General features: G+C 41.6%; 2 protein-coding genes, 1 long non-coding RNA gene and 1 other non-coding gene across 9 annotated transcripts; 1 reads left to right on the top strand and 3 right to left on the bottom strand.

Annotated features, from left to right (window-relative positions):
* Positions 1-54,194: 54,194 nt before the first annotated feature.
* DIRAS3 (DIRAS family GTPase 3) lies at positions 54,195-77,748 on the bottom strand. 2 transcript variants are annotated; one of them, XM_015465020.3, is made up of 2 exons: positions 75,469-77,748; positions 54,195-55,631 (listed from the first exon to the last, which is right to left on the bottom strand). In XM_015465020.3, exon 2 carries the CDS (start codon positions 55,564-55,566, stop codon positions 54,865-54,867), a length of 702 nt encoding a protein of 233 aa, XP_015320506.1. In that variant the 5' UTR covers positions 55,567-55,631; positions 75,469-77,748; the 3' UTR covers positions 54,195-54,864. The 2 variants fall into 2 exon arrangements, with proteins under 2 accessions (XP_015320506.1, NP_001029387.1); NM_001034215.2 differs by lacking the exon at positions 75,469-77,748 and adding an exon at positions 56,410-56,554.
* Positions 77,749-116,123: 38,375 nt separating this feature from the next.
* Positions 116,124-232,578, bottom strand: WLS (Wnt ligand secretion mediator). Of its 5 annotated transcripts, none has more exons than XM_015465034.3 (13): positions 232,250-232,578; positions 191,599-191,871; positions 161,285-161,409; positions 154,788-154,949; positions 153,725-153,861; positions 148,109-148,277; positions 146,135-146,232; positions 145,712-145,775; positions 143,284-143,427; positions 142,550-142,618; positions 135,306-135,389; positions 128,237-128,390; positions 116,124-117,066 (listed from the first exon to the last, which is right to left on the bottom strand). In XM_015465034.3, the coding sequence occupies exons 1-13, from the start codon at positions 232,353-232,355 to the stop codon at positions 116,957-116,959; spliced, it is 1,695 nt and encodes a 564-aa protein (XP_015320520.1). In that variant the 5' UTR covers positions 232,356-232,578; the 3' UTR covers positions 116,124-116,956. The 5 variants fall into 5 exon arrangements, with proteins under 5 accessions (XP_015320520.1, XP_015320522.1, XP_005204518.1 ...); XM_010803446.4 differs by lacking the exon at positions 116,124-117,066 and adding an exon at positions 129,884-129,915 and having other exon boundaries at positions 128,372-128,390; XM_015465036.3 differs by lacking the exon at positions 191,599-191,871.
* On the top strand, positions 118,630-118,701 carry TRNAD-GUC (transfer RNA aspartic acid (anticodon GUC)). The gene has a single exon. It is a non-coding gene; the product is annotated as a tRNA-Asp (tRNA).
* A 20,015-nt stretch (positions 232,579-252,593) lies between the features above and the next one.
* Positions 252,594-266,521, bottom strand: LOC132344894 (uncharacterized). Its single transcript, XR_009493961.1, has 3 exons — positions 266,311-266,521; positions 265,896-266,006; positions 252,594-252,668 (listed from the first exon to the last, which is right to left on the bottom strand). It is a non-coding gene; the product is annotated as an uncharacterized lncRNA (long non-coding RNA).
* Between the last annotated feature and the right edge of the window lie 21,837 nt (positions 266,522-288,358).

Below are 288,358 nucleotides of genomic sequence, written 5' to 3'. Positions count from 1 at the left end.
CTGCTGTAAAGAATGGCATCTTACTAACCCTGAGACACCACTGATTATAAAACATACCATTACTTTAGGGACCACCTGGAAAATTTTCAAATATACCCTCTGCTGCTAAACCACACTGCAAATATTTTTTGTTATTTAAAATAGCTCTTCTGATTTTAGAGGTGTTAAAACTATGGAAAATGTGCATCCTAGGAATAATGACATATGGTATGTATTTACATTCACATCTTTTTCTATTATATAGTCATCTTCTACTTATTGAATTTGATGGTGATTTATCATAAAATAGATATTTTTCCTGTTTATCATTCTAATTTTAATTATGGTGTTTTAAAAAATATTTAAGCTACTATTATTATGAATAAAATCTATCAATCTGGGCCTGGCTCAGGTCTCGGGGAAGGGCCTGCAAGAGACATCATCTTTTTGGATCTACATTTTCTCATCCGTAAAGTGACGACTTTGAACCAAATCATTCTAAATTTGTTTACTGTGTCAACATTCTGGGGGACTACTGATGAATAAAAAAATTAACTGATAGAGTTTATCTCCTTTTTGGTCTTGCCTATCCTAAGTCTGTAGAAAGAAACATTAAAAGGCAGGGACCAAGAGAAAGAGTCAGAGAAACAAGTTTCCCATAGTCTTTAAACTCAGTATTTAATCCTTGAGAACATGAACATTGTGAAATACTGGACATAACAACAGAGGTAGCAACCGTTCTCAGGCAACACGAACAATCTAATTTAATGCCAGACTCTCATTAGCAGCTGTTTTTACCCCAGATAATGTTCTATTCAATTGGATCCTGACTAAGCACCTAAATCTATTATCTTGTAAGAAAAGAACCTGAAAGAAGAAACAGGGAACATCACAGCAACACAATAACTGCTGTTTATTCACCAAATGAATATTTATCAATCACATATTTATTCAGCACACAGCATTCCAGACACTAGACTGGACCTGTATATGATCTAGGCATAGTCTTGTCTCTCCAGGTGGGTAATCTAGAAGCAAAAACTCATGCAATGGATTATTTCGGTACTGTGATCGAAATCTTAATTAGCTATTGTGGGGATATGGGAGAACACATTTAATTTTGCAAGGATACCCAAGAGAGGCATAGAATCACTGAGCCTGGCTCCATATTGAAAAGCAGAAAATGGAAGAATATGCCCACAGAGGGAACAGCAAGAGCAGAGGTACAGGGGTTTAATGCAACCTGGAGGGGCTGCAGATCTAAAATGCTGGTGTGAAGGGGGCAAGATTTAGGTCACAGAGGTGGTAGGCACACGAAAAATATTAAAAGCACTTTAAACCATGTTAAAAAATAAATTGGAATTTACGCTGTTGTGAACGCTGTGGGAGGGTTTAAAGCAGTGGGAGTGGTGTGGGCAGATTTACATTTTGGAGAGTTCATTCTATTATCTGTGTGAAACCTGGATGATTTGAGAGGCTTTGAGAGAGGAGGCAAGGAGACTAGTCAGGAGACAGTTGCAGTGGTCCAGGACAGAACTAAGTCAAAGCAACCACAGGAAGGTGGAGAAATTGGTGTATCTGTGAGATGGCAGATTTGTTTTCTATTGCTGTGGAACCAAATAGCATGCCCTTAGCTGAAAAAAAAAAAAAAAAGAGTACCTTCTTTTTTTTAGTTGAAGGATAACTGCTTTACAGAATTTTGTGGTTTTCTGTCAAACATCAGCATTAATCAGCCTCAGGGACACCCATGTCCCCTCCCTCCTGAGCCTCCCTCCCATCTCCCTCCCCATCCCACCCTTCTAGATTGTCACAGAGCCCCTGTTTGAGTTCCCTGAGTCATACAGCAAATTCCCGTTGGCTATCTATTCTACATATGGTGTTGTAAGTTTCCATGTTATTCTCTCCATACATCTAACCCTCTCCCTCCTCCCCTTCCCCCATGTCCATAGGGTCTGATCTCTATGTCTGTTCCTCCATTGCTCTCCTGAAAATATATTCAGTAGTACCATCTTTCTAGATTCCATACATATGTTAGTATACAATATTTATATTTCCTTTTCTGACTTACTTCACTCTGTATAATAGGCTCTAGGTTCATCCACGTCATTAGAACTGACTCAAATGTGTTCCTTTCTATGGCTGAGTAGTATTCCATTGTCAGAGAAGGCAATGGCACCCCACTCCAGTACTCTTGCCTGGAAAATCCATGGACAGAGGAGCCTGGTAAGCTGCAGTCCAAGGGGTAGCGAAGAGTCAGACACGACTGAGCGACTTCACTTTCACTTTTCACTTCCATGCATTGGAGAAGGAAATGGCAACTCACTCCAGTGTTCTTGCCTAGAGAATCCCAGGGGTGGGGAAGCCTGGTGGGCTGCCGTCTATGGGGTCCCACAGAGTCGGAAACGACTGAAGTGACTTAGCAGCAGCAGCAGCAGCATTCCATTGTATATATGTACCGTATTCCATTGTATATATGTACCACAACTTCTTTATCCATTCATCTGTCGATGGACATCTAGGTTGCTTTCATGTTGTAGCTATGGTAAATAGTGCTACAATGAACACTGGGGTACCTGTGTCATTTTCAATTTTGGTTTTCTCAGGGTATACGCTAGGACTGGGATTGCTGGGTCAGAAGCAGAAGATATTAAGAAGAGATGGCAAGAATACACAGAAGAACTGTACAAAAAAGATCTTCATGACCCAGATAATCACAATGGTGTGATCACTGACCTAGAGCCAGACATCCTGGAATGTGAAGTCAAGTGGGCCTTAGAAAGCATCACTACGAACAAAGCTAGTGGAGGTGATGGAATTCCAGTTGAGCTATTCCAAATCCTGAAAGATAATGCTGTGAAAGTGCTGCACTCAATATGCCAGCAAATGTGGAAAACTCAGCAATGGCCACAGGACTGGAAAAGGTCAGTTTTCATTCCAATCCCAAAGAAAGGCAATGCCAAGGAATGCTCAAGCTACTGCACAATTGCACTCATCTCACACGCTAGTAAAGTAATGCTCAAAATTCTCCAGGGCAGGCTTCAGCAATACGTGAACCATGAACTTCCTGATGTTCAAGCTGGTTTTAGAAAAGGCAGAGGAACCAGAGATCAGATTGCCAACATCCGCTGAATCATGGAAAAAGCAAGAGAGTTCCAGAAAAACATCTATTTCTGCTTTATTGACTATGCCAAAGCCTTTGACTGTGTGGATCACAATAAACTGGAAAATTCGGGAATACCAAACCACCTGATCTGCCTCTTGAGAAATTTGTATGCAGGTCAGGAAGCAACAGTTAGAACTGAACATGGAACAACAGACTGGTTCCAAATAGGAAAAGGAGTTCGTCAAGCTGTATATTGTCACCCTGTTTATTTAACTTATATGCAGAGGACATCATGAGAAATGCTGGGCTGGAAGAAACACAAGCTGGAATCAAGATTGCCGGGAGAAATATCAATAACCTCAGATATGCAGATGACACCACCCTTATGGCAGAAAGTGAAGAGGAACTAAAAAGCCTCTTGATGAAAGTGAAAGTGGAGAGTGAAAAAGTGGGCTTAAAGCTCAACATTCAGAAAACGAAGATCATGGCATCTGGTTCGACCACTTCATAGGAAATAGATGGGGAAACAGTGGAAACAGTGTCAGACTTTATTTTTCTGGGCTCCAAAATCACTGCAGATGGTGACTGCAGCCATGAAATGAAAAGACGCTTACTCCTTGGAAGGAAAGTTTTGACCAACCTAGATAGCATATTGAAAAGCAGAGACATTACTTTGCCAACAAAGGTTCGTCTAGTCAAGGCTATGGTTTTTCCTGTGGTCATGTATGGATGTGAGAGTTGGACTGTGAAGAAAGCTGATCGCCGAAGAATTGATGCTTTTGAACTGTGGTGTTGGAGAAGACTCTTGAGAGTCCCTTGGACTGCAAGGAGATCCAACCAGTCCATTCTGAAGGCGATCAGCCCTGGGATTTCTTTGGAAGGAATGATGCTAAAGCTGAAACTCCAGTACTTTGGCCACCTCATGCAAAGTGTTGACTCATTGGAAAAGACCCTGATGCTGGGAGGAATTGAGGGCAGGAGGAGAAGGGGATGACAGAGGATGAGATGGCTGGATGGTATCACTGACTGGATGGATGTGAGTCTCAGTGAACTCCGGGAGTTGGTGTTGGACTGGGAGGCCTGGCGTGCTGCGATTCATGGGGTTGCAAAGAGTCGGACATGACTTAGCAACTGATCTGATGGTTGTATTACTCCTAGTTTTTTAAGGAATCTCCATACCATCTTCCATAGTGGCTGTATCAATTTACATTCTCACCAGCAATGCAAGAGGGTTCCCTTCTCTCCACACCCTCTCCAGAAATTATTGTTTGTAGATTTTTTGATGATGGTAGTTCTGATTGGTGTGAGATCATATCTCATTGTAGTTTGGATTTGCCTTTCTCTAGTAACGAGCGATGTTGAGCATCTTTTCATGCGTTTGTTAGCCATTTGTATGTCTTCTTTGGAGAAATATCTGTTTAAGTCTTTTTCCTACTAAAAAAGTACCTTATTAGCTCACAATTCTGCAGGTCAAAAGTCTTGGTCTGATATGGGTGCATTCACTGGACATGGTCATATGGGGCTGAAATCAAGTGTCAGCCAGGGCTGCAGTTCTCGTCTGGGGCCCAAGGTCCTCCTTCGGGTTGTTGGCAGAATTTATTTCCTTACATTTATACAACTGAGGTTCTAGTTTTACTGTTTGCTGTGAGACAGTAGCTGCTGTTAGCTCCCCAAAGACATCATTCTCCAGATGCAGCTCACAACACAGATGTTTATTTTCTTCATGTCATCTGGATTGCATCTCTGACTTCCTGTTCTATAACCATCCTAGATAAATTCTGTTTTCAAAGGACTTATGTGCTTGGGTTGGGTCCACTCAGAAAACTTCATTTTCTTAGTCAACTGTGTCATATTACTAATCACTGCCATTCCTAATGGCAAGAGCAAAATTCATCATATTTTGCACAGAAATTATGCACAACGTGTGCATGGCAGGAAATCTTGGAGCCATCTTAAATTCTGCCTACCATATATCATATAAAACATGAAAAACTAGATACAAATTGGTTCCTAATTGTATGGGGGAATTGGAAAAGGAAAAGAAAAGGTGGTTTGTGTGATTGGGTCGTGTAATTCACAAAGATGAGGGTACCAAAGGACAAAGAAGCCTAGGGTTCCACTTTGGACTTGTTGAGGTTGATATGACTATAGGCTATGTAGGTGGTAAGGGAGATTGTGCAGTATAAGTTGAAGGAGAGTAGCTGGAAGGAAATACAAGATTTTTAGTAGAAGATGCCAAGAAAGACATGAGACTGGATGAACTTGGTTTTAATTTTAATCGTATCAGCTTCTATGCAATCCTAGATTGTAAGTCCCTTGAGGATCAAGTTCATGTCTTTTCATTTCTGTATATTGGGTACATTTCATATAGTGTGTACTCAGAAATGTGGTGGATGGATGGATAGAGACTATGAAGGAAAACATGCCAAGCACTACTGAGTTTATCACATCTTCAAAACAATCCCATAGCATAAGTACTTTTCCTACATAATATAGAAGAAGAAATTGGGGCCCAGAGAGATATCTTAAAATCCTAGATCACACAAATGGTCAACAAGAGAGATGCACTATAAATCTTGGACATCTGACCTCAGAGTCTAAGGTCTTAAACACTAAAGGATACAGCTTCCTCCCCAATACCTCAATCTTGTGAAGAGAAAGATCTCCTAGCCAAGAGAAATAGAAAACTCTGGGAAAAAATGTCATTTGATCCTTGACATGTGAGCTGAACTTTGGCAGCAAAAATGAGTGAGCCTGGGTAGAGGTGCCAGATTTATCAAATGAGTATACATTTTTTTAGTTTTCACTGTATAGAATGTTATAATTAGGCCAGGATTTTCACTCTCCCATGTCACTTTTTACCTACATACTTCATAGCTCATCATGAAGCTATTCATACCTATGGGACACTTAATGGAAAAATCCACCCTTCAAGGTGTATCCATATTAACCACATGTAAAGCATTTTCACATCTACCAAAATGCATTTACATAGAGGACTTCATTTGACTTAAGAGTTTACCTTGCAAGCTACCAGGGTATGTATATTAACCCCTTTGTGCAGGTGAGAAAAGTGAGGCTTAGATCCAAGTTACATACATCAACTGAGACTTCAGGGTCTTATGACAGAGATTTTTATTCTTTTTTCACTAATGCCAACCAAGCCCAATCTCAGGCCTTCCATTTTGACTCTCCCTCTTCTTGGCCTCAATTTGGATCCTGACTTACTGTTTACTCTTACTGTTCAAAATGTATAAGCCTTATTTTCCTAACAACACTTAAATTCTCTTAAGACAGGAATCTGCTTTGTGTAAATTTTGCCCCTTCCCCTCTTCATACATTTCCCAGTCACACTGATGAACTTTCCATAAATCCCTTGGAATGGCCTTAAAAAGCCATTCAGGTCTGAGCAATCGGCAAACTTCTATGAATTCTTGGCAGGTGAGTTGCCAGTACTAGTGACTAAAATTGTTTGTTTTTCACACAGTGTCAGAAATTGCCTGCTTCCAAAATGTGGTCAAATATTCTTTCTTGATATTCTCCAGTTTACTAGTTTCTTCCGGGTAGACATTCTCATTCACTAAAGTATGTCCAGAACAGATAGCCAGAGGCTAGAATGATTTATCTAATAGTAATTCAGCCTTCTATCATTATTCTAAAACACAACACTTAATGACACCTGCAACGTGCGAGGCATTGTGTTAGGCAGCAGGGATGAAAGATGAGAGGCATGTTCCTTCTGCTCAAGGAATTCAGTCTCTTAAAGGTGATTCAACTTCACACAAATGCCAGAATACAAGGCATAACAGATAAATGTTGTGGGAGTTCAGAGGTGGGAGATATTTACCTCAAGCTTGAAAGAAGAAGAAAGTATAACTTCAATTTTTAACCTTGATTCTGCTTTAAAATTCATACAGCCAGTCGTGATATATTAATTATGTGAATTGTAGCCTCAGAATAATTACTGTGATTATCTCAAGAATTTTAAAAAGGACTAAATGTTAATGTGAAAAAGTGACAAACTCAACAAGAGGCATTAGAGGAAGCTGTTAAGTACAATGGGAAAGGTTAAGAGCGCCCACTCCCTCCCATCTTTAGTTCCTTCTCTGCTCCTATGAGAAGCAGTATGACTCACCCACTCCCTTTTGTAATCATTATTTCTTTTGCTCATGGCAATCTTGTGGAATTAATCTCTCTTCTTTTTCCTCTCCTCCCCCCTCCTCTCCTTCTAACCTTATAGGCATGTCTGTCTTCTGTGTCTTATTTATCCTATAGTATCCTTTAGCATCACCTTCCTATTTTCTAGAATTTCCTTTTTTGAATCATTCATTCACCATTCACACCAGCCAGGACAAACTAGTATTTATAGTTATAATTTGGTAATTGGTGTTCAATGAATGAATATTCAATTGAATAAGCAAGATATACAATAATATGACTATTTTGCATTGGAATATCACTTTCTTTTTAAATGTTTTCTTGTGTCTTATTTTTTCTAGTTTTGAGATGTAATTGACATGCAGCAAGTACTATATAAGATTAAGGTGTGCAGCATAATAAATTTGACTTACATTTATTGTGAAATGATTAGCAGAGTAAGTTAATATCTATCATCTCCTATAGATACAAAAAAGAAAGAGAAAAAAATTTTCCCTTATAATGAGAACTTTTAAGATTTACTCTTTTAACAACTTTCATATATACCATAAGAGTGTGTGAGTGTTAGTCGCTCAGTCGCGTCTGACTCTTTGCAATCCCATGGACTGTAGCCCACTAGGCTCCTCTGTCCATGGAATTCTCCAGGCAAGAATATTGGAGTGGGTTGCCATTCTCTTCCCCGGAGGATCATCGTGACCCAGGGAGTAAACACAGGTCTCCTACATTGTAGGCAGTTTCTTTACGATCTGAGCCATCATGATCTATCCGTATACATCATACAGCAGTATTAACCATAGTCATCATGTTGTACATTACATTCTAATACTTATTTATCTTATAACTGGAGGCCTATTTATCTCTTTTTAATACAAATTTAGAATGCAGCCACCTTATAATTAGACAAAAGTCCAGTGTTTCTCAAGATCCTTATGTTAAATCTATTGAGATCTCTGACTGAGCTCCTTAAGTAGCTAGCCCACACCTTCCCATGCCTGGCAGGAAGACATAACCCTGACCTCCTCCCTCCTCCAGTGGATATTGATGATCTGGAAAAGAACCCATCCACCTGCCACTGTTCTTAGTATACATATCCTCAATAATCAGGCTATTTCAGAAGAGAGGTGCCAATTATTTTGGAATAGAGACATTGTCCTATTTGGTCTCATTACAGATCTGTTATTATGCCAAATACCCTGAAGGAAGAGATGCTCTAACCATTCCTCAACAGGTTCTTTTATGTTTAGACATCCTCCAGCTGTTTTTATAAGGATCTTCTTGCATTCATTGTGCCTCATTATTGCATTAAATAGGCCAGGCCACCAGGCTCTAAACATATTGGAACTTTTTGTGTGTGTTTGTGTGTGTGTGTGTGTGTGCATGCACGCGTTCAGTCATGTCCAACTCTTTGTTACCCCACAGACTGTAGCGCTCCAGGCTCCTCTGTCCATGGGACTTTCCCAGCAAGAATACTGAAGTGAATTGCTATTTCCTACTCCAGGGGATCTTCCCAACCCAAAGATCCAATGTATGTCTCCTTCATCTCCTGCATTGGCAGACAGATTCTTTACCTCTGAGCCACCTGTGAATTAGAAATATAAACTGCACATAAATCTCTCCTGGATAACAGTGTACTCAACTCAAGGAAATAGTAGCCTTGTTAAGATTTATAATTATTACAATGATAATAAAAATAAAATAGAAGTCTATCAAACAAGCCCCCATTAGGACCCTATTCCAAATGTTTGGTACAGGAGACTCAGGGATTTAGCATTCTCTAATCATTTTGATTTTGGGAAAAGTCCACCTGTGGCAAGACTTACTCCAAATCATTAAATCATTATTTGTTCCTAATGCCATTTCCAATATTGCTACTGCTCTTCCAGCTACCATGCCAATCACAGCTTCACTCAAAGCATTCTCTCTCATCTTCAAGTGAACTCCATATCTATATCAAACCACTTTCCTGACCTCCATGAATGGAAGCCCTTTGCCCCATTAGGGACCTGACAGCCCATGGATACTATGATCATTCTCCATGGACACAACCCATTTACTATATTGGCCTCCACATAATTTTCAATTTTTATAGCCCTCTTTGATCCTGAATCGCAGGTCATCTTAATTCTCAGTAATCCTTCAAATTTTAAAGAGAGAAATCTGTAAGTATCAGCAGGGCCATTGGACATTGAGTCCATGCAGCTCAAATATCTCTCACATTTACCACAGGCACCATTAAACTTGAAAACTCGGCAGAATGATGACACGAGTGAAATTACCCAATCCTACCATTGGTACAGATTCTCCAAATAAAAAAGATTCACATTGGTCTAGGCTTAAATCCATTGCCCTTACAATTGGCTATACTAAGTGGATCCCAACTGATCTACTATATACTATTAAAATTGTAAACACCTTACAATATTTACATTAAACAACATATTAAGGAATTGAGACCTATTGTTCATAATTTGGTTGCAGAAGGAGTCCTCACTCTTACCATTTCTTCCTTTACTAACTCTATTTGGTCTGTCTATAAACCAAATAAAAATGAATGGTTGGCATGATATATTCAAAGTTATGAAAGAAAAAAACTTACAACATAAGGCAATCTCCTAGATCATTTAGAATAGGAAAAATAAAGAATTTATAAGACAAGCAAAAACTAAAAGAATTCAGCAGCCAGCTCCTTGGTCCATGGGATTTTCCTGGCAAGAATACTGGAGTGGGTTGCCATGTCCTCCATTAGGCGATCTTCCTGACCCTGGGATTAAACCCATGTCTCTTGTATTGTAAGCGGATTCTTTACCACTGAGCCACTGGGGAGACCCTATACTAAATCTACCCAAAAAAGAAATAAATGCAAAATCTTCTCTAAATAGATAAGCAAGAATTTATAGGAAAGGAAAAATCACAATAGGAAAAGCAAATATTTAAGAGGATTCAAGATCACTTAAATAAGCCAGTACATAAATTAAGAGAGAAAAACATTTTGCAAAAGCAATTATAACTATATTTAATAGCAAAATGATATGCATCAAGAAGTAAACAGAACTTGAAAAATCACAAAATGTAGAGGAGGGAAGTACAAATATGCAGATACTTTAGAATGTTTCTGAACTTGTATGACAGTTTAAAGCAAGTAAGTAGTTATGGGTCAATATACTTGAAATGAAGGGTAATCACAAAATGAAAAATTTTAAAAAAAGAAGAAATTAACAAAGAGGAACTACAGAAACAACTGGAAAAAAGGCTTAAAATGGCAATAAATTACATCAGTTCATTTCAGTTGCTTAGTCATGTCTGACTCTTTGCAACCCCATGAATCACAGCACACCAGGCCTCCCTGTCCATCACCAACTCCTGAAGTTCATCCAAACCCATGACCATGGAGTCAGTGATGCCATCCAGCCCTCTCATCCTCTGTTGCCCCCTTCTCCTCCTGCCCCCAATCCCTCCCAGCATCAGGGTCTTTCCAATGAGTCAACTCTTCGCATCAGGTGGCCAAAGTATTGGAGTTTCAGCTTCAGCATCAGTCCTTCCAAAGAACACCCAGGACTGATTTCCTTTAGAATGGACTAGTTGGATCTCCTTGCAGTCCAAGGGACTCTCAAGAGTCTACTCCAACACCATGGTTCAAAAGCATCAATTCTTTGGCGCTCAGCTTTCTTCACAGTCCAACTCTCACATCCATACATGACCACTGGAAAAACCATAGCCTTGACTAGACAGACCTTTGTTGGCAAAGTAATATCTCTGCTTTTCAATATGCTATCTAGGTTGGTCATAACGTTCCTTCCAAGGAGTAAGCGTCTTTTAATTTCATGGCTGCAATCACCATCTGCAGTGATTTTGGAGCCCCAAAAAATAAAGTCTGACACTGTTTCCACTGTTTCCCCATCTATTTCCCATGAAGTGATGGGACCAGATGCCATGATCTTAGTAATAAATTACGTAACTATTAATAATTACTTTAAATGTCAATGGACAACACATTCCAATCAAAAGATACAGAGTGGTAGATAAGATTAAAAAAAAAATCTATAATATGCTGCCCCAAGAGACTCACTTCAGAGCAAAAAACACAGACTAAAATTGAGGGAATGAAAAAAGATATTTCCTACAGATGGGACTGACAGGAAAATGACAGTAGCAATATTCATATCAGACAAAATAGACTTAAAGCTCCTAAAGACAAAGATGGATATTATATAATGATAAAGAGACCAGTACAAGAAAAGAATATCACACTTGTTAACATATATGCATCCAATCAGGAACACCTAAATATATAAAACACATACTAACGGATATAAAGGAAGAAATCAACAGGAACACAATAATAGCAGGAGACTTTAACACCCCCCTGAGATCACCCAGAAAAATCAATAGGGCAACAGAGGTCCTAAATTATACAATAAACCAGTCAAATTTAATTGATATCTATATCTACAGAACACTATATTAAATAAAAAAAAAAAACAAACACACATTCTTTCTGAGTGTGCAAGGAACGTTCTGTAGGATAGACCACATTTTGTTGTTGTTGTTGTTTAGTTGCTAAATCATGTCTGATTCTTGTGACTCCATGGCTCCAGAGAGCCTGCCAGATTCCTCTGTCCATAGGATTTCCCAGATAAGAATATTGAAGTGGGTTGCCATTTCCTTCTCCAGGGAATCTTCCCAACCCAGGGAAAGAACCCACATCTCCTGCACTGGCAGGTGGATTCTTTATTGCTGAGCCACCAGGGAAGCCCAGGAGAGATCACATACTAGGTCATGAAACAAGGCTCAACAAGTTTAGGAGGACAGAAATTATTTCCAGAGTATTTTATGACCACAGTGGTATGAAACTAGAAATTAGCTGCAGAAAGAAAAATGGGTAAAGAATGAATATGTGAAAATTCAGCAAAATGCAATTAAAAGAACAATGGGTCAACAATAAAATCAAAGAAGAAATCAGAAAATACTTTGAGACAAATGAATATATAAAACACAACTTGACAAAATCTATGCAACTGCCAAAGTAGTTCTAAGAGGGAAATTCACAGTGATACAGGCCTTTCTCAAAAAATAAGAAAATTATCAAACAACCTAAATTACCACCTGAAAGAATTAGAAAAAGAACAAATGAAAGTCAAATTCAGCTGAAGTAAGGAAATAATAAATATTGAAAAGAAAATAAAGATGAAAAAAGACTAGAAAAGATCAATAAAGCCAAGAGCTATTTTCTGAAAAGTTAAACAGAATCAACAAACCTCTAACCAGGCTCACCAAGAGGAAAAGAGAGAGAACCCAAATTAACAAATTAAGAAATGAAAAGGAAAAACAACTGATACCACAAAAATACACAAAAAATCATAATAGAATACCATGAATGGTAACATGCTAACAAATTCGACAACCTAGAAGAAATGGACAAGTTTCTAGAAACATATAGGCTGCCAAAACGGAGTCAAGAAAAAACAGATAATTTGAACAGACCCATTACTAGAAATGAAACAAAATCTTAAATTTTAAAAACTCCTAAAGTAAAACTTCTAATGTTTTCAAATGATGGAACTGACAAGGGATTAATTCCCAAAATATATAAACAGTTCATACAACTCAACAGAAAAATACAAGAACAAAACAATCCAATCAAAAAAATGGGCAGAAGATCTATAGACACACCCTTCTCAAAGAAGACACATAAATGGCCAATAGGCATACGAAAAGATTCTCAACATCACTAATTACGAGAGAAATACAAATCAAACCCACAATGATATATGGCCTTACATCAGTCAGAATGGCAATCATCAGAAAGCCTACAAATAATTAATGCTGGACACTATGTGGAGAAAAGGGAATCCTCCTACACTGTTGGTGGAAATGTAAACTAGTGCAAGTGTTAGGGAGAATTGTATGGAGGACTTTAAAAAACTACAGATTAGAGCTACCATATGATCCAGCAATCCCACTCCTGGGCAGGTATTAGGATATGGAAAAGACAAAAATTGTAATTCAGAAAGATACATGCACCCCAGTGTTCACAGCAGCACTATTTATGAGTCAAGATGTGGAAGCAACCTAAATGTCCATGGACACATGACTGGCTTAGGAAGATGTGAGATGTATCTACATATCAAATGCAATATTCAGTTCAGTTCAGTCACTCAGTCGTGTCTGACTCTTTGCGACCCCATGAATCGCAGGACACCAGGCCTCTCTGTCCATCACCAATTCCTGGAGTTCACTCAAACTCATGAAATAATGCCATTTGGAGCAACATGAATGGACCTAGAGATTATCATACTAAATGAAATGAGTCAGAGAAAAATAATGCCATATGATATCACTTATATGTGGAATCTAAAAAGTGATACAAATTAATTTACAAATTAATAGACTCACAGATACAGAAAACAAACTAATGGTTGCCAAAAGGGAAGGGGCAGAGAGGGATAAATTAGAGGTTCAGGATTAACAGATACACACTACTATATATAAAATAAACAACAAGGACCTACTATAATGTATAGCACAGGGAACTATATTCAATATCTGGTAATAACCTATAATGAAAAAGAATCTGAAAAAAGTATACACACACACATATAACTGACTCACTTTGTCATACACTTGAAACTAACACAACATTGTAAATCAACTATATAGTAATAAAAAATACTCTCTACTAAAAAATTAAAAGTCAAAATTTTAAAGTCAAAATTTAAATAAAAAGTCAAAATTTTAAAGACATATACAATATATGACACTATAAATCTCTTAGAATAGAACATAGGCAAAACATTCTCTGACATACATCACAATAATATTTTCTCAGGTCAGTTTCCCAAAGCAAAAAATAAACAAATGGATCCTAATCAAACTTAAAAGCTTTTACACAGCAAAGGAAACAATCAACAAAACAAAAAGACAATTTACAGAATGAGAGAAAATATTTGCAAATGATGCAACCAACAAGGGGTTAACATCCAAAATACCTTAAGAGCTCATACAACTCAATAGCAAACAAACAAACAAAACCAATCAAAAAATGGGCAGAAGACCATAATAAATACTTTCCAAAGAAAACATACATATGGCCAACAGATGCATGAAAAGATGCTCAACATGGCTAAACATTAGAGAGATGTGAATTGAAACCACAATGAGATATCATCTCACACCAGTCAGAAAAGCTATCATCAAAAAGTACACAAATAATAAATGGTAGAGAGGATGTGGATGAGAAGGAACCTTCCTGCACACAGGTGGGAATGTAAATTGGTGCAGCCAGTATGGAAAATAGCATGGAAGTTCCTTAAAAAATTGAAAATGGAGCTACCATATGATCCAGCAATCCCCTCCTGGGTAAATGTGGAAAAGATGAAAACTCTAATCTGAAAAGATAACCCAATGTTAACGGCAGCACTATTTGTAGTAACCAAGACATAGAAACATATATATGTACACACACACACACACACAGGAACATTCAGTTCAGTTCAGTCGCTCAGTCATGTCCACCTCTTTGCAACCCCATGAATCGCAGCACGCCAGGCCTCCCCGTCTATCACCAGCTCCCGGAGTTTACCCAAACTCATGTCCATCGAGTCAGTGATGCCATCCAGCCATCTCATCCTCTGTCGTCCCCTTCTCCTCCTGCCCCCAATCCTTCCAGCCTCAGGGTCTTTTCCAATGAGTCAACTCTTCACATGAGGAGGCCAAAGTATTGGAGTTTGAGCTTCAGCATCAGTCCTTCCAATGAACACCCAGGACTGATCTCCCTCAGCCATAAAAATAAAATACTGCCATTTGCAGCAGCATGGATGGACCTAGAGAGTATTATACTTACCAAAGTCAGTCAGACAGGAAGACAAATATTTTATGCTGTCACTTATATGTGGAATGTGAAAAATAATACAAATCAATATATATACAAAAAATTAAAAGACTCACAGACATAGAAAACAAGGTTGTGGTTACAAAAGGGAAATGAGAAAGGGGGAGGATAAATTAGGAATATGAGATTAACAGGTAGGAGCTATATTGCATAAAATATCAAAAGTAACAAGAAAAGGCAGAGTAACCAGAGATCAAATTGCCAACATCCACTGGATCATACAAAAAGCAAGGGAATTCCAGAAAATCATCCATTTCTGCTTTATTGACTATGCTAAAGCCACAGGATCACAACAAACTGTGGAAAATTCTGAAAGACATGGGAATACCAGACCACCTTACCCATCTCCTGAGAAACCTGTATGCACGTCAAGAATCAACAGTTAGAACTGGACATGGAACAACAGACTGGTTCAAAACTGGGAAAGGAGTATCTCAAAGCTGTATATCATCATCTTGCCTATTTAAGTTATATACATCATGTGAAATGCCAGGTTGGATGAAGCACAAGCTGGAATCAAGATTTCCAGGAGAAATAACAATAACCTCAGATATGCAGATGATACCGCTCTAATGGCAGCAAGTGAAGAGGAATTAAAGAGCCTCTTGATGAGGGTGAAAGAGGAGAGTGAAAAAGCTGGCTTAAAACTCAACATTCAAAAAATGAAGATCATGGCACTGGGTCCCATCACTTCATGTCAAATAGATGGGGAAACAATGGAAACAGTGAGAGACTATTTTCTTGGGCTCCAAAATCACTGCAGATGGTGACTGCAGCCATAAAATTAAGACACTTGCTCTTTGGAAGAAAAGCTATGACAAACTTAGACATCATATTAAAAAGCAGAGACATCACTTTGCTGACAAAGGTCCATCTAGTCAAAGCTATGTTTTTTCCAGTAGTCATGTATGGATGTGAGAGTTGGACCATAAAGAAAGCTGAGCACTGAAGAACTGATGCTTTTGAACTGTGGTATTGGAGACAACTCTTGAGAATCCCTTGGACTGCAAGGGGATCCTACCAGTCCATCCTAAAGGAAATCAGTCCTGAATATTCACTGGAAGGACTGATGCTGAAGCTAAAGCTCCAATACTTTGGCCACCTAAGGTAAAGAGCTGATCATTGGGAAAGACTCTGATGCTGGGAGAGATGGAGGACAGGAAGAGGATAAGGGGGTGACAGATGATGAGATGGTTGAATGGTACCACAGACTCAATGGATATGAATCAGCAAACTCAGGGAGATAGTGAAGGACAGGGAAGCCTGGCGTGCTGCAGTCCACGGGGTTGTTCCAAGTCCAGTTCTAGCTGTTGCTTCTTGACCTGTATACAGGTTTCTCAGGAGACAGGTAAGGTGGTTTGGTATCCCTATCTCTTTAAGAATTTTCCAGTTTGTTGTGATCCACACAGCCAAAGGCTTTCATATAGTTCACCTACTGTTGAAGCCTAGCTTGAAGGATTTTGAGCATTACTTTGCTAACACGTGAAATAAACACAATTGTAGTGTAGTTTGAGCATTCTTTGGCATTGCCTTTCTTTGGCACTGAAATGAAAACTGATCTTTTCCAGTACTGTGGCCATTACTGAGTTTTCCAAATTTGCTGGCATATTGAGTACAGCACCTTAATAGCATCATCTTTTAGGCTTTGAAATAACTTAACTGGAATTCCATCACCTCCACTAGCTTTGTTCATAGTAATGCTTCCTAAGGCCCACTTGACTTCACACTTCAGCATGTCCGGTTCTAGGTGAGTGATCACACCACTGTGGTTATCCAGGTCATTAAGACTTTTTTTGTATAGTTCTTCTATGTATTCTTGACACCTCTTCTTAATCTCTTCTGCTTCTGTTAGATCCTTGCTGCTTCTGTCCTTTATTATGCCCATCATTGCATGAAATATTTCATTGGAGTCTCCAATTCTCTTGAAGAGATCTCTAGTCTTTTCCATTCTATTGTTTTCCTCTATTTCTTTGCACTCTTCACTTAAGAAGGCTTTCTTGTCTCTCTGTGCTGTTCTTTGAAACACTGCATTCAGTTAAGTATATCTTTCCCTTTCACGTCTCCTCTCAGCTATTTGTAAGGCCTCTTCAGACAACCATTTTGCCTTTTTGCATTTCTTTTCCTTGGGGATAATTTTGGTCACTGCCTCCTGTACAATGTCATGAACCTCTGTCCATAGTTCTTCAGGCACTCTGTCTATCAGATCTAATCCCTTGAATCTATTTGTCACTGCCACTGTATAATCATAAGGAATTTATGTCATACTGAATGGGGTCTAGAGGTTTTCCCTACTTTCTTCAATTTAAGTCTGAATTTTTCAATAAGGAGTTCATTATCTGAGCCATAGTCAGCTCCCTGTCTTGTTTCTGCTGACTGTATAGAGCTTCTATATCTTCGGCTGCAAAGAATATAATCAGTCTGATTTTGGTATTGACCATCTGGTGATGTCCATGTGAAGAACTGTTTCTCATGTTGTTGGAAGACGGGTCTTTGCTATGACTAGTGTGATCTCTTGGCAAAACTCTTTTAGCCTTTGCCCTGCTTCATTTTGTACTCCAAGGCCAAAACTTGCCTGTTACTCCAGGTATCTCTTGACTTCCTACTATTGCATTCCAATTTCCTATGATGAAAAGGACATTTTTTTGGTGTTAGTTCTAAAAGGTCTTGTAGGTCTTCATAGAACTTTTCAACTTCTTTGGCATTTAGTGGTTGAGTCATAAAGTTGGATTACTGTGATACTGAATAGTTTGCTTTGAAAACAAACCAAGATCATTCTGTTACTTTTGAGATTGCACCCAAGTACTGCATTTCAGACTCTTTTGTTGACTGCGAGGGCTACTTCATTTCTTAATAAGAGATTCTTGCCGACAGTAGTAGACATAATGGTCATTGGAATTAAGTTCACCCATTCCCATCCATTTTAGTTCACTGATTCCTAAAATGTTGATGTTCACTCTTGCCATTTCCTGCTTGACCATATCCAATTTACCTTGATTCATGTATTTAACAGTCCAGGTTCCTGGAAGGTCTACTGCATATTTCCCAACAATTTTTGGTGCTCTCTACTTCATTACTCTCAAACCCAACACCTATTTGACCTAGTTGGCCTCTAGTAACAATGTATTTCCCATCTACAAATTTTATTAAAACCTATTTATGCAGTCACTAGCAAATGAGTTCTATTCAAATTGGGCCACTCCAAGAATAGGCCCTTGAGGATATCTAAAAGGTTGTCTGTGACATGTGGAATAATGGTCCCCAAGGATGTCCATATCCTAATCCCCAGAACCTGTGAATATATTAGGTTATATGACAAAGGGGAATTGCTTGTTGCAGATGTAATCAAGGTAGCAATTCGGCTGTCTTTAAAATAGGGAGTTTAATTATTCCAGTGAGGCCAATATAATCAGAGATCCTTAAACATGGAAGAGGGAGTCAGAAGATAGCAATCAGAAAAAGATGATAAAAAACAGTGCTGTGTTGCTGGACTTGAAGATGTAGGAAGTCAACCAAACCATAAATTTTATTATACCTTCTAGAGTCTCTGGACCACACATGATATCACATGACTTCCTATGGATTTCTGGAACATATAATCCCCCTCAACAGCCAAAAGATAACCCTCTTGAAATACAACTCTTAGAGGCCTATTGGATCCTTTTTGGTCCAGAGCTACCATGGGCCTTTAGTCTGTGATCTTTTGGAATCAACTGCTCATTGCTTTGGGTACTGGAGGATGCCCTCAATAAATACAAGTTCATTGTTCATATTTTTAACAATTCCTATGCCAGTGGTTAATGGTCTTGTTTTTTGGTTTAGTCAGTAGGCTCAAAACAGACTTTACATTCAAGATGCTGGGACTGGGATTGTATTACTGCAGTTCAGTGCCAAATGCCTTATGCTCCTTTCTGCCCATGCTGTCACCCCTACTTGTTTGGGGTGGTCAATCAGCCCACAGCTTCCTAAGAAGAAGTTACACCATAACTCCTAGAGGCAAAGGAATACTGCTCCTCCATCATATTTGTAATAATTTCTCAAGTGCAAAACTTTGCCTCAAGGTTTTGGGGTTAGTCCAGGACTTATATCAAGAGCCCCCAACCTCAACCACACTAGGGTTCTTACAGGTACTATCCACAAGTCAATTCCAGTCAACAGCACAATCATCTCAGGAATGACCATCTCAGCCCTGCAGACAATGCATCCCGGATGGTGACCTCAGGACAGCCAACAATCCCAGCCTCAGCACCAGTACTCCAAGGTATCCTGCTAACACAATTCCATGCTGAAACCTGCCAAATAAAGACTTTGCTCCCTGATCCTCTCTCTTCTCCCATACCTAACCATGGCTCTGCCACACACCTGTACCCCTGTAACTTCCCAACTACCTTTTCTTCTTTCTTGCCTTCTGACTTACTCCTCAAGTTTCAATCTATGCAGTCCTACCTAAATTAATCCTGTTCCCAACCTAATTGATGCCACCTCACAAGGCCTATTGTGGACCGCTTCATAAAGATCCAATCCCCCCAAATTAAATAAATCTCTACAACTCCATATCCTCTCCTATGCAATGGAAGGACACCCTGCAAGAAGCTAACAATTATTGTCAGGGTTTTCCCTTCCTAGAATGGCAACATAGGGACCTACCTTTGCACATTACCTAACCTTTTGCATCAAGGAACTCCCACTAGGTTATTTCAATTTCATTTGATCTATTCATTTCCCTCTTTCTGGGGTTGCTTCTTGGTGGAAGCTAACATCCTACAAATTAGCTGACTACCTCACTGGTGCCCTACAATGTATCTCTCCTTTTAGATACTTAACACCTGAGTTTGGATCCCCATCGCCGCTATCCCTACACAAAAGCCTAAAACTCTACTCTATACCATGGCATTAGTTCAGACCTGGCTACAGTAACTATTCCTATGATAGTTACATAGGAACTACAACCACATATAAGCTCTGATGTCTTCTCATCCAACTACCCTCATTTAAATCTTTACTACTGCCCTGTCATCATCTCCACTCCCTACTTTCCTAGACCTAGACAGTAGCTGCTGCTGCTGCTAAGTCGCTTCAGTCGTGGCCGACTCTGGTGGCAGCCCACCAGACTCCCCCATCCCTGGGATTCTCCAGGCAAGAATACTGGAGTGGGTTGCCATTTCCTTCTCCAATGGATGAAAGTGAAAAATGAAAGTGAAAAGTGAAAGTGAAGTCATTCAGTCGTGTCCGACTCTTAGCGACCCCATGGACTGCAGCCTACCAGGCTCTTCCATCCAAGGTATTTTCCAGGCAAGAGTACTGGAGTGGGGTGCCATTGCCTTCTCCGAGGCACTACCTAGATAACAGCAACAGAGCATGTTACCTGGAGCTAACCCTTCATCAATATATGGCCTGCTTTTAGGTGCCCCAGCCTAGACAACCACCATGCAACTAATTTTCTGCCCTTTTATAGATATGCCATATTCATCTCAGCTGCTTGTCATCCTCTCCAGTCACCCTCCAGCCCAGCACTCCTTCAGCCCACCAGATGCTTCCATATTAACTTTCCCTCCTCGGACTCCTTGTCTTTCTCTGCCTCCTCCGTCAATCAGTATTACATACCACTGTGTCTCCCCACCCACTGCTGGGACTACTTAGTCATCAAGTTCCTGCTTTGATACAGATTTACCCACCAGAAACTCCACCCTGCAAGACCCGTGGGCTACTGGTTCTCCTGTAGTGCTTTTCCTCCTCCGTGGGGTCCTACACTCAGCTCCTCCACCCCACCCCTTTCCACCTGTGTGACCAGGCCTGTGTCCTGTATGCATATGGTAGCCAGGTCACTCTTTATCCAACTAGAGAATTCACTACTCTCATGGAGATTTCCCTCAAAGAGGGCCACTTTTTAGCTATTATATTGGATCTCATCACAATCTTTGGTGTAACAGGCATACATTTTAGGTGTTTTCTATTCTGTATCAGTCACAACTCAGAGAGGTCACACAGACAAACACCACAACTCCTGGAAGACCACATACATCAAACAGCCCCAGCTCTCAATGCTGTTAATGAGGGACAAAGTTCTCTGGTTGCTATGGTAGCTGATAATAGATTGGCATTAGACTACCTGCTGGCATCTTAAGGAGGAGTGTGTGCCTTGAAGGGATGCTCATACTCCACGTGAGTCAATAACACAGGAGAGAGCTCCAGAAGAGTTCAGCAAATAAAACAGCAAACCAAAACAGTCAATATTACTACTAAAATACTCAAAGAGATTCCCTGGATGCCATTGATTTCTTCTGCTGGCTATCTCCTTTTGCTGACTCCCCACTATCCTTCAGAGAGCTAGCATAACAATTGCTGGCCTTATTATTTTTATCAGCTTTGTAAATTTAATTTCTTCCAAGTACACATTTATTTACAGGAAAACTGGGAGGTTGCTGTATTAACCCAAATATCTCAGGTGAATTACAAAGAACATAGGAAAAGAAACTTGGTCCTCCAGTGACATTTGATTTAGTGCCAGTAAACTCTGTCTCATCTCCTGTCTGTGTCTGTCAACTCTTGTCCAGTAAGGTTCACACTGGTCCACTCCCATCCCTCAAGCTTGTGTGTACTCTTGGTGCCTCTTTCAAACTTTGTGGCAGTAGATTGGCTCTCCTCCCACTGGCAGGACTTTCCTTTCTACAAAATGCTTACTGGGAAGAAGGATGGGGAGAAGGGATAGTTAGGGAGTTGGGGATGGACACATACACACTTCTATATTTAAAATAGATAACCAACAAGGACCTACTATATAGCACACGGAACTGCTCAATGTTAGTGGCAGCCTGGATGGGAGGGACGTTTGGGGGAAAATGGATACGTGTATATGTATGGCTGAGTCTCTTTGAGCTGCTCACTTGAAACTATAATGACATTGTTTGTTAATTGGCTATCCCCCCAATACAAAAGTTTTTTAAAAAGTGCTCACACACTCTCTACACTCTCACTTCTGGATCTATTCCATCAGAGTCTTCCTCCTTGCTCATCACCTTGGGAATTCCCTAGCTATGTGAGTCATAACCCTTTCTTTCTTTGATTATATTAAAGAACTACTCTTTAGGTTTTGACATCTGAAGCTGACCTTGGAAAGGGAGCTTTCTCATTTTATGATAGGGTTGCTATGACATATATTATTACAATTATTTTGCTGATAAGTAAACTGAGGAGCTTTGAAGTCATTCTACATGATTAGACACTACCCAAGAGTTAATAACACTAATATGATCCTATGTCTTTGAAGCCAGATTATGTACAATAAACTAGAGCCTACAAATCTTTTTTTTTAATTCATTTTAATGAAGTAGAGTTTATTGTGTTAGTTCCTGCTATACAGCAAAGTGTATCAGTTATCAGATCAGATCAGTCGCTTAGTCGTGTTCGACTCTTTGAGACCCCATGAATCGCAGCACGCCAGGCCTCGCAGTCCAACACCAACTCCCGGAGTTCACTGAGACTCACGTCCATCGAGTCAGTGACGCCATCCAGCCATCTCATCCTCTGTCGTCCCCTTCTCCTCTTGCCCCCAATCCCTTCCAGCATTAGAGTCTTTTCCAATGAGTCACCTCTCAGCATGAAGTGGCCAAAGTACTGGAGTTTCAGCTTTAGCATCATTCCTTCCAAAGAAATCCCAGGGCTGATCGCCTTCAGAATGGACTAGTTGGATCTCCTTGCAGTTCAACGGACTCTCAAGAGTCTCCTCCAACACCACAGTTCAAAAGCATCAATTCTTCGGTGCTCAGCCTTCTTCACAGTCCAATTCTCACATCCATACATGACCACCGGAAAAACCATAGTCTTGACTAGACGGACCTTTGTTGGCAAAGTAATGTCTCTGCATTTGAATGTGCTATCTAGGTTGGTCATAACTTTCCTTCCAAGGAGTAAGTGTCATTTAATTTCATGGCTGCAGTCACCATCTGCAGTGATTTTGGAGCCCAGAAAAATAAAGTCTGACACTGTTTCCACTGTTTCCCCATCTATTTCCCATGAAGTGATGGGACCGGATGCCATGATCTTTGCTTTCTGAATGTTGAGCTTTAAGCCCACTTTTTCACTCTCCACTTTCACTTTCATCAAGAGGCTTTTTAGTTCCTCTTCACTTTCTGCCATAAGGGTGGTGTCATCTGCATATCTGAGGTTACTGATATTTCTCCCGGCAATCTTGATTCCAGCTTGTGTTTCTTCCAGCCCAGCGTTTCTCATGATGTACTCTGCATAGAAGTTAAATAAACAGGGTGACAATATACAGCCTTGACGTACTCCTTTTCCTATTTGGAACCAGTCTGTTGTTCCATGTCCAGTTCTAACTGTTGCTTCCTGACCTGCATACAAATTTCTCAAGAGGCAGGTCAGGTGGTCTGGGATTCCCATCTCTTTCAGAATTTCCCACAGTTTATTGTGATCCACACAGTCAAAGGCTTTGGCATAGTCAATAAAGCAGAAATAGATGTTTTTCTGGAACTCTCTTGCTTTTCCCATGATCCAGCGGATGTTGGCAATTTGATCTCTGGTTCCTCTGCCTTTTCTAAAACCAGCTTGAACATCAGGAAGTTCACAGTTCACATATTGCTGAAGCCTGCCCTGGAGAATTTTGAGCATTACTTTACTAGCGTGTGAGATGAGTGCAATTATGCGGTAGTTTGAGCATTCTTTGGCATTGCCTTTCTTTGGGATTGGAATGAAAACTGACCTTTTCCAGTCCTGTGGCCATTGCTGAGTTTTCCACATTTGCTGGCATATTGAGTGCCACACTTTCACAGCATCATCTTTCAGGATTTGGAATAGTTCAACTGGGATTCCATCACCTCCACTAGCTTTGTTCGTAGTGATGCTTTCTAAGGCCCACTTGACTTCACATTCCAGGATGTCTGGCTCTAGGTCAGTGATCACACCATCATGATTATCTGGGTCGTGAAGATCTTTTTTGTACAGTTCTTCTGTGTATTCTTGCCATCTCTTCTTAATATCTTCTGCTTCTGTTAGGTCCTCACTTGGCAAGCCGCTCCCGCGAGCTTGCAGATGCTGCTGCTAGGGGTGGTGGGCGCAGCCACGGGCCACGTGGCCAGGAGCGGGGGTGACGGCCTGGGATTCTGGGGGCTTCTCTTGTTCTCCTCCTCTCCTTCCCAGTGTGGCTGTGGCTGACACTAAAGACTTTGTAGCCATCAACCCAAGTGCAGTTTCGACGGAAGATGAAGGTAAAGGCCCCCTGGCAAGGGGGTTGCAGCACAGAGTTGAGGGTGTAGTGGTTGGCTTTTAAGTTGTCTCACGGAGTTGAGGGTGTGGTGGTTGGCTTTTAAGTTGTCTTTCTCCACGTTTTTGGTTCTGATTTTATTTTTTTCCTTCGATTGTGAAGTCCAAGGAATTGCCTTCCTGAGATATCTAGCTTGTATTTTCATAGCATAGGGAGTTTCAGAAATTAAGGTTAAGCGCAGGCGGCTGTGACAACAGGTGCGTTAAGTGCGGCCGAGAGGAGCCACCCCAAGTCCGAGGTCAGGGGCAGAAGCCGGGAGGACCCCATGCCTGAAGGGTGGCGGCCAAGAGGAGTTACCCCACGTCCGAGGTCAGGGGCAGCGGCCGAGAGTACCAGACTGTGACGGCGCAGGAACCGCCGGGAGGAGCTACTCCACGCCCCCACGCCCGAGGCCAGAGGCCGCGGCCAGTGGGGAGCAACCCACGCCAGAGACCAGGGGCGGTGGCTGGGAGGACCAACCCCAAGTCCAAGGAGCCGTGGCTGCGCGGGAGCAGGAGGGCCTGGAGGAGCTATCCCACGTTGAAGGTCAGGAAGGGCGGCGGTGAGGAGATACCCCTCTTCTAACGTAAGGAGCAATGGCTGCGCTTTGCTGGAGCAGCCGTGAAGAGATACCCCACGCCCAAGGTAAGAGAAACCCAAGTAAGACGGTAGGTGTTGCAAGAGGGCATCAGAGGGCAGACACACTGAAACCATACTCACAGAAAACTAGTCAATCTGATCACACTAGGACTACAGACTTGTCTAACTCAATGAAACTAAGCCATGCCCGTGGGGCAACCCAAGATGGGCGGGTCATGGTGGAGAGATCTGACAGAATGTGGTCCACTGGAGAAGGGAATGGCAAACCACTTCAGTATTCTTGCCTTGAGAACCCCATGAACAGTATGAAAAGGCAAAATGAGAGGATACTGAAAGAGGAACTCCCCAGGTCAGTAGGTGCCCAATATGCTACTGGAGATCAGTGGAGAAATAACTCCAGGAAGAATGAAGGGATGGAGCCAAAGCAAAAACAATACTCAGCTGTGGATGTGACTGGTGATAGAAGCAAGGTCCGATGCTGTAAAGAGCAATATTGCATAGGAACCTGGAATGTCAGGTCCATGAATCAAGGCAAATTGGAAGCGGTCAAACAAGAGATGGCAAGAGTGAATGTCGACATTCTAGGAATCAGCGAACTGAAATGGACTGGAATGGGTGAATTTAACTCAGATGACCATTATATCTACTGCTGTGGGCAGGAATCCCTCAGAAGAAATGGAGTAGCCATCATGGTCAACAGAAGAATCCAAAATGCAGTACTTGGATACAGTCTCAAAAATGACAGAATGATCTCTGTTCGTTTCCAAAGCAAATCATTCAATATCACAGTAAGCTAAGTCTATGCCCCAACAAGTAATGCTGAAGAAGCTGAAGTTGAATGGTTCTGTGAAGACCTACAAGACCTTTTAGAACTAACACCCAAAAAAGATGTCCTTTTCATTATAGAGGACTGGAATGCAAAAGTAGGAAGTCAAGAAATACCTGGAGTAACAGGCAAATTTGGCCTTGGAATACAGAATGAAGTAGGGCAAAGACTAATAGAGTTTTGCCAAGAAAATGCACTGGTCATAACAAACACCCTCTTCCAACAACTCAAGAGAAGACTCTATACATGGACATCACCAGATGGTCAACACCGAAATCAGATGGATTATATTCTTTGCAGCCAAAGATGGAGAAGCTCTATACAGTCAACAAAAACAAGACCAGGAGCTGACTGGCTCAGACCATGAACTCCTTGTTGCCAAATTCAGACTTAAATTGAAGAAAGTAGGGAAAACCACTAGACCATTCAGGTATGACCTAAATCAAATCCCTTATGATTATACAGTGGAAGTGAGAAATAGATTTAAGGGCCTAGATCTGATAGACAGAGTGCTTGATGAACTATGGAATGAGGTTTGTGACACTGTACAGGAGACAGGGATCAAGACCATCCTCATGGAAAAGAAATGCAAAAAAGCAAAATGGCTGTCTGGGGAGGCCTTACAAATAGCTGTGAAAAGAAGAGAAGCGAAAAGCAAAGGAGAAAAGGAAAGATATAAGCATCCTGAATGCAGAGTTCCAAAGAATAGCAAGAAGAGATAAGAAAGCCTTCTTCAGCGATCAATGCAAAGAAATAGAGGAAAACAACAGAATGGGAAAGACTAGAGATCTCTTCAAGAAAATCAGAGATACCAAAGGAACATTTCATGCAAAGATTCAGTTATACATATATATTTTTAATATTCTTTCCCATTATGGCATATTATAGAATATTGAATATAGTTGCCTGTGCTATACAATAGGACCTTATGGTTTATCTATTCTTCCTATAATACTTTGCATCTGCTAATCCAAAGCTCCCAATCCATCCATCCCCAACTCCTCCTTGAGCCTACAAATATTTTGATGTGTGGTGGGCTGCCAGCCGGGAAATTTCTCTGCCTGGAAATTATATAGTTGTGACAAGAATTAAGGAGAAAGCTTCTAAGCCACCTAGAAGTAGGGTGAATGGAGCTGGGGCTCTTAGGAAATAGTTCCTGCTCCTGCTCACTGTGGCCAAATCTTTGTGATTGATTTGTGTGACCATCTATCGCAGGGAAGAAAATGCTTCAGCTCTTTTAGTCCCCATCAATGATTTCTTGGGTGATCACAGTAAAACCACAGGCTCTGAAAACTCAGGCTATAATGATATTCTGGAACATATGGGTTACCAGACTTAGCAGAAGAATCATATTGCTCAATCTCTATTGATGCAAAATTCCCTAAGATGCATTAACCTGCTTTTCTTCCAAGAGAAGGTCAGTATGCTGAACATGATTGATAGTCTCTCTACAAAGAAACCATTCTACTCTTCCCTGCTTCAGCTGTGATCTTAGAGAGTGTAAGATGATAAATGGGGTGTTATGGGCCACTGCATACCATGAAATGGTAAAATAATGATGGATCTCCTATCTTGAGCATCTATTATGTTCCAGATAACTTATATACATTATCTCATAATTCTTACAAATCCTTATATCTGTGAGATGGTTAATTTTGCCACCCCCATTTTACAGAAAAGAAAAAGAGGCACATTTCAAGGTCATTTTTCTATCAAAAGACAGAGCTAGTTTTCAAGTTCATGCCACTCTCCATATGTGAAAAAATAACTACTATCTCTTCTTCCTAAGACGTCTATGCTATGCTGCTGTGCTTAGTCCCTGTTATGTCCGACTCTTTGAGACCCCATGGAGTGTAGCCCACCAGGCTCCACTGTCCACGGGGATTCTCCAGGCAAGAATACTGGAGTGGGTTGCCATGACTCCTCCAGGGTATCTATCCAACCCAGGGATCGAACTCAGGTCTCCTGCATTGCAGGTGGATTCTTTACTGTCTGAGCCACCAGGGAAGCCCTTGTCTATGTACTTTAAGATGTTTATGATAGGCAAAATGATGCTGCCCTCCCAGTTCCCTACCCCCAGCCAAAAGTGTCCACATCCCAATCTCCAGAACCTGAGAATATATTCCCTTACAAGGCAAAATGAATTTTGCAGATGTGGTCAAGGAAAGAATCTTGGAATGGGGAAATTATTTTTAGGGTTATCCAGATATGCCTAATGTAATCACAAGGGTCCTTATAGGAGGGAGGCAGGGAAGGTCAGTCAGAGAAGATATGACTATGCAAGCAGAGGTTGGAGAGATAAGACCATGAGCCAAGGAACAAGGGCAGCCTCTAGAGGCTGGGAAAGTCAAGGAATGGATTCTGCCCTAGAGCCTCCAGAAGAGACACAGTCCTGCTGACACCTTGATCTCAGCCCTGTAGGCTCACTTTTAACTTCTGACTTCTAGAACTGTAGAATAATAAATGTGTGTGGCTTTAAGCTCTCAGGTTTCTGGTATTTGTTATAGCCTCCATAGGAAACCAACGTAAAGTCCCACTGTATTTTAACTGTACTCTCTGATATCACTATTCACCTCATAATATACATAATATTCACATATATACATATATTACAAGGTAAATAGTAGTATCAGAGAGTAAAGTATACAAAAATATGTATATATTACCAGGTAATTCTTGTTTGGGAAAGCCCATGGACAGAGGAGCCTGGCAGGCTACAGTCCATGGAACTGCAAAAGAGTTGGACACGACTTAGCGACTAAACCACCATACCAAAATAATTCCTCTATACTAATAGATCTTAACTTCTTCCAGTGCTTATAGTATACTAGCACTATAATAGGCACTTTACAAATAGTCATTTAATTTTTCTAACAACACGCTGTAGTGATAGATTCGTGTACAAAATGTTTGCAGAGTTGTTTCTAGAAACTGGTTGTTCAACAAGAGACTGTATTTCCTATAATATTTCATTCATCTTAGTATGGCCATGATAGATTTTGCTAGTGAAATCTGAGCAGAGGTAATGTGGTTAGGATTAAAATTCAACATTCAAAAAACAAAAATCATGGCATCCGGTCCCATCACTTCATGGCAAATCGATGGGGAAACAGTGGAAACAGTGAGAGACTTTATTTTCTTGGGCTCCAAAATCACTGTGGATGGTGACTGCAGCCATAAAATTAAAAGACATTTGCTCCTTGGAAGAAAAGCTATGACCAAGCTAGACAGCATATTAAAAAGCAGAGACATCACTTTGCCAAAAAAGGTCCGTCTAGTCAAAGCTATGGTTTTTCCAGTTGTCATGTATGGTGTGACAGTTGGATCATAAAGAAAGCTGAATGCCCGTAGAATTGCAATTCTTTTGAACTGTGGTGTTAGAGAAGCCTCTTGAACTGCAAGATCAAATCAGTCAATCCTAAAGGAAATCAGTCTGAATATTCATTGGAAGGACTGATGCTGAAGCTGAAACTCCAATACTTTGGCCACTTAATGTGAAGAGCCAAAAGAAAAGCCATTGGAAAAGACCCTGATGCTGGGAAAGATAGAAGGCAGGAGAAGGGGACGACAGAGGATGAGATGGTTGGATGGCATCACCAACTTAATGGACATGAGTTTGAGCAAACTCTGGGAGTTGGTGATGGACAGGGAGGCCTGGCATGCTGCAGTCCATGGCTTTGCAAAGAGTTGGGCACGACTGAGCAACTGAACTGAACTGAATGTGGTTAGCAAGTCTGTATGCTTACTTCACTCTTCCTTTCTCTGCTACACACACCTGGAAAATTGTGTATTAATAGAAGCAGCTTTGGTCCCTTTTCACTACTAAAATCTTTTAAGAGGAAGAAATAAATATCTAGCATTTAATCCATCAAGGCCTGGGAATTTATATTTTATGTTGGTTAGTGTTACTTTAACCATACTGCATCACTATGAAGTATACATTATTAACCTCATGTTTAATGGTAATGGAATTAGGGCTCAGAATGATGAAATAACTTGACTAAGGTAAGAAATTGGAAAGTAGAAGAGACAGAGTTCTGACTCCAAAACTTTGTAGTTCTACAATGTTATAAAGTATCTTAAAACTGTTGTTCAATTGTTTGTTGAACAGATGTATTTAAAATTAAAAAAAAAAAGTCTCTGGGTCATATTTTAGGTTTATAGGCATTTTAGAGATTAGTGTGTTAGTCCCTCATTCCATTACTACTCTTTGCAACCCCATGGACTATAGGCTTCTCTGACCATGTAGTTCTCCAGGCAAGAATACTGGAGTGGGTTGCCACTCCCTTCTCCAGGGGATCTTCCTGACCCAGGGACTGAACCTGGATCTCTCACATTGCAGGCAGGTTCTTTATCGGCTGAGTCACCAGGGAAGCCCCTTTAGAGATTATCTTCCCTAAATCTCTTAATAGTCCTTCAAACATGAGAAAAGGGGGGCCTAAAGATACAAGTAACTGGCTCACATGAGGGACCAGAACCCAAGTCTTCTTTTCTTCATCCAAATGGTCCTATACATCAACTTGCTTTTTAGTCAAAAATGGTTTTCAAACATTTTAATATAATATCATCCATGACCACTGAAGGTAGAGTGTCCTCCTTAGAATTAAAAAAAATAATAATTAGCTGTTAAAAATACCTCTGAAGCTACAAATGATATATTTTTCCTTAGACTATGTATATGTGTGTGTTCATATTTATACCTTGTTTAAATATATCTGTATAGATAGATAAACACACACCGTATTGTAATTTTAGTCTCTTATTCTACTGAGACTAAGTTATCCTCACATTATAAAAATAAAAGTGGCAGAGCACTGAACAGATGGAGAGTTAAAAGAATGAGTTGAGGATTCCACATCTTGGCAGTCTGAAAATATGTTCTACTATAGTAAACATATTTTTAGCAAACAAATAATGGCAACTCACATGTTGATCTCTCACTAGAACTCTCTAGTTTGGCTTATTTTGTTCTCTAAGTATAGCTGAACTTCTTTGCAAGAAGTGATGACTTCTACCACTTTTCAAGCCTGAAGATGAATTTAAGGATGCCAGAGAACAAGTTAAAATTGTAAAACTACAATTACGATTTTGCACTGGGTAAAATTTTTCTTTCAAGATCAGAACATGGGTATGGGATGAATCATTTTGATTTTTACTATTGAAGTGGTTTCAAGTTGGACATGGAAGTTCTACTGTGGAATGATTTCTCCAAAAAGCTGTAATTTCTTTAATAATGATAGCTCTAGTGAAGGAAGGTCTGAACATCTGAATATACAATATGTCGTGAGATAATGACAGACCCACTGTATTTGTGATTCTACATGTTAAATTTTAATTTCAACGCAGTATCTTAGTATCAAGGAATCTAGGGCTGCAATGGAACTTGAGGGTATAAACAAAGGGTCTTCCCAATTTCTATTACCTTAAAGCTATAGCTGTACTAAATATACTATTCATTTCTTAGTTTTTCTGTAAATTTTCAAACTAAAAATCAATTTTTAAAAATTATTAGCTTTCTTGAGGTGCAACCTACATAAAATTCACTTATACAAATTTAATAATTTTGAGTGAATTTACTGAATTGCACCCATAACCACAGTGAAAATTTAGAACATTTCCATAACCTTTAACAGATACATCCTACCCACTTTCACTCCTGGCTCCCACTTCAGCCCTAAACAAACACCAGTCTACTTTCTGTCTCATAGATTTGCCTTTTCAGGATATGATATATAAATGGAACTCCACAATATATGGTCTTCCATGTCTGGCTTCTTGTGTTCCCTCGGAAGTCAGTCTGTCCGACTAAAAGTTGGGCTCAGATCACTTCTGGGACTCCCCAAGGGAGCCAGTGGGGCAAAGCACAGGATGGACTTCAGCACACCTTGATTCTGTGATCAGCTCACCCCACAGCCTCAGATCCTTCTGAGCAGCACAGAGAAAGAAACAACAGATCTTGACACTCCCACGTTCTTTTAAGGAAGCCTTGTGGTGACTTTGACTTCTTTTACAAAGTTAAATTCAACCATCTTCTCAGAGCTCCATCAGGGTCGTGGCCTTTGCAGAGGGGCTAATCCCAGTGTTTCACTGCACTGTGCCGTCGTTAAGAGACTGGCTGAATGGATGACGGGCAGGGACTTAATGCAAGTTTATGACCTGCACTTACTGGAAACTCTCCCTTCAGGAGGAATAACTGCAGTTCCAGATAGGGGAATGGAGTTCAATGAGTTACCCAAACCTGCTGGCATCTGTTAGGCATACCTGGAGCTGGTCAGTATAGCTGAGGAATCCGTGGCCATCCAAAGTTATCACAGATTGGTTAATACTCCATCTGGAGTGACTGAACACAAATTGTTCCTGTAAGAAGCTGGGGGACACTGGCTGCTCAGGGTCATGTAACTACTTAGCATGCCAGAATCTCCTTCCTTATCAGAATTAACCAAATAAATTGCTTTACCAACTTAGAATGGCCAGTACACTGTATGTATCTATCTTTTCTGTCTAGACTGGCCAAGGATCCCCCAGTTGAGTCAAATTATACCACTAGAAGAGTACCACTTCTAGGGGTTGCCTTCCTCAATTCCCTTAAGTTTAAGCTTTGCAACCATGCAGCCCCTAGAACTCAAAGATTGGTTTTTCAGAAGCTGTCCTAAAAGTCATGAGAATTACATTATCACAGTCTAATTTTGTATTGCTTTGTCCCTACCTTAATCAAGGATGAAACTCAAATTTCTTGATAAATATATTTCTTCTGTCTGTTCATGAATTTCACCTCTAGCAGCACAATACAAATATCCCCTAGCTATCCCTCAAACCATAGCTTCAATTCTGAAGACCAACAAAACGGTGGTCCTATTTCCTTATTCATAACTGTGCTCTTCAAGGGGCTTAGAATGGCTTTGAATACTTTTTTTAAACAGTAAACACTCTGGGCCCACAGAACACTCAGCTGAGCACATCAAGGATGTTCTAAGAGGCAAGGAGCAGGGACAAGCAGCATAATGTTTTTAAGATTCATCCATGTTATAAAAAGTATCATTATATTTTCATTGTATGTATGTACCACAGTTTGATCACAGGAAAAGCAAGGGAATTTCAGAATTCCTTCTGCTTCACTGACCACACTAAAGCCTTTTACTGTGTTAGTTGTGCTCACAACAAATTATGGAAAATTCTCAAAGAGATGGAAATACTAGACCACCTTACCTGCCACCTGTATGCAGGTCAAGAAGCAACAGTTACAACCAGACATGAAACAACAGACTGGTTCAAAATTGAGAAAGGAGTATGTCAAGGTTGTATACTGTCACCTGGATTATTTAACTTATATGCATAGTACATCATGTGAAATGCTTGGCTGGATGAAGCACAAGCTGGAGTCAAGATTGCCAGGAGAAACAAATATCAATAATCTCAGACATACAGATGACATCACTCTAATGGCAGAAAGTTAAGAGGAACTAAAAAGCCTCTTGATGAAGGCGAAAGAAGAGAGTGAAAGAGCTGGCTTAAAACTCAACATTCAAAAACCTAAGATTACGGAATCTAGTCCCATCACTTCATGGCAAATACATGGGGAAACAATGGAAACAGTGAGAGACTATTTTCTTGGGCTTGAGAATCACTATGGATGGTGACAGCAGCCATGAAATTAAAAGACACTTGCTGTTTGAAGAAAAGCTTTGACAAACCTAGACAGTGTATTAAAAAGCAGTGACATTAGTTTGCTGACAAAGGTCCATCTAGTCAAAGATATGGTTTTTCCAGTAGTCATGTATGGATATGAGAGTTGGACCATAAAGAAGACTGAGTGCCAAAGAAATGATGCTTTCAAACTGTGGTGTTGGAGAAGACTCTTGAGAGTCCCTTGGACAGCAGGGAGATCCAACCAGTCAATCCTAAAGGAAATCAACCCTGAATATTCATTGGAAGGACTGATGCTGAAGCTCCAATACTTGGGCCACCTGATGCAAAGAGCCGACTCATTGGAAAAGACCCTGATGCTGGGCAAGATAGAAGGCAGGAGACAAGGATGACAGAGGATGAGATGGTTGCATGGCATCACCAACTCAATGGACATGAGTGTGAGCAAGCTCTGGGAGATAGTGAAGGACAGGAAAGCCTCGCGTGCTGCAGTCCAGGGGTCACAAAGAGTCGAACACAACTGAGTGAACAACAATAGCAACAACAACCACAGTTTGATTATCCATTCACTAACAGGTATCTTGTTTATTCCTTGCTTCTTCGTTTTGGCTATTATAAAGCTTCTATGAATATTCATGAACAAGTGTATGTGTGTGTTTCTTGTTTCTTGGATATTTACCTGAAAGTAGAATTGCTGGGTTATAAGATTAATTTATGTTTAACGTTTTTAAAAACTGTTTTCTAGAGTAGCTGTACCATTTAAAAACCAGCAATGTATGCTAGTTTTTCCACATCTTCCCCAAAATTTGATATTATCACATTTTTAATTTTAGCAATTTTGATAGGAGTGTGTGATATCTCATTATGGCTTTATATTTCCTCATTGGCTAATGATGCTGAACATCTTTTCATGTGATTATCTGCCATCTGTATATCTTCTTTGATAAATATCTATTTGTATCTTTTGTTCATTTCCTAATTGGGACTTTTTACATGTGGAGTTTTTAGCATCCCTTACATATTATTCATAGGAATACTTTGTCCCATAGGGGGTTTACAAATACTTTCTTCCAGTCTGCATACTTATCTCTTCATCTTTTTAAAAGAGTTGTTCACAAAGCAAATGATTTTAATTTTCTTGGTGATGAAAATATTTGAATTGTTCCTTTATAGATGATGCATTTACTCTCAAGTCTAAGAATTGTTCACCTGGTCCTAGGTTCCAAAGATTTTCTATGTTTCTCTCTGAAAGTTCTATAGTTTTGCACTTTCCATTTGAGTCCATGATTCATTTTGCATTAATATGGTTTTATAAGGTGTGGGGTCTAGGCTCTTTTTTTGTCTATAGATGTCTGTTAATCAGCTCAGCTTGCCATAGCAAACTATCATAGGCTGGGAGGTTTCAGCAACAGAAATTTGTTTTCTCATAATTCTGAACTCTAGAAGCATGAGATCAGGGTTGGGTTCTTGGTGAAGGTGCCTCTCTCCCTGGCTTGCGGAGAGCTCCCTTCTTGCTGTGTGCTCACATAGAGAAGGGAGGGGCGAGAGAAAGGGAGAGAACGTAGATCTCTCTCTTCCTTTTTCTAATATGCATTAGGACTCTATCCTTAGAATCTCATTTAACCTTAAATACCTCCTCAAAGCCCTATCTTCCAAATATAGTCACCTTAGGGATTAGAGTTTCAACATATGAATTTGTGGGAGTATGGGGCAGACACCATTCATAACATCCTATCACTCCAGGACCATTTGTTAAAAAGGTTATTCTTAAATTGTTTGTGCCCCTTTGTCAAAAATCACTTGGGCATATGTTGCAGGTCACTTTCTGGGCTCTCTGTTCTGCCCCCTTGATTTGTGTGCCTCTCTCTCTACCAATACCACACTGCCTTGATTACTGTAACTATTAAGCCTTAACATTGAAAAGTCTTTATTCACACTTCACTCTTCTTCTTGAAAATTATTTTGGCCTTTCTAGCACATTTCCTTTTTCACTTAAATTTTAGAATAAGCTTGTCTATGTCTACCAAACCGTGCTAGGATTTTAATAGAAACTGCATTAGGTCTATAGATCACTTGACTGTTATATGGTGACTCATATAGTCACTTGGCTAATATATACACAGGCCTAGAGAGGACATGCAATGCTGTGCAGAAGCAGTGCCAAAGGGGCAGGTAGCCTAGGACAAGTTAGTGTGCCTGTATCAGCAGCAATTCTGCTTTGGGCTGAAGGCGGTTGGAACTAACTGTATCAAATCCTTGTTTCTTACTGTGAGTTCTTGCCAGAGTCCCAGACACAAAATTCACAGAGCATGAATCAGTCTTCCTTGTGACCCTGGGGCCTGGCAATTCTAAACTTTGGGACCAATCTAGCCTCAAGGACAATCTCCAAATACCATTGACCTTAAGCTGCCAAGTTTGATGAAAGCAACATACAGAACAAGCCTGGGCAAATGGATCCTCTTTCTTATTAGCTATGATTTAGACCCAGTGCCTCTGTGGAGCCCTATGGTCCCAATGAACTGAACTGGAAAAATATTCAGAACTCTTTGCCCCTTTAGCTTTAAGTCTAGGCTAGGGACTGCCTCAGAGACAGAGGAAGCCTCCCTTCCCCTGAACCCCTCTACTGGTGCCCTTGCAGTATCTACTTGACTTTCCCAGGACACAGATACCCCTTCCTTAGCCAAAAGAGAGAGTTCCAAAGCCAAATCCAGAAGGCAAAAAGGGAAAAACCACAGCAACACCATGGCATTTGAATTCCAGCATTGTTTTTTGGTTTATTTTTTAATCATTTTCCTTACTAGCCTGCAAGCTCAGCCCCAGCCCTGTAGCTGTGTTCCAGAGCCTTGATCCCAACCAGCACGGCATGGAGGTGGAGCTGGAGCTGGAGCCATAGGGGGAGGGTAGCCTCAGTCTCTCCCTAGAGGCTGCCTTTCCCCAAGCTCTTCCTAACTGCACAGCTGAATCTGTTTGCCTGTATTGGTGAAGAAATTGAGTTTCATAAATCATCATGCAGTTCACGTGGACGCTAACATCAGATAAACTGCCTGACAACCTAGCTGTAACAAATCATTGCTTGTTGCTATGCTGCTCCTCAGAGCTCGGAGAGAAAGATTCCATGGCGCAATAACAACCGGTTATGTGTCCCAGGGGCAGCCGAAGCCGTGGCTCAGCCTTTCAGTGCCTTTGCTCATGTTGCCGCCTTCTTTTTAGAAAAGACCCCTCTATCCATCACCAAATCCAGCTCAGCCGCCTTCTGTGGAGTCTCCGTGCTCCCCACCCCCAAGCCCCCACCCCTCAGCCGCTGCTCCTGCAGCAAAAGCATCATGAATCATCCACACCTCCCGTTGCCCTAACAGGCCTCTTCTCTTATTGTTCTTCTAGCATGATTGGTTTTGTTCCTTATTAGATGGTAAGCTGTGGGCAGTGGGGAGCCAGGGAATGTTTCTGAGCCAGGCAGAAACCTAACCAGATTTGTTTCCATCAGATGACTGATGGTAATGGAGCATGAGAAAGTTGGGAGAAAAATCTGAGGCTGAGTCACTGGGGAGGTGGTTCTGACAATGTAAGGGATGATGGGGGTGGATTTGGTGTGGGGGTAGTCAGAATAGAGACTATTGACTTTAATTCCAACGTGTTGGTACGTTTTACTTGAAACATGCGATTTAGATCTCTCAGTCAGCAAAAACAAGGAAGGGATTGCTGCTGATGGATTAAATGGGACCTGGCTCGTACTGCACCTCACCTGTAGCAGTTACCTCTCTTCCTCCCACCACAGCAGTCAGTGTTCTGGGCTCTCATCGTGGGGTAGGGGGTGGGGGCAGCGGGTGAACAGGGATGTAGAAGCAAACCAGGGCAGAGGATTCATCCGTTACAGGTGAAAAGGAATGACCTAAATGGAGGTGGATGGATGGATGGCCTTCCCGCTCCTGTACCTCAGTGGTGTAATATATCTACTCACCCAAGATTTGAATTTCAAACGTGGACAACAAGAGGCCGAATTTCTACACTAAAGAAGGTTGTTAAAATTCACAGAGCAGAGAAGCTCTTTAATAGACAAGATTCATGATGGTCTTTTCACAGGGAAGCAGAAGATTTATTACAAGCATGGGTTCTAATGTATGTTGTGCCTGATGCCCCCCTCCCTAGGACAGAGAGGAGGAGAGACACCAAGGGCATTCAGCCGGGTGCTCCCTATACGCACTTCCCGTGTCCTTTGTTCATGGCTGCTTGAAGCCAGGGAAGGTCAGAATCAAGTCATGCTGACCATCAGCAATTTGTTTATGCTCTCGGAATCTTTGCTTTTTTAATTTTACACCTGCAGTTTGGAAGTAATCATGTGTTTCTTGTCTACCCTACAAGGTTTTGCTCAGATTGAGGCAAGGGAAAGGGAGTTATGACCTGGTGTTAATAAAATCTACCCTAAGCCAAGAACTACAGAGAGTTCTTTTAGAAACACTAACCTGAGTCTGTGGCTTAAGCTTTAAAACAGCCTTCTACTGCCCTTACAAAAGTCCACAATCTTCAGCATGGCTGCAGGTCCCAGGATGCTCTGGCCCTACTTGTCTGCCAGCCTCAACCTGTTCCATGTCCTTGGCACTCCAGCTGCACTCCTTTTCAGTTCCCTTAAAATACCATACTCTTCCTGAAGTTCCAGGTCTTTAAACATACTGTTCCCCTGCCCAGAAGATTCTTGCTCCTCATCTTCACTTGGTTAACTCTCATCCTCCTTCTAGGATTCAGATGAAAAGAACTTCAGTCATTTGGATCACAAATATTTATTTAGTACCTACTGTGTGTCAGGCACTGATTTTTAATATTTATTTATTTGGCTGGGTCAGGTTTTAGTTGCAACACATGGGCTTGTCTGCGGCATGTGGGATCCTAGTTCCCTGACCAGGAATTGAACCTGTGTCATCTGCATTGCAAGGTGGATTCTTAACCACTGGACCATAAGGGAAGTCCCAGGCACTGTTTTAGATGATGGGGACAGTAGTGAATAAAAGGCAGAGCCCTAGATCCTGTTTATCTTATATTCCAGCACTGGGGAGAAAGAGGAAACAAGTAAGCAATGAATGGACAAGATAATTTTGGTGATTGTTGGAAAAACAAAGATGGGGTAGGGAACTCGGGGCTCTCTGGAGAGTAGTGGTTGGGTGGGAGATCTCTACAGGTTGATTAGATCACCTCTTAGTTACTGGAGCTGTGACACTGATAAAAAGGATACACCAGAGAGAGGCAGCAGTACGTGCAAAGGTCCTGAGGCAGGACAAGCTTTGTAAAGCCGAGAGGAAAAAGACTTATTCCTAGGGCACAGTGATGGAGACAGGCAGGTATACCATTGGTCAGAGAGGTAAGTGGGGCAGATCACCTAGGGCATTATAAACCATGGGTAAGGGCCCCAGATTTTCAGTTTAAATGTAAGTCACTGGGACATTTTAATTTATGTTCACATTTTTAAAAGATTACTCTTGATGCTATGGAGAATGGGTAGCAGATATGACAGAGAGAAAGCATGGAAGGAAAACCTTTGGAGACTCCTGCAGAAGGCAAGGTGGATGTGGTGGTTCAAGAAAGGGTAATACTGGTGGAATTGAATAAAACTGGGGTTTATTTTACAATAAGAGCCTGTATATCTTGTTCATGGATTGGATATTGGGGGTGAAGAAAACAGGTGAGAATACAGAAAGTAAGGAGAAATACACCTGGGGAGAAATTTCAGTGTCTGCTATGCCAAGCTACCTTCTTATGGAAGACTTTGCTGATCTCCAGTTAGGGATCAGGTTAGAGCTTTTTACTGGTCGCTCTGACAGCAACCCATAGTTCTTCTTTGTAACACTCCTAACGTTTATCATTTGTCAGTATTAGTTCAAAAAAATTTCCTCCACTAGACCTGAGGGGAGGGACCCACCTGTCTTGTTTAACCTTCTTTTTCCAGTGTTTTGCACAGTGCCTCGTAAATAGTTGTAGCTTATAATGTGATGTAATGATATTAACAACATTTAAAGAGTAGTGTCACTGTGCTAGATACTGAGTACTTCACATGTATTAATTCATTTGACTTTCACAACAATCCCCTGAAATGGATACTATCACATCCATTTGACAGATAGGTAAACTGAGGCACAGAGAGTCAACTTGCCCAGCTAGCAAATGCCAATAAATGAAGAGAGTTATTCATTACAAACAACATCTTATTCATGCTGCAAGCCAACACCATGAGATATGCTTGTGTTTCCACCATCAGTCTGAGGCCAGGCATGCACGCTGCGTCTCTCTAGTTGTGTTCGACTCTGAGACCCCATGGACTGTAGCCTATCAGGCTCTTCTGTCCATGGGATTCTCCAGGCAAGAATACTGGAGTGGGTTGACATGCCCTCCTCCGGGAGAAAGTCCTAACCCAGGGGTTGAATTTGTGTCTCTTGTGTCTCCTGCATTGTAGACAGGTTCTTTACCACTAGCACTACCTGAGAAGCCCTGGTTTGAGGCTGGCGAGACATATGCATCTGTTGACAGAGCCAATCATGGGAAGCAGAGTCAGCGGGCTTTGGACCACTCAGAGGCTAATTGAGAAAAAGCTGTAATTGTGGAGACAGCATAGTACAGTGGTTGAGAGCCCTCACTTTGGGCCCAGACTGGCCTGGTTTGAAACACATGTCTACAACTCACCAGCTCTGTGACACCTTCACGGAATTGGGTTGGCCAAAAAGTTCCTTTGGGTTTTTCCTATAACATTTCACCAAAAACCCAAACGAACTTTTTGGTCAATCCAATACTTAATGCCTATGTGACTCAGTTCCCCCACCTGTAAACCCCAGCACTATTAATAGTGCCTGTCATCATTTGGAATGAATGTGATAATATTTGCAGAGCGCTTAGCATAGTGTAGCTATAATGGGAAGGAACTATAGTTTGCCTATGGGAAACGTCAAAACACCAGGATTCCCTGCTCCCTTCAATCTTCCCCATAGGGCATTTGTCCTGGATTAAGATGTTAGGATTAAAGATTCACTGGGGTTAGAATGGACAGTAACCTAATTCACCCCCTCTTCTTCATCACACAGATAAACTGGGACATGCTAGGAGGATGAGTAGGATGAAATGGACAAAACCCTGGGAGTCCCTTGGACTTCTGTATGTTAGAGGTTTAAAAAAGACTAGACATGTACTATCCAAAGCTAGAAAAATCAGACATCATTATGATTGGAAAAACAAAATTCTTCCCAATCATTTCTAAGACAACCTCTCAACTTTCTGTGATTTGAGTGTCAAAGAGCAAGGACTATTAGAGTGTTCACTTACATTCTGAGTTTATTCATCCATCAATCAAAAAAGAAAACCAAAAAAGCTTGGGCATCTCTGATTTTCTTCTTCTTTTGTTCCTTCTTTCAGTCTTCTGGCACAGGGGTTAATGAAAAATGAATTGGTCAAATCCCATCTCATCAGAAAGAGACAGGGCTAAAAATGTGGTAATCAGGCCCCAAATCATCAGGATTGCTTATGCTGAAGTAGACTTAAAAATAAGGTGTCTGAAAAGCCAGTCCTTCCCTTTCTTTATAAAGAGCTTTCTTCAAGTTGTATTCCTTTCTGTCCAGCAATGGTCGATGACGTCAATTTCATTTCTGCACCGACGACAGAAACAGCTCCTTATCAAGCACTTGGGCTACTGCACAAACCTGGCTTCAAGAAAGAACTGTCCTGATCTGACACATGATCCAAGTCAAAAAATTTGAAATCCAATTTGAAACTGTGGTCTGGCAGAACCAACACAATTCAGGGCTAGATATTTAAAAGCTGATGCAGAATGTACAATCCACTGGCAGAACATTTGCCCAGGGCTGGTGGATATGCAAATTGTTGCAGTCTTTCCAAAAAGCAATTTAGAAATACAGATCAAGAACCTTAAGAATGCTCAGCCCCCTTAACCCGGTAATTTCAGTCATAGGAATTAAACCTGAGGAAATACTCAGAGATAAGGGGTAAGATCAACATACAAGGTTGTTACCTACAGCACTATTTGCAACTACAAAAGCCAAGTAGGAACCAAAGAACATATCCAACAATAGCAAATTACTTAAATTATGCCATATTTCAATCAACCAAATACATGGTTGTTTAAAGAAAGGTTTAATAGAAGGGGAAAAACATTCCCGATGTGACCATGGTGGGGAGGAGAGGGGAATGCAGGATTCTAAGCAACATAATTCCAATTTGTTCAATCAATTCTATTTATCCACCGCACGTCATCTCTCAACCCACCTAGAGAACAATGCCTAGAAAAAAGCCTGGCAGTAAATAAATATATTAATGGTAGTTACCTTGGAGTATTGGGTGTCATGGATGTTTTTCATCTTTACACTTTTCTGCATGTTCTAAGTTTTCTATAGTGAGCATGTACACGTCTGCTGCATGTGCAGTTGAGTGCTGCTCTTTGCGATCCCAGGGACTGCAACCCGCCAGGCTTTTCTATCCATGGAATTTTCTAGGCAAGAATACTGGAGTGGTTGCCATGTCCTACTCCAGGGATCTTCCTGAGGCAGGAATCAAACCCAAGTCTCTTGCATTTCCTGCACTGGCAGGCATAATCTTTACCACTGTGCCACCTGGGAAACCCATAGTGAGTTTAAATGTGAAAGAGAGTTATAAAGAATATCAATTGCAGAAACAAGCTAACCCTAACTCTTCTTTCAAGGAAGATCAAAGAATCATTGGGGTCCTACCTTTATTCCCCTGCCCTCATTCTCCCTCTCCTTCAACTCTTCTGCTGTGTCATTTTTTTCTAAACTATTCTTTTTATTACATAACCTCATGTGCTTTAAAATATTCTCTAGCTCTTTACTGAATATATATATATATTCAGTAAATATATATATATTTATATATATTTATACCAGGTTGGTATACCAGGTTGGAGAAGGCAATGGCACCCCACTCCAGTGTTCTTGCCTAGAGAATCCCAAGGACGGGGGAGTCTGGTGGGCTGCCATCTATGGGGTCGCACAGAGTCGGACACGACTGAAACGACTTAGCAATGCCAGATTGGCGCCATGCTTTCCCCCTCACCTCCCATTGCACTCCACGTATTGCCTGTGCCCCAGAGCAGTCTCATATGCTCCTACCTTGCAAGTTTCTTCTCCTTGGCCTGCTCCACTACAGAAGACTGGGTGCACGCCCAACATCCTCTTCTTACTTAAACAGGTTGCTTTCTGACGTATACAGCAAACCAAATGCTGAGATGCCAAACTTTGCACCAAAGGGCTCATCCACAAGGTGACCAAACAGAAAGATGGAGAACTCTCAAACCAGCCTCCCCTGAAATAAGGGGCTGGGGGTATTTATGGGATAAAGCCGAGGCGTGGGAAGCATGGGAAAAGGTGATTGGAAATTAGAAAGTGATATAATTGTTCTCGCAGGCAAAACTATGCTATAGGCTTCTTCATAGGCTGAAGATTCAAGAAATGGAGACATTAGCATGTTCTGAGGGTGGAGTTTTGGGCCCTCTGATGTCAAAAGGTCATGGGCAAACACTTGTTCAAGCCCAATTAGAGGGCTGGTGGTCCTAAGCCAGTTAACTGGCTTGAACTTAAACTGGACACAGCTGGCTCCAAGTTCTTGACAAACAACTTGTTTAAGCTACCTGATGCTTGGAGAACATGCAAGGTTTTTGTAGCAACAGTTAAAGCAAGCTTGCTTGGTGAAGACATGTTACAGGTTTAGTTGATCTGACCGATGATTACCTTGATCTCACTCTCAGAGATTTTCACTTGTCTCCCCATTGGTAGCACGTGTTCTAGAGATTTAGGCAAGTGCCTTATTTCCCCCTTGCTTTAGCTTTCCCATGTGAATAATGAGAAATGTATTGATAATAATAACATGCAACCTATACTACTGGTTGTCAAGATCAAAAGACCTAACACATGTCTAAGGCTTAGAACAGTGTCTAGCATAATATAAGAGTTCAAGAAATGTTCCTTATTCACATTAGAGGCTGTAAATTCCTAATTTCATCCCACTTTATAACTCCCACAGGACTTAGCATCTTGCTTTGTCTCTGGCTGGGTACTCAATGAATATTTGTTGGGTAAATGTGTGACTGAATGACAGTTATATGAGCCTTTTCTGACCATACCCCTCACCCTTCTGGGCACCCTGTGACTAAATTGTCCCGCATCAATCATGTGGTCAGTATCAGTGCTCATTATGCACAGAGCCTGTGCAGTAGCTGTTTAACTCGGCACCAGATTTCTTCTGCTCCTAAAGCATTTGGGGGCAGAGGGGTTGATACTTGATACCCTGCTCCCAGGTTTTTACTCTGTTCAGATTTTTCCATTGCAAGTTGCAGAATAGCTACCTAATATTTTTCAGTCTTACTAATTTTCCTGGCCACAGCCTAAAGAAAATTGCATTAAGCCTCTTGCATTAGCCCACACGTTATACTATCACAAATGAACCTCAGGAACTGTGGAGTGGACTGCAGGGGGACCACCTACACAATCCATTTGCAAGTTAGAGAAAAATAAATAAATGAAGGCAAAATATAACCAATTTATTTACATAACCACTGTGTACTGGGCACTGCGATAACAGTTTTGTGCATTATCCTGCTGAAAAATGTTCTAGGCACTTAGAAGCTGCGTGATCATAGTCAAATCAGTTTGTCCCTCTAAGCCTTGGCTGATTTCCCCAGGCCACTTCTGCCCTGCCTGGATACCTCTCCTATTCTCTGACCTACCTGTCAACTGCCTACTAGAAAATTCTGCTTACAAGTGCAAAGTGGAGTTAATTATTTCCTACCCTGGACCATTCACCACCCACTCAGCTGCCCAATACAGAAATCTGGGTACACCCTCCCTCCCTTCTTTTCCCCTCACATATAATTGATTGCAAAATTATTTCAACTCTACCATGCTACACTTGCCCTCCAGATTTACAGCCATGACTTCAGTTCAGGCCTCTTTCATGTCTTATCTGCTTTATGGTAATAACCTCCCAGCTGGGCCCCCACCCTAAACCCCTCTCAGCCTTTCTAGTCTAGTTTCCTCACTATAACCCATGATCTCTCCAAAATAAAAGAATGACCTTGTCACTCTCCAGCTTTTAAGCCCTCAGCGGCTCTCCATGAACTCCATCAGATGCCATCTGGCCCCTGCTTCTCTCTCATGCTTTATCTCCAATCCATCAGTTCCTCCCCTGCTTACTTTGGACTTTTTATGCTACATGAGAGGTTCTCAAAACATGATTCAAGGACCCATGGGGTCTGTAAGGCCCTTTCAAGGGGCCTGAGGTCAAAGCTATTTTCATAATAATGCTAAGACATTATTTGCTTTACTCACTTTCACTCTCTCATGAGAATTCAGTGATGTTTTCCCAAAGCTTCGTAAGGGGCCATATTCTAACAGATTGAATGAAAAAGCAGGTATAAGGAGCCAGCTGTCTTCTGTTAAGCTTGACAAGGGGTTTACAAAAATGTAACTATGTCAGCTTCTCATTAAAGTTTTCTTTGTTTTGGAAAATCCATTTATTATTCATAAAAGATAAACTATTTATGTTTATTTAAACTAAAACTATTATTTTCAATTAATAAGCACATTAAAATTTTTTTCATTTTAACTCAGTATTTTGCAATAAATATCCAGAGATATGACCCACATAAACAGAATCTTTTGAGCGTCCTGAATAGTTTTTAACACCATAAAGGGCTTCCAGCACCTGAAAGTTTGAGAACCACAGCACTAGCCCAATGGAACCACCCAGAGTATTCCAAAGTGTCAGCTAACGAGTGGCACCATTGATTTGAATCCATTCTCTCTCCATCTGTCAGTGGTTCTTGAACTTGAGGGTGCCCAGTGGTGTGCTGGTAAATCTTCAACAACTGATTCTTCAGACAGACCAAGACCTAATTTGTAGCATTTAGCAATTTCCAGGATGTAAATACTCCCATGGGCTTCCCCAATAGCTCAGAGGGTAAAGAACCTGCCTGCAATGCAGGAGACCTGGGTTCGATCCCTAGGTTGGGAAGATCTGCTGAAGAAGGAAATGGCAACCCACTCCAACATTCTTGTCTGGAGAATTCCATGGACAGAGGAGTCTGGCAGGCTACCATCCATGGAAAACACTTCTGTGGTGACCAATTTCAAGCTATCAACGTGACATCACTAAATAGTGTTGGGAAGGGCCACACAGTAGCTTATGCTGTAGAGTATTTCTGCTGTACAAATACAGTCAACATAACCCGAGCACAGATAATAGTAATCTGTAGTAAAATACCTAGGAATTATAGTGATGAATTTGGGGTATTTCAAGTTTGAGTATATTTGTTTTAAATATAATTAAACATAATTGTGGCTTTATATAATCTAATTTTTCACAATGGCTGCATTTAGCAACCAGCTCACAAAATTCCTGAATATTTAACAGTTGGCTCTGGTGCCTTAGAATTAACTTTCAGCATTTGACAATTTCAGATGCTCAGGCTTTACTCCAAAATTACTAACTCCCCAGGGTGGGGCCCAGGCTTTTGCATTTTTACATTTGAGTCCCCCAGCTATCATCAAGCCCAGTGCGAGTCATTTATACATTCTTCCCTTCATTAAGGACCTGTATTGTGTCAGACACTGTTTCAAGCTGCCAGGAAGATAAAACTGAATAATAAAAAAAAAAAATCTCTGCTCTTGAAGAGTTGATATTCAAGTGGAGGAGACAGTGCATAAACACAGGAGCAGAAATTATACACCGCACATGAAGATGGAAATAACTATTTGAAGAAAATTGGGTAGGGAATGGAAAGCAATGCAGACGCAGTGGGTAGTGAAAAGTCTGAGGCAAGGGCAAGTAGGGTGGACTTGAGGAACAATGAGCGGGGCAGGCTGGGTGGAGCACTGGGGCAAGAGGTGAGTGAAAGGAGGTGAGATCCAAGGAAGGCAGGGCTGAGCACAGAGGTGGGCGGGGGCGGTCAGGCTGAGGGGATCCAGCCTTCTCTAGAGCTCCTATCCCAGCACCGACCCTTACAGAAGACCCAGGGTTTGCTCTGCTGTATTCTAAATTGTCCACATTCCTACCAGACTATGTGCTCTTTTAGAGCAGGGACAGTCTATTTCCCAGAGTTTGGTGCAGTGTGTCATACATCATATGAACTTCATAAATATTTGTGCTAGAGAAAAAAATTACAGCAACACACCAGCATTTATCTGGCTCGGCTTTGACCAGTTCAGATCCCTGGGACTGAAAAACAGAAGTGCCAAGGGCGTAGACTGTGGCATTACGTGGGCTTGAATTTGAATCTAACTCTTGGAAACAAGTTAATTTATTACCATCCAGTGTCCTCTAATATACACTGCAGAGGAAAATTACATTCAATTATGTTTTGTCCTATGCTTAGCAAAATGTCCTGGCCATACTATCTAAAAATTCCCCTGACAGTCTTAGTCTCCTCATCCTGGTTTTTTTTCTTCATAACACTTATCACTGAGGTTATATTATATAATATTTATGTATTTGCTCATTGTCTCCTCCCTCTACTCTCCATCCCACTAGAATGTATGTTTCATGAGGGCAAGGGTTCAATCTGCTGCATTCATCTCTATATTCTCAGCACCAAGAAAGTCCTTAGTACCTAACAGGCCCGCATTAAATATTTGATGGGTGTGGATTGATGGATGGATGACTAGGTGGATGTATAGGGATGGATGGATAGATAGATAAAATTTGATGCTTGGATAAATGAAAGGATGGTTAGATAGGCATGTGGAGAGCTCAATAAATGTTGGTTATTATTCATTTCATATTTTTTCAATTATTTCCCTTTGGATTAGGAGCCCCATTGGGTGGCTAACTTGTACCTGCTTGTGTCGTGAGCCTGCTTCCAATTTTCATCTGTGGCACATGCCATGGCCTCCTCAAGCTCCTGGCCTAACATCATGCATCAGTTCCAAGGCCTTTTGGTGATACCATCCTCCCCGCTGTGTTCTGGGGAGGCAAGAAGTCTACTTGAGAATTTTATTTCTTATTCTGCCAGGAAATTTTTCAGTTTGTTACTAGAACCTGACATCCCAGAAGTTTCTCAGCTTCAAACCTGATGAAGCCAACCTCAAACTGACAAGTTTCCCAGCAACAATGGGGTAATTGCACTTCAAAGCATATATTTAGCTCTTGTTTCCAATCTGTACAGAAAAGATGGTTGATGACTTTGACTTAAGAACAAAACCTTACCTTCAGATTTGTTTGACTGGTGCTCTCCCTTGAGAGAGTGAACTTAGGAATAGAACATGGAGCTATGCTCTTGGTTATAGTAATTAGGAGATTTTGGAATCTGGCAAATCTAGGCTTGAATCCTGGTTCTGCCCCTTACTATCTCTGTGCCCTGGGAAGATAACTTAACCTTTATGAGCCTCAGTTTCCTTTATAAAATATTGCTTCCTCCCTTAATATGCATTTATTCAGCACCTATTAAGTTCCAAGCATTGTGCTAGACTTTAGAAGTACCGCCAGTGAGCAAAAGTCACACATGGCCTCATGCTCACAATCTTGTACTTTCTCTGGTTGCAAAACCACTTAACAAATAACGATGCAAAGGGGAAGGACATGGTGTGATGGGAAGCTACAGTGGGGATATAATCTAGCCAGGACAGTCAGAGAAGGTTAACTGAGGCAGTAAGGGTTAAACTGAGTCAGGCAAAGAAAAGATGTGGTGAGTGGGTTGCAAGCAAAGAGGAAAAAGTTTGAGGTTTTATTGAGCTATGGTTTAGAACTAGAGATGAAGATTCTGCTTTCATAAGAGGTTTGGTTAGATTCTTGGAATGTCAGGCCACTTTGGGGACAAACTACACAGAATCAGAGGCAAGACAATTACCCCAACTTCTGCATGAAATCCTGATGTTTTCTAGCATTGGGAACAGCATCATGTGAACTTGGTTTTGGACCTTCATATATTTTGGAGGTTAATCCCTTATTGGACTTTTCATTTGTAAGTACTTTCCTCCATTCAGTAGGTTATCTTTTTCTTATTGATGGTTTCCTTTGCTGTGCAGAACCTTTAAGTTTAATTAGGTCCCATTTGTTTATTTTTGCTTTTGTTTTCTTTGCCTGAGGACACAGAGCCCAAAAAAAAATATTGCTGAGATTTATGTCAAACAGTGTTCTGCTTATCTTTTCTTCTAGGAGGTTATGGTTTCTGGTCTTACATTTAGGTCTTTAATCAATTTTGAGTTTATTTTTGTTTATGGTATGAGAAAAATGTTCTAATTTCATTCTCCTACATGTAGATGTCCAGTTTTCCCAGTACTACTTATTAAAGAAACTGTCTTTTCTCCTTTGTATATTTTTGCCTCCTTTGTCATAGATTAATTGACCATAAGTGCGTGAGTTTATTTTTGGGCTCTCTATACCATTTCATTGATCTATGTGTGTGTTTTGTGCCAACAATTTTTAATTAATTGTCAATATTTAAAAATTTTGAGATTCACCACAAAAATCAGAAAAAAAATTTATAACACTGGGGTCCATATCTCCCAGTAGAACTGGACAGAGGCAGTTCCCTATGGAACTTCCCACATATTATCATCTAGACTGCCTACTTGCCCTCTGTGGACCTTGAGTTTGAGGTCCTCTCGTTTCAAAGATGAACTGCAGTCCACAGAAGTTTCCAGAGGTGGCTAGCTGGTTAAGAACAGCAGAGCTGATATCATAGTTAGTATCTTAAGGAGTGCTTCTACCAGCAGGATAGGAGGCATTTTTCACTCAGGTGGACATTTTCAAGCAATAATTCCAAACATGTGATGAACTGCCTTGTCCTCAAACAGCCTGGCCTCATAGCACTGCTTAATTCACATTTAAATTACACTGGGAACAAATACATTGCACAATGTTCAGCTCCAGGTTGCAGAGAAAAACACACTAATAGAGCTCTGCAATTACGAGTAATTTTTCTCTGAATCCTTCTCTTTCTCTCCCACTCTGGATTAATGATTGCCTTCACAAAGAGTCCACATGAGCTTTCAGAGCCAAAGGAGTAAACAGGAGGACATGCATTAACGTGGAGAGCTGGTTACCTCCCACGCCTGAATATAGAGCTTTTAGAAATGGAATTTTTTAGATGTGCTTCTCTTACAAATATCAGGTGAACATAATCTCCGAGGCCGTGGGTGTTGGGTGGAATGACATTCACATCAGTCATGGAGTAAATATCCAGGAGCATTAAAGAGGGAAGAAAACATCAGTCCGATTCCTTTGAGTGGCAGAGGACTTACTATGTGCCTAGTTGTTTGTGCACGATGCTTTCACAGGTTTTTGTTTATTTCCTTTGCACAACTCACAAGGTTGTGAACAGAAAAAAAAAGAAAAAAAGCAAGAAAGGAAAGACACAGTATTAAACCTACATTTTTTGATTCTGGGTTCATTTTGGTGATATCAGGTAGATCTGGGGGAGAATCCCAGCCCCAGTGATCCCAGTTGTGTGACCTCAAGTTAATTATTTAATGGTTCTGAGCTTCATCTGGTCCTCGTCTGTTAAATGCCCTGTGTTAGGTACACAGTAATAGTTTTTTATTTTTTTTTCTTTCAGTTAGACTATGTGGTTTCCTCACTGGGGTTACTAATATTGAATACAATTTTAAAAGCACTGGGGCTGGTATTCGAAAATTTGGATTCTAGTTCCTACTCTGTCCTTTCCTGCTAAGACTCATAAGGAAATTATCTGGCTTTTTTCAATAATTAGACAAACATCGCACATGGCAATATAATTCAAAATGTATTAAAGGTTATAAAATGAAAAGTGGGTCTTCTTCCCCATTAAACAGTCATTGCCTTTCTTGGAGGCAATGCCTATTAACATTTACTTGAATATCCTTCTAGAAGAGTTTTCTACTATGCATATACAATCATACACACACACACTCTCTAACCCTCAAATGGAAGCGAACTTAAAATAAGCCTTGGAGATATTGTGTGTTAGCCCGTATCACCTCATTATTATTTTAATGTAGCTAAGCCCATATTGATAGTCATTTAGGTAATTTCCAGTCTTCTGTTAATAATAGTAATAGCTAATATTTATGGATTGTTTGGAATGTGCCAGGCACTATTCTAAGTACTTTGTATGTATTAACTCATTTAATATAACCATCCTGAATAGAAGCTATTATCATCATCCCCATTTCACATGTGAGGACAATGATGCCCAGAGGACTTGCCCCTCAGCCACACAATAAATAGCAGAGGTAGAATGAACAATGCTGTAACACATCTTTGTCTGCGTAGTTTTGTGCGCATTTGTCAGAATAGCTAGCAAATGATGGCTCTTAACAGCAGTAGTGTAATCAAACTGCATTTTTGAAAGATCAATATGATAGCAGGGTGGAGAATGGACTCATCTTATGGCACCTGTCACACTCTGCTGTGCATTTTCCTGCCCCCCACCGTCTCTCTTGTTAGATTATGAGCTTCTTAAAGGTAGGGATGCTGTACCCCAGGGATTGGCACTGAGGAAGGATATTCCTGACGCTTAATAACATGTGTGAATAATTATTTAAAAAAATAAGGAGGCCTTCAAAGGTAATGATAGTTGGGTTTTGGGTAGGGTTTTAAAGGGTGAATAAAATTTTGATGGTCAGAAAATGGAAGAAAATTTTTCTTCTTTGTATGAAGAAATAACAAAGGAATAACCACGTAGGATGTTCGAGGAAACATAAAACTGCCCAGGCTGTCTGGGGAAAAGGGTACATGGTGTGATATGCTCACAGAGAAGACTGGAAAGGAAACTTGGAGGCAGACACAGGGGATTACCTGAGGGACATTACCCCGAAGGACAGGACAGAGCATCTACGAATGCACCCATGTAGACCCATGATACTGGTGTCAGTTAAATTTTTTGAATCCCAGTTTATAAAATTGTATTCATCTCCATACTAGGTTTCTCTCCTCCACTTTTCACTTTCCAGCATCATAATGGATGGCAGGTTCGTCAATATCAGTAGCCTGAAAAAACATCATATCAGTGCAGTGGGCATATTTTCAGTTTTCATTTATTTTAATCCTCACCAACTCCCTGAATTCACTGGCTGACATATTTATTTTTCTGAGTTCTGGGCCTGTGGGTCCAGGTTTATAGATGTAGCTTATAGATGTTCAATTCCCATTCATTTATATGCAAACATACCTCTCAGTGGATTTTGTTACATTTCTGTTAATCTTGAATTTCATGAAGTTATGTAGATATCTGACAACACATATTACTTTAAATACATGCTAACGTTTTTGGACACTTGATTGTTGATCCTAGCTAATATATGCAGTAAGATTCAAATTAGAAATTAGTTCTGCTAGCCACTCTTACTATATATCAACACTACCCAAGAGGAATATAATGTGAGCCAAATATAAGCCACAAATACGATTGAAAATTTTCCACTAGTCACACTTTAAAAAGCCAAAAGAAATACAAAATTAGTAGGTTTCATTTCATCCACTGTATCTAAAATATTATCTCCACATGTAATAAACATTAAAATTATGAGATATTCTACTTCCATTCTTTTCATAATAATGTATGGTATATTTACAATACATCTCACTTTGGACTAGCCATATTTCAAATGCAGAAGTTACATAAAGCTAGAGGCCACTATATTGGATGGTGCAAAAACTAGAAGCTATAGGTTCCAGCTTCTTTGAATAACACTATTAGCTGGAAGAACTGTTAGACTGGTTTACATCTTCCCTGCTCCAAGGTAACCCTGTAAAGCTTCTTTGAAGCTTATAATTATTTGGGGGAGAGATCTACTAAGTCTCTAGGCATAAAAGGTTCCAACCATGTAAACTCTTCAGGGAAAAGTTATCCAACACCTCATGCTTTCTTCTCTATTTCTAAACCATCATGTGTGTTTTGTAATCGTCAATTTGCTTCTTTGCAGTATTCTCCCTTCAGTATTCTAGGAGGGCTCTGAGAAAGCTTCCTTTTCCACATCTGTATAGCACAACTAGAGAACAGAGGTGTCAACTCACTTGTCCCTGGACTAGTCATCTTAGAATGGATGTACACTGTTGTGGTTAAGAGCACCAACTATGCAGCAGAATGCCTGGCTTCAAACGTTGGCTCTGTTGCTTACTGGTTTTGTAACATTTATCAGCCTGCAAAATGGGCACAACAGTATCTCCTTCACTGGATTGTCGTGAGGATTAAATAGTATAATGTAGAACATTGACATGTACAAAAATTATATAAATATTTGCTTTAATGTGATGTAGAAACAATGGCATATAGATAGACTGTATAAATATTTACTATAATTTAAAAATGTTTTTACTAAGCATTTCTTGCAACATTAAATCTCCTCCTTTCCTTTTCTAAAGTGTAGTATTTGTCACTTTGTAATCCCTTTGCTCCTCTACAAAGAAAAACAATGAGTGCAACACATTTTTTCAAGGAGGATTCACCTGGAAAATAGCCAAGATATTTTCTTTTAGGAATGGAATTACTCCATTAGGGATGTTACCTAAGAAATACTATTTTAAAAATAGAATACATAAAAAGCAATATGGCAGAACCACTTAGGTATTTTCTAGTGGTTGAGAATTGATTTGAAAGTGAATAGGAAAATTTTTAAATAATTGTCTAAAAGGAGCCAGTGAATGAATTTTCTAAGCTCAAAATTTTGACTCTACTATGTGATAGATGTTTATCATTCCTTCTCAATGATGTGCTTCTCCCCTAAAAATCAAGTTATAAAAAGGCGTTTTGTAAACATTTAAGTTGTTCAATAAATATTTATCCAATAAGAGATATTTTATGGAGAAAAATCACCAGACTTAGAGCCTCCCTGCTTCTCTTTAACTAAAAAAGAAAAACACTTGAAAACAAGGATGTGTATAGATACATATTCCCTCACTCAAAAAAAAAAATTATGTCCAAATATAAAATGAATCTTTTAAAAAAAGCTTCCTTAGAAATGTCTGATTTCAAATCCCACCTGTTTCTGCCCTTACCTTCCATCCCACTCCCCACTCTTATTTCCAGTACTTTTTCCCTTAAATTGGGGGTATATCTGCTTTACAATGGTGTGCTAGTTCTGCTATACAAAGAAGTGAATCAGCCATATGTATACATATGTCCCTTCCCTCTTAGACCTCCCTCCTCCCCAATTCCCCTACTCTAGGTCACCATAGATCACCGAGCTGAGCTGCTTGCACTATATACCAGGTTCCCACCAGCTATCTATTTTACACATGGTAGTGTATGTATGTCAAACCCAATCTTCAATTCATCCCACCATCCCCTTCCCCAACCCCCATGTCCACCTGACGGTCTCTCTGTCTGCATCTCTATTCCTGCCCTGCAAATAGGTTCATCAGTACCGTTTTTCTAGATTTCACATATATGCCTTAATATACAATATTTGTTTTTCTCTTTCTGACTTACTTCACTGTGTATAACAGACTCTAGGTTCATCCACTATCCAGTGGTTCTTGAGGCAGAGTTTGCTTTTCACCACCCACCTCCAAGACAGCAGCAAAATGAGCAAGTAACCTCTTCAAAGATGCCTGGAGTTCTTCCTGAATCAGCCCAGGAAAGGTGATGGATATAAACTAGCTCTGCATTGCAGGGACCCATGAACCACCCCCACCCACAAGTGGCTAATTTCAAGAGGGCATGGGCTTCTGTATGTAAAACTCCTATTAGAAATCTTCACCAGCTGTGACTGGCAATGGGTAATTTTTGTTGTTATTTAGTGAAAAAGAAATTATTACAGCTGACTGCATGCAGGAAAAGCTTTATTAAGTCATAGAACTATTATAATTTTTTTTAAACAGGGATGTAGAATACTCAAACATTTTAAATGACCTATGAAACAACTGGCATATATTTAGTAAGCAAGATCCACTTTAACAATTCTCTCTGCTCCCACCCTCAATGCTCAACTATAGGACATTCATTTATTTATCATGTTTAGTATTTCTGTCTCACAGCCATCTGTCAGACCTTTTGCTGCAAAAACGTGTTTTTTAACAATTAAATACACAATGGGGAGATATGGTTAGACATTTACAGGACTTGAAATGTTGAAGAATAATACACAATAATAGGATCACAAGAAGGGCAGTGGTATCTTTCAATTCATTTTGCTATTTCCAGTCTCTTTTTCAAACATTAATCTCTAAAGTCAGTCCAAGTCCCATCCTTGAAATGCATCCTGTTCCTTTTTTCCTCTCCTCCTCCAATGTCCATTATTTTAACAATTCGAGTTCTCTCGCCTGGGAAAAAGGAAAGTTATTAACTCACAAGGGACGTTTATTGACATCTAATTGTTACAACCCAAACCACAGCACAAAAGTCAGTCATGTACAGGTGACACAGCACAATGGGGTCGGTCCACGTTTTCGGCACACTAAAGGAGAAGAGGGTCGCGATATTTAAGGCTCAGGATTCACATGACGATGCACTTGCCCAGCAGCTTCTCGGCGGTCTTGGGGATCTGGGATTTCTTCTGCGGAGGCTGGGCGCCGGCGGGGGCTGCGGCGGCGGCGGGCTTCTTCTCGAAATTTATCAGCAACTGGAACAGCTCCTGGACGTTGATATTCATCTTGGCCGAGGTCTCCAAGAAGGCGCAATTCCACTCGCACGCATAGGCAGCACCTTCCTTCTCACTCACCTCCCGACGGCTCTCATCGCACTTGTTGCCCACCAGGATGACGGGGCACTTTTGCGGGTTGTTACCTTTGAGTTGACGGATCAGCTCATAGAGCGGCTTCAGCTCCTCCAGGGTTTGCTTCCTGGTGATAGAATAAACCAGGATGAAGGCGTGACCCCTGGCAATGGCAAGGCGCTGCAGGCCCCGGTAGCGGCGGCCACCGGTGGTGTCGGTGATGTGCAGCGCACCCGCCTTGTGGCTGCAGCCTAGCGCCTGGCGGTAGGTATCTTCGATGGTCGGCAGGTACGCCTCACGGAAGTTGCCGCGCACCCACCTTTGCACCAGAGCGCTCTTGCCCACGCCGGCCGAGCCGAGCACCACCACGCGGAAATCTCTGCTCCTTCTCTGGGGCAGGCAGGTGCGGATGACGATCACGGTCGGCAGAGGCCGCAGCCGCTTCATCAGTCGTTCCTTGAGGCCGAAGCAGGAGTTGCCCATGGTCAGGTATTAGCTGAGAGGTGCGTGCACCGCTTCTCTGGCACTTGGCCAGCAGTGAGGGATGCCTACGGAGGAGAGAAGAGAGGATGTGTGAGGGGTGGGAGTCTAACTCGGAATGATGTCTTGTCGCAGCGCCTGCCTGGCCCGCTGCTCCCTGGGGACATGGGATGGGGGGGGGGGGGGGGGGGGGGGTGATGTCTGTCTCGTCCCGCTCGCTAACCCCACCCTCCTCCCTCCTCCCACTTCCCTCCTCCCTCCTCCATTCTCTGCGGTGAGCTGTCTCTCTGCCCACCCCAGGAACCCACCAAAGGCAATGCGGGTGGGGAGGAGGGCAGGAGCGCCCCGAGCCTCTTCTTCCAATGATACCTGTTTGTTACTTTCGCGGTGGCTACGCACCTGTTTTTATTTTATCATGCCACACTACAGAATGCTGCAATAATGGACAGCTTGCCAACCCTTAAAACATGCACATCCGAACGATGTTAGCAAACATTTTCACCCTAAATAAGCCCTTGCTGTCTTCTCTCCTGCAATATTAAAAATTATGCGTATCTCTGACAAGGATCGATCACTGCGGGCAAGGGTAGGTTGCCGCAGACATCGCGATCCAGGGTGTGGTCACGGGGGGCAGTGGGGGGGGGGGCGCCCAGGAAGCCCACAGGGACCAGGATTCGTAACGCTCACAGAGACCCCTAACCTGCAGCAACTGTCCTCAAGTACCCGCTTCCCTGATAACGTGCCCATTGCTTCCCCGCCCCCCCCCCACCCCGCGATAATCCAGGCTGGTTCACTCGCTACACCTTGCATTTGAGTGCCCGAAAAAAGGCGAACGATAGCTTTTACCTCTTTCCGAGGCGGGAACCTCGCGGCAAATTCTCTCCTTGCCCAGGTGGCTTTGGCCGCGGCCGCAGTGGCGGCAAGGAATTGCGCAACCAAGCTCCCAGCCGCAGCCGGCAACCAGTTCGCTCGGAGGCTCCGGGCGAAATGCTCCAACCAACAGTGGGACTGAGATTGGTTAGCTAGAGCCAGGGGGCGCAGACTGGGAGACTCCACTTGCACTGCTCACAGAGGGGGGATTGGGTTGTGAGGGGCTGACCGAGTCAGACGCGCCCCCGGCAGTCTCCCCGGCGTCCCCCACACAGGTACCCACAGCCCGGGCAGGGGCGGGGGTGGGAGGTGGCCCTGTGTTCACAAGTGCCCGCCCATTGAGTGGGGTCCGCTTACGGGGCTGCAGATGCAGGCATTTCTCACCTACTGCGATCTAAACCACTTCTTCGCTTTTTGCCCCCTGTGGGGTAGCCTTTCCCAACCCTCGCCACCTTCTCTTCCCTGCAGGAAGGCCAGTTAGCACCCTTCTCATTACTGGTGACAGACACCTCACCGCATCTCATCCACTTCACTCCAATAAACATTTGTCCAGCACAAAACCCAGTTTCTGTCTTTGCTGAGGAAGACCAACGGACACTTCTGTTATAAGAGACTTTGGAACCTGCCTCTTGGTAGGATTTCCTGTGGTGTAGACATGTTCTGTGTTTAGAGGTTGAGGGGTATCCTCTACACCCAACAACATTAAGCAGTGATCATATCCATCACCACTCTGTGTACAATACTTCTCATTTAGTCGTCGTCACAAAAACCTCGTAGGAAAATCCAGACTGGAAATGTGGGCAGCCTCCTAGGAGTAGAGAGCGACCCCTGGCTGACAGCCAGTAAGAAAGCATGAGCCGCAGAGCTAACAACTGGATTTTTCCAACAACCTGAATGATCTTGAAAGCAGATTCTTCTCTAGAAACTGCACGTAAGATCAGACCATCAACACTTTGATTTTAGCCTTATTAAGCAGAGAATCCAGTTGAGCTCATCCAGACTTCTGATTTGAGAGAGTTCTAGATTTTGCAGTTGGGTTAAGCTACAACATCTGTGGCAGTTTTTTACACAGCAAAATAAAACTAATTCAGCAGGTAAAATTACTTGTTCAAGTTTAAAGGGCTCATAAATGATGGACCTAGGCCCAAACCTGGAGAAAGCAATGGCACCCCACTCCAGTACTCTTGCCTGGAAAATCCCATGGACGGAGGAGCCTGGTAGGCTGCAGACCATGGGGTCGCTAAGAGTCGGACACGACTGAAGCGACTTAGCAGCAACAGCAGCAGCAGCAGCAGCAGCAGCAGCAGCAGCTGGCCCAAACCCAGTACTCCTAACTCCAACTCTTGTTCTTGTTCTGATTTTATCCTCCTGTGTCATTAAGCTGATACAGTATATTTTACTCATTAGTGAAAACATTTTTATAATTTTTCTTTCTTACCCAAAGACTCATGCATGTTAGGCAGAGATCAAGAACACATGCTTTAGAGGCAGAAAACTAGCTTTAGAATGTTAATGGGTTTTTTCCCTTTTCCTTCTTTGGAATACATGTTAATACTGGAAGAAAAGTTATGACCAACCTATACAGCATATTCAAAAGCAGAGACATTACTTTGCCAACAAAGGTCCATCTAGTCAAAGCTATTGTTTTTCCAGTAGTCATGTATGGATATGAGAATTGGACTAGAAAGAGGGCTGAGAGCTGAAGAATTGATGCTTTTGAACTGTAATGTTGGAGAAGACTCTTGAGAGTCCCTTGGACTGCAAGGAGATCCAACTAGTCCATCCTAAAGGAGATCAGTCCTGGGTGTTCACTGGAAGGACTGATGTTGAAGCTGAAACTCCAATACTTTGGCCACCTGATGCAAAGAGCTGACTCATTTGAAAAGACTGATGCTGGGAAAGATTGAACACGGGAGGAGAAGGGACGACAGAGGATGAGATGGTTGGATGGCATCATCGATTCAATGGACGTGAGTTTGGGTAAACTCTGGGAGTTGGTGATAGACAGGGAGGCCTGGCATGCTGCAGTCCACAGGGTCGCAAAGAGTCAGACATGACTGAGCAACTGAAATGATAATATGCCTTTGAGCTGTGCGATCCTGGAGAAATTACTTTTCTGTAGAGGGGAACTGATACCTATGAGAAAGAATTGTGGGGAGGATTCAAGGAGCTACTCCCTGATGCACTAGTTAGAAGGCATTTAGAATACAATAGGTAATTCATAAAAGACAGCTATTGGCCTTCACATAATAATATAGAAATCTGTATACACATAATCGTGTAGTCTTTGAGCATTTTTGGAAGTGCCAATGACCTTTTTATTTAAACCAAATAAGAGCAGATTTCCACCAGGAAAACACAGCAGGCTTGGGGAAAATAAATTGAGGACAGAAGAACTTGGGGCAGGGAAGAAGAGCAGTGAGAATTCTGAGCAAGAACGAAATCTTTGCACATTCCTCCTAAACCACAAATAACACTGCCTATTGAAACTAGGGCACCTAAAATGTCACTTCATGGCAAATAGAAGGAGAAACAGTGGAAGCAGTAACAGATTTTATTTTCTTGAGCTGCAGATGGTAATGCAGCTACGAAATTAAAAGACTCTTGCTCCTTGGAAGAAAAGCTATGACAAACCTAGATAGTGTATTAAAAAGCAGAGGCATCACTTTGCTGACAAAGGTCCACATAGTCAAACTATGGTTTTTCCCAGTAGTCATGTACGGATATGAGAGTTGGACCATAAAGAAGGCTGAGCACCTAAGAATCGATGCTTTCAGATTGTGGTGCTGAAGAAGACTCTTTAGAGTCCCGTGCATGGCAAGGAGATCAAACCAGTCAATCCTAAAGGAAATCAACCCTGAATATTCATTGAAAGGACTGATGCTGAAGCTGAAGCTCCAATGTTTTGGCCACCTGATACAAAGAGACAATTCACTGGAAAAGACCCTGATGCAGGGAAAGATTGAGGGCAGGAGGAGAAGGGAGTGACAGAGGATGAGATGGTTGGATGGCATCACTGACACAATGGACATGAGTTGGAGCAAACTCAGGGAGATAGCGAAGGACAGGGAAGCCTGGCGTGCTGCAGTCTCTGGGGTTGCAAAGTCGGACATGACCTAGTGACTGAACAACAACAAAAAGTCTTTAGGAATGAGAAAGACTAGAAAAGAGGGTCCTGAAACTGAAACTGATGGGCATCGGTTTACCCCAGAGCAGACACCTTGGCACTTGACAGGTTGTCCTCTGTTTGGGGGTAGTTCTGATTATTAGTGAAGTTTTCATAGTTACCTGTCACTCCAGCCACTGATTCCGGTTTCATCGTCTGGAGTCTGGAAATGCATTGATCAGTCTGCTCCCTTGGATGCCCTTACAGCCTTTCAGCTATTTGAAGACAATTATGTCTAATCACTAAGTCATTTATAATGCTGGAAGTGGCCTGAGGACCATCAAGTCAAACCCTTCATTTTGGTGATGAGGAAACTGAACCTCAGGGGCCATGCTCTGACCTAAGACCAAGCTTACTCTTCTCTCCTGTAGCCTCGCCTTTTGTTTGAAAACAACGGTTCCTTGGGGTGTATGGATGTCTTTTGTTCCACTGCTTTTTATTTTTTTCCCATTGTTATAACGCATATTTGTTTCTTTACAGTAAACAAACTAAGAATACACGTTTCAAATACACAAAAAAATGGGGTCCTGATATATGGAAGATGAATGAAGATGCCTTTGGAGGAAAAACATTTAAAACAAAGAAACAACAAAAAAGAAGGGGAAGTGAAAAATAGGAGGAGGAAGAAGACAAAGGAGGAGGAGGAAGAGGAGGAGGAAGAAGAGAAAGGAGGAGGAAAGCAAGAGGGTGTGGAAATATATATCCCAAAGTAAAGCCTTTAAATGCCAGAGACATCAAATTATGAGGTTATACATAGAAATCAGAAGAAATGATAAAAATACAAAACCATAGCTCCTCCATCCAAACCAGGTCTTGCACTTCAAAAGTCAATATAAAATATTTCACTTTAAAAGGAGCCCTAGCCCAGGGATCCAGCATTGCAGTAGGCCAGAGAGTCAAAGGAATGGGTTCCCTGAAAAATAAAACTATATACTACTATACAGTAGTTATAAATGAACAGGAGTTTTCTTTAGTTATCCATACAGATGGCCGAGGCACATGAAAAGATGCTTAACATTGCTAATTAATAGAGAAATGCAAATCAAAACTATAATGAGATGACACCTCACACTAGTCAGGATCAGTTCAGTTCAGTTCAGTCGCTCAGTCGTGTCCGACTCTTTGCGACCCCATGAATCACAGCACGCCAGGCCTCCCTGTCCATCACCAACTCCCGGAGTTCACTCAGACTCACGTCCATCGAGTCAGTGATGCCATCCAGCCATCTCATCCTCTGTCGTCCCCTTCTCCTCCTGCCCCCAATCCCTCCCAGCATCAGGGTCTTTTCCAATGAGTCAACTCTTTGCATGAGGTGGCCAAAGTACTGGAGTTTCAGCTTTAGCATCATTCCTTCCAAAGAAATCCCAGGGCTGATCTCCTTCAGAATGGACTGGTTGGATCTCCTTACAGTCCAAGGGACTCGCAAGAGTCTTCTCCAACACCACAGTTCAAAAGCATCAATTCTTCGGCACTCAGCCTTCTTCACAGTCCAACTCTCACATCCGTACATGACCACAGGAAAAACCATAGCCTTGACTAGACGGACCTTTGTTGGCAAAGTAATGTCTCTGCTTTTGACTATGCTATCTAGGTTGGTCATAACTTTCCTTCCAAGGAGTAAGTGTCTTTTAATTTCATGGCTGCAATCACCATCTGCAGTGATTTTGGAGCCCAAAAAATAAAGTCTGACACTGTTTCCCCATCTATTTCCCATGAAGTGATGGGACTGGATGCCATGATCTTAGTTTTCTGAATGTTGAGCTTTAAGCCAACTTTTTCACTCTCCACTTTCACTTTCATCAAGAGGCTTTTTAGTTCCTCTTCACTTTCTGCCATAAGGGTGGTGTCATCTGCATATTTGAGGTTATCAAAAAATCTACAAACAACAAATGCTGGAGAGGGTATGGAGAAAAGGGAACCCTTTTGCACTGTCAGTGGGAATGTAAATTGGTTCGGCAGCTATGGAAAACAGTATGGAGCCTCCTTAAGAAGCTAAAAATAGAGCTACCGTATAATACAGCAATCCAACTCTTGGGATTATAGAATATAGAAAGTCAATCAGTTACGTCTGACTCTTTGAGACCCTATGGACTATACAGTCCATGGAACTCTCCATACTGGAGTGGGTAACCTTTCCCTTCTCCAGGGCATCCTTCCAACCCAGGGATCAAACCCATGTCTCCCGCATGGCAGGCAGATTCTTTACCAGCTGAGCTACAAGGGAAACCCAAGAATACTAGAGTGGGTAGCCTATCCCTTCTCCAGTGGATCTTCCTGATCCAGGAATCAAACTGGGGTCTTCTACATTGCAGGTGGATTCTTCACCAACTGAGCTATCAAGGAAGCACACTTGGGATTATATCTGGAGAAAAACAAAATTTGAAAGGATACATGCACCCCAGTGTTCATTGCAACGCTATTTATAATAGCCAAGACATGGAAGCAACCTAAATGTCCACTGACAGATGAACAGATAAAGAAGATGTGGTATATGTATACAACTGACTACCAAACCATAAAAAAGAATGAAATACTGCCATTTGTAGCAACATGGATTATCATACTAAGTTAAGTAGTCAGGCAGAGAAAGACAAATATCAATATAATATTGCTTATATTCAGAATCTTTTTTTTTTAATGATACAAATGAACTTATTTACAAAAGAGAAGCAGACACAAAGACTTAGAGAATGAACTTATGGTTAGCAGGGGAGAAAGCGGGAAGGATACATTGGGAGTTTGGAATTGACAATGTACACACTGATATATTTAAAACAGACAACCAACAAGGACCTGCTGTATAGCACAGGGAACTCTGTTCAACACTCTGTAATAACCTAAATAGGAAAAGAATTTGAAAAAGAACAGATACATGAACTTCCTGATTTTCAAGCTGGTTTTAGAAAAGGCAGAGGAACCAGAGATCAAATTGCCAACATCTGCTGGATCATGGAAAAAGGAAGAGAGTTCCAGAAAAACATCTATTTCTGCTTTATTGACTACGCCAAAGCCTTTGACTGTGTGGATCACAATAAACTGTGGAAAATTCTGAAAGAGATGGGAATACCAGACCACCTGACCTGCCTCTTGAGAAATCTGTATGCAGGTCAGGAAGCAACAGTTAGAACTGGACATGGAACAACAGACTGGTTCCAAATAGGAAAAGAAGTACATCAAGGCTGTATATTGTCACCCTGCTTATTTAACTTTATGCAGAGGACATCATGAGAAACGCTGGGCTGGAAGAAGCACAAGCTGGAATCAAGATTGCCGGGAGAAATATCAGTAACCTCAGATATGCAGATGATACCACCCTTATGGCAGAAAGTGAAGAGGAACTCAAAAGCCTCTTGATGAAAGTGCAAGTGGAGAGTGAAAAAGTTGGCTTAAAGCTCAACATTCAGAAAACGAAGATCATGGCATCTGGTCCCATCACTTCATGGGAAATAGATGGGAAATCAGAGGAAACAGTGTCAGACCTTATTTTGGGGGGTTCCAAAATAACTTCAGATAATGATTGCAGCCATGAAATTAAAAGACACTTACTCCTTGGAAGGAAAGTTATGACCAACCTAGATAGCATACTGAAAAGCAGAGATATTACTTTGCCAACAAAGGTCCGTCTAGTCAAGGCTATGGTTTTTCCTGTGGTCATGTATGGATGTGAGAGTTGGACGGTGAAGAGTGAAGAAAGCTGAGTACCGAAGAATTGATGCTTTTGAACTGTGGTGTTGGAGAAGACTCTTGTGATTCCCTTGGACTGCAAAGAGATCCAACCCGTCTATTGTAAAGCAGATCAGTCTTGGCTGTTCATTGGAAGGACTGATGCTGAGGCTGAAACTCTAATACTTTGGCCACCTCATGCGAAGAGTTGACTCACTGGAAAAGAACCTGATGCTGGGAGGGATTGGGGGCAGAAGGGGACAACAGAGAATGAGATGGCTTGATGGCATCACCGACTCGATGCACATGAGTTTGGGTGAGCTCCGGGAGTTGGTGATGGACAGGGAGGCCTGGCATGCAGTGATTCATGAGGTCGCAAAGAGTCGGACATGACTGAGCAACTGCACTGAACTGAACTGAGTCACTTTGCTATACACCTAAAACTACCACAACATTGGTTGTTAATCAACTGAATTCTGATATAAAATAATTTTTTAAAAAAGTTCAGCAAATAAAACATATAAAAAGGATTTAAATGGAAATTATGGAACTGAAAAATACAATAATAGAAAATTTTTAAACTTTCTTAATGGGCTTAATATTATAATGGAGATGACATTGGATAGAATCAGTGAACTTGAGGATAAAGAAATAAAATTTACTCAATATAAACAATAGAGATAAAATAGACTGGGAAAAAAAATGAGGAGAGTCTCTAGGGTCTGTGGTGCAATAACCAAAATCCCAACATTTGTATCAGAGCCCCAGAAGGAGAGAAGAAACAGTCTAAATGAGTATGGCAAGAAATTATGCCTGAGAATCTCCCAAATTTGTTGAAAGACACAAACTTACAGTTCCAAGAAGCTGAACAAACCCCACCAGGAGAATTCCAAGGGAATCAATGCCAAGACACATAACTGAATTCTGAAAACGATGATAAATTCTTGAAAGTAGATAGAAAGAAGGAATATATTACCTGTCAGAGGAACATTAATTCAGATGATGGCAGATATCTCATTTGAAACCACAGATACCAAAGGAAATGGCATGGCATTTTTCAAGTGCTGAAAGTCTTTTCAAAGAACTGTCAACTGCAAATTCTATATCCAGCAAAATATACCTTCAAGAACAAACACCATGTCCAGATGAAGAAAAGCAAAGAGGATTTTTTGCTAACAAACCTATCCTCAAAGAGTGACTGAAGGAAGTTTCTTGATGAAAGTGAAAGAGCAGAGTGAAAAAGAGCCTCTTGATGAAGGTGAAAGAGGAGAATAAAAAAGCTGGCTTAAAACTCAACATTCAGAAAACTACAATCATGGCATCTGGTCCCATCACCTCATGGCATATAGATGGAGAAACAATGGAAACAGTGAAAGACATTATTTTCTTGGGCTCCAAAATCCCTGTGTATGGTGACTGCAGCCATGAAATTAAAAGACATTTGCTCCTTGGAAGAAAAGCTATGACAAACATAGCCAGAGTATTAAAAAGCAGAGACATTATTTTTCCAACAAAGGTCCACATAGTCAAAGCTATAGTTTTACCAGTAGTTATGTATGGATGTGAGAGTTGGACTGTAAAGAAGGCTGAGCACCGAAGAATTGATGCTTTCTAACTGTGGTGTTGGAGAAGACTCTTGAGAGTCCTTTGGACTGCAAGGAGATCCAACCAGTCAATCCTAAAGGAAATCAACTCTGAATATTCATTGAAAGGACTGATGCTGAAGCTGAAGCTCCAATGCTTTGGCCACCTGATGCGAAGAGCCAACTCACTGGAAAAGACCCTGATGCTGGGAGAGATCAAAGGCAGGAGGAGAAGTGGGTGACAGAGGATGAGATGGTTGGATGGCATCACCAACATGGACATGAGTTTGAGCAAGCTCCAGGAGATGGTAAAGAACAGGGAAGCCTGGCATGCTGCAGTCCATGGGATCACAGTCGTACATGACTGAGCAACTGAACAACAAATAACAAAGAAAGTTTCATAAACAGAAAGGAAAAGATAATTAGGAACTTCATAGGGAAAGCATAATATCAAGATAGATTTTAAAAATAGGGGTAATTATGATAGACTATTCTTCTCATGGGTTTCCCTGGTGGCTCAGATGGTAAGGAATCTGCCTGCAATGCAGGAGACCCAGATTTGATACCTGGGTTGGGAAGATTCCCCTGGAGAAGGGGACAGCTACCCACTCCAGTCTTCTTGCCTAGAGAACTCCATGGACAGAGGAGCCTAACAGGCTGCAGTCCATGAGCAACTAACACTTACTTACACTTACCTGCTTATCATTCTCATAAACTTTTACAATCATCATGATGATTGAAAGAAAAATTATAATATCTGATACTCAAGGCAACGGTGCTAAAAGTTGGGAAAGGCAAAGGGACCTGAATAGAAGCAAGGTTTCCATACTTCACTCATGCAATAATAGATTATAATGTCATATATGCATATTGTAATATCCAAAGGAATAACTTTTTATACAAAGTGATATACTCAAACACACTAAAAATAAATCAAGAGAGAATCCTATTAAAAAAAACATTCCAGTAACCCACATAAAGGTGATAAAGCAAAGCAGAGGAAAACCAGGAAACAATAAAATTGTGTACTTAAGTTCATATATATCATACATACATACATACATAAATGTAAATGGTGTAAATACACCACATAAAAAGGCAGATTGGCAGGGTGGATAAAATAAACAAACCAAAAAAGAAACACAAGCCAACTATATGATGTTTGAAGTAAGAAGAAATTCACTTCATATTAAATGACATAGGTAGGTTGAAAATAAAAGAATATTTTTTATAATAAAAAAGAATACATAGAAACCAAAATTAAAAACAGTATTATTTATAGTCACTACAAAAAAGAAAGTACTTTGTACATATACAAAACACATAAATAGTCTGAATGCTGAAAATTACAAAATGCTCATAAAAGAAATCAAAGAAGACTTAAGTTGATGGAAAGACATAATGTGTTCATGAATTAGGACATTCAACTTAGTAAAGATCTCTCCAAGTTGATCTATGGTTTTAATGCAATTCTTGTCAAAATCTCAGCCAAGATTTTATAAGCATAAATAAGTTTATCCTAAAATTTATATGGGAAGGCATAGTATCTAGTATAGCTAAAAGACTCTTGAAAAGGAGTACAGTGAAAAGAATCCTTCTTACAGGAGACAGGGATCAAGATCATTCCCATAGAAAAGAAATGTAAAGAAGCAAAATGGCTGTCTGGGGAGGCCCTACAAATAGCTGTGAAAAGAAGAGAAGCAAAAAGCAAAGGAGAAAAGGAAAGATATAAACATCTGAATGCAGAGTTCCAAAGAATAGCAAAAAGAGATAAGAAAGCCTTCCTCAGCGATCAATGCAAAGAAATAGAGGAAAACAACAGAATGGGGAAGACTAGGGATCTCTTCAAGAAAATCAGAGATACCAAAGGAATATTTCATGCAAAGATGAGCTTGATAAAGGACAGAAATGGTATGGACCTAACAGAAGCAGAAGATATTAAGAAGAGATGGCAAGAATACACAGAAGAACTGTACAAAAAAGATCTTCACGACCCAGATAATCACAATGGTGTGATCACTGACCTAGAGCCAGACATCCTGGAATGTGAAGTCAAGTGGGCCTCAGAAAGTATCACTATGAACAAAGCTAGTGGAGGTGATGTAATTCCAGTTGAGCTATTCCAAATCCTGAAAGATGATGCTGTGAAAGTGCTGCACTCAATATGCCAGCAAATTTGGAAAACTCAGCAGTGGCCACAGGACTGGAAAAGGTCAGTTTTCATTCCAATCCCAAAGAAAGGCAATTCCAAAGAATGCTCAAACTACTGCACAATTGCACTCATCTCACACGCTAGTAAAGTACTGCTCAAAATTCTCCAAGCCAGGCTTCAGCAATATGTGAACCGTGAACTTCCTGATGTTCAAGTTGGTTTTAGAAAAGGCAGAGGAACCAGAGATCAAATTGCCAACATCCTCTGGATCATGGAAAAAGGAAGAGAGTTCCAGAAAAACATCTATTTCTGCTTTATTGACTATGCCAAAGCCTTTGACTGTGTGGATCACAATAAACTGTGGAAAATTCTGAAAGAGATGGGAATACCAGACCACCTGACCTGCCTCTTGAGAAATCTGTATGCAGGTCAGGAAGCAACAGTTAGAACTGGACATGGAACAACAGACTGGTTCCAAATAGGAAAAGGAGTACATCAAGGCTGTATATTGTCACCCTGCTTATTTAACTTTATGCAGAGGACATCATGAGAAATGCTGGGCTGGAAGAAACACAAGCTGGAATCAAGATTGCCAGGAGAAATATCAGTAACCTCAGATATGCAGATGACACCACCCTTATGGCAGAAAGTGAAGAGGAACTAGAAAGCCTCTTGAAGAAAGTGAAAGTGGAGAGTGAAAAAGTTGGCTTAAAGCTCAACATTCAGAAAACTAAGATCATGGCATCTGGTCCCATCACTTCATGGGAAATAGATGGGGAAACAGTGGAAACAGTGTCAGACTTTATTTTTGGGGGCTCCCAAATCACTGCAGATGGTGACTGCAGCCATGAAATTAAAAGACGCTTACTCCTTGGAAGGAAAGTTATGACCAATCTAGATAGCATATTCAAAAGCAGAGACATTACTTTGCCAACAAAGGTTCGTCTAGTCAAGGCTGTGGTTTTTCCTGTGGTCATGTACGGATGTGAGAGTTGGACTGTGAAGAAAGCTGAGCGCCGAAGAATTGATGCTTTTGAACTGTCATGTCGGAGAAGACTCTTGAGAGTCCCTTGGACTGCAAGGAGATCCAACCAGTCCAATCTGAAGGAGATCAGCCCTGGGATTTCTTTGGAAGGAATGATGCTAAAGCTGAAACTCCAGTACTTTGGCCACCTCATGCAAAGAGTTGACTCATTGGAAAAGACTGATTCTGGGAGGGATTTGGGGGCAGGAGGAGAAGGGGACATAGGATGAGATGGCTGGATGGCATCACTGACTCGATGGACATGAGTCTCAGTGAACTCTAGGAGTTGGTGATGGACAGGGAGGCCTGGCGTGCTGCGATTCATGGGGTTGCAAAGAGTCGGACATGACTGAGCGACTGAACTGAACTGACTCAGGTGATTCTAATACAGAAGAAAGCTTGAAACCACTTTAGAATCTTGCTTAATCAATCATCCTATCTCTAAACTAACAGAATGAATAAAGTGGGGGTTAAAAGATAAAGGAGAAGTCAATGGCACCCACTCCAGTACTGTTGCCTGGAAAATCCCTACGGAGGAGCCTGGTAGGCTCCAGTCCATGTGGTCGCACAGAGTCAGACAGGACTGAGCGACTTCACTTTCACTTTCCACTTTCATGCATTGGAGAAGGAAATGGCAACCCACTCCAGTGTTCTTGCCTGGAGAATCCCTTGGACGGAGAAGCCTGGTAGGCTGCAGTCCATGGGGTCACACAGAGTCGGACACGACTGAAGCGACTTAGCATAGCATAGCATAAAAGATAAAAAGGAAGAAGAGATCATAAGAAAAAAAGAAACACAAGAGGAAAAGCAAGACTGGAGAAGAAAATTGTGAATATGATTTTGAGTATAGTGAGTTGGAGGTGCCTGTGGGACAGGCAGGAGACCAATTCTAGTACTCAGTTGGATTATAGGAATAAAGCTCCAGGGAAAGCTTGGGGCTGGTTAGATAGATTTGATGACTGTATTTCCTGAAACAAGAACTGGAAACCATGGTTTGCATGGATTTTTATGCTTCTTCCAGGGAAGAGAGAAAATTTTAATACCAAAATGTTGACAATGTTTCAAAGTTTTAAGCAATTTGCTTCTTCTCTACCCTCAGTCTCCTCCTCTGTAACACTGGGATAATAGTGGTACCTACTCTAGAAAGTTCCTGTGACTAAATAACAAGTATTTCACGAGTAAACAAATAACAAATGCTTGGGGCATTGCTTGGAGATAGTAATCACTCAGTAAATGTTAGCTATTCCTACTTATGTAAACAATAGGGCTAAATACTTTTTTAAAATAAAAGATATACAGATTAGAAAGGAAGAAATAAAACTGTCTTTGTTTGAAAGTTGCATGATTGTCTATGTACAAAATCCCAAAGGACTGACAAAATAAAAAAACCCACCTGAAATGAGTAAATGACTACAGCAAGGTTACAAGATGCAAGGTAAATGTACAAAATCAATTACTTTCCTTCATACCAACAATGGACATTGGAATTTGAAATTATTAACACAGAACCATAGCACCAAAAGAACTTGAAACATTTAAGTTATAAACTTTCCAAATATATACAAGGTCTATGCATAAAAATAAAGTTTAATGAAAAAAGTCAAGAAACATCTAAAAAGAGACAGTCTATGTTCATGGATTAGAAAACTCAATATTGTTGTCAATTCTTCCGAACTTGATTTGTAGATGCAATATGATCTGAATCAAAATCTAAGCAGCTGTTTTGTGGATATTAGCAAGTTTATATGGAAAGCAAAAAAAAAAAAAATAGCCAACACAATACAAAGAAAAACAAAGTTGAAGGACTGCAATTACCCAACTTCAAGACTTACTCTAAAGCTACAGTGATCAACATAGCATGGTTCCTGTGTATTCTGCTATTGTTGGGTGAAGTATTTTATAAATGTCAATTAGGTCTAGTTGATTAATTGTGCTGTGTCAGTTGAACTATGTTATTACTCATTTTCTGCCTGCTGGATCTATTAATTACTGAAGGGGTATTCAAGTCTCCAAATCCATATTAATGGATTTGTCTATTTCTCCTTTTCAGTTCTATTAGTTTTGCCTCATGTGTTTTGATGTTCTGTCATTAAATACATACACATTAAGGACTTCTATGTCTTCTTGGAGAATTGACTCTGTTATCACTATGTAATGACCCTCTTTATCCCTGATAATTTCCCTTGTTCTTCAGTCTAATTTGTCTGAAATTAATATAGCTACTTCAGCTTTCTTTGATTAGTGTTACTGTAGAATATCTTTCTCTATCCCTTTACTTTTAATCTATTTGTGTCTTTATATTTAAAATAGATTCATTGTGGAAAAAATATATGTATATAGTTGGAATGACTTCTTTTTCTACTCTAACAGCCTCTGTCTTTTAACTGATATATTTAGACAATCATATTTGGTGTGATTATCAGTGTATTTGGTTTACTATCTACCATGTTTGCTGGTGTTTCACATTTTGTACTTGTTCTTTATTTTTTCTCCCTTTTTCTGCCTTCTCTGTTTTTAACCAAGCAATTCATATAATTCCATTTTCTCTCCAGTCTTAGTCTATCAATTTTCAAAATACATTTATAACAAATTTAAGTCCACTTTCAAATAACACTTCAGATGCAACACATGTGCCTTATAACATAGTATTCCCAATTAATCCCTCTCATTCCTTACAAATTTATGTCATTCATTTCACTCATCCATATGCTATAATCACCTAATGTATTGTTACTATTATCACTTTGAACAGTTATCTATTAGATCAATTAATAAGAAAAATAAAAGATTTAATTTTACCTTTATTTATTTAATCTCTAGTGCTCTTTTATTCTTTACTTAAATCTGAAATCTGAGGAAAAGCTTTAAAGAACATGCCATCTGGAGAGAACCTTGAAGGGAAAAGAGGTTGCTTGGGAAAAGACAGACAGAAGAATGATGCCAAAAGGGCACGGAGCCAAGAAATCACCTATGGATGAAATAATAGTTGAATTGGAATCCCCCCTAGAAATCATCCGTGGTTTAATTATCTCCTTTCCTAGGTGAATAATTTGCCCAAGGTTCCATAGCTCAGAAGTTGCAGAACTGGGATTCAAACCCAGGAAGAGTGACTTCAGCACCTATTCAAACTACAGAAGGATGTTAGGACCTGCTCAAAGTGGCTCAGCCAATCAGACACAGCCAAGACAAGATCTTAGCCCCTGTCTCCAGGCCCTCACCTTTTACTCTCCCACAGGAGCACATCCGGGAAAACAAATCCCTATGGGGGTTTCAGAGATGGAGTTAACACAGTCTTCTGGGTCAAGGGTAAAAAAAGGAATCAGAAATTAAGTTTTCTCAGGAGGGAGAGAGTATCTGTACAATTTCACTAATTACAACTTTGAATAAGCTGCCGGCATAGTCTTCTTAATGAAATGAGCCATAATCCTTCTTTGGAAACTTTCCCAGACAATCAGGTCTGTATAAGCGAATACTTATACCCTAGACCAAAGGGAAGGCACCAACCAAATGAAGGCTCCTTGAGGAGGGGGTTGGTGGGAGAAGAGGGTCTTCCAGAGACCAGCAAACGAGGACTTTTCTTCTTTCTTATAATATTATGTAGCAATTACAGGTTAAAGATTATGTATTCACTAACAACAAAGATAGTGGTTAGAAACATAGTGCCTACTATAAAAAGTAATAAAATGGGATAAGATAATGTGGCACCTCACTACTTACAATAATTAAAGATATATGCTCACCAAACAATAATATACATTTTTGCAGGAACACATACATATATTAAACACATTACAACAGCTGCCTATGGGAGGCAAGGAAAGACAGTGAGCTATACAGGAGATATAGATATATACATACATACATGCACATAATTTATATCTATTATACAGATGTGATTTATATAAGGATATATAATTTTATATCCTTATATAAATCATGTATATGTTACAACCCTGAACAATGATAAGGTGATAAGGTGCTGAGGCCAGCATCTGTAAATGATTCATTTTAGAAGCCCTCACACTCTGGTGTATAGTAGGCAAACAAGACATATTTCTGAACGAATGGCTTCATTTCAACTTCCCCAGTGTTCTGAGCATTACCTGCCAGACAGAGCAAAGACCTTTCTGTCCAATATCTCCCTTGCCCTGTTCCCAGTTCTCTCTGTGCCACTGTGTTCTATTAAAGTGGCAGCAAGAGCTGCCTAGAAAGAGGAATGATTATTAAAGACTGAAAATAATTATCCCCATTAAAAACAAGAAACACATTTTAGGCCCCTTTTAAGTAAAGGAGTTTAGTTTTGCAATGCATTCCCTTTTGATTTTTTTCCACATACACTGTTTAACTGTAAAACACTCATTGGCTGAACAAAAGCATTTCTTTGTACAAGTTAATAAAGAGAAATAAGTTTTTACCCCATTGTGTCAATTCGGCAGGACTCAGAATGCTATTGCGGAACACAATGATATATGCTCCTTGTTTCACTGTTTTAAAAGAAAATCATACTTCTGCCAGTTAAGTTGAATTCTGCAAGTCTGATTTTTTTTTTAAAGATTTTAAAATATTATAACAGTTTTAGGCTCACAGAATTATCACGAGGATAGTAAAGAGAGTTCTCATACAGCTCACAGCCAGTTTCCCCTGTTATTAACATATTTATATGGTACATTTGTCACAATTAATGAACCAATGTTAATACATGACTATGAACTCAAGACCATACTTCATCCCGATTTCAACTAAGAGGACTTCAGTCTTTTAACAACTTCAACTGATTGGAAAGGCCTTCCCACGTGATGAAGAGTAATATGCTTTACTCAAAGTCTACTGATTTAATGTTAATTACATCTAAAAAAATATCTTTATAGAAGCATCTAGAGTTGTGTTTGACCAAATAACTGGGTGCCATGGTCTAGCCAGGTTGACACATAAAATTAATCATCATAGACAGTGTGAACTGTTCCCATATATCCCACAGCCAGTTGCCTCTATTATCACCATCTTACATTACCATGGTACATGGGTCACAATAAAGAACTGATATTGATATGTGATTATTAACTCAAGTTCATTTCTTAATTAAGATGGTCTCATTTTCTTTCCTAATGCCCTTTCTGTATCTCAGGATCCTATTCCATTTACCACATTATATTTAGTTACCATGTCTCTTTAGTTTACTCTTGGTTGTGACCAAGTTTCTCAGAATTTCCCTATTTCTGATGACCTTGACAGTTTTGAAGATTACTGGTGAGATATTTTGTAGAATGTCTCTCAAGTGGGGCTGGTCTGATGTTTTTCTCCTAATTAGACTGGGTAATGTTTTGGGAGGAGGACCACAGAGGCACAGAATCATTCTCATCATACCACATCAAGGGACACACCATCAGCATGACTCACCACTGTGGATATTATCCTTGATCACCTGGTGCAGGTGTTTGTCAGCTTTCTTCACTACCAAGTTATTCTTCTCTTTCTCCCTTTCCATCCTATACTTACAAGCCTGCTTTTACATTTTAAGATTAATGAAATTACAGAGACTGGCCTCAAAACGTGTCATTGTTGTTCAGTCACTAAGTCATGTATTAAAACATGAAGTCTTTACAATTAATCAAATCTTCTTAGAAAAGAGTGAGAAGAGGTTTCCCTTCACTTGTACCAACAGTGAGAGTGATGCTTCCTTCTGACTCATAAAGACCACAAGAAGAAACTGATTTGATAAAGTTTTAAATTTACAAGACTCAAAGAATGCTACTTTTGTTTTGCTGTATAACATGGAGACATGTGAATATTTGTAAATTTCCAATTGGTTCTGCTCTTTGCTGATACACATATGTCCTTGACCACAAAATGTGAGAATACTGTTACATAACATAACGATAACATAAGAATCAAATGCAGAGATTAACAAAGGGCTGTAAGAACTCTGGGCTTCCCAGGTGGCTCAGTGGGTAAAGAATCCACCTGCAATGCAGGAGACACAGGAGATGCAGGTTCGACCCCTGGGTTGGGAAGCCCCCTAGAGGAAGGCATAGCAACGCACTCTAGTATTCTTGCATGGAGAATCCCATGAACAGAGCATAAGGTCGCAAAAGAATTGGAAATGACTGAAGCGACTGAGCATGCAGCATGCATGAGAACACTGAAAGAATGGATTTCAACCAGGCAACTTGAGGACAGTTTCATGGAGGGTAGGACGAGTGAGTATGGTTTTAAGAGACAGAGAAGGCAGAAGGACCATCAGATGCACTATATGGAAAAGGAAAGAACAGGGCATAAGAAACAGGGAATTCTGTGAATTGTATTTGTGCACATGGTGGGCAGAACTTCCGTACCAGGCTAAAGAGTTTGCACTTTATTCTATGAGCACAGGTGTAGAGGATATGAATATTTTGGGGTAAGGAGAGTAATATGATCATGTCTAAATTATATTAGACATGACAACTATTTAAAGGAAATTGGGAAGATAAAAACAGAGAAAAAAGAAGTTGAAAGGCTTATGAAAGGATAGAAATTTTACACGGTGATACTGTAAATAGAGAAGAGAGGAAAAATTTTAAAGGTAGAATAGATAGGATTTGTACCAACACCATAGCTAACAAGTAGCAGGGACTAGAGAACCTCTTCTTCCTGTCCACACAGCTGGACTCCACTCCCTGGCCTCCATTATATTAGCTGGCACTACATGACTGAGTTCCAGGCAGAACGTCATGAATGAAAGTCAGAGATGACACTTCCCGGTCTTTCTCACTGTCTCTCTCTTCTGGACTGGAAGGGAGAGAACCCCCGAGTTCACTCTGGGCGCCATGCACTGAAGGCTGTAGAACCACAGGATAGATGGAGCTGTGTTTCCTGAACCCCTGCTTCCAGGGGATCTTCCAGCCTGCTAGACCTTGAGGCAAGGGAGAAGTACACTGTTTTCCTGTTGAGCCATTACATGCTTGGGCCTGTCTGCAATCACAGCATAGCTCAGGCTACCCTAACCATACTGGAAATTGGTACCTTGAGGTTGGTGCTCCCATAACAGAAAACGAAAGCATGTGACATTGGCTGTGTGAAGAAAGAGATATTGGAGACAAGCAGACTGGCGAGTCCTGTTTTGCTGGGGAAAATATTTGATAAAACTGTCACCTGAATCACTGTGAAAGGGATTGGGGTCAACCTGCATGCATCAGTGTCTTCTGAACCCCTGATTTAAGGGGTTAAAGTGGAGTAACTAGGTTGGAGTAAGGCCTAAGCTACATCCATACAGTCCTTCATATCAGATGTTGACAATGCCAGTTGTCTTTGTCCAAGAATGGGATGGGGAAAGAGGCAGAATTAGGAGGGTCTAGCGTGCACCTGAGAAAGCATTCACTGTGGTCCACATGCCTGTGGATGTAGTCTCTTAGCTTCCCACCCACTTCCCCTTCACAGAGCTAACCTCAAAAATGCCTCACCTGGACCTTACCTTCAAGGACAACTTGACCATGAGTTGGGAGGCCACAGTTCTGGATCTGGGGCCCAGGGCCTGAGAGAGGAAAATCGTCCCACTTCTAACACTCCATACACTCCTCCTCCTACCACTCTGGGTCTGGGGGCTCCATAAATGCTTTTCATCTCAGAGGTGTGCACTGTTCTGTTTGGGGTCCTAGAAGAGTGAAGCAGAAAGGATGAGTGGAGACACTGAGGCCTGGAGACAAAAACTTCAAGGTCATATAAGTGCTTCTCCATTTAAATGGTTTGTCAGCTGACGTAGCAAATTAGAAGCAGGGTCTTGACTTGCCTGGAATTCATAAAATCTAAGAGGAGAGCTGAAATGTATGTTATAGCATCTACACTATGGAAGAGCTGGTCCCACTCTCATTTACAGATGGAACATCGAGGCCCAATCAGAGAAGGAGAGGAAGAGCCCACTCTCCCATGGACCTACGGTGTCCTTGGTGCCCTGCAGAAGTCTTCCCATGTGTTAACTTATTTCACAACAGCGTATGAGGTAAATCCTACCATCTCTATCTTGCAGATTAAAAAAGCAGGCACAGAGTGGACAAATGACTTCAGAGAAGGTGAGTAACTTACCTAAAGCATTATGTCGGATAAGTGAGGTAGCCAGGATTCAAATCCACGCAGTCTGGCTCTCGAGTCTATGCTTGCAGTCACTGTGCTGACTCTGAAGGTGGTGTAGGACCTACCGATCTGTATTTCCAAAAGGCTCATTGAGGTCTCCTTTCTCACACATAGTGTATTTCCACTGCCTGCTCGACAGGGTTCCAGATCAGCATGTGCTGATTTGACACAGGTGAAACCCTGTGGTCAGGCCTAGCCTCATCTCTCACTTCTCTCCATACCACCTGCCTTAGCTCACCTACACCTCTTGTCCATGAGCAGCTCTGTGACAGAGCAGGGAGCATGACATGAAGAGTCATGAGTTGGTTGTGAGTTCTGGCTCTGCAGTTTGTTGTCTCCAGAATAACCTTGATCACGTATTTAATAGTATCTGCTGCTACTGCCAAGTCACTTCAGTCGTGTCCGACTCTGTGCGATCCCATAGATGGCAGCCCACCAGGCTCCCCTGTCCCTGGGATTCTCCAGGCAAGAACACTGGAGTGGGTTGCCATTTCCTTCTCCAATGCATGAAAGTGAAAAGTGAAAGTGAAGTCGCTCAGTCGTGTCCGACTCTTAGTGACCCCATGGACTGTAGCCCACCAGGCTCCTCCGTCCATGGGATTTTCCAGGCAAGAGTACTGGAGTGGGGTGCCATTGCCTTCTTCTCTTCTTCTTAATAATATCTACCTATCAGAATTATCATGAGGAGTCAATGAAATAATGTAGATGAAGTATTTAATATAGTGCCTGGTACATGATATGTATTTTAACAGGAGGAAAAAATTATTGATGTGAAATTCTATTATTCCCAGCTTCAAACAGCTCACAGATGGCTGTTCATACTCATTGATGGTAGATAAATCCCCTGAAGACTATGCATTTTGATGTAGGGTGTGGAAAATAGTCAGTAAATAGTCACAGGAGTAAGCAGGAAAGAGCACTCACAGGGGCTGCAAATGGTCAGTAAACCCTTCTGGTAGAAGTTGCATTGAATTCAGCCTTGAAGGTGGAATTGGTTCAGCCAAGTAGAAATGAATGGCTAAAGTACGGACAAATGCTTAAGAGCATGAAGCACACAGTATTTTGTGGTGGTGACTTTTGTTCGGTTAATATAGGCACCACCCAGAGGATCAGTGGGAGATATGTTTAAAAGGTAGCTTGGGGAATGATTAAAAGGGCCTTGAAATCCAGGCAAGGGAATATGAGATTTCTCCCTCCCTCCTTCTCTTTCTCTTACAACAGTAATAGCAGTTGCAACAGCAAAGACTAAAACCTCAAAAGGAAACCAGCCCAGGTACTAGTCTGTGCTCTCAGATTAAAATTTAAAACCCAGGTCTCCTCATCCCACATGTAGATGAAGGAGGCAGTGGCCATACAGACGGGTTCTGGCAAGTGTCTTTCTCTTACAACAAAGCTCTCCGAGGGCTGCCCGCTCTCAGGATGAATCACAGCAATTTGCCGTTCTGTGTTGCTGGAGACGTTTCAGTTCTATGAGCCAGTCAGTGCTCAAAGAACTCTGCCTTCATTTGGGCCAAGATTAAGAGAAAAGACTTGCGGGCACCAGAGGAGGTGTAGGCTGGGTACAAACCAGCCGGAGACTCAGAGGCCAGCACAGAGTGTGCTTGAACACCAACAGGGCCCAAAGTCTTGAGTCAGGCAAACAGCCAAAAAGTGTTTGATCTTTGTTGAACCTCCTTCCACAAAATTTTAAGGTTACATTCTATGTGTAGCTTTTCTTCCATGAGTTCAACTTTATTCTTTTATTAACAATTCTTAGTCATAGATAATTTCACACTTTTGTTTCATCAGTGTTATGCATAAATTGTCACAGTAACTATTATTTTAATTGATAGTATTAACAAACAATTCCATAAGATCAGTCTGATAGGGCACAGGTGATTTTTTTTTTTTTAATCTGGTCTTTATCTAATCATTGTCACTCAAGTTTCAGATGTATAATATATTGTACATAAAGAAAGTCAATGATTACTATGATTATTTTATTTTTCTCCCTTTGTTTCTTGATGAGTCTGGCTAATGGTTTGTCAATTTTATTTATCCTTTCAAAGAACCAGCTTTTGGTTTTGTTGATTTTTGCTATGGTCTCTTTTGTTTCTTTTGCATTTATTTCTGCTCTAATTTTTAAGATTTCTTTCCTTCTACTAACCCTGGGATTCTTCATTTCTTCCTTTTCTAGTTGCTTTAGGTGTAGAGTTAGGTTATTTATTTGAATTTTTTCTTGTTTCTTGAGGTGTGCCTGTATTGCTATGAACTTTCCCCTTAGGACTGCTTTTACCGTGTCCCACAGGTTTTGGGTTGTTGTGTTTTCATTTTCATTCTTTTCTATGCAAATTTTTATTTCTTTTTTGATTTCTTCTGTGATTTGTTGGTTATTCAGCAGCGTGTTGTTCAGCCTCCATATGTTGGAATTTTTAATAGTTTTTCTCCTGTAATTGAGATCTAATCTTACTGCATTGTGGTTAGAAAAGATGCTTGGAATGATTTCTATTTTTTTGAATTTACCAAGACTAGATTTATGGCCCAGGATGTGATCTATCCTGGAGAAGGTTCCATGTGCGCTTGAGAAAAAGGTGAAATTCATTGTTTTGGGATGAAATGTCCTATAGCTATCAATTAGGTCTAACTGGTCTATTGTATCATTTAAAGTTTGTGTTTCCTTGTTAATTTTCTGTTTAGTTGATCTATCCATAGGTGTGAGTGGGGTATTAAAGTCTCCCACTATTATTGTGTTATTGTTAATTTCTCCTTTCATACTTGTTAGCATTTGTCTTACATACTGCGGTGCTCCCATGTTGGGTGCATATATATTTATAATTGTTATATCTTCTTCTTGGATTGATCCTTTGATCATTATGTAGTGACCTTCTTTGTCTCTTTTCACAGCCTTTGTTTTAAAGTCTAATTTATCTGATACGAGTATTGTGACTCCTGCTTTCTTTTGGTCCCTATTTGCATGGAAAATTTTTTTCCAGCCCTTCACTTTCAGTCTGTGTGTGTCCCCTGTTTTGAGGTGGGTCTCTTGTAGACAACATATGTAGGGGTCTTGTTTTTGTATCCATTCAGCCAGTCTTTGTCTTTTGGTTGGGGCATTCAACCCATTTACGTTTAAGGTAATTACTGATAAGTATGATCCCGTTGCCATTTACTTTATTGTTTTGGGTTCGTGTTTATACACCATTTTTGTGTTTCCTGTCTAGAGAATATCCTTTAGTATTTGTTGGAGAGCTGGTTTGGTGGTGCAGAATTCTCTCAGCTTTTGCTTGTCTGAAAAGCTTTTGATTTCTCCTTCATACTTAAATGAGATCCTTGCTGGGTACAATAATCTGGGCTGTAGGTTATTTTCTTTCATCATTTTAAGTATGTCTTGCCATTCCCTCCTGGCTTGAAGAGTTTCTATTGAAAGATCAGCTGTTATCCTTATGGGAATTCCCTTGTGTGTTATTTGTTGTTTTTCCCTTGCTGCTTTTAATATTTGTTCTTTGTGTTTGATCTTTGTTAATTTGATTAATATGTGTCCTGGAGTGTTTCTCCTTGGGTTTATCCTGTTTGGGACTCTCTGGGTTTCTTGGACTTGGGTGATTATTTCCTTCCCCATTTTAGGGAAGTTTTCAACTATTATCTCCTCAAGTATTTTCTCATGGTCTTTCTTTTTGTCTTCTTCTTCTGGAACCCCTATGATTCGAATGTTGTAGCGTTTAATATTGTCCTGGAGGTCTCTGAGATTGTCCTCATTTCTTTTAATTCGTTTTTCTTTTATCCTCTCTGATTCATTTATTTCTACCATTCTATCTTCTAATTCACTAATCCTATCTTCTACCTCTGTTATTCTACTATTTGTTGCCTCCAGAGTGTTTTTAATTTCATTTATTGCATTATTCATTATATATTGACTCTTTTTTATTTCTTCTAGGTCCTTGTTAAACCTTTCTTGCATCTTCTCAATCCTTGTCTCCAGGCTATTTATCTGTGATTCCATTTTAATTTCAAGATTTTGGATCAATTTCACTATCATTATTTGGAATTCTTTATCAGGTAGATTCCCTATCTCTTCCTCTTTTGTTTGGTTTGGTGGGCATTTATCCTGTTCCTTTATCTGCTGGGTATTCCTTTGTCTCTTCATCTTGTTTAAATTGCTGAGTTTGGGAGTCCTTTCTGTATTCTGGCAGTTTGTGGAGTTCTCTTTATTGTGGCGTTTCCTCGCTGTGTGTGGGTTTGTACCGGTGGCTTGTCAAGGTTTCCTGGTTAGGGAAGCTTGTGTTGGTGTTCTGGTGGGTGGAGCTGTGTTTCTTCTCTTTGTTCAGTCGCGCTGTGGGGAGGGAGGGAGGGATGCTGCAAACAAATGACACTGGCGTGCGCCCGCACTGCCTCAGCCACACTGGGTCTGCCCCCGCTCACGGCGCGTGTAGCCTCCCTGCCCACACTGCTCGGGCTCTAGGTTGTTCCGCCGGGAACAATCCGAGGCTGGCCCTGGGTTGCATGCACCTCCCAGGTCCAAGCCGCTCAGGTTCAGGCACTCAGGTAGTCCTCAGAGGCGCAGACTCAGTTGGGCCTGCATTTTGTGTTCTTTCCAGGTCCGAGCAGCTCAGGTGATGAGGTGTTTGGCGAGCGCCAATGCTGCGACTTATCGCCTCCCCGCCACTCGGTTATCTGGGTGTAAAACCGGCGCACCTTCTCAGGCAGATGTTGACCGTCCAGACCCCCAATAAATTTTAGTTAGCAAAGAAGCCAGTTTTATAGATAACGTCTCTCTGGGGCTGCGATTGCCCCCCTCCGGCTCTGGCTGCCTGTCACCGGAGGGGGAAGGTCCGCAGCCGGCTATCTCTGTTCAGTTCTTTGCTCCGTGCGCGGGCTGGCGGTGTCCTAGGTTAGGGCCGGCTTTTCGCATGGTAGATATCCCACAGTCTGGTTTGCTAGCCCAAATTATTTCGCTCAGATAGTGCTCAGGGTATTCAGGCCAGACTCCCACTCTCAGCGATGCAGCCCACGCCGCGCCTCCCTGCCCAGCCCCCGCTTGCTAATGGCGGATGCAGGCGTCTGCGCTGCTTCTCCGCTGGGGGAGTTACCGTAGGGCTCACAATCTGCGAGTTTTAATTGTTTGTTTATTTTTTCTCCCTGTTATGTTACCCTCTGTGCTTCCAAAGCTCGGCACGGATTCGGCAGTGAGAAGGTTTCCTGGTGTTTGGAAACTTCTCTCTTTTTAAGACTCCCTTCCCGGGATGGAACTCCGTCCCTCCCTCTTTTGTCTCTTTTATTGTCTTTAATATTTTTTCCTACCTCCTTTCAAAGAGTTGGGTTGCTTTTCTGGGTGCCTGATGTCCCCTGCCGGCATTCAGAAGTTGTTTTGTGGAATTTACTCGACGTTTAAATGCTCTTTTGATGAATTTGTGGGGGAGAAAGTGTTTTCCCCGTCCTACTCCTCCGCCATCTTGGCGCCTCCCTCCACAGGTGATTTTTTAAGTTGAAATACATCTCACTAAAAAAAATGTACAAATCATAAGCATCAGTTCAGTTCAGTTCAGTCGCTCAGTTGTGTCTGACTCTTTTCGACCCCATGAATCGCAGCACGCCAGGCCTCCCTGTCCATCACCAACTCCCGGAGTTCACTCAGACTCACGTCCATCGAGTCAGTGATGCCATCCAGCCATCTCATCCTCTGTCGTCCCCTTCTCCTCCTGCCCCCAATCCCTCCCAGCATCAGAGTCTTTTCCAATGAGTCAACACTTCGCATGAGGTGGCCAAAGTACTGGAGTTTCAGCTTTAGCATCATTCCTTCCAAAGAAATCCCAGGGTTGATCTCCTTCAGAATGGACTGGTTGGAACTCCTTGCAGTCCAAGGGACTCTCAAGAGTCTTCTCCAACACCATAGTTCAAAAGCATCAATTCTTCGGCGCTCAGCTTTCTTCACAGTCCAACTCTCACATCCATACATGACCACAGGAAAAACCATAGCCTTGACTAGACGGACCTTTGTTGGCAAAGTAATGTCTCTGCTTTTGAATATGCTATCTAGGTTGGTCACAACTTTCCTTCCAAGGAGTAAGCATCTTTTAATTTCATGCTGCAGTCACCATCTGCAGTGCTTTTAACTTTATATAATCTATCACCATAATCAATAGGACATTTTTAGCACCTCCCAAAGCCAAGCACAGGCCTGTTTTCCAAAACTGCTTTCTCCCTATTTAACTACTACACAGACTTCCAAAGCTATAGTTTTGTTTTTGACCTTATATCAATGAAATCATGCAGTATATATATTCTTTTGCATTGGATTTCTGTGCTCAAAATAATGTTTGTGAGATTTGTTCATGTTGTATGTTTCCATGGTTTTTTTCATCATAATTGCTGAAGACGATTTCACTGAATGAGTATACCATAATTTCTATTATGAATGGGCTTTTGGGTTGCTTCCAACTTGGGGCAGTTTCAAATAATGCTGCACTCAACACTCTCATAAATGGCTTTGTACACCTATGCTTGCACTTCTGTTGTGTACATGCCTAGGAGGAGAGCTGCTGGTTACAGGATAGGTGTCTGTTTCAGTGTGTATTTCCTTGATTACTGATAAGGTTGAGCACCTTTGATAGGTATATCAGCTATTTGGATATCTTCTTTCGTAGACAAGATATACTGAATTATATACTTTACTTACTGATTTGGAAAAAGGTTTTCACATATTCTGAATACAAGTCCTTTGTAAAATATGTCACATGTATCTTCTACTCTGTGGCTTACTTTTTCACTCTTTTAGTGATGTCATTTGATAAACAAAAGTTCTTAATTTGAATGTAGTCCAATTTATCAATATTCCCTTTGTTGTTGATGAGTATATTTCATTTAATAAGTACTTTTCTCTACCTTCACATCATGAAGATTTTTTTAATTTTATCTTATAGAAATGTCACATTTAGAGCTACCATCAATTGAAAATTGATTTTTATGTATGTTGTGACATAATAATAAAGTTTCTTTTATTTTTCCCACACAGTTATCCAAAAGACAACACTGATTGAACTATCCTCTCCCCACTGCTTTTTTAGTGTAGACTTGTAAGATCACATGTCCAAGTATGTGTGGATCTATTTCAGGACTCTTAGTCTATTTGTCTACATTTACACCCATATCACACTTAGTATTGACATCTAGAGTGCAACTTCTGTCACCTTATTCTTTCATAGTAGCCCTTTTTATTTCCCTATATATTTCAGGAGCAGCTCATGAGTTTTTTATAAAAAATGTTACTGTGATTTTGATCAGGACTGTAAATCATGGAGTTAATGTCTCATAGGGTTTTTCAATGTATGCTGCTGCTAAGTCACTTCAGTCATGTCCAACTCTGTGTGACCCCAGAGATGGCAGCCTACCAGGCTCCCTCGTCCCTGGATTCTCCAGGCAAGAACACTGGAGTGGGTTGCCATTTCCTTCTCCAATGCATGAAAGTGAAAAGTGAAAGTGAAGTCGCTCAGTCGTGTCTTACTCTTAGTGACCCCATGGACTGCAGCCTACCAGGCTCCTCCATCCATGGGATTTTCCAGGCAAAGTACTGGAGTGGGGTGCCACTGCCTTCTCCCTTTTCAATGTATAAACATTGGCTATTTCTCTACTTATCTAGGTCCTCATTAATTTCTCTCAATATTGTATTATCGTCTGAGCAGAGTTCTTACATGTATTCTGTAAGATTTATTCATAGGTATTTGGTGCTTTTGTTGCTACTGTAATGGTATGTGTTTAAAATTTTTATTTTCTAATTTTTACTGCTGTAATTGATTTTGTACCTTGACTTTGTATTCACAAACTATGCTAAACTCACTTATTATTTCTGGTAATTTAATTGTAAATTGATGTTTACTTCATACAACAATATTTGTAAGTAATAACAGTTTTACTTCTTACTCTACATTCATTGTATCTTTTATTTTCTGTTCTTGTTGCACTTGGTAGGATTTCTGTAAAATGCTTCACAGAAGTGGTGATATTGGGCACACTAGTCTTATCTCTAGTCTCAAAGAGAAAGCTTTCAACATTTCACTATATGTTTTTTTTTTTTTTAACTAACCCTTATGAAACTAAGGAAATTCTTTTCTATTTCTAGTTTATAAGTTTTTTTCTCATGAATAGATGTTGAATTTAATTAAATATTTCATCTATTGAAATGTCCAAAAGATTTATAGCTTTCTTACTCTTAATACAGTGAATTACACTGCCTGTTTTTTTAAATGTTAAACTACTCTTGCATTTCTACAAAATATGCAACTTGATTTTGATGAATTGTACTTTTTATATATTGCTGGATTGAGTTTGCTAATATTTTCTTTGGAATACTCACACCTATGTTCATGAGTAATATTTGCCTATGATTTTTGACATCAAGTTTATGGTATCAAGGTTATATGATCTCATAAAACAAATTGAGAAGTTTTTCCTCTTTACTCTCTGTAATAGTTTTCATGGAATTAGGATTATTCTTTCTTACATGTTTGGTGTAATTCACTAGTGAAGCCAAACTGTTCTTTCTGGGAAAGACATGTGGAATTAGATTTTTTAAAAATATATATAGGAAAATTCATATATTCTATATCTTCTTGGGTCAATTTCAGTAAGTAATGATTTTAAGGAATTTGTCAGTTCAGTTTAGTCGCTCAGTCATGTCCGACTCTGCAACCCCACGAACTGCGGCACGCCAGGCCTCCCTGTCCATCACCAACTTCCAGAGTTCACTCAAACTCACGTCCATTGAGTCGGTGATGCCATCCAGCCATCTTATCCTCTCTAGTCCCCTTCTCCTCCTGCCCCCAATTCCTCCCAGCATCAGAGTCTTTTCCAATGAGTCAACTCTTCACATGAGGTGGCCAAAGTATTGGAGTTTCAGCTTTAGCATCAGTCCTTCCAAAGAACACCTAGGACTGATCTCCTTTAGAATGGACTGGTTGGATCTCCTTGCAGTCCAAGGGACTCTTGAGAGTCTTCTCCAACACCACATGTCATAAAATTTCAAACTGATTGGCGAAAATTGTTTATATTTTCCTCTTGTTAATTTTGTAGCATTTGTTGAGTTTAAGCAAACTGCCTTTGTAGCACCTAGCACAGTGTCTATTAGCTGTTAGCATTCAATAAATTACTTGCGGAATGAAGGAGAAACACATGACACATTGACCAAATGCTACTTCAGTCAGTTCAGTCACTCAGTAGTGTCCGACTCTTTGCAATCACATGGACTGCAGTATGCCAGGCTTCCCTATCCATCACCAACTCCCGGAGCTTACTCAGACTCATGTCCATTGAGTCAGTGATGCCATCCAACCATCTCATCCTCAGTTGTCCCCTTCTCCTCCTGCCTTCAATTCATCCCAGTGTCAGGGTCTTTTCCAAGGAATCAGTTCTTTACATCAGGTGGCCGAAGTATTGGAGTTTCAGCTTCAGCATCAGTCCTTGCAACAAATATTCAAGACTGATTTCCTTTAGGATTGACTGGTTGGATCTCCTCGCAGTCCAAGGGACTCTCAAGAGTCTTCTCCAACGCCACAGTTTAAAAGCATCAATTCTTCGCTGCCCAGCTTTCTTTATAGTCCAACTCTCAAATCCATACATGACCACTGGAAAAACCATAGCCTTGACTAGATGGACCTCTGTTGGCAAAGTAATGTCTCTGCTTTTTAATATGCTGTCTAGGGTGGTCATAGCTTTCTTTCAAGGAGCAAGCATCTTTTCATTTCATGGCTACAGTCACAATTCACAGTGATTTTGGAGCCCAAGAAAATAGAGTCTTTCACTGTTTCCATTGTTTCCCCATCTTTTTGCCATGAAGTGATGGGACCAGATGCCATGATCTTAGTTTTCTGAATGTTCAGTTTTAAGCCAACTTTTTAACTCTCCTCTTTCACTTTCATCAAGAGGCTCTTTAGTTCTTCTTCACTTTCTGCCGTAAGGGTGGTGTCATCTGCATATCTGAGGTTATTGATATTTCTCCCAGCAATCTTGATTCCAGCTTGTGCTTTGTCCAGCCCAGTACTTCACATGATGTAATCTGAATATAAGTTAAATAAGCAGGATGACAATATTCAGTCTTGATGTACTCCTTTCCCTATTTGGAACCAGTCTGTTATTCCATGTCCAGTTCTAAATGTTGCTTCTTGATCTGCATACAGATTTCTCAGAAGGCAGATCAGGTGGTCTGGTATTCCCGTCTCTTGAAGAATCTTCCACAGTTTGCTGTGATCCACACAGTCAAAGGTTTTGGCATAGTCAATAAAGCAGATGTTTTTCTGGAACTCTCTTGCTTTTTCTATGATACAAAAGATGTTGGCAATTTGATCTCTGGTTCCTCTGCCTTTTCTAAATCCAGCTTGAACATCTGAAGTTCATAGTTCATGTACTATTGAAGCCTGGCTTGGAGAATTTTGAGCATTACTTTGCTAGTGTGTGAGAGAAGTGCAATTGTGTAGTAGTTTGAGCATTCTTTGGCATTGCCTTTTTTTTGGGGATTGGAATGAAAACTGACCTTTTCCAGTCCTGTGGCCACTGCTGAGTTTTCCACGTTTGCTGGTATATTGAGTACAGCACTTCCACAGCATCATCTTTTAGGATTTGAAACAGCTCAACTGGAATTCCATCACCTCCACTAGCTTTGTTCATAGTGATGCTTCCTAAGGCCTACTTGACTTCACAATTCAGGATGTCTTGCTCTAGATGAGAGATAACCATCATGGTTATCTGGGTCATGAAGATCTTTTTAGTATAGTTCTGTGTATTCTTGCCACCTCTTCTTAATATCTTCTGCTTCTGTTAGGTCCATACCATTTCTGTCCTTCATTGTGCCCATCTTTGCATGAAATGTTCCCTTGGTATCTCTTAATTTTCTTGAAAAGATCTCTAGTCTTTCCCATTCTATTATTTTCCTCTGTTTCTTTGCATTGATAGCTGAGGAAGACTTTCTTATCTCTCCTTGCTATTCTTTGGAACTCTGCATTCAAATGGGTATATCTTTCCTTTTCTCCTTTGCCTTTCTATTCTCTTCTTTTCACAGCTATTTTTAAGGCCTCCTCAGACAACTATTTTGCCTTTTTCCATTTCTTTTTCTTGGGGATGGTCTCGATCCCTGCCTCCTGTACAATGTCATGAACCTCCATCCATAGTTCTTCAGGAACTCTGTCTATCAGATCTAATCCCTTGAACCTATTTTTCACTTCCACTGTATAATTGTAAGGGATTTGACTTAGCTCTTAATTGAATGATCTAGTAGTTTTCCACACTTTCTTCAATTTAAGTCTGAATTTTGCAATAAGGAGTTCATGATCTGAGCCACAGTCAGCTCTCAGTCTTGTTTTTGCTGACTGTATAGAGGTTCTCCATCTTTGGCTGCAAAGAATATAATCAGTCTGATTTCGGTGTTGACCATCTGGTGATGTCCATGTGTAGAGTCTTCTCTTGTGTTGTTGGAAGAGGGTGTTTGCTATGACCAGTGCGTTTTCTTGGCAAAACTCTATTAGCCTTTGCCCTGCTTCATTCTGTACTCCAAGGCCAAATTTGCCTGTTACTCCAGGTGTTTCTTGACTTCCTACTTTTGCATTCCAGTCCCCTGTAATGAAAAGGACATCTTTTTCGGGTGTTAGTTCTAGAAGGTCTTGTAGGTCTTCACAGAACCATTCATCTTCAACTTCTTCAGCATTACTGGTCGGGGCATAGACTTGGATTACTGTGATATTGAATGGTTTGCCTTGGAAACAAATGAGATCATTCTGTCATTTTTGAGATTGCTACTTACTGTCATGTTAAGCTGGGAAGCACACAGTTGAAGGAGACCCTTGTACATGCAGGGAGCCTGTCTTTGAGGCTAAGGCCTCAAAAGACATAGGATATGTCAAACCTATCAGACGTAACACCATCATCTTAAGTACACATTTGTTAACTCCCCCTTCGCTATCTTGAAAGAAATTCACAAATAGTCTAAAGTTTTAGAAAATAATACAATATCCCCTTGAATAGAAAATCAACAAATGAAAAGTAATTTATAATAAAAGCATATGTATTTTTACCTAGAGATACTCAGGCATGGCTACACTAGAAACACAATAAAGTTGGCAGATGCTAGGTCCTAGTTATAATGAGCAAATCTGTGTCTGTGAGACGACAACACTCAAATAATGATTACTATTATGTATATTTAACATTTTGAGATTAAGACTAAATGAGCATGTGTGTGTGTGTGTGTGTGTGTGTGTGTGTATAAGCAGCATCAGTATGAATGCAACAGCTGCAAATGCAGACTGATACAGGTGTATTACATTGCTAGCTCAGATACCAGAAGTACTGTTGTTCATAATGGAATAGTCTAAAAAGTGAAAGTGTTAGTCGCTCAGTCATGTCCAACTCTTTACGACCCTATAGACTGTAGCCTGCCAGGCTCCTCTGTCATAGATTACTCCATGCAAGAATACTGCAATGGGTAACCATTCCCTTCTCCAGGGGATCTTCCCCCACTGGGGATCAAACCCAGGTCTCTTGTATTGTAGAGTCCTTACTGTCTGAACCATCAAAGAAGCCCAGAATATTCCAAAGTGGGGGACAATTCTTGGTAAAGTTCTGAAACAAATGATGTGCAATCTTCTCTTACTTTATATGGGAGTTGCATTCCTAGGAAGTTCAGTATATGTCAAAACCTTGTAAAACTTTCTTTTAAATGTATGTGAAATAGAGTTAGGTGCTAGGCTCTTGTAACCATAGAGATTTTTATATCCATATAGTTCTAATGGGACATTTGTAATTTGTGTGGGACTGTCTCCCTTTGACCAGTTTATCTCAATAGCACACCCCAATTATTGCAGTAATCAATCCCCCCACATCCAACAGCATTTCCAATAGCCCCCACCTCCAGCAGGAAGCACACATCCTTTCTGAGAACCTGCAGTCTGTTCCTCTCAGGTAGAGCTGCCTCTTAGCCCACTGTCTCTCCCAAACTCTGCGGAAGCACCACACAGACCCTGAAACAGTTAGCCTCTTAGGATTCTAAACTTACACCACCTTTATATTTATTTTATGATTGAATCACCTGTACATTTATTTTTATTATTATTCTTAAAATTACTTACCATCTTCCCAAAAGGATGTTTTGGCGAGTGGTGTGACCACCCGATGTGAAGAGCCAACTTACTGGAAAACACCCTGATGCTGGGAAAGACTGAGGGCAAAAGAAGAAGGGGGTGAGAGAGGATGAGATAGTTGGATGGCATCACTGACTCAGTGGACCTGAGTTTGGGCAAACTCAGGGAGATAATGAAGGACAGGGAGGCCTGGTATGCTGCAGTTCATGGGGTCACAGAGAGTCAGACATGACTTTGTGACTGAACAACAACAAAAAGAGGTATGCTCATAAACAGGGGGTAAAAATCTGGTGTGGTGAAGAGTGAGATGAAAACAAGCAGGCAGAGTGAAGCTTGGGGTGAAGCTAATACCTAAAGCACACACTTCCAAGGTCTGCACACTTTCTACATGTGAGAGGTAGCATGGAAGCTGGGTTGTTAATGTAAAGAGAGACACTTGATCAGTTACACAATCAATTCCATTCTCCGTGAGATAAAAACAAAGTAAGAACGTGGGCTCTGGAGCTGGACTTCTCAGATTCACCTTGACTCCGGTCTTACTAGCTTTGGGACCTTGAGTAAATCACCGTGTGCTTCAGCCCTCTTGCCTATAAACAGGATAATAACAATAATATTCTAGAATACCTACCACATGGTATTTGGGAGGATTAGAAAAGTTGATGTTTATAAAGCGCCTAAAACAGTATACAGTAGCTAGCCGTATATATTATATGAGCATTTGCCAAACAGACAGGCTGAAACAGTTGCTCAGAGAAAACACTGCTTTTCCTAGCAGTGTCTCTCAGTGGTGTGGGATTGAGTTACCTAGGTTAGAGGCTCAGGGGAAATTCAGCATTCATTAACCCCAACCTGCTTGTACTACAGTGCAGGAGACTGTAACCAGAGAGTGGAAATCTAGTGGCCAAATTTGCATAGCTAAGCCAAGTCACTGGCTCCTGTCTGCTGTTCTTACCAACACTCCACGACTAGAGCTGGCCTAGGGAGGAGATGCAAAGGATGGGCCTACAGTCTCTGCATCCAGCATGTCTCCAGGTTCCAAGATCCTGCCTTCCCCCAACGGTCTTCTTACTTTCCAAACACCTGTTTCTCTGTAAGTACAGAAAGCAAAGAATGAAGGAAATCAAGTGAAAGTGATTCATAAACTCAAACACTCAAGGAACATGCAAATTCAAAATGGATTTCCTTTAAATACATCTCTAACTTTGGGTAGGAGGAGGAATGGCTAGGTAGAGGATAAAGGCTTTGGGAAGGATTTAAAATGCAATTGTCTGAGCTGGAAAAGTTCCACCACTTTCTGGTGAGACTGCACAGAAAGCTAAAGAGCCTCCATGCTTCTTTTTTTCCCTCATCTGTACCACAAGGATGATAATCATTGCTCATGGGATTGCTGTGAAGACTAAATGAAACAACATAAAGTATCCAGCACCCTGCCTGGCACAGAGTCAGGAGCCAATAAACATGATCGGGTATCAGCAACCTACCAAAAGAGAGAGATTTTTCCTTTACTCTCCGAAAACAGGAGGCCATGTGTTATTCTACCCTAGAAAGATGTTATTTTGGTGTCTTTCTCCTCCACGAATCCAATTATCTAGTGGAGGGGAATGGGGGGGTGGGGTGGGGGAGACGGGCGCGGATCTTGGAAAGAAAGGATTTGAAAGCCAGTCACTGTCACTCTAGGCCCATGAGAAACAGCACAAGGCAGCTTGGATGTGGCATTGAACCCAACTCAGTCACTCACTGTAGTGAGTTCTTGAGCGTTTTCTCTTCCCTCTCTGACCCTTAGACAAATATCTGTTCACTGTCCAGAATGTAATACCCATCAGGGTTTGCTATTGCTAGAGTGCTGATTACTGAATAAGAAACTCTGAAAAACTGAACAAGAAATATAGAAAGACAGCATGAATCCCCCACTGGTGATAGTTCAGAAAGACTGGCAGCAAAGGACTTTGCAAGATGCATGCTTATAAACACATTCTCCTTTTACAAGGAACATTATAAAAGTCTATACAGTTCCGTCATAATAAGAAATATTGGAAAACTAAAAAAAAAAAAAATTATACCCTTAAAAATTCAATAACTCAATAGCTCCACTCTACTCAAACCTGTCTTGGGACAGAAAAGGCTTGTCTAATTGCAGATTTTAATTTTCAAAGGTACTGTGACCTGTATATGTGTGGGTGGCAGCTCCTGAGAGTTGCAGGCTCTCTGAACACACACAGGGTTGTGGGTTGCCAGATGGCTATTGTCTGAGAAGCAAGATGGGACGAGGGGCATCGACCATGAGCCAGCCAGTGCCTCTAATATGTCATTCAACACCCCCTGCCCTGTGTTAGGGAACCCTTTTCCCCACTCCTGCATTCTTGCCACTCCACAAAACAGGAATCTCTGCCCTCTTTGGGGTATTGGAAGTGTCAACTACAAATTGGCACTTGCCAAGAGCATCTGCTGGTAACTGAACAACAACAAGGAGAAGGCAATGGCACCCCACTCCAGTCCTCTTGCCTGGAAAACCCCATGGGCGGAGGAGCCTGGTAGGCTGCAGTCCATGGGGTCGAGAAGAGTCGGACACGACTGAAGTAACTTAGCAGCAGCAGCAGAACTACAAGGGCCTTTGCCATATGCCGCTGCAGAGACTGAACCCCGTGCTCCTGCAGCTGTTGACCTTCAACATCCCCTGAGGGAGTTCAGGGTGGAGTGAAGCACTCTGTGCTCCAGGGAATCTGGTGGAACAGGTCTTTAGATAGTTAGATATTTTCAGGAACTGATTTCATAATCCTAATCCTTACATCTCTTCACATCTAAAGTGAAGTTAAGTCACTCAGTCATGTCCGACTCTTCAGGACCCCATGGACTGCAGCCTACCAGGCTCCTCCATCCATGCGATTTTCCAGGCAAGAGTACTGGAGTGGGGTGCCATTGCCTTCTCTTGTTCATATCTAGAAAAGCACTAAATCCCTTCATGGTGACATCAGCTCCATGAGACTAGTAGAAAACCTGTGAAGTAAGTGCTTGATTGCACTGAACTCCCCCTTCACCAAAATCCTATATACTGACCTTCCCCCACTCTTTGGAGCAGTCTCTCAGAGCTATCTGAGGTGCTGTCTCCCGGGCTGCAGTCCTTATTTTGCCCCAATAAAATTTACCTTGCAACCCTCACGTTGTGCATCTTTTTTAGTCGACAGGAGTTAGCTTGTGCCCATCTTCCTCCCCCTCCTTCACTTCTTCCCAGGGCAGGGGGCTGGGGGAGGACCTCTCTTTTTGGTGAGGCTGGACTCACTGTTAGGCTGGCTGCATGTTAGATGCAGACTTTTTTTTTTACTTCTGCTTTCCTGTAGGAAGGAAGAACAGTTGGATCCCAGTCCACAGTTGAGGAGGATGTGTCCTTCTCCAGAATTCATTGGTTCAAGGTAAGTTCCCCACTCTCGTGTGTCTGAGCTATATTCCCATTTCTACCCACGTGCAGGTCCAGACTTGGTCAGAGTCGTGTCATTTTGAAGGTCACTTGGTTGTAGGTCCAGCTGAAGTGCTCCAACATGAGTACCAATAAAGTTGCTCTTTTCATCTCTGTGCTGTGCTTAGTCCCTCAGTCGTGTCCAGCTCTTTGAGACCCCATGGAAGGTAGCCCATCAGGCTCCTCTGTCCATTGGGGATTCTCCAAGCAAGAATAATAGAGTGGGTAGCTGTTCCTTTCTCCAGATCTTCCCAACCCAGGGATCGAACCCAGGTCTTCCACATTTCAGGTGGGTTCTTTAACTGTCTGAGCCACCAGAGAAGCCCAAGAATTCTGGATTGGGTAGCCTATCCCTTCTCTAGGAGAACTTCCCAACTCAGGAACTGAGCTGGGATCTCCTGCATTGCAGGTGGATTCTTTACCAGCTGATTGACTATAAATATGACTATTTTTAAACTGTTCCATAACCAGGTAAGTCCTCCTACCCAAAAGAGCTGGAAGGAGCCTCAAAATTATATGGCTCAAGACTCTATTGTCCATGTAAAAAAACTCTAGAACTGAAAGTCCTCCTGTCAGCTTGCCCTCCCAGACTCCACTGAGGCTGATAAAGATGTGTGCTCAGTCCCTGGCTTGGCCCTGCCACCTGAAGCACTGCCTTAGCCCTGCACAGCTGGGTGAGCCTATCCTGCATAGGACCTCACTATGTCTCAGCATCCTTCACAAAACTGTTCTGTGCTTATTGTTTTCACTCACTCAGAAGCACCGGAGTCTTCCTTCTCTCGGCCCTGCTCAGACCCCTTTGCATTGCTGTGAAACTGTCACCAGGGTCTCAGGGTATGACCCTGCTCTGGATCTGACCCCTGTGAATTGGAACCTGCATGAGGGTCTCCTGCCCTGCTATCCAGTGCACTTTCTGCCCACACCAGGTGAGTGCTTGCTGTGAATTATAGTTGGACTTCTCTTAATAGTGGAATCTATTAAGTTGAACAATAGTTTTATCTCATCGTGTGATTCAGAGATGGTTGCTAGGGAAACCACTGGGAATATGTTTAATTTGTAAATCCTATAATTGCCCTAAATTAGAGTAATTCGTGCTCTTGCTTCAAATGCATTTGGACTGAGCCAGCTAGGAAGCAGGTGAGGAAGAGAGAATGCTCACAGGTGAGCTCCCATGGCAATCTGTTCATACTCCTTATATACTGGTTTTTCCTCCTCTTTGCTGAAAAAGGTACAGAGATTAGAGAGGAGGCCAGCAGGTGTCCTTCCAGCGGACTCAGAAAACTAGAAAATCCAAGAAGGGGTCTCTCCCTCCTTATGAATTCAGGTGGTCATAGCAGAGGGACTGGGGGCAACACTGGTAGCAATGGAGAGAGATAAGAGAACATCTGCAAAGACTTACTTTAAAATGGATTCGGAGGCCTAACACTGTCGTTCAAAGGGGGCTGCTAACTCCAAGTAAAGAGAATCAAACTACTCGGAAAGTTTTATCTTCAGCAAAAACAGGGTGGTCTAAATGAAAGACCCTGGTGTTAAGATTTGGAAGAGGTCCTGGCATTCTCCCTGCCCAGCCTTTTCTTGATCCACATCTGTATTCAGAGAGTCACCCACACTTTGCTCTTGAACACTTCCAGTTGATGAGGCACTCACTCCTTGCCAAGGCAGCCAGTTCAGTTTTTAAACAGCCCTGATTGTTAGGAAATCTGCCTTATATTGAGTCAAAAAAGGGGTGCGGGATGGGTGGCACACTCCCTGATTGATGCAGTTGACTGGCTAAGCTCCCAGAGGCTTGTTTATAAGCTCAGAAGCATCCTTCCTCTGTCACAGATGCTCATCACCAACAAGCCACACTGGCGCTGGGGCCCAGGAGAATCCATACAGCTGGGGACTCCTACCTTCAGATGGAGGGGAGCAGCAGCAGGGACAAAAACAGAATGTTCCTTGATACAGTGCTTGATTAAGAACAAAGCGAACAGCCACTCTCTCCAGGGCCTAGCGATGTTTATCTCATTGTGATAAAAAACCAAAATCAAAGCACAGACCCTGTTGCCAGCGTAAATGTCATGAAACTCTTCTCTATACAATAGCAGGATCAATAGAGGATGACTCAGTGCTTCACATGTCACTAAGTCTGGGTGGATCATCGTGCTGTCTTCTGGAAACACTATAGTTCTGTGAACATGGCTGACTGTGACATTAGCTCGTGGCTGCTGTATCCCAGTGGTGACTCATGCTGGAGTCTGCAGTCACTGAGAACCCCCCAGCTGCATCTCCTTTGTCGGTGCAACATTACGCGGCCCCCACCCCAGCTCTCTTGGGACCGTGGATGTCCAGGGCTTCTAGATCCTTGTCTGCACCTGTTGTCAAGTTTATGAGTTCACCTTCAGCATTTTAAAATTCAGGATCACAGGGATCACAGTCTCCTGGCTCTTTGGCACCTCTCCTGGTTTTCTAGTTCCCAGGAGATCACTGCCTGTGGATAATTGATCTCATCAGCATGTTCCCATTCTCCTCAGCTCTAATTTATCCAGACCAGTGTGTTTAATGAAATTAAATGTCTAATCTGCCCTTTATCAGTGTCTAGTCTAATTCCTTGACTGAAAAGTTGGAGGGGCTGAGGGGTCCTGCTCCTTCTCTGATCTACTGAAGCATCATACTTTATCTGATATTTATCTTACCCATGTGAGAGATAATAGTTTAGGATTTTGGAAAAAGACTTCCAACATGAGTGTTTTGTATTTTGCATAGCCCTTTCACATTATTTAGTACTGCTGCTAATTGTTTTAACAACTTCTGGGTCTGTAAAAAGGGACACATGTTAAATTCTTATTCAGTCCTATGGAAAATCTAGTTTTCTGTGCCACAAATTCATAACCAAGGTTTGCCTCACTGGAGAGAAAGAACCCAGGTAGAAGTAACTGGTCAAGAACGGCAACTTTGCAAATTTCAGACTATGGCATGATGGCAGATATCACTGTCAAAGGAGCCCTGGGCTCTCTAGGAAGTCCAAATCCCAGATAAGAAAGAATCCTAGTTTTCTCTCAGAATTCTGTTCAAGAATTACTAAGAAACTAGCTACAATGTAAAACTGGGAAATTATACTTATTAGAATGTTGAGGGTGTAGGTAACCTCAGACTTAAGAGCAAGGAGTTGCAATATGTCTGATTTAGGAAGCAGGGGTGGGAAAACAGGACTGGGTTCCGAGGCTACATCTATGGGAAACCTATCAGCAGTACACATAGGAAGTCAGAGGAATGCACAGACATTCAGTAGAAAGAGGGAAAGGATCCTTCTATAAACTGTGAGTACGTGTGTGTGGCTTTTCCACCTCAGTTGTGCATCTTTGGTTAACTCACCTTACTGTTCAGAGTCTCAGTTTCCTCATCTTTTAAAAGGAGTTTTCAGTTCAGTTCAGTTCACTCGCTCAGTCGTGTCCAATGCTTTGTGACCCCATGAATCGCAGCACGCCAGGCCTCCCTGTCCATCACCAACTCCCGGAGTTCACTCAGACTCATGTACATCAAGTCAGTGATGCCATCCAGCCATCTCATCCTCTGTCGTCCCCTTCTCCTCCTGCCCCCAATCCCTCCCAGCATCAGAGTCTTTTCCAATGAGTCAACTCTTCGCATGAGGTGGCCAAAGTACTGGAGTTTCGGCTTCAGCATCATTCCTTCCAAAGAAATCCCAGTCCCCAATAATGAAAAGGACATCTTTTTTTGGGTGTTAGTTCTAAAAGGTCTTGAAGGTCTTCATAGAACCATTCAACTTCAGCTTCTTCAGCGTTACTGGTTGGGGAATAGACTTGGATTACTGTGATACTGAATGGTTTGTCTTGGAAACGAACAGAGATCATTCTGTCGTTTTTGAGATTGCATCCAAGTACTGCATTTCGGACTCTTCTGTTGACCATGATGGCTACTCCATTTCTTCTGAGGGATTCCTGCCCACAGCAGTAGATATAATGGTCATCTGAGTTAAATTCACCCATTCCAGTCCATTCCAGTCGCTGATTCCTAGAATGTCAACATTCACTCTTGCCATCTCGTTTGACCGCTTCCAATTTGCCTTGATTCATGGACCTGACATTCCAGGTTCCTATGCAATATTGCTCTTTACAGCATCGGACCTTGCTTCTATCACCAGTCACATCCACAGCTGAGTATTGTTTTTGCTTTGGCTCCATCCCTTCATTCTTCCTGGAGTTATTTCTCCACTGATCTCCAGTAGCATATTGGGCACCTACTGACCTGGGGAGTTTCTCTTTCAGTAACCTATCATTTTGCCTTTTCATACTGTTCATGGGGTTCTCAAGGCAAGAATACTGAAGTGGTTTGCCATTCCCTTCTCCAGTGGACCACATTCTGTCAGATCTCTCCACCATGACCTGCCCGTCTTGGGTTGCTCCACGGGCATGGCTTAGTTTCATTGAGTTAGACAAGGCTGTGGTCCTAGTGTGATTAGATTGACTAGTTTTCTTTGAGTATGGTTTCAGTGTGTCTGCTCTCTGATGCCCTCTTGCAACACCTACCATCTTACTTAGGTTTCTCTTACCTTGGGCGTGGGGTATCTCTTCACGGCTGCTCCAGCAAAGTGCAGCCACTGCTCCTTATCTTGGACTAGAGGTATCTCCTCACCGCCGCCCTTCCTGACCTTCAACGTGGGATAGCTTCTCTAGGCCCTCCTGAGCCTGCGCAGCCACAGCTCCTTGGATGTGGGGTTGATCCTCCCAGGCGCCGCCCCTGTCCTCAGGCTGTGTTAGCTCCTCTCTGCTGCCGCCCCTGACATCGGACGTGGGGTAGCTCCTCCCGGAGGTGACTGGTTATCCATAAAAGAAAACTTGAAAGGTAATCCTAATTCTCATATACAAAAGTTAATTTCCAACAGATTAAAATTTTAAACATGCAAAAAGTTTTTAGAAGAAATTTCAAATACCTTTGTAACCTTGCAATTTATTAAAATGATTTCTTTAAAAAGACACAAAAACTACCAACAAAAAATGAAAATACTGACTGGACTTCCCTGGTTGTCTAGTGGTTAGACTCTGTGCTTCCAGTGAAGGAGGCCTGGGTTCGATTTCTGGTCAGGGAACTAGATCCCATATACTACAGCTAAGACCTGGCATAACCAAATAAATATAAGAAGTAAATTAAAAAAAAAAGAAAACACTGATAATACATCTACATTAATACTATCAAAAGACACCATAAAGTGAAAATACTAAGATAATTGTAAGAGATATAACTAACAAGGAATTAATATTCAGATTGCATGTTTTTTAATTCTACAAATTAGGACAACCTAATGAAAGTGGGAACAGAACAGGAACAAATAAGCATTTCACAGAAGAGGAAGCACAAATGACAAATAAACATGAAATTATGTTTAATCTCATTAGTAATCAGGGTAATGAAAACCAAGACCAAGAAGATACTATATTACAAACACTAGATTGAGAAAATTAAGATAATAGCTGGTGTTTATGAGAATGTGGTTTAATAGGAACTTTCACACACTGCCAATAGCACTGAAATTTATACAATCACTTTGCAAAACAATTTGGTGCCGCATAGAAGTTGAAAATCTGACTCTATGACCTATCCATGTCATTCCTATACCTCAAGACATTTGCCCACGTGCACTGGGAGACTTGTGTAAGAACGTGAAAATGAATGAACTACAGCTATTTGCATCAACTCAAGTAAATCTCACAAACATAGCTTTTAATTTTTAAAAATGTAACTCACCTAAGGTATGATCTTTTCGTAACATTCCAAAACGAGCAAGATGAAACAATACATTGTTTAAATATTCGTAAGAATGTGATAAAATATGAAAATAAGGCAAAGGAGCAGTAAACACCCCAAGTCACGCATGGTCTTCTCAGGCTAAGTGGTGGACCTGATGCTGGGTTCACCTCCCTGACAATAATAGGGGTGGGGGGAACCCTGGGCGCTCCTTGCTGGGCGGGGTGGGGGTGCTGTGCCACAGTCAGTAGCCTACACTCACTCTTCAGAGGAGCCCAACCAAGAACCTGGCGGGAGACCGTGGCGCTGTGCTCAGCAGCCTTTGAATGAGGCTGGGACCCTTGCTTCTAACGCCAGGATGCTGGCTCAGTTGTCATTTGGGAATGATTCAACCCTCCTGAGGGGGGCTTTGAAACACGCGGGGTAAAGTTTCTGGTTGTCACAGTGACAGGAGAACCCAAAGGCTAGCGGTGGCCCTGATGAGACACAGCTGCTGCCCCATCCTTGGAGCCCTCACGTCTCTCTGTATCCCTTTGCTTGTGTCTCCGCTCCTGCCCGGCCCGGAAACTGCGGGACAAGTCTCCACCCAAACCCCTCTGGACAGAGGGCTGCGGGTCCTAACTTTAGGAGCTTTAGGGCTGCAGACGCTCTGTTCTCACTTCTTTCGTGCTGGGAATTGAGTCCTCCTCGCAGTTAAGATTTCGTTGAATTCGGCTGCGAGGACAGGTACGGACCACTTGCTCGCTGGTCCGTGAGCCCAGGAGCTGAAAACCGGCTTGCTCCAGTTCTGGCTGCATTCTTAGAACAGCTCTGCGTTCAGGGCTCTGTCGGCCTGTGCTAAGCTGAGCAGCGCCCTCCCCGGGACACCCTGGGAACATACACAGCGGCTGCTCTGAGAAAATGTCAACACCCACGGCCGTCACTTGAGAGGATCTGACCACCGCCAGCTCACGAGGGTGTCTTTGTGAACACCGGAAGGAGGAGGCCCTCTAGGAGAAGGCAGCTTGATGGGGAGTGGGAACTGTTCCCTTGGTCAGGCACTCTGGCGCAGTGCACAAGCTGTACAACCGTACCTAGTGGCTGAACCCAGTGGCTCCTTATAAATCTGGTGACCCACCCTTGGCCTCATTCAAGAGGAGCCTTTCTGTGACTGCCTAGTGGTTGCCGGAACCAGACTCCAGTTCTAAAGAGATGGCTCCAGGTGTCCAGCCCCCATGGCCTGACATTTAAGGCTTTTTACACTCCACTTCCAGTCTGCTTTTCTATCCACTGCATATCAGACCATCTTCTAGGCAGGCTACTCTAGTCACAGCTTTCCAAATAATGCTTGTGGAAGTTCATCATCACACTCACACACTCTTCCTTTATCCTGCCCTATTAACCACCCACTTGAAGACTCAGCTCATTCCCACTTCTCTGAGAGGCCCTCTGGGATGGCCTCAGCTCAGGAATCACTGAGGAGCACCTCGTGTACTTCCCATTGGTTGCTGGCTACACAGCTCATGTACTGAGAGCTGGGGCTTCCTAAGAAGATTAAGTTTCTCAAAGGTGAGAAGCTGTTGAAGACACTAAACCCCTATTTGAGAACCCCCATGCTCCCCTATTTAAGAACCTCGCTGGAAGGTATTATTCTTTGTGAAATAAGCAAACAAGGAAAGACAAAGACTGCATATTTCCACTTATATGTGGAATCTAAAAATAATAATAAAACAAATGAGCAAATACAACAAAACAGAAATAGACTCACAGATAGAACAAACTAGTGATCACCAGTAGGAAGTGGGATGAAGGAAGGGAGTGAGATGGGAGTAGGGGATTAAGAAGCACAGACTACTGTGTATAAAATAAGCTTCAAGGATATATTGTACAGCACAGGAAATGTAACCAATATTTTATGATAACTTAAAGTGGAGTATGGGGCTTCCCTGGTGGCTCAGAGGTTAATCATCTGCCTGCAATGTGGGAGACCCAGGTTCGATCCCTGGGTTGGGAAGATCCCCTGGAAAAGGAAATGGCAACTCACTCCAATATTCTTGCCTGGAGAATCCCATGGAGGGAGGAGCCTGGTAGGCTACCGTCCATGGGGTTGCAAAGAGTCTGACATGACTGAGCAACTTCACTTTCATTTAAAGAGGAGTATAATCCATAAAAAATACTAAATCACTATTGTATACTTGAAACTAATATAATATCATGAGTCAAATATACTTCTATACAAAAAAATAAGAATCTGAGTACTTGCCATGGTAACAAATAGCTTCTCCTGTTCTCTCGGATCAAAACAAACAAACAAATACACACACACTTGAAGAACAAGGAATTTGGCTTCCTGCCCGGATTGGTAATGAGAACATCAGGACAAGATTGAGGCCGAATCCTTGATCTTGGTTTAATAATTTGCCCATGAACTTTGCCTGGGCTACTTTGGTCCTATCTCAAAGAAAATGCTTCATTCTGGAGATAATGGGCCACCTGTAGCCCATACCCCCGAGTGCCAGAGCGGGATGCCCTCTCTCTCCATGAAGACCATGGAGCTCATGCTCAAAGACCATGTGAGCTGAAGCTCCCATAACAAGAAAAGCAGCCATGCCTCGCAGGTGGGGGCCTCACCTAGATGCTGAGTCAGACTTATAAGCTTAAGAAAGAGATGCTTTGGATGCTTTTCAAAATTTTTGGTGAGTCTGCAGCAATCTCAGCCCACTGAAAAACTCAAATCCATCACAGTTCAGCACAGTACATGTTTCAGAAGATGCCTGGAAAAGAGCATCTTGGCTGAGTTTCCCTAGTAATAACATCATTCCACAGGTGTGACTGAGCCCCTGTGTGATCCAGGCTCAGCTCCCGGTTCTGGAGATATTGCTGGGAACAAAACAGATGGAACTCTTTGCTCTCCTGAGCTTCCTCTCCAGCCCAGTGCTCGGCTCACTTTTCACACACTCCAAGCACTTCAGCAAGTGTTAAAGCTATGAAAGGGAGGTCACGGGAGCCTTCTGGGGTAGTGAACGCAGCACACACCTTTCAGAAGTATCTCCTCAAACCCCAACTGTTCCAAGTCTGTGGAACCAGTAGCATCCACAGGACCCGGGAGCCTAATAGAAATGTAGACTTTCAGGCTGCTCCGAGATCTTCTGAGTCAGAAACAGCACATAAGCTCCCAGGCGAACCATGTGCAGAGGAAGGTCTGGAAAGTACTGCAGTAGAACATGTCCCACACAGACAAGAGTACGTGGTCAAAGAAGCATGAGGAAGAGCCTACCTTATCCTCCCTTGCAAACTCAAAGCTGGCATGTGAAAAATGCAGATGTCTTCGGAAAAGGAACTTGCTTAAAATGCCAAGGTTCCTCAAACTTCCTTGAGAGCCCAGCGAAGACTCAGCACCTGTAAACATTCACTGGAACTAGCATCCTCTGAAACACACCTTGGGAAAAATCATAATGGCTCTCTTGACAGTCATGGTGCCAACTCTCTTGGTTTAAACAGTTCCAGATGGAATGAGCCCAGAGAATAATAATTGACAGCTTTGCTGGGCCACAAATTTGAATCATGTCCACTGCTGGGGCTCTGGGCAAAAGTCTCAGCTCTGCGGGGCTTTTGCGGGGGTGGAGGGGACCCAGGGACTGCTCATTCATGTGGTTGGGTTGGTCTCTGCTTACGACTGAGTCAGTGACAAACTCATGAGGTAATAAAAATACTGCATCTCAGTGAATTCTGGCCACCACATACTCACCACCATGGTGAGAGAGAAGCTGAATAGTTGGTTGACTTGAAATGTGATGAGGTACACAGAAAACACTGCATTCAACATGGAACATGTAGTTTGGAGAAACTCAGGAGCCAACATATGCATCCTTTGTTTGTCATTTAGGAAACTGGAAGAGGGTCTGGGGTGCATTATACCCACAGATGTCAAGAATCCATGATGTTGATTATCACAGCTAACATTTATGGAGCGTTTCTGACATGCCAAGCCTGACCTAACTCACCTTTCCCTACAACACAGTGAGATATACAGTATGATCATTTTACATGTGAGGAAACAGTGGCATGGAGCTGGGTTCCTCACTTCAATCCCTTTTATGCTGGGTGCACTGTCTGAGATCTAGGTGACAGGAACAAACCAGCTAGAGGATGAAGTGGCCCTTGGGTCCCCTCCATCCTCCCAGTCAGCTCCCAAGAGCAGAGCTCCTTCCCCAGACCACCAGCCAGGCAGTGGCCATGACTCAAATTCGTGCCTCAGTAAAACTTCCAGTTACCATGCTATGGTCTTCCTACTGGAATAGTATCAACCAAGAAAGTTGCATGTCCTTTGGGAAAATGTCTCTCCTATCTGCAATCTGGGGGTGCCCCTTCAGGTGTGAGTTAGCCCTCAGCGGGCAGGTGCAGGCTGCAGTAGCCTCACCGGTGGGCCGGGGCTGGGAGAGGATGCTGGTTTGCCTGATTCTGCATTTCTGTCATGCCCCAGGCAGTGTCGATGCTGCTGCGGCCGATCTGGAGGGCAGGGCCATGGGGGTAGACCACAGGTAGGACTGAGCTTCCTTCTGTAAGGCTCTGGCGTCCAGCCACCACCTGGCCTCTGGCGGGCCTCTTCCCCTGGACCTCAGTCCCTTCTCTTTAGTGTTCAGAATAGTGATACCCTCCCCTCCCACCCCCACATAAAGCTACTGAGAATTTCTCACCAAGTATGTATGACAGTTCCTGGCAGCTCCTGTTTCAACTCACTGACTGCTTCTCATGAGGTCCTTTCTGGGGCTCCCTTGAGCCTTTGGCTGCTCCAAGCTGGTGGATCTGGATCATGTGAGAGCTGGCCCCATCACTCCTCTCTCAGGGACATGCAGATCTGCTGCTTTCAGATCATGTGACAGAAGCCCAGAGATGAGGATGAAACCTCTGTTCTGTGTTCAGACAAAACCCAGTGATGAACTGTCTTTGCTTTTTGGGATGACACTGGGACCTAGAGGTCAGTCAGTCAGTTTATGATGTTCTCCTCCCTTTGGGACACAGAATAGGGTGGTGGTAATGGAGCCATCCAGGCACAGCTGTGAGAGTTGGCTGTGTGACCCAGGACAAATGACTTAACTTCTCTGAGCTTCAGCATGTTGCTCTCTAAGTGATGTGAATGAAGATGTGTCATGGGGCTGCTGTGAGGTGCTGGCACAGAAGTGCTTCCTAAAGAGTAGCTAGTATAATGCTGTTAACTAGATGGTTATAAGAGGGGATTCTAGGGTATACAATATCAGATACTTTTAAAATTTGCTTTTAAAAACATCAAATTTCTGAAGATATTTTTAAAAAATGAAATTTAGCAATATGTCCTTTCTCTATAAAGCTGACATTTATGAGGTTGGGCACACATGATACAAAGAAAATTAGCAAGTAGAAATCTAGGGCTTATAAAATGTGAAGACTCCCTCACTTGTTCCGGGCCCCGCTGCTCTCCACCCTCCCTCCAGCATCTGACTGCTGCTTTCCCTGGAGCCTGGCAGGCTCTCCACCTTCCAGTCAAGAGATGCCAGCTCTTCCCTGGAGCTGATCTGAAGCCTTCTTGCTATAAGCTGTCCCTGTGCCCCAGAGATCCAGGCTGAGCAGGGAAGAACTTTCAGTTTCATCATTAAGCTCCAGGTTGCCTCCTGCCCTTCGTGCTGAACTGGAGATGCAGGACTCACAAGGACCTTGAGACAGAAGCCTGGAGCAACAGGTCAGAGATTCCGCACCTCCAGTGGCTTCCTCTCATCTGAAGATCAGCTTAGGAGAAGGAGAACAAGAACAACATTTGTCATGGCCTGCTGTGAGCATGCACCCACCATGTATTAATCTGCCTATAACTATGTGGGATAAGAGACTGGCTTAGGGCCACACAGAGGCTAAGATAGATGAGTGGCTGAACCAAACAAGTAGGTCAGAGTTTGCCTTTCCATTTCATGTCAGTGTCTGCACAGTATTTGGGACAGGGAGAGAAATGAATCTGCTAGAAATGACAGTAAAGGCAGTGAAGGGACTTGGTTAAGAACAGACTCTAGAGAAAAAAGGAATTAAACCTGATTCAGTTATTTCCCAGCTGTTTGTACTTAATTGCTCAGTCATGTTCGGCTCTTTGCGACCCCATGGGCTGCAGCCTGCCAGGCTCCTCTGTCCAAGGGGATTCTCTAGGCAAGAATACTGAAGTTGGTTGCCATACCCTTCTCCAGGGTCCCAGCTGTCTAACCTCAGGGAAATCGTTAACCTCTCTTGCGTATCAATTTATTCAGCTTTAAAATGACTGAAATACATACTTATTTCTTAGGATTGATTTTAGGATTAAAAAGAATTGATAAATATCAAAGAATTGAAATACTACCTCTCACATACATAGCAAGAACTCTATAAATGTTAGATGTTATCATTGTTGTTATTGAATTAAATTCCACGAAGGTACATTTTGGTCACTGGTCTGCTTTAGAACAGGCTTCCCAGGTGGCTCATTGGTAAAGAATTCACCTGCAATGAAGCAAATGCAGGTTCAATCCCTGGGTTGGGAAGATGTCCTGGAGAAGGAAAAGGCAACCCACTTTAGCATGCTTGCCTGGGAAATCCCACAGACACAGGAGCCTGGCAGGCTACAGTCCATGGGGTCACAAAAGAGTTAGATACAACTTAGCGACTGAACATCAACTGTGGCTGGTACTTAGGTGCTCCATAAATATTTGGGGCGGGGAGAATAAATATCATTACTACAATCAGTTAAATGGCCATCATCAAGAAATCTAAAAACAATAAATGCTGGAGAGGGTGTGGAGAAAAGGGAAGCTTCTTACACTGTTGGTGGGAGTGTAAATTGAGACAGCCACTATGGAGAACATTATGGAGGTTCCTTAAAAGACCAAAAATAGAACTACCATATGACCCAGCAATTTCACTCCTGGGCACAAATTCAGAGAAAACCATAATTCAGAAACATACATGTACCCAAGTGTTCACTGAAGCACCAGCATTATTTACAATAGCCAGGACATGGAAGCAACCTAAATGTCCAGTGACAGAGTAATGGAGAAAGAAGATGTATAATACATATATACAATGGAATACTACTCAGTCATAAAAAGGAATAAAACAGTGCCATTTACAGAGTCGTGGATGGACCTAGAGACTCAGAGAGAGTGAAAAACTCAAAGAGAAAAATAAATATTATATATTGTTATATGTGGCATCTAGAAAAATGATATAGATGAATTTATTTGCAAAGCAGAAATAGACACACAGATGTAGGGAAGAAGCGCATGGATACCAAGGGGGCAATACAGGGTGGGATGAAGTGGGAGATTGGGATTGACATATATACACTGCTATGTATAAAATAGCAGGGCTTCCCTGGTGGCTCAGAGGTTAAAGTGTCTGCCTGCAATGCAGGAGACCCAGGTTCGATCCCTGAGTTGGGAAGATCCCCTGGAAAAGGAAATGGCAACCCACTCCAGTATTCTTGCCTGGAGAATCCCATGGAGGGAGGAGCCTGGTAGGCTACAATCCACGGGGTCGCAAAGAGCCAGACACAACTGAGCTACTTCACTTTCACTTTCATGTATAAAATAGATCACTAATAAGAACCTACCGTATAGCACATGGAACTCAACTCATACTTTGTGGTAACCTAAATGGGAAGAAAATCCAAAAAGAAGGGATATATGTATATATACGGAGAAGGCAATGGCACCCCACTCCAGTACTCTTGCCTGGAAAATCCCATGGATGGAGGAGCCTGGTGGGCTGAAGTCCATGGGGTCGAAAAGAGTCGGACACAACTGAGTGACTTCACTTTGACTTTTCACTTTCATGCACTGGAGAAGGAAATGGAAACCCACTCCAGTGTTCTTGCCTGGAGAATCCCAGGGACGGGGGAGCCTGGTGGGCTGCCGTCTATGGGGTAACACAGAATCGGACACGACTAAAGTGACTTAGCAGCATGTATATATAGCTGATTCACTTTGCTGTACAGTATAAACTAACACAACTTTGTAAAGCAACTATGAAGTGAAAGTGTTAATTGCTTAGTTGTGCCTAACTTTTTGTGACCCCATGGCCTATAGCCCACCAGGCTCCTCTGTCCATGCAATTCTCCAGGCAAGAGTATTGGAGTGGGTAGCCATTCTCTTCTCCAGGGGATCCTCCTGACCCAGGGATTGAACCTGGGTTTACTGCATTGCAGGCGGATTCTTTACCATCTGAGCCATTGGCAAAGCAACTATTCTCTTAAACCTAAAACAAAAAACAAAAAACTTATTTTGTAATGCAGACATTATTTATTTTAACCAGCAGAGGGCAGCAAGTAGCTGTGAGTGACAATTCTGGACAAGGGTGGTTTTAAATGTTAATTTTGAAGGCGAACAGGACTCTACCCCTCTGAGGCAGTTGGTGGGTTGAAAGTTTGCTATTGCACCTTTATGAGTAATCCCTACTCTTCCCACTTACCTTTATGCAGGTTAGGATGATTGGCAGAAATTCCAACTCACAACAAACCTTGGCTCAATTTTTTCACAGGGCCAACTTATTTTCAATTTCCTTCTTATTTTCGTTCTTCTTTCCCACCTCCCTTCTCTTTCTCTAATTATCTCTCTCTCTCACTCACATACACACACACACACTCTTTCCAAAGCATGAAGCTAGTGTACTGTACATATTCCCCAAATTTATCTGTACAACTATACCAAGCACTCCAAACCAAGAAGTCTACTGTGGATATTCTTCCCAACCAATTAATGTTGCTAGACATAGTATAATCGAACATTTGATCTGATAAAACTTGAACCAGAGAGGTATTGTAACTTGGTCAAGGATACACAGCAATTAGTTGCAAAGTTAGAGCACCATCTAGGACATTCTGCTCTGTTTATCCCACCAGACCATCACTCCCCTCCCCTTCTATCCACAGAGGAGGCTCAAGTGGTTGCCATTTATTGGTCCAATCAATGTGGCTAATAGTTTCTGATCCTGGATGCTATTCCCCTGAGCTCTGCATCAGAGGAGCTGATGGCTTTCCAGTGCATCCCTTGGGAGGCCTAGGCACCGGGGACAGTCAGCAACCACTACCTATGTGTTCCTCAGTAAACTCGACCCCTGCCCACAGCTCTCCCACTTCCTCCATGACCCTGTGAGAGTCTACCTTCCCTATATGGCAGGGCCCACACCAGCAAAGTCAAGGTGAAGACTGGGGAGCCCCTAGGCAGCAGAGCACAGTGGGTTCTACTTCTCCAAGGCAGCTTCTGGCATGACTGGAGGCTGGAAGGGCTCCCACACTTCAGCCTCAGGGCTGCCCAGAGTCTCAGCTCAGGGGTGGCCCCAAACCACAGCCCCACCCCCACGCCTCCCTTCAGCTCGCTTAAGAGGGTCTTTCCCAATCATTTTCCAAAAAACTTCAGAAAAAAGTATTTGAGATTCCTCCTGAAAAACAAATTCCATATGAATTTAATGAAAGAAAACTTCAAAAGAAAATTTAGAAAAATAGACAAAAATATGGATGACCTAACGTATTAGATTAGGAAGATTTCCTTCAGCATTACAGAAAACGTAGATTATATAAAGGGAAGCATTTACAGATTTGATTACATAAAATTTAAAAGCTCCATGGCCCCAAGAAACATCAAAAACAAAATTAAAAGCAAGTAGTAAGTTGGGGAAAGTTTGGTTACATGTATGAGAGACAAAGGATGAATATCCTAAAGCAGAATATCAGAGGAAGACAGATAAAGAATCTGAAACGACAACCTAAAAACATAAACTCACAGTAATGTGTTCAATGTCACTGGCCATGCAATAAATATGCAACGTTTTGCATCTTGAAGTGGCAAATGTCAAAACTGCAGAGTGTCAGTGAGGACGTGAAGCCACAGGCCCCATTCTGCTGGTGGCATGTTTCTGGGGGCCATGGTAAATGCTTTTCTTGATAGCTTTTATCAGCACCACTGTATTCATTTACTATCTATTGCCCCGTCACCACCTCCCCCTCCCAGTCAATACACATCTTAGTGACAGAGACATGGCTTACTGGTCTGTCCCAAGGACTTAGGACAGCACTGGCACATAATAAGGTGTTTGATATACACTTAACGAATGAATAATTGAACTTCTGCCCAGTAATTCTACCGTTAGGAACTGATCTTAAGGCAACCATCAGAGACCTACAACAAGACTTATATCCAAGGATGTTCATTTCAGCATATAATAGTCAGACTTTGCAAATCATTTAGCCCAAAGTAGGGGCTTAATAAACGAATGATGACATATCCTTATCAGAGACTACAATAATAAAGTCATTAAAATCATGTTGTAGGTGATGGAAAAAGGAAAAGAGCTTCTAGATATAGTAAATTGTAAAAAAGGAAGGTTACATAATACTGCTTTCTAGAGAATTTCTGGAGAAATTCTCCAGAAATCTTCCATATATAATACCATCGTGACATGCAAAGTGAATGGTAAATATTATATACACATGTATATTTGATATATACATATATACATGATATATACATGCATATCACAAGTTGTGTAAGAACACTGACATTTTAGTATTTATCTCTAACACTTGGTATGATCAATGAAAAGTTTACCTTTTGTTCCTTACTCTTATGCATCTCTCCAAGGTTTTTAAATCACTGCAGATGGTGACTGCAGCCATGAAATTAAAAGACGCTTCCTCCTTGGAAGGAAAGTTATGACCAACCTAGATAGCATATTCAAAAGCAGAGACATTACTTTGCCAACAAAGGTTCGTTTAGTCAAGGCTATGGTTTTTCCTGTGGTCATGTATGGATGTGAGAGTTGGACTGTGAAGAAGGCTGAGCGCCGAAGGATTGATGCTTTTGAACTGTGGTGTTGGAGAAGACTCTTGAGAGTCCCTTGGACTGCAAAGAGATCCAACCAGTCCATTCTGAAGGAGATCAACCCTGGGATTTCTTTGGAAGGAATGATGCTAAAGCTGAAACTCCAGTACTTTGGCCACCTCATGCGAAGAGTTGACTCATTGGAAAAGACCCTGATGCTGGGAGGGATTGGGGGCAAGAGGAGAAGGGGACGACAGAGGATGAGATAGCTGGATGGCATCACTGACTCGATGGACGTGAGTCTGAGTGAACTCCGGGAGTTGGTGATGGACAGGGAGGCCTGGCGTGCTGCGATTCATGGGGTCGCAAAGAGTCGGACGCGACTGGGCGACTGATCTGATCTGATCTGATTTGGGGATCAGCTAAGCACACAGTGTAGCACCCGTATTCTTCAAGCTGACCCTGGTTCCAGTTAGCTAACAGCTCAGGGGTGACCCTGCACCAACAGAGGGCAGGTGCCACCAAGACTCTGCCTCCTTGCTCAGTAGGGCTGCCCCTCACCCTCGGGGCCTTCCCAGTCTCCCACCTTCTCTTTGTCTCCTCTGGTGGCCTTCCAAACCTGCACATGAATTCCTGACTCAGAAGCTGCCTTTAGGGTGACCCAGCCAAAACACACATACGTGATTTAAAACTCTTGCCCATTCCTAGGAACAACTGCCTTTGTGAACCATTTCACAAACAAAGGAAGCGTCTTTACATCCCAGTTCTCCTGTGTCTTGACTGGCTTCCAGCCTTTCGTGCTGCCCGTGAAGTTTCCATCGAGTCAGCATGTGAAGAACGTCCGCCAAGCACGTGCAATGAAAGACCTCGTGTGTTGGCCACTCCTGGTTATGGCTCACTTTCAGTCTCTTGGTGTCCCTGAACTGAGAAGAGTTCATCATGGGAGTGAAGACCATCCTGACCTTGACTTATCTCGATGAAAAAGGTTGCTGGGTACAGCAGCCACTTGAGGGAGCTCAGAGCCTCGAAGGAGCTCAGGAGAATAATGAGCAGGATCGAAGGGGCTTCCTAATCAATAAATGCCGGGGGTCTATTTGCACTAGCACCTGCCCCCGCTCAGGTTGCCATGCTGCCATGCCTTCGCATCCACCCACAGCAGACTTGGCCCTGCATTGCTGTAAGACGTCATTAACACAAGCCTCCGTTACAGTTCTTACAGTCAGGGCTAGTGAGGACTTCAGAGATCACCAAGTTCAAGGGGAATAGGGTACAGGCAGTCGTCTGGAAGGTCCCAGAGCAAAGTCATATGCAAAGCTATGACAAGAACTCACTAAAAAAGCAATAATTATCATGGAGCCCCTACAAACTCCCCCATACGAAGGTTTGACTTTTGTCCTAAGAATTTGCTCAGTGATAGCCGTCATCCTCCCTTTGGCCAGAAGAGGGCAGACACTTGCCATTGATGAAAATGGAGAGTAGGCAGCTATTTTCTTCCTCTGGAATAACATTTCCCAATAAGGTCATTCTGCTCTAATGAGAGCTGCAGCTCAAAACAAAATTCTTGACTCTTCTGCTGCAAGTAAGCTACTTAAGAGGCAGGTTCAGAGACTGACGATCTCTTCTTGGCTCCAATTTTGTCATTTCACCTCTCTGAACCTCACTTCTTTATTATGTAAAGCAGTCACTATGTGACTGTGAAGAGGGCGCATGTGTGCTAAGTCACTTCAGTCCTGTTCGACCCTATGTACCACAGACCACCAGGCTCCTCTGTCCATGGGATTCTCCAGGCTAGAATACTGGAGTGAGTTGCCATGCCCTCCTCCAGGGGATCTTCCCGACCCAGGGATCAAACCCAGGTCTCTTATGTCTCCTGCATTGGCAGGTGGGTTCTTTACCACTAGTGCCATCTGAGAAGCCCCGTGACTATGAAGAGGAGATATTAAAGGAAACATACGTAAATTATAAAGTTCCATATTACAAACACCAACACATGAAAAAAGGAGTTTAACAGTAATGGGATATATATGTGTGTGTGTTTGTATTTGTGTATGACTGTGTGTAGACAGAGAGAGAGTGGGACAAAGAGGTCCAAGCTGAGGGAGGCAGTTCTCCAGCAGTTGAAACCAACACTTTCTGCACCTAGAAAGAACTTAGCTACTTTTATTTATATATCAAATTGTGCGTATTTTAAAAGTTAAAGATGTACTTTACCCATTGAATCTGTGTGTGGGAAAAGTGAAATTCATATGCATAAAGTCCTATAATTTAGCTGAATACAATATTTTTGGTGATACAGGCATACCTTGGAGATACTGCAGGCTGGTTCCAGACCACTGGGATAAAGTGAATACCACAATAAAAGGAGTCACATGGGTGTTTTGGTTTCCCAATGCATATAAAAGTTATGTCTACTCATACTGTAGTCTATTCAGTGTGCAACAGCATGTCTAAATAACAATGCACATACCTCAGTAAAAAATATTTTATTGTGAAAATAAAAAATGCTAACCATCATCTGACAGAGGGTTTCCATAAAGCTTCAATTTGTAAAAAAAAAAAAAAAAAAAAAAGGCAGTATCTGCAAAGTGCAATAAAACGAGGTATACCTGTATTAATTTTTAAAACTGTGTTTTAGAGGTTGAATGTTCATGAGAAGCAAAGAAGTGGATAATTTTCAAATCTAGGGCGATTTTGTTAGTATGTTGAACCCTAGTAGAAGTATTATTTTTCCACTAATCTGTGCCAGCTAGAGCAACGCTGCAGTCTGATAATCATATGCTAGAACAGTGAGGAACTAGAATGCAGTTAACAGGGCACTGAGGCAAGGGTCTGGAAAACATCTGGAGGAGGGACTGGGGAGCCGAGACATGAGACTGAAGGAGAAAAGTCCTGGCTAGGACAGGACTTGTGGGAGGAAGTACAGTCAGAACAAAAAGTCAAAGTCACAAAGAGGGTCTGGTCTCCATACACAAGCATCTTCTCAACCTCTAAAGCCAAAACCCTGGTCATTGAGACAGGAGGCTCCTAGACAGTAGGTGGTTCAAGGAGTGCCCAGAAGATCACTCTGATGTGAGGAGAAAAGAAAGGCATTCATTGCTGACATAGTCTCAGAAACCAAGTCATCCCTGTACAACTTAATCAGTCACAAAGCAAAGTGTGATGGGGTGAGAGCAAGCAGCCAAAGTCAGAAGGATTCCCATGGCATGAAAGGATGATGGGACCTTCTATGAGTGAGGCATAGACTCACGAGAGTCAGGTTGTATCCACACATAAGCCTAATTTACTGCATTAACATATCCTGATGCTGAATGGCTGCAAAAGGAGCAGGGTCTGATTGAATCAAAGGAAGGAGGCGTCCACCACAGTCAGAGACTAGGATGAGCTGGTGCGTTTACTGGTTCACCCACCAACCCTCCCCAGCTGAATTCCCACATTGTGTTAGGCACTTTGCAGGGAGCTGTGTGTATTTCCTTTAGAAGTACTGGGATGATCCCTCAGGCTTTATCGTGGTTGAGATGTTACTTCTTTCAAGTGCACTCATTCCTCTGTACTTTTATCGTTTGTCCACCAAAAAAAAAAAAAAAAAACCCTTTGTACTTCCTCTCTTAGCCTCCATGGTTACTCAACAATAGCAAGGTAGAATGTGTCCGGAATGATGGAGACACAAGACGTGGCGAACTCCTCACTATAAAAGATTGCATAGGAATTGTCATTCATTGAGACGCCCCAGTGTGGTCAGGCAGCCTCTCAGAACTTGATCTGTTTGAAAGAGTTGACAATATAGAGTTTCTGGAACTGCTAAGATGAGGATGAGACCAATAACCTGCCTTCTAACATTTTTGTAGACTTTCTCAAAGTACCTGCAGGGATCCCAGGGGTGCGACTTCCAACAGCTCTCTGGCATTAGAATTGAGGCATCCTCTCGGTTCTGAGAAATGATTAGAATTACCTAGAGGTTGTGAAAGAAACTATTTATTTCATTATTATAGACATTTTCTTCCCCTAAGGGGAAAATGTAGGATTAACACCTGGTGAACCCAATAAGTCAATATAAAACTGACTGTTTTCTATGGGAAATATCAATTGTATTTTACCTGTTTGTTGCATAAATGGCAAGTTTTCTTATTTTTAAAAAGCAGACAGTTGGGGAATTTTAAACTTATTACAATTATCATATTCTTCAAAATTACTTAAAAATTTTAAGACAATTAGTAAAACATATACATGACCAACAATTAATTTTTGCTCTGGGTTGACAGTCCTTATTACAGGCTTTTTCTCACCTCTTGAAGCGTTTCTTGAACTTTCTGCTGATTGAAAACAAATGTATTCTACCTGCATTGTTGAAACCGAGAAATTCTTCAGGACAACTCTAGGCTCATTTCATGTTCAAGGGGAAAAGAGAAAACAGAACACACAGAGGGACCGGTTGCCAACTTCTCTTCTTTTGACCTCAAGTTTCTCCTTCAGCATCCACTGGTTACTTCTCTCCTGTCTCTGGATAAAAGTGACCTTTCACTCTGTCAAAACTAACTCATCAGCTTGTGTCCTTTATCCCAAGTCTCTGACCTTCTTGGGGCGTAAGCTACTTCATCATCATCTTGACTTCATGGCTGACTCTCACCCTCAATGTCTACAAATCCAGTCCCATTTTCTCCCCAGACTCTGGTTTCTCCTGGAGCCACCATCCTACCTCTTATCTTCCCATCACGAGCACTCACTGATCTTATTCTACGTCTAATTGCTGCGCTTGCCGTGAGGTCCCACATATCAATGCCAAATCCAACATGCCTTATTCAATCTTTAAATGCTGTTGAGTTTCTCAGGTTATCTAACTTTCCCCCCTTGATCTGGTTCTTTCTTTGGCTTCTTTGATACTTTGCATGGCTATGAGTCACCTACCTCAGTTTCTTTCTGCCACCTCTTGAATATGGCCGCGTCTGGTTCACCATAGTTACGTGATGTTTTGATGCTCTGCCAAGCTCAACGTCATTCTCAGTGATGGCTGCAAAGCCTCCTTCCCTGACTGGTCTGCTTCTCCTCTTGCTTCTGTTAGCTTGTCATTTCTTCCAGAAGACAGCTTTGAAAACCCAGCCCAAGCAAATCCAAACTTCTCATCTGGCCCACTGTAGTACATGTTTTCTGACTGTGTGCCAACTCAAAATGGACTCTCCATTCTTCAGAAACTGACCCCAATCCACAGGGTAATCTGTTAGCGGCCACTGGACTTGGTTTCCTGATCACAGTTGATCAGCAAGGGGCAGCCGCTTGCCTGAGACTGAGCCACTCATGTACCTCCCCTACTTCGGAAGCTAGAGAGACAGACAGCTAGTAAATGGAACTGTTCTAGTGGAAAGGTCCATGAATTACTGGTATTGGTGCTCTTGGAAGGTTCTGCTAAAGTCTCTCGTTTAGGTAAGCTTGCTAGACTTAACTTCTAGTATGGATACATACCCTTAGGTGATAGACTCTCTGACGCTGCCCCTCCAGGAATCCTTAAAGGGCCATACCATTCTCTCTCCTCAAAGGGCTTGACATTGGACTCTGCTGTTGCTTTTCATGTCCACATTCAGAATGCCCAAACCTTGCCACTTCTATCTCCAAAACTAATCTGATCTTCTCCATGTCCTCTACTATTGCCCTGTTTTCAGCCTTTGTGATCTTTTTCCTGGGCTTGTCCAGCCTCTCTGTTGCAGTAATTCTGATCATATCACGTCTCCACATAAAACCCTAGGCTGAGTCTGATAACTCTTCCCACAGCATTAAGGACCCTTCTCATTTTGGCTCACAGATGCATGGGGGCTTACCTTCTGCTATTTCCACTCCTTCTATATGCCAGCCAGGCCTGATGACCAGCTTTATCTAAGCATTCTCCATTCTTCACTTCCTGTATGATTTTCGTCCTGCTGTTCCCTTTGTCCTTCAGCCCTGGTAAAATCTTACTTCTTCTTCAAGACCTATCTCAGGCCCTTTTCTCATCTCCTTGGAGAAATTCTGCCTCCATCCTCTGGGGCACGAGATTACTTGTTGTATTTTAACTTCGTCTTCCCTTTCAGACTGTGAGACATGGGCTACATTTAAAGCCTGGCACCACAGTGATCAATCAGAAGTGGATGCTGAGTGCATTGGATCAGACACCATCAAATGTTTACCAGGACAGGAAAAGGCCTGAGAGAACAGCCAAAACCAAAATATTTCCTCCCATCACTATTTACCACAGCTTTAGCCAAAATCAGGGAAAAGAAAGGATAGAGAAGGAGTGCTGAGTAGGCAGATTAAGTGGATTGTGTCCCAAACCTCCAGGCATCGATGTCTGAAAAACAGGACACTCATGAAATTGTCTTTAGACTCCAAAAAGAACATATTTACACAGTTTTAGAGTTTAAAATGCATTTCTATACACATTAACTGATCTAATTTGCACTGCCACCCCGTGAAGCAGTTAAAACTTCATGAATGGTAGTTTATATGTGAGGGAACAGCCAGGTCAGGTGGCTTCAACAAGGTCACACTATGTAATAAATGTCAGACCTCTGCTAGGAAACACTGCCTTCTAACCTCCCACCCACTATTCTTTCTCTGCTGTATTACGTTGCCTTTCCAATGGCAGAGTTAAAGTACAATGACACAGTCTACTTGGGGAACTGGGCATAGTAGGGGAATCATAGTCTACGTCTAAATCATTTAACTTGCCCCCCACACACACGCTTTCTGCCACACATGCCATCCAGTGGAGGTTAACCATGCAGTGCGGAAAATGTTACCCTATTTCCAGAAATATATACTGTCCCCAAAACTTTGATGGCAAAATATTTTAATTTTTCATAAAGCTATTTCCCCCCACCCCATAGACACAACTCAAAAAAAAGAATCTGCATGCATGTGTTCCGGCTGAGCAGGAGGACGAGGTGTGCATACACATACATGCATATACATACAGGTTTATTTAAATGATCAGATCTACACTTGTGGAGGCTGTTTGAAGCATCTTATCAAAAGAAAACACATTTTAAGCAAGAGGTTAAAAAAGTTTTTTAGACCCAAAGGCCATTTAATACAATAAATCCTACTTGGATAGTTTAGCAAACATTTTTTTTAAAACCCACATCCAACAGACTGGTTAGTATTGGATACACAGATTTGGTTTCAAAGCTGAAATGCCCCTGGTGTAATAGATCTTCTCATGAAATTCGGTTATTTTATATTATGCCTTAAAAAATAGGGACACATATCGATTGACAACTTAAATATTAACTCAATAGGCTACCTGGTGATATAAATAGGGAAAAAAGTGGTCATGGATTAGGAGTGAGAAGACTATGACACCAGCCCATCTTGGACTGCAAAGAATGTTAAACTCTACCCTAGAACCTAAAAACAAGAAAAAAAGGAGTCAAATATTCCACTCCATATAGACCCCATCTGGCCCAAACCATTCCCCAAGGAGTGCACCCCCAACACATGAGGTTTACTAACCACCTGCTACAGATGTTACTATGTCACTAATTAACAATGATCACAGAAAATGTGTCATACCAGAGGTTTTGTTATCATACACAACACATTAGTGGCTGCAGGAGTCTGTCTCCGGGAACTACTTGTCAGAAGGCAAGCTGACAAATGTCCACACCACTGGTCCAAGAAACCACAGCTAAGAGACAGAGCGTTCGTTGGCATGTGGAGCTCTCTGGCACGCTCCCCGTTCTAGTAAAAATGGCTGGGATGTGGCGGGAAGTCCCAGTCAGGTGCTGAATCCTCCTACTCCTGGGCCTCCTTGCGGGTCAACTTGTAGATCTCAGTGGGCCCGTCCACGTGGGTGATAGTGGTGGTGAGCTGGAGTTCTTCCCCACTGTGTACACCCAGATCACCTGAAACAGGGATTTTGGTATTAGATGTGATCAAGGAGGAAGGAGAAAGCAGGAATTCTCCTCACTAACAGCTCCCCAACCAGACCTCTTTCACATTCAGAGCTTAGAGAGAAAACTTATGGCACAGATACCTAAAATTGGGGCTGACTCCCACTCTTTGTACTTGGACTTGGCAGTAATTTCTTAACATTTTTGTCTTCCAAGAAAGATTTTAATAACAGATGAGTCAGCTTAGTGCTTATATTATTCATAGTAATTATTAACATTTAATGAGAGCTTACTTTGTGCCTAGTGCTATTCTCAACACTTTATACATGATCTTTGTCAAATGCTTCATGCTGTTTCTGCATCTATTGAGATGATCATGTGGTTTTGCCCTCTGAGGCAGGCACTCTGGTCTTGCCAGCTTTATAGGTGAGGAAGCTGGGAGGGAGGCCAGGAAGAGGTGCAGACACATGATGGAGACAGGAAGGAAGGTCTGATTCCAAGACCACATACACATTTGCTGTGAATAATTTACAAAGCAGCTATGCCATGTGAAGGCAAAGAAAACCTGCCTATATTTACCAAAAGATTGGATAGGGTACTACATGTAATGCCTTTAGGAATAATTAGGGGGTTTCTCTACCAAGGAAAAAAGTACCAGAAATGTGCTCTGAATTTTCTGCTGCCTCCAGGATTCTACACAACACCAGTGTTTTGGAGTCATCTCCAGTGAACACAGGTACTCCTCTGCTAAAATGGCATAATGTGGCCTCTTTTCAACTATCAGGAGAAAAATAAGTTTCTGTGTTAAACCCTTAAAGTCTGCTACCTGCCATGAGACATTTAAGTGAATATATAACTGCACGCATGCTTAATTGCTTCAGTCATGTCCGACTCTTTGCAACACCATGGACTGTACTCCGCCAGGCTCCTCTGTCCATGGGATTTCCCAGGCAAGAATACTGGAGTGGGTTGTCATTTCCTTTTCTGTGAATATATAACTGGCAAAGGGAAAACGAAAAAACCCACACCCAATGCTTCTCAGTTAGACTGTGTATGGGGTGCATGTATATAGTCATATTTGCAGAGAGGGGGACTGGAGAACAAGAGGTTATGGTTATACCTGGGATTTTTATACTTACACATGTACACATATGATTTCATAGTTTTGAGGATTAAAATTTTTCCTAGTTCAAAGCATGGAATTAAATACACAAGCTCTGTTTTCCATTGGGATTCCATACCTTTACTTAGAAGAAAGCTCTAGTCTGACCCTCAGGATTAACATCTTGTCAGTAGTTTAGGACCTGCTGCGCATGAATCTGAAGGCCTTAGGAACCCAGGGACCACCCACTCACTGGCCCTGCAGGCTGCCTGGCTGGTGCCCTTCATGAGTGCCACACGGTGTTAGGTTTTCACTGTAGACCCTCGGAGGCTGCGGAACTACATCAGTCTTATGAAGTGCTGGCATGGCAGCTCTCTACCCAGGAGAATCCTTCGTCCTAGAAGGAGGGTCATTAGTGTTGCAGAGACAGCTAATGGCAATTTGGGGCTGTACTAGCAAGTAGCCCACCACCTTCCTCTTTAGTATAGTGGTGAGTATCCCCACCTGTCACGTGGGAGACCAGGGTTCGATTCCCTGATGGGGAGGCAACATGCCCTTTTGGGCTTCCCTGATAGCTCAGCTGGTAAAGAATCTGCCTGTAATGCGAGATACTCTGGTTTGATTCCTGGGTCAGGAAGTTCTCCTGCAGAAGGGATAGGCTACCCACTTCAGTATTTTTGGGCTTCCCTGGTGGCTCAGATGGTAAAGAATCTGCCTGCAATGCGGAAGACCTGGGTTCGATCCTTGGGTTGGGACAATTCCCTGGAGGACGACATGGCAACCCACTCCAGTATTCTTGCTTGGAGAATCCCTATGGACAGAGGAGCCTGGTGGGCTACAGTCCACAGGGTTGCAGAGTCGGACACGACTGACTTAGCACAGTACAGCAAGTATCCCATCAAAGGACAGGGGGTGGAGCAGGTACCAGAGGGGTGTCGATTCAGCCTCCAACACTCCTGACCCTTGGCACAGCACTAATAAGTGGAAAGTCTGCCTAAAGGTTTTACACAGAGCTTCGTGGGGCCAGGCAGAGCCTTTCCCAGGTCACTAACTTGTTTTCTCACTGCTGCAACTTCTGGCTCACTCCTCATTCAAGAATAGGTATAAATCTCAAATTTCTTGCTCAAAGCTAGTTCTGAATTTGCATATCTGGCTGAACCACCAAAACTTCAAAGCAGATTCCATGATCTGCATGTCTGAAAGTCATCAAAATTTCAAAGAGAGTCCTGACCACCCGAGTAGACCCATTAACAGCTCCAAGTGTTTACCTAAGAAATCCCTTTCATTGAAGACTTCTTGGAAATAGACATAGAGTGTAATTCTACTTCAATTTTGAACCGAAGGTGCCAAGTATTTAAGCTTAAAATGTGATTCCAATTAGCAGGTCCTAGAAAATGTGTCTAACCCTACAGATTACATCACACGAAGTAACAAAATTACTTGTTTTTTTTTTTTTTTAACAAATATTGTCCTATGTTGACTCTATTCTAAACACTTTATAAATATTAATGCATTTAATCCTCATTACCAACCCTTTGATAGAGGTACTATTTCATCATCCTCATTCTTTTGAAGAAGAAACTGAGGCAGAGAGAGGTCAAGTAACTTTCCCGAGGCCCAAGTTGATAACAGGATGTGGTGTTGAAACTGGAGCAATGAGGCTCCAGAATCCAGGCTCCTCAACCTTAAGCTATGCTGACTCTGAAATATTCAAGTTTCCAACTGCCATTGAGACTGCGGGTGAAGTATGAGTCCCCGTGCGATGCATTACCATCATAAATACATACATACAACAACTTGGATGAATTGTTCAGCATATTAATTTTGCTTTTGCATCTGATGAAAGAGAATTTATAGCACACAACATCAGTGCGTTGATAGTAAAGAGAGCTATTATTTATGAGTATTTACCGTATACACGATTAGGGGCTTAGCATGCCCAGTATTTCCTACTAAGATGTGAAGACACCGAGGCTCAAAGAGGCAATGAATTTCTATAATGTGACCAGGATTGCTCCCGGCAGAGCTGGAATGAGAGCCCAGATCAATGGGATTCTGGCTAGCAAAATCTATGATCATGCACGGTTTTACTGTACCATGAAGGCCAACATTTTCCCCTTAGGGAACGGATGGGAATATGGCAGTGACATAGCAGGAGTGGGGATCCCATCAAACTCCCTCTTCTGCCAAGGTCTCACTCCATCTGTTACCCTCCCTCTCTCAGCTTCTGCTGCTCAGCACACAAACATGCTTGAAGTCTTTTCCCTTCCAAGACAAAAAAATGTGATATGTTGTTTATTAGGAAGGAAGGGCAGAATAAATGGAAAAGAATAAATTATGAAAGGAAAAAAAAAAAGAATTCTTTAGTTTGCAGTAAGTCTCTTTCCCTAGTTATGATGTCAATTCATCTCAGCTAATCAAGAATAAGATGAAGGCTTATTTTGAACCATTGTGAAATGAGACCAATCTCTGGCATTGAATGTAATCTCAAAGGACTATCAGTGGATCCATATCACATCCACGGATATGCAGCTGCTGCTGGATTTTAACTGCCTGGAATGCATACTGGGGATGTAGAAAGCTATACAAAATGCACTCTAATGATATAATAATGAGCACAGCTTCCTAAGATTGGCAGCATTCTAATGACAATCATTTGTGTATCTCTGGATACTTTAGTCAAAAGAAGGGGAACTTCTAATTGAATTTCAAGGCTGTTTCACAAATTTGGGAGAGAGCCACCGTTTTCTAATATTAATAAGGGCTACCTAATTCTGTCCTCACAAGCACTAGGGTAAATTAACACCTCATTATGCAGATGTGGAAGCCAGACAACTCTTACACCATGAGTTCATATTTATTTCTTGAGGTCACAGTATATATTGGAGTCAGGATTCCAAACCATCTGTGTCCTCTTCGAGACTTTATGTTCTTTCTCTAACACCCCTGCCTTTTCTGTGGAATTTTTTTCCCACAACAAATCTCCTCCTATTCACCTTCAAAGCTAAGCTCAAATGATAATGATGTCCCTGGTTCATGGCAAAATGAAAAAAATCAAGGCACGAGTAATGTTTGTAAAGCGAAATTATTTCCATATCAAGGACTGTTGTTTACTCTTAAGATTACATTCTTTCTGCATTTTGGGTGTTAACAAACTGGTGAATGGTGGGTTTTCTAAATCTTAAAAAAAAATTTTTTTTTCTCTTTTTTTAAAGAATGTAAATCACCAGGACAGTATCTGGTATGTAGTTAAGTGATCATTAAAATACCCACTGAGTCCATGGGATTCTCCAGGCAAGAATACTGGAGTGGGTTGCCATGCCATCCTCCAGGGGATCTTCCTGACTCAGGGATCGAACCCCACATCTCTTAGTCTCCTGCATTGGCAGGCTGTTCTTTACCATTAGCGCCACCTGGGAAGCCCAAATAATTGGTTTGTCTAAAAATAAATTTTTGGATTGATTTGCTATTGAATGGACAGTTCACAGCCAGAAAACTTTAAATAAAAATGCATCTTAAGGGGAAAAAAATAAAATAAAATAAAATACCCACTGAGATGTCCTAGCATGGGCTGGTCCAGCTGCTCCCTGCTCTGCCTGGTTTCTCGTCCCACACCCCAAAACTGGTGTTCCCCACCAGGGTTTAGGGACAAACATGCAGCTAGAAAACAGGTGTGCTTTGGGAGGACTCAGCCTTTGTGATCCCTTCTGGGCAATAAGGCAGAGTGAGATCTTGGTGACACAGGGTTCAGGAACCCTGGGTCCAGCCATCTCTCAATTCCTTTCAACCATCAAGACAGTTTATAACAGGCTTGAAGTGTGCCATTTCCTGTCTCCAGACACTCAGCACCAGGCCTAAGAAGGGAACACATAAAGCCTAGACATTTTGCGTGCAGTCTTAGCATGATGGCTGGAATCATATGCCATCCCTATTCATTTGTTGAAGTCCTATTTCCCAGTACCTCAGGATGTGAGTATTTAGACACAGGGTCTTTAAGGAGGTGACTAGTTTAAAATGAAGCCGCTGGGGTGAACCCTAATCCAATGTAACCATAATGCTATGGTTTTTCCAGCAGTCATGTACAGATGTGAGCGGACCATAAAGAAGGCTGAGCATCCAAGAGAATTGATGCTTTCGAACTGTGGTGCTGGAGAAGACTCCTGGGAGTCCCTTGGACAGCAAGGTGATCAAATCAGTTAATCCAAGAGGAAATCAACCCTGAACTGGAAGGAGTGATGCTGAAGCTGAAGCTCCAACACTTTGCCACCTGATGTGAAGAGCCAACTCATCGGTAAAGACCCTGATGATGGCAAAGGTTGAGGGCAGGAAGAGAAGGAGGTGACAAAGGATGAGATGGTGGGATGGTATCATTGACTCAGTGGACATGAGTTTGAGCAAACTCTAGGAGATGGTGAAGGACAGGGAAGCCTGGCGAGCTGTAGTCCATGGGATCACAGAGTCTAACACAACTTAGCAACTGAACAACTTCTCATGAGAAAAAGAAATTAGGATATAGACACACACGGGGGGAGAACATGTGAAGACACAGGATGTCAAGCCTCACTTCAGAATCTGAGTCCAGTCCAGGGGGCAAGACCCAGGCCATCACTGCTCACAGACATCAAGGGGAAGCCAGGGAAACCATGGGTGTGAGCATGTTATCTAACACACAAGCAGGGGAAAGATCGCAATAAAAAGCAGCCACTGTTTAAGCCTCACAACTCAGACCAAACATTTACTGAGGCAACAAAGGCCAAAGCCACCTTTTCCTGTGAAACAAACAGCTGGAGACCTCAGGGGCCTCCAGAAGCTAAACTGACACCAAGCGGTAGCTCCGAAGGCATGGGGCCCGGGCTTGCTGCTGTGGCTTCCAAAAGAAAGGGTGTGTCAGACAGAAGCCATTCAGTACAAACAGAAATAGAAAGGAACCTGTCGGCAACTAGTGTCTCCTGTTCCCTATGTCATCCAGTCAGGAATTCCATTTCTTACTTTTTCTCTAAAACCTTCTGACAAGAATTTCGTAGACGAAATAACACAAAAATGAAACCTAGTATCGAGAATTGTCTGACTTCCTAAGCAGCTCCAACTTTTTTCTCTACATGAACCGGTAACTGAGGGAATCTGGTCAGTGCGTCCTGTGGGCAGGGCATCGATGTCGCGCCCCTGGGGTATGAAGCCTTCTCTCTGGGCTAAGGGTTACCACCAGCCTGTGCTGGAGTTCATTTCTGCCTGGGAAGACATCAGCAATGAGTCACAGAGCAGTTATGGAAACAGGTAAAAGGGAGAGTAGGCTTCTCAGGTGGTGCTAGTGGTAAAGAATTTGCCTGCCATGCTGGAGATGCAAGAGATGCGGGTTCGATCCCTGGGTTGGGAAGATCCCCTGGAGAGGGCATGACAACCCACTCCAGTATTCTTGCCTTGGAAATCCCATGGACAGAGAAGCCTGGTGGGATGCAGTCCAGCGGGTTGCAAAGGGTCGGACACGACAGAAGCAGCATTAGCATGCACACATGCAAAAGGAAGAGCTTTAATGAAAACCCAGGAGCAGCAGGGCAGGAAATGCGAATGGTTCCTGAAAGAGAATCTGAAGTATCTTTGCTAGATTAAAAAAAAAGTGTATTCCATTGACTGCGTATATGTATATCCTTATACAGACTAAATGATTGTCTGTAAACAGACGAACACATTGATCGTCTCACACATACAGACTGATCTGAACGTGTTTATTATGCCAACACTGTAGCTACAGTGGATCAACCAGCAGTTTGGAACCCAGACCACCACACCCCTGCGGCACCAATCAGCCGCTGACACATGAAAACATTCTGGCTCGGACAGTTTGGCTGGAGCCGTCCTGCCACGTCCTGGGTTTCAAGAGGCAGAGGAGGAAGTCTCATCTCCCAGACCGGGCTACTGGTTCTGTGAGAGCAAGGACTGTGTCTTTATCGCTCATCCTCTCAAACCCCACACAGTGCTAAGCACTGCGGTACCTACTGCTTCATTTCTATGGGTCGCTTTCCAAGCCACACAATAAAGAGAAACAGAATTATGTGAGAGAAAATGTGCTTTGGAAACCGACCCTTTCTCAAACCTGTCTCCTACTTCTTTTCTCTCCGCCATTCCTTGACGGAACGAGAGAAGCAAAAATCCAAGCTCTCTACTTTCACTTTCTTCCTACCCACTCCCCCTCCACATATATATACTTCTCGGCATCTCTTTCCATCTCCCAAACAAAATGCTTCTTAATGTCTCTTTCTCTTTCCTTAGCCTTCCTGGCTTCCGCTGCATCAGAAACTGCTTACCAAGTTCCTGGAAATGAGCTTTTTTCCAGCGGTCCACCCAGGATCCATCTCACGAAGGCAAGAAGAACACAACACACCTGGGATTCATTCTCCATAGCAAGAAATCCAAATTATTGGCTCTGGACCTTAAAAGCTAGAGTGGGGAGGGAGTCCAAGCCATTTAAAAATAAAAACTTTCCACAAGAAAGGGAAAGAAGGCTGGGGGGAGGAGGAGGAACGCCATCCAGAGACTCAGAGAATTTAAAAATACAGTGTATCCCTCTGAGAGTTCATTTTCTAGGTTTCCACGTACTATTCCAAATTAGCTCTTTCCAAGGAGCTTCAAAATCTTGGTAAATGCTCCATAATTCCTGTGATAGTGTGTGGTCTGGCAGCGGATGAGGAGATAAAAAGAGAGCAGAGAAGGAAAATGATCAGAGAACCCAACTTGGACAAGCCCTTTCCAGACACAGCACTGCCCAGGGACGCGAGAAGCACAGAAAGCCACCAGGGGCTCGCTGACTGCTGCAGAGTCACAGTGGGTCGTGTCATCACCACAGAGATGCTGAATTGTGTGACTATTGCGTTTATGATCAGAACAGGGTCCCCGAAGAGTCTGCCGCTGGACTGCTTGAATGATTTTCAACCAGGGCCCTACTGGCATGTTGGGCAGGACCACTCTTTACAATAAGGGACTGTTTTCCTCAATGTTGGACATACAGCACCCCTAGAGCGTGGCCACTACATGCAGGCAGCACAACCCAGTCGTAAACGACAATCCAGAACAACCATGTCTGTTTCTGAACACCTCTTGGCATGGGATTCGGGGAATATGACCTCCTATGGAGAATAGCTTTGAGCTTTCTGTGAAATTGCAGATCTGTGTGTTGTGTGGTCTTCAACAGCAACAAATCTACTGGGGAACAAATCAAGTACTTTCCTCAACTGCAAGGTTTGAAGCCTAGGACGGTGGCTGTTGTCCTGGATGAGAAGTCCTCATGGGAGCCGCCTAGCACCTGGCTCACAGGTCAAGCATCCAGTGTCACTGGGTAGAAGGCAGTCATCCTGCCCCTGTAGGCTTGGCCGCAGCTCTGGCCTCGCATGTGCCTGAAAGTGCTGGGCTTGGGTGAATTCTTACCAGTGTTTAGAAAACCCTTACATGTGACAGAATCACCCCCTGGATGGCCACCATATGAAGGAGGTGCTCTTCTGCCCCTTCCCTGCTAATAGGAAGGAAAACAATCACAAAATTTTATGTTCCCAGAAGACTTTAAGAGATCATCTACAGGTGGGAAAAGTGGTGCACAGGGAGGGCAAGCAGTTTGACAAGTCACACAACAAAAACAAGCAGAACAGTTTACATCCAAAAACTGCTTCAGCATACCCATAACTTTTACCCACTAGGATTATCATTCCAACATCCCGGGAAGTCCAGCTACTGCTATAGGTGGCATTTCCCTGGAAGGCAGGAACTCCACCTACTAGGTTCCTGCTTAATACTCTCAAGTCAAGGACAGGTCCATATGGTTTCTGTCACAGTCCAACAGGATGGCCATGAAATGAAACCAAGATTTTTGTTAACAAGTCCAGAACCTCTTCCTCTGGCATTTTAGAAGGCCATGGAGAGAGAACTGTGGTGCTGGAGAAGACTCTTGAGAGTCCCTTGGACAGCAAGGAGATCAAACCAATCAATCCTAAAGGAAATCAACCCTGAATATTTATTGGAAGGATTGATGTTGAAGCTACAATACTTTAGCCACCTGATGTGAAGAGCTGACTCACTGGAAAAGAGCCTGATGCTGAGAAAGAGTGAAAGCAAAAGGAGAAAGGGGTGGCAGAGGATAAGATGGTTAGAGAGCATCACTGACTTAATGGACATAATTTGAGCAAACTCTGAGAGATAGAGGGGGACAGAGGAGCCGGGCATGCTGCAGTTCATGGGTCACAAAGGGTCAGACATGACTTAGCGACTGAACAACAACAACAGAGAGACCACATGCTCCCAATCACCATGCATATGGAAAACACAGTGCTGGCAGTAGAAAGGAAGCTGGAGCCTACCCAGCTCACATACTTTCTAGAAGGGAAGTCACTCAGACCAAGAGGTGGGCAGGTGAGATAGGTGAGCCAATGGTCTTTACACTTGCCCAGGACCTATAGCCAGAGATACTGAGTATGACAGGAAGTCATGGAGTAGGAAGGAAGAGAACCCTGGTGTCTAGGATGCTTTTGTACAGAGTCAGGTGTAGTATTGCAGACCGTGGGTGAGACCATTCCACTACCCTTGACCCTCAGCACAGATGCCCTCTTCTCCCTGCCCTCTCTCTCATGTCATCACAGCCCTGTCTCAAGATCACTGGCCCATCTTTGAAATAAGAAAGCTAATCTAGAACTCTTATTTCTAAAGCATTAATGCAGGACTTCCCTGGTGGTCCAATGGTTAAGAATCCTCCGGCCAATGAAGAGGACATGAGCTTGTTCTTTAGAACATCAAAAAAATAGCCTGGAAAAAGGTTGCAGGGCCAAATGACTTGAGAATTTGGAAATGCTGTTACCCCTACCCATTTTAAAAGACTTAACAGTACAAATTAGTGTGCTAAAGGCATTAATATATCCTACAGTAAATCACAATAATGATGATTAAAAACCCAATGATTCTCAAACTTATTTGACCACGAAAACCTACCAGCATCCCATGGCAACAATATTCTATTGAATATAATTTGCCACACGCCAACTAGAGTGATTAGGAGGAAACATTTTGAATAGACTCAAAAGATGAATAGGGTTTTGTCAGGCCCAGATGGAGGTGGGATATATCTGGGGGATAGGCATATGGCCAGGGCTTTAGTGGCTCAGACAATGCCAATGCAGGAGACCTGGGTTCAATCTCTGGGTTGGGATGATGTCCTGGAGAAGCGAATGGCAACCCACTCCAATTCCATGGACAGAGGGCCTGGCAGGCTGTATAGTCCATAGGGTCACAAAGAGTTGGACATGGCTGAGTGACTAACACTGTCACTTCAGGGTAAAGCAGGTATGAAAAAAGAGAAGAATAAAGGTGGAGCCAAACAATGTAGGCTGAAGTATGCAAAGAAAAAGGAGCTATCAGATGCGTTGCTTACCAGGCCCTCTTCCATGTTACTAGCACTGGCCCAGGCAGCAGTGTTCATTTCCCTCTGCCATGGCTGGTAGAGAAGTCCCAGGCAAGTCCCTCCCTTCTCTTGGGTCTCAGTTTCCTCATCTGTAGAACTGCTAGACTAAGTTCTCCAAGGCTCCTTGCAGCATCAGCACCACAGATAGCACATACTAGCACTTAAGGGGAGGAAGGCGATGGGGACAGGAGCATGGCCATTGGTTTGGACAAGTCGACAGGCTTACAGGAGGATGAGCAGGGAAAAAATGAAGCCAGCTCCACTTCAACTCAGGGGCCAGTCCCCATCCACCCAGTATCTCAGATTGTGGTTCTCAAACTAGAAGAATAAATTTGGCACACTTTTCAATAGTCAACTTTGTTCAAAAAATTAAGGAAAGCAAATTTAATTTTTGTAGTAAGACTGGGAGATATTGTAAACTAGAATGTAATATGCCCAATGCATTTTAAATATTTTTTAAAATGAGGATTCATAGAAATATCAGTCCTGTATTGGCTTTTTTGTCTTATGGCCCCAGAGTCCCTAGAGGTACTTGTTCACACTTGGAGAAAACATTTCACTAGGGAACCTGGAGCTTTTGCTGCCTAAGTCTTGAAGAGTCAGAAGCCTACTTATCCTGAATAAAGCTATGCCAAAGAACTCACCGTTGGATTGGTCTTCCCCATAGTTCTTATGGGATGGCGCGTACAAGAACATCAAAGCAAAGACATACAGGTTCCACATGCCATAGATGCCAGTGAAAAAGGCACTGTTCACTTGGACTGTGACACCACCCCACTTCCAATGGCCTTCAGTCACCTATGGGAAAAAGGGGTGACATTCAATTGGGACCAATAGGAAACAAGTCCAATGTAACAATCACCTAACACAAACACCAAGTCTCTCCCATATTTGGAAAAGTGAAGGGCCATGTAAGATTCCATTTTTTTAAAGGTTTTCTTTTAAAAAATTGTGGCTGTGGTTGGTTTTCGTTGCTCCACATGGGCTTTCTCTAGTTGCGGTGAGTGGAGGCTAATCTCTGTTGCAGTGTGCACGCTTCTCAATGTGGCGGCTTCTTGTTGCAGAGCACAGGTTCTAGGTGCATGGGCTTCAGAGTTGTAGCACATGGGCTCATTAGTTGTGGCGCACGGACTCGAGAGCACCCGCTCAGTAGTTGTGGCGCACGGGGTTAGCTGCTCTGCAGCATGTGGAATCTTCCTAGACCAGGGACTGAATCGGTGTCCCTTACACTGCAAAGTGGATTCTTAACCACTGGACCACCAAGAAAGCCCCAAGATTCCATTTTTCAATCTGAATCATACTAGGATGAATTAAGGTTAACTGAGGGTTTCCTATGTCGGGCACAAAGTCAGTGGTTCTCATCTTGCCTGCACATCAGCATCACCTGGAGAGTACTTCTTCCTAAAACAGTAGTACATTGTTACACCTAATTTAATGAACCTGCATTTGCGTCTAACACTTCTCCACGGTTATAGTTCCTCCCCTGCTATCCACCTTCCACCTTCTGCAAGGTGGATATAAACACCTTGTAGGCAAGACCAGTTCTGGTTTGTTTTCTGCCATATCTTCAGGACCTGATGTACCACAGCATTCATTAAATAAACAAATGGTCCTTGGACTGAGTAGTTTTCCTGGGTGGGGCAGTGTAGAGAAGCAGAAAGACACAGGCTCAAAGTCAGAAACCTGGCTTCAAATCCAGGCTCTCCCACTCCTTTTCTGTTTAATGTAAGAGAAGTAAGATTAAGACTCTAAACTTCAGTTTTCTTAGGTACAAAATAAAAACTTGCAGGGTTAACCACTAAGAAGAATTAGGTAAAAATATTTTTAGGAATTTCCTGGCCCACAGAAAACATTCAATAAATCTTATTTTATAATGTTACATATGTAAGCCACTCAAGAAGGTAATTATGAAGCTTTCATATGCTTTATAATTTGGCAAGAATGTTTTGAGGCTGGTTTTGTCTATGTTGATGACATGGTAATTGTTTTAAGAGCTATCTGATGACATTTGGATTGCACTAAGAACTGTCAAGAAAACTGTGGAGCAGAGGAACTAAAAATTTGTGCTGGTTCTGAGATCAGTGAAATGATTTTGACTACTGCCTTCTACAGGAAATCTTGAGAGTAAAAGTTGCTCAGTCGTGTCTGACTCTTTGCGACCCCATGAACTATACAGTCCATGGAATTCTCCAGGCCAGAATACTTGAGTGGGTAGCTTTTCCCTTCTCAAGGGGATCTTCCCAACCCAGGGATCGAACTGGAGTCTTCCCCATTGCAGGCGGATTCTTTACCAGCTGAGCCACAAGGGAAGCCCACAGGAAACCTTAAATGGGAATAAAAGAAAGTGTTAGACAGCTGTTTCTGTGATAGCTTAATAGGCTGGATTACATAATCCATCTCTAGGAGCCCCTCCTTCTAGCAGCTAAAGTATAAGATGGCAAGCTATCTCTAAATGTTAATGACTTATGCAAGTAGGTTGCTTTCACCTCCTGTTTATGAGGCTGTGGGTCTATATTCATTTGGTATAGACCCATATACCAAAAGTCTGTATAACTCATATGACTTACAGGGCCACCAGGAAGAATAAAGCTATAAGGGCAGGTATTTCCTTCTGGAAGACCTGGAGTGTCAGTTAACCAGGTTAATGAATTATAGACTTATCGCTTATTTACTTTTAGTTTGACCTTGGTCATACATAATTTTTCATTTTTGTGATTCATAAACAAACCACCATCACTAAGCTATTTCCTTTGGGAAATAATTCGCTATATGACATGCTCAGGGAAGTGTTAGCAAAAAAGGATTTCATTAGTGATTTTAGAATAATGTACCAGCATTCAAGCTATTCAGGACTGCTTCTTAGAAACATCACCAAATGTCACTCTTCTTACTTTTAAGTACAGTACTTCCATGTGTATGGAAGATCTCATTTAGCCTTAATAATAGCTCTATGAGGTAGGCAGGTAACATCTCCACTCATGGGTAAACTGTGACACAGAGAGTATCTTGCCCGAGACTATTCAGCTGGAAAGTTGTGGCTCTGGCCCACCAAAGAAGGAGGGTGTTCCTAACTACTATACAACACAAGAGTAGGAATAGTATCTTAAATAGGATGAGTCTCTCACTTAGAGAGACTAAGAGACCTGACTATTATGTCAGGTCAAATTTCCTTTGAAATTCACTTAATTGGGCATTATGCATATATTTATACAGTATATATAGAGAGAGAGTGAGTATATGTGCATTATATATATACTATTATATAGTTTGTATATTTAAATCTATATAAAATATATATGCACTGTATATCTCAGATGTAGTAATGTTTGGTATATAACTGCATATACATGCAAAATACAATTTTACAGTAGAACCACTGAAATGAAATGCTTATGAGGGACACACTGGAGCCAAGACTGGCTGAAGAAACAGTAGATTCATGCCCCCTGCCCATGCCTGCTTCAGGACACGTGCACTTGTTTAGAATGGAGTTGCAGAATTACCCATACTCTTTAATTTGTAATCTCTAAATGCGTTATTTCCTGCTGAGGGCAAAGAGTTGAATTTGCATAACTGGACTGTATACATAACGTCACTCTACTGTTAGGAGACCCCATTGTGCTTTCCTCTCTCCTCTCTCAATTATTCATGCTTGAGACATCCTGAGCTCTGAGTACATTCCCACTAATACATACCACAACGAGCAGCCTCAACAGAGCAGGCCTTGTGAGTCCAAATCTTATGAATGCTAAGGCAAAGAGGTGACAGTCACGCTCTTTAAACTTTCAGAGAGAAAAATCAGGTAGCCCCAACCACAAAAAGAAAAAGGAAAATAATCTCCCCTCTACCTAAAGTCTTATTTCTAAAAGTCCCCGTTTTTCCTGATTTCACATTTGAACAATTTACTTTTGTGTGAAACCACCCAATTATACCCCTGTAGCCAAGTGAAGGTCAAATCCCTTTACACCCAGTAGTCTTGACAACCAGCATTCCACTTCACAACAAGATTTCCAGATCCCAGACACAGGCTCTCTTACTGGAAACATTTCCTCTATAAGTAACAGAATGAAGTGATGGCATGCCCAACTGCCCCCCCCCCCAAAAAAAAAACAAACCTGCAGACTGGCTCTCTGGGAGTTTGCTACATATGACTTGACCTGAATGTCAGGTACCTGGAGTCCCCTTCATGAAGGTCAGTGACCTTCTTTCCTGCATTGCACTTCTGTTCCCTACTGCCTGCCACCTCTAAATGGAACGCCTCTTTCTTTTCCAGAGTGAAGGGACTAAAATACCAGACTGTGATGTGCCATCGCCCGGTTGCTATGACTGAGGCCATTAAAATGGCCGGCATTAAAAGACTGCACCTCAGTACCCAGCTACAAAGCCTCAAGGTCACCGCATTCCACAGCTTCCATCAGCCTTTCATTCCTGGCCTCAGAGCTTCAATATCCTGGCGAGATCCCCTCGCATTATATTTCATGGGGCTTAAATGCAAGCTCTCCCAGCAAGTCTGAGAGTATAATGGGAGTTTTTAATACATTCCTTTTACCTAAGGCTGGGATCTATTTCAAAAAGTTACCCAATAGGTTTCCTTTCAGGTGAGCTCATTGCTGAGACATTCCAAAATGACATTAAAAAATAAATCCTCTGATGACTGTATTAATACAGTACCTGGGACACTGAGAGTTATGCCTGAAAACGTCTTAGATATCTAAAAATAAACCTTAAAAAAAAAAAAAAAAACCCAGCAGGAGGACTGTAAGGAGCTAATGGAATCCAAAAGACCTCATTGCTACCCTCTTAGAGTTGAAATCCACTCCAGGCTGACTGTTGACTGTTGCAGCAGATATAAAAAGCCAGCCACAGGCTGGAGCCCTGCTAGAAAATACTAGGGCAGTAGAATATCAATCTTTTTCTAAAAGCCACAAAGTCTGCAACTTGGAAGACTGGCCTCCTTTGCTTCAAAAAGGTGCACTAATTAAATATGTACAAGATAAATTTGGGCAACACATAGCCACCTTAAATACCAGCACAAAGTCCCTCTTGACTTCAGGTGGGAGGGACTCTGCAGAAAGCAAGTGGGGTGAGGTAGGGCTGTGGGGGATGACTTCAGCTTTCTAAAGTTGCAGAGAGGCTTTCCTGGCAGTCCAGTGGTTAAGACTCTGCGCTTCCACTACAGGGAGCACGGGTTCAATCCCTGGCTGGGAAACTGAGATCCTGCATGCCACACAACACAGCCAAAAATAAATAAATAAGAAACTAAAGTGGTGGAAATACGTGCTGGGAGCAAAAGTGCCCTTTCTTTTTGTCTCCCTGAGGACGTATCTTGGTAATACCTTTTAATCCTCAGCTACCTTCCTCAAGGTTCTGTTTCTCCAAGGGTGCGTCCTGCTCTCTCAGCCTTGCAGAACTAGCTGTATTATATGTCACAGTGCATTACTGAGGGACTGGAGGACTAGAAAGCTTTTTGGTCACATGAGGGAATCAACCAAGGGATAAATCTGGCCTCAGACACCCTTGTTGGAGCCTCAGCTGGTTGAATAAAAAGCTTATTCAGAATTTGAAATATTTTTTACTGCATTTGGAGTGGAAAGTGAAGTTTCCAAAGTCTTATAAACAAACAGTCTGATACAAACACAGCACTGTTATAGGTCAAAGCAAAGGTGGTGAACAGAACTTCCTAAGATATGTATGCGTATTTATTTTTTTCTACTCACTTCAGCCTTCAGCAGCAGCACTAGCTCTGCTGAGACATAGCCAACAGGGCTCTAGGGGTTAGAGGCACGCTTGAGTATCCCTGGATAGAATTCAAGGGGTCAATGAACTAGAGTGAGAAAAAATTATATCTTTATTCTCACCAGTCTCTAACTGAAAGGCTATCATTTCTTTCCATTGTGAATGTAAAAAATAAATTCCCATAGTATTAGCACCACCTGCAACTTTGTCTCCAATAGAAATCATATTTTCATATCAATTATACTACAGATCTGAAATATCTGTAAAAGTATAATTGCAAATATATACCATCTATCTGTATGATTCCCTTTTAAATCCAAGTATTCTGTTTACTTAAAAACACTCAAAGAAGAGGCTTTTGGATGTTTGGAAGGCCATGGCCTTCACCCAAGTTTGCCTAAGGGGTCCAGAACACACAAAAAGCTTAGGAGCCCCTCTCCTAAAAGGAAGCTTGCTAGCTGAATGGGGCAAGTCTTGTCGTAAGGCTATACCAGCACTACTAACATTCTTAATTTTAGCCAAATATAGGGATGACAGAGCAATTGGCAAAGAAAATCAGAAAGATCTGATTCTGGTCCCTAACTTACTGGACATCCTTTGACACAACATTCACCCTTGTTGCTATTCATAAGAGGACAGCTATTCATGCTCACAGTGTGCCAGGCAGTCCACAGATCCTTTTATAAGCATTACTTCATATGATCCCTACAGCCACCTACTTCAGGTGGTACTGTTACATCCATTTTATGGATAAGAAAATTAATCCTTGGAATTGTTAAGTAATCCATTCACAGCTCACCCAGTGGAAGACAGCATAAATGGGAAATGTCTCTAAGGCCATTAAATTTCATATTCTAGCAAACTGGGATATCCTACCTACCCAAAAGACTTGTGTGAAGCTCAAAAGAATGATAGATACCTAAGCTTCCCTGGTGGCTCAGATGGTAAAGAATCTGCCTGAATTCGGGAAACCTGGGTTCGATACCTGGGTTGCGAAGATCCCCTGGAAGAGGGCTTGGTAATCCACTCCAATATTCTTGCCTGGAGAATCCCCATGGACAGAGGAGCCTGGTGGGCTACAGTCCATGGGGTTGCAAAGAGTCAGACCAACTGAGCGACTAAGCACAGCACATGATTTAAACAGTACTTTCCACTTTTCAAAACAAGTTACTGATATTTAAAAATCATTATCATGACTGAGATTTTCAAGTATAGCAAAATTTTGAGTTTTGGAAATAACTAGCAAAAGGATCGGAGAAGGCAATGGCACCCCACTCCAATACTCTTGCCTGGAAAATCCATGGACGGAGGAGCCTGGTGGGCTACAGTCCATGGGGTCGCTAAGAGTCGGACACGACTGAGCGACTTCACTTTCACTTTTCACTTTCATGCACTGGAGAAGGAAATGGCAACCCACTCCAGTGTTCTTGCCTGGAGAATCCCAGGGACGGGGGAGCCTGGTGGGCTGCCATCTATGGGGTTGCACAGAGTCGGACACGACTGAAGCGACTCAGCAGCAGCAGCAAAAGGATAAAGCTCTATCAAGGGGACTTTTGAAATATATTTCATGTTGTAAACGGCAATATAATTATTATAAAGAATGGTGATGGACTGTAAAAGGATCTATGTTAATGCTAGATAAGGATCAAATCAAATTAATACTTGCTCATTGTTAGTCTGCTACGGAGCTTGATAAGTTATTCTCTTAAGTGAATGAAACAAGTGCCCTTCAATCTAGCAGCAGGCTTTTATTTACTAACTTTTTCCTCCTATGAGACTGCACTGAAAGGAAAATTCAGTCTGCCTCTGGAAAAGTGATAACAAGTCCCAGATCAGAGCAGCCTAAAACAAATAGCTTGATGAGCTGCCCAGCATAACAACTTCTTCACTCCTTTCACAGTAGCTCCACAGAATTTGCTGTAAAGTAGAGGCACCTTTTCAGGACATTGTCATCCTGAGCTCTTTGGGTCCACTTACCTGACTAACAATGAAGAAGATGACAGTCATGGCAGCACAGGCCAAGGTGATAAGCATGAGGAACTTGAACCTGAAAATTAGCCCCTATTAGGAAAGAAAGAAAGCAGTTTTAACACTCTACCACCAATCCTTTTCTCAAAATATAAACCTATCAAAAGCTAATTTTAAAGAAATCTGTAAAACCAATCCCTAAGAGTGACAGTAAAATAATTTCACATAGTAACATTTCTCCTGCAGAGGTGAATGTGGCTGAAAAATTTATTGGGCCAAATATTTCCTAGCTTCTTATCTCTCATGAAACAGTGATACCAGAGCCTGGTAAATTACATTCACAGCACGTCATAAGGCTGCTAATTTCCCTGCTAAGCTGGTTATGCTTCTCTGCAAGGGTTCAAAGTTACCAAATCCAAGTTTTCTGCGGTTGTAATAAAATTCTGCTCCAGTGAACAAAAAGAAATGCGCATATTAATCAACATGAAGTGGATTTGGTTGCATTTTCTCATGTGTCATTCCAGTTCGAGACACGGGCAAAGCTTCTGAAAATACCCCTGCTTTCCTGAGAGGAGTACTGAGGGAACCTGTGTCTCTGGGAGAGAGGCCTCTTATTCAGGGGCTCTTATTTCTGCTGTCTATGGAAACCCTGTAGCTCTGCAGTTTCTGTTTCTCTTTTCACAAAGGAATGAGGCCCATGCCTCCAAGGAAGTGGCATGAGCCCAAGGGATCCTTGAAAAATTAAGAATGTGTTGCTTGCATCAGAGATGTCAGTCTGTCTAGGGTGTCTCTTGAATAGGGGCATGATCTGTAAACAAAGACCACTGAACTCTATGTGAGCACCAGCTGAATATTTTAGGGAAAAGTTGGCTAACTGAAATCAGATCACCTGGGCTGAATCCTACTCTAAAGGCTGATTCTCAGCAGGAGAATTTTAAACAAAGCCTCACTCCAAGCCAAATCCCAATTCTGCTATAGTCAGGTCTCCTATCTAGTTCGCACCCACATTCCATTCCAAAGCTGAAGAACCTGCTGAACAAGTTTACTCTTTATTGAGGACAGAAAGACATTTATACCACAGAAAACTCTAAGACCTAGATAAGCCAGAAAGCCAGATGCCTCTTAGAGCAGGATTTAGCCTTTTATTTTGCCCAGACAGCCTATAACACATGCGAATCTCTGTGTATTTGAAATAGAGGCTTCCATATCCCCCACATCTCCAGGCATAGTGGGGGGTGTGTGTGTGTGTGTGTTCTTATCAAGCAGGGGCCAGTGAGCACCAGTTCCTCAATGAGTCCAGAGATGTGCTGTTTCTGGTGAATCTGAAGTTCTTGCTTCGTCGCAAAAGAATTCAGACAGGTGATAGATAAGAAGTGAACTTATTTAGAGAGGAATACTCTACAGACCGAGTGTGGGCTATCTCAGAAAATGAGAAAAACTTGGGAGAAACACAATCCACAGAGGGTGCTCCATTTCATAAGGCTTGAGAGTCCCCAAATAGGGCACGGTTAGCTTTTATGGGTTGAGTAATTTCATAAGCTGATGAGTGGGAGGATTATTCCAATTATTTTGGGGAAAGGGTGGAGATTTCCAGGAATTGGGCCACCGCCCACTTTTTGGTCTTTTATGGTTAGCCTCAGAACTGTCCTGGTTCTAGTGGCTGTATTACTTAATGTGCTAACATATTACAATGAGCACATAATAAGGCTCATACCGGTCTTGGACACTGTTACTTCTAAGTTCTTGTCATGTTCTATGGCCATATCATTCTTTTAAAAGGCTGTGCCCTGCCCCTTTCCCTTCCGTTTCATTCCCCCCTCAGTAGTTTTACACTCATATTCTTATGGGAAGCGGAGGGGCAACTGCCTTCTGTAACTGCTTCAAGGCTGAGTAGGGGTGTTGACCCTGCCTGTCAGGGAGTAAAAATCTCTGAGTGCCTGATCTAGGGGTTGCAGGGGCAGGAGAGAGTCTTGTTTTAAATTGGTATGGGCTGCAATCCTCATGTAGCCATCATCTTGATGTGGAACTGTTGTAACAGCGTCCACAGACTTTATATGAATCTCCTTGATGATGAAGCACTTTTTGTAACAGCAACAAAGTACAAAAATATCTATAAATGATAAAAGATTTAAAACCACAAGGTTAAACATCTGATTACAGTTTAATCAATAATGAAACTTGGTTACAGTAACCAGAATTACAAATGATTACATTTAAATTAACATATCAAATAATCCTAGTCAAATATTTCTCTTTGAGATACCTCAGGGACCCACTAAAGTATCCCAAAGTTAGCTGGAAATCAAAAGAACTTTAATTAAAATTCAATATTTTGGAAGCTTGTCAAAAAGTTTTAAAACACTTGATCAAATAAGATCTAAGTCACTGTGAGACAATATTAGTATCTTAACCAAAATGACAATAAAAGATTTTAAAGGCAAAGAAATTTTAAATCTGTTACCATAGGCAATTCAACATTTTAAGAAAACGTGTCCTTTTAACAAAGAGAAAGCCCAAATTCAGGTTCTGCACCAACTTACTTTTTAAATTAATTTACTCAATTACATGTATTCCAAACTTAGTCAATTCTGGCCATGCAATTTCCCTTTTCTCGGGGTCCAGTTTCCACAAACCCTCCATCACTGTCTGTATCCATCACTTTATTTTTTTCCATCCAGAAACAACTGGAAGACACACTTACTTTATTTTCCCTTAATAAAATGCAATCCCACTGCTCATAACTTTTTTACTGAAAACACACAACCCACTTTCCTTAAAAGCTTTTTTTCACATCGAGTTAATTTTCTTGTTGACAAATTTGTAAAAGACAGAATGAGGTCTTTTTTGACGTCTAATAAATCTAGGTACAATAAAGGTATTATATTTAATGTTGATGACACTAAACACATGTCTATATCAATCAAATCAATAAGTTTAGGCACCTCCAATCCCAGATATCTGTGTAGTACAGAAAATCGTACAGATGACATGAACCTGAACTTTGTTCTGGCCAGTTTTCTGAGTGTTTGTACTACTATAAGCACTTAATTTCCTTTTGGCAATACCATACATCTACAACACAGACACATACAAACACGCAAACACAGAGACCTCATAGTTCCCATTTCAAAATTTCAGCCCTGAGTCGGTTACAAAAATGTAAAATCCATCAGTTACAAGGGGTTGGATTCAAACTGGGCTTCTGGCAGCTGGAACAAATCAAGGTCACTTATCTAGATAGCTCAACTCTTTCTTACTGGTGTTTACAGAGAAGATACTTAGGATTTCCATTTATCCTTGACTAGTCAGTTCTAAATTACCTTACCCCCTTTTAAAAAATTTGCATTTAAAAAAGATGGCAGAGATAAGGGTTCCTGAAGACCACCAGGTAGGATTTGACGTATTACAGGGAGATTGGCATGGCACCAAAAGTCTGTATTTAATGAATTTTTAGATTAGGAGTTGGAGGCCTCATCGAACCTCTGATTTTATGGGGTACTGGTGCCTAGAAGGGAAGTGATTAGTTTTCCTTTGAGGTGAGTTTTATAGGAGTGACAAATTTTGCCTTCCCTGGGATTTCCTATGGAAATCAGATTCTGAGGGAATATTTTGGATTGGATCATCCATGTCTTATATAATACACAGTCCAGTCAAAAACACTCCTTCGCTTTGGTCTTCAGAGAAAGAGTTACCCCTAAAGCTAAGAGAAAATCACTTCCCAATAATGGGTTAGGGGTATTCAGGCATGACAAGAAACTTGAAAATTTTAAGAGTCAAGTGCAAGTTAAAAGGGTGGTAAAATGTTTTAGTTTTAGCTTTCCTTCTGCAACAGAGCAGGTTTCAGGGGAAGGGGACCCAGTGTGAGAAGTCTGGACAGAGTGTTTCCCACGTCCGCTAGAAATTGGACGAGCTCACCTGCTACAATGGTCACCTGTGGTACCTCCCACGTGATGATGACTGTCTCCTCCAAACGCTTGGGAGGTCCCAGGTCCTGTCAATCAACCACTGCCATGACTACCATGGGGGAACTTCCTCACTTCCTTCAGAGCTGGGGGCAATCCCCTCCTCCAGTGACCCATCTTCTTACAAACTGGGCATGGCAGCTAGGGTGGAGGCTGGGACATGTCTCCACGGCATTCCTTGATCTAGTGTTTAGGGTTCCCACAGCTAAACCATGCTCCCTTTCCTGGTGGGAGTCTTCTGGGAGTACTTCTGGAGTAACCAGGAGGTGGATTAGGTCTTGTCATGACAGCTGCCAAAAGCCTGGCTTGTTGTCCTTCCTTAAGTCATGCATTTCTTCTTTTCCTCCTCAGCGTGCTCCTTATTGTTAAAAACACTGAAGGCTGGGTCTATAAGAAGATTGAGAGGGGCCTGGGGCCCCTTAAGTTTCTGAAGCTTCTGACAGATGTCAGGGGCTGACTGACTAATGAAGTAGGTTGCAAATAATCAAGTCTGAAATAGGGCTGGATTTTCATCTTTGACTTGGGTGATCTATTTAACCTTATCACAGTTAACAGGTTTAATTATGCATCATTTCATCCCTTTAATGAGGCAAAGGATCCCTACCAGCAAAACCAGGCTGGCCTGGCTGATAGTCCCAAATGGGATGCATTAGAGGCACGGCTGTCGGGCCAACAGGCTATCGATGTGGTTGGGCAATGTGTAATTCATCAGCATATTTTTGAGCCTGTGCCCCAATACGGGCCTTTTCCTCACTGATGCAGTAGTGGGAAAGGATAAAATTTAAAGGAAAGAGTCAGTACCTGGAATTCTTCAGTGAACCAGCTAGAGTCCTCTGAGAGTCTGCCTAAGCAGGTGAGGCACTGGTTAAGGTCAGACAAGGAATAAGGTGTGTGGACTCTGGGTAATTCCCTGAGGCATACCTACTATTTTCTGAAGGGGGCAAGGAGGCTTTGGCTGCATTTGTGTGTGGAAATGCAAAGACGCTTTGCATTGTGTGTGCTGGAAGGGCAAAGACGCTTAACAGGCAGGGGAGAGGCTGAAGTTGGTGGAAGAGTATTGGGACTTGGGTCTTCTCTCTGGGGCTCCTGTTCTACCAGGGGTGCCACTAGAGAGGGCTTTTGTGTAGTCCGAATGGGTCCCAGTCGGCAAGGTTCCCTAACATGGAAATTGAATAGCTCTGGGTTTTCTCTTAGGGCCATAAAAGCCTGTATAAGGAATTTCTATTTATTTTCCCTGACTTTTGCAAAAAGATGTCTAACTGTAGGGTGGTACTATGACTAAAGCTCCCATTTTCTGGCCAGGCCTCATCATCCTGAAGTTTATACTTCAGGGGCCAGGCTTCATTACAAAAACAAATGAGCTCTTTTGCTTTAAAGAATCTAGAGGGCTTCCCTGGTGGCTCAGTGGTAGAGAATCCGCTTGCCAATCCAGGAGATGCAGGTTCGATCCCTGGTCTGAGAAGATCCCACAGCACCACAACTACTAAAGCCTGTCTCTAGAGTCCAGGAACCACAGCTGCTGAGCCCACATGCCACAACCAGTGAAGCCTGCATGCCCTAGAGCCCCGTGTTCCAACAAGAGAAACTGCTGCAATGAGAAGCCCTAGTACCACTACTAGAGAATAGCTCCTGCTCACTGCAACGAGAAAAGCCCACATGGCAACAAAGGCCCAGGACAGTCAAAAATAAATAAATAAAATCACTTCTTAGAAAAAGAATCTAGAGAAAACAGGTCCCAGTGACTCAAAATGCACTGCAGGGGTGAGTTCTTGGGAATGGAGGAGGTGTTCCCCATCATTTCTTCAGGGAGAGAATGCTCCTATACCAGAGAGGAACACTTTCACTACAAGATCCCATGAGGGCTCTCTGAGAGTGGACTGGTTCCAAGTGCTCCTGACCACCTATCCTGTCCACTTTATCCACGACAAGTTAGCTACTCCCTGCTATGGCAGTAGTGGGGCCCGTGTCCTATCCTGACATCCATGGTACCCAGCTTGAGTGACCTTCCTGAAGGCTTCTCTATAGATTCTATAGATTAATCCCTGTGTTCCAGGTGATGCTGCTTTTGGAAGGATATCCTCATGGTTCTGCCTATGAGCTCAGTAGCTAAGTTGTGTCTGACTCTTTGTGACCCCGTGGACTGTAGCCCGCCAGGCTCCTCTGTCCATGGGATTTCCCAGGCAAGAATACTGGAGTGAGTTACCATTTCCTCCTCCAGGGGATCTTCCCAACCCAGGGGTCAAACCTGCATCTCCTGTATTGGCAGACAGGTTCTTTACTACTGCACCACCAGGGAAGCCCCTTCATTATTCTAAGATCTATTTAAGTCCTAGCCTTTTTCTCTAAAAGGGTGGTTGTTAAGTTTTGGAAAACAGGTGCTGGCCATTAAGGGAGATTGTGTGTGAAAAAGAAAAAAAAATAAACCTCTTTCCCCTTCCTTTTTGAGGCCAGCATCCCTGGGGCTTCAGTGCCATCCTCCTCCTGTGCCTTCCCACACGTGCTCTGGTCAGCAGACAGTGGGCTGGGTGCAGGCACAGATATGGCAGCAGAGGTGGAGACATCATGACTGTAGGTAGGGGGAGAGAGGACCCCAGGACACTGGAAGGACATTCCCAATCACAGGACCCAAGCACAGCAAATGCAGGTCACTGCTGCATCATGCCACCCCAGAGGCATAACCATGTGTGCAACAACCAATCTCAAGTCCTCTGCCTTGACCTACAAGGGCAGGGTGGGGTCAGGTGGACCCTAGAGGAGGCCGGCCAACACCAGGACGGTGAGGGCTATCACCAAGTGGAGCAGGACCAACCCCCGCCCTTCCAACACCCAGGGGTAAAAGGCACAAATGACCTACTATTTGAGGGAGCTCCCAACGGAACTGCAGCCTATGGTACAAACTCTTAGGCTATATTTCATATTTTTACACAACTGCACTTGTTAACAGTTACTTATATGGTGGATAAGGTAAACCCAAAGAGCAAACATCATATGGCTCGATTCCCATCCTGTGAGGACGGCTGGAGACTTTCCCTGACGTGCCCTGTGCATATATATCAGTAAGAAGTGGAAGACCAAGTGGCAAGGTTTGAAAATGCCTGGCAGATCTCTCTTTCCCCATTTCCAGCAGAGTAAGGCAGCACCTCTCAAGTGCAAGGGAGGTGAGAGGCTAAGTCTAAAAGGCGACAGAGAAAGGAAGCAAAAGAGAGAGAGTAAGGGAGAGAGTGGGCAAGAAATGGCAGGAAGTAAGGTAGTGCCTCTTGAGTGGCATGAAGGCCAGAGGCTGAGGTTTACCCGATCCTCCTGGCTTGCTTCACCAATATGTTGCTGATGAATTTGAGGTTCTTGCTTTGTCTCTGAAATCTTTTGAGGCAAAGTGATAGACAAGAAATGGATTTATTTAGAGAAAAACACACTCCACAGACACAGTGTGGGCCATGTCAGAAGGGGAGAGGTGCTGAAATATGGTGTGGTTAGTTTTTATGGACTAGGTAAATTCATAAGCTAGAGAGTGGGAGGGTTATTCCAATTATTTGGGGGAAGGGGTAAGGATTTCCAGGAACTGGGCCACCACCCACTTTTTGGTATTTTATGGGTTAGCCTCAGAACTGTCATGGTGCTGGTGGGTATGTCATTTAGCTTATACTGCTGCTGCTGCTGCTAAGTCACTTCAGTTGTGTCTGATTCTGTGTGACCCCATAGACGGCAGCCCACTAGGCTCCTCTGTTCCTGGGATTCTCCAGGCAAGAACACTGGAGTGGGTTGCCATTTCCTTCCCCAGTGCATGAAAGTGAAAAGTGAAAGTGAAGTCGCTCAGTCGTGCCTGACTCTTAGTGACCCCATGGACTTCAGCCTACCAGGCTCTTTTGTCCATGGGATTTTCCCAATTAGTGTATAATGAGGCTCAAGGTCTACTGGAAGACAAATCTTCTGTCATCTTGGACGTAGTTGATTCTAACAGTTTTAGTCATGTCCTATGGCCATACCATTCTTTGACCATTCTGCCCTCTTCCCTGTTTCCTGCTCACCTCATAGTGTAGCCGCCGGACTTTGCTCATGGCTGGCAGGCTTGATTGCTTCCCGCTGATGTTCCGAAAAACCTGAAAGACCATGAAGCACAGAAACAGGAAGTAGAGGCAGAGGCAGATCCCAGCCACTATGATGAAGGCCATCTGATGGTGTCCAGTCAAGGAAATGGTCAGCTTGCCAAGGATTCAAGCACTTCACTCAAGAGTGACACTCTATGGCTCCAAATATGTAGGCAATTTTCAGGAGGATAAAATATTAAAACCTGGCATTCTAATATCAACATTAGAGAGGTTTCTTGACATAAAAGTACCAATGAGTGAAGAATGTTCCAAATAGTTTTCTAAGCTGGATAACACAAGGGACAGAACCCTGTTTTAGATATATAGACTCTAGGGTCCACCCTAGACCTACTAAATCAGAATCTGCCTTTAACAAGGTCCTAGGGAGAGTCATATGCACAGTAAGTTTGAAAAGCACTAAAGTATTGGATATTGGTTGTAAAATATTGATCAAGTAGAAAGCTGCATTAAAATCACCACAAAAGTAAAGATACAGGTGCCCAGGTCCCACTGCACATCTACAGAATCAGGTTTTCCAAGGGCTAGGAAACCAAGTATAATCATGTTTGCGAACCATTGGCCTAGTATCCAGATTTTTATAAGGAGGTTGAGGTGCCCTGGAATTTGGAGAGCATGGAGTGGGGGTTGGATGCAGTAGCAGCAACTACGCTATAACGGATGCTGAGCATGAGGCTGAAAGTACTGAAGTGAAACCTTCAAGATGAAGTTCTGTGGCAATCTTCTCTCAACACAAGAAAAATCTTGTCAGATGGAATGGGGAGCGAAGGACATATGGCCAAGGTGGGAGTTGAGGGTGGGGGCAATATACTCTGAGGTTGATCTTCAAAACTTAATCTGACTATTAGCAAGGCTTGGGGTGGAGTGATCTGACTTGGGAGGCAAATGACCAGACTCCAACTTTTTTCTGCTATGACTCCAGGCCAAGCAGCATATTTTAAGAAAAAAATTAAACAAGGATGAACTCAGTATTTATATTTCACTAAAGTGAAAGTGTTAGTCACTCAGTTGTGTCCAACTCTGCGACCTCATGGATTGTAGCCCACCAAGCTTTTCTGTGCATGGAATTCTCCTGGCAAGAATACTGGAGTGGGTAGCCATTCCCTTCTCCAGGGATGGAATTCGGGTCTCCTGCAATGTAGGCAGATTCTTTACTGTCTGAGCCACCAGGGAAGCTCCATATTTCACTAAATAATATATTTAATGCAGTTTCTCTTTCTTTCCTTGGAGAAGGAAATGGCAACCCACTCTGGTACTCTTGCCTGGAGAATTCCATGGACAGAGGAGCCTGGCAGGCTACAGCCTATGGGGTTGCAAAGAGTTGGACACGATTGAGCGATTAACTACTACTACACTCCTTTCTAAAATCAATGGTGCCTTCAAATGAAGGGAAGAGTTACTTGCTGCAAGACTTGACCAATTATTTGCCTCCTTGGACCTCCAGCATTACTAAAAAATGAGGGGTTGAAGCAGACTAAGGATCATAAATAGTCCTCAGGTGGTACAGCTAACTTTTTTTGGTGGTGGGATGGTAGAAATGGGGAGCTCAATTCTCTCATCTTTAAAGCAATGATACTTTTGATCTAGTTTACTCACAAAGTTCTTGCGATACTAAGAAGCCAATATAAAGACCATGGCCGGACAAAGCTTATTTATCAGCATATGACAAGATATTCTCCATCAAGAAAGAATACAACTCAAGCCTTTCTCTCCTCTCCCTAGGACAGTCTTTTTTTCCTGAAGCACTTAACATATTATAGAGGAAGATAAAATGTTTAAATCCAGCATCCTAAAAGGGATAAGCTAAGATTGTCGCTTCTGCTTCATGAAGATGACTCAGAGAGTTTATGCCAACCAACCAGAAGCCTGGGTGACTCTTCTGGAACTAATCACCTTAGCCTTATCTCCACTTGGTCTTGGAAATGAATAGCAGCGGCATGGGATGCCAGCACACCAAGGTCACTGTAAGAAGTCTGGCACACAGACGACGTCAGTAACGGGGGCCCTGAGATGAACCTCCGTGGCTGCGGGGAAAAACCAGTCATGCTTCAGTCTGTGGTAAACAAGTACATAATAGAGCATTTAGACAGGCAGCGGCAAGACTAGCCACTCCGATCCCTCGGCTGTGTGGACTTGCTGCAACCTCCTTGTTTTGCCTGCTCTCACCCAGGCTTGAAAGCGAGCATTAATTCTCCTCATTATTTGCCTTAATTGTGCTGTTATCATTGGTCTGAAGATCAAAGCCCCGGCTGAGTACTCATGGAGAGCATCAGTGAGACTTAGAAAATGATCTTGGGGACCAGGCGGCTACGGGAAGAAATAAAACCCTGAGCCCATCAAGGAAGGATACAGCCAGTTCTGTTCCGACATCTGTAGTCCAGATACTGTAGAAGGGATTCGTGAGTTGTACCCCTCTACAAAGAGAAATGAGACGGAAAGGCAAGACACAATTAATACAGAGGCAAAGGGGAGCTTTCCTTTCTATACACTCTCAGCTTTTCAGCCAGAGGGGTGGTGTCTGTATTCAGACTAAGTCGCAGAGGATGTAGAGAGAAACAGAGTTTGAAGAATACGATTAGCTCAAATATTTTGTATCTCTAAAGAGCTCTGTCTCTTAATCCCAGTGCTAACCTGAGGATGTGGTCATGTCCATGCTTTCATCCTACAGGCTCCCAATCACCTCCTCCGCCTTTTCAGATACTTTTTCTAAAGAGCTGAGAGTGAACCTGGTGACATGCATTTCCATCCAGAGTTCCACAGGCCCCCTGCTTACCTCTCACACATGTCAAATATGAAAAGGCAGAAAGAGCCAACAGCAATTGGTCCGACTTGCTTCCAATACCCTGCTATATGATTCCGCTCATGCTGGTCCTGAGGAAAACCAAGTTGAGAAATGAGAAAAAGATAGGGGAAAGCAAAGCAGTTCTCCAGGTGAGTCAGTCATCCAACAATCCTTGCTGCCTATCTGCTGTGCATCAAATCATGATATAGATGAAAACAACAACAGCAGCAGCACAGTGCTAACAAATGGAAAACATTTCTCTCAATTGCACATAGTTTTTGATTTTTTTTAAAAATTACATCACAGAGACTTATCAATTCTTTCTCAACATCTTCCAGAAATTATCTAAATAACTGATCCATTTGTTCTTTTGCTGTCATAAATACTTTGACCTAACCACCAGATCACTGACCCTCACCTCTTAATAAGGTCTTCAGCTAAGGACAAAAGATGTTGGGAGTAGCGGTTTGGGACTTCAAAGGGGATGAAGGCAATTCACATGGAGATAAAAAAGCAAACGTTTGGTAAACAAATGTTTGCTGGGCCATGCTGAGACAATAAGACAGGGTGTAAACTGATGTTTAAGGCCCTGCCTTGAGTTTTCCACCACCACCCAGCCCATATGCTTTGCAGATACCTCTGGTGATAGCTCTTTTCAGGGAAACAGGTCATCTACCAAAATTCTTTTAGGCAGTTAAGGGGAAGGTCAAAGTTTCTTCCTGTCTTTTTTTTTTTTTTGCTCTACTGGGTTTTCATTTCTGCTGGGCCTTTGCTCAGTTGCGACAAGCAGAGGCCACTCTCTAGTTGTGATGTGTGGGCTTCTTACTGCGGCGGCTTCTCTTTGGCGTAGCATGGGCTCTAGGGCACGAGGGCTTCAGTAGTTGCGGCATGTGGGCTCAGTAGTTGTATCTCCCGGGCTCTAGAGCACAGGCTCAATAGTTGTGGCACACAGGCTCAGTTGTTCCAAGGCGTGTGGGATTTTCCCACATCAGAAATTGAACCCATGTCTGCTGCACTGGCAAGCTGATTCTTTACTACTGAGTCACCAGGGAAGCCCTTTTCCAGTCTTTTGAACCTTGATTGTTTTCAGCTAGAAATAATTCATGCACCAAAGAGATATTTTGATTTGTGGTAGCAAATTTTGCTCCCTTACATACCTTAGGGAGTAGAAGTTCTGTGATCCACAAAAGAACCCTTTCAGATTTAAATTTCGATGTGACTTATCACCAGTCTTTTTTAAGGTGGGATAGTTCCCAGAAGGCAAAATAAAGACTCGAAAGCATTAAAATATGTCAAGTGTAAGAGGTTTCTTTCAGTTAGGAAAACAGACAGTCCCCTCCATTCCCATGCATGCTGACGAGGACTTGTGGTCAGTGCAGCTGCTGGAGGACCCCCAGTGCCACCCAGCTGTAAGGAAAAGCCTCTTTTTCCTCTCACTGCTCTCCTGGAAGGGCTGCAAGGCTTCAGAAGCCATATAATGGAATTTAAAATAGTCTGTGCTACTACGAGGCTCATGTGCCTAACCCAAGGACCAGGCTCCAGCTGGCATATCATCCTAGCCACAGCGTGACGGCTGCACCATTCTTATTTTTATCCACGGTATCATCAATCCCTCTATTTGGTGTCTGTGCAAACTGACACCAGAGAGGTCAGCATTTCTGGGTAACAGGGGTTACTAGGCCACCTGAACTCACTGCCAGCGGGAAAGTGCCTGGCCCACATTCTCTGGTGGTTACCTTGGTCCTGGGGACAAGCAGAGCTGGAGTCCAAGGGCAAGAAATGTTGATAATCATTAACGTTTGCGCATCTACTTTATGCTAAATATTTACTCACATTATCTCATCTAAACCTCACAAAAACCCTACACTAATATTAGCCTTTAAAACCCATTTTATAGACGAGGAACCTGAGATTGAGAGCAATTAAGTCACGTGGCAGCTAGTTTATAAGTGGTAATGCACTTACCATCATGTGCTCACCACAGAAGATGATCCAGAAGGAGAGAAGCATTGCGTAGAAGATGCCCTGTCGGATATCACCAAACAAGAGCATCCAGGTCCAGTCAAACCCAATGGAAAACCACTCCACTGGGATGTTGATAAAAGTCATGGAAATCCCAAGGGCAAAGATGACTCTGATGGTGAGAAAACATGAGAAAAACGATTTTATTTACCTGGAAGGCAAAACATTTTTAATTTAAAGATCAAAACTCAGTTTTGGGAAATGAAATGCTCCATACTGGCACTGAAGCCATGTGATCAGTTTCTTTGCTCTCATTGTAATGTGTATCTACACGCAGAAGTAAGTGTCTTCTTTCATTGGCACAACTGCAGAATGAAGGACTGTTACATTAATCCTTCTACACAGTAATTGAACCTAACCTGAATGCTCTGAACTTTATCTTGGTGCCATCTCAGATCAAGTGCTTCCTAAACGTTTTCACCCTCCCTTGCCTTCTTACACAGACCTCATTGAATATACCAATAATTATCCTCTCTTACCTATTCAGGGTATCATTAACCTGATCATTAAGAACACTCATTATTATGATATTCTCAGCAACTATGAATTATACAAGCATTTTAATTTCAATAACACGTGACTTCAAATGATATGAAATACAAATTATTTTAGCTGCTTGTTTCATTTTTATTTTGCTTTTCTCCCATTAATTGCCACTCCCTATCAAAATTTCATTTATTTTGTTACTGATTTATCCATACTTTCATTCATACCCATGTGTTATTAAACACAAATCATGTATCAGGCATTTTGTTAGGGCCATGGATACCTAAATGGATAGGACCAGTTCTTTCCTTTATGGATATTCAGTAGCTGAATCAGATAAAGTGTGATAAGCAATATGATAGACGAGTACAACAGATTGCTACCAGGACTTCTTACTTTGACAGAGACAGAAATTAAGCTGAGTTGTAAATCAAGGTTAGGGAGGTGGAAGGGCATTCCAAACAGAGGGAAGAGCCTGGATGAAGCCTAGAAGAGTCTGAAGTATTTGGGGATCTGACTATGGAACATATCAGGAAATGATAGGCCATGAGACCAGAGAAATATATATAAAAAGGCTGAGCTGGTAAAGAAACTTGCATACCTTTTTAGAGAATTTGATATTTATCCTGAAAGGACTGAGGATCCAATAAGAAGGTTAAAAAATGGAGCAGCATCATTTCATTCATTCATTCAACAAATTCATATTTATTGAGTTCCTACTGTGTGCCAGTCACTATTCTAGATGCTGGGGACATAGAAGTAAACAAAGTAGGCAATGATCCTGCTCTAGTGATGCTTGTATTCAGAGGGGGTGAGCAGAGGGGTAGAGAGGGAATGATAATAAATAGAGAATAAGTATTATGAAGAAGTATAAAAAAAGCCAAGTGGGAGAATGGAGTGTGATGGGAGGCAATTTAAATAAGGTAGATGGGGGAAAGCCTATAAGACAGAAATTATACTAGGGCTGAAGGAAATGAGTCATTGAGCCACAAAGATATCTGGGAAGAAGCATTTCAGATGAAGAGGACAGCAAGTGCAAAGGCCCTAAAGAGAGTGCATGCTGGTCATGTCTGAGCACCATCAAGGTGGATGGCCCATGGTGAAGAGAACAGGAGATAAAATTAGAGGTGGTGAAGAGCCAGATCACCGAGGGTTTATAGGCTAGAGTAAAGGAAATGAAAAGCCAACAGAGAGCTTTGAACAGAGCAGTGAAGTGATCTAATTTCTACTTAAAAGAAAAAGCCTGGCTGCTGTGTGAATAGACTGCAGGAAATAAAATGATGGAAATAAGAGGTGCAGTTAAGAGGCTATTTCAATAATCCAGGTGAGAAATAAGAAATCAGGGTTAGATCAGGGTGGTAGATATGGAAATGGTGAGAATTTCCTGGCATGTTGGAAGAGGGGTGTGAATAAAAGTGGAGTAAAGGATGCCTCCTACATATCTGATCAGCTGCTCCTAAGCAGCTGAAAGGACAGAGTTGCTATTTTCTAAGATGAAGATGCCCCAAAGAGCAGCAAGTTTGAAGTGGGAGGAAAACAAGTGTTTTTCTTTGTATGTGGTACATTTCTATGTAAATGAAGGTGTTAATGGATGGAATACTAGGGTCCAGAGTTGGGAGTAGCTGAAGTTGACCATGTACACGAAGAGCATCAGAGTACAGAAGGTTTTTAAGACCACAAGACTAGATGAGATCACTGGGGAAACAAACGTAGCTAGGAAAGAGAAGAAGTTCAAATGTGGCAGGAAGGGGACCCCTTCCAGGGCCTGAAACTGGGCTCTTGTCTAACACTTGGAAATGAATTATCCGAGGAGACACATGTGCTGGCAAAGCAAGAGATGTGTCTCCTCAGACAATTCATTTCCAAGTGCTAGATAAGAGCCCAGTTTTGGGCCCTGGAAGGGGTCCCCCTTTCTGCAACACAAAGACAGAGCCTCAGCTCCGAAGCTTAAGAGGTTGGAAAGATCACTGGAAACAGCCATGGAGAATGACTGACAGTCAGCAAAAGAGAGAATAACAGTGAGAATGTGGAAGAGGCTCTATGAAAAAAAAAAGGGACTGATCAGCTACACCAAATGCTGACACTTCAATTCAGTTCAGTTGCTCAGTCTGTCCAACTCTTTGTGACCCCATGGACTGCAGCACACCAGGACTCCCTGTCCATCACCAACTCTTGGAGCTTGCTCAAACTCATGTCCATCGACTCAGTGATGCCATACAACCATATCATCCTCTGTCATCCCCTTCTCCTCTCGCCTTCAATTCTTCCCAGCATCAGGGTCTTTTCCAAGGAGTCAGTTCTTACCATCAGGTGGCCAAAGTACTGGAGCTTCAGCATCAGTCCTTTCAAAGAAGATTCAGGACTGATTTCCTTTAGGATGGACTGGTTGGATCTCCTTGCAGTCCAAGGAACTCTCAAGAGTCTTCTCCAACATCACAGTTCAAAAGCATCAATTCTTTGGTGCTCAGTTTTCTTTATAATTCTACTCTCACATTCTGCAAGGAGATCCAACCAGTCCATTCTAAAGGAGATCAGCCCTGGGTGTTCTTTGGAAGGAATGATGCTAAAGCTGAAACTCCAGTACTTTGGCCACCTCATGTGAAGAGTTGACTCACTGGAAAAGACTCTGATGCTGGGAAGGATTGGGGGCAGGAGGAGAAGGGGATGACAGAGGATGAGATGGCTGGATGGCATCACTGACTCAATGGACGTGAGTTTGAGTGAACTCCAGGAGTTGGTGATGGACAGGGGGGCCTGACATGCTGCAATTCATGGGGTCACAAAGAGTTGGACATGACTGAGCGACTGAACTGAACTGGAGAAACCACAGCTTTGACTAGACAGACCCTTGTTGGCAAAGTAATGTCTCTGCTTTTTAATATGCTGTCTAGGTTGGTCATATCTTTTCTTCCAAGAAGCAAGCATCTTTTACTTTCATGACTGCAGTCACCATCTGCAGTTATTTTGGAGCCCCCAAAAATAAAGTTGGTCACTGGTTCCATTGTTTCCCCATCTACTTTTGAAGTGATGGGATCAGATGCCATGATCTTAGTTTTCTGAATGTTGACTTTTAAGCCAACTTTTTCACTTTCCTCTTTCACTTTCATTAAGAGGCTCTTTAGTTCTTCTTTGCTTTCTGCCATCTGTGTATTTGAGGTTATTGATATTTCTCCCAGCAATCTTGATTCCAGCTTGTGCTTCATCCAGCCCAGCATTTCACATGATGTACTCTGCATATAAGTTAAATAAGCAGGGTGACAGTATATAGCCTTGACGTACTCCTTTTCCTATCTGGAACCAGTCTGTTGTTTCATGTCCAGTTCTAGCTGTTGCTTCCTCACCTGCATACATATTTCTCAGGAGGCAGGTAAGGTGGTCTGGTATTCCTATTTCTTTAAGAATTTTCTACAGTTTGCTGTGATCTACACAGTCAAAGGTTTTAGCATGGTCAATAAAGCATAAGTAGATATTTTTCTGGAATTCTCTTGCTTTTTCGATGATCCAATGGATGTTGGCAATTTGATCTCTGGTTCCTCTGCCTTTTCTAAATCCAGCTTGAACATCTGGAAGTTCATGGTTCATGTACTGTTAAAGCCTGGCTTGGACAATTTTGAGCATTACTTTGCTAGCGTGTGAGATGAGCAATTGTGCGGTAGTTTGAACATTCTTTGGCTTTGCCTTTCTTTGGGATTGGAATCAAAACTGACCTTTTCCAGTCCTGTGGCCACTGCTGAGTTTTCCAAATTTGCTGGCATACTGAGTGCAGCACTTTCACAGCATCATCTTTTAGGATTTGAAATAGCTGAACTGGAATTCCGTCACCTCCACTAGCTTTGTTCATAGGGATGCTTCCTAAGGCCCACTTCACTTTGCATTCCAGGATGTCTGGCGGTGGGTGAGTGATCACCGTGGTTATCTGGGTCATAAAGATCTTTTTTGTATAGTTCTTCTGTGTATTCTTGCCACCTCTTCTTAATATCTTCTGCTTCTGTTAAGTACATACCATTTCTGTCCTTTATTGAGCCCATCTTTGCATGAAATGCTCCCTTCATATCTCTAAGTTTCTTGAAGAGATGTCTAGTCTTTCCCATTCTGTTGTTTTCCTCTACTTCTTTGCATTGATCACTGATGAAAGCTTTCTTATCTCTCCTTCCTATTGTCTGGAACTCTTCAACCAGACGGGTATATCTTTCCTTTTCTCCTTTGCCTTTCGCTTCTCTTCTTTTCTCAGCTACTTGTAAGGCCTCCTCAGACAACCCTTTTGCCTTTTTGCACTTCTTTTTGTTAGGGATGATCTTGATCCCTGCCTCCTGTACAATGTCATGAACCTCCGTCCGTAATTCTTCAGGCACTCTGTCTATGAGATCTATTCCCTTAAATCTATTTGTCACTTTCACTGTACAATCATAAGGGATTTGATTTAGGTCATATAGTGGATGTGACCTAAATGCTGACAACGAGTCAAGAAAAGTGAGGACTGAGGACTGGATTTGGAAGGTGGGGGTCATTGGTGACCCTATTAAGAACAATTTTAATAAGGGGTAGAAGGGGCTCATGAAAAAACAGGAGAAGACATATACACAAGATTTTTGAGGAATTTTGTTGTAAAGATCAGCTGAAAAATGATGCAGTAGCTTTGAGGGAAGTACAAAGAGTTCTAACTATGAATGGGGATGGAAGAGTGTATTTGTATATTAACGGGAATAATCCAACAGAAAACAAAAAGTCAATACTGTGGGAGAGAAAGGGGCTATCTCTACAGGAAAAGCATCCTTGCTGAGAGGTGCTGAGAGGGGTTGGGATTAGTGAGCAACAATACAGTTCATCCACTGTATCAGAGAAATGTATCTGATGCAGAACGTGAAAGAGCAAAGATAGAACAGAGAGCTGGAAATATGAGAGCAGTAGAACCCTTAGGATTTAACCATCATTTGCATGTAAAAGCTGAAGGAGAAAAAGGAGTCAAATCTCCAGTCCAAAGAACACACTGACCACTTGAACTAGACTCCCAGCAACAGGTCCACGGCAGGCTGTGCCAGTGTTTCTTAAGAGTGCTGCAAAATCAGCTCTTACTTTTCTAGGAGGACTGGGGGTCGAGACATCATGGTGATCCTCCTCCAATACCACACCATAATGATGAAGATGCTGGGTGTAAGGAAGGTCTTCATGGCAAACCACACCTTGGTGAAGCCTCCATTCTGGTGAATTCCCTAGATAGAGACCAATCATAATTTTTTTTATTGTTTTTTTTTAATTCAATCATAATTTTTAAGGTCAATATATCTTGGTGTTATTTTCTACCAGCAGATGCATTTTGAAGAGCAGTAAGTGGAGATCTTTATTGCTGAACTTCCAAGATCAAGAGCTTTAACATTCACAGCAGGTAACGCCCTCACACTCCCCTCAACCCCTCCTCAGGCACTGTATAAAACTAAGTCAAAAGGCATGAAGATAGCCTCACTCTATCCTAAGGGAATGATTAGGAACATGATCAAAGATTTTTCTCCAAGGTTTTCATTGAAAAATTGGAGCTATCTTAGATGCTCCAAATGACAGCACTGGCATAATGTGTTAAGGTGAATACATACTGTGGAAAGCTAAGCAGTACCGCAAAGTATATTTACATTATATTTATAATATACTATTACATTTAAAAAAGCAAAGAATGGAAGAGTTAGTTGAATATGATCCCCTCCCTTTTTTTAAGAGAAGGATTGAGCTCAGTCTCTCAGTTGTGTTTCTTTGTGACCCCATGGACTGTAGCCCACTGGGCTCTTCTGTCCATGGAATTTTCCAGGCAAGATTACTGGAGTGGGTTGCCATTTCCTTCTCTAGAAGGGAACAATTTAAAATATATTCATATATACACACACAGAAAAAAATCAAGAAGGAGATAATAGCAAAACCTCGAAATGGTTATTTCTCAAGATGGTAGGATATTACAGATAACTTTCATGTTCTATGGTGTGTTTATTTGTGCTTCTAATTTTCTACAATAAATATGCAGTTGCTTTTTAGATTTAAAAAACCTAAAATAGGTTTAAAAAAATCTACTCCACATTATACTTTTTTCCCTACTAAAAAGACAAAATGGTAAGAACCTATACCACAACTGTGATCAATCAGATTCACTTACCACCAGCCGAATATCCTTTATCTCTCCAATCCCAACGTTGATTTTCTTCTTCTCATTCACAGGCAGCCGGATATTTAGAAGGTAATACTTATGAGCCACGGACCCAATTTCCATGAAAGGAAGGACATCACATTCATAGTAACGGCCCTCATGTTCTAGGGTCTGGAAGAAGAGTAGAGGGTTTGAGGCACGGTCACCATTTCCAATAAACTGTGTCTGAATTGTCTTGCCTTTGACTCATATCACCAATTCTAAAAAGCTAAGGCTGAAATGTATACTTCAGAGGTACACATAATAGGGTGCTGCTGCTGCTAAGTCGCTTCAGTCGTGTCCGACTCTGTGTGACCCCATAGACGGCAGCCCACCAGGCCCTGCCGTCCCTGGGATTCTCCAGGCAAGAACACTGGAGTGGGTTGCCATTTCCTTCTCCAATGCAGGAAAGTGAAAAGTGAAAGTGAAGTCGCTCAGTTGTGTCCGACTCTTAGCGACCCCATGGACTGCAGCCCACCAGGCTCCTCCGTCCATGGGATTTTCCAGGCAAGAGTACTGGAGTGGGATGCCATTGCCTTCTCCACACATAATAGTGTACATGGGTTTATATAAGCTGCCACCCTCCCTCCCCAAAATAAAACCCAGCCACATTTGAGGTGGAACCAGAAATCTCAGGTAACGAGCAGGGGTTTCTTCTATTTCAACACCTTTCTCAGCTCTGCAATCCTTCTTACAGCCTCACATCAGACTAGCCTGGTCTATAAGGGCTATACGAACTTTTAATTTGCAGCATACTATCAGATACTGTACAGCTTTGTGGAACAGTCAACTCCTTAAATGTTCAGGACATTCTTGTATCATGGTCACTAATAACTATGTAAATATACATAGTTTTGGCCTGTAGGAGATGCTACAATAAGCAGGAAATACCTACTTTTTATTGATTTGACCAAAAAAATAGAAGAAGCAACTCAAAGAGCCTTGGAATTTGGGGAAGATACAAAGAGATGAGGGGAATAATGAGATTAGGTTGAATGAGATGACCACTTGGAATTTTCTGCCTTTAAATCTTTCTAACTGCCCAAGAGACAAAATGGCAGAAGGGAGCAGAAACTAAATAAACATTTAACGCAGTTTCTAGGAAGTCCTTTTTACCTTTTAAAGCTGGCTTAAAACTCAATTTTAAAAAATCTAAGATCATGGCATCAGTCCTATCACTTCATGGCAAACAGAAGGGGAAAAGGTGGAAGCAGTGACAGATTTCCTCTTCTCGGGCTCTAAAATCACTTTAGATGGTGACTGCAGCCATGAATTAGAAGACGATTGCTTCTGTGCAGGAAAGTCATGACAAACCTAGACAGTGTGTTAAAAAGCAAAGACATTACTTTGCTGACAAAAATCTGTATAGTCAAGGATACGGACTTTCCAGTAGTCATGTGTGGATGTGGGAGTTGGACCATAAAGAAGGCAGAGCACGGAAAAACTGTAGTGCTGGAGAAGACTCTCAAGAGTCCCTTGGACTGCAAGAAGATCAAACCAGTTAATCTTAAAGGAAATCAACACTGAATATTCATTGGAAGGACTGATGCTGAAGCCGAAGCTCCAATACTTTGGCCACCTGATGCGAACAGTGGACTCACTGGAAAAAGATCCTGATGCTGGGAAAAATTGAAGGCAGAAGGAGAAGAGGGCGACAAAAGATGAGATGGTTGGATGGCATCACCGATTCAGTGGACATGAACTTGGGCAAACTCCAGGAGATGGCGAGAGACAGGGAAGCCTGGTGTGCTGTAGTCCATGGGGTCACAAAGAGTTGGACATAACTTGGCAACTGAACAACTACAGCTAGGAAGGCCTCCTGGACTTCCTGCCAAGCAGTTTAAGAGGTACCAGCCAGCACATGGCAGTGGGAGATTGGTGAGTAGGGGCACAGCCTGCTTTTGAAAATGAAATTCTGTTCCAACTCCACAGGACACAAGGCTTTGTGGCCTAGCTGAGGGGTGGGGGAAGCTCTCAAGTATGCGCATAGAGAAGCATGAGCTTCAGCAACTGAGGACTCTTTCCCAATGGACCAGACAAGTGTCTGCCTTCATGCTGGGTTTGTATTCCAGCTTTAATGTTTGCCTGGTACCTTCTGATGAAGTGATGGAGGGATGGAATTTGGTATTCCTAAGCTTGAATTCTCAGGGCCTCCAAAAGTTTTTGTAAATCTTCAGAGCAAAAAGTCCAGAGGAGAAAGGAAGATAAGACGGAGTCTGTTCCTCTGTGATCCTGGGGGTGGGGATGGGGGAGCGGTTTACTAGACAGTCAGAGCTCAAGAGTGCAATAAACAGACCTTCGTGCAGGGACAGAAGACACAAATGACAAAAACAGAGGTAGAGCAGGTACAGATCTGGCTTACATGCTTCCACTCTTTCCTTTCCTATTCATGGTAGACATCATTGATCAATCATGATTGTTTTTCATTTTCTAAGATCTTAGGGGCTCTTATCAGAATGACCAGCTGATTAGACATGGCATTTGAAATTTTAAAAATTCTTCTGTAGAAAGAATCCTTCTTTTCCAAAACTCAGCTGCAAGTTGGATAAGTCTTTCTGTATAGATCTTTCTCTCCCTTCTGCTCCCTTCTCTTCTACTTATAAATCAAAGCAGGAAGGACTCTGCAAAATTGCTGAAAATACAGTATAGGCTCTAATTCAGCCTCAGATGAAGCTGAACTAAGGAGGCTAATTGCCTGCTCTTGTAACAGCAAAAAGTGGATATTCTGATGTGTTTCCAATAAGCTAATTTACAGAAATTGAGTTTGAAGGCAACAAAACTTGTCTTCAAACAAGTTGTCACGTGTCTCACCCAAGGTCCCAAAAGTCGTGGCAGAATTGGGTTGAGGACATGAGTCTTGCAAGTCCAGCCTCCAGCTCTGATAGGGAGGAGGACACGTGAATGCAGCAGAAAGAAAGGAATGCTGTGGCCTTGGACACACCTGCAGGCAGGCCTTGTGCTACAGTAAGGAGGACACTGAACTTCAAGCCAAGAGGTTCAAATTCTAGTCCTGACCTCACCCCTTACTGGGTAGCTGGGGAAGGTCACCCACCTCATTTGGTCTCATTTTCTTTCTAAGTAAAGCGTGAATGCATACTTAGTCGCTCATTCATGTCCAACTCTTTGCAATTCCATGGATTGTAGCCTGCCAGGCTCCTCTCTCCATGGGATTCTCCAGGATCTTCCCGACCCAGGGATCAAATCTGAATTTCCTATTTTGCAGGCAGATTCTTTACCATCTGAGCCACCAGGGAAAGTAAAGCAAGAAGGTTTATTTATGTGATCTCTTGAGTTCCTTCTAATGCCCCTTCATGGGTCTTCCACTCCCTTGTCTTCCACTCCCCTGTCCCTACACAGAGGGTAATACCACCACATGAGACAGATTTACTTAAATCCAACAGATCAGAGACGCACACAGGGTCCTGGGATCCTGGCCTGTCCTACCTGTCTCAGACAAATTCACCATATCCTGCTGGGGACTTTTCTTTATGCACTGAGGTTCTGCCTCTGCCAGTATTTAGGGCATTTAGAAAGAAAGATTTCCTGCTCTCTCTCCCTCCTTTTCCTTTCCCCAGCCGCCTCAGCCCTCCCCTAAATCCAGCATGAGACTGGCTAATTAGGACAAATTACAGCAGGTGGCAACTTGACTTTTTTTTTTTTTTAAACTTCACAATCCACCAGGGACTAAAAAGCTTTAAAGCAATTTCTCATTTAATCTTCAGACTCAAGTCTAAATTTCACTGCAATCAAAAAGCATAGATTTGATGATTCATTTCCTTCACACTTTTCAAGGTTTAGTATCTTTCTTGAAAGGGATCAACACATCCTAAAGATAATCAAGCAACTGTCATTAAGAAGCAGTTGCAGGCTTCTTAACAACCTCCCCTGACTCTGCTTCTCAGCGCCCTCTAAAGAGTTTAAGTAAGGTGAGAAATGACTTTTCCCTTTTTCTGAGAATGAAATTCCATATGCAAAAGCTTTATATCCTTTAGCTTTAAACATCCAACCAGTCTTACCCTTGAATGATGCAATCAACTTGCAGCAACAGTTAGAAAGGTTTTAATTAATTTCCTCCACTGCATACAAAGATCTAGAAATATTACATATCTCTCTTCTGCTACCTCCAGTTCCTCTTTACCATTCCTTTTCACCTACAGATTACCCCCAAGGGCCTACTCAACGGAGAAGGCAATGGCACCCCACTCCAGTACTCTTGCCTGGAGAATCCCATGGACGGAGGAGCCTGGTAGGCTGCAGTCCATGGGGTTGCTAAGAGTCGGACATGACTGAGCAACTTCACTTTCACTTTTCACTTTCATGCATTGGAGAAGGAAATGGCAACCCACTCCAGTGTTCTTGCCTGGAGAATCCCAGGGACGGAGGAGCCTGGTGGGCTGACGTCTATGGGGTCACACAGAGTCGGACACGACTGAAGTGACTTAGCAGCAGCAGCAAGGGCCTACTCAAAACAATTCTGGATGAATTTGAGGGGGGGGACCCTACATTTGATTATTAAGGAAAGGATCTACTGAAGTGACTTTCAAATTTTATCAAGCTTAAGAGAAGGAATTGAAATCCTATTAAAACACAGGTTCCTTGGTTCTGCGTGAATTTTGATTCTTGTGTTTGGAGTGTGACCTGAAAATCTGCATTTCCTACAAGCTACCAGGTGATGCTGATGCTGTTAATTCTTAGGCCACACTTTCCGTAGCTCTGATCTAGGAACCCTAGGGAAAGAGAAACTTAACAAATACCAGGTGCCCCAAAAGATGCTTATGTGTAGGGCGCATGGTTGGCCCATGAGCGATTTAGTTAATATGTTTTGTCCTGGTGGCCCATCTGGTGAAACATGTCCCAGACTAGATTCAAGTGGTAAGATTCGTTCTGTTATCTAGTCCTTACAGAGATTCCACAGGCAGGTATTAATTATTATTTCATTTGGCAAAGGAGAAACTGAAGCTTGAGCAGATAAAGCAAGCTAGCCTGAGGGAATGCAGTCAGTAAATGAAATGGTCTGGAATTGAAGCCAAGTTATTTGTTGTTTGCTGTTTAGTGAACTTGGTCATGTCCGACTCTTTTGGGATCTCATGGACTGTAGCCTGCCAGGCTCCTCGATCCATGGGATTTCCCAGGCAAGAATACTGGAGTGGGTTGCCATTTCCTTTTTCAGGAGATCTTCCTGACCTAGGGATTGAACCCGCATCTCCTGCATTATAGGCAGATTCTTTACCACTGAGCCACTGGGGAGTGTTTTGCTCCAAATCCAGGCCTTTAACCAATGGTAATGAACCTGCACAGCCCCATTTTAGTCCTCTTCAGGGCAGGATGGGGGCATGGTTCTCAGAGGCTTCAACCTGTTATCCTTACTATTCCACAGGAAAACCCAACTTTGCAGTTGTAAGCAAAAGTGAAGAACTAAATCGATCAACAGAGCAAGTACTACAAAGTAGCCAAATTCTTCAGCAGCAACTGACCTGAAGATGTCAAGTGATAAACGACATAATCAGGAATGTGCTTCAGTGCAGTTTGGCCTCTCCTCCATTTCATGCAAAGAAAATCAGATTATTTCTGTCCATGAAGGGACATCAGAGGTCACCTAGCTGGTGGTGCTCCCTGTCAACACTCTTGAGGAATGTGAGTAACCACGAGTAACAGTAACTACGGCTCCATTTCAACTTCAGAGACTTTGGCAGGTGGGGGAGGGTGCGTGGGACAGAATCTTGGGGAGGCATGTTTGAGGGCAGCACTTGGCACTGGAAAAGGGCACCCAGTAATTCTGATTTGGTCCTTATACAGTCAAATCCCACTGGCCTCTGAGGGCCACTGACTCCATCCCTGTATTTTAATTCCTCAAGATTCTGAGGCCTTTGTCCAAGAGAAAGTGTCTCCCTACACTCAATGCAGGATAGGGATATTCTTCCCTCTGGGTGGTTAAACAAATCTTCCTGGAAGAACCAAGAAAGGAGAGTCCTACAGATGTGCAAAAAGACTGAGGTCACAAAGGAAACTAGATTCCTCCCTTAGGCCCTTCTTTTTGTCTATGATGTTTGTTCCCTGGGATTGTTAGTCTTCACACCTGCACACTGATTTTGGCAACAGAGATGCCTAAGAAACAGAGAGCAGACACATGCATTGATCCAATATGAACAGATTTACCCACCTAAAATAACTAAGCAACATTCTTCAAACACTTTTAGCTAATTAACAAAAGAACAAAGAGCTTATTTTTATGGAGGTATTTTAGAGAAACAACTAAATCACTTCAAACAAACATTCCTCCTTCTGTTCTTTGCTCCTTTGCAGGGACATGAAATATCTAAATTGCCCTCTTTTAGGACAAAGGATGGTGACTACTAATCTTTGTGAGTCATGTATGCTTAGGAACAAGGACTCTGTCTGAGCAAATGTTCCCACATACCTGGAAACCAAATAAAAACCCCATCAACTAGGACATCAAGGTACCCTACCTTGGGGGAGGTGAAGGTACATTTGAGTTTCCGGGGCACTCTCTCATGGGCCATTTCAGTCCACTCAGCAAACATATCATCACGGTAAGCCAGAGAAACATCCATGGAAACTTCTGCATTTTCTCCTGCAAGAGAAATGATCCACAATTCAGAAATGGCTTCTGGAAAGATACTTTGAAAACAGTTTAAAAACTCTTATAGGATGGAAACCAACAAGACAAAAGAGATGTATCAGTTCCTGCTGCTGCTGCTGCTGCTGCTAAGTCGCTTCAGTTGTGTCCGACTCTGTGCGACCCCATAGACCGCAGCCCACTAGGCTCCTCTGTCCCTGGGATTCTCCAGGCAAGAATAGTGGAGTGGGTTGCCATTTCCTTCTCCAATGCATGAAAGTGAAAAGTGAAAGTGAAGTCGCTCAGTTGTGTCCGACTCTTAGCGACCCCAGGGACTGCAGCCTACCAGGCTTCTCCACCACTGGTCCTACATCCCCCCATATGAGTCATGGCACATGAGGTCATTTTTCCACAAAGTGCCTTAGCACTTGAAACCTACAACTCATCTGTTCTCTCCTCTCTGATCAAAATGACCAAGATTTTTCGCCACCTCTCAGATAAATGACAAGTACCTTGGGTGCTTTCTTCAGGAACACTCTAGTTTGAAAGATCCTTTCTAAAATTCCCCCAAGAAGTTCTCAAATGCAGGCTCTTCTGCTTCTCTAAAATTCAAAACTCTTCAGAGTGTGGACAAAGTTAATTTAAGATGTGAAGGATTTCTCTAAATTTAAGACTTATACATAGACAAGAATATTAAAATAAGTTCATAATTATACAAATGAACATTCACACATATACTTCTGTATCAATAAGGACCATGAATGGGTTTAACTCATCACAGAGCTCATTAAAGAGATTAGTTTGATAAAAATCACATCTATCCATTTGGTCTGTTTTATACTCTGTTGAGCAAGTTTCAGAATAGAGGAGTCTTAATGGGGGAAAACAGCACAACTACATGTCTACAATGACCATGGTGAGCCAGCTCCCACTGGGGTTACGAGACCGGGCTCAGTTCTGGGTCCTGGAACCTCAACTCCAGGTCACAAGGGAAACAGGCAAGAATAGCTGCTGTCCAGAAAACTGGGGCTTTACTATCCACTGACCCAGTGTGGCTTGAAGATAATTTGACAGTGCAGTACATTCCTAGTTCTCTGAGGAAATCTAGGAAGACAAAGAAATAATGCAGGAAAGAAGGGATCTGAAGCCATTCTGATATAGACAAAACTCTCGATGAACATCAGTGCCCACTCTTTTATTAGTACCATTTATATCCTCAATCTCTAATAATGAACTATTGGAGAGACAAAGTTAAAAAAAAAAAAAGTCCCACTTAAAATGATATCAAAAAGAGTAAAAAAAAACCTAGGAATAAACTTAACCAAGAAATAAAATAAAATACCTATACTCTGCAAACTATGAAATACTGATGCAAGAAATTAAAGATGATACAACGAAATGGAGAGATCTCCCATGCTCTTGTAATGGAATAATTAACACTGTTAAAATGGCCATGCTACCCAAAGCTATCTACAGATGGAATGCAGTACCTACGAAAGTACCCATGCCCTTTTTCACAGAACTAAAACAAAGAATCCTAAAATTTATATGGGACCACAGAAGACCCCGAACTGCCAAAGCAATATTGAGAAAAAATAAAGCTGGAGGTATCACCTTCCCAGATTTCAGACTATACCACAAAGCTACAGTAATCAGCTTTGTGGTATAGTAATTGTGTAATTGTCAGTAATTGACACAAAATGGACACACAGATCAACAGAGCAGAATAGTGAACCCAGAAATAAACCCATGCACCTATGGTCAATTAATCTATGACAAAGGAAGCAAGAATATACAATGTAGAAAAGACAGTCTCTTCAATAAGCAGTGCTGGAGAAACTTGGACAGCTACATGTAAAAGAATGAGATTACAACATTCCCTCAAACTATATACAAAAATAAACTCAAAACGTTTTAAAGACCTAAATGTAGGACATGACACTATAAAGAGGAGAATATAAGCAGGACACTCTTTGACTTAAATCACAGCAGGATTTTTTTCTGGATCAGTCTCCTAAGGCAAAAAAATAAAAGCAAAAGGAAACAAACTGAAACCTAACTAAACTTTAAAGCTTTTGCATAGCAAAGGAAAGCAATAATAAAACAAGAAGACAACCTATGGAACGGAGAAAATATTTACAAATGATGCAACCAACAAGGGGTTAACAGTCAAAATACAAAAACAGGTCCTACAACTCAACATTTTTAAAAAACCAAATAACCCAGTCAAAAAATGGGCAGAAGACCTGAAGATATTTTTCCTAAGAAGATATTCAGATGGCACATGAAAAGATGCTCAACATTGCTAATTATTAGAGAAACGCAAGTCAAAGCACAATGAAGTATTACCTACACCTGTCAGAATGGCTAGCACAGAAAAGTCTACAGATAACAAGTGGCAGTGAGGATGTAGAGAAAAATGAACCCTGTACTCTGTTATTGGGAATGTAAATTGGTGTAGCCGCCATGGAAAAGAACATGGAGATTCTTCCAAAAACTAAAAACAGAACCGTATGACCCAGCAATTCCACTCCTGGGTATATATCCAGAAAAACCAAAAACACTGATTCAAAAAGATGCATATACTCTAATGTTCATAGCAGCAATAGTTTCAACACAAGATATAGAAGCAACCCAAGTGTCCGTCAACAAACGAGCGGATAAAGATGTGATATAAGAAGGAGATTCAAGAGGGAGGGGACATATGTATACCTATGGCTGATTCATGTTGAGGCTTGACAAAAAACAACAAAATTCTGTAAAGCAATTATCCTTCAACTAAAAAATAAATAAGTAAATAAATAAGATGTGGTACAAATTACACACACACAGTGGAATATTAGTCATAAAAAAGAATGAAATTCTGCCACTTGCAGCAATGTGGAGGACCTAGAGAATATTATGCTTAGTGAAATAAGTCAGGGAAAGACAAATACTGTATGTTATTACTATATGTGGAATCTAAAATAATACAAACAAATGTATATGGCAAAACAGAAGTAAATATTAAAAAAAACCAAAACTGGTGGTTACCTGTAGGGAGAGGAAACGGGGAGGGGCATGTCAGGGGTATGATATTAAGAGATACAAACTCCTATGTATAAAACAAACAACAAGGACATATTGCATAGCACAGAGGCTTGTAGCCATTATCTTATAATAACTGTTAATAGAGTATAACATGTAAAAAAGAAAACCTGAATCTCTATGCTATATGGGGCTTCCCTGGTGGCTCAGATGGTAAAACGTCTGCCTGCAATACGGGAGACCCAATTTCGATTCCTGGGTTGGGAAGATGCCCTGGAGAAGGAAATGGCAATCCACTCCAACACTCTTGCCTGGAAAATCCCACGGACGGAGGAGCCTGATAGGCTAAGTCCATGGGGTCACAAAGAGTCGGACACGACTGAGCGACTTCACTTCGCTTCACTATGCTACATATCTGAAACTAATATAATACTGTAAATCAACTATACTTCAATGAAAAAATAATGAATGATAATAAATCCTCAGTCAAATATGGTGAATTGGCCACCTGTGTTTTCTCATCTCACTCCTGAAACTCCACAAAAAAAAAAAAAAAAAACAGGAAAGGAAAATAAAAGCCATTAAATCACAAGGGGGGAAAATGGTAGTGACATGAGCAGATCAGAGATTGCAACAATTTTTTTGAAGATGAAAAACAGATGAAGTAGGATTTTCTGGCAGCCACAAAGATGGGCACAGCTGAAACTCCACAGAAGGGATATTTTGGAAAAGCGAGCCAATGTGTCCAATAGACCCCCGAGCCACTCAGAACTGGAAAGTACCAGGTGTTGCATAAGACAGGAAAGGCAAGACGCTGACAACAGAGAAGTGGGGTCAAAGTCTATACACAGAATCCCTGGAAGCCCAGTTCTCATCCATCTTCTCAGCTTCACACAGTCCAGGAGGAGACTCTGGACTTGAGGACACCAGGCCGTGCAGAGACCCAGCGCTGAGAATGCAGAATAATAAGTCTGTATAAGAAACTGTGGGATGCCTGGCTTGGCAGAAGCAATAATCAGAGTTTGTATATCCTCTTGGTTAGGAGCCAGAATGACGACAACTGCTCCTTGCTTGGCAGCCTCAGTGGTCCAGAGAAAGAAGTGGCCAGAGCTTCCATGTGTGAGTTGAGTATCAGGCACCACTTTACCTCCTTTCACTTCTAAGCCTGGGATTAGGAATTGGGACTGTCAACTCTGTTGAAAAGGCATTTCCACAGAACTCAACAGTATAAATATGGATGGTATAAAGGAAGTTATCAGTTCTTATGTTGAGCTCCTTGGAGGGCCAGGGTTCAGGGCAGCACTGGCCTTAGATACAACACGGCAGGCGCGGTCCTGAATCTCAGCCTCAGACTTTTAAAGGGTCCTTCTCCAGGGACTTCAGTGCTGGCACAGTGGTTAAGAATCTGCCTTGCAATGAAGGGGGACATGGGTTTGATCCCTTGTCAGGGAACTAAGATTCCATGTGCTGCAGGACAACGGAGCCCCCACACAGCAACTAGAGAGTCACATGGCACAACTAGAGAAGCCTGCAAGCGGCAACTAGTGAACCCATGCACTGCAACAAAAGAAGGCCACAAGCTGCAGTCAAGAGCACTCATACCACACTGAAGGCCCAGCGCAACAAAAAGTAAATAAATGAATGAAAGTCTCTCAGTCGTGTCCGACTCTTTGTGACTCCATGGACTGTAGCCCATCAGGCTCCTCTGTCCACGGGGATTCTCGAGGCAAGAATACTGAAGTGGGTTGCCATGCCCTCCTCCAGGGGATCTTCCCAACCCAGGGATCGAACCCAAGTCTCCTGCATTGCAGGCGGATTCTTTACCATCTGAGCCACCAGGGAAGCCCAGTGTAAATAAATAAATATATATATAAAATTAAAAAATAAATAAAGGGTCCCACTCTGTCCACCCTTTCCCAGCTGTTCACTTCTTCTCCAGATGAGACGACCCTGAAGTGAAAGGGACATGCTCACCAAGAGCCTAACCTCTCCACCAATTTACAGAACATGGCCCAGGAACTCAGGAATCCAGAATACATACTCAGACAGCTCCGAGCCTATTTCCACATCCTGGGGAGGAGGACAACTTCCCCAGATCTGGTCTCCCAAAGGGAACTCCACAACCACTCGTGTGCCTTTGGGCTCACAAGTGATCAAAGGGCTGCTGTTTTTGAGGACATGGACAGAGATTGAGCTTGGACGGTGGGGTGTCCACACATAAACATATTCTTTGTGTGGGATGGAGTCAGGGATGGGAAGAAAGGTCCCTGGTCCATCCCATTTTTGACACAGAATTCCAAGGAGTCTAAGAATCCCAAATTTAAACCCAGACTTCCAGTTCATCATGAAGGTAGATTAGTTACATTTGGGTGATAGGACTTATTTGGCTCAACAATTTGTTGGTGTGATTTATTACTTTAAAATTTGTAGACATATGGCAGCCATGCTTCATAGGTACTCTTGCCCTGCGCCCCACAAATGTTAGGGGTGGACCTTACAAAGCAGGTGCCTCAGGGAGAGAAAGTGCCAGACACACTTGCCTCCTGGCCTTCTTCCTATTTTGAGTTATTGCTACCTGTTGGGAATCTCAAAACTGTTTTAAAACATGCTGTTAAAAACAAAAATTTTAAAGACTGTTTTCATGTACAATTACTCTCTATTAGGCCCTCATGACTTCCGTGCTTTCATTTAAATAACCTCACTTAACAACTCTATAAAGTGGGCATGGGTATTTCCTTTTGATTAGTAAGTAAACCGAGGCCCTCAGATATGGAGTGACTTGCCTGAAGTTGTATTGTTGTTGGTAATATGAGAAAGAGAACTATTTTGAAGCCTTCTTAAAAGACAACCATCTTTTTTGTATTGCTTAAAGAAAACTGGGTAACTTGTGATGAAATAAGGCCCTCAAATGAGTCACAAAATATGAACAGGTACGTCTTTAATAAAAATAAGGCTCCATGAGAACACTGTACTCTTTTATCCTCACACCCATCCTATGATGAAGTCAGCTAGAAAAACTGCCCATGAATACATGCTAGCAAGTGGTAGAGCTGGGCCTTACACCTCAGTCTGGTTCTCTCAGACCCAACCACGCTCTACTATCTTTGTTGGCAGAAACAGAATTCAAAAGAAACCTAATAGTTGAATCAAGCACACTGCATGCAGAGGCCACTTAACTCTGACCAAACACAACTTTCTAGGGGAGAGAAACATGCAGTGCTCCCAGGAGACCGCTAGGAACATGGCTGCAATTCTCTAATCTGAGCACTGAGAAGAGGAACTGCCAGAACCTACAGAGCACCACTTCAGAAAACTGACTGGAGAAGTGTAAAGGGACCCATCCTGCCTGGAGCTGGAAGCCCAGGGATGCCTGTGTTCCAATCATGGATCTGGCCCTAACTTGGTATGTGATCAGGGATGCTGCTAAGTCGCTTCAGTCGTGTCTGCTTTCAACTCCAACCCTCAAGAGACAGCACAGGTTATCTTTCCAGACCTGCTGCTTCAAGAGAAGCCAGATTCAGATGGTTATGCTGCTGCTGCTGCTAAATCGCTTCAGTCGTGTCTGACTCCATGCGACCCCATAGACGGCAGCCCACCAGGCTAGTCTGTCCCTGGGATTCTCCAGGCAAGAATACTGGAGTGGGCTGCCATTTCTTTCCCCTCAGATGGTTATATATCTCTCAATTTTTGGATGTTAATAACCAACTCACTAAAAACAAAACGAAGGGACTTCCCTGGCAGTCTGGCAGTTAAGCATTTGCCTTGTCTTGCAGGGGATGCAGTTTTAATCCCTAGTTAGGAACTAAGATCCCACATGCAGTGAAGCAACTAAGGCTGCTAGCTGTAACTAGAGATCCTGCACGGCCTGGAGCCCATGTTCTACAACTAGAGAGTCCACGCACCACAACAAAAGATCCCACGTGACGCAACGAAGACCCCATGTGCCACACTGAAGACTCAATGCAGCCAAACAAAAAATAATAAATATCTTAAAAACAAAAACACCAAAAGGAAACAAAATCTCTCCGCAGGTCAGCTAAGAAAACATCATTCTTTGGGGTGAAGGGAGACACTTTTCATACTGCCCCACACTATTCTTTTCTTCCCATTTTACCACCAAGTGAAGTTCTTCCTAAACTTTTCTATTTTGTTCATGACATTCACCCCAGGCTCTGCCTAATCCTCATGGATCACCTCCCTACTTTCTGTGCTGTCTGGGGCAGATGTTATCATTTCTGTTCATAAGGCAGAGAAGCCAAGACTCAGCTTCCCCTAGAAACATCAGACAAGCTTCTAGAGCTTCATGGTCTGTGGTTCTTATACAGGGAGAATGGCCAGTTCAAGTGACCTGCTAGCCCCCCTCACAGGACTCTGTGATCTCCCCCCACCCATGGACACTCATAGTTTCTTCACCCTGTTGGAATAGGACTTGCCTCCTAGGACGCTGGGGCTTCCGAGGTGGTGCTAGTAGTAAAGAACCCACTGACCAACACAGGAGACACAAGAGACATGGGTTCCATCCCTAGCTTGGGAAGATCCCTTGGAGGAGGGCACAGCAATCCTTTCCAGCATTCTTGCCTGAAGAATCCCATGGACAAAGCAGCCTGGATGGCTACAGTCCATAGAGTCGCACAGAGTCAGACATGACTGAAGCGACTGAGCACACACCTAGGACTTTGTGATCTTTAAATCAGTTACTACACAAAAAATTCTTAGATCAGTGTTGAAAGCATGATGGGTTTAGCTATTGTTTCTATCATTTCATAAGGGATATGAAAGTAAGTCTCGTATCTACCTTAATTCAAAATAGTTACCGGGTTTCAGAGACATGAATCTCCCATTATGAACCCATATCCAAACCTGGAGCACAAAACTCAGACACAGGAAAACACTGGGCAGAGGACCCAGCAAAGCTGTGAACTCAGCCCCCAGAACCACTTTCTCTTCTGTCTCCAATGGATCGGAAACAAAGCTCAGCTTTAATGACTATGTTGCAGGTAATAAAACACGGGTCTCATGACTCCTACGGTACTGTTTGGGCAATACTCCCCTCCCCCACCTCCGCAGAGAGAATGGAAGTGAAGCATTCAATTTGAACTCCTTGGGAGAATGGCAGGAAGGCCAAGACTACCTCTGGCTCCCAGAAAACCTTCTCTATAAGACAAGAATGCTGGTCACACCAGTTCTATGGGGTGAAGCTGTGCAGCACCCACATAGGGCATTGATAAATTTGAGATGCATGACTTTCCACACCTAAATGAGACCAGCAGCTTTTTGTCCTGTGGGCTGTCTGAGCCTCACATTTCTCAAATGACTTTGGAGATACATTTTGTTTGCATGGAAAATCCATTCTCAATACTGGGAAGGGAGGTGTGGAAAGGCACAGCTGGGATTTCCACCCTGTTATGGAAGCAGTGCTCTGACATGAGGAACCTGCACTGCAGGGTTCTGTGGGAGCAGACCCAGACCGAGTACCATTACAGGCAGAAAGATCTGTGCCTTCCCACACTGGGACACACAGACCAGGCATACCCTTAAGAAGCATTTCTCTCTGCATGAGTTAAACCATCCTGCCCTTCAAGGTAAAGTGTTTGCCAATCAGTTTTGTGAAGACAAGTGGAAAGCCAGAAAGGTAAGCAACTCCTCAGCATAAGCCAAAAATGATGGGGGAGGGGGACAAAGAGCTAGAAAACAGCGTGAGCACCCCAAGAAACCTAGGGCAGCTGCTTAATGTCAGAAGGCCCCTGGGAGGAGGCGCTGAAGTTATGAAAGATGAGCCTTCTTCGAGGACTTCATCAGAACGCTTCTTACCTTACACTTTTGGAAATAGGCATTTGCCAGTCAGGATATTACAAAGAGTGTGGGGGCCAAACAGATCCACTTTTCAATTTTATCTTTATGTCTTCTTAGCTAAGTGACTTTTGATTAAGTCTGTTTCCACCTCTGCAATATAGAAACAGCGGGACCTACTTCCCAAGGCTGTTGACAGAGTCACTTGGCATATAAACACTTAAAAATCCTATTTCTTTTCTATCCAGTCCCATAATGATTAGGTGATATTACTGATCAGTTTGGGGGAAGGCAAGTTACATTAAGAGAAAATAAAGAATTATTTTATGGTTGTCAAAAGCTTTTCAGTACCCTGAGAAACCTTGATTTCCCTGGACCCTTGCCCTGGGAAAAAAATTAGAGATTTCAAAATGCTCACACACATTCCCACATTACATAGGGGAGCTGCCAGTCACCAGGTTTGTTTGGGTAACCTCAGAAGGAGGCCGTGCAGACCAGCCTCCTCCCAGCCTCCTGCAGACATATAATCTGGGGTTATTTATGCCAGCGTTCTTTCCCTGATCAAAAACTCCCTGACCTGGCTTGTATTTTCTTGACGCTTTCAATTAAGGAAATAACAAAACCAACCCTGTCCTATATCCATGGTTAGGTCTGGCAAAAATGGACTCAGCTAATTATAAATTTGGTCCTGGCTGTTTTTTTAAGATGCCCTACAGGCCTGGGTGTGAGGTAGTTATAAAATGAATGAGTACAATTATTTCACAAACCAGACTAACAGTTGAGTTCACCTGTCTCACTTTTACCCCATCGCGTCAAGCATTTGCATTGTGGAGAAGTATTTCTCAACGTGTAAAACATTTTTCTAAGCATTGTCAGAATGATCCCTTGCTATATTCTGAAGCAGTATCTCCTAACTGAAGTAACTTGTCTATGAAAATATGACGGACATTGTGGAATGTTCCTCACATCAGGCCCTTTGCAAAGTGACATCTTCTCAGTTAGAAAATATCCACTTAGCCTTACAGCATCCTACTGAACTGCTTAAAGGATATACATTTCGAAAAGTAGCTGGGGCAACAAATGTTTTATAAACAAATGAATTGGAGGGACAACAGAATATAGAAAAACCACATCCTGGTGTTCACTGAGTTATAGAGTAGCTCTTTTCCCTTCCTTATTTTATTTAAACTTCTTGGCTGCATAGCATACAGGATCTTAGTTCCCCAACCAGGGAACGAACCCAAGCCGCCTGCAGTGGAGACGTGGAGTCTTAACCACCGACCACCAGGGAAATCCCACTCCTTTCCCTTCCAACTCAGCACACTCATTCTGAGGGGTCTCATCTCTTCCTGGAGCATCAGTCACCTCTCAATTTCAGATTTCCCTCCTGAGTTTCAAATCTGCATGCCCACTTTCCACTGGATGGATGGCTCTATTTCCACGGTTCACAAAAGAAAGCCAAACCACCAAATTCAGTCCATTCTCTGAGCTCATCAAGTCTTATAGATTTATCTCCCTCTCTGTCCTCACCACCACCCTCCACTTGTTCAAAGTGAAAGTGTTAGTCACTCAGTCATGTCCGACTCTTTGCAACCCTATGGACTGTAGCCTGCCAGGCTCCTCTGTCCATGGAATTCTCCAGGCAAGAATACTGGAATGGGTAGCCATTCCCTTCTCCAGGGGATCTTCCAGACCCAGGGATCAAAGCTGGGTATCCCACATTGCATGCAAATTCTTTACCGTTTGAACCACCAGGGAAGCCCTTATTCAAGGCTACCATCATCTCAGGTCTAGATGACTCAAACACATGCCCCATGTATGTTTTTCACACTGTAGTCAGATAGATGATTTCTAAAATACTTTCAATGCCTTTACATTGCCCTCAGTCTAATCTTGAAATTCCTTAAAGGCATACAAGACTAAGACCTGGCTCCTGGTTAGCATTAGGATCTCATCTCACAACCCTCTTCCTATCCCTGCCTGCTACACTGGTCACCTTAGCCTGACATACCACTTCCAGCCTTGAAGATGGGTAAGAGTTCAGGCTCCAGAGAGAGGCAGCCTGGGATCAGGGACCACCTTGACCACTTGGTGCCTGTGCAATGGTTGGCAAGTCACTGAACTTCTCTACAAAGGGGGGGGGGGGGGGGCGGTGACAATGTGTCCATCTCCTATGGTTGTGAGGATTAAATGTGCTAGTCACTCACACAGCCCTGGCATACAGTAAGTACTCAGCAACTGCTGACTGCTTTTTTAAGGCTTCCCTGATATTTTGGAAGGACTGATGCTAAAGCTGAAACTCCAGTACTTTTGGCCACCTCATGTGAAGAATTGACTCACTGGAAAAGACTCTGAGGCTGGGAGGGATTGCGGGCAGGAGGAGAAGGGGACGACAGAGGATGAGATGGCTGGATGGCATCACCGACTCAATGGACATGAGTTTGAGTGAACTCCGGGAGTTGGTGATAGACAGGGAGGCCTGGCGTGCTGCGATTCATGGGGTCGCAAAGAGTCAGACACGACTGAGCAACTGAACTGAACTGATAACTCAGTTGGTAAAGAATCTGCCTGCAATGCAGGAGACCCTGGTTCAATTCCTGGGTCAGGAAGATCCTCTGGAGAAGGGATAGGCTACCCATTCCAGTATTCTTGGGCTTCCCTTGTGGCTCAGCTGGTAAAGAATCCGCCTGCGACGTGGGAGACCTGGGTTCGATCCCTGGGTTGGGAAAATCCTCTGGGAAAGGGAAAGGCTACCCACTCCAGTACTCTGGCCTGGAGAATTCCATGGACTGTATAGTCCATGGGGTTGCAAAGAGTCAGACACAACTGAGCAACTTTTACTTTTCAGTTTCACTAAAAGTTATCTACACTTACTACACTTGGGGTCCCTGCTAGCACACTGGGTTTTTTCTAGGAGCCTTCTTTGAGAGGGTATATTACAAAAGAGCTTTTCCTCTGGGCTGCAGACAGTACTCTGAAGATAGTGCTTGGCATCCTCCCTCATGCCAGAATAACACTTGCTCATCTTCTAGAATTCTACAGACTCATTCCCACCTTCCCTCGCCCACTGAAACAGAGGGAGGGCTTCTCCTCTTGCTCCTGCAGCAGCCTGTGTGTTGCTGTAACACGTATCCTACTGCAGCTCAGCTACTGACTACTTCCCTGTATCGCCTTCCCTGCCCACCTCCCACTTTGAGAGGTTCTGAGAGCCAAGGACTGCCTCCGTCTTGTTCATAGCTACATCGCTCATGTCTTTACAAATCATCATTAAATACCTGACAAATTAATGAGTGAATATAATTCTTCTTTCTCCAAATAGCCTTAAATTCCAACATTCTCTCTGTCACTCCATCATTTCTATACCACTTGTGTGTAGTCTACAGTCTGCTATTTTGGGGGCATTCACTTTATTTCCCCTACAACCTGCTTCCTTTCTCTCACCACCACACATATGTGTACACACACACACACACACTCAGATAAAAAGGATGTTCTTCAAATTTGGCCAAGGGTACCATCAAGGAGCAATACACCTGCTCTTTAGGACTGGGTGGAAACAGAGTGAGCCGGAGGGGGGTCACCATTCCCTTTCTCCTGCTTTATCTGAATTACAATATGGAGTTGCAATAGTGTTGTGCTTGAGAGGGCTAGTAGGGGTAAAGGAGGAGACAACTCTTGAGAGTCTGTCGCACTGCAAGAAGATCAAACCAATCAATTAAAAAGGAAATCAACCCTGAATACTCATTGGAAGGACTGATGCTGAAGCTCCATTACTTTGACCACCTGATGCAAAGACTCAACTCACTGGAAAACACCCTGATTCTGGGAAAAGATTGAAGGCAAAAAGGAGAAGAAGGTGACAGAGGATGTAGTGACAGAGGTTAGATAGCATCACTGACTCAATGGACATGAATTTGAGCAAACTCTAGGAGATAGTGAAGGACAGGCAAGCCTGGCGTGTTGCAGTCCACGGGGTCACAAAGACTCAGACACGACTTAGCAACTGACCAACAACAATCATGCTTGTCCACATCTACAGAGATAAGAGAATAGATTGAACTACTGGTAAGACTTCAGAGAAGAAAAATCTACAGCAACCATTTGGGTATGACATGTTAGGTCTCTGATAATCTACTCAAGCCTACTTTTCTGGGACATAAAAGTCCATCAGGAACTGAGGAATCATAACAGCTGATGCTGCCACCAAGATGGAATAATATACCTCTGAAAGCGCTAATGCTAGTTGGACCATCCAATCCATGTTTTCCTCCATCAAATATATTTAAGCACCTACTAGTAGTCCCTTGGACTGCAAGGAGATCCAACCAGTCCATTCTGAAGGAGATCAGCCCTGGGATTTCTTTGGAAGGAATGATGCTAAAGCTGAAACTCCAGTACTTTGGCCACCTCATACAAAGAGTTGACTCATTGGAAAAGACTCTGATGCTGGGAGGGATTGGGAGCAGGAGGAGAAGGAGACGACAGAGGATGAGATGGCTGGATGGCATCACTGACTCGATGGATGTGAGTCTGAGTGAACTCCGGGAGTTGGTGATGGACAGGGAGGTCTGGCATGCTGCGATTCATGGGGTCGCAAAGAGTCGGACACAACTGAGTGACTGAACTGAACTGAGTTTCAAGGCAGAGTCATTGCCCTCAATTGTTCACAGTAAGGTAAGGAAGGCAATTGTTTTTCATGACTTAGCTGCTAAGTCATGTCTGACTCTTTGTGACCCCATGGATTATAGCTTGCCAGGTTCCTCTGTCCCATGGATTTCTCAGACAAGAATACTGGAATGGGTTGCCATTTCCTTCTCCAGGGGATATTCTCAACTCAGGGATCGAACCAGCATTTCCTACATTGGTAGGTGGATTCTTTACTAATTCTTTACTAATGAGCCACCAGGGAAGGAACATTACCCCATGTGGGTAGTGTATATGAAACAGATATATTCAGTCAGTCCTCTGTATCTACAGATGCAGAACCTGCAGAAATGGAAGGCTGACTGTACTATACCATATAAAGGTGCAGTATATAAAGGATGTGGGCATCTGTGAATTTTGACATTCACAGGGGTCCTGAAACTAATCCCCTAGGGATATTAAGGGACCACTGTAGTCAGCATAAGCTGTCAAGAGTACTCACTAGGGGGCTGAGAAACACTGCACAGAATATACAATCTTCTGGAGTATCTCATCTAAAAGCAATGATGTTTAACTGTTGACTCACAGGATGAGTAAGAGTTCACTAGGTAAGGAAGCAGGAGAAGAAATTATAGGCAGAGGGAACCACAGGGCTAAAGAGTCATGGGAGCACAAAATAGCACAGTGCAGTCAGAGAAATCAACTCATTCACTATGGCAGGGAATGGGAGATGGAGTAAAGAAAACAGATAAGGTTGGGATGAGGAAGCATCTGCTGAGAAAGAGAAGAAATGTGCTCTGAACATTGCAGCATCTTATTTAGAAGGATGTTTAAGCAAAGAGATCTGGCAGCTGTGTGAAAGGCAGACGAATGGGGCGGGGATGGGGGCGGAGGGGGTAGAGAGATCTCAAAAAAATTGAGGCCTGCTGCACTTACACAGCTCTCAGTATGTTTAAGATTATTGACTCTCATAGGAAATGTCACCAGAAGGATCTTCCCTGTTTTCCAAGGAACCTGAACTCAACAATGAACCAATCATTTCCTGACAAAGCTAGAGAAATCAGAACCATCCAAGTTGGCAAGTGTTAAAACACCGGAGAGCAAATGTGGCAACAGCTCTTTCCTATTTGACCATAATCAACATAAATGTGGGGTGAAAACAAGCCTGACAGCCAGGGGAGGGAAACGCACAGTGGGCTGCTTTGCTTTCTCCCCAGGACGCCGTCAGAGCACAGAGCGTTTAGAACAGCTGACGTGATGCTTATGAAAATCTACCTGCCCTCCCCCCTTCCCACCAAATGCAATTAGAGAAGAGGGCTCCGTTCACCCTGAATCTAAAAATAGATGATGGCAGAGTTCACAGACTGACAGCTGCATTCTCATACAGTAACTAGGAGAGGAAAGGGATGGCTAATTTAACTTAACACCCCCAAAACAGACAGTGCAGAAGTAGTCCAGGATAAAGAGAAAACACAAAGGTCACTTCTTCAAAGGGCTAGAAGAGGAATGGGGTCACTTCGTGGCAGTTTATTAGTCCTCCTAAAACCCTGCTTGAAACCGGGGAAGCAGTGTGCCCAGATCTGCCCAGAGTCCTTCAGACAGGAGCTCTGATGGATGAAGATGCAGAAGAAGCTCAAGCAAGATCAGGCAGGAGGGCCAGGACTTGCCCTCTTCTTCCTACATCACCTGGATACCTAAAAGCTAAGAAAGTCACATTTTCTAGATAAGAGCTCTTCCCCACCATCCCTTCCTCCCATCTCGCTCTTCCTCTAAATCACACTCTGCCTAGCCTGGAGCAGGGAAAAAAAAAAAATTATCCAGGGAATAAACATGGATCATTAAGGGAAAGAAACCAGGTGTCTCAGAGGAGTCAACCATTTCAGTTTTCCTCTCCTCGGTTCCAAAATGTTTCAGTTTTATTCTACAGTCTGCCGGCCTAGGGAGAGGATTACGATTGGGCTTCAAAAGAAACAAGGACATGCTTGTGAATGGGAAGCGGACCCTCTCCGAGCCTCTCCCACAGATCTGTGCTGGCTCCCGGGGGGGCTGCCAGCCAGCTAAATGTCAGATCTCTACACCCCGCATTCCCGTGCCACACTACCTCCATCCCCCTGGTGACTAAGCTGTTTCAGCAGCTGTGTTATTGCTGGAGACAGGCCAGTGTTATTCGCACAGAATATTTGTTTCATGTGGCTTAGGTGGGGATGGGGACTTCCCTGGTGGCTCAGACGATAAAGAATCTGCCTGTAATGCAGGAGACCTGGGTTCGATCCCTGGGTTGGGAAGATCCCCTGGAGGAGGGCATGGCAACCTACTCCAGTATTCTTGCCTGGAGAATCCCCATGGACAGAGGAGCCTGGTGGGCTACAGTTCATGGGGTCACAAAGAGTCAGACACGACTGAGCGACTAAGCACACAGGTGGGGTTTGGGGTTCTCATTTGCAGATGAGGTCCTCCCCTTGATCATCAGTGAGGGCATTCCCTGAGCTCCAGGAAGCAATGGGACAATGTGGGGGAGCTGCTCAGGCTTCCAGGAGATAGACAGACTCATCACCACAGAGAGGGTAGAGAAGGCATCTATGTCTGTGAGAGTGAAGGATAACCAAAAACCAGAGCTCTGGGTCATGGCCCAAAGACCTTCACCCACTCCTTCCTCAGTAAGAGCCACTGATGCTCAGAGCAGGTTCCTTCTGCTCTTCCTCCCCAGGTACTTCTCTCAGTCTCTCCTTTGAAAGACTCTTTCCTTTCCGGTAATGTTGGCACTCCCCCCGCCCCACCCCATCTCGGTCAATCTTTCCATGCATCTATCTCCCCCAAACGCCTCTGAATAGCACTGAGCATGGGCAGTGTCCTCCTGAGTGCTTGTCCCTCAGCCCCTGGCCCTTCCCTCTCTCACTGGGTGGCTTACCATCATTTACACTCATCTCACTCCTGCAGCAAGTTAGGCCCATTGACTTGTTCATCCCCTCCAACCCCCAACATCTCTATCTAGCCTCTTTCCCAGCATGGTGGGTGCGGCAGGCATTCCTTACCAACTGCTGAACAAGCCAACCCAACTCCCTCCCATTGAGGACTGATGGAACACAGGCCCAGGCATGGCACTTGTTACCTTTCTTATCTGTGGGCAGGACCACTTTCTACTTCTGGTCCATTCCAGGCTGCATCCTCCCAAGAGCCCCGCTAGCCTGCTGTTCCTCCTAAGTTGTTCTCACCAATAGCAATCAAGTTACATTTTCGGATGGTGAAGAGATCACAGAAATGTGTTTTCTTGTAAAGGAGGTCTTGTATTTTTAAAAGACAGAACAAAGATTCTCTAAAGCTCTCATTTTTGAGTGCCTATTATGTGTAGATATTTTCAGCCGCACCTAGATGCCAGCCAGATATAGAAGATTATCTGTAATCTCAAAATGAGGAAACCGAGGCGTGTGGTCTCTGTGTCAGTGTGGGAGGGAGGCAAACTGAACAGGCTTTGCCTGACTTCATCACTCCAGGCCTCTCCCATTACATCATGAGTTAGGAGATGAGACCTGTTTCTTGCTCTGGGGAAGTCACTAATTACCTGTACAATTGGAATAAGTCACTTTACACATTGTATTCTTTCATTAAATACTAAAGTTGAACATATGATGACTAAGGTCCCTCTAGTTCTAACATCTCTTGAACACAGAAAACGGAAACACCACCAATATGCTTAACTGCCTTGCACCTTTGCAGCGCTGTGTTAAAAACAAAGAACAGTAAAACAATCCCTGCCTTCAGGGCACTTGCAATGGAGCTGGCGTGACCAGGGATAGAAACTTGATGTTGACTAACATAAAGAGTTAAACAGAAACAAATGCAAAAATTCCAGAGTACATGGCAGTCCTGGAGAAAAAACAATGTCATAACTATAAAATGACAAGAGGACATTTCAACAATGGTTTCTTTCCCCCCCATAAAAATACCTTTGTGCTGTCGCCAGGACAAGCCAGCTACCTAAAGGGATCCCGTCCGTTTCACCGGAAAGCTTTGTTTCCGACAAGTTTCGTAAAGGAAAAAGTAGGCTAGCAAAAGCTTTTTATTTCCAACCCACCTTTTCCTCATTCCCATGAATGAGGAGGGGATAAGAGTGACAGCAGGCAGCCAGGGAGAAAAATAATATGGCTGGTGGGTCCTGACCTCTTGGGTTCCTGCCGACAGACAAGCCCGAGAGCAACATTTAATTGTGAAAAAACCAGCCTTGCTCGCCTCTTATCTTTTTCCTCTGTGACTTAAAACCCACAATTACTGGCAACCCCTAGATTCTGAGTTACTCAGCTGGTGGTGGCAGCGATGGCTGTGTCTGTGGCTGAAAAGCAAAAGGGGAGTTAAATTTTACCTGCCTCGGAAGCCAGCCTTGTGCGAACACAGCCCTAACCCAGCTTTAGGACTTCTCCCATTAAAAAGTTCACAGATGCCCTCCTGTTGGGAAGACCACCATGTGAGAAGTCCAGATTGGGGGGAAAAAAAAACGATTTCCAGCTGCTGTATAATTCAAAGGACAAGCTACAAGTCTCAAATCCTGAATTCCACATTTCATTTCAGTAATAAATATGTGATTTTTCAATTCTTTTTCTTAAGGATCAAACTCCAAATTTATTAGCCCAGTCATCAAGGCAACTCACCAATCAGCCTCTTTCTTTTAGGAGCTTATCTTTTCTCTCCAATATGAAATTCTTTTAACAAGGGAATTTACCATCTTCTGCATACAACATGTCATTTCACAGTATTTCATGGTGGAAAAACAGGGTTCTTGGTCCTGCCTTCCTCAGCTGCAACCCAGATGACTTTGGAGAAGTCACATAACTTCTATAATCTCTATTTGCAGACTTCTAAGAGGTTTTCTCCCACATACCTTTGCTCCCTTCTTGAATTATTACTCTATTCCCAAATATTTTAATTTACATATTCATGTTTACAGTCAAATATAATTAAATCATCCCTTGTGCACATAATCTCCTAAGCGTGCTGAGAATTTCCCACATCTTCTATTTCAGGGTGTTCTCCAGTTGCTTCACTGGTAATCAACATGCAACTGGGCACTCAGGGGGTCTGCCTATACCATGAGGGCAGAACTCTTTCCTTGAGATTCATGAACCTCTGAATCCCACAGATGACCTTCAGGTCTTCAGTTGAAATATGAATACAAACTATCTCTATGGGGTTTGTGCACATTTTTCTCTCAAGGTCAAGGTTCTTAATCCAAAGTTAAGAACTGCTGTCCTTAAGTAGTGAAAGGCCTGTGGCTAGCATCTGTTCAGGTCCTTGTTTTACACACTGGGTCCCACTGCTGCCCTTTCTGGGCTACTATGTTTTCTTCAGAACTTACATTTATTCTCTCTGCTCAAGTCCAGTAACTCACCTTTATTGAACATTTATTCTGTATACTTCCTATGTAAAAACCTCATATGTATTACTGTTTCATCCTTAAAACAATCCTAATAAGCATGGTACTACTATTATCTCCATTTTATAGATAAAGAAAATGAAGTATAAGGAAATTCAGAAACTTACTTGCCAAAGGTATCAGAAATCCATTAAGTGACAGGTCCAGTTTTTGGCCCAATACTCTGGCTTCAGAACAAAATAAGGCTGCCCTTGGATTGCCTCCTTGCCAACAGATAGTAGAGAGTCACAGATTCCACCATTTCTCATTAAGACTCCACCCTTGAAGGCTCAATTAAAAAACTGTATTCACAGTGAGTTAATCATTTCCCCCTCCTGTGTTCGTGGAATATTCTGGGCACTTAGCACTGAACACACTAGTGTGATTTTTTTGTTTCTTTCTCTCCTAACTAGACAGTGAGCTAACTAATTCTTTTGAGTACATCTCAAGTATTTACTGTTCTTGGGGCTGTGCTAAGTATGGGGACACAAAGATGAACAAGATACAGTCCCTGCCCTCAAAATTCAGTGTTTCAGGATAGAGAGAAGTAAACAAAGAAGGACCATGAGGTTTTTAAAAATTGTATTATGAAAGATAAGGATTTATCTTTATACCTTAATTTCTGAGTAAAAAATGCCAGCACACAGTAGAAGCCCAATAAATGACCACTAAATGAATGCAGGACTTTGGAAAGGGGGCCTCAGAAGCTGGGCTGTTAAATTTAAAAGATCCACCATCCCTTTATGAAAACTCTTTGAGGTTATTTATATACTGACTCACCTAAAAACTGCTTCCTGAGTTGGTGTCTATGATACATTTTTTAATGTCAGACTAAAAATACACTTCCAGTACACCAACCCTGTCTGCCTACCCAAGGACTAGAAATGAATACAAGGTAACACATAACAAAATGAAAGACAAGAAAACTCACTCAACACTAAGTTTACCCACTAACATAAGGGCATCCATCCCCACCTAACAGCATCTTCTAAAATGGTTCACTCTTGAGGGTCTTTGAAGTAACTGAAGGGATACTCATGAGATTTTTATAGTCTAAGAACCTTAAGTGACTCATGGACTTTCAGCAAAAGAGACATAGAGTGGACAGGACCTTAAGGGTCATCTCATATGATTTCCCACTCAGATCAGGAAGCCTCTCCAGGGCACTATCGATGGATCCATGTCATAGACTCAGCGGGATCGAGGCACTCGATTTCCAAGATCACTTATGCTTATAACCCCTCTATTTCTCAGCTAGGAGACTTTGAACAAATCATTTAACTTCTCTCATCCTCAGTTTCCTCTCATTCCATACGGGAGAACTGTTGAGATGATCAGATGAAATAAAAATAAAGTTGTCATACTCAGAGATAATTTGTTTGCAAGTAACAGGATTTCACACACACTAGCTTAAGTAGAAATTAGCAGGAAGGATACAAAGGTATCTTGAGAAGCTCAAGTGCCGACAAGCTTGAGGAACCAGAACCAGGAAGAGAAAACTGTCAGGGAGAGATTCATCATTTGTAGTCGATTGTAATTATACCCCATGGTCCTTCATCTCCACTTTTCTCTTTGTATCCGGTTTTCCCACTCTGCCAACCAACTTTCTCTGCTTCTCCAGGCATGAGACGAATGATGGCTGCCCAGGCAGCCCTCAGGACTTTTCAGTTTAAATGCCAATGAAGGTGAGCCTAGAAATAGTGAACCCCAATTTCGTATAAGACAGAATCTGATTGTTCCCCATTGGGGCAAGGGCCCATCCTAATCCAATCAGCTATGACTGAGGGACTGATTATGTGGTCAGGTGCCCATTCAGAAGGCATGATGGAAGTCCACACTCTGAGGGAGGAGAAATAGACAAGTTCTGTAAGAAAATGATATGAAGCCAAAGCAAATGGCTGGCAACAGAAACAACCACCAGCATCTCTAATACAAAAGTACTTTGTAAAGAAATCAACACTAAATGCAAGTTATCACTGTGGTCATCATTATGATTGCCCCCTCAACCAGCTCCTGCTTGATTGCTACCAATGACAGGCTGCTCACTACCTAGAGAGACAGCCTTTTCATTGCTGAACATTTTCATCTATTAAAACTTTTCTACGTGGCAGCAATTTTTTAAAAAGACACTAAATTCTTCTATCTTCCCCTAGCCCTTACATTTAAAGAACATATAATCTTGTCTGTTAGGTCAGGCCTGGGCTTTCCCTTGTGGTCATAGTATGAATAACCAGTAAGACAGCAAAGATAGATTCAGTGGACAAATATCTTAAGGAACAACCTAAACCAGAACGATTAAAAAACCAGAACCTCCTCTTCCTTCAAAGAATTACTACCTCTCCTACTAATACCATGAGCACTAATTTACTAAAGCAAAAGAAGAACCGGAACCATTTTTAGCATCAGTGTGTAGATAGTATGAAGCTATTGAGAAAAGTGTTTTTTTCCATTGTAGAGTCCCTGGCATTTTAAGTAAAATTCTGCTTTGTATAACAAAGGATTTTCTTTCTCCATCTAACTTTCTTTTGCTTTCAGAAGTATCATTCAGAAAATAATTTTACTTCTTATTTTCTTAGGTCACCCCAAATAAAGGTATGATTTTCCATAAAATAACCTTACATTAGTTATGTGATGACTGACTGGCATTTAAGTACTGACAATACCCAAAATTATAAGAGGAGGTAAAAAGCACAAAATGTCTTATATATAGTGGGGCGCCATCAAGGAATCTGCTGCTTGTGGTGGCTTTGCTGCTCACATTTTTCATTGATGTTACCAGGCTTTTATTTTAGTAACCAGGATATACTTGTTACGGATGCAAAGAGAATCTCCTCATTTATATTCTAAACTCAGAGCAGGAAATGAGACACGTGGGTGATCTGCAGCTGTGGCACTATAAACAGGACCAGCCTACCTCCTAGTCTAGATTCTAGACTGCACTACATTTCCTGAACTTGAACTTGGGAGATTGAAAAAAAGAAAATATACCATTTTAGAATGACCAGTGCATTCTATCCAAGAATCTTAAGAGGCCTCTGTCTGATAGAAGCCTCACTGACCTGTATATTTAGTCTACACAGTTGATATACAACCAGGAGATCCTGCTCTGTCTCCAGCCAGCTGTGCTACAGTGGGCAAGTATCGTAAGGTTCCCTCATCTCATAAATTAGTCCTTTAACATTTGGGGGCCCATTTGAAAATCTGACAAAAGCCTCAAAACCTCTTATTCCCAAAACACACATAAGTAAACAGGACTAAAATTTCACACAGTATCAGGGGCTCATATGGTCCTCGAAGTCTACCCATAAAGTCCTGTTTAAATTATTAGACCAATAGCATTCTGACCGTTCTTCCAGTGCTCAAAGTCTGCAATCACACAGTGGATGTTTAGTAACAATTACTACAAATTATTCAACACCAGGGATGAGTGTTTTGCTAAGACTAGAGACCAATCCAACACAATCTACTTTCTAATGCTAAATTGACCAATAAGTCAATGGATGACTAGAAGAAAGTGGGAGGGATCTCATATAACAAACTATATGTGTGCTCAGTCGTGTCAGACTCTTAGCAACCCCATGGACCATAGACCGCCAGGCTCCTCTGTTCATGAGATTATCGAGGCAAAAATACTGGAGTGGGTTGCCATTTCCTCTTTCAGTGGGTCTTCCCAACCCAGGGATTGAACCCGCGTCTCCTATGTCTCCAGCATCAGCAGACGGATTCTTTATTACTGAGCCACCTGGGAAGCTATAGCAACTATCAACATTAAAAAAATAAATAAAAAAAGTCTTGGAAAGGTTTTGAAAGAGTCCAACTCTGTTTCTTGATTGGATTTGTTCACTTGGAAATACATAACACAAAACCATTGAGCCAGAAAGTATAGAGATCCAGACAGCTTTATAGGGATGCTGTCCAAGTCATGGGCTTACACATATCACACCCAAATACAACAAAGCCAAAGGTTCTCACCCTCCTGCCAATATAAACATGTTCACAATGGTTAATTTCAATTGTTCCTGAAGATTCCCTCAAAGGGAAAGATAATCCATGAATGAGCATAAACAAACATGATGTCTTTAATATTCACTATCCTGGGTTATAATCAACAAAATACGGTCCTCTCCTGTGATTTTAGTTTCCTTCTATTTTAAGTCAGGTAAGTTACGTAAGATGGAGTTATTATACTTGTAAATTCTAGGTTCTAGCCTTGGTTTGAAGAGGAAACACAACTCTATAATTATAAAGAGGACTGGCCATGTAAATTCATCTTGAATATTGACAACCTCTCTACCTTTACTCACCACCTCAAACCCCACTCCATTTAAGGCTGCTGCATCTTTCTGGTGTGTTTTGAGCTTTCTCAGCTTATCTTCTTTTGAGGGGGTAGGGAGAGAGAAGAGTAAAATTTTGAAGTTTTTATTTCTTCCCCCATTGACACCGGGGTAGGTAAAGAAATTTACAAAAGAACTTTAAAACTCTTGGTGTCACTAGCCTATAATAAAAACTATCCAGTCAGAAATGTTTCTTTATGAGACTGTAACTTAGTCATAAACCTAAGAAGTCTCTTTTAGGGAAGGTGGGGGAATGGGAGTGGGAGGGTAGAATTAGATTTCTTCTCAATGACTTGCTTCAACATAGTTTGTTAAAGAGGATTAGCTGATGAAGCATGGAATTCCTGTTGTGTGGACACCATATTACCAACGGTCTGCTCCATCACACCAGTTACAGTTTTACGGTGTAGAGAGTCCTCTGCTCCATTAAGCTCTCTTAGTAGACTCTTCTCGAGAGGCATCCGAAAATTAAGAACCACAGCTCTTGCTGATGGTCAACAATAAGATCACAAAAGGATTCCATCTTTTCCCTTCTATAAATCCGCCCCAATCATTTTAGATAAAGTGACAGTTCATTTTTTACAGTCAGTAGATTATTCCTTTCTGAGAAGGCAATGGCACCCCACTCCAGTACTTTTGCCTAGAAAATCCCATGGACGGAGGAGCCTGGTAGGCTGCAGTCCATGGGGTCACTAGAGTCGGACACGACTGAGCGACTTCATTTTCACTTTTCACTTTCATGCACCGGAGAAGGAAATGGCAACCCACTCCAGTGTTCTTGCCTAGAGAATCCCAGGGACGGGGAAGCCTGGTGGGCTGCCATCTATGGGGTCGCACAGAGTCGGACACGACTGAAGCGACCTAGCAGCAGCAGCAGCTTGTTCCTTTATCCTAATTATCTTCATCTGGTGTCTACCTAACATGCTATAACAGCTACACAAATGAAAGAGTACAATCATTTCATAAAAAGTTAGGCAATTTTCTCCCAGGACACTCAGACATCTAACTTGAAAAATGATTGGGTAATAATGTTGTTCTATATTTTTACTAGAAATATTTCAAAGAAATATTTTCAGTTTGAGAAAAGAAAAATCACCTGTTAGAGAAATAATTTGATCATTTCATGTAGTCATTTGCAAAAGTGAAACAAGTTAAGACTTAGTGCTCAGTTGCAAAGTACAGCATAGGGCTCAAGGCAAGACATAATGACTTCATTACCTAAGAACAGAATACCCTGGCTTTCCCCATTTATCAGTACTTCTTCAGCCTAAGAGATTTTTAGACATCTGAAAATCCTAGATTTACTGCTAAAGACAGATCAATCCATCCTGATGCTTCCTGCCAATGAATTTCAGTGCTTCTATTTCAAGAGAAAATTTGAAAGCTGGGTAGACACATGTTGAAAAAATAAACAAATACCTTTTTCTTTGGTCTCAGCACCCAAGTTCCTCAAAAGAAGCCCCATAGAGAGTCTGAGGTTGTGCTAAGTATGTGACTTGCAGTCGTAATCAGTAGAGTGATATTACATTACAAGTGAGTACCATTTTGGCCATCCCAAACCTGTATTTTAAAAATATCTATGTAAATTGAGTGATTGATAAAACACTATGAAAAGAAAGGTATACCTCCACTCTAGATGATATTTTCAAATAAAATAATTTGTTGTTACAGAACTATCTAAGCCCATCACATAGATAAACATTCGTTTTTTCCAACGATTAACCATCCAGACACCAGGTGTTTAGGCTGACTTTTTTCTGACATTTTTTAGTCTACTCACTCCCTCCATTTTCTAACTCTCCAGAGCAAAAACTGAAGTCCTCTGTCCTTTTCAGCTCTAAAGAAGCACCATGTTTGTGCCCTGATAAACACATTAATCCCATGCCTCTGAAATGTTTAGGTAAAAGTCAACCACTGACCCAAACACAGATTTCAACAGACAGGTCTGCTGTCTGTTGAAACAGACAGAATTCGTATAGTCATCCCTCATTATCCACGGGAGATTGGTTCCAGGACCACCCCCACCCCCAAATCCCCACCCAGTGATACCAAAATTATGGATGCTCAAGTCACCTATACAGAACAGTTCAGTAGGCCCTCAGCATCCACAGATGAGACACAGAGAACCACCTTGAGTTGGCATTTACTGAACAGTCCAATTTCCCAGGTGACGTTAGTAGAAAAGAATCTGCCTGCTAATGCAGGAGACACAGGAGACGAGGGTTCGATCCCTGATCAGGAAGATCCCTTGGAGGAGAAAATGGCAACCCATTCCAGTATTCTCTCCTGTGAAATTCCATGGACAGTGGAGTCTAGCAGGCTACAGTCAGTGGGATCGCAAACAGTCGGACATGACCAAGCAACTAAACAACAACAACGACCAGTTTCCAAGTATCCAGAAGTCTCTAGATTCTCTTTGACTGGCTTTCCCTTCCCAGTTCTTGCAGACTATTGTTTTAAAAATGAAAGTTGCTCAGTCATGTCTTTGCGACCCAATGGACTATACAGTCCATGGAATTCTCCAGGCCAGAATAATGGAGTGGGCAGCCTTTCCCTTCTCCAGGGGATCTTCCCAACCCAGGTCTCTTGCATTGCAGGCGGATTCTTTACAATCTGAGCCACAAGCGAAGCCCAAGAATACTGGAGTGGATAGCCTATCCCTTCTCTAGCAGATCTTCCTGACCCAGGAATCAAACCAAGGTCTTCTGCATTGCAGGAGGTTTCTTTACCAACTGAGCTATCAGGAAAGCCCTTTTAAAACTATCACTATTTACAAGTTGAACTGGTTACTACTTTTCATACTTAGCAATGAATGAAGTAGTAGGTTATTTAAATGTTTATTTTTAAAAAATCAAAGTAGGGGGACTTCCTCGGGGACCCAGTGGTTAACACCGTGTGCTTCCAAATGCAGGGATATAGGGGATGCAGGTTTAATCCCTGGTCAGAGAATTAAGATCCCAAATGCAGTGCTGTACAGCACAGCAAATATTTAAAAAAAAAATGCAAGTAGGAATTCTGTTTAAAATTGCTCTATCAAGTATACTTATTTTGCATAACAAACATGGAATATCTTTCTCAAATAAAATATACACATTCTCTAAACACTTTTATTACTATAAATTACTCTATAATATCATTATTTCCCCCTCCAAAGACATAGAGATTCCCTAATAGCTCAGTTGGTAAAGAATCCGCCTGCAATGCAGGAGACCCTAGTTCAATTCCTGGGTCAGGAAGATCGCCTGGAGAAGGGATAGGCTACCCATTCCAGTATTCTTGGGCTTCCCTTGTGGCTCAGCTGGTAAAGAATCCTCCTGCAATGTGGGAGACCTGGGTTCAATCAATGAGTTGGGAAAATCCCCTGGAGAAGGGAAAGACTACCCACTCCAGTATTCTGGCCTGGAGAATTCCATGGACTGTAAAGTCCATGGGGTGGCAAAGAGTCAGACACAACGACTTGCACGTTCACTTTCACTTTCAAGACATGAGTCTGATGAAATCTTGGAATTGATGAAACAATGACCAGTTTTTAAAGTGAATGTCAATGCTTATTCAGTTTCTGCGGGATAGTCAAGATCTCAAATTCTAGCCAAAACCTGTATCATCTTAAATTGAAAGTTTAAAAGGAATAAACAATTTAGCTCCAAATGACTGTCATGTAAAATATATAGTCCTTTGATTATTTTGTCTGCTCAAAGACCCTTAAAAGATACATGAAAACTCTGCATGTGTGTATAAAATCCTAACTTTAATAGTCCCAATGTGAAATCTCTTATTATTTGAAATCTGAAACTCATTTCATAGACTGCCTAGGAAAGCTTAAAGAAAAAACAGGATTGGTCCTGATGCTTCCTTCCATTTGAGGTAATATTGCTAGCACTGAATCTTTAATAAACAGAAAGTCATGCACATATAATAGGATCTTATTAACCACATTCCCAATCTTTTTTCTTCTGCCCCACATACTGCTATCAGAAAGGCATTCAAACAATGATAAAATGTAAAAAGTAGACAGGAGGTTGCACATACTCTTTAATATAAGGATCAGGGGGAAACCTAGACCTACTATGTCCCATAAATATTATGATATGCATATGTCTATATAACTCAGCAAAGGCATACCATCCCTCTTTAACTGATTTCCTCTTTAATGTCCATTAGCAAATGGTAAAGAAAATGCACTTAAGAATATTCTCATGAACCCAACATATAACATGTTCAAATTAAAGTCAACAAGCCCCATCACAGCTACTGCTCAAAATAAGAATTTTTTGATCAATTTGGTTTTCTTGATGGTTCCAGTTTATTTATTGAAGCGACTGTTAGTTGTCCATCTTATTAGAATTTTAGTGTGTCCCTATTAAGCACAGATTTTCACGTTATAAGAAATTAAAGGATGTTGTTTAAGAATCTTTAGTCCACTCTTTTTCTAGATGAAGATAAAATGTATTTTGGAACCTGAAGATGTACTTGGGGGAAAAAAAACCATACAATGCATTCACATTTCACTTACATATAGCAGTGTTTTAGTTAAAGCCTCATCAACACAGATATTTTTGATGTTTAGATTTAATATATGATGGGAAGCAATTCCTCTGTGAAGTTATTCAGATATGTAATAGGTTCTGACCACCAATTAGGATGGAGGGTGGAATTTCCCACACATCCAATAATTCTGACACCACTATCTACCCAGAGATAACATCAGATTCCACAGGTAAAGGGCTCGGCCTTACAAAACTGTCCCTCTCTTCAGATGCCAGTTGCAAGCTCAGTTGAGGCTTCAACCTTCTGATAAGACTGTAGACCAGACCAACAGCTTGACTGCAACCTCAGAAGAGTCAGCCAGAGATTCCTAAGTTAATCTGTGCCCAGATTCCTGACCCAGAGAAACAGGGAGTTGATACATGTTTATTGATTTATGCTGCTAAATTTTAGGATAATTTGTTACCCAGCACTACTACAGCCAATACAGAGCAATTATTTAATTTCTATTACAGAGTAAATCATTTCCTTTACCCTTGGAGTTAGGAGTCTGTCTGGGAACATTATATGGAAATACACAACAGGCAACCAGCCCAGATAACAGAGTACTGTGTCCTTGACCTTCACATCAGAACATAAATCAGTTAATCTACCCATGTCAGCTTCCCATGGCTCCTCTAATGATGCTAATTCTCCTTTTCTTGAATACATTCTGGGAACTAGGAATACAAAAACCCAAACCTCAAGGTATACACATTAGTTTTAGTCTCCGTTTTTAACCTCATAGCAAATTTCCCTTCCTGAAGCTCAAACAATTTACTGTATACTCCTCTCATTATAGCACTTAGCTTTCTTAATCATATGTTTAAGGATCTGTTTCTCAACCATTTCTTCCCTAGTGCTTTCTTCAATCTTGTATCTTCTGTATCTAGTACTTAACACATGGTTGAAACTTAGTAAATTTGAATGAATAAATGCGTTACACAAACGATGAATGAGCAAGCAAGTCAATAGGCAAGAGAGTAGGAATAATAGGAAGTACCACTTGAATGTGTCAGTTGTTACTAATATGAAGGTCCAAGTGCACATCAATCACTCCTTCTAGCTAAAATGCTCTTCCAGGGACTTCTCTGGTGGTTCAGTGGCTAGGACACTGCACTCCCAATGCAGTGGGCCCAGGTTTGATCCCTGATCAAGGAACTAAATCCCGCATGCTGCAAATAAAGATCCTGCATGCTGCAACAAAGATTGAAGATGCCACATCCCACAACTAAGATGCAGCACAGCCAAAAAAAAAAAAAAAAAAAAAATCCCAAATAAATAAACTAAATTAAAAGAAAATGATCTTCCACTTGCACCCACCCTCATCTCCAATTCCTTGTCAGAATTTTCACTCGTTAATACTCACCTCAAAGATCTGTCTGCTCACCTTTACACACACACAAGTGCATGCATGTGTATGTGTGTATGCCAAGGCAGACTTCCCTTTCTCTGCTCTAAAGCCTTCTCTTCATACTCCCACAGCTCCTGGGTGTACTTTGGACACTGTACTGTAATGATTGATTATTTGCCTGGCATCTCCACTGTAAGCCCCTTGAAGGACAGTGTTTTCATATGTATCTACATGTCCAGCCATCAGTTCAGTGTGTGGTAGCAGTGGGTACTCAAAAGCAGTCTGAATTAATGAGTAAAAGAGTGAATGAATTAGGGATAGAATTACATTTTGAAAAATGATCTCAGCATAATCTGTTCCAGATAAAATGTCAATCAGGCATATATACTGTTCTAACTCCTAAGGGGAGTAAAATTAATATACTTATGTATCACAATAATTTCTGATACAAGAAAATTAGAATTTAAAAAAGTGCTCTAATCCATGGACAAATTCCCTATACTATTCCCAGATGTCACAAGTGAATCTGCCTCTCAAAAATCACCAATCTCCCCCTCACAAAATGCTGATATACCTCATGCCCTCAGAGAATTGAATCACAACTGAGCAAACTAGAAAAACAACCTGATTTTACGGGAAAATGGGAGCTCCTGGGTTGGTGCTCCCATTTTGACAGGTATATTTTTCTTAGGCAATGGCTTAATTCAAAGCCTCACCAGAAAAGACATTTGGAAACATGGGACCTTTCAGAAATTCTCAAATCACTCCACTGGGTGAGCTCCCTTGTGGCACTAAGGCAATGGAACTTGGCTAGAGCAGGGCTCCTAAGCCAGGCTGCCTGGCTTTGAATTCCAGCTCTTCCACTCTCTGGCTTTCTGACTTTGGGCAACCTCACTGATGCCTGAGTTTTCTCTCTGGAAAGTGAAATAAGACCCACCTTTAGGAACTGGTAGGAAGATAAAATGGGTTAATTCAGGTAGAGCACTCAGAAACACATCTAGTAAGTAGAAAGTAGTCAATAATTGTCACCAGTAACACTATTATTTCACTCCTATTATACCTGACTCTGAAAAGCCTGAAGAGAGAAATTCCCCAAGACAGGAGAGGGGTAGGGAGAGTGCACTTACTGATTTGGTTGTTCAGCTTGAATGCAATGTCCAGCTGCAGGATAAACAGCATGAACTGGAACCAAGGACTCATCTCCATGGAAGGGAGGGGGATGTGGACAGAAAACACAATGTCATTGGCTTCAATTTCCCTTGGAATTGCTTCCTCGATGTCTCGGATCTTGTCACATTGGTTGGGTCCCCAAGGCATTAACCATTTTGCCTTGTGATGGTTTTTACGGACATCCACACATTTCACTGACATGTAGGATACTGCCGTTGTGGGTCCTGGAGCTGAAAAGAGAATGTTTTTCTGTTTTAAAAGAATCATCCATGTAAGTGTCTAATTCTGCCTAACATTCTTTCCACTACTGTCCTCTCTCCATTTTTCACACTGCCTTCCATAACTTAGGCTCATTAATACCAAGTGTTAGTCCCTCAGTTGTATCCAGCTCTTTGCGACTCCCATGGACTATAAGTCCATCAGGCTCCTCTCTCCATGAAATTCTCCAGGCAAGATTTCCTTTCTCCAGGGGTTCTTCCCGATTCAGGAATAGAGCCTGGCCTCTGGGTTGCAGGCATATTCTTTACTGTCCGAGCCACCAGGGAAGCCTATTAATACGAAGTGAGTAAAAGTTGCTCAGTCGTGTCCGACTCTTTGTGACCCCATGGACTATACACTCCATGGAATTCTCTAGGCCAGAATACTGGAGTGGGTAGCCTTTCCTTTCTCCAGGGGATCTTCCCAACCCAGGGATCAAACGCAGGTCTCCTGCATTGCAGGTGGATTCTTTACCAGCTGAGCCACCAGGGAAGCCCAAAAATACTGAAGTGGGTAGCCTATCCCTTCTCCAGCAGATCTTCCCGACCCAGGAATCAAATCAGGGTCTCCTGCATTGCAGGCGGATTCTTTACCAACTGAGCTACCTGGAAGCCCTATTAATACCAAGAGATCTCCCAAATCCAGGTGAGGATCCTTCAGTGATCTCTAGAGGTGTCATAAAGTATACCCGAGAGCCTTCTCATTGTATTCTTTCAATAAATAACTGGTGATTGAAAACATGTGTAGCCAGTTTTGTTCGGTTACCTCCTCACACCAAATAAATGTCACAATAATCAACTATGCTTCACTTTCACCTGCCTGAAGTCTTGGAAGGCACTGGGGCTTCACAGAACAGTGCCTGAAGTCAGGAAACCTGGGGTCTGAAGCACGGTCGAATGACTTACTCTCAGGTAATTTGGAATAAATTGGTTAAACAAAATATATCGCTTCAGGATCCTCATCTGAGAAATAAGCTGGCTGGCTTCTAAAATTCAATCAAGAGACACTGATGTATAGAACAGTCTTTTGGACTCTGTGGGAGAGGGAGAGGGTGGGATGATTTGGGAGAATCGTATTGAAACATGTATAATATCATATATGAAACGAGTTGCCAGTCCAGGTTCGATACACGATACTGGATGCTTGGGGCTGGTGCGCTGGGACGACCCAGAGGGATAGTATGGGGAGGGAGGAGGGTTCAGGATGGGGAACACATGTATACCTGTGGCAGATTCATTTTGATATATGGCAAAACCAATACAATATTGTAAAGTTAAAAAATAAAATAAAATAAAATAAAATTCAATCAAGATGGTTGGTTTTTGAGGTTTTTCTACACTGAAATTTTACAACACTTCTTTTGATTGAGAGAAAGAATTATTTTGACTTTGGGATCCCATTGAAGGTACCTATCAGAGACTGGGAACCCAAACACCGACTTGACACTTGAAGGATATACTAAAATATGATCCCTGCATTTTGAGAGGGATCATTTAATTTGATAGAACATTAACAACACAATTTTGTAATTATAAAATGGCCATATCACTATAAAAGAAAATTTGCAAAATACAGAAATGTTGAAGTTCAAAACAACATTTACCCAAAATCCCACTTGAGAGAAGGAACCACTGCTGTAAAAATATCAAAATATTATGTTTCTTTCTATCACTGTATACTTAGATAAAAATTCAGAGAGGAATTAATTTGCATAACTTTAAAATACATACTAATATTAACATATGTTTTTATAAAATAGGGTCATACCATACATAGTTTTGTAGCGTTTTCTTTTCTACTCACTTAGCAAAGCAAAGTAGCACAGTGGTAAATAACACACCCTGTGGAGCCAACCCGCCTGGCTCCGTCATTTCTGGTCGTCTCACCATTAATTCAAGCTAGCAAAGTTAGGGGTGAATTTCTAAACCTGTGTGCGTATTACTCTTACTATCTCTTAAATGGCAATCATAGTAGTAACTAACTCTGAGTCACTATATACATTAAACAAGTTAACATATGAAAAGTATTCAGAACAGTGCTTGAAAGTACATGAAAAAATACAAAATTTTAGCTGTTACATGTAAGTATTTTCTATATAATTAAAAATTTTCCTCTAGTGGTTGCAAAATAATCATGTGATATACCAATTTAATTTACTTACACCCGAGCCCCTTGGTCCAAAAAGTTTGTCTGTAAATAAGAATAATTCTTTGCCTAATATGTTTTGTTAGTAATTTACCTCAGCTCTTCCAGCTGCTGCCTTAATTTGTTTATGGCACATTTTAATACTACAGAGAAGTTCCAGATTTCATATATAATCTCTCCTTTATATTTTTTCCACTCTTCTGTATATAGAGAGATTTTCTAATTTCCAGATTCAGTAGTCACCTTTATTACTTTCTATTATTTTTAACAATTTCATTTTTTAAAGTCGCTTAGTTGATCCACTTGAAATTTGGTTTGCTACTAGGGATGAGGTGAAAATCTATTTTTATTTTTCTAAATCTTTAAATTATTGCTTACTGAACAAATGCTTCTCTTTTGTTGATTTATGACAGCACCTTTGTCTTATGTTTACCAATAGATTTTTTCTGGACAACCTACTCTTTTCCATGTACTGTACTTTTTTCTCTTTTTCCATGTATTGAGCTTTAAATTCATGGCCCAACCAACATGATTTTAAATCATGTAAATGGATGGTTTATATCAATATCTGATAGAGAAAAACCCCTCCCCTACTCCACCTAATATTTGTATTTTTTGCTGGATTTGACTGAAATTATATTAACTCTATAAATTAATGTGGACAAAGTCAGCCTCCTTTCCCAACACTTAGTTTTTCCACCCAAGAACAGAGATTACTTTTCTAATAAATGAGTCCATTTTGATATCTCTGAAAATTTTCATTGTTTTCTTCATGTAGATCCTTCTATTACAATATATTTTTAAATCTATTTATAAAACTTTTCTCTGAAAGTAGTGAAAGGAAAACATAAATTATGGTTTATGTTCATGGTTTAAATACGTTTAATTTGGTACGTATGATACTTGACCTACTGTGCTTTCAGACACTTAACGAACAGAAATCATCTCTTATTTGGAAGAGATCAAATAGCAACTAGAGGAATATGTAGAGTAAGAGAAAAAAATCATTTATGACTAAAGAGTGTGTATTATTTATTATTAATACTTTGCCCTGCTTCTAATACTCAAATACACATTTTTCTATCCCTAAATAGCCATCCTAATGGTAAATTTTGAGTAGTAAAACGTTATATTCCCAGAAAGTTGGGATAATGCCTACTAAAACTTATCAGAAAACATAGCACTGCTGAACTCTAGCTGTAAGTCCTTCAATGCAGTATCCTGAAGACTGCAACACAGAGCCGTCACTAATTCAAACCAGAGAAGTTTTTCTTTAAAACTCAAAATGTATCATGAAGACATTTTATACCTAATCCATCTGAAATCAGACATCTTACTTTTTATTAGAAATATGAATCGATCAAACTTTGGTCATCTTGACTCAGCTAAATAGCCCACCGACATTATAAAGACCAAGTGGCACATTTAACTAAACTCCTTTTAATGTGGTTAGAGGTATAAACAGGGAGACAAAAGTCATGAATTCTATTTTTGGCTAACATACTCAAACTGACTATTTGCTGCAGAAAACAGTTACTACATTTTAAAACTTCTATTCTTCCAAAATGAACCTAACCTTTTTTCATTTCTTTTTTTTTTAATCCTTTTGAAAAACAAGTCACTCTCTTCTTAGACCAAAATGAAAAATAACTATCTGAGTTCCTAGTTAACCTCCAAACCCACATTCCAAACTTTAATAACAGAGAAGCTGAACACTTTACGGGCACAAAGGCTGCATTTTTAATGGACATGGTGAACGCCTGCCTTGGTAGCAGCCCGAATTATTTTCATTCTTTCATTAGTCTAGTGTTTCTTGCATAGAGAAAAACATCCCAGGAATACTAATATTTTCATAAGCATCAGAACTTGGAGAAGCCACAAGTGCATCCCAAGCTATATGAGAATCACAAGTATTTTTCTCCACTTGAATAAATCTAGTCTAAAAAAAGCTTCTGCATAACTTTAAAAACCTGAAGATAATTCAACATTTTCCATTTCTAGGAGTGCTCAAAAGGCAAAACATTTGTTTGAGAAAGTAAACAGACATCCTGATAGTTAAACAGAATAATGTTTCCTGAATAATATATTTAGAGTTCAAGACAACTTCCTACTCCAGCTAAAAGTGAATTTCAAAGTGTTTCTTAAGTAGAAAGCATATCAATGTAAACCAAAAACAAAGCCTACAGCTACCAGCTGGCTGCCTACTGTAGCAGGTGTTTTCATCAGCTATGGCCAAAATTGTGACTACGCAGGTCCCCAAACAGTGTTTAAAAATCAAAAGAACTCTGATTTCTGTCTTTAAATTGTTTTAGAATTGTGAAAGATTTTATCGTAAGAGAAAAGAATGAGATGGGAGAAGCTGAAATTATCTGTAACCTTTGAACAAGCCACAGTTGACTAACCAACAGTTATACATAAGGAAGGCCTCAGTTAGTCACCAGCGTGGTTTTAGGGATTAATAGTTTGTGTATTTAAGAAGGGGGCTGGATGGATTCAGGTCAACAAACTGAGTCATGTTTGCTCAGGTGAAAGCTAAAAATAACCACTCCTCAGTATTCCTAGGATAGTAATGTAATATCACCCAGCTGCCTTGGTACACATTTTAAATGTCCCCTCTACCCATCCGTATAGCATTTAGTTGAAAACAAGTGGCCTAAAGCTACTTCCACATCAGTACAATTTAGTAGAGCAATCAGGCCCCAAATGAATATGTCCAGGCACTGTGGACTGGTTAGTCTATGTGGGTTAATACCACTCTCACAGGAAGGCACCAAAGCTACTCTTTGAAAATACCTTCACAAGCTACTCTTTGAAAACACCACCCCATTTTAAGGCCAGTCCTCTTTACCATGTCAAACATAAGCTGTATTTTCTATTTTTTAAATCTGTATTTCAACACAGTACTTTTGGCCTCCACCTCTCTGCTATAATGGAGAACTGTGAAATCTGACACTATACAACCTTTAATTAAGTGATAGGAAATCAATAAGACTTCTAATTCAAGGCTGTGGAAAACTGAACAAACACAACTTGAATTTTGAAATTCAAAATTCTTTGAAAAGTTGGTGACCTTTCAGTGACATATATTACTCAGGGTCATATTGCATTCACCAAATATGTCTTGAGTACCTAACTATACATGAAGTACTTAAGTGAACCTAATAGACACCGGCCACGTGGAATGTAAAAATAATGGGGGAAACAGACAATACATAAATAATTATAGGAAAAAGTAATTATAGCTGTGGTGATACTATATTTACCCTGACATTACCTGAGAAAGGGCAATAGTTGGATATTTGGAAGGTAGGAGAAATGAATTCACTAGAATGAGACAGAAATTCCAGTCATCATTACAATGTAACCTTGAAGAAAAACTCAAGTGAACAATGACTAAACCTGTACTTCTTTTGGAAGAATATTCATTGACTCCAGTCAGCTTCCTGTTATGGCATCTCAAATGGCTGTCCAGTTTACAAATTGCTATCTGGCCAACCACTACCGCTATCATGCTCAAAGTTGACTCAACATCAAATCATTAGCCCCTACTCCCGCCAAACCCTATAATTAGAGAGTTAGACAGAGATACAAGACTTGGTTGCCTCCTAGAAAAGTTAAAATAAAATTAAAACAACATGCTGACATGACACATGGTCTCCATTTAAGCCAACACAGACTATTTATTTCTTTGCTTTATTACAAATAAAGAAGATTCCTTTAGCAATTATCTAGAAGTATTACTATTATGTGGGCACTGTGCTACCTAAAGATAGAGACAAATGACAGCCCCAGAGCCTGAGTTGCTCACACAGTCGAGTGTGGGAGGCTGAGTAGTTGGCAGAGAAGTACATCCTGATTGAAACGTGCCCTTACAGATGTTTGCACAGGATGCATCATTTGTGAAGAGGGCTGGGAAAGCTGCTTGCCTGAGGCCTGGACTTCAACTTCAAAGAGAGCAGGTGTTCATTAGCCGGTGGAAAAGGGGACAGGAGTGGGGAAGCACTGAAGAAGAGCGTGCGCTGGGTCAGAAGATATCTAGAAAATCACAGTGCAGCCGTCCCTATGTGTCCACTAAGAATTACTTCCACAACCCCCACAGATACTAAATTCTGAGGACGCTCAAGTCCCTTGTATAAAATGACACAGTATGGTCAGTCCTCCTGATCAGCAGACCAATCTCTGGTTGATCTGCAGATACTGAAGGCTAATTGTATGGTCTGTGTTTGAGGATTAAATTTAAAAACTGATCATTTAATAAGTGAAAATGCTGGACCACACCAGCCTTGTTACAGCCCTTGGCTTTTTCTGACCAGTGGTACAGTTCTCTTGAGGGCCTTGGCTTTTGCTCCCAAGTCTCAGCTTCACTTACACAGCAACATAAAGAAGAGACCCACAAACAACAGAATTTTTATTTGAGGTGGGGGAATCTTTCCTTCTAAGACACGCTGATATCTTGTAGGTAGCTACAAGGTAGCTTGAACAGGGTGTCCCAGAGAGCTTTGCAGTCTCCATTATCAGGAATAGCCTTCACTGAATGAGAGGAAGACTGTCTTCATTGCAACCAAAATGATATTTCAAGATTAATCTGCTTTGGGTTTCAAGGTGAAGGAATATGGAAACTAGACCAGTTAAAGGGATAATTTATGTTTACAAGCATTAATAACCAGAACCCCTCAAAGTGAAAAAGTAACGATTTTAATTAAAAATAGTCAACCATTTCAGAAATATTTTAGAGAATTTTTATAATAGCATCCAGCTAACAAAAATGAAAAAAATATATATATACACTGATTTAAAAACACAATCATTTCATGATGTATGTCAAATCATTATGCTATACACCTTAAACTTATACAGTGCTGTATGTCAACTACATCTCAATAAAGCTGGACAAAACTTTTTTTAATAAAAACATACAGACAACTGCTACAGATACTTTCTACTGACTCAAAAGGGAGGTTGATTTAACTCTCAAAATCTAGTCTTAATTCAAAATCTGCTGTCATGATCTCTGTACCTCTATAAACATGAATAATTGATTTATCAATTTTTTATAATCCCATTTATTCTTTTTGTTCCCTGAAAGATTTTGGTTTACTAGTGAATATTAAACTTTTACTTTTAAAAAGGAGTTGAAGCTGATTTAAAAGGATGGAATTAATGTTTGGGGCATTAAAATTACTTGGTCTATGTCTGTATGTTAAAAGTAGAGAATAAATGCAATAGCTGGATAACTTAAGCCCCCACAACTTTCCCCTGAACTACTGACACAATGCTAAATGGCTCAATATCCATTCTACTTTGTAATATAAAGAAAACTTCCACTGCCTGGCTATGAATGGTATGTATAAGACATTTATAAAAGATTATATACTCAAATTGGTTCTAAGCTTTGCTTATCTGAATATCTATGCTTGCCTAAATGAGAATTTATAAGAAATGCATTAGGCATTTAAGACCATTGGACAATTCCTGGGTTTGCTTAGAATTCTTTGATTCCCTCCCAAGAAAGGGCATGAGGGAAAGAGGTACAGAAGTGGCAGAAACCAAGGAGACCAGATGAATGTCTGTTATTTATACAACACAATTTTTATTCAAAGGCCCCCCACCAAAAAAAACACACTTATTTAATATAAAGTAATCTAGCTAAATTTAGAAATTAGCATTTAAATGTATTAAATAGAGTTCCCTCAGAGACTGTATCTATCTTTCTCAAATTCAGAAACCTACATTAATTCTAGTTAAAAAAGATACATGTGGCATATGCCATGGGGCCAAAGTAGCCATATCATATTATCTGGTCTAGTTGTGAGGTTTCAGATACTAATAATTCCTTGAGCTGATTCTAGTTACTGTTCCCACCAGGTCAGTTTCTAAAAAAGATTTCTTAGTATCCACCACAACATGTACCTCAGTTTTAGAATGTTTCATAATAATGACCACTTCAAAATTTTCAGCCAAAGAAAGTGTAAATACTTGTGTTAAACTGACTTAGTGCTTTGGAATTAACTGACTCAGTCTGTTAATTCCTTTACTGAAATTGCTCTGAAGTTATAATGGTCAGACACTCTACCTCTGCCACTGACTTTGAAGATAAAATTCTCCTATATTTCAACCAGACCAATTAACTCTTACTAGATTACTAAGTGAAATATTATTTTACAATTCAATTTCAATTATTGGAGAACTGAGATGGATGTGCAGGGCCAAGATCTGGGGAAGTAATTTTCAGAATTACCCTAGCTATGCCCTAGTGCGTGTAATGGGGTACACTAAGTGATATGTAATTCATTCTTGCCAGCAGTTTTCAGTAAGCAGTAATTAATTATGCTAACATCTGTTCTAGGAAAGCTAAATTTTTAAACATAGCAGAACAATCCTCTACACTAACCTGCCACTATCAACACACACACACACACACACACACACACCACCCCCCACACAGCAGCGTTGAATGCAAAGTAGTTTGTACTGTACACACACAATTCAAGCACGTATTTTAAAACAGCTCCCTGCAACATAAACTTATGAATAAATGACATTTCAACATCAAAGTTTCATAAATTGTAGCAAACACTTGGTGCAATTCATTCTTTCTTTTAAAAAATATTGAAAAGAAGTATACGTTTATATCTTAGTATGAGAGGATTTTAAATGCTTAGCCGGCAACCTCAATTGTTCTGGAGCCAAAGATGTAACAGCTTTGAAGAATAGAAGAATTACTCTACATTTGTCAGAATCTACACAGCAAACATGAAGCACCACTTGGCTTCCATTATTTGCCTGGCTTGGATCCCGTGGAACTGAGGAGTGTTGGAACCAAGAGGAAAAAAAAATTAGAGTGCTTTGGGAAACTGAGCCAAATTCTTACATAGTATTTGAAATGCTGTGGTAAACATGAAGTTTCTTTAGGCTCAAGATTAGTGCCATTTTTTTTTTTTTTAAATAATAAAATGAACATAAAGAGCCCTGCCAGAGGTTTAGCACATAAAATCTGCCAACCATGAGACATGCTAATTGGGGGAGCAATCCTGAATTCAGGTTAAAAAACTGACCCTCAACTTTGGTGTCTGGCAACAAAGAGCGATTAAATTAAGAAGCTTGACAAGAGTATATCAAGTCACCATTTCTAACCTCTAGCTCTGAAAAATACCTACAATTACTGTTTCTCCATCACTTTAAAAATACTCAGAACACTATAAACTAAACACACATGAAGTGAACAAAAAAGGCCTCCAAAGAAAAACCAAATGGCTCATCTGTTGATGCTATTGCTCATCACTCGGCAAAACCAGTCATCTGGGCTGAATTTTTGACTTTGTGCCAGTGTGTCAAAATCAGCCATTATTCAGCCAAAAGGCTGTGGAATGCAGCCAAGACCACCTATGGAAAGTGAATTATAGCATCTTATAATTTACTACCTTGGCTATGATCTCATAAACCCAGCATGGAGGGCAAACCACCTCTTGTGTGGGAAATCTCTCAGAGTCCCTATAGAGGCCCCCAAAGCTGCTCTGGCAGAGTATTAGGGTGGGGAAGACACCAAGTTAGCCAGCTGGCTCTATAAGCTGGTGAGCTTGCCACTACCACATCTGTGGGGTGACACTCTAGGGTTAGAAAACCCTCAAATTAAATCTTCTAGGAGAAACAGCTGCTGTGTTCTGAAGTCTGTATTACACTCTATAATAATCTCACACTTTTATTACCTATAATTATTATCAGACATGTATTTTTATAAATTACAGATATTCTACTTTTATCAATATTATCAATGTTAAAAATAAATGAACATTAACTAATATGTGACTTGCACACTGCATTTTACAAAGTGCTTTCAGACACTTGGATTATTAAACAGGTCAAGTTGTCATTATAATGGTCCCCGCTGTATATGCATTAGATTGGTGGTTTTCTCCCACCAGTAAGTGACACAGCTGGGACTGGAACCCTGGTCTTCACTTCACATTTGCTGCTCCTTCTAATACACCACATTGCCTCGATTGCCAGTTTATTTCTTAGCCCTCACTACCTATTAGTACCTGAGAGGTGACTTGCAGAGCAGAATGATGGCTAAGGATGACTGAGCAGGACCATAAGGAGCTCTGCAGACAAGGCCCTACCTAAGACTACTGACAGCTTATCTGGAAAGACTACAGGCAGCAACAGACGGCCTCCACCAAGTTCCACAAAACGGTGACGGAATACCAGGTTCCCAAAATGCACTGAACTCACTTGAAACTAATTTTACTAGAGTTTCAGTTCTAACCTCAAATTCTGGGCCAGCAGTCTGGGATATTTCACCTAGAGAAGATCTAACTCAAGGAACACATGATGAAGTTGCCATGGAAGAGTCTGTGACAGACCTCGTAGGCAGAATAAGGGCCAAGGATACAAATGAGAGGCAGAGGCTGAATTCAGAGCAACTGACGGAAGAATTCACTGACAATTTGGGTAGACAGACAATGGCACAACTTGACTCAGGAAAGGGCGAGCTCTCCACCACATCCATGGAAACGTTCAGGAAATAACTGAATAGATAAGATCCTGAACTAAGTAAGTTTTTCTCAGTGACAACAAAATAGTAAAGTCACAATGTATTAATACATGCAGGATATTAGGGAATGGAGACCTTAGAGTCCAATAAAGAGGGTCATGGAGTTTACTGATTTATTTTCCTCCATATTCTAACCCATTTAGGAAATGAACAAAAGTACAGGACATGCTAAAGGGTCAAAAATTCAGTGTTGGACAGTACAAGTTGAGGCTAAGGTCAAGCAAGGTCTGTTACTGACTTTATTTGGAATTTCACAAATGCTAAGAATAATCATTTCCCCTTCCCTGATTACTCAAGAAAAACTGGACTTTATACTCTGTGAATTCCTTAGAACTGGAGGTAGAGGTACATGTTAAGGATAAACTGAAATTTTAATGGTCACATTCTTAGGAATTGGGTTTTTTAAAACACTGAAATAACAAAAATTGAGTAAAGTCACTATAGGACTTCTCTGCTTGGTCCAGTGGTTAAGAATCCACCTGCCAATGCAGGGGACACAGGTTTGAACCCTGGAGGGGTTCACAGGAAGATCCCAGATGCCACAGGGCAACTAAGCCCTGTGCCACAACTACTGAAGCCCATGAGCCCCAGAGCCCATGCTCTGCAACAAGAGAAGCCACCGCAATGAGAAGCCAGAGTGCCACAACAAAGAGTAGCTCCCGCTCCCTGCAAAAAGAGAAAGCTAATGTGCAGGAAGAAAGACCCAGCACAATCAAAAAAAAAAAGAGGTAAAGTCACTAAATACAGGTTAAATATTTTAATATTTTCATCAGGTCCAGGTGTTAGCTCAAGTACCATCTCCTTCATTCAATTTGTTAAACACCTATAACATGCCAGCATCTAAGGCCTCCACCAATTTCCCATCAGCAACAAATGATCCTTACACAACCTCTGATGCCAATATCACCTGGTCTGTGTCTCTGTTAGAGCCTTTTACTTTATTTGTAAACATAGCTTCTGAACCCTACAAAATTATAAGTTCCACTGGGGAGGGACCAAGTCTTATACAGCATCAAGCATAGAGACTGAATATATAGGTCCTCCAAACCTGAAGTGAACTATTTACATTGAAGTCTTTATGTCATGATAAACACATTGTTATGCTCGATTTATCTAACAAGCTTTTATCAAACACCCATTAGATCATTTAAATATGTCCTTGGTGTATCACATCCATGGCCCACTTATACCAAAGTACAATTAAGACTACCATTGAGAGAGTTTGGGAAGAAGTCACGGCTGCCTTCCGTGATGCCAACCTCACAATGGTACACATGCTCATTTCCACTGAGCACATGATGGTTCATGCAGATCCTCATTAACCTATATATGAAATGAATACTGAATTTTGAGGATCAAAATGTACTTGTCCTAAATTGAAACATGCACACCCTGATCCACAGGAAAAAAAAAAAAAGTAAATTCACACATCAAAAGAAGGTGTATAAGACAAATAGCAGACAAGCAAAAAATATGGTAATTTTTGAAAAATTTCTTCCAAAGGGTTTGCAGCCAATGTTAAAATTATAGAAGCATGTTCAGATGCCTCTCTTTAGCATATTTCCTGAAAACTAAAGTTCGCAAAGGTAAGATAGTTATTTACCCTGCCAACACTGCCCTGAAGAGATCAAGGCCTGCACAATGCAAAGAAAATTGGAGACAAAATGAGATAAAATATTCACATCTTAGACTGAAAGAATCCACCTGCCAAGGCGGGAGACACAGGAGATGTGGGTTCAATCCCTGGGTCAGGAAGATCCTCTGGAGAAGGAAATAGCAACCCACTCCAGTATTCTTGCCTGTACATTTCAAGCACTTCCTTTTAAAGGCATCAAATCCTACTTTTGAGACCAAATCTACAAAACAGCTCAGACAGAAACCTGCTGCCTGTATGATCTATTTACCTAGTGGCTCTAAATGAGTTTTTCTTTCTCGTCCAATGAATTATATATGAAAGTTCTCAAAAGAGTAGCAAAGAAAAGCAGTGGAAGACTTGACATTGAAAGAACTGTGGAGCACAGGATGATACAGAAGTCTTGAGATGACACATGGAGCTTCTGAATGGTGACAGGCAAATGCAATTGTGACTGGAGTGAAGATCTAGTTAGGGTAAAGACTTTGAGGGAATGGGAGTGAGAGAGAGAAGTTAAGGATGTCCAAGTTCCTTGCATGGGCAATACCATTTGCTAGGAGAGGGCTCAAAAGAAATTGAGTGATATGTCATATGACAGTCAGACTACACAGAAGCTGGAGTATCAAGCTTATTAAATTAAAGAACTCAGTTTATATGAAGTGGGGGTGTTACAGCTAAAAGGTCAAATACACAAATAACTAAGATTTGAAAGAGTAGTTAGAATTATTCTAGGTGGTTCCAATGTTGCAAGTGCAAAGGAAGAAAATCTGAGAGCAATAAACATCAGACAGTCTAAAGTTGACCTAACCAGTTGAAGACAAAAAATTGCCAACACTTGTGTGAGTAGGAATGCTCCTGTTACTAACACTTGGTAAATGCAAAGAGTACAGAGGATGAGGCGGCTTCCCTGGTGGTCTAGTGGTTAAGAGTCCATCCTGCAAGCAGGGGACACTGGTTCAATCTCCGGTCTGGGAAGATCCCATATGTCATGGAGCAACTAAGCCCATATGCCACAACTACTGAGCCCACATGCAGCAACTACAGAAGTCTGGTCGCCTAGAGCCTGTGCTCCCCAACAAGAGAAGCCATCACACTGAGAAGCCCCTGCTCGCTGCGACTAGAGAAAGCCCGGGTGCAGCAATATAGACCTACCACAGCCAAAAAATAAACTAAATCTTTAAAAAAACAAAAAATTGCAGAGGACATCTGAGCATTGGATGGGGATGAAAAGACTGCCTTAAGGCCTCCATCATTACATTCTATGAGTACTCTACATATGTTCAGAGCTTCAACTCTGGCCACAAATTGGCTTGCTACTCCTGAATTATTACAAGTTTGAGGATAAGAATCTTTGTGGAATAAATTATCCCAGGGATGGGAATTGTGGCTTTCTAGTGCTAGATATACCACTAAGCAGACAAACTATTCGACCAAGCTTGAGCCCCCAGTTCTCTCAACTGTAAAAGACAATGTTTTTGCTGCTGCTGCTAAGTCGCTTCAGTTGTGTCCGACTCTGTGCGACCCCATAGACGGCAGCCCACTAGGCTCCTCTGTCCCTGGGATTCTCCAGGCAAGAATACTGGAGTGGGTTGCCATTTCCTTCTCCAATGCATGAAAGTGAAAAGTGAAAGTGAAGTCACTCAGTCGTGCCCAACTCTTAGTGACCCCATGGACTGCAGCCTACCAGGCTCCTCCGTCCATGGGATTTTCCAGGCAAGAGTACTGGAGTGGGGTGCCATTGCCTTCTCCAGTTTTTACTGCTAGACACTCCTAACTTAGAAATGTTTCAACTCTAAAGATGATTTATATATTTTATGTTACGGTGAAAGTCATTCTTTTCAAGGTTAAAACATACCCTTTTAAATTAGAATCAATGTATAAGCCGATACTATAGGCTGCCATGCCTTACCCATCTAGCCCCTTCTCTCATTTGCCTTGTTATTTTCACATCTGGTAGAGGAAAAGACTGTAATCTCCTACACTTTGTGTTGCCTACTGAGGCCAAAATAGACTCTGGGTGTTTTCTATCTTCCAACAACTGGTGATATCAACAAACTATTCCAGAAAGTAAGGCCAAGCTAGAGCCAACTGTATATGTAAAATTTCATTCTGATGAATTCCGCACAATGGAATATACTGCATAATATATACTATAGGAAGGTGGTCCAATCTACTCATAATGAAAACATTTAGGGAAAAAAAACAAAGAACTCCATTCCAGCTTCTAGCTGATGGCCCATACACTCACAGTATAACACAACACAAAGACATTCCAATACAATGAAATAATCTGGAGTATGTCCAACCTCTATTTTTCAGGATGATAGAGATAGGCTCAACAGAGCTGAGTCTATTATTCAGAAGAAATGGAAATCGTGGCAAACAATGCTCTAAGCCAAAAGATCATGGGCAAAATTTGCTAACAAGACATCAATTCATAACATTCATTCAGATTTTCATTTAAACTGCTGGGTTCTTAATATATTTCAAAATTTATTCAGATTACCCTTTATGAAAAAAAGTTCCATAAGAGAAAACAACAATTACTGTGCAGCAAGGGAAATGTTTTCACTGGAAAGATTTTTTAGATTATTGTAGGCATCTACAAAAACAGAATAAGAAAATTTAAAAGCGAGGGCTCTAGACTCAGAAAAACTTGGGATCAAATTCCAGCTCTATTACTTACTAGCAATTTAGCTGGGCTATTTACTGAATAGCCTTACAAAATGCCAGTTTCTCCTTTGAAAAGTTTGCTGAGAGAACCCATCTCATAAGTTTGTTGTAAAGATAAAAATAATCAATAAAAAGAGTCGATCACACACAGTACCTCGCACATAGCGAGGTCTTAATGAGTGTTAACTATTGATAGTAAGGATGCTGCTAGCAGATGGTGAAGAAGAATCTGATGGGAGATGGCAACATCCTCCTTGCTCTCTATCCTGTCTCTCCCTCCTCCCTCCAGGGATGTGTTTATCTAAACATTCAAAGAACTAAAAGGTCTGAACCTTAAAAACAGAGGCTCTCAACAGTCAGAGAGGATACTATCAGAATTTTGACTTGAACATCTAAGATGTCTTTCCCTAAGAAATACCCCAGGGATATCCTAAGTAGCGTGTTGTTTGAACACAGAACTAGCTCTTAATTTTCTCCTCAGCGAAATGAGATTTTAACATCTCTTTTCACATTTTCATAATTATTAGAAAATAACTATAGCCAAGAGTATTAATGCAGGTCTTCCCTCCTCCTCCCTGCAGATAAAGACAATGCTGGTCTTGCTTGCTCTGCTGCATGCCCTCACCTGGTCCCCAACAAGCATCCCACTATTGCTGCTAAATGGATTCTTTGAGTTTTCATGACACACAATCAAGAAAAAAGGGACAAATATAAGAGAAGGGCTTGGATTACAGAGAATTTTACATGAGGAGGTTTTAGGGGTATTTTGGAAGAGAGAGGTTAGACGCATCAAAGAAAAGGGGGATTTCCAGAAGCAGTGCTACTGATTATGTCTTCTTTACTGTGTTTCACAGTATGAATAGAGAATTTGTTATTATACTATTTTAAATTCATTTTTGGTGGATTGCCCATTTCTCTGACAGAATCACTCCCTCAAGATGGATCAGTTAGGTCAGTCATGTCTTTAAATAGGGGAAACATTAAAAAAAAAAAAAAAGATAACAGGTGCAAAAACTTCATACAAACCTTTGGCAGGACTTTGAATTAGCACATAACACATGACATTGGGAAGATGGAAAGGACTGACATTTTAGAATGGCAAGTTAGGGGCTGACCATACGAGGTTTGAGCTACAGCTATGCTAGATCATCCTTTTATTTCAATATCTTGTTCAAAGTCTGAGCTCTTTACAATCAGAGAGCTGCACATGCCTATTCCCTCCTAATATTGCTGGCTACCCTGTACCCTTCCCTCCACTCCAGAATTTCTCCACCTCAGCACTATTGACATTTTGGGCTTGATAAATTTTGTGGGACTGGCTGTTCTGTGCACTATAGGGTATTTGGCAGGAGCCCTGGCTTCTATTTACTAGTTGCCAGTAGCATCTTCTCTCCTCTCGAATGTAGTGAAAATCAAAAATGTCTCTAGACATTGCCAAATATCTTCTGGGGAGGTGGAGATTGTGGGGGGTGGGGGGGGGCAAAATTAATCCTAGTTGAGGACTCCTGTTTTATCCCAACCCCTCAGACTTAGAAGAAAAATTCATACCCTGCTAAGTCAACTTGTGACACTCCCTTTTCAGAGGTTACAACTCAGGGATTCCGGGCCCTCAATAATCCATAACCATCATAGTTGCCTACATGCTGGACTGGCTGCATTATGCATCAGGTTGTCATCTACAAATTAAAAATGATTATAAAAGTTACCAGTCATTGAGTATTTCTTATGTGCCAGGAAGTAGAACAGAGGATTTAACTGGGTTGATTTTCATTCTTATACAGCAGTAAGTGGTAAATATCATTATCTCCATTTAGAGATGAGTAAAATAAGGCTCTGAAAATGTAAATAATTCAACCAAGGTCACAGCCAATAAATGGTTGAGCTGGAGTTTAAACCTAAATCCATCCAGGCCCAGAGTCTCTATCTTAGGTCACACTGTTTCTCCTAACGAGAAAAACCAGTGCAGACATATATGGCAGGTACATTTGGCATAAGTTACATGAGCTAAAATGGGGAGGTCAGTGCATAGATTGTTATAGAACTCAGTGTTCTCTGACCTAAGCTGATCACCAGTAATAGAGATGTGTTTGTTCTAAGGATACTAATAAGTTGATTTTTGATTTATGGATTTTCTGCTGAAAACAGGAAAATGGTGGTTTCCTGTAAGTAGAAACAAGCAGGATCTGGTTGCCATGGTAGCAGAAGTAAACTTAATCTTGACTGAGAATACAGTCACCATATAGAAACAAGTATGGTAAGGAATCTTATCAGAAAAGGGTGTTTTCACCTGGAAAAGAGAAAGTCAAAAGAGAGAAATGATATAGTCATCTTATGGAAAAAACCCAAATGAAGTTTTCGGCCAACCCAATATTTGAACTTTTTGGCCCACTCAATATTTGAAAAGTCACCATCTAACAAAAGGGAAGCAGCACGTGTTCTAGGTTATTCTAAAAGGAAAATCCAGAATTCATGAGTGAAAATTACAATGAATTATAATACAATCTGGTAAGGGAAGCCAGTTTTTCACTGAATTGTAGGAAAGAACATTTAACCATCATAGTGTTTCAACTAGACTGAAAAATTAAACAATTTTAATTGTCTATTGAGCAAGTGTCACTGGAATGGAAAAATGCTGGCAGGGAGGTTGTCTCTGTTGGGGAGGTCCCAGTGTGGGTAAGGTTAGACTCAACAAATTCTCAGGCCCCTTATAAAACAACAATCTCTGTTTTTCTAAAGCATTGGGAAATTTCAGATTCCAGTGAAAACAGAGGGTGGGAAAGCTGGAGGTCTCCATTAGGCAAAGAGCACCAGCAGTAGCTAATTGCCATAATAGGAAAGGCAGACTCCAATCTTGCCTGGGAAGGAAATATCATTTAGGTGAAATAGGTTAAGAGAGGAAAGCCTTGTGGGGGACTTTTTTCTGTTCTGAATAGATGAACACGGGATAGTGCAGCAGGGTTTTTTTAACAAAAGGATTGTTTTCCAATCCTAAGATACACTGTAATGCATCTTCCTTGGAATTTTCAGCCACCTCTCACTATTGATTTCAAAAATCCATTCAGTATTTTAAAGAAAACAGAAAAAACATCCAGGTAAGGAAAAGGCTCTGAGAGTCCCTTGGACTGAAATCAAGCCTAAAAGAAATCAACCCTGAATATTCATCTGAAGGACAGATGCTGAAGCCGAAGGTCCAATACTTTAGCCACTTGATGCGAAGAGCCAACTCACTGGAAAAGACCTTGGTGCTGGGAAAGACTGAGGGCAGGAGGAGAAGGGACAGATAGCATCACCAACTCAATGGACATGAGTCTGAGCAAACTCTGGGAGACAGTGAAAGACAAGGAAACCCGGCGTGCTGCAGGCCATGGGGTCGCAAAGAGTTGAAAAGGACTTAGTGACTGAACGACAACAAAGGAGCAACTAGAAGAATAGTTCATTAGCTTTCTTCTAAATGCTAATACTGCCTTTGGCTTCACTGTCTTTGATACGCCTCAATGAACAATTCATCACCAGATTCAGGGAACGGATAGGACAGAGCTAACCTCAAACTTTCCACTTGGAAAACCAGCCACACTGTAAATTTGTTGGACCTGTCTTGGAAAATGAAACTGTTACAAAGTCAACTTCTGCTAAGGCACACAACCTCCCTTGTAAAAGGGAAGAGGTGCTAAAATAATAACAGGTTAAAAAAAAAATATACTGATTCATCTTACCGTATTAAATATGAATAACACTAGGAGAATTCTCCCTATCTCTTCATCTCCAGGACACACAAAGCATTTACATTCTCATTATTTTGCACCCATTAAGTGGGGAGCAAAGATTATTATCCCCCTTTGATTTCTAAGAAAGGGACTACAGAAAGACTAAACAAGTAAGTTGTCCAAGTTGCTCAGTAAATTGAGATGTTTGAAGCTGTCCATTCAGTATTTGCTTAGTATTACAAAGTGACTGAATCCTAACTCACCGAAATTCCTAAAGCTTCTCTCTTCCCCATTTCCAAACATGGGTGAAATTTTCTGCCAAGCACAAAGCTGCGACCAGGTTGATCGTGGACAAGGAGATCCTATCAGGTCAGCACCATGTCTGCAAGAAGCCTGACTTGGTTTTCCAACCAGAATCCACCCACTACTTTATCAAGTGAAGTTGATTCTGCCTGGCCATGTCTGGGAAATTTTTAACTCCTTGATTAGCTATTAACAATTGGTTTCACTCAGATGAGACAGAGGACAAAATAATAGTGGTTTTAAAAAATGCCTCCACCATTCTGATTACAAAGGAGGCATGATTAACGAAGTTCCCTTTGTGTCCAAGCTCCATTCTGAGAGCCAGAGAAAGAGCTTTCCACCCCCCTGTTTTGATTGCTGAGTCTTTTCCTACTTGTCTCATCACCCACACAATCTGTTCATAGCCCAAAGAGACAATCCAGCCAGTCTGTGGAGAGTTCCTAAAACATTTATGTCGTGAAAGCAGACAGGATGAACAGGACCTCATCTCACAAAGGATGACGGGACATTCAGCAAAAGAGTTCACAAAGGGAAATACAGACGGAAGGCTCTAGGCTGAATGGATTTGCCCACAATGACTAACACAATGCCTGTCCTTATGGGTATTTGTAAACCTTCTAGTCAATTTACAGCCACCCCCAGGTTTCGTCCCCCAAACCACTGCTTTTAGAAAGCACAGTTTTTAAAGAAAATATAATTATCGAGTTAAAGAGGTCCAAATCGGTGCTTTCAGGATCATTCAGTCTCTCTAGACCTTTAAACACGAAAACAGCAAATAAGACAAAGATTCTTAGCTCAAAGTTCCAGCTCAACCATGTCAGTGGGACAAGATATGCATATAAAACAGAGCATTGCCTAGCACATAGTAAGTGCTCAATGAATACTACCTAACATTTTTATCAGATCCTGCTGTTTTATTAACGATATTTTTATATACGTCCTGCCTGTGTACTCAGCTAAAGCAGGGCCACCTTATCTTTCTTTGGTGCATTTCAGAAGATAAATTCCCTGCCTTCATACACATCTTCTTATTTACAGATGTAGAGATCTGTGGCAATTACAGACAAGATACTAAACCTAGTCTCACAGCTGGTAAGAAGTAGGTTCCTTGAGATTTCAACTCATTAACTTCATGCTTTCTTTCCATGACAAGATAGATGAACAGATTATCATGATTTATGCCTCTTGATGTATCTAAACAGATTTCTAATCTGTCAAAGACTCTGAGGACTTACTTTAATGCCCTTGACACAAAGAAAAGAAATGAGTGGTAAAGGCCAACATATTTGGCTTTGAGAAAAACATGCCTCTGTTTTTATTTGCCATGGGAAAGCATTACTAGCTCTACTTAGCAAATAATCAAAGGCAAGAGGAAGCATAAGGGATTAAATGATACGTCTAGGGAGGCAAATGGGCCAGATTTCTGATACACTGCTCATAGCTTTTTCTATTAAGTTTATTCTTAATTCAGTACCTTGAATGATATGAATCTTGTTTTTAATTATGCACATCAAATTGTGCTTCCAATGACCACCCATACCACAAAGGCCCAGGTCAAACTCCCTAATTCTTCAAAAAAATTACTTTTATCTGATCTAAAAAATACTTAGAACACTTAGTCTATTTCACTCACTTTGACCTTAACAAATATCTTTATTTTATCGCTCTTGCCTCTCCAAATTTAAGTTGCCTGAAGGCAAGATCCATGTGTGCATTCCTTCTATAGCCCATGACTAACCCAGCTCAGGGACTGTAGTAACATGTACCAGCTCATTGTTTGTTCTGCCTCACTGACTTCTGGATGTCCCAAAGAAACTTCGAGTCATCAAAATACCTACTCAAGTTTCCCAACCATTCCTCTCAAATACTAGTCTACTTGGGTAGTCATTAAAGTTTCTCCTGTGCCTTCAAGAACCTCATTTTAGCTGCTGGGACATCCTCTTGCCATTCATTTCACACACACACATCCAGCTCAGCAGGAGTACATGTTGCAGTGAGCTTTGCTTCAGAGCCAACAGCCTGGCCAAGTTCCAAGAATTGTCACTAATGATCTTTACCAGCCAGTTGGTGCTCCAACAGTGGTGCAACACACACACACACACACACACACACACCATTTCAACTACTGCTCTAGTTGGAAGAGCTGTGCCTAACAGAGGTTGGTTCCATGCCTAATTTTATTTTTTAATTGCTACTGAAGGCCTATTCCACCAGACATGAGCAAACTCTCCAAACACACTTTCTATGATAGAGTAGTGGTCTCCATTAATCTACCTTTAACTAAAGGCATAGTAAGTGTATTAGTCTGGGGTCTTTTGGTTGCAAAAGAAAGGAAACCCTGCATCAAGCTGCTTTAGCAAAAATTAAATTAATCAATAAATTCGTAAAGAGACGATGAAAAATGTCCAGAGACAGACTGGTCATTAGATAGCGATTGTTTTGAGAAATCAAATTATATCAACAGATCTCATTTCTTTACAGTCACTGAATTCTAGCTTATATTTTGCTAGCTTCATTTTCAGGATTCGTGGGAAGGACTCCAACAGTTCCAGGTTCATGTTATCCGAGTTCAAGTTCAATATTAAACAGAGAGGACATCTCCTCCTGGTAGCTTCCACAACAAGTCTCAGACTTCATTCTGATTAGACTAAATTGAGCCACATGCCCCTGTGGCTTGGTCACATCCCATCACTGAAGTCAGAGGTGAAGAGTCTCAAACCTCATGGTCTGAGATTGAGAAAGGGGAGGTACCACAAAGGAAGTGCAGAATCTTGCTATCAACGGAATTAGGCTGAACCATTCTCCCTAGTAAGTCTTTCCTCTTTCCCTAATAATCTCTAAGAAGTTGTACTACAAAAATGGTCAGCTTTGAAAATAGCATACTAAAGAAAGGAAACAAACAGACAAGTCACAAAGGAGTATAAATAGCCAATAAGCATATGGAAATAGGTTCACTCTCACTAGTAACAAAAGAAATGTAAATTAATAGAAGCAATATTCTTGGCACATTGGCAAAATTGCTAAAAAAATAAAATAAAAGTAATGCCCAGTACTGGCCAAGATTCAGGGATTGGAACACTCCCACGATTGACTTATGAGGTATACGGGTGTTAATTATTGATTTCAAAGGGCAAGCAGAGATTATTATCAAAATCTTTTAAAATGAGCATGATTTTTTTTTTTTTGGCCATGCGGTATGTGGAATCTTAGTTCCCTGACTAGGGATCAAAGTGCAAAGTCTTAACTCCTGTACTCCCAGGCAAATTCCTTTTCTTTGTCTTAATTTTTTGCCATGATTTTTGACCTCAAACAAATTCACAGATGTGAAATTGCTAAAAAAAAAAAATAATTAAGGGTATGAATAAAAATTTAACTACAAGGAAGATTTTCCCAGTATTGCTACTATATAGCCCCCAAAGAGGAAATATCATTAATGTCCGACAGTAGATTAGATAATATAATTATGATAATCCATTCTATAGGCTATCATACCAACACCAGAAATGGCCTTTCAATGCATATTTGTTGGCATGACTTGAAGGGAGAAAGGCACTCCAAGGAAGAAGAATTACTACAGTGGGTAACCATACAGCATCATTTACTAGCTAAGATTAGTAAATTAGTTTCACTCTTATCTCAAGGTGCTCCATGGCTCCTTCTGTAAGATTTTCCATAGGGTTCTAAAGACTGAGATTCTGCTCAGGGAAAGGTCAAAACACCTGGACACCTTCAACGGGTACAATCTGTTGTTCCTTCAAAGACACTTTTTACATCTTTGCTTAACAGTTGTTTAAGAGAGCAGCTGGGTGTTACATAGGGAAATTAAAGATGATGAACCACAGATGGCATGAACTTGTCCTAAAAGATAGTTCTGAAAGTAATGTTTGGTTAACATACAGCAACTTCTACAAAAACTAATTCTCTATATTAAAAAAAAAAAAAAAAAGCTATTTTCCCATTCTTTATCCTATCATCATGTAGCAATTACTTTTCAAATCCTCAGAGTAATTCCACGACAAATAGATCTCACCAAATCAATCCCTCTCAAACAAAACCAACACAGCTATTCTCCATTTCAGTTTCCATAACTTAAAAATGTGAATATTCCTGGTAGACTGGCCTGTCTCAGAGTGTTGTTGGTAAGATCAACAACTATGAAACTCCTATGATAACTCCTATGAAAGTATGAAGGATAAAAGCACTGTATAAATACGAGGTATTAGGAGTATGAAGTCATCAGAGGTTTAACATGCACTTAACAAAGCATCTCTGAGTCCCTATCTAGTCATCGGCTCTGCATAGCCTTCACATTCTCTTCCCACAGTCGTTTCTGAAAACCAGACATTGGTCTGCAGTTTCCTTGCAACAAAAGGACAGGGCCCTCTCTACTTTCAAATTGGAAGAGGGATTATAAAAGTGTGGTGTTCCATGCTGTTGAAACTTAAGATAATTAAGTAATGGAGAGAAATGTCAAAGATAATGCAAAAAGCAGACAGACATGCCTGGTTTAGATTGAAGCCTGAAATGGAAAAAGGCAGCAGCATAAATGAGCAGAGGGTTAAGGGTTTTCATACTATCTCATTCAAGCCACAGAAATTAACAATCCTAAAAGATATAAACTTTTGAGAGTTTGAGAGTGAGAATTCTTTGAGAACTAGCAGCCAGTACTACTCTTAGTAATTTAGTGATATTTTATAGCACTTCAAGTATCTTCCCAAAGGAAAGCAAAAGAAAAGTTGTTTCTTGGTAAGCTGTGCCTCTATACTATAGACTTAGTGTTTTTTCTACACTCCCTTTATCATTTTTGAAGAATGATAAAAGTTTAAGTAAAATATGGATGGGTCAATAATAAGGATATTGAAGTTCTCAAATGCCCTTCTTTTTAAACCCCACCCCAATTACATCCCTCCCTTGAGGATATTTACAATCCTGTATGACACATGCTCTGTACCTTCTTGGTTCAAGGAAAACACACCTACAGCATTTCAAATTAACTACTGACCCTTACTCTCACACTATAAACAAACCCTTTTCAAAATCTCAATTGCATTGTGTCCACATTGATTAAAGCTTGAAGCCTGGTGACCTCATGTGGTGTTAACTTCTCCCATGCACCAACAGCATTCTGCCTTTCTACTCAATTACCCCCTTTGGTGCCAGAGGATCGCTACCCAATGAACATACACAATGGACTTCTGCTTCATTACACTAACCAACAGCAGGATAGAAATAAGCAGAAGAGGAATAAACAAGCTAATTTATCATGAAGACAGAGCAAGCTTTCACCAGTCGCACCATGGAAAACTTCAGTGGTTAACAGGAATATCAATAGTCTGGAGGTTATGTTTATGATCTTACAGATTGCAGACAGAGCCAAATGGACCCTCAGTGATTAAAGAATTTTGTAGATTAGCAGGTGTGAACACATGCACACAAAAACCATGCCTTAAAACTCTGGAGTCCTACATAAAACATACCAAATAATTATTTGGGGAAGCACAACCCAGGGCTTTGGATAATGTGGACTGACATCCTGGTAATTTGCCCCAAGTGTTCGACCTAACTTGGGGGCCCTTCTTATTCATCTTTGACGAGGTGGTCAGGAGGGACCCAGCCTCTTTGTGAGAGGGGTCTGGATGCCCCCCCTTCATTAGGCATGGCAAGGACACAGCAGCTGATTGAATTAACAACTTTGGAGGGCTTCAGTCCCAGTTCCCAGACATTAGCACCATCATCCAGAACAAATTAAAAGTCTCACAGCAATTAAGCAGATTTTGAAAATGAATTTCCCATGGTTCAATGGTTCAACAAGCAATCTTGAGTTAAGTATTAGAGAGGAGTTTTAGAAGGAGAGGAGGAACTGACTGCTGAATTTCCAAAGAAAGCACATAATTGGTAGAGGCATAAACAATAAACTTCTGAGCCTCTGCTAACTAGGCTTTTACATTTCTTTTATATAAAATTGGAAATAGTCACAGAAGTGTGAAAGAATAAAAAATTAACATGGAACTGTATTAAATGGTGGATTTTAGGAGGATTCTTTTCCTTTTTTCTTTGCCTTTAATTCCTTTAACATCATTGTATTCTTGTTGAAAACAAATAAAATTAGGAGGCAACAAAAATGCATCTTTCTAGTCACTAGAGTTTAATTTCACACAAGCAATCTAAACATGACTCTAGAACCACCTACTTCTCCCTGGACCAGTGTATCCAGGTTCAGAGGAGGTAGAAAACCTTTTATGAACTCTGAGAAACCTCACACTGGGAGCTCATTCTTGGATTAAAAGAATAAGACTAATAATAAAATAACACGCAGCGCAGTCTATGTGCTTACTGTTTGCAAGTTACTATACACACAGTTTTCATTTCACAAATTATTTCATATAATCCTCACAGCAATGTTATAAAACAAGCATTATTACTCCTATTTTACCCAAGAGATAGATGAGGAAACTCTAACTCGGAGTTTAAATAATTTTTCAAGATCACATAGCCAACAAGGGGTATGTGCCTTGTTAAGAACTAGGATTTCTATTCAGTCCTCCAAACCCCTGCTTAACATTTAAAATAGCAATCTCCCATTTCCAGTGTGGCTTTACCTAGCCTTTCGAGCAGTAGATAGGTTCATGGTGCCTGAACACACATACACAAGTGCCATTATTTTAGAGGGGAAGGCCTGAATGATGATGTATGATGACCCAACCAAGGAGGAATTCCTGTGGCCTCTTCCAAGCCTCCGTTTTCTCTTCATCACTCCCCTACCTCTCTCCCAACTCTTGTGCCAGCCTGTGTGCCCTCCCCAACACTCCCACCTCTCCATGAAAGGTAGGTTTGGCTAAGAGAAGTCCAAGTCCAGCTTTTGTGTGGCTTCTCCCTGGTTTTTGCTTCCTTCTTTTTCAGTTTACATCTCCTTCTCAAATCTCTGTTCCCACATCTCCACCTAGCTCCACTGGAAAGTCAATAGGCCCAGGTTCCTGTTTGCCTGCAGGCACATATTCTGCACAGCGTGTTTCAGTACTGTTCAGGAACCTGAAAGAATGTGTGGATGAATTCATTCCCACCCACCAGACCGACAAGCTGAACACAATGGAATGCAGAGGTGGTTATTCGGATGTCTCGTGCTTTCTTGTCAAGGGCAGTTATAAAAGTTGACATCGTAAACACATTACTGACCTCTAAGAAGAACCATAAATACATCTTCAAAATTTTAGAAAGGAAACTTTGAAAGATGCATTTTCCATCTTTAAAAGTTTTTTTTTTAATTAAGCAAATTATATATTTTTTTAAAAAACAGCCCTCATGGAACAGAAGAAACAGATTTACTTCTTAAAGAAATCACAAAATTCTATTATGGTTCACATTCTCACGTGAATATTCAAAATTCATGCACAAGGTGTGCTCCCTTTTTCCAAGCAAACTTTATCAACTAGTATGGATTGTTCAGTTGCTATGTCGCGTCTGACTCTTTGAGACCCCTTGGACTACTGCATGCCTGGCTCCACTGGCCTTCATTATCTTCTGGAGTTTGCTCAAACTCATGTCCATTTTGGTTGGTGATGCTATCTAATCATCTCATCCTCCACCGCCAGATTCCCCTTTTGCCTTCAATCTTTCCCAGCATCAATCAGGGTCTTTTCCAATGAGTCAGCTCTTCATATCAGGTGGCCAAAGTACTAGAACTTTAGCTTCAGCATCAGTCCTTTCAATGAATATTCAAGGTTGATTTCCTTTAGGACTGACTGGTTTCATCTCCTTGCAGTCCAAGGGACTCTCAAGAGTCTTCTCCAATACCACGATTCAAAAGCATCAGTTCTTTGACCAACCAGTATGGATAGCCACATATGATTTTCTGCCTTTATGGCCAAATCAAGACCAAATACATAAATCAGACCTAGTAGTATAATCAGTGTAACAGTAGACATAGGTAATGAAACATTCTCCTAGCAGTCTGGAATTTTGGTTCAAACCTTTTCTCCTTGCAACTTCTCTGGGCCCTAGTTTCTACAACTAGAGAAGAGCCTTAGTTCCTACAACTAGCATCAAGGACCCAGCACAGCCAAAAATGGACAAATAAAATTAATATATATATTTTTTTAGTTATAAAAGACTAGCCCAGAGAGAGTGTTACAAATTTTAGGGCTGATCTTGAAGTATTTTGACTGCCTCTGTAACAGGTCCAAAATGCAAGGCGTTTATTTCTTCAAATAGTATTACTGAGCATCTATACCATTCCACCCTGTGGTAGTCATGGAAAATAAAGGTGCGCAAGATAGATGACATATTGCCATGTAGCTTATAGTCTTATAGGAATTATATTTTAACTTTATTTTTTCTTTATAATTCCTTATGATACACCATCGTAACTCTAGCTAAAATTTCAGAAGTAGTTAATATTTTATAAGGGAAAGATCATTTTTTTCCTTGAAGCTTGACTTTCAAACGTCTTTGTCATTTACGTTCTATCTAGAAGCAAAAACATTTCCCAATGGACAATGACTTCAATTTTATAATGTAAAACAGATGAACAACTGGGATTTGCTATGCAGCAAGCATGGATGGAATCTCTCTTCCACGCATTGAGTGACAGTCATTTAAAACTCAAGCTACCTGGGTTCATCTATGCTACAAAGAGCCACGAGTACTGGCAAGCATTTTAAAAGGCAAAATTTAAGATTAAAATTAAATCTTAATGAAAACTATCACTAACTGGATCAAAAAGTTAATTGCTCTAGTTCATCAAATGTGTGGATGACACGCTTCTTGAACTGTTGGCTTGCATGGATTATGCTAAATGGGAAAGTGATCGAGCAGGGTTGCTGGGGTTCTAATTTTATGTAATCCACTAAGAGGCAGAAATAAGCTGCCATGAGCCTAACTAGATGTGGGATGACTAAAAAAAAAAACTTTAAAAAGTTAATTTTGTCAACTTCTAATTCAGGGAAATGGCTAATGTATATTGATAAATCGAGCACATACGTGCAGGTAACTTATCTCATTTAAACTCACAACCACCTATGAAGGAGACATTTTTAGATGAGAAAGTTGAGGTTCATAACATGAATATGGTTTGTCCAAGTTGGATAATGAACCAGACCACACACACTGATCAATCCTAAAACTGCATGCCATTAGTTAGAAAATCTGATTATTTGAATGCAAGGATCAGTAAGTCTATCATTGAACAGAAACATATGGAAAACTTTGAGCTAACACTATGCTGTTTTTTAGTGCAACAATTTCCTAGGAATCTTATAAGCACCCCGAGTCATTGAAGACAACTTTCAAATTTCTGCACCAGTGCTGCCTGGCAGGGGGAGTTACTCTAACATGAGATGCATAGAGAGTCAGTGGCTTCCCTGGACAGACTTGGTATCAATAACCAACCACATCCTGATCTGGAAATGTGATCTTCTCAAATATATACTAGTGCTGATTTTGTTTAAATACCAAGCCTAGTGCTCATCTTTCTCCCAAACTATATTTTCTCTCTGTCTTTTTTAACAGGTATGTGGGGTAGAGAAGAAGGGACATGAAAGAATTTCCTGATATTTATAAAAGAAAAAAGAAAATGCTAATTGAACGGTGACTTTAGAATACTTTTTGTTTAAAAATCTTGGGTGTTTACAAATTATCCTGTTTCTTTCTCTTTCATCACCTATTATCCAGAAACAGCATGTTCTCATAGAGCAGAACTCTGTTCCGTTTGGGCATGTTCAAAGACCAATGCCAGCCAAGGGTTTAACGCGGGCTGGCTCATGAGCATGCAAATGCTGTACAGTTAGGAGGAAGGGTGCCTGAAAGGATGCCCAAGGCTCTGGAGTTGCCGGACACAGTCAAGTCCCTCCCCACCCTACCCACCTCCACCTCACAGTTTTGCAGAAGCTGATCTCTTTTAGAAGTACAGGTGTGTTCTTTTAAGTGACAGCAAGGCCCCTGGTGCAATCTTTCCAAAGCTTCAGTTAAAATCTTATCTACAACTTCCCATAGCCCAGGCACGCAGGAGCTAAAGTCAGCCCATTTCCCACAAGCCAGGACTAGCTCAACAGACCAGAGAAAAGAAAGGAATGTGGGGATGTGTCTTTTCTCCACTTGAGGCATTCCATTCTCAGGCGAATTACAACCTAAATGAGAGCAGATAAAATACATAAGAACCTGGAGTAAAAGGAACAGAAAAAAAAAGACCTGATCTGCCTGGACAGAGGGCTGGGTTTCACAAATACGGAACTCAACTTTTTGGTTGTGATCACCTGAAGACCAGCATGCTAAACACAGACTTAAAAAAAAAAAAAATTTCATTATAGTTAAATCAGAGGATGCAAAAAACAGTGCTTTGTGACTCTGCTTAATATCAACAAAAATAAAAGAATTTACCCTGTAATACTTGTACTTCTGAAATCACAAAAATATGCTTGTCAGTCACAATTGCCTAAGGCTTTCAACATTTTAAGCCCTATTTTGGCAATTTGAATTTTCAATTTGCAATTACCTTCAGAGTGAAGAAATGGCAGAAACAAAGCATGAGCAATTTTGTTGTTTCTTTGGTATGTAAAACAGATCCAAAAAATATAGGGCATGTCACTTCCCCTAAACTCACTACAATTTCAGAATTATGCCTGCCACAAACACCCCCTGAAAGCACAAAAGTTAGTCACAAAATTTTAGACAAGAAGCTTCAGACTGATGAAGTCTTAAAACATGAGAATGGCACTTTGGTTGGATTAGTAAGGACCATAGTACACTTTTTTTTTAATTTACAGTTTCTTAGGCAAGACAAAGGGGATATACTACACTCTCAGAAAGCAAGGAATTTAGCTTGCTTTTAAGTATGTAGTATTCTTTAAAATCCACATAGAACAGCTTAACATTCCATACAATCCTATTGCTTCATAAGAAATTAGCTAAGAATATTAAGTACACAAAAGCAAGCAGGAGAGAACAGTAAAGTTATTACTATTTCATTTTCAAGGAACAGAAAAGTCAACAGAGCTTTAAGAACCACAAACTGGAATTTTCTGCCCAATACTCGAAGTTCTCAGATAGAAATCTGACGATTTTCATCCTGCAACTCGGGAGGAGATACATGTTTGGAGTGCTGACCGTCATTAGAATCTGAGTCAAAACCAAGACTCTAATTGTGTAAACTGAGCCTCTTCCCTTTCTTGGAACTCTGGTCCCTCCTCAAAGGAAGTGGGACAAGATGATCTCCAAGGCCCTTTCAACTTTGCAATTTAATAGCAGAAAGTCCCACAGCTCCCATTGAGCCCAAATAATACCAAAGTGGACAGATATTGTGGATCCAAAAAGCTGCACCCATGCAAGCGTTAAGATCACACAGATTGAGAGTGGAATCAATTAACATCTGCCAGCCTATAACGTAATGAAGCCACTGCAGTTGGGGTGGGAGAGGGTTCTAGTGTGAAATGATTTGCCTATATCCAGACATCCCACAACCTTGGGAATGCTCCCTTTCTCTTCCTGTGTCCTCCTATTACCTACCACCTGCCTACATCTCTTTGCTGCCAGTGAGTTTCTATGGCAAATCGTCCCAGCTACTGTAGACTTAGAAAATGGCATAACCAAGCTCTATTAAAATTGTGTATAAAGCAAAAGTAATAGACCTGGAGCAAAATGTGCATGTTTTAGGATAACAACTTAGACTCCTATTCTTTTTCACTAGTTATCTGCAACAATATTATTATAAATCTACCATCTTGGGAAGGCGCCTTATGAGACATAACAATTATAATGGGAATCCATGTTAGAAAGTAGTTGAACTCTGTATGCACTTTCAAACCCAAAATGAGTAATGCTTTGGGTTATTTCACTTCCCTCTGTCTAAATTGATCCATGAATCTGGAGGTGTTTGACAATGTGGTGGTGACTCAAGAAAGAAAAAGAATAGAAAATAAACGACCTCAAGGCTACATTTTTCCAAATCTAAGAGCAGAGAGGTACAGAGAAAGAAAAGTAAGAGAGACGGATACAGGGTTAAGCAGGTGTTTTCAGCAAAAAGTCCTCTGAGAATTACATCTCTGGTAGCCCTGGCTCCATGAGAACCCAGAGGGTGCCTTGTCCTCGGGATTGTGGCTTCCTCATTACAATCATCCATGAAATAGGAGGCTCTGCCCCACATCACAGTTGAGGGCTGTCATCAAGAAGCTTCTGTAACTTATTTGAGATCATGGAGACCACAGATGGTCTGCTGAGTTACAGTCAAGTTCATCTCACCGACATGATGCTGCCCTGACACCAGGCTCTCTCTCTGGGAGGAGCTTAGCCCAAAACTAAAAGCAGCAGTTAATTGGCCCCCAGCCAGCTCTCATGAGCTTAACCTTATTAATCTGGGGCTGGAGGGACAGGGAGCAGCGAGGGGGGATGGACTGCATTATTTAAGGATTGGTTACCTTCTTCCTAAAGAAAAATCATAATGCCTTGCCAAAACAAATGTAATAACTTGGCCTCTTCTTTCAATCACTTCTGCTTTCTTGGAAATGTGTACTTGTGGATAAAGCCTCTGAGTTAATCCAGGGAATTAACTGGAAGATTAAGAAGGCCCTATAATTCCTGTGGGTCAGTGAAAAAAAAAACACCCTTTACCAAGGAATATTGAAAGAATAGAGTAGGAAGAAAAAAGAGGGAGCAGAAATTGCACTTGGAGGTCCAGGATTTAAACAGGCTTTGAAGACAGAAACACTAGCTCAATTTGGGAAAAGTGTGTGGCATCAGAAGTAGATTCTGGAAATCCAGGCATCAGCTATGACCCAAAGAGTGTTCTCATGTATTTGTGGTTGTTGTCTAGTCACTAAGTGGGGTCTGACTCTTTTGTGACCTCCTGGACTGTAGCCCACCAGGCTCCTCTGTTCATGGGATTTTCCAGGCAAGAATTCTGGTATGGGTTAGCATTTCCTACTCTGGGGGATCTACCCAACTCAGGGATCGAACCCATGTCTCCTGCTTGGCAGGTAGATTCTTTACCACAAAGCCACCTGGGAAGCCCTCTCATATGTTTACAGAGGCCTTAATTTTTCTTTCCTGAGTCCATATCCTACCCCTATCTCTTTTCTCCACATCCACATTCACCTCTCTTGTATTCAACAGCGATATTCAGGACCTACGGCGCATGCTAAGTCTAGCTGGCCTTCAGGTCAGGAACTTCAACGAGCTTTTGATCCCAACTCTCAGTCACTGTTGGCTATGTGCAATAATTTCTTTTGGCCGGGGGAGCTGGGATGTAATTATCTCAGGCTCAGCCTTCCCCAGCATGGCTTGCAAGCGCTGGTCAACATTTACAATAGCTGTTGAAAAAGGTTAATGTGTTTTTGTTGTCGTTGTTCAGTCACTACGTTGTGTTCTACTCTTTGCGACCCCATGGACTGCAGCACACCAGGCTCCTCTGTCCTCTACCATCTCCCTGAGTTTGCTCAAACTCACGCCCATTGAGTTGGTGATGCCGTCCGACCACCTCATCTTCTGTTGCTCCCTTCTTCTCCTGCCCTCAAGCTTTCCCAGGATAATATATTTTAGGAATTGGAATTATTTGTACAGAAAGTAATCAGGTCAGTGAATGGTACCCAGGCAGTAATGGGAGCATGTGGTCTGGGAAAGGGGTAAAATCAGAAAAAGCCAGTCTGAACTTTCACCTTCTATTGAATTTGTGTAGAATGTTTCATCACACTTGATTCTTTGTTTCCAGTAGAAACTGAAGGAACAATAGAAGGAGAGTGACATTAGACTTGAGAGCATGGCTTGATTGAGTTCAGGATCATGGACTTGAATGCCAGGCCTCTTACTATCTCTATTAAACCCAAAAAGATCCTGATGTGATTAAGTGAGAACCTCTCATTCATCTGAACTCTGGAGAAAGTACCTGCTGCTCTAGGTTGTTATGTTGACTAAATAAATCAACACATCATGTAAAATGTTTTCTATAGTCACCCAGTAAATCTTCAAAAAGACAACAAATCGTAATTGGCCAAATCCTTCACTACTGGTCAGATGACACTAATTCTGCTTTTGCTCCTCTACAAAATGTACTTGTATGTAGAACATGGTAGGGGAGGAAGGGATGGAGGGGAGGGAGAGCTAGTGTTAAAGGGCTAAAGAACCTTAGGGTTTTGTGTATTCTAAAACAACAGTCCCCAATGTTTTTGGCACCAGGGACCAGTTTTCATGTTAGACAATTTTTTAGCAGAGCCAGGTGGGAGGGGATGGTTTTGGGGTGACTCAAGCACATTAAACTTACCGTGCACTTTATTTCTATTATTATTACATCCGCTCCAACTAAGATCATCAGGCATTAGATCCCAGAAGTTGGGGACCCCTGTTCTAAAACATATCAGCTGTTCTTTTTCTATTTATCAATCCTTTTAGATTAGCCCTGTAAGGAAAAGGGAAAAATGCAAAACATCTCACTATCAAGTCTGAGAACTTCAGTGCCTCAAGATCCTCCTCTCGATTCCCATCCCTGTCTGGACACTCTTTCTGGGAACCATCCACATATGGCACACCTGTCTGTTCTACTGCACCATCATTAATACCACCTCCGAGAAAACACAAGACCAATGAAACAGACATGATCATTTCATGTCTCGATGCTCTCTGTCTCCCATCATCTCTTAGAGTCTCTATCAAAACTGAGAGCAGTAAATCTTTCAATAGAGAAAATCTATCAGCATTTTTTCCAAAGAACAAAATGTACCTATTCAAGGTATCAGCATGCAAGTCTCTGGTTTGAAACGCCCTCATTATTAGGCATGGGTGAATATATAAACAAAAATCATCCTCTGGGGAAACTGAATTTTCAACTTCCAGTATGAAGCTCTTCTTTCAACTGTTCTGCTATCACTGCCAAACCACACCTTCTAAAATCTCTACAACCTCAGTTGACTTATTCTCTCCTCTTCCTTTGAAAAAGCCTGCTGCTAAGTCACTTCAGTCGTGTCTGACCCTGTGCGACCCCATAGACGGCAGCCCACCAGGCTCCCCCATCCCTGGGATTCTCCAGGCAAGAACACTGGAGTGGGTTGCCATTTCCTTCTCCAATGCATGAAAGTGAAAAGTGAAAGTGAAGTCGCTCAGTCGTGTCCAACCCTCAGCGACGCCATGGACTGCAGCCTCCAGGCTCCTCCGTCCATGGGATTTTCCAGGCAAGAGTACTGGAGTGGGTTGCCATTAAAAGTGGCAACTTTTCTTTAACTGTTTAAGTATGTTAAAGCCACTAACTATAGAAAATAAAATAGAGTAATTTTCCTTAAGGTAGTAGAACTCAAACACCTTGTGACTAATGAACTTGGCTGCTCAGCCATCTAGATGATTCACAGAATTACAGAGACTGGTTAGAACCTGAAGAAATTGGATGGACTGGCATATGTAGACTTCCCAGAAGTTGTCCTCCTTTAGTTTGGCAAGGCTCTGCTTTATTAAGTACAGCTATAAGTACATTTCACTTATCATCAGATTTTTTTTTTTTTCCTTTAACATGTTACCCAATGGTTAAAAATGGGAAATTATTTGCATTTGCAGTCTTATTCATCATGCCTACATTCAAATCATTTCTATTCAGCCCTGGAAGTCAAGGCTTTGGCAGGTGGGAGCAGGAGCACCTAACGGTTGATTATTCTGGATTGACTGGAATCCAATCCCAGCTTTGACCCTGACTAGCTATTAATACAGAGAAGGCAATGGCACCCCACTCCAGTACTCTTGCCTGGAAAATCCCATGGACAGAGGAGCCTGATAGGCTTAGGGGTCCCAAAGAGTCGGACACACTGAGTGACTTCACTTTCACTTTTCACTTTCCTGCATTGGAGAAGGAAATGGCAACCCACTCCAGTGTTCTTGCCTGGAGAATCCCAGGGACGGGGGAGCCTGGTGGGCTGCCGTCTATGGGGTCGCACAGAGTCGGACAGGACTGAAGCGACTTAGCAGCAGCAGCAGCTATTACTAGGCAGCCTTGACCAATTTTACTAGAGCTTTCTGTATCTCAGTTTACTTATGTGTAAAATGAGTACAACAGCATCAATGTGGCAAGCTTTGTGTGGATCAAATTAAATAAGGCCTGGTTCACAGTGCACTTTTAAAACACATTAAATTAGCTATATAGTTAATATATTTATTTCAAGAAGAAATATTAATATAGCTATTTGATTTCATAATTAACAAGGCTTCTCATTTCACATACTCTCAAATTCTCCATAAATGAGTGAGAACTATCATCATATTAGAAACCTCATTGTAGGAAATCTTTAGCTAGTGAATCTGGATTAAGAGGGACTCCTTTCTACCTCTGGCTCCCCTCTGTTACTCAGGCTTCAAATCCGGTCTTTTCTAAGCACCAGTCAGCACTGTAGTCCTATCCTAGGTACACATTAGAATCTAACCAATATTTTGCACACTAGGCAGGAACCATTCATGAACTCTCAGCGAAGGACTTTCATACAATTTCAAGTTCTAAATCTCCATAGAAACATCTTTATGAGGAAGATAAAGTTAGAATCTTTCCTTGGTCTACATGGATTAAAAAAAAAAAAATCTTTTTAAAGGCCACGTTATTGCAAAATGTCAACCAGCTAGGAAAGACTTTGAGTCTAGGTCTGGGTTCCAGGCAGGGAACTTGAAAATCTTACAAAGCCACACTATTATCTCAAGGAAATGTTTCTTACTCTGAAAAAGAAAAAGGGAAAGTTCCAATCGAAGGCTAGACAGGCTGTACTAAATGATTAGATGAAAGCATGATTAGAGATTGTTAGCACTAGCATTGATTTTGTTGCAATAACCAAGGAGACAGCTTAGTTTTTTTAAAGTTAAATAATGTAATTTCAATCTAGAAAAGATTTTCCATTCTTTACAAAAGAATTTCGGAAGTTGCACAGTACTTCTACCAACCATATTAGATACTCTGGTAGTTAAAAAAAAAAAAAAAAGAGAGAGAGACATAGCTTAGTCAAATATGAAGTGTTACAAAATAAAAAGCAGAATCAAATACAGAAAAATGTGGAGTAACATCAACCAAAAGTCAGTTCATTAGTTCTTTTCTCAACAGATACCCAAACACTCAGGACTGCCAAGTATTACATTATTAATATATGCTAAAATAAATACCACAACAAGCTTAAAACCTAATACACTGAGAAACAAACCCTTATACACTTTGTATAACTGTAATTTTATTTAATTTCTTAAAATCCTGCCACTTTTCAATAAATGACAGTAGCAGAAACAAAAACTATTTGTATGAATGGACCATAATCAAAACCATTCACAGTACCTATTCAAACTATAATAGCAGAAAAACATGGGAGAAAACTGATAATAAATATGTGTATATATGTACATACATCATACATACATACACACATAATATTCTCAGCAATAAAAAACAATGAAAGATTATTCACATACTAAACCTCTGAAAGAAAGTAATCTTTCCTAAAGAAATAATAATGGTCAGTTTGTTGATATTTATTTGGGTTTAAGTTTGGAATATTCCCATTTATGGGTACACTTAAAACAATGCAATAATTTTCTATTCATCCAATCCTGATCTTTTATACTCTTACCAGTCTCTAGAACAGGTGGGAATGCTGACCTGCTTTTCCAACCATTATATCCCCCAGACATGACTAATTTGAAGCTGAGCAAATTGCACATAATAGACCAGGGAATCAAGTTCACGATTTTTAGTCGGCTGCACTCTTATTTCAGGGAACATGGTCTCCTTCCCCTCCCCCCTTCCACCATCCTGCAGCTGCTTCTCCAGGAACAAAATTCACCAAACGTGAAATCAAAGGAAAATTATTTTTTAAATTTTCTGCAGGCTTATTTTTAAGAAGGCTAAAGATTAAGCTATATCTTTAAAAATATTTTCTTTTCCTTCAGGGGTTCTTAGATTTTTAAATGAATTCTAAATACAAAATAAATTATCCACTTAGGAAACCTTCTCAATACTTAAGAAAATAATCAAATGCATGATTTTATAAAGGCTCAAAGTTTGTACAAAAGCATGGCATGGCATAATTCAGTGAATTCTTAAGTATCTCAAATTCTACCATATAACACATTGCTTTCCTGAGCCTTCTTGCAAAATCCCATTAAAGGTTTAGACCCTGGCACAAAACAACAAACAAGTACAAAAACAAACAAACCAAAATAAAAAACCTCAGTTCTAAGACAGTTGTTGGAGTAGGGGAAGATCCCTCTTATTTCCTTTTTACCTAGTGTTTAAATTTTCCCCCATCAATTCTAGAAAGCTATAACCAAACACCGGTCTGAATGTCATATAAAATTCTCAAAGGCACTGAGAAATTCATACAATTTCATAACTGAAAGGAATCTTAAACTCATCAACCTACCAATGAGAAGACTGAAGCCTGTCAGTTAACTGAAAAGGTGCCTCCTCACCAACTTAGGTGCATGGTTTGTCAATATTTTTTGGAGGGGGGTGGTTGTTTTTGTTTTGTGAATATGTATGTGGTGTACTTACACCCTTACAATAAGGAGCTTTGCCATTCAGCTCCTCCCCTTTCTAGGCAGTCATGTTTCCTTTCATCTAGGACAACAGTCATCAAAAAGGAACATTATACCAAAATACCAAGGCCAATTCAAAGTGAAAATTTCACTTTCTCACTTGGCCTCTGCAAATGAATTAGAAAGACACTGCATAAGCAAGACACCTGACTTCCTACCATCAATAGGGTTGAGCAGTGAAAGAGCTCTCCTTTTACTGGGGAGGGTGGAAGCAAAGGTTTCTGGACTTAGACTTTCCACTGTTCCTTTAGCTACTGATTCCACTCGTCGCTTTCTTGAAATTCCATCCTTTGCTTAGTTTCCTGCCTTCCAGTTTGCTGGGGAAACATATCACTTACCTTTTGTTGATATTTATTTCCCATATTTGGGTCTTCGAGCATACTTAAGTTCTTAGATTTAACAGCCCCCCGCCCCCCCAAAAAATCATCACTAAGTGGTTGAGATAAAGGCTAAGCCACTATTCAAAGTGTTTACAATGAAATGGATCTGATCTTTTCAGCCTTCAGGCCAGAACTAGGGACATAGTCTTAGCAACTGAGGAAGGAGGAAAGGTTAAGAGGTAAACTTACACAACTTTCCCCAAGAAGTGTTATACAGAGATAGATAGTTGTCTTGTTCAAGGAAAGCTGGGACTAAAGCAGTTCATTTATTGAGGGGAAATCTAGACCTATCACTAACTTTTTGAGATTGTCACCAGGTGCGGTCATTAACCAAGTTCTATTGGAAAAACAACCCTTGGCACAGCTTACTCCAAACAAACTTCTCTTTGAACATACAACCTTTCTGAACCTATGGTAACTCCAGCAGCCACTCGCGACTGCCCTTGGACCTTCTCCTCCATATTAAGATTCCAGAAATGATGCCAGTTCCAGAAGGACTCTAAGAAACCTACAACAGTGGATAATGGGCTAGATCAGCTTTAGAAAAGGAAAAAGAAACACACACCAACAAATACCAGGGTACTATGTGTAATGGTTCGCTGCTTGTGCAAAAACCTCAAAGAGGATGAAGGTCAGACAGGGATAATAGGCCAATTTAATTCTGAAAGCACAAGGTGCAAGAAATTTTAATTATGGTCTGCCACTGAAATCACACAAGATCCAATGGCATCTAACTGCAACTGCTCATCAAGGGAGACAAGAGGTATAATTGTAACCGCTGCATAATCACTGTGAGGGCACAGGGAAGGCTGCCTTCAGCTCCCAGTAGAGAATGTATTAAGTGCCTTGAAAAATCCAATACAGGGAAACATGGAGATTGCACTTAGCTAAACAGGAGCTCAGGGGATTGGGGCGGGGTCGGGGGGGGGGGGGGCGGGTAGGATTTCAAGAATAAAAAAATTAAGCTGTTTGACCCAAACTGAGGATATGAGCTTGGAAAACTCGGAACCTCTTTCTGCTTTGTGGATACATACACAGAGAAAGGCATGTTCTCCTCTAGAAATTTCTCTCCTTGATAAAGCTTCACCCACTCTCCTTTGTTTAAACTGTTAGCTTGAATGTTACAGTGATTTACAGACCCAGACTCCCCTTTCATTTGTTCCCATCCAACCCAAGCCTGGAGACAAAACGCCACGCACACGACTCGGGGTGCCCAAGCCTGGGCAGTTCTCACAACCATGACGACACCCGCACCACGCGAGCTCTGGAAAAGAGACGCGCGCAGAAAGCCCCTCCGTGGACTCTCCACTCCGCAAAGTTTTACAAATCTGCGAAATAAGGAAGCCAAGCCTTGCATCCGCACCCGCGGCGAAGTTGGCGCTGAAGTTTGCGCCGGGACGTCGTGCATCTCGAGGGGGAGGGGAAAGTGACTGTGCGGAGGGGCGGGAGGATGGAGATGAGACGGAGACACGGAGAGAAGAAGGGAGTTTTCTGAGTGGAAGGTCCATGAAACCATCTTCTTCACCCGGAAGCCTGTTTAGCTCGAGAGGTTCGGGCGATACACGGCAGGGGAGGTCTCCCAGGGGGAAGCTGTCACCTGCGGGGGGCTGTGGCGGGGGCCGCCCTCCGAGGCGCCAGGGCAAGACCTGGGGCTCCAGATTCACAGGCTCTTGGGGCTCTAAGAAATGGGGGATGGGAGATTCCCCAGAGGCCAAAAGCAACACCTTTTTGATACGCGTTTTCCCCTGACCTCTCCAACTTCCCGCGGCGCTGGCCGAGGACTTGCTTCCACCGAACCTCACCCCATCCAAGCTCCCAGCCCAGGCTCGGACTTTGCCAACGGCCACGGCTGAGGGTGGCTTGGGGATACGGCGAGGAAGCAGAGGGCACGAAGGTCAGGACCCAAAATGCAAACTCTCAACCCCCAGCTGAGACAACCAAAAGCGTTTACACATGCAGAGATCACAGCCCAGTAACAGGGCTCGGGGTTGCGCCGGGCGCAGTTCTCCGACTCTTCAGTTGTTCCTAATAAAGTCGATTACGTTGCCCTCCCGGAGCTGATTGGGAGGGAACCGAGAGGAAAAGGGGGGAACGCGGGAAAAAGCCGGGGGCAGCAGCAATCAAGTTTGTAACCCAGCGCTTCCTCGCGCGATCCGTCGCCATGCTTAAGATTCCCACCCCCGCCACCCCCCTCTTTCCTTTCAAGTGGATACTGAAACTAGGCCAAAACTTTTTCCCCTCCTTTTCTCTTAGCCACTAGACTGGATTGTGCCCCACGGAGCCCCATGGAGCTCTGCTTTCTTAAGCACAATAGCCGGACTAATTAGATCATAGAAGCAAGGCAGTGATACTGTAACAAGTAGCCCGAGAGGCAAAGAGGGAAGGGGCCCGAAAAGAGAGAAAGGGGGAAAAGTTTGCAGCTCTCACACTTACCAATCAAGCCTCCCACCAGAAAGGCGATGATTTGGAACACAAGCAGAATCCCACCAACAATGCACAGCTTCTTGGTGCTCATGTTTTCTATAATTGCCCCAGCCATTTTTGCGCCCCCCTTTTTCTTTCCTCCTTGAAATAAATGTTTTAAGGTGTGCTTTTTGCTCCCTCCCCTCTCACGCTCCCTTCTCCCTCGCCTCCTTTCCAGGCGCTGCAAAACTTCAGGGGTACGGGAGCGCGGCGAGGATGGGACCGGGACGAAAGGCGCCCGCACGGATTCCCCCGGCTCAGCCGGCTCGGGCTCCCCCAATGCCCGGAGCTGTGATTGTGGCCGCTCCGCCGCCTGTGGACGCTTAAAGGAGCAGGGAAGCGATCACATGACGCCGCCTCCCTCCCTTTCTTCCTCCCTCCCTCTCGCGCTTCCTCCCTCCCTCGCTCCCTCCCTCTCTTCCTCTCCCCCTTGCCCGCCTGTGCGGGGCTCTGAGCTCCGGCGGGTGCCGGTGTCCCGGTCCCGGGTCTGGCAGGCAGCCTGTCCCGCCAGGAACTGGTATCGTTGAAGGGGTTGATGTTGTTGTTTAGTGGGTTCCCCCTACTCCGCTTCCCACACGTTTCCTCTTTTGGTGCGAGATTTAAATCACCCGTGGGCAGCTTTGCAGACCTTTAACTTACGCGTTGACTTTAGGAAATGGTCCCCGCCCCCAACTGCTAGAACTCTCTTTAGGAAAGAGGAGAATTTTTTAAAGGGACCTAATAGATGCTTAAGTCAAAGCACGGAGATGAGGAATAAAGTCTCAGCTGGGCTTCCTTCTGCCAGATCCCAGCCTCGTTATTGGGCAAATACCCAGCAAAATATCCCGCTGCACCCCTTGAAGAACTCTGCGCTCCAGCCAAATCAGGCCACTGTTCATAACCACATTATCCCCCCAACTCCATAGGTTTCCAGAGCCTTAACTCTGGCTCTTGCCCTAAAAGAATATAGTTTACCCCATCGGAGTTTTTTAAGCCTCATTTAAAAACCAACTCATCTGAAAAATCTTGTTTATTTTCTAAACCACCTCCTTTTGATATCTTCAGGCAGTAAGCCCTTACAATTCTGTGTTTACGTTCTTACCTCCTATTGCAAGGACTTGTGTGTACACGTTTGTCTCCACCATTGAGCTGTAAATTCCTGGGGATAGGGACCGAGTGCTATTCATCTTTGTACCCCCCGTGGTGCTTAACAAAATTCTAACTCTAGTAGGTCCTCCGTAAACTTTTGTGGAATGAATAAATAAGTGAATATGAAAGCAAACCCACAGTGTGCATTTCAAAAGCCTGGGACCTTATTTGACTTAGTGGGAACACATATTAAGTTACAATGTTTGTCTTTTTTTTTTTTGGTAAGGATATATTTAGATTTATGCTTAACTTTCAGGGGGAAAGGCAAGTGGGACCCTAGAGATTTCCTGCTCCATCAAGCCTAAATTCCTAGGCCTGGTTGTTCCATGTTTCATAAACTGGCCACTTGGCCAGTATAACTCACACTGCCCAATAGACCCTTGGTTTGGTAACACCCTATTCCCACACATACACTGTTTCCACCACCCCTTACACACCTAGTTTCTTGATACTCCCCTCCAGCTACACCCTCTTCATGCCAAGGGAATATCCCAAGTCCTGTCTCCTCCTCTTCTCTGTTTCTGATTTTTCATTGCTCTTATAGAAGATGCCATGCAGGTTACACTTAATAAAAGTGTTCATTTCTACCCTCCAGCTAGACTAGACACTCCTTAAGGACAGGTGCCAACTATACACACACACACACACACACACACACACAATATATATATATTCCATCTCCTTGAAGTCTAACAGTTTTTAACAGTTCTGGGATACAGTTGCTATTCATTTATTCTTTCCTTTAACCCTTTAATCAATAGGCACATACTTAATTTGTCCTAAGCTTTCTTTTCTAAGTTCTTGAGGGTACCAAGATATGAAGACACTTGCCCTTGTCCTGGAGGAGCCCTAGTCTAGCTGTTATTCACTAAATAGTGATTAACAATCTTTAAAGAACACCAGATCAAATGGCAAATGGGCAGAAGAGGACAGAATTGTGGTTAACAGTTTGGTACCTAAACATAGATAGACCAGCAGTGGATTATTTGTATTCCTTCTTTACCTTTCCAGAACCTTTTACATCTTTTTTTTTCCCCCTGTCAGGAGGAGGTTCCAGAGCATCAGATAAAAGAAGTAAGAATGTCCTCTCACCTCTACTGCTAGTTAACTCCCCATTCTGTGTTCTCATTTCAGCAAGCTGTCAACGTCCACACGTTTAAATAATACTGCCTTAGGGTTAGAATATCTTTTTAATATCAAGGGATATTTCTAAAGTAAGGTTGACAGGATTCAGTATCAAGATTTACTCTCCATTTGATACCATATTTCACTATTTAAGAAGAAATGATGTCCAATGCTCAAGTATGAATTGGGTCCATTAGATATTCTTAACTAGTTGCATTGGTTTATTTGTTTAAGATTAGTGAGTTCTCAATTCATTTTCTTGTCAGCTGCTACAACACACCGGATCCCCTTAGCTTCCAAATGCATCTCTTCAGAATAACTGGCCTAACTCTTTAGGTTCCAGTGTCCACATCTGGGAAAATAGAGACTTGGAATAAAGTAGTGGTTCCTCACAAAGATTATCCCCCTATTGTGAACAGGTACTTATAAACGAATTTAGTTAAAAACAGATATTTCTAATTGCTAATCAATACTTCTAAATTGTCTGAAATTACCAATATTGCCAAACTGAGTGTAGGGCAGACACATATTCATCACCCTGAACAGCTTTAAAAAAACTCACAATGTCTATTATGTCTTTATGAATATTAAAAGTGACTATTAGATCCATATTTCCCAAGGGAATAACACAGTTAAGTAGAGAAAAGCATGAGCATTTGAGTTGCTGGGTCTAGGGTGGAGCCTAGATCCCAGCTCTGCCCCCTTGCTATATGCAATGACAGGCTTCAGCAATACGTGAACCGTGAACTTCCTGATGTTCAAGCTGGTTTTAGAAAACGCAGAGGAACCAGAGATCAAATTGCCAACATCTGCTGGATCATGGAAAAAGCAAGAGAGTTCCAGAAAAACATCTATTTCTGCTTTATTGACTATGCCAAAGCCTTTGACTGTGTGCATCACAATAAACTGTGGAAAATTCTGAAAGAGATGGGAATACCAGAGCACCTGACCTGCCTCTTGAGGAATCTGTATGCAGGTCAGGAAGCAACAGTTAGAACTGGACATGAAACAACAGACTGGTTCCAAATAGGAAAAGGAGTATGTCAAGGCTGTATATTGTCACCCTGCTTATTTAACTTATATGCAGAGTACATCATGAGAAACTCTGGACTGGAAGAAACACAAGCTGGAATCAAGATTGTCGGGAGAAATATCAATAACCTCAGATATGCAGATGACACCACCCTTATGGCAGAAACTGAAGAGGAACTCAAAAGCCTCTTGATGAAGGTGAAAGTGGAGAGTGAAAAAGTTGGCTTAAAGCTCAACATTCAGAAAATGAAGATCATGGCATCTGGTCCCATCACTTCATGGGAAATAGATGGGGAAACAGTGGAAACAGTGTCAGACTTTATTTTTCTGGGCTCCAAAATCACTGCAGATGGTGAGTGCAGCCATGAAATTAAAAGACGCTTACTCCTTGGAAGGAAAGTTAGGACCAACCTAGATAGCATATTGAAAAGCAGAGACATTACTTTGCCAACAAAGGTCCGGCTAGTCAAGGCTATGGTTTTTCCTGTGGTCATGTATGGATGTGAGAGTTGGACTGTGAAGAAGGCTGAGCACCAAATTATTGATGCTTTTGAACTGTGGTGTTGGAGAAGACTCTTGAGAGTCCCTTGGACTGCAAGGAAATTCAACCAGTCCATTCTGAAGGAGATCAGCCCTGGGATTTCTTTGGAAGGAATGATGGTAAAGCTGAAACTCCAGTACTTTGGCCACCTCATGCGAAGAGTTGACTCATTGGAATAGACTCTGATGCTGGGAGGGATCGGGGGCAGGAGGAGAAGGGGACGACAGAGGCTGAGATGGCTGGATGGCATCACTGACTCGATGGACGTGAGTCTGAGTGAACTCCAGGAGTTGGTGATGGACAGGGAGGCCTGGCGTGCTGTGATTCATGGGGTCGCAGAGAGTCGAACACGACTGAGCAACTGAACTGAACTGAACTGAACTGTAAGCCATTACACAGTCGCTTACCCATTCTGAGGCTCAGGTTTCTCATCTGTAAAATAGAGATAGTAATAGTAGCTGCCTCACGGTATTCTTGCAAGATATAGTGATGATGATGATGATGATGTTGATGATAATGATAATTATATTTAGAAGCCCTTAAGTGAAAACAAAACCCTTGTATTAAAAGACTAGTAAAACTGATCACTAACTGATTCTTTCTCAGCTCTAAAATTTTATCATATTATAATTATTTTTGGAAACATATTTTAGGAGCTTCCTGAGTGATTAACTCTATTTGCCAAAAGTGCTAATAAGGCCAACATCTGGTATTGAACTCTGAAAAATACTCAGTGATCTTTAAACATTAAAACATCCTATTCTAAAATCTACTCCCAATCACCAGTATATGTGTATGTTAATCACTCAGTCGTGTCCAACTCTTTGTAATCCCATGGACTGTAGCCTTCCGGGCTCCTCTGTCCTCGGAATTTTCCAGGTGAGAATACTGGAGTGGGTAGCCATTCTCTTCTCCAAGGGTTTGTGGTCATTGGGTAGATTGTCCAAAAGATAGATAATCCACGGGTGCAATCCAACTCTGCCAACTGAAATTGATCATTCCAATTTCTTATCATTAGACTTTAAATTGGGGGTTTATCCATTGATTTATTTGAAGGGTTTGGCATATGGAAGTTCTTAAGGATGTGCAATGCATGTTTATTGAATGGATGAATGAATGAATGAACATATGAATAAATGAATAACTGCAGGTGGACTCACTGCAACTCCTCCCCCTCCCTCAATCCCATTCCTACATAGCAGTTACTGATTAAATGCCCATCTGGCATATTTCCCTGCACTGAAGTTTGCACACCTATCTATATGTGTGCTGTGTTGTCACCCCTGGCTTGCAAGCTTCTTAGAAACAAGGAGAGTATGACCTGAGCCTTTGTGTTTCTCACAGCCTGGCACAGCAGGTTGCACAGAGAAGGGCTCAGTTCCTTGAGTTGAGAAAGTCCCCTCTGGAAGCCAAGGGTGGCATATTATTATTGTCATTGCAGTAAATGCAACATAGAAATAGAAAAAAAATGTATCTACCTATTCAAACACCTAATTTACTTCTCAGAGGGACCTAACAAGAGTAATAACCCCACTCTGAGGCTTCTCATTCTCATAAATAGCTTTTATCCATAAATGGCATCCCTGTGGCTCCTCCGCTATTGGTATTTTCTCATAGTTAGTGCCTGTGAATGTGAGCAGGCATTTTGGGTTCACACTCTATTATTCAGTGTCACTTCTCTCTCTCACTCTCTCTCTGTGTCTTTGAATATATATATTCAGTTTCCTTTAAAATACTTATTTTTTTTCCGGACAGAACCACCCTTCCCGTATTTCTCTGAGTCCCATTGTCTTGTTTTGTGTATATATACAAGACTTTTTCCAGTCCCTCCCTTCACACACTAATCTTGAGTAGCAACTATTTAGAACCCAGAGCTTGGAAGATCAGTATTTCACCCTTATCTTTAGATGAATTTGTTTAAGTAATAAATATCCCCACCTCTGCTCCCTTTTACACATCATCACCTGCCCTGCCATTCTCCACTTCATCTTTTCTTTTGCATTCCTCATACATTTCAGACATTATTCATGCTTATCTTTAAGTCTTAGTAATTGTATAAATAAACTTGAGAAAATTACATACCTTTGTGATACTTATTTCTTTTTTAAAAAAAGGTGATAAGATCAACCTTATAGGTTGTGGTGAGCATTAAACAAAATAATGTTACAAAGTGCCCAGCACAGAGCAACAAAGTGAGTATTCAACCAACATTTTGCATGTTGTTAAGGAGATTTCTGTTCCCAGATAGGAAAAAAAAACAAACAAACAAGAAAACCCCAAAGAACTATGAAACACCTAATTATTGTCTCATAAAATTGTCTCTTTGAAATTGCAACCTGGAAGGGCAAGTAAGAAACTTTATAGGTTTCCAGAGGCCTCTGGTGGGAGGCAGCTGGCAACTTGAAGAAGCCAGTCAACCCCCTGCTGTTTCCCAGGCTTGAAAGAAGCTTCAGCAGAGAGCAGACATGCCTCCAGTGTTGAAATCTCTGAGGTCACAGGTGCTGGATTCCCAGAGCAGAGGTGAGGGAAATGGCTTTCTCCCTCAGCCTGTTTTCATAGAATAAGCCTAACGGGGTCTGAGCTGCCTGCTCACCCCACCTCCCCTTTATCTCATGAGTGCTGTCCCTCCGCCTCTGACCTTGTAGTCCCCCATACTTACAAGCTCCTCTCCATCTGCTCCTCCCCACGAGAGGAGTGTGGGAGGAGAGCCTGGAGAGGGATCCTATGATGTAGAGACAAGGCTCAACACCTTGGCACAGAGTCAGCACACAAATTTTGCTGAATGAATGAATGACAAGTGAACATGCTCCAGCCCCTGGCTATCCAGGGGTTCAAGTCAAAGGCCTCCCACAGGTGGCCAATGGCGGGAAGAGAGGCTCAGACTTCACGTCAGCCCCAGACCATCTGGGGTGAGAATAGGCCCTAACTTGGACCAAAGCCCAATCCTTAGCCCATGCTAATTGTAAATTAGCTAAGAATCATCACTAAGGAGCTCAGTATGAAAGACAATCTACAATAAAAACAGCTTCGGGCTTCTATGTGTAATGTGGGAAAATAAAGGTTGTATGAGGATAAAATACATGGAGGTGTTCAAGGACCTTCATATTTCTATTGCTTCCCACTAATTAAAGGAAGAGGTGATGGAATTCCAGTTGAGCTATTTCAAATCCTGAAAGATGATGCTGTGAAAGTGCTGCACTCAATATGCCAGCAAATTTGGAAAACTCAGCGGTGGCCTCAGGACTGGAAAAGGTCAGTTTTCATTCCGATCCCAAAGAAAGGCAATGCCAAAGAATGCTCAAACTACTGCACAATTGCACTAATCTCACACACTAGTAAAGTAATGCTCAAAATTCTCCAAGCCAGGCTTCAGCAATATGTGAACCGTGAACTTCCTGATGTTCAGGCTGGTTTTAGAAAACGCAGAGGAACCAGAGATCAAATTGCCAACATCTGCTGGATCATGGAAAAAGCAAGAGAGTTCCAGAAAAACATCTATTTCTGCTTTATTGACTATGCCAAAGCCTTTGACTGTGTGCATCACAATAAACTGTGGGAAATTCTGAAAGAGATGGGAATCCCAGACCACCTGACCTTCCTGTTGAGAAACCTATATGCAGGTCAGGAAGCAACAGTTAGAACTGGACATGGAACAACAGACTGGTTCCAAATAGGAAAAGGAGTATGTCAAGGCTGTATATTGTCACCCTGCTTATTTAACTTATATGCAGAGTACATCATGAGAAATGCTGGACTGGAAGAAGCACAAGCTGGAATCAAGATTGCTGGGAGAAATACAATAACCTCAGATATGCAGATGACACCACCCTTATGGCAGAAACTGAAGAGGAACTCAAAAGCCTCTTGATGAAAGTGAAAGAGGAGAGTGAAAAAGTTGGCTTAAAGCTCAACATTCAGAAAACGAAGATCATGGCATCTGGTCCCATCACTTCATGGGAAATAGATGGGGAAACAGTGGAAACAGTGTCAGACTTTATTTTTCTGGGCTCCAAAATCACTGCAGATGGTGAGTGCAGCCATGAAATTAAAAGATGCTTACTCCTTGGAAGGAAAGTTAGGACCAACCTAGATAGCATATTGAAAAGCAGAGACATTACTTTGCCAACAAAGGTCTGTCTAGTCAAGGCTATGGTTTTTCCTGTGGTCATGTATGGATGTGAGAGTTGGACTGTGAAGAAGGCTGAGCACCAAAGAATTGATGCTTTTGAACTGTGGTGTTGGAGAAGACTCTTGAGAGTCCCTGGGACTGCAAGAAGATCCAACCAGTCCATTCTGAAGGAGATCAGCCCTGGGATTTCTTTGGAAGGAATGATGGTAAAGCTGAAACTCCAGTACTTTGGCCACCTCATGCGAAGTGTTGACTCATTGGAATAGACTCTGATGCTGGGAGGGATTGGGGGCAGGAGGAGAAGGGGACGACAGAGGCTGAGATGGCTGGATGGCATCACTGACTCGATGGACGTGAGTCTGAGTGAACTCCAGGAGTTGGTGATGGACAGGGAGGCCTGGCGTGCTGCGATTCATGGGGTCGCAAAGAGTCGGACACGACTGAGCAACTGAACTGAACTGAACTGAATTAAAGGAAACTGGGATGACTGGAAGTGAGGGAGGGCAGGTAATTTCCCAAATGCAGATTCGTGGCAGCAAACAGCCGACAGCAAACAACCCTAATAATAACAGCAAGAACAACAGCAAAAACTTACCTTGATTGCTTCCTATATACCAAACAATTCACTAAATGCTTTACATACGTTGTCACCGTTCATCCGCTCAACAACCTTATGAGGTAGGTACTATTTTTTATCATTTTTAAAAAGGGCCCTGGAGAAGGAAATGGCAACCCACTCCAGTATTCTTGCCTGGAAAAGTCCATGGACAGAGGAGCCTGGTGGGCTGCAGTCCATGGGGTTACATGACGGAGCATGTGTGCCTGAGGGTGGAGGGTGATGGGTTGGTAGCAATAAACTGGTAGAACTAAAAAATAAAATAAAAAGGGAAAGCCATTTCAGAGAATTTGACTGTTTCCCTTGGTCACAGAGCTAGGAATGTGGTGAGTTAAGGTTCTAAGGTTCATTCAATCACCAAATATGCATTGAGCTCCTGTGAATGCCAGGAGCTGATCTAGACCCTGGGGAAAAGCACTGAGTGTAACACAGGCCTTGCCCTCATGCCACTTACATTAGAAAGCCCACTTCAGAGCCTCAGTTTTTACCTCCTTTATGTCAATCATACCCTTTGAACTCACCAAAGAAAGAACCCCCTAAGGCTGTGGAAGTGAGTAGAAATTGTGTTGTCATTGGGCTGAGTCCTTTCCCATGTTTCCATCAGGAGACAGTCATTCAGAAACACCTTCTCCTGCTAATTCTCAGGCAATCTTTCAGTGTCTTTCAGCTAGCACTGTTCATACACTCAATTCTGTTTTTCCTCAGCACCTTACTGTCACTTAAGTCAGATTCCATCCAATAAAGCCTTAAATCTTTGCAATTCTCTCTTGCTTGGTTCTGCCACTAAGGCTTTTCCAAGTTCAAGATCAATTTTCAAGTCAAATGACTCATAAAAGTAATTGTTAAGCATGATTTCACAGTCTTTTGAGGACATCCTTGTAGAGTACACATTAGCAAAAAATATTCAATGCAGAAAATTAAGTTGGCTTAGCTGAGCTGCAAATTGAGTCCTAAATATTTTTGCCTGATATTTTGTTGTCTTGACTCCAAATTTGAAGTTGCTTTATAAATATTATTCATCTTACTGTATCATTCTATGGGTAAAAATTCCTAGTTCTGATATGTCTAACCTTTCTAAGAAATCTGATATTCTGAAGCCTGAATGATTCAATGATATTTTTTCATTTATTTCATAAAGATTTATTACATATTTACCATCTGCTAAGTGTCTGGCCAGCACTGGAATACAAATACAAAAAGGACAGACATGCTCTTACTCTCATAAAGCTTATAATCTCAGGTAAGTATAAGGGTCTTGGTGATGCAATGGCTCTATTTAGCCAACTCCTAAAGAGTCACTGATGTAAGAGGCCTTGAGGACACCTCTGATGTGAGAAAGGGAAAGGAGAGGGTGTGTGCTCTCCTTGGCTGGATATATAAGGTCCTCCACAGTCTGGCTCAATTAGACTTCTGGAGAGTAGATACAGTGTAGCAGTGAAGAGCATGGGCTCTGGAGACAAATTACCTGGGGTCTGAATCCTTGCTTTGCCAATTACCATTGTGTGCATGGGCCAGTTAGGGTAATTGTTTTGTCACTCAGTACCCTCATCTTTACAATGGGAATAAAAATGAGATAATTTGTGTAAAGTATTTAAAACTGCTTAAAACATTTTAAGTTCAATGAATTTGGTTTTTAAAAAAAAAGAAAGATAAAGTAAAAATTTTCCTTTTCTACCAATCCCACAAAGGAACCCTGGATTCCATTCACTTTAACATCTCGGCAAATCCACAAAGCACCACATGTTGTTGGATATATATTCATTAGTAATTATTATTACTATTATTATCACTGTTACTAATTTATGGGATATCTCCTATATGCCAGGTGCTGTTTGTATAATTATTAGAGCCAGTGTGAGAAGCAAGGATAAAGACCAGTTGGATCTGAGTGGAATTCCTTGGGCAAGTAACTTGACCTCTTAGAGCCTCAGTTAAGTCACCTGAAAATGGAGATGATGGCATCTTCACAAAAGCGATGGAAAGGACTGAATACATTCAATGCATGAAGACCTTGGCAAAGAATCAGGAACTAGATAAATATTCAATAATGAAGAACTAGAGGGAGAGGGAGAGAAAGAAAAGGAGAATAATCTAAGAGGGGGCTGACATTTTTTAGTTAGAAAACTGAGGCTCAGTGTTCTCAACCCCTGTCTCCCCATTCATCCCTGTTCAGGGACTCTTCCTCACCCCGTGCTGTGCTCCCATCAACTCCAGTTTATCCTGTAATTCTTGTTTATAACTCTCTCTCATTGAACAACCCTGCTCTTATCGAGCTGTGGAGCTGTCCTTTGGAAAGAATAGGATACTAAGCTTCTAGGACTGCTTGTTGAAACTATTTTTTTGGTATCACAGATACTTGGAGATGTTTGGTCTCTCTTGCCTCATAAGCAGATACATTATCTCCTTTGGATGAACCCTTATATAGCTATGTCTATTATGTTCCTTCACATATGCTACCTGCTATTGTAGTTATTTGGGGACTTATCATATCTACTCCAGTAGGTCACACATTTTTTTTTTTTTTAAGTTAACAGGACTGTGTTTTACTCAGAAGATCCAGAGGTAAAGACTTCACCTGTCAATGCAGGAGACATGGGTTGGATCCCTGAATCAGGAAGATCCCCTGGAAAAGTAAATGGCTGCCCACTCTAGTATTCTTGCCTGGAAAATCCCACGGATAGAGGATCCTGGCAGACTATAGTCCATCGGGTTGCAAAGAGTCAGACACAACTTAGTGACTAAACAACAACAACCCCAGTGTCTGCAGTGATTCTTCCAGATCTTTCTTCCTGATCTTTGGCTCTTCACCTCCCTCTTGAAACAGTTGTACTATTTACTGGGAAAGTTGGGGGAAGGAGCCACTAGGTATAAATGCTCTTCATCTCCAAATGCATCTGTATTTTCTGATGCCTGATTTCTAAAGAAGCAATGAACCTCTCTTGGGCAAAGCATACAACTTTACTGATACATATCCACTTTTACTTATGCTCTTAGACCTATTTTAGAGAGCTGGCCAGCACAGCCTAAGGGTTAAATGTGTGTTCTGTTTAGCCCCTGCCTCCAGGGTGAGTGGTGTTTGGTGGTTTAGCCACTAAATCATGTCCGACCTTTGCAACCCCATGGACTGTAGTCTGCCAGGCTCCTCTGTCCATGGGATTCTCCAGGCAAGAATCCAGGGTGAGAATAAGGATTATAAGGGTGAGAATAAGGGTGAGTTAGTCTGTGGAAAGTACTTAGTAGATAGAGTACTTAGCACATGGAATACAATCAGTAATTGTTGTGTGTGTGTGTGCTAAGTCACTTCAGTCGTGTCTGACTCTGTGTAACCCTATGGACTGTAGCCCACCAGGCTCCTCTGTCCATGGGATTCTCTAGGCAAAAATACTGGAGTGGGTTGCCGTGCCCTCCTCCAGGGGATCTTCCTTACCCAGGGATGGAATCTGGGTCTCCTGCATTGCAGGCAATTTCTTTACTGTCTGAACCACCACGAAAGCCCCCAGGAATTGTTAGCTATTATTATTAATTACCTTCCATCATCTTCTACAACTTGCTTCTTTAATAATCTTCTTTCATCCCTTTCTTCGGAGAAGGCAATGGCAACCCACTCCAGTACTCTTGCCTGGAAAATCCCATGGATGGAGGAGCCTGGTAGGCTACAGTCCATGGGGTCACAAAGAGTTGGACACGACTGAGTGACTTCACTTTCACTTTTCACTTTCCTGATTGGAGAAGGAAATGGCAACCCACTCCACTGTTCTTGCCTGGAGAATCCCAGGGACAGGGGAGCCTGGTGGGCTGCTGTCTATGGGGTTGCATAGGGTTGGACACGACGTAAGCGACTTAGCAGCAGCAGCAGCAGCAGCAGCCTCCCTTTCTTCAATCTTATTCTCAAATCTCAAATTTTAAAAAGTATCCTTCTAACTATGCATTCTGCTTAATTCATCATCTTCACTGGCTTCTTTCTTTTGGTTGTGAACCAAATTTCTGGAAAGAATAGTTCATATTTACTGGCTTTATAACCTAATTTCCTGTTTCTTCCCTGATTTACTGCAGACAATCTAGATTCCAGACCCAGTGCTCCACTGACTCTGTTCTGACAAAAATCACCAGTGACTTCTTCGGTCTTCATCCTACTAGATGTCTCTGAAATTTAACACTCCTTTTGGAAAAACTCCCCCTACCTTAGCTTTGATATTAATAACTTTACTTTCTCAATTCTCCTCCTGTATCTCTAACATCCCCTTCACTCTCTTTCAGCAGCTCCATTTCCTCTGTTCACTCCCTGAATGTTAATATTCCTGAGTATTCTTTCTTTTACCTTATTTCTTCTCATAGACTATGTGAGCGAATCTGGATCTTTGGCCCTGACCTCTTGACTGAACTATAGACTCATAGAGCTAACCGCTTGTTAGGTATCTCTGCCCTGACAATCCACATGCATCTCTAAACCAACAAGATGTCTTCCCTATCTCACTTAATGGCCCACCAACCAGTTAGCCAAGTTACATGTCTCAAGGCAACCCTCAAGGCAATTATTACCTCCATATCCAATCAGTTATCTAGGCCAGATTCTGTCTCCCTTATTCATAATGAGCTACCTTTACCTCTCCATTCTCACCATGTCTCTGCAAATCCAGACCCTCATTATCTCTCCAACATGGGACTGTTGAGGACCTTCCTTATCAATTGTCCATTCTCTAGTTTCTTACTATAGATAATCCAGTGTGCCACAGTTTCCAAGTATGATAAGTATAAAACACAGATCTATTTTCCTCACTTTCTGAATATAATCTTGCAGTATCTTCCTGCTGCCTGCAAATAAAGCCTACTTTTTAAAACTTTGTCTAGCAAAATTCCACTGAATACTCTAAGATCTAGTTTCTTTGTACTACCTTCTGTTCCCAGGCTAACCAAGGCACTTCTTTGTACCTTACTGTGTATAATCTGCAGTCTAGTTTATATCTCTCTTCTTGTGACATAATCACTGGGATAGACTAGTTGACCCCTAAGGTGATGTCACCAAGCTATAATGGTATCTCTCCTGTTGTATTACCTGCTTAAAAGTGCTCGCTTTCCAGAGACCCAAATGGAAACCTAGAAATTGTCCTAGATTTCTCATTTATAAATGTAGTCAATAGATACTAACAATTTTACCTTCCAGGCATCATAAATAATGCATCATCATAATAAGACCAAATACTATATCATACTTACTATGTGACAGACCTTGTTTGAAGTTAGATAGGTATATAGAAATAGATAGATACGATGTATAAATATATAACACAGAACTAATAGAGTATAAAAATATTAATATGTATCTCAAATAGTTGTAGTGAGTATTAAGTGTTCTAAGTGTACTTTTATACATATCAATTAAAACAGTTTATCCTCACAATAACCATTTGAGATACATGCTCTTATTTTATTTTAGACAGTAGGGAAACTAATTTAGAGAGGATTACCTATTTACTCAAGATCACACAGTTAATAAACCATGGATCTGGTCTGTGAACCCAATCAGTGTAGCACCAAAGTCCTTGCTCTTAACAGTTGCTCTTTTCTGCCTTTGATTCAAGTAGCAGTAATAGTAGCATACCCTAAAGTTTTCTATGTACGAAGCACTGTTCTGAATACATTACATGCATTACTTCATTCAGTCCTTACAACACCGTCTGTGAGGTAGGTGCTGTTGGTGCCATTTTTCTCCTTGATTTCCTGTATAGATAAACTTAAAGAAAACTGGATCAAAATTCAAGCTGGAAACCCTGGAAATGAAATACTCAGTTCAAAAGAGTAGCTTGTACTCTTTAAAAGGCTTGTTTCAGAATTCCTTGGAATTTTCTCTCTTTTTCAGATAACTTAACACAAACTTTTAGATAACTTTCCAATATGAGAGTTAGGGTCCTTTTTATTCATTCAGCCATCTACCTATTAAGCAAATATTTATTGAATACCTACTATAAGATAGACACTGAATCCTCCAGAGAATGTTTCTTCTCTTCAGAAAATAAAAAAATCTAGAAAGTGAAAGAGACATAAAAGGCAACAAGTACAATGAAGTATAACAGGTAGAATTATAGAGAGGTTAAAAAAACAGATTCTAGTGACTATAACCATGGGAAATAGAAATGCAACAAGGGTGGAGAAGTGATGCTCTCATTATGATTATAGATCTTTAAAAGCTATCATTTGAAGCCATGTTTATTATTGGGCTGGGAATAATAACACTTCTGTGTTTGTATAGCACCAATTCTGTACAATTTTAAGATAATATCTTAGTAATCTTCACAACCTTGGAGGTCTGACCAATTATAATTATATATCACCATTTGCCATACGGGAAAGCAGAAGTACAAGGTAGGGAAGGCAGAAATTCATGGTTGCTCAAAAAGTTCCTGGTGGACCTAGAAATGGAATTCTAATTTTCTGTAGCTCATTGAAGTGTCCACAATAACAAGATCATGCTAATTCCACACTCTCTCCCCATTTCTCCCCTTGTCATGGAAAAGTAGAGCAAAATGTTATAGCTGAAAAGGCTAAAGTGGAGCTAAAGACAGCTGGATACAGTGACGAGCTCTGCAGTAAATGCCGGATAAATTATGGTACAGATTTGTGATAACGAGTAGGACTGATGTTTTTGGGATAATTCAGGCTGTCTGCCAGAAGGAAGGAGAAAGCAATGGCACCCCACTCCAGTACTCTTGCCTGGAAAATCCCATTGACGGGGGAGCCTGGTGGGCTGCAGTCCATGGGGTTGCTAAGAGTCGGACATGACTGAGCAACTTCACTTTCACTTTTCACTTGCATGCATTGGAGAAGGAAATGGCAACCCACTCCAGTGTTCTTGCCTGGAGAATCCCAGGGACGGGGGAGCCTGGTGGGCTGCTGTCTATGGGGTCTCGCAGAGTCGGACACGACTGAAGCGACTTAGCAGCAGCAGCAGCAGCCAGAAGGAAACTTTGTTTTTGCTTTTAAGTTGATGTACATAGGTATAACTTAGAGTACATTACATAAATCATAGGTGTACGCATTGATAATGTCTACAAATGAATACTGTATTTGTTCGCTAGACACACCATGACTTAAGTAACAGAAATTATTTTTTTCAGTTTTGGAGGCTGTAAGTACAACATTAAAGTGCTGTCAGAGTTACATTCCTCTGAGGCTTCTCTTCTGGCTTGCAGATGGCCACTCTCTTACTGTCTCTTCACGTGATCTTTGCTCTGTGGCCTTGTATCCCTGATGTCCCCTCCTCTTTTTCTCAGTCATACTAGATTAGTGAGTGAGTGAAAGTCACTCAGTCATATCCGACTCTTTGCAAGTCCATGGACTGTCCATGGAATTCTCCAGGCCAGAATACTGGAGTCGGTAGCCTTTCTCTTCTCCAGGAGATCTTCCCAACCCAGGGATCGAACCCAGGTCTCCCGCATTGCAGGCGGATTCTTTACCAGCTGAGCCACAAGAGAAGCCCAAGAATACTGGAGTGGGTAGCCTATTCCCTCTCCAGGGGATCTTCCCAACCCTGGAATCGAACTGGGGTCTCCTGCACTGCAGGCAGATTCTTGACCAACTGAGCTATCAGGGAAGCCCTAATACTAGATTAGGGCTGTTCCCAAATGGTGTCTTAATTTAATCATTTCTTTAAAGACCTTATCTCCAAATAAAGTTGCATTCTTAGATACCGGGGTGAGGGTGGGACTTTAACATACGAATTTGGAGGAGGACACAATTCAACCATAGAAAATACATGTATAAGATACAGCCTAGATCAAGATATAGAACATTCCCTTGCTCTCAGAAGGCTCTTATGTACTTTTGTCTAGTCAATCATTCTCCAGTGCTAATAGCTTTTCATTTTATCATTATTGATATATTTTTTCCTGTTTCAGAACTCCATAATATTTACATGCTTGTTATCATTTGACCGCTATTTTTTCCCTCAAAATGATGTGTCTCAGATTAATCCATATTATTTCATGTAGCAGTATTTTATTTCATTTTATTGTGTAAATATATTGTAATTTATATAATATTTGAGTTGCTTCCAATTTTTGGCTTGTGATAAAGCTGTTGCAAGCATTCTTGTATATGTCTTTTGGTGGACATAATCCTTTCTGTAAAGTATATAGCAAAAGTGGAATTGCTAGGCTATAGATACATGGGTGTATTTAATGCTGCCGTCTATGGGGTCACATAGAGTTGGACGCTACTGAAACGACTTAGGCTAAGTTGCTTCAGTCGTATCCAACTCTGTGCGACCCCAGACGGCAGCCCAACAGGCTCCCCTGTCCCTGGGATTCTCCAGGCAAGAACACTGCAGTGGGTTGCCATTTCCTTCTCCAATGCATGAAAGTGAAAAGTGAAAGTGAAGTCACTCAATCGTGTCCGACTCCTAGCGACCCCATGGATTTCAGCCTACCAGGCTCCTCCATCCATGGGATTTTTCCAGGCAAGAGTACTGGAGTGGGGTGCCATTGCCTTCTCCAGCAGCAGCAGCAGATGTTAATAAATACTATAGAATAACTTTCCAAAGAAGGTATGCCAACACATACTCACACTAGCAATGTAAGTTCCAGTTGTTGAACATCTTGATCAACACAGCATTATCCGTCTCTAATTTTAGTCATTTTGATGGGATGTATATCATTGAAGTTTTAATTTGTATTTCCCTGATGACTAATGCTGTTGACTTTTGGTCATTCAATATCCTCTTTTGTCAACTGTTGTTTAAATCTTCTTTCCACTTTTTAATTGGTTGACTTTTTTCTTAATTTCTGTTTTTTTTTGTATATTCTGGATACAGACCCTTTTTCAGGATTTGTATTACAAGTATCTTCTCTTGGCCTATGGCTTTTATTTTTTCTTTTTAAATGGTGTCTTTTCATGAATAGACATTCTTAGTGTTAATTAAGTTCAATGTTTCAATCTTTCTTTTACAGGTTGTCTTGATGTTCCATTTTAAGAAATCTTGTCTAACTCCAAAGTCATGAAGATATTCTCCTATGTTTTCTTCTAGAAGTGTGATTGCTTTATTTTCATGTAAAAGATTATGATTCATCTCAAACTAGTTTTCCTGTATGTTTATCCGGTTGATCCAGCACCGTTTGTTTCCCACTGAATTGCAGTAGTGGCTATGTAGCTAATTGTGCATGCGCGTGCTCAGTCATGTCCAACTCTTTGTGACCCCATGGACCTAGCTCACCAGGCTCCTCTGTCCAAGGGGTTTTACAGGCTCCTTCTCCAGGGGATGTCCTCGACCCAGGGATCAAATACCTGGAAGAGAACTTGAGATAATATTAATTCATAAATAATTTTGGCATGGGAAAGGCTTTTTCTAAAGTTCTTTTCAAACTTATCAAGCTACTCAAAAACATTTAATACCCCAATTTTTATCTAACATTAAATTTTTATCAATTTTAAAACAATCCAATAAAAAGGACAAAAAGAAAGACAAGAACAGATTGAAAAAATATTTTTTATACATATGACAAAACATCCTTAATATACAAGAAATTACCACAAGAAAACAAAAGATAAATAACCAATAGAATGAATGGGCAAGGGAGACCATGGGGGGGGTGGAATCTTAACAGAAAACAGGCACATGAAAAGATACCCAGCCATATTCATATATTTTAGTTATACAAATTAAAACAAAAATAGTCATTTTTTTCTATTCAGTTAAAAATTAAAAGTTTAGATAAGTTCAAGGCTGAAGGGAAATAGGTATTACTATGTACTGCTGTCCATTCTGAAGGAGATCAGCCCTGGGATTTCTTTGGAAGGAATGATGCTAAAGCTGAAACTCCAGTACTTTGGCCACCTCATGCGAAGAGTTGACTCATTGGAAAAGACTCTGATGCTGGGAGGGATTGGGGGCAGGAGGAGAAGGGGACGACAGAGGATGAGATAGCTGGATGGCATCACTGACTCGATGGATGTGAGTCTGAGTGAACTCCGGGAGTTGGTGATGGACAGGGAGGCCTGGCATGCTGCGATTCATGGGGTCGCAAAGAGTCGGACACAACTGAGCGACTGAACTGAACTGAATGTACTGCTGATAGTGTAAATGATTAGAAAGCAGGCATTTCACCAGGCATTTCACAATTTTGTTGTAGTATTGCTTTTAATAGTGTAAACGTGCTGAGTTGTGTTTCCCCAAAATTCATTTGTGGAAACTCTAAGCCCTGGAGCCCCTGAATGTGACTGTATTTGGAGATATGACTTTTAAGGAGGTGACTAAGTTAAGATGAGGTTGTTAGGATGGCCCGTGGTCTAATTCAACTGGTGTGCTCGTAAGGAGGAAATTAGGACACCAACAGATGCACAAAGGAAAGAACACAAGAAGAGAGAGGGAGAAAACGGTCATGCACAGCATGAGAAGAGAGACCTCAGAAGAGATCAACCCTCACACACCTTAATCTTGTAATGCTGGCCTCCAAACTGTGAGAAAATAAATTTCTGTTGTTTAACCTCCCCAGTCTGTGGTATTATGTTATGGCAACCCTAGGAAACTAATACAAACAGTAATTTTCAATGGCTGTAAAAGGAAGAAAATGTCACCAACAGTTATCTCCAAAAAAATGGGATTATAGAGTAGGAAGGATAGAAGGTAGAGAAATTTTGTTTTACCTTATACCTCCCTATTCTGTTAATATTTAAAACATTGAACCTATAATATTACTGTTGTAATAAAGTAGTTAATTTTAAAAAGCAATGGAAATTTTTTATTGTTTCTGTGCATCAGTATTTAAAGAATCAAGAAAAATGCCAAGAAATATATCCTTTGTGAGCATAAAATTTTCTCTTGTCTTACTTAGTTTTGATTTGCCATTTCTTCATGGGCTAGCTTTGAAAATAAATGTAATTCGTTTTGACTCTTTTGTCTGGTTCAATTGCTAATAGTTCAGCAGTATTGTTTTCTGTTGTTTTTCTTTTATAAATCTTTGGGTTTATTTCTTCTTTCAAAACTTGAGAAATCATAATTTCGTGCGCTCAAGAATTGCATCAGAGTATTTAGAAAAACCCCTCAGCTTAAAGTTGAGTTCTTCATTTTTCCAGAAGACATCAACCAATCTACTGTAACATGAAATGAGTAATAACCATGCTGTTGTAATAACCCTCTCTTTTAATTACAATCTAGGAAAAAAGGGTTAGGGATAAATATATGGTAGACAGCACTGTTATTGGGCAATATTCCACTCTAAACACAAGTCTACAGCTCTACTTAAAATCTCCTTAGAAACATGATTCTCAGATAACTAAGGGAATACAAAAATGGTATAGCCACTAATTATTAGTTGACGTTAAATGTTAATATAACTTTATTGCCAACATTTGTTTTCTTTCTTTTTGGATAATATTAGTGAAGTCTAAGTAACTATCTCACTCAGGTTAAAAATATGGTAGTATGAATTAGGAAATAAATGGAAAATGTGACATTTAATTAACCCACTTTAAAATTGTTCAGACGTTCTTTAAGCAGAGCTATTAGAGTAGGAATGGAAAAAATACTGTAGCTGAATGGCGGGAACCTCCTTGGGGCTTAACCCTCCAAGCTTTCTCACAATTGGCTGGCATCATCTATAGCCTTCACTGACATTATAATCCAATTGAATAAGCATTATTTTATGGGCCTCCTATGGGTCTGAAACTTTTGTTAGGTCCTGAAAGCGCAACAAAAGAAGTAAATGAAATCTGAAACAGCCAAGGCACCATGGAGAACATTAGGAATCACATACCAGCAGTAGTGTTTGCCTGACTTAAGCAGAGGGGAGGCCATCCTCACTTCAGCCCTTAGTCTCAGCAGTAGGAACTGTAGAGTAAAAGAACAAGATAGGAAATACTACATGACTTGAAGGAAATTGTACAAACTATTATCTTTGGAGAAGGCAATGGCAACCCACTCCAGTGCTCTTGCCTGGAAAATCCCATGGACAGAGGAGGCTGGTAGGCTGCAGTCCATGGGGTCACTAGGAGTCGGACACGACTGGGGGAGCCTGGTGGGCTGCCATCTCTGGGGTTGCACAGAGTTGGACACGACTGAAGCGACTTAGCAGCAGTAGCAGCAGCATTTCCTTAAAGGTCCATGTTTAAAATGCCTTAATTACATATAACTTACTCATTTGGTCATTCATTTTGCTCAACAAATACATATTTGGTGCCTATGATATCCTGGGCATTACCAGACCCTGGGAATATAATGGATCAGCACACGGCCCTCCTGACCTTCAGGAGCTCACAGATAAACAGTATTGACAAAAAGTAAATTAATGACTGTGCTCTGTGTTGTGCTTAGTCACTCAGTCGTGTCCGACTCTTTTCGACCCCATGAATTGTAGCTTGCAGGTACCTCTGTCCATGGGATTCTCCAGGCAGCATTATTGAAGTGGGTTGCCATGCCCTCCTCCAGGAGATCTTTCCAACCCAGGGATCAAACCCAAGTCTCCCACATTGCAGGTGGATTCTTTACTGTCTTGAGCCACCAGGGAAACCCAGATTAATGACCAGATCTCCCAAATCCTAAAAAATAGCTAGAGACATCCTAGATTCATGTGCAAACAGGAACTTGGATTCTTGGTCCATTGTTAAAAGACTTGCTGCTGCTGCTGCTAAGTTGCTTCAGTCGTGTTCGACTCTGTGCGACCCCATAGACAGCAGCCCACCAGGCTCCCCGGTCCCTGGGATTCTCCAGGCAAGAACACTGGAGTGGGTTGCCATTTCCTTCTCCAATGCATGAAAGTGAAGAGTGAAAGTGAAGTCGCTCGGTCATATCTGACTCTTTGCGACCCCATGGACTGCAGCCCACCAGGCTCCTCCATCCATGGGATTTTCCAGGCAAGAGTACTGGAGTGGGGTGCCATTGCCTTCTCCAAATTTTGCTTCTATATGTCTCTATATCTGATTTCGACATGTACAGCTGTCAGAGAAGTAATTTTGAATTAACTGACTTCCCCATGCTGTCTTTTCTTTGTGTCCTATAAGTAGAAGCAAAATTATCAGAGACCAGGAAATGGTTCCTAATCTTTGGCTGAAAAGCTAGAAAATCTTAGTTTTATTAGTCACTAGCTTAAAACATTTCAAAAATAAAAGAAAGAAAGAAAGAAAGAAAACATATGTACCAGCTCACAAATTGCTGTCTTCAAAACATTTTGGGGTTGAGCTATGTTTATGTGTATATGTATGTGTGTATATATATATGCACACACAATCTCTGTTTAGAGCTTTTTAAATTTAAGAGGAAAATGTAAATTCAGGAAAATCCTCAGGGGAATAGTGAGTATCAGGAGTATGTATCTGCTTGTATTCTTGGTTGAAAATGGATCTTGGGAAGAAAGACATGCATGCTGATATGCTGGTGAGCAAAAAGGATAAGTTCTTTCCTGACAAAGCCACTGGCTTTGTTTGCTGGGCTTCTTTGCAGGGAGGGGAGCAGTGGAGGAGGTTGATTCATTTGTTTGTTTATTTCATAAGCGACCCCAAACTATGTTTAAAACAGCACCAAAACTCAAGAGCAGATCTGCACAATTTAGTCAACTTGTAAATGACATTTGTTTGGGAAACTGAAAAACATATCTGCTTTTGATTTAAAACTTTTTGCCAAACAAAATGAAGATGTTTTTAAGTTTATTCTACCCTCCTCAAGAATAAGTCAGTCTTGGAACTGACATTGCTTTTTTAATGCAAAGGTCCCTGTGAGCACTGGTACAGGCACTAATCAATCAGAGGAGAGGCCAGCCTTAAACGACCACGTTTAGGCTGAATTAATGATTGTTGTCTGGTCTCCAAGTTGTGTCTGACTCTTTTGCAACCCATGGATTGTAGCCCACCAGGCTCCTCTGTCCATGGGATTTTCCAGGCAAGAATACTAGAATGGGTCGCCATTTCCTTCTCCAGGGGATCAAACCCATGTCTCCTTGTCTCCTGCATTGGCAGGCAGATTCTTTACCACTGAGCCACCAGGGAAGCTGAAATTAATAGTACCTGCTGGTGGTGGTTTAGTAGCTAAATTGTGTCCAACTCTTTTGCAACCCCATGGACTATAGCCTGCCAGGTTCCTCTGTCCATAGTATTTTCCAGGCAAGAATACTAGAGTGTGGTTGCCATTTGGCTATCTGGTAAAGAATCCACCTGCAATACAGGAAACCCTGGTTCAATTCCTGGGTCTGGAAGATCCCCTGAAGAAGGGATTGGCTACCCACTCTGGTATTCTTGGGCTTCCCTGGTAGCTCAGATGGTAAAGAATCCACCTGCAATGCAGGATACCTGGGTTTGATCCCGAGGTTGGGAAGATCCCCTGGAGGAGGGCATGGCAACCCACTCCAGTATTCTTGCCTGGAAAATCCCATGGACAGAGGAGCCTTGCAGGCTACAGTCCATGGGGTCACAAAGAGTTGGACACAACTGAGCTACTAAGCACAGCACAGCACAGCACAGCACAGCTGGCTATCAGCCCTACCTGTTGAACTTCCTCAATCCATTTCACTGGTTGCCAACATAGTCATGGCCCAAAAAATCTTCATATGAAGTTTAGAACTAAAAACAGATGTAGTAATAGAAGTCACACAAAAAAACAGAAAATAAAAGGACCAGTGCCTCTGATTTAGTTCTGAGATCAAAAATAATGTTATAGAATTATGGCCTATTCATTAAGGAGAATCCTTTTATTAATCCTAAAAATATTCAGGGCACTTCAAACGTATAACCTAGGGCTTGCTAAGTCCCTAAAAATTATGAATATTAGATTTTATTCTAATATTTTTGTTGTTATGTTCTGTTTCTCAAAATCTTTTTATAAATCAGAACTTGTGGGCTTTCCAACACAAATTTCAATCGTGTATGAATATGTTTAGTCTTTTTAATATCAAAAAATACTTTAATCTAGAAAGTGTAGCCCATTGACATCAGGGCCTTAAACTTCTCTTCTGCAAAGACTTACAGTTACAACAGTGTTCATACACAGCGTTTCACTAATTTTCTCAACCTGATAAAGTTAATTGTCCCTGGTCACCATGAAGAAATTTAGGCTCAGAGAACTAAGTGACTTGTCACAAGCACATGTATAGTGAATCGTGGCACAAGGCCTTGAACTCAGCTCTTCTGCCTTTCAGCACACACTGTCTCTTGGATCTGAATGTGCATTGGAAGGACTGATGCTGAAGCTGAAGCAATACTTTGGCCACCTGATGCGAAGAGCTGACTCATTGGGAAAGACCCTGATACTGGGAAGGACTGAGGGCAGAAGAAGGGGATGAGATGGTTGGATGGCCTCATTGACTCAATGGACATGTGTGTGTGTGTGTGTGTGTGTGTGTGTGTGTGTGTGTGTATGTGTGTGTGAGTTACTCAGTTGTGTCTGACTCTTTGTGACCCCATGGAGTGTAACCTGCCAGTCTCCTCTCTCCATGGAATTCTCCATGCAAGAACATGAGTTTGAGCAAACTCCAGGAGAGAGTGAAGCACAGGGAAGCTTGGCTTGCTGCAGTTCATGGGGACACAACTTAGCAATTGAAAAAAACCAGTCTTTTGTACAGACAGAATGAACTGGGAATATTCTTCTGGGCTGTCAGTTCTGAATGGTCAGAAAATCACACAAAAAACTCCTGCTCTTCCTCTCCCCTTGCCCCCACATTTAATATTTTCCATCAAGTAAACATGGCTGTGGAAGCCAGTCTTTGGGGTGAGAATAAGGCAGTGTCCTTAGGGATATTAGCTTGGGTTGGGGGAGCTGGGTTATGGAGACTGGGGGAGAATTGGTGCCAAGCACACAGTTCTGGTGTCGGCACAGTGGCAAGCACAAGTGTGCTCACGTCTTACCTTACACTGGCCCTTTAATTCTCTGCAGCCTGACCCCAGGTCCCTCCAAAGTTTTCTAATGAAAGAATCACTGCCAGTTGCAGTGACTGGCAATGGTTCTGCTGATTTACTTACCTTTCTTTTCCTTTTGGTTCTACTGAAAAAAAAAAATATTGCTGGGAGTCCCATCACTGTGGGAATAGATTCAAGACCCTTTGAAAATCTACCTAAGAAAATCTCTGCACAAATTGTTAACAGTGGTCATGCCTGGGAAGATTTTCATTTTTACCACTTTTGTGGTACTGTAATTTTTATGACGACGTATTAGTTTGTGTTAAATAACACAACCAAATATTTTAAAATCTATATATGCTCTATCAACTATACATGGGAAAAAAATCAGTATTTCTGCCTTTTGACATTTCTTATAAAAGTTCTCATTGACGTCTTGTACTGTTACTTTCCTTTTTACAACTTTATGTAACAGAAAAGTTTTAAAGGTAGCACAGGGTGACAGTAACAGTTTGCCATCTGAAGTCAACTGACACCAATTTGTGTCCTAGCTCCCTCAATAATCTGCTGTGCAACCTTAGGTAAATCATTCAACCTCTCTGAACCTTGGTTTCCTATAATAGAAGTTGACTAAATAATGCCTACAGGTTCTCCTTCATCATTCATGGATACCTTAATCATTGTTTCTACTGTGTAGCATGTTTGCTAGTAGTCCCTTGGTGTGCATTCTCTTTGTCTGTTATTAAAACTCTCAGCTACAAAAGCTCTTCACCTGTCTTCCCTGCGGTCAATAGAATATGAGCAGAAGTAATGTTTGCAACTTCTGGGTTGCACCTTTAGAAGCAAAAAACAAGTATTTCCTTTGATCCTTTCCCCCTTTCTGCTTGCTGAAAACTGACTGAGGAGATGTGTTGGTAATCCATCTTCCACCACAAGGAGAGAACAATAGGAAGGATGGAGGTAGAAGAAACAGACTTTTCACACTATGAAGCTGCTTTATTATCGCTTATTGTTAAAATATTCTATGAGAGAAAAATACATTTCTATCTTGTTTAATGCACTTTTGATAAGTTGGGCTTCTGTTTTAGTAATTAAATTGGAATTTGCAGTTACAAGAGAAAACCAGCTTTATTCAATTTTCCCCAACTATGTTTCAGTTGGCTTTGCTTTAATTCCCTGGTTGAAAGGTTTCTCCTCTTTTTAGTGGCACTGATAGTCTGTGGGTTTTAACAAACATGTTGTCCCATGGTTGGAAATTGCCATTATAAACTCTAAGCCTATACTAATTATGACTGATAGTTGGCTTGCTCATATGGTTGCTTCGTGGCCAGGTATTTATTTGTGTGCACGTTTTATCAATCCCAAAGAAAGGCAATGCCAAAGAATGCTCAAACTACCACACAACTGCACTCATCTCACATGCTAGTAAAGTAATGCTTAAAATTCTACAAGCCAGGCTTCAGCAATATGTGAACCGTGAACTTCCTGATGTTCAAGCTGGTTTTAGAAAAGGCAGAGGAACCAGAGATCAAATTATCAACATCCACTGGATCATGGAAAAAGCAAGAGGGTTCCAGAAAAACATCTATTTCTGCTTTCTTGACTATGCCAAAGCCTTTGACTGTGTGGATCACAATAAACTGTGGGAAATTCTGAAAGAGATGGGAATACCAGACCACCTGACCTGCCTCTTGAGAAATTTGTATGCAGGTCAGGAAGCAACAGTTAGAACTGGACATGGAACAACAGGTGGCTCCAAATAGGAAAAGGAGTATGTCAAGGCTGTATATTGTCACCCTGCTTATTTAACTTATATGCAGAGTACATCATGAGAAACGCTGGACTGGAAGAAGCACAAGCTGGAATCAAGATTACCAGGAGAAATATCAATAACCTCAGATATGCAGATGACACCACCCTTATGGCAGAAACTGAAGAGGAACTCAAAAGCCTCTTGATGAAAGTGAAAGAGGAGAGTGAAAAAGTTGGCTTAAAGCTCAACATTCAGAAAACAAAGATCATGGCATCCAGTCCCATCACTTCATGGGAAATAGATGGGGAAACAGTGGAAACAGTGTCAGACTTTATTTTTCTGGGCTCCAAAATCACTGCAGATGGTGATTGCAGCCATGAAATTAAAAGATGCTTACTCCTTGGAAGGAAAATTATGACCAACCTAGATAGCATATTGAAAAGCAGAGACATTACTTTGCCAACAAAGGTTCGTCTAGTCAAGGTTATGGTTTTTCCTGTGGTCATGTATGGATGTGAGAGTTGGACTGTGAAGAAGGCTGAGCACCAAAGAATTGATGCTTTTGAACTGTGGTGTTGGAGAAGACTCTTGTGAGTCCCTTGGACTGCAAGATCCAACCAGTCCATTCTGAAGGAGATCAGCCCTGGGATTTCTTTGGAAGGAATGATGCTAAAGCTGAAACTCCAGTACTTTGGCCACCTCATGAGAAGAATTGACTATTGGAAAAGACTCTGATGCTGGGAGGGATTGGGGGCAGGAGGAGAAGGGGACGCGAGAGGATGAGATGGCTGGATGGCATCGCTGACTCGATGGATGTGAGTCTGAGTGAACTCCAGGAGTTGGTGATGGACAAGGAGGCCTGGCGTGCTGGGATTCATGGGGTCGCAAAGAGTCGGACACGACTGAGCAACTGATCTGATCTGATCTCAGTGACATAATACAAAATATATTTATTTCTTACTCATATAAAATCCAAAACAGATATCTGAGTGGCAGGTGGCTCTCCTTCTAGTGATGATTTGGGACTTCTTTATCTTGTGATTCTGCTATCTTCAAACTATGGCATACCAGGTCAAAATGCTTATTATCACTAAGCCAGAGGAACAGAGAAGAAAACAAAGATTGTATGCCATGGAAGGATGGAAAGTTATTGAGCCAGTCTAAAATTAGCACATATCACTGTTGTTCACATTCTGTTAGCTAAAACATGATCATATTTAATTGCAAACAAGACTGAAAAATATTTCAGGGAGAAGAAAAAATGGATTTGATAAATATCAACTCAGTGTCTGCCACAAAAAGCCCTTGACCCATGCTTAGTACCTGGGTTCTGTATCCTTGTTTCTCAGGTTGGTTAACTATACACACTCCTTCTTATATCCTAGTAACTAGTTCTGTTGGCCTTGGAAAGAAGTATAATTAACAGAATTCACTGGGTCTAGACATTAGTACGGAGAAGACAATGGCACCCCACTCCAGTACTCTTGCCTGGAAAATCCCAGGGATGGGGGAGCCTGGTGGGCTACAGTCCATGGGCTCACTAAGAGTCGGACATGACTAAACGACTTCACTTTCACTTTTCACTTTCATGCATTGGAGAAGGCAATGGCAACCCACTCCAGTGTTCTTGCCTGGAGAATCCCAAGGACAGAGGAGCCTGGTGGGCTGCCATTGGATACAAGTCGGATATGAGTGACTCGACTTAGCAGCAGCAGCAGCAGACATTAGTAAGTTGAATAGGTTAAAGTGTATGTAGCTTGTGGAAAATACTAAAAGGAGCACTTTAGGTTTGATTCCACTTCTAGACTTGGTACCTGCACAGTGGTTAGAGAGAAGGAAGCTGGACTTTCAGGGTTTGTTTGCATTTGAAGGGGGAGGAGGGAAATAATAGTACCAATCATACATTCATCCAATAAATCTTTACTGCACGTCTCCACTCTGCCGGGAAGCAGCACATAGAAAGACTATGGATAGGGACTTTTGTGGTGGTCCAGTGGCTAAGACTCTGCACTCTTAATGCAGGGGTCAGGTTTGATCGCTGGTCAGGGAACTAGATTTCACATGCTGCAATGAAGATTGAAGATGCTGTGTGCTGGAGCAGCCAAATAAATTGTTTTTAAAAAATAAATAAATAGAAAACAAAGACTATGAATAGTGTTGACATTTGGTACGACATGGAAGGAGTGAATGCTCAAGGGTCTCTTGCCTTCAAAATACCATAATATTTGCTCATGTGTGGCCTCCCTTGCTGGCTTCATGTTTTTCACCCAGGCTGTGGGGTGTCTATGGAAGGGACTTTCTGTCTCAATGCTGTGTACTTCCTTAAAATGAGAAATTTATCTAATTTGGTTCCTTTCAACTTGTTTAAGAATTATCTTTCACCATGGTGAAACAAGCTGGGACCCACATTTAAAAGAAAAATTCTCTACCAGATGTGCAAAACTTAAGATGTCATGTACAAAAATCTCTGACCTTGACCCCTCATCCCTTCATTCCTCACTTTTCTGTCTCTATCGTATGCATTACCATATTTATACTTCCATTTGAGTCTCTGTGGCTTAAGGCATCATTTGATTTTTTCCAGGTTATAACCTTAGCTCCCTTTCCTGCATAATGCTTTCTTTCAATATGAAACCCTCTCTAGGCAATGTGATTCTGAGTTCATATTGTCCACACATCATTCTTCTCCAGACACAAACTAAACTCATCTTGGAGGGCAGCTGCTGCTCCCATTGCAGTATCATTGGGGTAAGTTCCACACATTTTCTACTTCACTCTCTCAGCTTTTATCACTTGTCCAGCATCATGGTATTTGTATTTTTGTCTGCCTGTCAATTCACTCTCCCCACTTCTTCTGGTAACAGAATCCTACATAGGAGTAATCGAATGAACAAATAAGCTTTATGGTCATAATGGACCACATTCCGCAATTTACTTATTTTACCTCTGTGAAGTCTCAGAAAAAAAGAGATAGAAATCATATTATTTCCTTATTGGGTATCCCAATCAGTTATATGCTTCCTTCATTGAAACCAAAACCCATAAGTGGAAATATAGAACATAGCAGATTTGTTTTATTGGAGAAATGTCCACAATGTTCTATGTGCATGCTATGACTTCAGAGTAAATGATCCTCAACCAGTTTTTCTTTTTCCTACAAAAAGACCACATAAAGTTCACAACATTTTTATTGAGGTAAGCCATCTTTATTCCCTGGGTACTATTGACCGAACAAGGCAAACTTGAGTGTGCTCGATGTGAAGGAAGCCAAGTACTTTGAAAGGACTTGGCAATATCTCTGCCCAACAATGGCACACAGAGAGGAGGAGACAGTGGATCTCAGTCTATATCCTGAATGATGTTGAACAACCCATTCTTGAAAGAACAGGATTAGAGTCAACAGTGACTGCACAACTCCTCAGTCACACCTGCATGTTATTTTTATTGGAACAAACTCTTATTACCAAAAATAATCTACAATTGATTATTCATTACAATCTTAATGAACCTTACTAATACAATTAAAGTTCCCTACTTCTACAAAAGAAATTATATAATATATATATGTATATATTAAATAGTTTATGGTGGTTTAGAAGCTAAGTCATGTCCAATTTTTGCGACCCCATGGACTGTAGCCTGCCAGGTGCCTCTGTCCATGGAATTCTTCAGGCAAGAATACTGGAGTGGGTTGCCATTTCCTTCGCCAGCAAATCTTCCCAACCCAGGAATCGAACCCAGGTCTCCAGCATTGCAGGAAGATGCTTTACCAACCTAGCTACGAAGGAAGCTCTATATAGTTCATATACATACATACATACATATATATATATACACATATGCATACATATATATATATATACACATATACATACATATATGTATGTACACACACATATACATATATTATATAGTTTCATATGTAAAGAAAGAAGATATGATAGGTACTACCTAGATTAAGTTATGTATCGCTTGGGTTACCCAAGATAGTCCTGCTGCTGCTGGTGCTGCTGCTGCTAAGTCACTTCAGTCGTGTCTGACCCTGTGCGACCCCATAGATGGCAGCCCACCAGGCTTCCCCGTCCCAGGGATTCTCCAGGCAAGAACACTGGAGTGGGTTGCCATTTCCTTCTCCAATGCATGAAAGTGAAAAGTGAAAGTGAAGTCGTTCAGCCTGCAGCCTACCAGGCTCTCTATCTGGCGTAATTGTTAACAATGCCCATTTCAATTTCAGAAGTGTTCCAGTATGGTTACTCTAACTATATTAGATCCAAAAGGCATCTTATCTGAGACAGAGGATAACTAGATGTTGAAATGAGGTAGGAATATCAGAAAAGGTGATGCAATTTTCTTGACTGGAAGCTTCTCAAATTTATTATGCAACTGAAGATTCTGAAAAAAAAAAAAAAAAAAAGTGCACCATACCAAAGGTCTAGACAAAGAATTTTGTTTCTGATGCTGCCAGAAATGTATTTTGAAATATGTCCTGGGTAAACTGATGGTCATAGGGATAAAAATCATGAAATCATGTTAAATATGTCTAGAAGTTCCTAATATATGCTTGGATTTTCTTAATATTTAGCCTAATGTCTTTAATGACACCTTTAGTTATGTTTTTGGTTATTGTTTACATCTATTTTCTCAAACCATAGGCAAATGTTAAGAGTCTACTCAGTGTCTCTGAGTCATTCCTTGTTACCTATCATGTTGTCAGCACCCCCCAAGAACAAGTCACAGAGGAAATGCAAGCAAAGCATACCAGGGGTTGAAAACTGAAAACGGAATGCTGTCAATGTCCATAGACTTCTGAGCCAATAGGTTTTGCTAAAACTGTCTTCTTAGGTTTCAGGATCATATCTAGCCTATACAGCCTGTTTTTTGTGTGTGTGTTTCATCTCTCTTGCTTAATTATAAGTTCTTGCCTCCTTAGTTTTTGTGTGTAGACTGGTAACTGTCCCCCAATAGTCATTATTTTTTTCCTAGGATAATAGTGCTTACCACCTGTTTTCCACATTTTTATTGGTAACATGTCTACTTGCTAGAGACTAAGCACATTTGCCAGCCCCTGGAACCCACTCATGGTTATCATACTTAGCAGAAGGTACTCATATAATTTCTACATTGTTTACTTTAAGGAAACTTTTTGCTGTGGACTTGTTTTCTTTTCCCTTCTTGAAAACTGGAAACAAAATATGCCAGCCACCTAGCTTAGAAAATGCAGGTTATGACAGTGCCACCCTAGTGCCTTACCAACAAAGGTCCATCTAGTCAAGGCTATGGTTTTTCCAGTGGTCATGTATGGATGTGAGAGTTGGACTGTGAAGAAAGCTGAGCACCGAAGAATTGATGCTTTTGAACTATGGTGTTGGAGAAGACTCTTGAGAGTCCCTTGGACTGCAAGGAGATACAACCAGTCCATTCTAAAGGAGATCAGTCCTGGGTGTTCATTGGAAGGACTGATGTTAAAGCTCACACTCCAATACTTTGGCCACCTCATGCGAAGAATTGACTCATTGGAAAATGAGTCAATCCCTCCCTGATGCTGGGAGGGATTGGCGGCAGGAGGAGAAGGGGACGACAGAGGATGAGATGGCCAGATGGCATCACCGACTCAATGGACATGAGTTTGTGTAAGCTCCGGGAGTTGGTGATGGACAGGGAGGCCTGGCATGCTGTAATTCATGGGGTCGCAAAGAGTTGGACTCAACTGAGCGACTGAACTGGAACTGGATCCCTAGTGTGATCTTTGAATTAGCAGAATCAACATCACCTGGATGCTTTTTAGAAATACATAATCTTGGGCCCCATGCTAGTCCCACTGAACCAGAATCTGCATCTTAGTAAGAACCTCAGGTAGTTTGAATGAACATTAAGATTTGAGAAGTACAGCCTCAGTAGTGGATAATGGGTCAACAGGATGGGAAAAAAAAAATCTAAATCTCAATTATTTTGTAGAGCGAATCTGTCTACTGGCCTGGTCTGCCTGCCTGTAGACTATTACAAGAGAGCACAATATCTTCTTTAAGCCATTGACAACCCACTCCAGTATTCTTGCCTGGAAAATCCCATCGACAGAGGAACCTGGCCAGCTACAGTCCATGGGGTTGCAAAGAGTCAGATATGACTGAGCATGCATAGACACAAGCCATTGAATTTTGGGGTGTCTTTTTGATCTCTAATCTAACTTATATTCTTTATTGCTTGTAATAGCAAACCTACTTTTTAAACCTCTACCAGAAATTTGTGGAGAAAGAGATGAGAAAGGATAGCTCCTTTCTGAATCTTTGAGAGTACTTCCTCCACCCTTCAGGAGAGAACCTAAATTTAACTCAATCTATGTTGATTTATCTGGGACTGGGAGAGTGGGGAGTGCTCTCACCCCATCCTCTTGAGTATCACTGCACTTTCCAATGATCATTTTTGGTCTCCTTGAGAATGCTGAGTTAAGAAGCTCCATATAAATATTAAATGAACTGAATACACGATGTCTCCGGAGATGGTTTCATCATTTTCTTTTCCAGAAGACCCAAATTCTAACTAACAGAATTAATCAAATAGACCACATTTATTTTAAAGTCCATTAGGGCATGCATGTTTTTGTTTTAATATGTAGACTCTTGCCCACTTTTTAATTTAACATCAACCATTTCTTCTTTCTTCCTTCTATCTCTGGTTTGGTAAATGTATTTTCCCGACTTGCAATTCCTGTACGTCAATCCAACAAATGTTTATCCAATACCTTCAAAATGCTAGGCATTATATTAAATGCTAGAAAAATAGTTGTGAATAAGATAAAACAGATCTGGCCATGTACAGCTCACAGTCTAATTAGGCAGAAGACCAATGAACAAGTAATTACACAGCTAAAGAATGTTAAGAAATGGAAAGTACTTAAAATACCTGCAATAATGTTCATTGACTGAATAAATGAAGAAATAAATTAACCATTAACACCTTTTCTCCAAAGCCTCCATGGAGACAAGAGGCACAGTTCCCTTATTTTCAGCTTCTCTCACTGCTTTGGGTTCCTATTGGTCTTTATGCCTGTGAAAGAGAAGTTGGATAATTAACTAGCTAAAAATAAGGGTTTATACTTAATGCCCATGGAAGATGACTGGAAAGGAACTTGGCAAAATGAAAACAGTTGCATTTGGTGGTAAGATTGTGGCTTATTTTATTCTTTTCCTTGTTATTAAAATATTGATTGTACAATACATTAAAACTGAAAATAGAAAGGACATGTTTGTATGTATGTTAACCTTTTTTTTTTTTTTTTCATTTCATAAAGGAAGTGATAGTGCATTTCCTTCACAATACCAATACCTTATTAGGGTCCATTGGGATTGACTAATGTTATTTTCCTTCCTTTTTCTGCCTTATGTGAACAAGCCACTGTGACACTAGTTTCTGGTATTTGGGTTACAAAGGTCTATATTGCCAAACAACTCTGTTTTAAATATTATCTTTGCTTCATATTCATACCTGATAGTCTTCTCTGAGGGTACCAATCAAAGGTCAAGACCTTTTTCACAACATCACTGATCTTCCTTGAAAATCCATGGAGAGTGGATAGATCAGATAGTGGAGTGGTAACTGAAGAAATAAAGAGGAAGTTGCTCAGGACAGAAGATAAAAACATGAGACAAAGGAAACAAACTGCTCTTGGATAGGGTGCTTCTGAGGCTGGGATTCTTCCCAGGGAAGACCACGCTGCGGATCTACTGCTGCATAAGGAGCCATGCCAAAAGTGAGTGGCTAACAACAACAACAGCAGCCACATTTTTGCCTACAATTCTCCAAATTAGGCAGGATTTGGGCAGGGTGCTCCTCTTTGTCCCGTGTAGTCTTGTCTAGGATGGCTCACCTGGCCTGGAGGATCTCAGATGTTTTCACTTACCTGTCTGGAGCTCCAGCTAGTGTGGCTGAAATGGCCCAGGATGTCTGGGACTGTTTCTCTTCTTATGGCTTCTCTGTTGAGCAGAATAGATGGACTCTTTTATACTGTGTCTCAGAGGGCTCCAAAAAGAATGAAAGTACAAGTTGCAATGCTTCACAAAGCTTGGTGCAATATTACTTCTGTTCCATTCTTTTGGACAAAGCAAAGTCATCCCAGATTTAAGAGAAAGGAAAATAAACTACACTTCTAGAGGAGAGGCCAGCACTCATGTAGGAATAGGAGGGGCTGCTGGTGACCATCTTGGCATATAATCTATCACACACTCTGTGTCACCCTCAGTAATACCCACTAAACATCCACAACAATCACAAAGATTACAGTGCAGAGGGGAGATTAATGCCAAAATGTTGTGAAGGCATATAAACATGAAGTTTACCTGCTCATCTTTAAGATTACAACAACTACTACAAATAAAAGGTGTAAAATATGTTAATCTTAACAAATTGTGTTAGCAGTAAGTTGCTCAGTTGTGTCCAACTCTGCAACCCCATGGACCCCATGTAGCCCACCAGGCTCCTCTGTCCATGGGATTCTTCAGGCAGGAATACTGGAGTGGGTTGCCATTCCCTTCTCCAGGGGATTTTCCCGACCCAGGGATCGAACCCAGGTCTCCCGCATGCAGGCAGATTCTTTACTGTCTGAGCCACCAGGGAAACCTGCCAAGTTACAAGTTATCACATAAAATCATTCGATACATCAGCCTGCAATGTTGGCGTCATTTCTTAAAACTGAAAACAAAACGAAGCTTGTTTCTTTGTCATATCTTCTCCTTTAGCCTGTATTTTATTTGAAACTTACATGTATTTATGTATTTGTTTATCTGGTTTATCTAATTTGTTTTGGTTCAGCATATATATTCTTATAAGGTGTCCTAATTCCGTGAGGCAGATATTTAGATAAACAGTTCACGGATATATCGATAGATAAATATTGCAAATATATAAATAGATAAATAAATATGTCATTATTTATTTATCTTAAGTCTGATTGATGGAGGTTAAGTGACTTGATCAATATTACATGTTTAGTGCAAAACAGAACCTAACCTGGTGCTTAACTTTTCTGGACCTGAGAGAGCTAAAATAGTAAACTTCTAATTGTATTCTCTATTTTAGGGTTTCTTAAACCCCTGGGTTATACCAGGCACACATGATTATTAAAGAGAAAACCGAATACCACAACTAGTTTTATAAAGTATTATCTTATTTCAACTTGAGTTTACTTGTTTGTAGGCTTTTTGATGATGGCCATTCTGACTGATGTGAGGTGATATCTCACTGTAGTTTTGATTTGCATTTCTCTAATAACGAGCGATGTTGAGCATCTTTTCATATGTTTGTTAGCCATTTGTATGTCTTCTTTGGAGAAATGTTTGCTTAGGTATTTTTCCCACTTTTTGAATGGATTGTTTGTTTTTCTGGTTTTGACTTGTATGAACTGCTTATATATTTTGGAAGTTAATCCTTTATCAGTTGTTTCCTTTGCTATTCTCCCATTCTAAGGGTTGTCTTTTCACTTGTTTAGTTTCCTTTGCTGTGTAAAAGCTTTTAAGTTTAATTAGGTCCCTCTTGTTTATTTTTGTTTTTATTTCTATTACTCTAGGAGGTGGGTCATGGAGGATCTTGCTTTGATTTGTCATCAAGTATTTTGCCTATGTTTTCCTCTAAGAGTTTTGTAGTTTCTGGTCTTACATTTTAGGTCTTTAATCCATTTTAAGTTTATCTTTGTGACGGTATTAGGGAGTATTCTAATTTCATTCTTTACATGTAGCTGTCCACTTATTGCCACTTATTATAGCACCACTTATTGAAGAGGCTATCTCTGCCCCACTGTATATTCTTGCCTCCTTTGTCAAAAATAAGGTACCCATAGGTGCATGGGTTTATCTCTGGCATCTTTATCTTGTTCCATTTGTATATATTTCTGTTTTTGTGAGTTTACTTGAATTAAATTCAGTAAATACCTATGAAGTGATCACTTTGCCCCAGGTACTGATCTGGGTGCATGGAGCCCTTCAGTGAACAAAACATATTCCTGCCTGTAAGGAACTCACTTTCTAAAAATGCCATCATGTGAACAGGGGGAAAAAAAATCATTTTATTGTGAGGAAAAAAGATTTACAAAATGAGATTGTTCAGGAGATTGAACAGGAGCTTATAATGATGATTTTATGGTAGCAACTTTTTTCTTTTTGAAGTTTTTGTCTAAAAGAGTTGAACTCTGGCATTCTCTCCTTGAGGGAGGAATCTGTGTGAGTGTTACCTCTGGCAGTATCTCTCTCAGCCTTGAACTCCTCTGGGCATTCAAATTATAGCAATAATTTTAACATAGACACACAATTCATAACCTAGAGGTTTCTTCATTTCTCCTACTGCTATCCTTTTAGGTAGTCTGAGAAAATAGACTCCAGTGTTTCATGGATGACCTTTTATTTTATTCTTATACTTCACAGTTGAACACAGATATAGACTGAAGTTCAATAAACATCCATTTGAGGCCATGGATCTGCCACTTAGGGGATATCTCCTATCATCTCACAATTTTATTTATCACTGTTTTTCACTCATTATAAAATTAGAAGGGCAAATCCAATAAAATCTCCACATAACAGGACAAATAAAAATTGTTGCCAGCCCAGAAGTACCTCCATTTCAAAGTTCAAATTCTTTCTCATTGTTTGACAAATAAAAGTATAAAATAAGCTCAGAACTGTCACTTTAGGAGTGTCAATGTACAATGTATGTAATTTCACACACTGAAAAGATATAAATATGAAAACTTGAGAACAACTTTTATGAGAACAGCTCAATGTCTCGGAATTTTTAAAAATCAGCAAAGAAGGCCAGACAGATACTATAAAATTACATCTAATAATGCAGAGGAGCACAAAACAAAAGCCAAATAAGAGATATGAAGACTAAGCTGATGGATGGGGCAGGAAACAGGATGTTTTGATGCAGATGATGTACTAGGTGTTTGAAAACATTGAATCTTCCCTACAACACAGTTTTACAGATTAGAATGTTGACTGAAACACGTAAGTAGTTAAGAAACTTGCATACTGACACATGATTATAAAGACATACATCTAGTTTATCTAACTTTAAAGCTCAAGCAATTAATATTAAAACTGATTAACAATTCAAAATGCAAAGAATCCAACTGAATATTTTCCAGGTCCTTCTAGTTTTGCATAAGGCTTTGATGAAACAACAAAGGAACTTACTTGGAATTAAAAATACTTGAGTTTGAACCTGGATTCTGCTATTTCCTACTGGCAGCACTGGGAACAAGTCAGTTTCATTTCTTAAAAATTGAAAGATAATATCTACTGCTTATGGACCCTGTAGGCTTAAATATGGAGAAGGCAATGGCAACCCATTCCAGTCTTCTTGCCTGGAGAATCCCATGGACAGCAGAGCCTGGTGAGCTACAGTCCACGGGGTTGCAAAGAGTCAGACATGACTGGGTGACTAACACACACACACAAATACACAGGCTTACAAAAGATACGTCAAAGAACTGGCAAAGAGAAGGCTCCAGTGAATGAATACAAGGTGGACATGGCATGATTGTTATTTCCACTCTATCTGAGGCTGGAAACAATAGAAACAATAGTTACCCCAGTCTAGTTCTTACATGCTCACAAGCTCAAGAAGGAGCTTGAAATAGTTTGCTAAATGAGGTTTGGGAATTCTTTGTGGATTTCAATTACCCATCCTCTTGCTGGACCTCATTAGCACGCATAATTGAAAACTGACTCTGTATATAATAAGGACAACTGGAACCTCTAGTTCATAGGCAGTTACTTTGGTGTTACTCATTCCCTATTCTGTCAAAACCCACCAGCAGCCATCCCTCAAACACACAACCTCAGAAGCTGGGGAGAAAGAACCAAAGTTCTTCCAGTACGACATTTCCTATGAAGTTAGCCTACATGGAGGTTTCTGTTTCACACCATATTTTTGTAATATGTGGATAAATGGCAGTACATAAAGTCTTACAGACTTTCCTTAGTGCATGCATTTTTTACAGAGGATAGCATTATCGGCAGAGGTGAAAACTGGTTCATAGTAAGTGAGAAAAACCAGATACTACAATGGTTTGTGGCTCTTCTCTGTACATAAATAGATATATTACATATCTACAGTATTAAATGTTCATGGGAAGGGGACAATTAGGGGGAAAAAAGACTGAGAAATGCAGCCTTAGAGAAAAACATTAAGTTCTCTAGCTCAGGTTTTTATTCCAGGAGGAAGACAGGATACTGGACTGTTCTTGGTGCTCCATTCTATGACAGCAATGTCAGGGGTTCCAGTTCATCATGACAGTGGTTAAAGAGAAGGGTTCTGAAGCAGCCTGCTCGGTTTGAAGCAGAGTTCAACCATTCAGAGCTGTGTGATCTTAGCTAATTAGCTAACCCCTCTCTCTCTCTCTCTCTTTTTTCTTTTAATTTGTAAAATGACTATTGTAATACATGATACTTACAATTGTATGAGGGATACAAGACCCAGCCTATATTTATAAAGAGTCAGCAGAAGCCACTCCCACCTTTGTGCCCTTTAATCCATATCCTCTAGGTGGCCAAATCCAGGCCACTATAACAGTCTTTTTTAACTTTGAGGATTTTGAAAAATATAGAATACATAGAAATAGAATATAGAAAAGAACAGATGTAATATGTATTTCCACAACATGAAAAGTTAATTTACATTAGCATTTTATCATATTTTTTTTAGTCTTTTTTTAATTCATAAAAATTTTCAATTACACAAGTAATACGTATATACATACTCCATTCTGTCCTTTCTATACCTCCAGACCTATCATTGTGACGCAAAATTTTTACAAATGCCTACTGCCTGTAAGGTATAATTAAGTGGATTGCCATTACCTTCTCCAGGAGATCTTGACCCATGGGTCTCCTGCATTGCAGGTGGATTTTTTTACTGTCTGAGCCATCTGGAAAGCCACAATTTTCTTAGAGACATTCTTATTTATGTTTTTATTTAGTTTTGGCTGTGCTGAGTCTTCATTGCTATGCAGGCCTTTCTCTGGTTGTGGCGAGCCGGGCTACTCTCCAGTTGCGGTGCTCGGGCTTCTCATTGCAGTGGAGTTTCTTGTTGTGGAGCACGAGCTCTAGGTGCACGGGCTTCAGTACTTGTGGCATGCAGGCTCAGCAGTTGTGGCACATGGCTTTAGTTGCTCTGAAGCATGTGGAATCTTCCCGGACCAGGGATCAGCCCCGTGGTCACTGCATTGGTGGGCAGGTTCTTGTTCACTGTGCCACCAAGGAAGTCTGAGATAGTCTTTCTAAATGGGTAGCTTGAGAGACTAGCCATCCTGCAAAGCATAATTTTCTCCCCAGACAAGGTAAATGTCTTCATTCAGGTTAAAACCCAAGTGACATTTTCTCCATGAATGGAAACAATATTTCTTGGGCACCTACTGTGTGGGAGATGTTTTAAAATTGAGAATAGAACTGTAGCATCAGGGCCCAGAAGTCAGCTTTTCAAATTGAAAATTTGGGTGGTTGGAATGAGTGGATTAAATTGGTCTCCATCCTTGAGGTGGCATTCCAGATGTTTCTCACAGATGGTAATGAATAACCTTCTTCCCCTATTAATAACAGACCCAGTGGCAGAATTTGCAGATGACTCAGTTCTTTTGTCTTTAGCATGTAAATCTCAGCAAAGGGAGATGTGAGCTGCTGGGTTAGGATTAGACCTGGGAACCAAACTGGTTTGCACTGTGGCCCGGTGGCCCAGTAGTGGTAAATTTTGCCCTCACAAATGCCTAGGAGGCAAAGGAGTGAAAGTCTTGAGTCTTGAATGAGGCAGCCCTAGGAAGCTGGCATCATCTGGGTTCCTTGCACACTAGGCTGTGACCCAAGGGACTTGAATCTTAAGTAGATAGCAAAGCAGTGTCTGTCCTTAGCTGTGGTTATCTACTTTAAAAATGAAAATAAACATTTTAAATGTTTGGATATAGTCCACTAAATTGTAATTATTAATATTAGTAATGATAATAACAATATTGCCTATCATATATCAAGTGCTTCTCAAAAGTCAGACCCAGCATTAGGCTACTCTCACAACGGTACTGGAGGAGGAAAATCTGGAGGAGACGTCTCCATGTTACAAGTCAGACCTAGTTACATTCACTCACTCGCTCCCTTACCAACTGAACATTTTCTGAGCCTTTTCTATGTGGTAGGCCCTGTGCCTCAAAGAATTTACCATTTACCACAATGAACAAGGGGAAACCCAATTAACTAAAAGTCCTATTTTAATTTGCTTCCTTGCAATTGGCAGAGAAAAAGGTGGTCCCTAAACCAGACAGGAAATGCTGTATAGTACTGGCTTTTCACCAGAAAAGACCCTAATGAAGAAAAGAAAGATTGAGGGCAGAAGAAGAGGGCGACAAAGGATGTGATGGTTGGATGGTATCACTGCCTCAGTGGGCACATATTTGAGCAAACTCTGGGAGACAGTGAAGGACAAGGAAGCTCAGTGTGCTGCAGAGTCAGATATGACTTAGTGACTGAACACACACTGGTTTTTCAGCACGTGTCAAAACAAAAAGGTCTCGTTAAATTTGCTTCCACTTCCAAATAAATCCTGAGGTGGGAGGGAATGGCATGGAGAATATATGAAACTAAACAGAGACACCGCAGAGGAGAAGAAAACCCCAGTGTAGTGCTCTTCCCTCTTCTCCAGAGTTCTTTCCCTGGTATCTGACCTAGTGGTAGGTGCTAACCTATCCTAGAACAGTACTTTGTAAAGCACTTACTTGTCTGTCTCCAACAGACTAAATAAATCGTAGTCAGACTCCTAAGAGTCCGAGGGTATCTTATTTTTTTCCCCCAGTACCTGGAGCACTTTCAATAGCTCATTGAATTTGATTAAAATGAACAGATGAATGAATGGATGCACAGGTTTCTCTTGGGCGATTCTCCTGTGCACCTAAGTATGGACACACAGACTTATACAGATGACCAAAAAAAAAAAAAAAATCACATAAATTCACATATATTCCGAGAGAGATGGGAACACTGTTCTTACTACTGAAGTCCTCCCTTTGCTGGCCCAGCCATCTCATGGGCTATCTCTTCCATCCGTACTCCTCTCTCAAGGGCAGTTCTACAAGCTCAGTCCTTTTCCACTACCAGCACCATTCAAGCTTCCCTCTGTTAGCCAACACAGAGATAGTGAGCTACCTGACAAGATGACCTAAAAGTATGCCTAGAATAAGACTTCAGCAGCTTCTAGAAGTTCTGGTGTTTTGACTCTATATGACCCTAGAAGGGATTTTTGCCCAGCATTTGTTGTCTATTAAGAGAAACTCCTACTTGGGGAAATTTTCAGCTGGATGGGATAGAGAATAGCAGACTCCTGAAAGAGAGGCTCAGATGGGATCCAGATCTGAAGCCTGCTGTGCTCCTCAGTGTTCAGGAGTGTGTTCAGGTAGGTGTGAGGGAGCAGAGGAGCTAACTCTGCAGTGCATCTTTGATGTCCTAGACATTGTGCTAGATGCTTGGATGAGACAGCTTCATCCACACATCATGAAAATGAATGTTGCAACATGGGTGCTATGATTCTCATTTTGCTAATGAGGAAGCTAAGGCTGAGAATGGAAGGAACTTGCCCAAGAGTGATAGTTAAGAACTGACCATCTGAGGAACTATTCAGATTCATAATATTGGGGTCATTAGATAAGTGATAAGTTTTCTTCTGGGTAGCTCGACTGGTAAAGAATAAGTCCGCAATGCAGGAGACCCCGGTTTGATTCCTAGGTCAGGAAGTTCCCCTGGAGAAGGGATAGGCTATTCACTCCAGTGTTCCTGGGCTTCCCTGGTGGCTCAGATGGTAAAGAATCCACCAGCAATGCAGGCGACCTGGGTTTGATCCCTGGGTCTCGAAGATCTCCTGGAGAAAGGAATGGCAACCCACTCCAGTATTCTTGCCTGGAGAATTCCATGGACAGAGGATCCTGGCAAGCTACAGTCTATGGGGCTGCAAAGAGTCAGACACAACTGAGTGACTAAGTATAGCACAGATATTTATTACATACATAAGATACTGTCCTTAGTGGTACTGGGAATTCAAAGATAGAGCATATCCAGTTTTTGACTTTAAAACCTATATATGAGAATATGAGAGAGTAATACAGGTGTATACATCATAATATCTGCAGAAATGCTCTAACAGAAGTATGAGCAAATGTTTTAGAAAGTCAGAAGGAGAAAATATGTCTTAACATGCAGCATTTGAGCTGGGTCTTAAAGGGTGAGTATTTCATTCATATAGGTATATATGAGAGTTCACAGAAAAATTTGACTCAAAACCAATAAGCCCTAGTATGGCTTAATCATGGATGCAAAAGACGACCCCTCCAAAGAGTGTAGAAGATGCAAACCCCAAGATTTAAATTCACCCCCAAAGACAGCCAAAGAGAAAGTAAAGACTCTCATTGCCACAGGCAGTCCCAGCACTAGCAAGGCAATAAGGAAAGCCAGATAAACCCCCTGAGAGCTGGCAATGGTCAGTAAGGTGCCAGCTGCACCCCAGATTCCTGAATTTCTGTTCAACTGATTACCAATTCCCAGGGCCCCCAACATGCAGGTCCAACAATCTGCACCCCTTGGCAGGTGGAAACTCTAAGAGCAAACAGGCTCTTACTAAACACAACCCAATGTCTCAGGACACAAAACGGGACACATAGGACACAGCAGTGGCCCTGAGAAGGAAAGGAGTAGTCAAAATTGAGTCACCCAAGAGTCAGAATGTCCCCAGACTAGTTCCTTCCAGTACTTTCTTTGTCAGCCTGAAGTTAGAAAAAACAAAGAGAAGCTCTTACCACCCTTTTTCAACTGGACTCCAAGTAGAAATCCAGGATACAGTAAAGAAACCTTACTCTTGCCGGCTTCATCAGAGGTCCTGAGGCTTCAGTATCTGGAGCAAGCTGAAAGTCCCAATATTCCACCCTCCTGGCCAAACTGTCAGGGAGGAAAAACTCATTTTCCACCTCAGTCTCTGGGAGCATGCAAATCAAACTGACAAAAGACAGATTTAGCAAGAGAAAAGACAGGTTTGTATCCATCTAAGTCCAATGCACACAGGAGTTCACACACACACACACACACACACACACACGTAACACAAGGAGATGGTTAAAATTTGAGGCTTTGTACTGCTTTAATAGGGGAAGGGGAGCAGGAGAAGAACACTTTTTGGAAAACAAATGATTTAAGGAAAGATAAGTAAGCCCTTAGGAGAAGAGAGAGGAGATGTGACAGTTTGTTTAGGTGTGGTGCTGGTTTCCATTTGCCAGTGATGAGAGTCAGACTTTCTTGGTTGCTCCCAGGAAGGGAATTTGTGACAACTGAATTCTCTTGAGTTCTTTTGGGAGGCTCTGCTTTTAGGCAGATAAGAGAGTTAAGGAAAAGAGACTTCTCAAATGCCATCAGCTCAACATAATTTTTTATGTTGTAGTAGAGTATTCTGGGCCCCTTCAATGCAGAGAAAGGCGATAATGTCTTAATACTTATTATTGCTTTGTGAAAAATAAACCAGGAATACGTCTTAACCTTAAAAGAAGCAGGATGTTTTGACAGTGCTTTTGACTCCCTGGCATTTGGAGACCTGAAAAGGCTGATCATTAATTTCATAGTTTCTTCTTCTCCTGTTTATAACTTTGTCATCATCATCTTGCTCACTCTTCCCTGAGTCTGAGGTCAGAGGTGAACTGAGGTGAAGAACAGATGGTCCTTGGGTTTGTAACTGATGAATGGCATATTATTTGATTTTTATGTTAAAAATCTAAAAGCTCAGTGTTTATTTTTTTTGTTTTTTGTTTTTTTTAGGTCAACAGAAGTAAAGGGACTTCCCTGGTGGCCCAGTGGCTAGAACTCTGAGGCCTCAAAGCAGGGGGCTTAGGTTCCATCCCTGGTCAGGGAACTAGATCCTACACGCTACAGTTACGAGTTCATATGCCAGAACTAAAGATCCTACAGACTGCAACTAAGACTTGGCACAGCCAAATAAATAAATAGATGGTAGTTTAGGGATTTCCCCTCTAGCTCAGATGGTAAAGACTCTGCCTGTAATGCAGGAGACCCAGGCTCAATTCCTGGGTCAGGAAAATCCCCTGGGGAAGGGTACTAAATATCCATGACATTGCAAATATTTATATTCTCATCTTTTAAGGTATGGGAAAATGTCTTTTTGTCTTCCAGAGATTCTGACTTAAATATAACATGTCCAAGCAGAGTGACAGAGCCATTTAAAATAAAATTCTGAAATGGGTGTATCTAAGGCTTATAATCTAGATAGGTTTATAAAATACAAACAGATGGTTGGATGTAAGAATGCATTTCTGGGTTTTCACATCCAGGAAGGAGCCATGGTCCTGGCTGGCAAATTTCAGGCTCCAAAGTAGAACGATGAATTTTCTAAGAAAAAACACAGGTTTAGACTTAACTATTGGAAAATGAGGGCAGCAACACATCAAAAGAGGACCCCTGGAGTGAGAAGCATTAAAGATACATTTTTTTTCTGGAACTATAAGAGCCTTGAATTTTTGACATGTTTTGCAACTGACACCCAATGAGCCCTCAGGGTATGAAAATAGGGTACGAAACCTTTTTAAAAAAATATTTTAGGCTAATTTGGAGAAAATAAAAAGGTATAATTATTAGATTTTAAAAACATGTTTTAGATTTAATAAACTCCAAATAAAGCTAACCTAGTAAACATTCTTAAAATTCTTGCTTCTAAAAAGAATAATCGCCATAATAAGTATGACAATTAATATTTTCATGACTTCTGAAAGCCTTTTCATGGATATTTCATTTGAAAACAATAATATCAACTTAGTATTTTCAGTGACGATTTGTAAACTGGCAAGTCTTGAAAGAAATAGGCCAGTGCTGAAAACAGGTCTTGCAAATTAATCTTGTTCCTGATGACAGTGTTTAAATATGAATTTGTAATGCAAGTCCTTTCTTATAAGAGTGCAAAGTGAAGAAGATAACAAAGATATTTCACAATAAAGTGAAAATTAAAAGTGAAATAAAAATATACAGTAAGACCATTGACAGCCCTAAGGACCGTTCATGGAAATCTAAAACAGTTGTCTTTCTTTAGAATCTACTTAGCAAGACCACAGAACACGCAGTTGGGCAAAAGCCCGGGCTACGTTGCAGGGCCCATTTACTGCATTTCCACTGGGCACTCTTGTATAAGGCATAAACTGCCCAATATCATGTGTCCACACTGCAGAATAACATGAAAATACCATTTGTGTACATACTGCCATTTGTGTACACACACACACACACACACACACACACGCACGCACATAGACTACCTCTGAGAAGATACACATGGACTTGGTAACATTGGATGCTTCTGGAGCGGAGAACTGGGTGAGGTTAAGAAGCCAGCATGTTTCCTTGAATGTCTTTTCGTGGTCTCTGACTAGTATATTATTGTATGCATGCATTACTTATTAAAAATAAAATAAAAATATTAAAGGAGTTTTTATTTTGAAGCAGAGGGTAAAGCAAATACACAAATGAGTCCAACAAACAGGGATTATGCAGAGTATTAAGAGTGCTTTGGCATTAACAGCAAAGTGGCCACCTCTGGTTGGGAGGATGAGGAAAAACTTTCTAAGGGAGTTGGTCATCTGCCTTGAGGGTCTGAATAAAATTTCAGTTAACAGACAGTGAGGGTCTTGAAGGAAACATTTCACAAGAAAAAGGATGGTGAGAGCAAAGGCCAGAGGTTGAAAGGAGGCCAACTCCCTGGAGAACTCAGTGGGTCTATTTGTGGCATAGTGGGTCTGCATAGGGAGGGGAGGTAGATGGAGGTGGTAGAAATCTGGAGCCAAAATGTGGAAGATCTTGGTTTCTAGGTTGAGGTATATAAAATTTGCACAGTATATATAAAAAGAGAGATTTGTAGCTGGAGATGACAGCAGATCTCTTCTTCAACAAGAGCTTATATATTAACATAGGTGCTTATTAGTTTAGTGAATACTGGCAATATTATATATCTGAGGTTGTAGTCTTCTAAAACCTTTTTTGTTGCTGTTCAATTTTTCTACACTAAGTAGAAAACTTATTAAATATTAATGGCATTGGAACCTAAAAAGTTTTAATCCTAACTATGCTAAGTAGGAGAAGGCAATGGCACCCCACTCTAGTACTCTTGCCTGAAAATCCCATGGACAGAGGAGCCTGATGGGCTGCAGTCCATGGGGTCATGAAGAGTCGGACATGACTGAGCGACTTCACTTTCACTTTTCACTTTCATGCATTGGAGAAGGAAATGGCAACCCACTCCAGTGTTCTTGCCTGGAGAATCCCAGGGATGGGGGAGCCTGTGCGCCACTGTTTATGGGGTTGCACAGAGTCGGACACGACTGAAGAGACTTAGCAGCAGCAGCAACAGCATGCTAAGTAAGAAAACTGCAACAATAAATAAGATTAAGAAACGGACAAAAAAGCACCCAGTAAGGATAAAACAACAAACAAGCCTGAAATCAGAAAACATGATTCTTTAGATTACAGTTCAGATTTTCAGTGAGCATGAGGCAGATGGAAACAGATTTCCAATTTTGAGATTATGAATTTCTGTATTGTTGGAGTTTCTCATTTTTAACTCTTAAAGATATTAACTTAAAATTTTGTGTGCATAAATGCTTTTCACAGGTTATTTTCAGAAAATGAACTGTGAATATCATATACACATTCTGAAGGAATGAAAGTGTATTTAAATTAAAATGAGAAGCTTAAACTGGATAGATGTGAATGAAATGCTTCATAGAAGGTATCCATAGAAACCACTTAAAATAAAGAGAAATGTTAATTCTCTTTGTAAATTGAACTCCCAGAATCAAAATGAGAGTGAGGCATTTAGTGCAGGTGCTAATACACTTTGGCCTTATCTACGTGAAACACACTAATTGACAATTATATGTTTTTGGCCATGGTCTCAGCTGATAGTCACAATCAATTTATAGCCATATAGTTCATGGGATTCAGCTCACAAAATAGCTAAGCTACACTGGCCCAACTTGTTGATCTAATCGAGTGTGTGATCAGAGAACCATTGCTATAGTAGCCCAACCTTTCAGCAGTCTCTTGACTATATAAGAAATTAAACTTTAACTACCACTGTGTAGAAATTATATATGATAATTGGGGACACCATTAAAAATAATTTTTGTGAAAGAATAAATTTTCCTATGCCAATTTTGCAAGAAAAATCTCTACTTTCCACATTCTATTCTAGGCCTCTATGTGAGCAGACATGTTTTACATTGCTGGAATCCCAGCATTTGGAATTCAAAGTTCTGATTCTGGTTTTTAATATATAAAATGTAAACATTTTCAGGTTACATTTCTTAATTTTCCTTTGTCATAATCACAAATGATGTCACTGAGTTGATCATTTCAGAAAAGCTAGCTCCATTATTACTAACCGTAATAATTCATTATGGGCTTCCCAGGTGGCTCAGTGGTAAAGAATCTGCCTGCCAAGCAGATGTGGGTTCAGTCCCTGGGTTGGGAAGGTCCCCTGGAGAAGGAAATGGCAACCCACTCCAGTATTCTTGCCTGGAAAATCCCAAGGACAGATGAAACTGTCAGGCTATGAATCCATGGGATTGCAAAAGAGTTGGACATGACTTAGTCACTAAACAATTCAGTATTGCTAACCATAGTTTTTTCCTACTCCTCTCCATTACAGGTAGTTCTGTGATGAACAATGTTTGACTTCACCTACTTTATAATCCAGCTGATATACTCCAGAGCTGCTGTTTGTAATGGCCTTTCAGTTTCAGTTCAGTCGCTCAGTAGTGTCCGACTCTTTGCGACCCCATGAACCGAGCACCTTTAGATATTCTCATTTTGGCTACAGAACATATTTTTAAGAGTTATTGAGGGACTTCCCTGTGGTGCCATGATGGATAAGAATCTACCTGTCAAAGCAGGGGACACAGGTTCGATCTCTGGTCCAGCAAGATTCCATAGGCTGCAGAACAATTAAGCTTGGGCACCACAACTACTGAGCTCGAGCTATAGAGTCCACACCATAACTACTTAGCCTCTGGGCCTAGAGCCTGTGCTCCAAAACAAGGGGGACCACTGCAATGAGAAGCTCGTGCACGGTGACAAAGAGTAGCCCCAACTCGCCTCAGCTAGAGAGAGCAAGGCAACAAGGACTCAGCGCAGCCAAAAATAAATAAATAAAATTTTTAAAAATTAAAAAAATATATTTAGAAGTATCTGACAGGAAAAATAAAGAATTATTGCAGAGTCAAAGAGATTTTTTAATGTGAATTATATTAACCAATATTTACCATACTAGAAGGTAAATTGAGATATTTTAAAAATAATTACTTTTAAATAAACTCATATGGTAAAGTAAATAACTCAATTTTATGAAAAAAATAACTGTATTTCTTCAAATTAAAGAAATTAGTGAGAAGAGAGACATTGTTTAACATTTTGTAAATCTCCTTAATGTCTGTCAATGGAAGACAGCTGGATTCTCATATCTACTTCTACATTCCATCTGTTGCAGTATCTCCTTCATGTAGCCTCTAGAAACATCTTAGTATTATCATGAAAATAGTTTTGACCTGAATGAGTATTGGTTGTCCCCAGGGCTTTCAACCACACTTTGAAAACCCACTGTGCACACCATGGTAAATATACAAAATTATTACATGGCTAAAGGATTTGAAGTCCTTCCCAGACTTCCTAGAGAAGAGTCTATTTATTTGCTGTTCAAAGAAACCGATAACAGTGATTTTTTTTTTTTTTTACTGTCAAGGTCCCTTCATATTTTACCTTCTCTGGAGTTCTGGAAATACTCACTAGGTGCTAGTGAACTCAGTTTCAAATTTAATAGTAATTAATATTAACTTGCCTCATCGGCATCAAGTATTTTAGAGTTAGAAACACTGAAAAAGAAACCCACAACATTTTCTGGTCAAATATTAGATGGGGACCACTGGTTGTATGCAGAAAAAATTCAGGTGAGGTAACTTTAGGTAGCACACATCTAAATGTTGCTGATGCTGCTGCTGCTGCTGCTGAGTCGCTTCAGTCGTGTCCGACTCTGTGTGACCCCATAGACAGCAGCCCACCAGGCGCCTCTGCAGTAACATTAAGTAAGACAGTCAGAAAGTTGTTGGATTTTCTTCCCATATTGTTACATTGTGGCAAAATCTTATATATATCTTGGTATATCCTCCACAGAATTTAACTGATTCGCAGTGTCCTTAATTAGCTTGCATATTTTCCAGTTTAACATAAGATTAGCCTACATCTTAGAGCCTCAGGCAAGCAATAGCATCTAGCTAGAATTTAACGGTATAGCTTTTATTATCTTATTTTTATTACTACCATCTACTTTGAGCCAGTCATTTTGGTTTTTAATTTAGTAACATTTAATTTTAAAACATTTGGTTTTAAAAAGCATATTGAGTTAAAGAAAAAGTTATTAAATAATATTATGAATGGTATGAGTAATAAAGTGAATGACTGAGGTCTGGGAAAAAAAAAAACTGATTTAATTCTATCTTCAGTTTACAGTTAGGGAAATCAAGGCTTGGAGAAAACTGGTTTGCCTGAGGTGGCCACAGTCAGAGATTTCAACTCTGGCTTCCTTACTCTCAATCAAGAGCTCTTTCAACTATCACATAATGACAGCTAATATCTAATAGTGTTAGAGACTGCCCCTCAAGTCAGGCAAATCCACGTTAAAACCCTTGCCCCATTCCAGGCTAGCTATGTAATCTTGGACAGACTTCTTAGCTTCTATCTTCTCGGTTTCTTCACTTAAGAAGTTGCCACAATCTTTATTTCACCTTAACATTTTGCTCATATTAGATGAGATAATATTTTAAGTGGTTTAAAACGGCTCCTGGCACTCAGTAGACAGAGTTATTTTTATTAGCTGAAGTTACTCTCCGTGAACTGCAGAGCATTTGGAGCAAAAGAATCTCCGTAGCCAGGACTTGGCTCCAGAGTGTGTGAACTGCATCTGCCACTTGGATCCTTACTTAATTAAAGGCTGGAAATCACTGCACTTCTCTGGAGGAGCCTAACATGTCTTTGGTTGCAGGAAACGAAGGTTAAACGTGTTAACCTGGAAACTTATGCAACCAAGGGTTAATATAGCCTTGAAGCTAAAACCAAAGAATTCTGGCCTCTGGCATGTGATGCAAAGCCAAGCATGTTTGCCTTTGTGAGCTCAGGAATGCTTCTGGTGAGCCTTGTTTGTTGTGGAAACTGACATGATCAAAGTGGGGAGAATTAAAACAATCCATCAGAATAATAGTCAAGGCTGTATATGACCTCCCCAGACAGAGCCTTGAACCTGAAGCTTCCCAATTGGGACAGACAAGCCAGCTGACAGCAGCTGGGAAGGGGAAAGCAGCCTTTCTAAGGCAGACGAGGGCACCTGGGAGAGAGATAAAAGACCCTGAGCAGGGAAACTCTAGATTTCGCAGACTGAATGGTGAAATGAAATGCTGACCTTGTGGTCTTTAGGATTCTTGTAACACCTAGGTTGTGGTTTTCAGGTGTCAGTTTTTAGAGTGGAGTTACTAAGTGAAGCAGGCACTTTTAGTATTAAAGCATCTGGGGGTGAGGAAACCGTGCTAATTGCGATGAGATCCTGTGCCAATTGCACTGGAGTGTTCTAAGGCATGATGTCATGCTTCTTCCCATATTAATTTCCAAATGTTGAAAAATTCTCATTATGATTAAGTAGAATTAAGGGTCCCTAAGTGGCTGGCATGATTCTGGATTGTTTGCTCACTTAGTCCTTTATCCCTGGACGAAGATTAGTAAAACTCTTTGATATTCTAGCAAATATGAAATGACCTTGGAGCCCCAACTGTTGCTAAATATTAATCAAGGCAACTACAGAATGACAAAACAGAGGGATTGTAAAAGATTTTAAGGAAGTCCACTCCTACTCACATATTTTAGCGATGGGGAAACTGAAGCCCAGAGAGAGGAAATGACTTGCTCAATATTACAGAGTGTTTCTGATTTGCAGGCCAATGCTTGCCTGCTGCCATGCCAAAGAATCCCCAATAGATAGACTATTGGACTAGAAAAATGCCCACGTGGAGAGAGTCACCTTCTGGGCATCCATAATTTGAAATGCTGCAGGGGTATCACTTTGTTTTTATTTTTGAAAATTATAATAACAATCATGTTTTTTTTTTTGTTTGTTTTTTGTTTTTCCTTTTGTGTACATTGGCTTACTTTTTATCTCTGTCCCTGCCTGGACATACTTCACAGGACTAGTTAGATAGAGGGAGGTAAATGCAGAATGAAGTTTTTATAAAGATCACGAATACATTCGATACCATGCCCAATGAGAGAATTTAATAATCATCATACCTTCTGTTGAGCGCTTTACAAATCACAAAGTGCTTTTAAATCCCTTTTTCCATTAATCCCTACACAGTCATAAGAGGGAGGCAGAACAGTTATTATCATCTGTCTGACGGATGCCCAAAGTGAGGCAGAGGGAGCCCAGCGACTTGCCCGGCACCACACAGCCCCACAGCAGGGCCCGGCGGGGGTTTCGGCCAGCCCCTCAGGACCCTCAGTTTAGGTACCTCTCGCGGCGGCATGAAGAGGCCCAGACTCCAGGATTTCCCAGGGTACATTCTCTGAACTCTCCACTTGGTGGGAGTTTCAGGAAATACTGCAGATAGGCAGGGGGAGGGTCTAGGAGGACGGGAGAACGAGCAACGGTCAGACAGTTGGGGATGAGGGAAAAGCAGTCTAGCAATAAAAAGGTAAGAATTAGAGAAAGGTTTCAGTCTGCAGACCTCAGAGATAAAATCCCAGGAAGAGGCTCCTTTTGTCTTTTCTCTGGGCTTCCAGCAACTGCTTTCTCAGGGAATGCGCCTGACGCTTGCATTTCGTATCTGCCTAGCTGGAGCGCCCCTGCCCCAGGGTGCGGCGGGGTTTGGGCTCCCTCGGCTCCTAGGCCCCGGCGCCGTTCGGCGCGGGCAGGGAGAGAGCCCGCAGGCCTCCTGCCGAGAAGCCCCGGGATGGGAGGGGGAAGTCGGCCTCGCATCAAAGCAATCAGAGAAACCCTGGGGGGCTATTGGCCTGCTTCTCTCCTCAGACGCGGCTTTGCCTCAACTAATTTCCTGCCCGGGCCCTAACCCAGGTCCCGCCCTTTCCCACCCTTCCGAGTCACGCTGTACTAAGCATCGCCCAAGTCGGGAAGAAAAAGGGGTCCTGTGGATTTCTGTTTGTCTTTGGAAACCACTTATGGAGCAAGAAGTGGGGACCACAAATGTGGACCCATCCGGAAAGACACCCCACCCCATCCCCCACTCCAGTTGAGTTACCAAATGAGGCCAATTCATTCTCTGGAATGTAGCAGCCCGGGCAATGATGATCGATACTGACAGGGAAGCTTTCATGTAGCAATATCCCCGGCCACCGGCTGTGAGGCAAAGAGAAAGAACTCTCTGGAATTCACAACATTCCCCCTCCAATTAATCCCCAGCCGCCCCGCTGCGTGTGAATGGGTTGTGCTGGGGATTCGTAGCTCTGATGCCGGGGGATTTGCTGATTCCTTTGAGCCCCCTGAGGAGAGGTGATATGGAGAGCAGATAATGAGCATGCAGCGCTGAGGCGAGGTAATGAATTGGCTCGGCTGGGCCCGGCTTCACTATTTGTACACTTTTAGGCACCTCAGAAACTGGGTTTGCAGACAAAATCTAGGCTGAGAGGCCCTCAACCCCGGACCTTTTGTGGGCCTGGATGGCTGCCGCCTCTCCCACTCGCTTAAGACGCGAGCCTTGTCTCAGGAAGGAAGCGCCAGAGCCAAGGGATCGCAGCCCTGATTCTGACCTGGCCTGGCTTGGCCGGGACCAGTCCTGCCTCAGTCACATCCTCACCCCAATCAAGACCAGTTTAACTCTGTTCCTTCCACTGAATTGCGGTTTTCAGTGTAACTCCACTGTCTGTCAAAATGCTTTTTATTTTTCACTCTGTAGCTCCATGTTCACTTCTATGAGACCATCCCCACAGGCAAAAACGTTTAAAAGCATTGCCCCCATCCAAGAGGGCCTGATGAACTATGGACAGAGGTTCGTGACATTGTACAGGAGGCAGTGATCAAGACCATCCCCAACAAAAAGAAATGCAAAAAGGCAAAATGGTTGTCTGAAGAGACCTTACAAATAGCTGAGAAAAGAAGAGAAGCTAAAGGCAAAGGAGAAAAGGAAAGATATACCCATCTGAATGCAGAGTTCCAACGAATAGCAAGGAGAGATAAGAAAGCCTTCCTCAGTGGTCAATGCAAAGAAGTAGAGGAAAACAACAGAATGGGAAAGACTAGAGCTCTCTTCAAAAAAATTAGAGATGATACCAGGGAATATTTCATGCAAAGATGGGCAGAATAAAGGACAGAAACGGTATGGACTTAACAGAAGTAGAAGATACTAAGAAAAGGTGTCAAGAATACACAGAACTATACAAAAAATATCTTCATGACCCAGATAACCATGATGGTGTGATCACTCACCTAGAGCCAGACATCTTGGAGTGCGAAGTCAGGTGGGCCTTAGGAAGCATCACTATGAACAAAGCCAGTGGAGGTGATGGAATTCCAGTTGAACTATTTCAAATTCTTAAAGATAATGCTGTGAAAGTGCTGCACCCAATATGCCAACAAATTTGGAAAACTCAGCAGTGGCCACAGGACTGGAAAAGGTCAGTTTTCATTCCAATCTCAAAGAAGGGCAATACCAAACAATGTTCAAACTACCGCACAATTGCACTCCCTCCACAAGGTAGGAAAATATTGCTCAAAATTCTCTAAGCTAAACTTCAACAGTACGTGAACTAAGAATTCCAGATGTTCAAGCTGGATTTAGAAAAGGAAGAAGAACCAGAGATTAAATTGCCAGCATCATCTGGATCATCAAAAAAGCACGAGAGTTCCAGAAAAACATCTACTTCTGCTTTATTAACCACACCAAAGCCTTTGTGTAGATCACAACCAGCTGTGGAAAATTCTTCAAGACATGGGAATACCAGACCACATTACCTGCCTCCTGAGAAACCTGTATGGAGGTCAAGAAGCAATAGTTAGAACCGGACATAGAACAACGGACTGGTTCCAAATTGGGAAAGGAGTGTGTCGAGGCTGTATATTGTCGCCCTGCTTATTTAACTTATATGCAGAGTACATCACACAAAAGGCCAGGCTGGATGAAGCACAAGCTGGAATCAAGATTGCCAGGAGAAATATCAATAACCTCAGATACACAGATGACACCACCCTTATGGCAGAAAGTGAAGAGGAACTAAAGAGCCTCTTGATGAAAGTGAAAGAGGAAAGTGAAAAAGCTATCTTAAAACCCAACTTTCAAAAAACTAAGATCACGGCATCCAGTCCCATCACTTCATGGCAAATAGATGGGGAAACAATGAAAACAGTGACAGACTTTATTTTCTTAGACTCCAAAATTACCAAAGATGGTGACTGCAACCATGAAATTAAAAGATGCTTGCCCCTTGGAAGAAAAGCTATGACCAACCTAGATAGCATATTAAAAAGCAGAGACATTATTTTGCTAACAAAGGTCCATCTCATAAAAGCTATGATTTTTCCAGTAGTCATGGATGGATGTGAGAGTTGGACCATAAAGAAAGCTGAGCACCGAATAATTGATGCTTCTGAACTGTGGTTCTTGAGAGTCCCTTGGACTGTAATATCCAACAAGTCTATCCTAAAGGAAATCAGTCCTGAATATTCATTGGAAGGACTGATGCTGAAGCAGAAGCTCCAATACTTTGGCCACCTGATGCCAAACTTCAGTTCAGTTCAGTCATTCAGTCATGTCAGATTCTGCGACCCCATGGACTACAGCCTGCCAGGCTTCCCTGTCCATCAAATCCTGAGCTTGCTGAATCTCATGTCCATCAAGTTGGTGATGCCATCCAACCATCTCATCCTCTGTTGTCCCCTCTCCTCCGGCCTTCAGTCTTTCCCAGCATCAGGGTCTTTCCAAATGAGTTTATTCTTCACATCAGGTGGCCAAAGTATTGGAGTTTCAGCTTCAGCATCAGTCCTTCCAATGAATATTCAGGACTGACTTCCTTTAGGATGGACTGGTTGGATCTCCTTGCAGTTCAAGGGACTCTCAAGAATCTTCTCCAACACCACAGTCCAAAAGCATCAATTATTTGGTGCTCAGCTTTCTTTATGGTCCAACTCTCACATCCATCCATGACTACTAGAAAAACCATAGCTTTGACGAGACGGACCTTTGTTGGCAAAGTAATGTCTCTGCTTTTTAATATGCTGTCTAGGTTGGTCATAGCTTTTCTTCCAAGGAGCAAGCATCTTTTAATTTCATGGCTGCAGTCATCATCTGCAATGATTTTGGAGTTGAAGAAAATAGTCTGTCACTGTTTCCATTGTTTCCCCATCTATTTGCCATGAAGTGATGGGACTGGATGCCATGATCTTAGTTTTCTGAAAGATGAGTTTTAAGCCAGCTTTTTCACTCTCCTGTTTCACTTTCATTAAGAGGCTCTTTAGTTCCTCTTCACTTTCTGCCATAAGGGTAGTGTCATCTGTATATCTGAGGTTATTGATATTTCTCCTGGCAATCTTGATTCCAGCTTGTGCTTCATCCAGCCTGGCCTTTCGTGTGATGTACTCTGCATATAAATTAAATAAGCAGGGTGACAATATATAGCCTTGACACACTCCTTTCCCAATTTGGAACCAGTCTGTTGTTCCATGTCTGGTTCTAACTGTTGCTTCTAGACCTGCATACAGATTTCTCAGGAGGCAGGTAATATGGTCTGGTATTCCCATCTCTTGAAGAATTTTCCATAGTTTGTTGTGATTCACACAGTTAAAGGCTTTGGTGTAGACAGTAAAGCAGAAGTAAATGTTTTTCTGGAACTCTT

The sequence above is a fragment of the Bos taurus genome, chromosome 3 (assembly GCF_002263795.3).
Source record: "Bos taurus isolate L1 Dominette 01449 registration number 42190680 breed Hereford chromosome 3, ARS-UCD2.0, whole genome shotgun sequence".
In the NCBI taxonomy this organism is placed as follows: domain Eukaryota; kingdom Metazoa; phylum Chordata; class Mammalia; order Artiodactyla; family Bovidae; genus Bos; species Bos taurus.
Note: the sequence above shows the minus strand (reverse complement) of the source record. Positions and strands in the feature narration are given on the sequence as shown.

Excerpts from the sequence above, each read along its gene's own strand:
- WLS (XM_015465034.3), bottom strand. The coding sequence starts at position 232,355 with ATGGCTGGGGCAATTATAGAAAACATGAGCACCAAGAAGCTGTGCATT. Across the intron at positions 135,390-142,549 it reads AAGCAAGCCAGGAGGATCGG|GGGCTAATTTTCAGGTTCAA; the intron begins GTAAACCTCAGC and ends CTTTCCTAATAG. Across the intron at positions 128,391-135,305 it reads TCTTCTTCATTGTTAGTCAG|GTGACTGAAGGCCATTGGAA; the intron begins GTAAGTGGACCC and ends TTTTTCCCATAG.
- DIRAS3 (XM_015465020.3), bottom strand. The coding sequence starts at position 55,566 with ATGGGCAACTCCTGCTTCGGCCTCAAGGAACGACTGATGAAGCGGCTG.